The sequence below is a fragment of the Amblyomma maculatum genome, chromosome 1 (assembly GCF_055883805.1).
Source record: "Amblyomma maculatum isolate TAMU_Amacu chromosome 1, ASM5588380v1, whole genome shotgun sequence".
Classification (NCBI taxonomy): Eukaryota; Metazoa; Arthropoda; class Arachnida; order Ixodida; family Ixodidae; genus Amblyomma; species Amblyomma maculatum.
The window spans coordinates 436,953,481-437,241,838 of NC_139344.1; the positions used below are offsets into that span (position 1 = coordinate 436,953,481).

The 288,358-nt window shown below is 47.0% G+C and overlaps 3 protein-coding genes, 3 long non-coding RNA genes, 11 other non-coding genes and 4 pseudogenes across 23 annotated transcripts in view; 3 read left to right on the forward strand and 18 right to left on the reverse strand.

Annotated features, from left to right (window-relative positions):
- Positions 1 to 2,365: 2,365 nt before the first annotated feature.
- Positions 2,366 to 11,948, reverse strand: LOC146209483 (uncharacterized). The gene is made up of 3 exons (XR_014703444.1): positions 11,839 to 11,948; positions 9,393 to 9,531; positions 2,366 to 2,750 (listed from the first exon to the last, which is right to left on the reverse strand). It is a non-coding gene; the product is annotated as an uncharacterized LOC146209483 (long non-coding RNA).
- A 25,447-nt stretch (positions 11,949 to 37,395) lies between these two features.
- LOC146209484 (uncharacterized) lies at positions 37,396 to 237,597 on the forward strand. Of its 7 annotated transcripts, XM_084600602.1 has the most exons (14): positions 37,398 to 37,548; positions 38,003 to 38,079; positions 41,767 to 41,925; positions 46,751 to 46,885; positions 58,629 to 58,769; positions 59,842 to 59,976; positions 63,623 to 63,693; positions 75,011 to 75,127; positions 78,180 to 78,311; positions 81,117 to 81,279; positions 84,407 to 84,664; positions 87,007 to 87,210; positions 90,282 to 90,428; positions 98,077 to 98,598. In XM_084600602.1, exons 3-14 carry the CDS (start codon positions 41,830 to 41,832, stop codon positions 98,434 to 98,436), a joined length of 1,959 nt encoding a protein of 652 aa, XP_084456728.1. In that variant the 5' UTR covers positions 37,398 to 37,548; positions 38,003 to 38,079; positions 41,767 to 41,829; the 3' UTR covers positions 98,437 to 98,598. The 7 variants fall into 7 exon arrangements, with proteins under 7 accessions (XP_084456736.1, XP_084456724.1, XP_084456732.1 ...); XM_084600610.1 differs by lacking the exons at positions 38,003 to 38,079; positions 98,077 to 98,598 and adding an exon at positions 197,601 to 197,852 and having other exon boundaries at positions 37,396 to 37,548; XM_084600598.1 differs by lacking the exon at positions 38,003 to 38,079 and having other exon boundaries at positions 37,396 to 37,548; positions 98,077 to 98,599.
- LOC146209485 (uncharacterized) lies at positions 107,445 to 108,933 on the forward strand. The gene is made up of 2 exons (XM_084597542.1): positions 107,445 to 108,049; positions 108,494 to 108,933. The coding sequence occupies exons 1-2, from the start codon at positions 107,821 to 107,823 to the stop codon at positions 108,931 to 108,933; spliced, it is 669 nt and encodes a 222-aa protein (XP_084453668.1). The 5' UTR covers positions 107,445 to 107,820.
- On the reverse strand, positions 112,564 to 112,635 carry TRNAI-GAU (transfer RNA isoleucine (anticodon GAU)). The gene has a single exon. It is a non-coding gene; the product is annotated as a tRNA-Ile (tRNA).
- TRNAV-CAC (transfer RNA valine (anticodon CAC)) lies at positions 113,048 to 113,119 on the reverse strand. Its single transcript has one exon. It is a non-coding gene; the product is annotated as a tRNA-Val (tRNA).
- On the reverse strand, positions 114,013 to 114,084 carry TRNAM-CAU (transfer RNA methionine (anticodon CAU)). Its single transcript has one exon. It is a non-coding gene; the product is annotated as a tRNA-Met (tRNA).
- On the reverse strand, positions 119,681 to 124,152 carry LOC146209489 (uncharacterized; annotated as a pseudogene).
- On the reverse strand, positions 124,206 to 124,277 carry TRNAM-CAU (transfer RNA methionine (anticodon CAU)). Its single transcript has one exon. It is a non-coding gene; the product is annotated as a tRNA-Met (tRNA).
- TRNAI-GAU (transfer RNA isoleucine (anticodon GAU)) lies at positions 138,699 to 138,770 on the reverse strand. Its single transcript has one exon. It is a non-coding gene; the product is annotated as a tRNA-Ile (tRNA).
- TRNAM-CAU (transfer RNA methionine (anticodon CAU)) lies at positions 145,040 to 145,111 on the reverse strand. Its single transcript has one exon. It is a non-coding gene; the product is annotated as a tRNA-Met (tRNA).
- LOC146209493 (uncharacterized) lies at positions 148,559 to 150,287 on the reverse strand (annotated as a pseudogene).
- On the reverse strand, positions 150,341 to 150,412 carry TRNAM-CAU (transfer RNA methionine (anticodon CAU)). The gene has a single exon. It is a non-coding gene; the product is annotated as a tRNA-Met (tRNA).
- On the forward strand, positions 159,342 to 161,371 carry LOC146209495 (uncharacterized). Its single transcript, XM_084600580.1, has 2 exons — positions 159,342 to 160,323; positions 160,768 to 161,371. The coding sequence occupies exons 1-2, from the start codon at positions 160,095 to 160,097 to the stop codon at positions 161,205 to 161,207; spliced, it is 669 nt and encodes a 222-aa protein (XP_084456706.1). The 5' UTR covers positions 159,342 to 160,094; the 3' UTR covers positions 161,208 to 161,371.
- TRNAI-GAU (transfer RNA isoleucine (anticodon GAU)) lies at positions 164,838 to 164,909 on the reverse strand. The gene has a single exon. It is a non-coding gene; the product is annotated as a tRNA-Ile (tRNA).
- TRNAV-CAC (transfer RNA valine (anticodon CAC)) lies at positions 165,322 to 165,393 on the reverse strand. Its single transcript has one exon. It is a non-coding gene; the product is annotated as a tRNA-Val (tRNA).
- Positions 171,185 to 171,256, reverse strand: TRNAM-CAU (transfer RNA methionine (anticodon CAU)). Its single transcript has one exon. It is a non-coding gene; the product is annotated as a tRNA-Met (tRNA).
- On the reverse strand, positions 174,649 to 176,191 carry LOC146209499 (uncharacterized; annotated as a pseudogene).
- On the reverse strand, positions 190,346 to 191,484 carry LOC146209500 (uncharacterized; annotated as a pseudogene).
- On the reverse strand, positions 191,613 to 191,684 carry TRNAM-CAU (transfer RNA methionine (anticodon CAU)). Its single transcript has one exon. It is a non-coding gene; the product is annotated as a tRNA-Met (tRNA).
- A 42,557-nt stretch (positions 237,598 to 280,154) lies between the features above and the next one.
- Positions 280,155 to 284,945, reverse strand: LOC146209502 (uncharacterized). Its single transcript, XR_014703445.1, has 3 exons — positions 284,792 to 284,945; positions 284,347 to 284,537; positions 280,155 to 280,346 (listed from the first exon to the last, which is right to left on the reverse strand). It is a non-coding gene; the product is annotated as an uncharacterized LOC146209502 (long non-coding RNA).
- Positions 284,946 to 286,819: 1,874 nt separating this feature from the next.
- LOC146209503 (uncharacterized) overlaps positions 286,820 to 288,358 on the reverse strand; it is a 2,578-nt gene continuing 1,039 nt past the window's right edge. Inside the window, exon 3 of the long non-coding RNA XR_014703446.1 lies at positions 286,820 to 287,050. This is a non-coding gene — a long non-coding RNA (uncharacterized LOC146209503). The remainder of the gene's footprint in view (positions 287,051 to 288,358) is intronic.

Genomic DNA, 288,358 nt, shown 5'->3' on the forward strand with positions numbered 1-288,358 from the left:
TTGTTAATGTCAGTAATTACACTGCCCGCCTTGTCTCTCAGCGCATACACCTCATATTTTCCGGTCTCTAATTTCTTTAGCGCTTTCGGGCTACGACTGTTTTTTGGTGCATGCCCATATTGATTAGATTTGATATCTCTGCCAGTTATATTCTATCTGTTTGGTTGGAGGCTTTCATAGTTTGGCCTTTCTTAATCAAATGTTTCGTCTCGTTAGAGAATTTGCCGGTATCCTCTTTAAAACTTCTGCCACCTACTTCTACCGTGCACTAAATATTGATATCCCCAAAATTATTATTCATTGCTTCTAAGCTAAGGTCGGCTTCCTCGGTTAGCACTCAGTATCTATTCTGCAAAGAGAGCCTGAATTCTTCTACTTTTCCCCTTACCGCTAATTCGTTGATTGATTTCTTCCTCACTAATCTGTGTCGCTCACTCTAGAAATCCAGAATAACTCGAGACCTAACCATCCTGTTGTCACTGCATCGCACCTTTTCGATTACCTCTACATCCTGCATAATGCCCGCGTTACAACACAGTATGAAATCAATTTCATTTTCAGTCTTCCCGTTACGTCTTTTCAATGTCCACTTCCAGTTATTCTCTTTGCTGAAAAAAGTATTCATGATTTGTAAGTTATTACGTTTAGCAAACTCAACTAGTAACTCCTCCTTGCTGTACCCTAACCCCATGACACCATTGCACACTAAGGTGTCCTGGTTGCTTTCTACCTACCCTGACATTGAAGTCGACCATCAGTACAGTATATTGTGTTTTTACGTTCCCCATGGAGAATTCTACATCTTCATCGATGCTTTTTATGCCTGGTCATTATGACGACATGTAGGTGCGTAGGCTTGTACAACCTTCAGCTTATACCACTTATTTAGCTGCACTACGATGTCGGCTACCCTCTTAATAATGCTATAGAAGTCATCTATATTATCAGCTATATAATTATTGAAAAGGAAACGTATTCCTAGCTATCATCTCTCCGGTAAGCCCCGATAACACAGTACATGCCCACACTTCAGTAAAGTATATGCCTCATTTGACCTGCTCCCCTCACTAAGTCCTATACTATCTCATCGCATTCCCTCTAGTTCCTCAAACAGCACTGATAAACAAGCCTCACTAGCTAGGGTTCTAGCATTAAACGTTGCCAGGGCCAGTTTTCTAATGACGGTCTGTCCTCTGAGCCCGAAATTCTTAGCACTCAACGCTGCGTCACAGGTCTGACCGCCGCCGTGGTCAATTGCTCCGCAGCCGCTGGTGACTGAGCGTCGGAGTTTTATAGGAATAATCATGGGAGGATGTGGTCAATTACTCCACCAGGGTGGCCAACGGCTGTTCTGGTGAGGGAGTAGGTTGGCAGAGGTGTTCGCCGGCATCAGGTCACATCCCAAAGCTGTTTTTATGCAATTCCATCAACACGCGCTTTTTTTAATTCGTTGGAGAATAGCGCAGCACGAGGATTCGAACCACGGTCATCTTGCACGCGAGGCGTGGGCCCTACTTCTACGCCACGTGCACCGCCACAAAGTTATAGCCCGTTCAATGATGCGAATCTAAAAATAGTGCCGCCGCAGCAATTTTCATGCAGAATCGAACTGCAGACGTTGCATGGGTAAACCATGGACCATGAACGTGTAGACCGCTGACCAGGCATGGATAAACCACCGGGCAGTGAGTACCGCCGACGTGGCCGGGATCCGGCCGTGCTGGGGCCATGCATGGTAAGCCATCACCTATGCATGACCCGACTGCGACTGTAGGGTTGCCCAGCCGGCTATACTAGTCTGCGCGAGATCAATTCTAGATGAGCGGTCGTTCAAAGGCAATTGTCAATCCTTTACCTCGGGCCGAGCTGGGCGGTTGATAGTGGCCTGATGAGTTTTAGATGTTCATATTTGCAAGAACCGAGCGCGGGTCGACCATCGGTTTACCGTTTGGGAGTATACTTTTCGATGGACACCACGGAATTGTGCATACCTAGACATAATTACGACGAGGTCACAACGCCTTCTAGAATGTCAAGCGGACGCAGTTTGTACAAAGCTACGGAAAGGACGAGTAAAAATTGCTGTTTATAATAAAGAGCTTTCGCAGACTCTTGTCCGTCTGAATAGCATGAAATAGTGCGGAAACCGATGCGTTAGCCTGCAATCAATAGGGAGAAATGTCGGCGCATCTTGCGCTATATTGAAACGTATACAACAACGCCTCGGCGTCATTAGAATAAAAAAAAAACAAAGAGAACGAGACTTTTCTAAGCACTGCCCATAAATTTAAAGGCCTCCTCTAAGCAGTTGTTGGTCGAAACAAATAAAAATATAATAATTCTTGGCCGGGTAGTTTTCTTTTTTCATTTCAATACAATGATGACACTGCGAGTTTCGTGGAGGAAGGTTTTATTAGATGCTTTATAATAAAGCACCTTTCGTCAGCAGCGTACACTTTGACGACCACTTGGCAGCGGCGTACGAACAGGATAACAAGTAGCGGAAAACAGACAGCAGTCAACCAGTTACTAGATGTGGTCGCTTCCCAGTGGGAAATTAACAGAGACTCACGAATTTGTGCTTTGACCACGCCAGCTGTCTAAAAGAAGGCACAATTTTGGGTCTTCTTTTGCGCCGTCTGGGAAGTGGTTTTGCTCAGTAAGTGATTGCAACTTGCGGTTCCTTCCTTGTCCACTTTCGCCGCTCCCATCCTGGTAGTCTGCTTACCTCTCACCCGTTCATCGCCTTCCTGTCCAAAGGCACACATACACAATCTATCATGCTTTGCTATGCAAGTGAGTATTGGTTATAAATTTTTATTTGTCTATAACACCTCGCTGATACTAAATGAAGTACGTAAATAAATTTGAGGCAATTTTCCGAAGGCGAAGGCTATCATAAAACCTACTCTCATTCTGGAAGGATAAATGATCGTAATGCTGTCTTCTCTACCTGCTGGTCAAAGGCATTGCAGCTATTACTCTACTTGTCAAATAAGTGTTTAATCCCCCTATATGGGGCCGTAAGTTCCTTACTACAATCTGAGCGCTCAATTACTAAACATGCTTTACTATAGTGACGATAGTTTAGCGTCCTAATAAATCACAAATAGTATATGCCTTCGTGAAATCTGTTTTTAGCGTGCCTTATTCAAGAACCTAAAGGTAGGCCCCCTATTTTATCTGTTTTTGAGGAAATGCCGCCGTCATGCATTCTTGCCTCGTTTCTCTGCCGTCACATATTCTTCAGTGCAGAGCAACTGTGTGCTCGCACAGTAGGCGCTTGCTGCGGCTTGGGTGGCTTCCAGATCCAGTACCACACGGCAAAAGCGAGCGTGCGTTGCTTTCCCTACACAGCCAATACATTGTCAACAATTGATTTTGCCGGACCAAAGACAGTTACTACCTGGTCAATTAGAGCAATAAATAATACTTGTAATGTGCAAACGAGTACGCATTGGAGCTTGCTTCATAAGGAGTACAGCCGTCAGCAAACTTAACCAGCATGCGCGAAAGCGTGGCATGGACTGCAACCAGCATCGCTAAGCGTTCATCGCTGGTGTCGAGATAATTGGCTCGGTAGGTTTACGGCGCATACGACGCGAAAAGGCGTCCGCGTGCTGTGTGGTTGTCAGTGCACGTTAATTATTACTGTCTGGCAGTATTTTCCGGCGCCCTCCACCATCTTTCGTCATAGCCTCAATTGCTTTGGGGCGTTAACCCCCTTAAAAACCAATCACGTTTGCGGTGGCTAACGATAGCTGGACTGCGGCAACTCTATATGACGTTTGACTGATCACGTGCCTTTCAAAATTGACCGCAATGCTAAAGAAACAAGAAGTTGGACTTCAAGAAGCTGAACCACTCTAGCGGGAAGAATCATTTTTCATCCCCCCTGACACGCACTGTGAATGCGAGTTTGTTCTGCACATTGCAATTTTTCTTCCAAGCGACAGCTTTAAAGCAATGCTTGAACGGCGCTTGAGCTATTGCACATAGTCTAGCGCAACGTGTTTTCTGCATTTTTTATAACCGTACTCACACGCGAAACGCGGTGATGTGGGTCCAACAAGACCACACTCATTCCGACAGCGAGACAAGTCATATTAGACTGCGCTCCAGCAACACCAGCCACTGTTAACGCATCTAAGCAATTGGGTCGGCTAAACAGCAAACACTTTGTGGTGCAGGTGTCAGTACAGGCCATACTGTTAAGATTTGGGTTAAGTGCGCTGGTGGCTGTATAGTCATAGATCCTAGGTAGTTTGTTTGCAAATAAGATAGCTATATTTCAAACATCAAGCGCCAATTCTCGAAACCAGATGCGTGCAACAGGCTTTCGTTAGCAACGTTGGACTGTTTACCCGAGAGGCAGCCAAGGATACTTGAGATGAGACAGCTCCCTTCAAGACTTCCTCGAGTATATTGAATTTAATTTCAGTGTTTTTGTCGAAACATGAAGTGTAAGCTAAGGAATGTTCTGAAACATGTCCTTGAACAAACTAGGAGGCTTCAAAATTAAGCTACAAATGATAAAAACAAAACTATGACTTGTTGTAACATTCGAGTTTTCGGCTGCATTATTCCTGTGGGTGCATATTGTTCTTGGCTGCATCCTTGCGCAATTTATTTGCCGCCCTTTATTGGCCGGGGTGGATTCCCAATTTCCCGAGTATGCCAAAGTTGCATTAATTTGACTCCTGTCAGTGGTTGTTCCCGATTAAAAGTTTGTAGCTACGTAGCACCTATGACGTCATCGCTCTCTCGACCATTCAGGAATTGTCCTCTGTGGTTTTCTACGGGCTCGTCATTTTCGAGCGAAATGAAGTCTCTTAGCTGGAAGGTTTTTTGGTGGTATCAGATCGAACGTGCTACAAAATCTATCCCTTCTATAGCAGCCACCGTCTATGTGTATCGGCTGTGCGACAGATATAATGGTTAAATAAAGTACACAGATCAGATATAGCGATGTTGGTGGCCCTTTGAGTCTGATTCATTTAGGGGGCAACCGAGGAACAAATATATATATATATATATATATATATATATATATATAGTGGCCAGTATTTATAGTCGGAACGTCTTTTCGTATGCCGACACATCTGTACATACCTGACCCTCGCTATATACGTTCCCTTTAGCATTGCCCCTATAGCTTTCTTCGCTATCTCTTTCCTTACCAGCGCAATATTTATCTCTCCCAGCTACCATCTCTATTATTATTGCCCTGACTGCATCCCCGCCTCAAGAGATCTGCATAATCTAATCAGATACTCAGATACTTAACTACCTATTCATTGTTGTAATGACATCACTCTCTTAGTAACTGGAAGCATATATCTGGTTTTCGTTTTCGTTTAGTGGTCCTTTGGGCTGCCTTTCAGCTGCCACGATTTTTAAGCATTGTGTTTTTTTTACTCTACAATTCCTAATGTCGGTTAGGTTATAACTGTTGAGGAAATATTACAAGCTTAAATTTACAAAGTTTTTTTTTTGTTCTTAAACTTTTTTAACTAATATTTTGTTTTGTGAGAAATTTTTATTTTTTCTGAATAGAGTCTGGCTTACGTCAACTACGCGCTCCGTAATGGTATTGTTTCAATATCCTTCATGTCTTTACTACGATATCGTTGTCAATGATTAAATGTAATCGCCTGCTCAGCAGTGATATCTTGAATATTTATATCTTCCGCCTTACTGTTAACTGTTTTGTGGGCCTCTTCTGTACCAGACTATATCATTCCCTCTTCAAGTCTAAGCTTATTCAAGATGACTGGAATGCAGAGCCGCTGCATTGCAACTCACAGAGCAGCTTCACATCCTAATCGTTAACAATGCGTGCACTCAACGAGGGACATATCACATGTTTAGCTTCAAAGTTCTGGCTCTTTGGCGACTACTGCGGGCTCCCTCGCTCACAACAGAAGACATTTGATGCTTCTTAACTGTCTTTTTATTTATATCAATCCTCAGGACCCTTTCCGTCTTATATCCAGTGTGATGTCTGCCTGCTTTGCCAGTGATGTACCTCCAGCGGTAGAATATGAAATGTTTGTCTTTCATTGGTTTCTCAATCCGTGTTTTAGAAGTTTTAGGCTATCTGGTGATCGTGACTGAATACATTCGCGGCGGCCTATTGTAATTACAATTCAGTCCTCGTTAAAGGGACTGAATTGTAATTAGCATAGCATCATTTTGAGTAAGTGACAACACTAAATTAATTGATGTGTCGTGAATCCCACGCCAAAAACCGCTTTTAGAAATTCCAAGTAGAACTATATTTAAATTTAAAGAACAGAGAATAGAACACGAGTCTAGTTTCATGACCAGAAACGAGCGTACGAAACTGGGACGTGACATTCAGCTTTGGAAAAACACTGGCAGTAATGCAGAATGGCGGAACTAAATAACCTACAAGTCGAGGCGCAGTACACAAAATGCCTGAGGTAGCTTAATGCAGGACTCAAAATTTTATGAACGCGTGGAAATCGGGCAGCAAACCGCGTATCATGCTTCTGAAGTCCAAAACATAATGCTACCCACACAACTCTTTGATCTTAGACCACAATGTCTGAATATTTTAAAGTTGCATTTCGCGGGAATGAATTATTGCACGGCGTTCAAATTTAAAACATGCATCAGAGCCGCGAGGAAAACGTGCAGTAAACCTTTTACAAAGCTATTATTATGTCGAAAAACCTCTGATTTGCTCATTACGCCGCCGCAACACAAGAAGAGCCACAGCAGCTACCGTCTCGTGATTTGTGTAGAATTCCTCTGGCCGTAGCGATACCGTTATTGATTACGAACACAACTGCCACTTCTCGTATCTCCACTAAACCACGTATCGTCGGCGTCCCTTCCTGATCGCATCATATGGATTATGTGTCGTTTAAACCTCGCAGAGCCCATTGACATCAGTCGTTGCCTGGTCGTTCTCCGAACAGCACTCTCAGAATAACCTCACTTCATGCTGTTATAAAATAAGATATCTGATTCTGCGTCTAATGGCGAACCAGCAGGTACCCAAGCGCCCTTCGTGCATAACAGGCTTCCTAGTAACTTGGCTGTTTTTGTCGGAGCAGCTGGGTACATTAGAAGAATAAAGTATTGAAGCTTTAGTGTAGAAAACGAGCTTGAAGTAACACTTTAGGGTGGACATATCCGGTTCTTATTACTGAATATATTGTTAGCGCTAGTCACAGTGACATGATAGCAGCTGTATCTAATCTGTATAATTCCGGCGATTCATTGAAGTTTTAGTTCTAATTTGTCGCCTACCCGCGGTTAGTACTACAGTCATCTTGCACGTGGAGAAGAATATTTATTAATACGCGGCTCCTGCATTCGGCATAAAATTTTATAATATACCTTTCTGATTCCTGCCTAGGGATGCATTCTTAAATCGAATGCATAATGTGAGCGCAAATTACAAAGGGTAAATAGGAGAAGCAAGACGAACGCTAAAATTTCAGTTTCATCGGTCAGCCTGCGCCTTCCTTTAACGTGTGTAGAGAGAGAGAGAAAATAGAATAGAAAGGTATGGACGTTAATCAAGCGATGCCCAGGTGGGGAGAGCAACAAAGGGAGAAAAGGGAAAGAAATAGCGCGAAGGGGCGAAGTCTGTAACATGCTAGAGATATATAGTGAAGGGGGGGGGGGTGTATAGAGCATGCAGGAAAAGTCTTGAACTCAACCCCGAGTCCTTTGTGCACTTAAGTAGCGCCTTCACTGATTTTCGTTGTGATTAACGAGCCATTCAAGGGCCCAGAATTGTTTGTTCAGTAAGAGCGCGAGAGTCCAAGCGGAGGAGGGCAGTTGCTAGGAAAGCACGCTCACGCTCAAAATGAGGGCAGTCACTGAATATGTGTGCAATAGTTTCAACGCACCCACACTGCTTACACGTTGGAGTGTCTGCAATGTCGATGAGGTGGGAATATTCGTTTGTAAACGCCACTTCAAACCACTGGCGACACAGCATTGTAGCATTACAGAGGGGAAGACCGAATACTACCTGCAGATGAAGTAACTGGTCAAAGTGGTGCGAGCAGAACGTCCCCCTTCTAGGCGTAGACCATGATTGTCTAGTCACGTTTCGGTGGATCAGTAGAAGGTGCCTTGCTGCGTCGGCTCTTGTCAATGGTATCTCAACAATATCGGTTGTATCGTGAGCTGATCGAGCAGCATCGTCGGCTAAGTTGTTGCCAACAATTCTACTATGGCCTGGTATCCACTGATAGATTATTTCTTGACCCTCTTGTAATGACTGGTGGTGCAGATGTCCAACCTCCGCTACACGTTGCTCATGGTAGCCATGGCTCAAGACCGACTGAATCGCCCATTGTTGAGGATTTTGTTCAGAAACATACTTTACAACAGCACAAATTGCGGCCAGCTCAGCTCCAGTAGAGGTAGTCTTAAGCGAAATTAGGTGATAAATATTTGCTTGTCTCGCACGAACGACGGAGCATGCAGAACTTGTAGAGGTAACCGAGCCATCTGCATAAAAGTGAATGCTGTCCCAATAGTCATTGTGTCGCATGAACAGTGTGAGTTGTTGAAGGACTGGCGTTCATAGGTTCGATTTCTTCGATATCCCCGGAATAAGAAGGCGCACACATGGAAGCTGCAGGCACCACAGTGGCAACGGAGGTCGTTCTGCTGTAACATGTGTAATTTTTGCTGAAGAATATGCACTCTTACTGCCAAGGTCAACCAGTCCGTCTTTTCACGTTAACTATAATTATAAAATGTGAAAATGCGAAAGGCATTCGTGAGAATTTCAGCTAAATTCAGCAGAAGTATTACGAAAACAAATGCTATGCACATTATTCCATTATTCCTTTGGGACAAATGATTTAAAGTTGTCTTTTGGCTCATGTATACATACTATCTAGAAGAATCTTGAGCTTGGTTTTTGATGTCACGATATTCAATCAGCTATTGCTTTCATAAGTATTATTTCTGCAATATCCATATATTCGTTACAAATTAGAAAACGTGCAGCTTGTGGTCTTTATTAATGCATTTGACTTTAATCTTTTTGCAAGCACTTCCGTTCACGTCCTGATCCCGGTCTGCTCAGGTGCAGCCATTATATAATGCATTAACATTTACTAACCGAGGAAATGTAGTTTTGCGCAGGAACGTTCTGCAATCGTTATGTGCCCAGGCGTTAATGTAACGAGCATTCTTGCGCATTTTAATGAAATACAGAGAACAATTTTACACACATTATTACTGTTACTCTGTCAACGTGTCTGCTTCTGTATACTTTGTATGTTAATATTTAGTACTTCAATAATGTATAGTTCTATCTCGATTGTCTAACAGGATTTGGCAGAAAAAACTGAAAATGCACGAAAAAGTTCAGAAGAAAATATCTCACATACTTTTGAGTATCGGCAGTTCGCTGTATTGAGGAGGCCGCGGGTAACTAAGGTTGAAGCAAGTCCCTCTGCCTGGATTGTTCGCCCTTGGGAAGCAGTAGCAGCCAGGCGGACAAGGCGGGTTGAATACCGGTGGGATGCACTGCATTGAAAGGAACAGCCCCAGTGAAGATCCACAAGTGGATCTTCATTATACGCATCAGCTCGAGTGTTAATTTCATCTATATTGAAATATTTATGCGAAACCCATATTGGCTTATGGTGAAAATCTCGTGCGGGCGAGATGAGTCAGCGAGATCTCTCCGCAAGATGCGTCTGCAAGGTGTGTGCGAGAGATTCAGCGGATTTCTGCCGCACCATTAAGAAAAATCCTCCATCGGGAAGGGACTCGTACCCCTCCTATCTCTAGCTGAGCGTGTAAACCGACTTCGCCACGCCATGCCCCTGAGAAGCATTTCTTAGTTCTCCGTGTCTAGCGATCCTACCGTCTCCATGGCAGCGTAGGGGCGTGACGAGAACGCCTTCACATCGGTCTACAGAAGGCATCATGGCGAACGCTATCTGCCGCTAGCTTTGGAACCTAACGGCACAACGAGCTCGTGCTATAGTGGCCTAGTGTAGCTACTTACCACGAATCCGGCATGAAAAATGTCGCATTGCTTCACTCTGTGATAAGCGTCGTTTAGTCATATAAGCGCTATAGTAGAACCAGTTTCCATGGCCTTTACCTTATCGCTCTTAAGAGGTCTGAATTGCCTTAATCATTTTTCTTTTCTGTGCGCGAATATAGTGACTAATGCGTCCCTAAGATACGTTGCTTTGCAAATATATGTGTGACAAATATAAATTTCTTATATCAACTATTACCTCAGAAGAGAACACATTATACATTCGTCCTTATAGATGTGAAAACTTCATTTGACCTGCATTTGTAGGAGCAGGCAAGAGATAAGCACGGCTGGACTTAAAATGGAGAACTGTGATAGGAAAGAGGATGTCCAAAGTTCTTGACACGGACTATGTGAAACACTTGGAAGTTAATCGAGATATATCAAATTACCGCACGATGCATGAAAACATGCATACACATAAACATACATACATCCGTATCTGCGTACGCACGTAGGTCTTGGTCAAAAGCCCTCATCTAAAAGATTTCGTCTCAGCAGCAAAATGAAGCAGTCATGCCATGTTGAAAGTCAAAGGTCACTTCAAACTCTAAAAAATGATACCTTATCAGAGCAAGAAACTATCGCATAGCATTTCACGGCTCTTTATGGTGCCGTGAAGACTTCATTTTGCGGCTCAGACAAAAAAACTTGGTTCAGGACGTATGGCCAAAATATATGTCAAATCAAGCAAAACGCGATACAGCATTACCAATTGGGGTATTACTTTTCTGTATTGCTTCATTCTTTTCTGTTTGGTTGGAGGCTTTCATACTCTAGCACTTTTCATCAATTGTTTTGTCTGCATAGATAGTTTACCAGTACCCTATCTTACAACCTAGTTCTATAGCGCTCCCAGCTATGATATCTCAGAAATTATCAGTCTGTCCTACTAAACTATGGTCAACTTCATCGGTTAAAACTAGATATCTGCTCTGTAACGGCATTCTGAATTCTTTACTCTCCCACTGACCAGTAAAACGCTGATGTACTCGTTGTTTACAAATATGTACCGTTTATTCTTTCAATCTAAACTAACTCTAGACCTTGCCATTCCATGGTCTCTGCGTATCATATTTCCCATTATTTCTAAGTCTTGTATAACGCAAGGGTTGCAACGCGTTAGGGTGTAAATTTTATTTTTGGTGTCGCCATTAGGTATTTTGATGCGCACTTCTGTTTCATCCGCGTGCTGAAGTAACTATATAAGGCACTGCGTTATGCTAACTGTAAGGTGGTGAGGTTTCACCCTGATAAACATTGCTGTGCGAACGAAAGCGTCGTTTTGTCATACCATATCTTCGAGCAATGCAAATATTTTATATATCAACCTAGATAAATGTTGTAGAAACTGTGAGAATTGTATACAAAGTACAATTCAATCGATGGAAGTATAATATCTTGTGCAAAGAAGAACTACGTCAGTGGTCATAGTTCGCTAAAAAGGACACAGAAATCAAGCTTTCTCTAACGACACTTCTTCCTAGACTGGGCGGCCCGCTTGGCCTGGTGCATTTTAATGGTGAAGGAATAATGCATTTACAGCACATGACATGAAAAAAGATTATGTATTTTGCGTCGGAAGCACACTACAAATAATATCAGCAGTCCTAAAACAGTTTGACCTGCTTCCACTGCGGCCATTGTTGTAGTTTTTCTACTGCTTACAGACACTAAGGACAGCACTTTCCGACAAGTTTAAGAAAGCAGCGATATCTATGCGGTTCGAAAACTGACAACTTCATGCATTCGACCACAGAACAACTGAACTGTCCCCTTACCTGCCTTATACAACGCTGATGAAAAATGAGGTAAGGGTTTGTAACGGCTGGTCTGCGTCCTCTACAGATGAAAACAGAAATCTCTTTTAGCATGGTAATCTGATTTTATGAGTTTAAAACTGCACATGTTTCCGACTATACGTTAAGCGAATAATTCTTATGAAAAGAATGTACGAAGTAAATGCTTTAAATTATTGTTTAAACTGCAGGTCATTTTCTTTTCTAAAGCAAGATTTATAGCACTAGTATTTTGCTCCATTCTAAGCACATAAACCACGTTTACCGCATCCTCATTTCCAGTAGTTACAATGGCACTGAAGTTTATCATGTCCTAGAGTTATTGAGAGAATGTATTGCGAAACGTACAATATATGACCAAAATTGTAACAAACTTACCTCTCTTGATTCGGTTGAAACATACCTTTTAATGTTGCCTTAAATTTGAAAAAGTTAACGCAGCAAAAAACCTGCGACCAATGCCTCCAACTTATCTGCGCCAGATTTCTTCGCAGGGTAGAAAGCTTGCTTGTGTTTGCAGGTGTCGCTGTTGATCATGCAACTTGAGAAGCCCATCGTTTTCTACGAAGTGTGAGTTTTATCATGGTGGCGGCAGGGTGCACGAAACCTTCAGTTCTATATCACGCGTAATGTACAGATTAGTCAGTGTAGGAAACACGTTTCGCGTTCAAAGAGCATAATGTTTTGTAACTCTCACGTGAACCATATTGCGCAAGCCGAGCACCATCCCTTGCGTGTAGCCTCACTTTTTGACTACATTCAAGCATACACTGGTTCAAAGCCAACTCGCAATGCAAGACTTGCGGGGTCGCTTGACTGCGTTGCTGCGGGTGAATTTTGACCCTGCTGAAGCTTAATGCGGAGGATTAAAGAACACTTGCAGGACACAAGCTTCGCCTTAACAATATGTGAAGATAGACGTCTTTACAGTGTGCTCGTTACTTAAAATGGCGTAGTTCATAACTTTGAAATTTCTCCTATAATTTTCGGCATTATCACGTCTGATATTTGAAGGAAGCATGGACGCCATTGTCTTGTCTGGGAAACACTCTTCGATTTTGTTTTGAACGACGAAGCGTCAAAACAGTTCAGCCAATGATGAAGATTTTGATGTGTTGCGGCAATGTCGACTTCAACAATGCGTTGGATTGGCGCTTTTCCGTGGGAACTCGGGTGGTTCATCCGCAATTCGGCACTTTGTTTAAGTGACAGAGTAAGTCGCAAGTCCCGCTAGCATCTCTTAGATGACGAAAACGTTTCCGATGAAAGTGTTTTAGCGCCATCTGTCAGATACGAGATGATATGTCTCAGCGGAGCAGGCATCTAAGCCCGCTGCCCCTGCTCTAACTCGCAATGAAAGTAGCTTTCAATCTTGTGAATTTCGATGAACGTTTAAAGATCATTGCACTAATTCTATTTCTTCTTTCCAGTATACTGGTTACTAGATCGGAACGGCATATATATCTCACTGGTTCCGAACTGTGTAAACTAAGCATGAGTGGCATATCCGAGTTTGTCGAAAACATCTGAAATCTCGCGTAGTAAATTTCCAAATATCCTAAGGACAACTTACATCTCTTCATTAATGTCTACCGTTTTAGACATACGACAATGTTTACTTCGCATAACATGTAATGTTTTTTTGCCTTAACTACACTCGCGATATCAAGTTTAACGTAAACGTGGGCTGGTAATAGTCTATGCGTGAGATCTTGATCAATACCGTGCCGTCCAGTCGGGTTTTTCCTCTGTGTGACACCTATGCCTTTCCAAGGGCTTCTGCAGTACGGGCGTCCTAACCCCACTGTTTAAAATTGTGTATTGCTTCATAAAAGAAAGACATGGCCACCCAACCGAAGCAGCTTAATGGATCTGGCACTAGCCTACTGATTTCCAAATACGAGGATTCAATACCACCGTCAGAGGCTGCGTTTCACTAAGGTTACACGCATAACAATGTGTGTTGACCATAAAAATGGCTGTGGTTTAGCTTCGGTTAAAGGTAGTGGGAAGCGAAAGCTGAAGCATGGTCACACATGATAAAGCTCTTTATTCAGCAGAAGGCTTTTGTTTTGTTATGGCTAGGGGTAGACTGCGGTGCTCCGTAAAGTTCGTCTTGGTTTGAACATGGCGTACTTCGAGTCTGTGGCGATGCTTTGCACTCGATATTGACGTCGGCGATCATGTGCCTCGTGACGTAGCTGGTCACGCGTTAAGCTACTTCCCACATCAGATGACCTTTAACCTTGAGGTTTTTTTGACCTGGACTTTGACCTTGACCGATGAAAGTAGCTATCCAAAAAGCTTGTGGCTTAAGTTTTAACTTCACCTCGAAGTTGTTTTTGAAGGCTATCGAAAACACGGTGACGGATTTATTTCGCTTAGTGAATCTATCGCTGCAAAATTCAGGGGTTAGAGAATGGCTTGAACCTAGTGATAGAGAGAAAGCTGCAAGTGCTGCAATAATAATAGCCGCTGTAACACCGCTTTTTCAATTCCGGTATTTCCATATTTTCTTATAATTGGTTCACTGGAAAGACAAGGCGTACTATCTTTCATACTTGTTATGTAGGCACCTGAACCGGTCGCTGCAAGGCAACTGTTAAAGTGTTTTACCTTCAAAGTTTTTAATGGTCAAATGTGCTTCCATGTTGACGGTAATTGGTTCACAGGAAGGGAAATGCATCTGTCACTTGCTATGTGGACACCTGAACCAGAACTGCATGGGAACTGTTTCTGACTTTCAATGTTTTTCAAGGTAAAATTTGCTTCCATGCTGGCTCACAGGAAGCGAACGGCACTTTATCTGTCTGAAAGGCAGATTTTGATAATTCTGAAAGATGAAAGGCACGGGTTCTGTGGACACCTGACCTGCACTGCATGACAAATCTTTACATTTTCGACCTTCCAAGTTTTCTCCGGTCAAATCTGCTTCCATGCTGATAACAATAACTGATTCACAGAAAATGGAAGGCGAAGTATAGGCCTCACATTCTGTGGACAAGTGAACCACGCCGTAAGGAAGGTGGAGGTGAAAGTGGAAAGCGAGAAAGGTGTGCCGTAGAGGAAGGAGGTGGGGCTCTGGACTAATTTCGACCACTTGGGAATCTTTACCGTGCACTGACATCGCACAGCACAAGAACGCCACTTCATTTCGCCTCCATCAAAACGCAACTGCCGGCGGTCGAAATTGAACTCCGGCAGAGTAGTAGGCCGTCTTACCACTCCACCACAGCAGCGGGGCCCTGCTGACGACTTCAAAACCTGGCGTAGTGAAGCTTTCTTTTCCAAACACCTGTTGCGAATATTTCAGTATCGCTTTTATTGAGTCTCTCACTGGTGACGTGACTGTGGGATGCTAGACACTAATAGGCAAATTCAATACCTATGCACACATATTTCTCTTCTACGTGCGTGTATATCAGTAATATTTCCTTACTGTCAATTATGTTCTACTTGATAGCGTAAAGGCCTCTGTTATCAGCACTTCTTGACATTGACACCTTAGAAAAAGGAGTTTATTGAATACATGTTGTTCTGAATCTTGCTTTGTAGTTGTCTGAATTTATGTACATGTGTTTGTTCTTTACGTTTTCCCTTTGGTTTGCAATTGCTTGCCTTCCTGCCAGGGCCCATCGCTGGGCCTGCAGTGTAAAACAATCAGTGAATAAATAAATAAATAAATAAATAAATAAATAAATAAATAAATAAATAAATAAATAAATAAATAAATAAAAAAATAAATAAATAAATAAATAAATAAATAAATAAATAAATAAATAAATAAATAAATAAATAAATAAAAGCATGTGCCGGAGTTGTTCCTCGTTGTTGTCAACGAAAACAAGCGCTTGCATGCGGCGTCCACAGGAAAACCCACGATCATACTGCGCCGCCGTCGCAGGCATATGATGTGGGATCAGTATAAAAGATGCGTTTAATTTAATCTTTGCCGTATGGCAGTACGCGTAATGAATTGCTGCGCAATTAGAATAGAAATTCTCGGATTGACTAGGCAACAGTAAGTTTGTGTTGTCTACACCAAAAACGAAGCTTGAGTGTCCCTTAAATTGTCCCCGGATTGCTGTTGGCATGCATACTGAGTGTAGGTTTTTTAAAGTCCCATTCATGTGAGGTAAGCTGTTTTATTTTCTTCGCAGCAAACATGACAGTGCCCACCGGTGATTTTAGACACAAACACTGCTAATTACCTTGCTTTAGCATTGAAGAAATTGGATTACTTCTGGTTCCCAAAATATGAAACTTTTGTAGATAACTTCATCATCAAAATGGCCATAAGAGTTGCGTCACTCTCACATAAAAACTTGAAAACTAAGCATCAAAATATGATGACCGTAAGATTTTAATAATAAGCATAATATTGTGCGCTTAATAGATATAGTTAATTTCAGGCCTTTAGAACTATTTCCTTTTCAGAGATTGCTAAGGAAAGTTCCAGAAAACAAAATGAATTGCCAAATTTAGCTGCAAGAGAAGGCCACTGCGCTCTTTTTCTTTCACTTACGAAGTACGTGCTTGTAAGAGGCCTTCCAAAAAGAAGTGTGAATACTGTGATAGCTTGTTTTCACAGCTCTTCAATGTAAACTACACTACTGGCTCAAGCGTTTGTTTGCTAGTATATATAAACTCATATTAGTGCTTGAATGTTTCGTTCTTTATTGGCGCCAAAGAACAATCTCGGTGAAATATTTCTTGGCAGGGAAACTCAGAGCGCAGTACGCTATAAGATCGTGTGCTGTATCGCCTAGCGTCCTAAAAAAAATGGTGTCATAAGCGATATTTGCAGATGAATAATAAACTTTACACGTACACTCTTTTTAACATATAACTCATAGAACTCTTTTTCAGTTATTAGAAAAGCAGTACAAAAATAACAGTAATAAAAGAAAATAAATATTGTCATGTGTTGACAACGCATGCTCATTTAACTGAATCACCTTTTCTGCTCATTTATGTGGCATACTGCTATCGAGCAGGCAAGGTATTTGAGCCTATCCGTGCAACATAGACAGACGGATCACTCTACTAAATACTTAAAGCGCGGAAGTCTGCCTTTAATTGAATCGCTCACTTTCCTTACATTTTACAGCAGCCAAAGGGCGCTGCTTCTGGGCTAGTGCAGCACAAATTAGATTTTCTTTTGAACCACAGGGCACAAATATGTTTAAGGTACTCTAAAAACCGTTTAAAATTACTGTGTACTATAGAAGTGTACAAAACACTAATATAACCCCTTGAATGTTCCAGAAAGGCGGTAACTTGGTTGAATATTAGATTTTCAAATAAGCATGTGGCTGTCAGGTTGAACAGAAGCTGCTTTTTATTAGCTGGTTAATTTGAGGTTTACATGAGCAAACCCGGAAAACCCAATGGCCCAAATAACGAAAACCTCGAGGAGCTCTGAATATCGTTGATACATTGACACGATTGTCACAATAACAAAAATGGACGAACATTAGTCCGTAATAAACCCTACAACTTGTGCCTTTTGTTTCTTTATGCTGGCTATCGCAAAACTCCCTCTATGATTTTCGTTGTAGCACTAGATACGCGGAGAATAAACTCTATCATCACTTGCAAGCCGAGCTGTTTCCATATTATTCCAGAGGTTTCCATATCCTTTGACATTAACCTTTTTTTATTTGATATCTTTTGACATTAGAGCCATTGACTGTCTTTGTAGGCTACTAATGGTAACTGCATCACTTCTGGTTTATATCTTCATAAACACAAGTTTTATATACCTAGCTAAATCTGCTCATATGACGTTCAAACTGTACAAATATCTCTATGTGGAGATAAATATGTGAGTATTGGTCTATACCTTCAGAAGCATGCAGTTTTCTTGGCAGTCAGTAGCTTTGGAGCCATTTATATCTGTACATGGGGGTATTTACTTCTTATCCACAGCTTCAGGAGCATGCACACCTTTACAGTCAACTAAAGCAGCTTGTAAGGCTCTGTCGATTCATAGGTATTTAGATTTCCATAGACAGCTAAAGCTTACTGTATTGCTACTGGTCTAGAGCTTCAGGAATTTGAGTTCTATATCTACCTGACAATGTTGATCTTTTGTAGTCTGCAGCTTTAGAGCCATTTACGTTTCCTAACAATTAAAGGTACCTCTATCCTTATTGGTCTGTAGACTAAGGAACATACAGTTTTCCAAAGCAAGCTAAGAAGATTTTGTATGGTTCAGAGTTCAGAACTGTAGCAGAGAGTGATGTATACTAGCGCCTACTCCCATCTCATGGCAATTGCACACTCTCCATCGCAAGAGCAGTGTAGCTGTGAAGAAAGGATTGCGCGCATCTCCTGTGACGGCCCTCGGTTTCAGTGAGCGCGCCCTCCTGGCTGCTATAGGCAGCCGCTTCGACTCTCGTCCTCTTACACAAGCAAAGATTCTGGTATCTTAGGCGAAACATTCACCTCAAAGGAAATCGGTTCAGCCGCTCCTGATTCTCTTAGTAGACTCGTGATTGAGTTCGCGAGTATAAGCTTTAAGTGTGCGCCCTCTCTTACCTAAGCATAGTGGTGTATGGACGCGTGAAAACCCATTTCGTCTCCCCGATTATTTATTTCTTCTTTTGCTCCCCTCTTCATATTCAGTGCATATTCAGGGTAGCCTGGTGTGCATCATTTAGTTAGTCCCTCCCGTTAAGTTTTGTTTCTCTCACCTGACTACTGACTATTTCAACCTATGTCAGTAGACTAAAATACCAGGCTCTGTCACTAACGCCTCACACTTCAGGTACTACTACCCCAAATAGGCAGCTTACAGCGCAGTAAGCCCGCGACTACAGACAATTCTAGACTAATATTTTGCTCAACTTGTAGCATATCACATTGTACTTCCACAAAGCTACAGACGTTCCTGTCCAAGTCACGACGGTAGCACTTCGCATTTCATGTTACATGGGAGAGCAAGCATGAATACCCAAAACACCACAAAACGAAGTAGCTATGGGAAGCCTGGTTGCTAGCTGCACCCAGCCCAGCATAGTGCAGCAGGCAATAGAAGCCGGAGCAACAGGCGTTCGCCCTGAATAGCTACTCCACCCATTGTCGGGCATACACTTATTAAATATTTCTACAACCACTACTGATTTTTTTTTACATATAGCATTTTCAACCACATGCTGATATTCTAACATATGCTGACAACTTAGAGTGTGTGGAGATGCGTTTTTCGCTTTATTATTATGAATATAGTGTCGCCATACTCTAGCGCCTACGTCACGATGACCCCTTGGTAGGTTCCGTGAATGCAAGAGATGAAGTACAAAAGATGACAAATACAACGAAGGACGTAAATGTTCACTCGGAATATCTGTGCCCTTGGAAGGAGAGAAAGCGAGAACTTCGACACGGTCTTGACGTTTCCTCTAATTATGAATTGCATATCTATGCCGGGCTACGGAATTGCTTCCACATGAATTCCTCGAAGAGCTATTACGGCCACAGACACATTAAGCAGAATGAGTTTTTGACATTGTTTTAGAAAATGGCTGAAGCATAAGGCTACTAAACGTTCGCTCACAGCTAGCTGAATGTATTTTACATGAATGCGGATTGCATTACCAGTCAATTTAAAATAAAACTTTGTGCCCAACTATTATATTCCTTCTTGTCCCTAAAAACTTATGTAATTAGTTCTGTTTAGGCTGTTTCTGAATAGACACACCACTTCATAAATGGACATTTTAGATACAGATCCGTACCTGTAACCATTGTGCCCTCGAATAGAAAACGAAATGAACGAAATCAAGCAGAGTCTCTTGAGGAGAGCGGGGGTCAACTGTTACCATCTACTGGCTTTCATGACTTTTGTTTGGAGTATGAGGTTTACGGTACCGCAGCGACACAGACTGTAAAAAGCTCAGTAATGCAGGACTGGGGTGTTTATAGACCTCGGGTATTTATCCTCCACTGACGTCGCACAGCGCAGATTTTCCAGCTTTTAGCCTCTATCAAAAAAGCGGCCACCGCGGCGGGGAGTCGGTCTCGCAATCTGAAGCAGAGTATTCCAGAGCCCTAATGAATGCCCCATCGCGGCGGGGCGCTCTACAAGCTTTGAAATCTAATTATAGTACACAGGAAGTAATTTAAAAAAGCAGTGCATGTCGTTATTACCAGGAGAAGCAAGAGCGAAAAGGCCGGCAGCGAAAACTTGAGCCCATCTTCTCGACAATGATGGGCAGTGAACAATACTTAGGCCCTCGACCAATATCGTACACTTCCTGCCCCGCCCGAGAAATCATTGTTGTGAAGAAAGGGTACTATGTACATTAAAAAAAAATCTTTGTTCTAAGTGGCCAGAGGTGTACATTGGTAAAACGAAGATATTTGCAGAGACAATTAAGCAGCTAAATGCTAATATCAGACAAATGAACAGTGAGCGAAGCACGGTTTCTCGGATCTGCAATGCATATGGGACATTAACGGATCTATTGCGCTTGAGATAAATTTGATGCAGCGCACAATGAAGCTTCAGCCATTAGACATTCGCAGACATCGAGAAATGTTTATTCTTTGTTCGGTCAGAGTATACGTTCGGTGACTCGACGGTTGACGTATGTTAAATGTCAAGCCGCAACTCCCGGGCAGTCATATCATCACTTATAAAGCAAACTATGTTTCAAAATCTTACTTTGGCTTTAAATATTCTTGTTTCAGTTCAGTTCTTGCGGAATTTACACCACCCTAACAGAATGTGAAATCTTTTGGTGTGAATCGCGCAACTATATTCAAAGGGGTAGTTGCCGGTGCAAGATAACTATTCAACATATGAACTGATTCGACGACTGTTTGCGTGGACGTGTCGAACCAAATCTAGCTCAATGTGCTCCACATCTGGATGCGATCGTGCTGAAGTGCGCGACACATGCCCCAACCTATAATACCTCTTTCGAATGGTGTTTTTCAGTATTACAGGTCCACACTGTGCGGGCAAATGTCTCGCAAAATTTTAAAAACCTGCTACACAACAGTGGGCTGTTCTCACCACCTCTCCGCTCGCGATTGATCAGTGCGTGCGATTGATTAGTTTGCGCAAAGTTTAGCACGGAAGATAGATTTTTCATAGAAAACGACACACACACAAGTACAACCACGCGGCAAAGCTGTCCGTGCATCGAACTGCGAGATTGCACTCCGTGAGCTGATAGCAATCCACTCCTAATGGAAACTTTCAGTTCCTAATAAGACCTGAACAATCGGAAGGTCAAGTGACAAAGCCCTACACAAATCGCATTAGGAACAAACGGTTCACATTTGAGCAGTCACTTAAGTTCTTCGAGCGGAATACGCTTCTTTATTCGGCTTGCATTTTTCTTTTTTAAAAATTAAATCTTACAAAGCGAGCTTTTGGTACCGCTAAAACCATGAAGGACGACTCTGTCGTGGATGTAGGTTCTTGTGAATTTGAACAAAGAGGAGTGTCTGAAGTTGGATCGGGTGCGCAAGACCAAGTAGACATGTTTTGTACATCCCTATTACTTCTCTTTAGTAATTAGTACGCCTCTAATGCAAGTAAGACGAGGATAAACGCACGCTGAAAGCTCACTTGGATAGATCGCAATGCTTTCGGCTCATCGGAGTTACGTCATATAAGCCGGCATGAATGAGGTTCACTCTCCACTGTCCTCCTTTCCAGAGGTCGCGCAGGGTGCGAGATGTTTGCATCACACGTTATTGATTAGAGCCGTTGTTTAATGCATACCCGAAACCTAACTTCAAAGATGTGAATGACAAATAATTCGCTTCTAGAAGGTACAAGTTAGCGTGATTGAAAACCACTTGAGTGTCCCTGTGAAGTCAATTGATGCAGGACTCCTTTCACAACCATTTTTGTGTCTGCAGAGCATAAGGGAATGCAACATTATTAGGAGACATAAATCTGACTCCACTTTCAATTTTAAGCAGTAGCATCGGTTATCGCGTTTCTTCGAACTGAGTTTTACGCAATAGGTTGCGGTTCGTTTGTCGCAGAAATGCTGACGACGTTAGCAAACATTCTTACTGGATGATGGGGCAATGAGATCGCAGCATTCAGCGCTATGATTGCGAACACCCCAAATGGCCACGTTATATGAAACATCACTGGTGAGACGATCATGAATAAGAATTAGGGGATTGATCTAGCTTCACTTTAGGAGCAGATGCAAGCCTCTTTCAACAAAGCTATTTCGTGCCGCTAACACTTTCATATTTTTGTTTAGGTTGGTTTTTGAGGAAACCAACGCACTGTATCTCACTTTTCAGTGGACTGTATTACAAGGACATAAAGAGTCGGTGCGATGTTAATCCAAAGTAGCCACCAACTTGGTTACAAAATTGATGTTAAATGTGAAGCGATACTGTATGGCACCATCAAGAACTGTACGTAAACAACAGTTGCATCACAATTTTGATACGAAATTAGGGGCACTCTTCTCTGCGATGCCGTTTTTATTTACATGGGTTTTTTCGATAGCGTAGAATTTTCGGCAGGAAGAGTGGTATACGCATAGCGTAATACATGCAATGCGAATTGAAGATCGTCGTATGAGTCAGAAAACGTAACTTTATATAAGTGAGATACATTGTAAAGAATATGACCTGGTGCCAGCATGGTGGTGCCAGACGTGGCCACCAGCTGGACAAGTCCGGACCTGCAAGCGGCTATCTTTGCCTAGACCTAGTAAAGGAGGTCGCCATACAATAAAGATTATGTTCTTGATGGAGGTGTCAGAAACTCAGCCTAAACCTGCGCAGTCGAAAGCTTGGAACTATGGGGCCAACTGCTGCCATCCAAGCAACCGCTCCTCCATCGCCAGCAGCAACCTGCCTCGGTGCGCTTCGGCAATGGGATCCTGCTATTTTCAGTGGGTATGGACGAGCACGCTGTGGAGAAATGTAGCTGTCCTCCTACGAACGGGTGCGCGCTCCTAACCGGTGGGCAACAGCGTGAAGTAGACAAATGGTTTCTTCTACTTGAGTAATATTGCGAACTTCTGGTTCCAAAACTACGAATCGGTCTTCCCCGCCTGGTCGGCGTAGTTACTAATGTGATTTAAAATGCATCTTTCAGGACTCTTACGTTTAAGGCGACATTGAGACCTACGACACTCCCTAGATAACATACGGAGCAAAACCACGCAAGCAGCACACGCTTCCGTGGCAACAAACCCGGTATTACCATATACTAATGAAATGTGTATAATCAGCGAATACTACTAAAGGGCGTGTTCGCTAGTAAAATATAAAGTTGCGAGATCCCGTTGCACGCTAAGAGAATACATGCTGATATACACATTGTCCAACACTATGCCAAACAATGCACTAAAAGCTTAAGAGAAGTTTATGCAATTCCAAAAACTGAGGATATATGCTGATATATATACTGTCCAACACTATAGTAAGCAATGATATACAAGCTGCACGTCCGTCCTGCACAACGACCATTGCACTAATGCCAAGCTAGAAAGCACACAACATGCACGTCTTAAGACTTCAACATTCCTTCCAAAAAAGGGGAAAAAGGGAGGGAGTACGTTCACATCAAACACCACGCGATTCTTAATAGCACTCAATAGAACAGTGCCGGCATGGCCAGACCATCCGGATGAACAGCAAAGAAACGTGTATGCTAGCGCTGCAGGAACCGCGTTCCCAGACGCTCGGACAGGTACTTCTAGAGGAGGAGACGGAAATTTCGAACCGCTTGATACATTGCGCGTGCCAGTTGCCTGCGTGCTTCCGCCAGGCAGCGGTGACGTCACAAAATAAGCATGAGACAACACATAACCAGGCGCGCAAACACTCCACGCGGGCGACAAAAGCCTGGACCGTACTGTACAGAAGCCATACGTCTCACGAGGTGCCACATGACTCGCGCCACTGAGCAGTCAAATACTACATGGTACATTGTTTCAGTCGCGCCGCAATTCGGACAGCTGTCGTTAGGCGCGACACCCCATGAAGCTAGGCGCTGACGCGTGGGCAGAACTTCCCAGCACCGCCGCCACACAAAGTCTCTGACCTCGAGGGGCAGGCGGCTGGCTGCCCAATGCCTCCATCTATTATTTGAGGTGCGCCGCTGATCGTCCGGGCTGAGTTGCAAGCTGGCGACCATCTCCCTAACTAAAGTTGGTGGAACCGCATCTATATCCACTCTGGTAAGCCGGCGTTTAGGGTGTGCCTGAAACCCGCAGCGAAGCAATAGAATGGTTCTGGCCTTTCGGCCTGCGGGTCACTGTGTCGATCTGCGGTGAAAAGTCGACTAGCTGTGTTCATCCAGTAGAATAAGAGCGATGGTCCCGGGTACCCATCACTATCTAGCAGTGTCGTAACTAACTTAGCCACGAGGACTCGAGCCACCGTGTTGATGCAAGGCAGCCCGAGCCCTTTTCTGCTAGTCGGTAGGTGCAGGAGGTGGCGCGTGACGAGAGCCGTCCCACCATCCCACATGAACGCGCCTATCAAAGACGCGAGACGACCAGCCGGCCACTCGCCCCACACAAAATGTGAATGCGCACGCCGAAGACTTTACTACCGCGACCATGGAGTTGAGCGACATCTCGAAGCGCGCGGCGTCAGCGAGCATTCGGGTCGTGCGTGAAACTGATTCGTCCCACGTGCGAGCCGATACTCCCCTTGGTTCAGTTAGTACTCCAAGTACGCGGACCGCGTCCACAAAGCGGACCTCGGCTGGCAACCTAAAATAATCGAAATCGAAGCGCGTGAATTTTCTATTGAGTTGAGTTCCGGACAGTAGAGGGAATTTATTGTCTTCCACACACATAGGCACTTGTATATACACACACACGCACTGTAGTACATACATGGGAGGAGAACAAAAGGTGCGATACTAGCAGCAATCACATATTATTAGTTATTCCGTGTTCATCAAGACTTACAGAACACACGGCCGTACAGTAGAGGGAATTTATTGTCTTCCACACACATAGGTACTTGTATATGCACAGACGCACATTGTATACATACATGGGAGGACAAAGAAATGTGCGATACTAGCAACGATCACATATTAATAGTTATTCTGTGTTCAGCAGTACCTACAGAACACAAGCTCAAAGAGAATTACAATGAGAAACTTAATGACAGACGATTAAATCTTTCTCATGATTCGAGGTACGTAACAAGGGGGGTGGGGTTAGTATGGCAAAGCTGGCATAACAAGCCTGCCGTCCTGAACGACGAAGAAACGGGTGTGCCAGCGCTGCAGAAACCGCGCCTCGCCATCTCTGTCCAGTTGATCAGAGAGATACTTCCACAATAGAAGACGCAGTCGCTGCAGCGTTGGGTACATGGCTCTGGCTGGTTGTCTACGGACTTCAGCAAGGCAACGCCTTTTCCACAGCCCAAAATATGCACAGGCGACTACTAGCCGCCTAAAACATCCGCATGGTGGCCTGGCGCCAGGGCCAACGTGCACGGAGAACATTCTTCTCACCAAGCGCCACATGACCAACGCGACTGGGCATTCAATGAGCGCGTGCCTAATGGTTTCCGTGTGGTCGCAGTTTGGGCATTGGTCATTCGGCACGACATGCCACATGGCGAGGCGTGTTCGCGTGGGTACCAAGCCCCATCGTCGGCGCCACTCGAAATCGCGGACCTCGGAAGGCACACGGCTCACTGCCCACCGACGCCACATGTTGACGGAGCTGGTCGTCGCGGTTTAGAAGCGAGGAGGCAAACATCTCGCTGACTTGCATTGCGGGCACCTCAAAAATATTGAGGTCAGGCAGGTCACTGTTGATCGCTGTCTTAAAGCCTGCTACCGTTTGGTAGAACTTGTGAGGCCTTTCTGTGAGGCCTGTGGGCCCAGGTGACGGTCTGCAGTAAAGGCCCGGCGAGCTGTGCTCAGCCAGTACTGTAACAGGGAGCGTCCCGGGTACAGCGGATCATTGAGCAGCGTGGCGACCAGTTTCGACGCGAGAACTCGGCCCACTGTGTTGACGCATAGCAGCTCGATTCCTCTCCTTTCTTGCGGTAGGTGAAGGAAACTGCGCGCAACATGAGCTGTCCCGCCATCCCAGACAAACACCCCAGCCAGGAAGGCGAGGCGACCTGGCGTTCGACACGGAATCACCGCAACGCGCGAAACGTAGAGCGCGTAGGCGTACGCCTTAGTCTTTACAACCCCGACTTTTGTCTGTACAAAAAAGTGCGAAGCGGGCGGCCGCCGACATCGCACTTGTGGCACGCGCTACCGCATCCTGCCACATCCGCGGTGATACGCCGCTCGCATCGAAAAAGACGCTCAGCACACGGACCGCGTCGACAAATGGAACACAAACTGGGAGAAAGTCTGCGAAAGAGCCAAATCGCAGCGCGCGGCTTTTACTGGCGTTCAACTGTGCTCCAGACAAATTGGAATATTTGCCAAAAAACAGCAAGAAAGGCGCCGAAGCTGCGGCCATCGCTTAAGAAAAGGGACAGATCGTCAGCGTAAGCTGATACCACGACCGTTTCCTGCCCCGTCACCGGAAAGCCCCGGATGTGCCGATCATGGGCAAATCTCCTCAAGAGCGGATCCGATGACAGGACAAAAAGTGCAGGCGACAAGGGCAACCCTGGCGAACTCCCCTTGTTACGGCGAAAGGAGGGGCTAGTGAGCCGTTCATAACAAGTGCACTACTTAGGTTGCTGTACAAAGCTCGTATCCTGTCGATAAATACCGGAGGCAGACCGAAGCAGCGGAGGACAGCAAACAAGTAGCCGTGCTCGATTCTGTCAAATGCCTTCGACTGATCTAAGCAGAGAAAGACCCCGTCTACTGCCTCCTGTTTTGCATAAGCGAACACATCTCGCATCAGCGTGAGTGTCGCAAAGGCGGACAATGAAAATAGAACCAGCACTACTATCGAAATCGAACACCTTAACTAGAAGCTTGCATTTTCTGATACACAGCAGTTTAGAGTGTGCTAATTTATTCAATGATGCACTGAAATTCAGCATGTGTTTGCTAACATGTACTGCTTCCTATGGGCTACCGGACATCACATGCCGCTATTCGCATCAATTTATCATTGAAAAAATACCAAACATTGTTGGCAGCACAGGTATGCAGCTTGAAACAGAGAGTTTACAATTAAGTTTCTTTTGAGCACGACATACTGCATTCATAGGCTTCAAGTGAGAGGCGACATAACTGTCGCACGTATCCGTGGACACCTAAACTTCGCCTTTGTGGAAGATAGAAAGGTGGAACTGAAAGAAGAAAGAGGCATAGCAGGCAGTAGTGGAGGACCAGCGAATAATGTCGACCCACGGTGAAGCTTTACGGATCGAAATTGCCCCCTGGCCCTCCAGCACTGCCCCCTATTCCGTTTTCTTCTTTCGCTCCTACTGTTCTGTCGTACTGGAAATCTTTACAAGCAGAGAGTAAGGGTGGTGCTGCTCCTGGCCATCTGGAGCTCGGAATGGGGGGCGGGGGGGGGGGGGGCTACGGGGGCTTGCCTGTCACCTGTGGTTGTACATGATCCCGGCGTCTCTCCCTTCCTCTTTTTTTCGTTCTTTTATTTGTCTTTGGTTCGTACGAGGCAGCGGAGGTGACTCAGCTGCAGGGCCAGTCGCTGGCCGTGAGATTTCTTTTCCTTCTCCGTACGCCAACGCAAGGATTTTACAGGCACTAGTAATGCGCAGCGTACTGATTTCGATGTTTTTCTCCTCCATGAAAACGCGAGAGTGCTTTCAAGGCGGGCCGAGGGTCAGATCCTACCCTTCTACTTCACACATTTCAGAGAAAGGGGAGTAAAAGAGAACTAGGGAGCGAACGGAGGATGATGCCATAACAAAATGATTTTATTTGGGATGTTAAGTTATTAAAGAGAACTCGCACACACGTTTCCAGACTCGTCTCAAGCAACATGCTGCATATGACTTTCATTCACATAAGGTGTCACTGCATGCACACAGGTGTTTTCGGTATAGCTGCAGGGAGCAGCTGTGAGTTTCACTACCGCGGTGGTGTGCATGTTTACGCCTTTGTGCCAATAGGCGTAAGTATGCACATCACTGAATCAGTATAAATTCAAGATACACATTTAAACTACAGGCTTCTCTCGCCACTAACGCCCCGGTACACACGCAGGTGTGTTGCACGGTCTCGAACGGGCTCCGTTTCCTCTTTAGTCGAAGTCCATTGAGCATTCACACGAGAACGCTCTGGGGCAGGGCTCTGCAGGAAATAATGGGCACTGGAGCGTTAAGACCCAAATGCCTTCAGGCATTCCCATTTGTTTTTTCCCTAAAGAAATGCGGCACGATTCGCTTGAGAGTAGGCAGTCGGAAGCTAAACGCCCAACATAGAGATTGTCTCTTTTCGCGCCCATTTCTGCTATCATGTACTGAATAAAACCCGCACAAGTGATCACGGCATTGCCATTCAGTAGACATCCTGCCGATACCTGCTAGCCAGGGCATCGAGGTGACCACATTTTCATAAACAAGAAGATTGTTTGAGTTCGTGAGTGCACTTTTCGCTTGTCAACCTCTTGAGCCACGTTCCATACAGAGGTGGACATCGTCTTTGGCGACACGAAATTCAACTACGTGAAGGCATGTATGGATGATGTGTTTTCTCAAATTATGAACAATAGCCTGACAGATTTGCAGGATATATTGCAGCGGATACAGAACGCAGGGCTCAATATGATTCCAAGAAAGGTTGTGCTAGTAGATACCTCAGCAAAGCTTCTGGGGTTCATCTTTGAACAAAGAAATGTGATGTCATTCAAGGACAAGCACCAAGCCGCCCTGCAGTACCCCTAGGCAGTATCTACATATAGATGCCTCGTGCCCTCTTCACCAGTTGTGACAAAAATTGGCCTGGACCTGGACTGCCATGAAGGAATCTGCTCTCTATAATCTTATTTCGCACACTGCGGGTTTGCCTTTTGCACATCTCAGCAAGCCATTTGTAATACAGACTGATGCAGTCATGACATCAGTGCTGCTTTCTCCAAGAACACACTTGTGACCTTTGCCAGTTGGCATTTGCAAGCCGCCTCATTTAAGGGAGCCAAATTTAGCTACTCAGCTGCAGAGAAAAAGTGCTTGGTGGTGGGTTTTGGGGTCAAGAATTTTGATCTGTGGTTGGATGGAGCTTGTTTGTATTCAAACCGACCACGTTTCTATATGCTTCCTCCGAGTTTCAAGAACTCAGTAGGCCGTCTCACTAGAGGGTCGAGTATCGAAAAGGCATGAACAACAAAGTGCCGGTAACCTGCCGCATGCCCCTCTTCAGGCAATCAAGGCCACGGCCAATCCATAGCACAAGTCCTGTCTGTAACTAACCCCGACACATACTCGGATCAAGTCAGCCGGCTGCAGCTACTGGAGTCTAACTGTTGGATGCACAGGGGCGCAGAGCCATGGATCACATCAGTCCGAAGCCAAGAATCAAACTACAGTGCAGTCTGGGTGCGACTTCCACCTGCAGATCATAGCTGGTCCGCTGGTACGTGACATAGCTGCTGGAGACACAAGTATCAGTGAGTCACCTGCCCAGGTTGTTGTATTTGCGAACCTGTAGGCTTCGTTTATTGTGTGTTTGGTTTGTTTGGTTTGTAGGGTTTAAAGTCCCAAAGCAACTCAGGCTATGAGAGATGCCGTAGTGGAGGACTCCAAAAATTTCGGCCACCTGGGGGTCTTTAACGTGCACTTACATCGCACAGCACACCGGCGCCTTTCTTTTCGCCTCCATCGAGAAGCAGCTGCCGAGGCCGTGATTCGATCCCGCTTCCTTAGGAGCAGTAGTCGAGCGCCGTAACCATTGCTCCACTCCGACGGGACCGTTCATTGTGTAATTTCAGGACAGCACGCTGGTTGGCCATTGTGACGGCACAGACTTATGAAAAGTTTTGTCGCATTGCTACATGACCACATATGCGACAGGTTGTAAAGGGGAATGTCGGCATCTGAGCAATATGCGAGCCTGTTGAGCAATGAGGAGGGAAACCCCCTGGGCTTATGCAGCCCTATTAGATTCGCTACCCTTTCCAAATTACTCTGTGTGACATGATGCGATTTAAATTTTTCAGAAATATAAAAGGCTACAAAAAGACGAGGAAAAACGTTTCTTCCGGAGATATTGAAAAGTGAAAAATATCAATTTTATATACATCAATATATATTTATCTGCATTCAATCAGCAAAGCATTTTATTGTAGCTTTTGGCTTTTGATGCTCTTTTATATTGTGCGACACTTACTAAAAAACGTAAATAAAAGTTTTCATTGTTTAGGAAGGTTACTTCCATATGTGTTGCGGCCTCCACCACCGAATGTGAGACGAAGTGGTCAATGTTCGGCTGTGTGCACAAAAAGAACAGGAGTAGGCTCCAGGGGCATAGGGTACAGAAGCTCTTCACAACTCGCTCGAACATAAAGATTCAATTTTCTAGATGTATTAGCAATGCCAGAATTAACAGCACCAGCGATTCTGGCCTACTATCCATGTCCCTTTCCTTCAGGGTGTTCGAAGTTGTAATCTCATCCGCATCTCATGCTAATGTAGGACACCGCTTTTTTTTTGCCGCCGGACTGGCATCAGCATACACTTGTAGGACTGTTTCAATGGCAGGTTTGACAGGGCCGGATTTGTAATACCATTGCACATCAGCTGTTCTAATACGCTTAGTTCCTCATACCACTGCACTCAGTTAGTATCCATATAATGAAGGAGGATATCGTGTCTTTTCACATTTCTCTGCCACAGCTCCTGGAATAAAGGCTTTTTCTTGTTGGTAAACGGATCTTGTCATCCCGGATGTCATTAAGTCTTGCTGTACTTTTGAGCAAAGACCATTTCGAGCTTTTACCTGGCTCGGGTCTATCGCTTCTCGGGTGGGTCAACTGGAGGATATCTTTTGTCGTGTACACGTCGATCCCAGCACTTTAGGAACTCTTGGAGGTACACGAGGTGGGCCGCTTCGCATCCATCCGGCACAAACAGCTTGTTCGATGCCCATTTGTGCGGTTTCGTAGATGCTGCGCTGAACGTTCTCCTTACTACTTCATAGATCTTCAGCGCTTAGTCCTCATTTTTTGCTCTCGTTAGGAGGGCACCCGCTTAAAAAGATTACGCCAGTAGAGAAGTAGTGCCCACTTAGTCACTTCCATAATTTTGAATAGTTCTGGAGAGTCGCTGTCAGGAAGAAAGGACTTGAGGTAGTTTCTAAACACACTTGCTTCATTCGCCACGTCTGTACTTCGCCTGTTGGTCTGTTTTCGTCCGATTTTGCATGTTACCGCGGATATCAGAATGCATCCCTGTATTTCACCCTGATCTCTAGTTGCAAAAACGCCTTTTTAATGTCGGAAGCTGAAGCTATTCTCCTGCTTTTGAAATTTAGTAGGATTGTTACAAGGTCGGCTGTCAAAGTCGTACAATTTTCAAGTTTTGATTCCAATTTCGACTTGTGTTTATGTGATTAATGAGGAAAAAACACGCGCAGTCTTGTTTGATTTCGCGTTTCTCGAAAAAAAAAAAACGTTCGATGAGGTTATGCAGTAGATCAGGTTTTCGCGTTCGTTGTCCGTTCAGCTCTGTCTTGTGTGCAATATTCTCTGATGACAGCGTCATACATCTCCAAGAGGTGAGTTTTTTAAGATGACTTGCCAGTTGGGACAAGCGTTTCTCAGCAACTTCCTGTTTCTCACTAAGATCTGTACTCTCCTTCCGTGGAAGGCCTACCTCGTATCTGGAGGCACTGCGCGGGATCTTCTATTCAAAAGAATCAAGCAGCTTGTGCTCTGCACAGCTGTCATAGTCAGTGAGCCCAGCCAACTCGAGAGTCGAGAACATTTCGAAGCATTTTGCAGTTTCTCTCTCGGCACGTTGAACGCGCGTTAGCGGTTTGCTTGCATTGTTAGTATCCTACCAGGCCCTCAATGCATCACCCAAAAGCTCTTTTCATTACTCGCAGTTTCCGATTGAACTTCCTCTTCGAGTTACGAATTCCCACAATGCTCTGAACGATAAGGAGATCTCCGTCACTCATTTCGTTATTACAGGTCATGTCAGCTGCAGTTAGGAGTTCAAGTTGATCTTTTAACTTTGGTTCGAGATTCGGAATCCTTTATTCACAGATTTTTTGACTGAGAAACGTCGATCTTATAACCGTTCTGGTTTTGCGCGGTTAGCGACACCAGCACTAAGTTAAGCACAGGTTCTGGCTGGTGTACGCTAGCACACCCACTTTCAGCGTTTATTTTGCTCAAATTCTGAAGCCGAGAGTTTCATATTTTTGCTAAGCAATGAATGACCATTGGCTTCCGCCTTTAAACAGAGCACCTAAAGAGACAGCTTTACTGTCTCCGGCACATAATACATGTTTGTAGCAGTACTCTTTTTTCGGTACTTTCCTCACAGATTGGAAGTTTTGAGGACAATTGGTACATCATTTACACTTGCTTCTACTTTCGAATTGGGGAATTCTAGATCACAAATTGTCGCATGTCGCCCGCCATAAAAACGCTTCACGATGCCTCTGCACTTGCCAGCATGAGGATTTGTCTTCTTGTAGCAAAAGCAAACCTTTCCCGATCGCATCATTTTATTTTCTTCTAATGAAATTCTTGCATGCATGCGGGTGTTTCGTGGTTACTCTCCCTGCAAAACGAATGAGCAATTTGGTCTTGCTGGTTGCTGCATTACCGCTGCTGATGATATAAATTTCGTTCCATCGCTGTTCTTGTTAATATTCGTTGTTAATATCATCTTGGGCTTTGACACGTGGTGCTTCCTACTAATATTTTGCTGAGCAATCAGATTTTAGCAGCTTTGCGCTTCAAAACAGCTTCGAAAGAAATGACAGTGTACCTTTTGGGGCAGCAGCTATTTCTGTTGACTTTCCCGGTGCGCCGTCGTCATACAGCTGAATGTCCCCTCCTTCTGAGCTCCGTGTTATGGTATCCTAGGCCGCCTCCCTCACCTCGGCTCGATGGAAGTCGAGCAATATTTAAGCAGCGAGCGCTGTGCGAGAAACACGAAGACAAGTGTTTTCATACCTCCGATTCGAGAGACAAGTTATCGTATAACCGTCGGGGGAAGCTTGAGTCCTCGGCGCTATGAACTGCCTGAGGTGCAAGAGCGCGCGCATTCGCTCCTCCGCGATGGCGTCCTCTTTGCCGAAACGTGTTTTGTGCAGGAATATGGCTTCGTTATAGCATTGAAATGAGGAGGGAATGCCCTGGATTGCTCTCCCTGCTTTGCCAGTGACAATAAATTTTTAGTAGCCGAATTTATTCAATGTCGCCAGTCGGTAATCTTTGTTGATCATTTACTGGAACTGCTGTTAAAGTTATTGCATTACACTTCTTTGCCGCAAATGCTATGAGCTTTAACGTTAGAAGCTTCACCTGGCAGGTCGCGTTCGCCGTGACAGCATCTCCTCTTTCGGCAGCCTCTTTACTTGAACTTCTTTATTCTTCTTAGGGAGCTTCGCGATGTATGTAACAATCTGTCCTTCATAACTTAATAGATTCGATATAGTCTTGCTTACCTTCTTTAAACTCGCGTCTCGATAGAGGAGTTAGCTTTGCTCAAATTGGTCTGCAGAGCCCTAAGTCTTGCCAACAAAACAACTCAGACCCAGCTACGGATGCCAGCGGCGATAAAACTGCGCTCAGCAGGTCGCACCCATCCTAAGTAAATCGGGCTACAAAGGGGTGTACCAAGCGTAACCATGCTTTGAATATTCCGGTCTATGCCAATTTAACTATGATAACCCTCTGGTAATTTATGGTTGGCGCCTAGCCGAACAGTTGTCTTTAAAACATCACAACTCATCGCCACTCTTACGTGTCGATGCGAACTGGAATAAACTTTCACGAATGATTTCTAGTTTTGCACCTGCGTTTTGAAAGCTACAGTAGGTTCAGCCAAATGACTTTTGTAACCATTTCACACAGTTACCTGGTGTCATATTTATCGGCCGATTTATAGCCACAGCAGAGCGAAGGCCTTCCTCCAATTAACTCGCTCCGATGCTAGCTGCATCCACGTAATCCCTGAAAACTTCTAAAACCTCACTGTCCCACCTGACATTCTGCCGCCCTCTGCTACGTTTACCCTCCTTTGGCATCCGATTGGATTCCCTCTGATTTGCTATCTTATGTACTGGCATCTTTATAACCGCCTTTCCCGGTACCTCTGCAGGTCGACACCATATCCACAAGATTAGTGTATACACATTTACTTTCATGGTTTATAGTATACATCAATCTCCAAACAATATTCACACACTACATATATGAAGCAGGACCTATTAGACATCAGTATACATGTTTACCTTAATGTTTCAGAGTACACATCAAAAACAAAGAGAAAGTAAATTATATAATACTGAAATAAAATATCACCTACTAGCTATAAAACAGACTTGGCGAACAGAACAATTGCAGCAAAAACAACAGAAAGAAAGTAATTGTCCCTTTATATCACTTGCAGGCCGTAAAGCCAAAATTGGTAAATAGGTAATATATTCGGGAAAGGAAACAAAAGGAGAATACTTTTGCCTGTACATCAAAAAGCTCTTATAGGAACTGGTTGAAGAACAAGTGAAGCAAACAAGGGAAGTGAAAAGGCAGGCTAATATTCTAGGAGAGGATACCAAAGCCTGTTGTCCAGTATTACAGAGTCATTTATACCAGCGCCTCAGGAACAACCCACCCAGCTGTTTTGGTGCAGAAACACAACTGGCACCTCATACCTACCTGCCACCTTTTTCATGCAGTGCAGTGGGTTGTGTGCATTAATAGGGAGGAGAAAGAAAGCACAATGCGATAAGAAGCATGTAAAGAGTTTTATTGAATGTGTGGTAGGAGTCATTTACGAGTTTCCATTGACGTGCGGTAAAGTGTATATAGGGCAGACTGGAAGATGTAGCAAAGATCTAATAAGGAAACATGAGAAGTCCATAGAAAATGAGAAGGGGTCAAATTTACCCCTGCACTGTCAGAAGTGCAAGTGTGAGCCATTGTTTAGCAGGCTTAATATTTTAGGGAAGAGTCGGGATAAGATGGCGCACGAAAGTTTAGAGGTGTTCGGGACACAGAAGAAAGAAGGCAGATGTATTAGTGAAGCCTCGCTAAGTTTACCTAGAAAAGAATTTACTTTTATTGAGGAATCTTCTTGAGTAATGCAAAGAATCGAGCTTATTATCGGGCCTAAAGCTGTTATTCTTAGACACCTCTCCCGTATTGTGGCCATGATTGTTTATTGATCCTTTTTCCCTCAAGTACATATACTTCTCATTCTCATGTACTTCGTTGCTCGTGGACATGTTGGCAGGTTACAGTTTTTTCAATACATAGGGACTTCACAAGTGATGTGTTTTGGATGGACATGTCCTACTGCACATGTGTGGTGGTGGCTATTAGTGTGTGACTGTGTGACTATGTGGTGGACTTTTTGACTGTCCAGCATGGTGTCAGCTGCTGGGCAAAGAAGAGGTGTGGAGATGAACGTGAGTGTAGAATTGGTGACTGCCATGCTTGGACGATGTTTATGTTCTGCGGGGAAGAAAGTGCCACTATCTCCTTGGCAAAGAAGAGGATGATGAGAAGATGTACTTGAGTGTAGAAGAAGAGGAGTGGTGAAGAGGAAGAGGAGTGAAGAGGAAGTGTGTTCAGATCCATGCCATCACATTAGAGGAGAACAACAACAACAGTTGGTAGTGTGCGCGTGTGTTGTGTCTCTTCACTTGTGTTTGTGTTTGTTGCGCCACATTTCTGGGTAGTCTTCAGAGACGATATTTTTGTGGCTCATAATCTATAATTTTGTTAACACTTGTTTATCAGCTTGTGTAATGTGCTCGCGGCACCATGCCTGTTGATTGCCAATATCAGACTACTGATGTAACATACCAAGCTCTTCTCATGAGTGGAGACGTTGTAGCCGCATTTTCGCACAGTCACATGTTTTCACGTATGTTGTACAGATTCTATCCATCTATAATTGGCCGAGGCCGGCCGTAAGTAAATATCTGGGAAGAGCTCGGCAGCTGGCATTCTCAGCCAGCCAATATAGCCCCAAAAGTGGGCAATGGTTGGCTGCCAGTTACGCTTGTTAATAGTTGGCGAAACACCTTCAACATTTATTCGGCAATTAGCACGAACTTTGTCAGGACACAATGCTCAAAAGGCCACATAACCGGCAGGAGGATTTGGTGACGGCCCACGAGGCTGGCCAAGAACTCTGAGCCGGCTACAAGTCGCGCACTAAACTTAACAAAAAAATGCTGACGAGGATGCTACATCGCACTGATAGTGTAGCTTGCCTATGAAACCCTGCTGCTTTTCTTGAACCCGGTGCGGTGTTAAAGAGAATATGAATAAACCTCGGATTGGTGCTCTCATCATAATTAGCATGAATGTTTTAGTGGAATTCTTTTGCATAATATGTGCACAGTCTGCTCACCGGACTTGAAAAATAAAATCTATACCAACATCATCATGCCATTTTTATTTTTCATTGTGTCGTCGAAAGCCTTGGAATGATTGGAATAACTTCTCAACATGCAAGATTCAGTGGCTCAAAACTGATGGCCTCATTTGGGTGATGTGTAAGCTCACTGAAAGTTAGTGCTATGTGGTTGCGGAGCGTCACGAAGCCTTCAGTTACGTATTTGATCATTTATGTAGTGATCTTTGGACGATTGACATGTTCGAACTCGTCTCCTGGGAATTGTTGCATTATTATGTTCACTGACATACATCTGAGCATTGCAATTTGTAACTTTAAAAAGAAACTATAGTTACTTCAGCTCTGAAGAAATTTTGAGGTCACTATTACGCTTCCCGTAGAACGCGCTTCTATTATTTGAATGCTGGCGCAAGTTGAGCGGGAGCGTCATTGGGTTCAATTCTTGTCAATTCAAGGTCAAGATAGTGTCGTACGTTATCCAAATGTCGTACTTTAGTGTATTTCCTGCCTGATTAACAAAGCGAAATGACCAACTTTTAGGCAACATTAATTACTGAGATTCTGGACTATCAAGCAAAGTTTTGCTTTGCTTGTGTGGACAGTATTTGCAAGGTTGGCCTCTTGCTTCGGTCCTGTGTCGATAGCCTAAAGTCGGCCAATGTAAGATCGGTACCCATTCCCAACCTATACCCAACTTTGTTCACATAACTTTTTGATTATTTACTTTAAATACCGCCAGAATGTATGGCATTGTAGAGGAAAATTGTAATACAAGAAAGTACAGAAAATATAACAATATGAGCGTAGTTTTATAAGATGTGCGTACTGGCTTTGGTAGGACAGAGGACGGTGCCGTGGTTGAAGTGTCAAACAATGTTTTAGCGAGTCTGAGTTGTTCGAAAAGTATTTGTAACTAAGCCGAAAAGACCCTTCTTTCTCTCTACATATAAATATATATATCTTAATCCGGTAGTCCAGAAAGGGCAGTGCCGCATGTGAATGAGCCGCACTCACATCTGACGAACCGGCCACAGCTGCTGAGGCCATGTGCGTACGACATTCCAAATGCGGCGTCTGAAGGCGCTGCCCTTTAAGCGTCGCCAGCTCGCCGTTGCCGTGCAGACGCCGCAAATAGCCAATGTACAGGTCACGCGCGGCTCCTTGCAAGCTTTGTTCGTCGTTTCCTTGGCTAACGCGTCTTGTGCAGCAGTAATGGAGACTGTCTCGGAGGTAAGGCTGTGTTTAGCTACTTTGCCTGGTTCTGATATCAGTTTAGGGCATCACGGACAGTTCTATATTCGGCAAATAATTCTGTATATGAGAAGGAAGCCAGCCTTACCTCTGCTTTGCCTGTACGAGTTGAAGTGATATATGAAGCAAATAAGCTAATTGGCCCTACGCCACAGCTACAAAAGCTCCTTGTTTAAGTAGTGCATGTCTCCGAACAAGATAGCAGTGAAATGTTAAAAATATCTTTGGGCACAGAAAAATGGATGTATCCCCAGTGACCATTCTTTGTATCGTCCATCTAGCGAAACGACGGTCCTTTGCTAGCCTGTGCGTGGGCCCCAGCATGTGAGACATAAGTTAGAAATCTGAATACTTGATATTTTTAAATAAAACCTAATTGAGTTTTTTACTATACACCTTTATTCTTCGGCATATTTAAATTCATTTATTGCAGGAGGAAGCGTTCGTGAATTGCCCACTGAACTGCTCACCACAGAAAACGGGCAACGGTAGAAAAACATTTATATTAAGGTACTATTTTTTTCCGACTGATTGCTAGGTGTTCTATTTGATAATGCTGCGTTTTAAAAGACTTCGACTTTGTATCTATTCTTCGCGCCTGTGCGAAAAAAAACAAAACAATGCAGATACTTTGTAAGCGCTCTGGACTGCGTGTCTCCAGCGCAAGACTACGTTCACATGCAGTGTCTTTAGTTTCCCTAAGGCCGCAAAAACCCCGAATTCAATAAGTGACGACAAGACACAACAATGCACAAAGCATTACACTGTATTTTGTTTGCTAGCTTACGGCGCCTTAAATAATTGCGAGAGCGCTGTGGAGTCCGCACTGCATCAATGTGAAGCCTGAGCGTTCCTGGTGCACACGGGCCATCACGTTTGCTCTCGATATTATCGACTAAATGCAGCGTCATCATTGTAATTATCAATAACTGCAGCGTCATTGTCATCTCCACTGTCATCTTCGCGGTAGATAAGGAAATTTATGAAGTGCGTTTCAGGATACCGGGTGGGGGCAATGGGTTAAAGCGCTCGGCTGGGGTTCCGAAGAATGGAGGTTCGATTCCCGGTGCATATAAGAATATTTACCTAATAAATAATGACCAATTATTCTTACATCATCACTAATGAATTACTGAGCTACGTCGATGAGGTCATCAATTTGATTGGCCAGAGTCCTGCTGACTGAAGTTTCGAAATTGCCGCATTACCGGATATGACGCCACATTAGCTACAAAGTAATGGAAGTGTGTGGCAGAATCGTTGCCGACAGTATGAGCCGTTATAGGATTTTGTCGTAATAAGCAGTTAACAATGCGCGTAGATCCACACCGCCTTAAAGATAGTGGCTAACGCGCTGTAGCACTGAACACAAAGATGCAGAATCGAGTCCTGACTGCAGCGGCCGCTTTTCAATGGAGGCGAGAAGCAAGGTATCAGTGCAGTGTGCGATTTCAGTGCCCGTTAAAAAATCCCACGTGGTCGAAACTTCCGGAGTCCTCCACTACTGCGTTTACATATCCTAAGTCGAGTTCAGATTTTAATCTCTAATAACCAAACCAACCAATGTGCGTAGCCATTCTATCACACAACAATATAGCCAGCTGAGTGTTCTCTTACATTTAGTCTAACGCCGTTCGCCCACTTTAATATTTTATGAAATGCTTTGCAAAGGCGCCGCAGAGGACAACCCGCTTGGAGTCGTGTATAAATACCACTCGCTTTCTGGTGGTCACTCCTCAGTAGAACAGTTAGGCGTCAGGCGAACAAGATAACAAATAATATTCTTCTTGAGGAAAATATGAAGTTCTAACTACCGCACTCTGTGGTGACAATGTGTGCATAAGAGACGTGAATCGCCGGAATAATATTTTTAGTACAGCTGAAATATTTTTGGATTACAGCTTTTATTTCGGGGCATGTCCTTTGTTCGTTGTTCTTTGTATTCCCGTTTACAGGAATTGTATGCATACTATCTATTCCAGACAGCAATAGTGCATTCTAAGACGGCATATAGAATATGGTAGATGTTCACTTATATATTCAAGGCACCAGGCTGGCAAATGTGGCTCAGTTTTCACATGCTGTTTTCATCGATGCCAAACCCGCGTGACTGGATTTGCAGCTTCAGTGGCGTCAATAATCATAAGCCCTTATAACTACACAGCTTTCTGAGATTACTCCACTGCATTTGATTGCTTCAGATGGCTGATGATCGCGATCTGCATTTCCACTCTGCATCAGTGTGCTTTTGATATTTCGCTGCCTTGTTTGCCGTAGTGCTCACATGACCTTAGCAACACTTTTCGCCGCCTTGCTTGTTTTTTTCCTTTGCGTGCGGCTTCATGGGGATTATCGCACTTCAAGCGATTATTATGCCCGCCGGCACTGTTAGTTCTTCCAAGACCTTTTTCATATGACCTCGACGAACGTTTACAGAAGTAGCGTGAGATTCTGAAATTCGCTATACATCATGCCTATGATATCGGCTCCGGCGATGGCTACAGGCGCTCTTGATTCATATGGGACAAAATCCAGTTTGTGCCACGCAACGTGCGCTAAAGTTTTAAAATTGAAGAGCGCTTCAGATGCAAGTGGAATTGGATGCGCAGTGTAGGGTGTCGCCTCTAGTTTCCCAGGCTGTTTTCTATTCCCTCCCTAACTGAAGAATCACTATGTCGCTTTACTTAACTATTTAAGCATTGGCTGCATACCCCGATTTCCATACGCGAGACTGTAAAGCATCTTCAGAAACATTTCAATAAATAGATTCCTACATGATACTTCTCACCTGACCCTTTTCTCAGTATTTCAAAATATTCCAGCGGAATATTAGAAACGCCACGAAGGAGATGCCTACACACAGACGGTGCGGCTTTTAAACGTGCAATTTATGAACAAGGTCGGATGCAGTGCGACTGTAGCCACGGGAAGACGAGAGGCCTTTGCCTCATTAATAATTTTCTCGGTCCCCTTTTTTGTCCCATGACTGGATAAATGCTGCTAGTCGAGCGGTACTTCACTAAATAAGATTAACCAGCGGCGTTCTGCAATTCTTTCGTATTTATCGAATCCTAATTCTATTGCACAACTTTAGCCAACTACCTCGATTTTGCGACGTTATGCGATGTGAGGCAGAGGCTCAAATACCTGCACATGGGAGATCGTCCTGTTCTTTCTCCGTTCCTCAGCAACACTACAGATGAGCTTCTTCATACAGTGCACGTTTAGGAGCAGCACAACAGCAGTCCGCATGTGCACCTTAACGATGCCTTTTTCCTATTTCGGATGATTTTTTGCAACGCGGAAAAATAGAAGACTTGAGACATAAGTCGTAGGAAACATGCGAGCGATTTCTAAAGGTGCTCAGCAACTTCACATATAACATTTGGCGTTTACAGTTGATAATTAAATATTGAAGTATTTGAACATCATTATCAATTACGTAAACTAAACAAAAAATAGCCTAATTATCTCAAGGCTAGTGCCAGCACCAAGCATTCACTTTTATTCGAGTGCAATGTCCCTTTAAAACTTAACACTTTGGCTCAAATTTCATAGCATGAACTGTACGAAGTTTGATACTTGCAGACTAACATGGTTGCTGTTTATAATACCGAGCCCCAACTCTTTCCCGAACAAGTGGCGTGATCTTTCATAAAGCGCCCAGTGCAGTGCAGGCAGAGCATATATGAAGAACAGGCGCTGAACGTCAAATTCCTTCGGAGAATTCACAAACTCACCGCATATATAACTTCATAAAAACGGCCACAAGAGGCAGAAATCATCTTAACACGCCGCAAAAAATTGTTGCGCAGTAAAAACATGGTGATCTGATACGAGATACAGGGAAGCAGCTGTACACTTGCATTGGATAGAGATGCAAAAGCAGGCTTTGCAATAGAGAACACGGAGAGAATGTGCATTTCTGTGGGATGCTAGAGGAGCCAGTTGCCAGCAGGGTTCAAGTTTAGGTTTCTGACCGCTTTTTCGATTCTTGAAGGTGGCAACTCCGGCTTGTCGGAAAGCTTTATCGAACGAGTGTAACAAAAATGACATCACAGCGCTCATTTTGGTGCGGATTGATCCTTAAAGTGATTCGGGCTGAAAAGTGTTATACCATTATTGCGTCCAGCTGCGGACGCTATTCGACTCCGGGATCAAATGTTTATCGAAGTGTGTCTATGGTCGCACATGCAGGTTGCTTCAACAGACGTGCCCTCAGTCGTTGCCACCCAGGCACTAACGTGTGTCAGCTTCGGGATGGCGGTGCTTTTGGCTCGGCAGCAGGTTCGCCAGAACAACTACCCTGCCGCGCCTGGAGGACCCCAATTCACCCTACTGGACGTTGCACAAACGGTGGGCCCTTAATGATGCAGCTGCGAAAAACGTTAGACTAACTAGGTTGTCATAGTACCGGCACATCTTCTGTCCTCTTCCTTGTCAGTATGTAATGAACAAAGTAAAACGCCTTGTATATGGCGGGTGTTTTATGGAAGACTAGTTTTTTAAAAACATTTGGTTTAAAAAGGAACTAAATATTTTAAACAACAACCTCTTTACCGCGGCAACCACAATATGCTGCATAAATCGCCCTAATTACATTTTTATATACCGCAGCTGGGTTGTTATTCTCAACAGTGAGCGCGCAGTCGTGGGAAACAGAATTCCATATCAGGTTTTCAGACAAATAAAAACCCACTTCCTAAAGGCGTGCAGCGCGACAAAAGCCGATATTGTTTCCTCGTACTAAATCGAAACTTCCTACAAGAGATGCGAAGCATGATCGGTGTAGATACGACGTGCAGAGATGATGCGGGCAGCGGTTACGGCGCTAAGTTCTAACTGCAAGGGGCATATCGCCCGACACGTCATTTACATTACATTGCCTCACAAGTCAATACAAGGCAAAGTGCAGTCATGGCCAGCAGCGTGGATGTTATACTAAAAGCGACGGACATACACTTCATGGTAGAGCATGTAGTCTTAATCTGGCGCCGCGCGGCTGCAACACTTCATCACCAGATGTCTCTTGTAGACGGACTTCCCTGCGCTTTTTTGCTATCAATTTCGGTTTTGTGCAGAAATCGCTTTTTTTTAGCGCTGTAGGACATGAAGAAGAGAATGCCTCACGATATTTTGAAACGAAGAAAAACTCTTTAGAGCTTTTCTTCGTTTCAAAATATCGTGAGGCATTCTCTTCTTCATGTCATCGAACTCTATTTCGACTAACCACCTATTTATTACTGTAAAAAATTTAATAAGGTTTAGTAATATAGTTGAAGTATTGGCGGAGATTCAGAGCGTAATGTGTCGTCATCTGCAAAGAGTTCATTCCTGAAAATAGTCTGGTAACTAGTTTGAAGCCACTGTTTTAAATTTATTTAGTCTTTTCTGAAACTCCCCGTATGTTCTTAAATACGTCTGAATGAAGCTGTAAGCTTAAGATTTTGCAAATAACATTTGGGGAACACACTCTCCGTTATGACTTTTTGCTTCAATTTTTGTGCATAATTTTGTGCTAATGAATGTCAATGCAGCTCTTGTCAGTCTACTCCATTTGCTATTCCAACATGCCGCGTCAGTGCGGTGGTTGCATTTGACTTTCTTTCATTGAGCGTGATCGTATAAGCAATGACTACTTATTCTACAAAATTTTACACCCCTTAACATTTTTACCAATCATTGTCTCAAATGACCACAAAATTATTTTCATATCCATTCACGCAACATTTACAATTCTCATTAATCTGTAATTTACCCTTTTCTCGCATTTTGGTCCTGTATTTTTGTGTGAACAACCAAGAAAGTTTGAATACGGGAAAACCTATGAATACAATAAGAGTTATTTAGAATCTAGAACTCATTGACAAAACTTAAATATACACCGTTTTATGCCTAACTACAAAATTCGACTAAATAATTTAAAGCGAAAATCAAGAAAGCCGTCGCGCCTCAACCTTCCTGGAAAAACCGTTTCACCCTGTACATTGGGAGAACTGATCAGATATTTAATTTAGCTGTGTTATTCACGAATAAAGCGCAACACTAAATCACTTATCGATACGTTTAACGTAAGTCAACTAATAAGATTTAAGTAATTGATTACTTGTATCTAATTACCTTCCTGGTTTAATTTCGTAATAGTGTAAATTACGTTTCCATACAATAACATTTTGGATAATAATCTGCGCTTCTACACCGAAGCAGTGGTGCAGTATTCAGGGCGTTCGACGGCTTTCCGGCAGCGGTGGCCGTTTACCGATCTGGGCGAAAAGCAAGGCGCCCGTGTCATGAGTTGTGAATGCATGTTCAAGAACCCCAGTTGGTTTGAACCTGCCGAGCCCTCCACTATGGCGTCTCCCATATCCTAAGCCGCTTTTGGGCTTTAAAAGACGAACCAAACTAATTTATTTATTTTTATAATGTAATTTATTACTGATAATCGATTGCATTTTATGCAAAAAGGCAACAGGTGTGATGCGTATGTGAAAATGTGATTGCGTAAAATTGTTAGGCTGCATGATGGTGTGCATTAGCAGAGTGGGCTACTCCACGCCATATCTGAACCTAAAGGCAGATGAAAGGAGAAAGATAGACGCGCTCATCAGAAAATGCGTTAAAAAGGCACTAGGCCTCCCAAAATGTACATCGACGGAGCAGCTACTGGCCCTAGGACTGCACAATACGATTTCAGAAATCACGGAAGCGGTTAAAACCTCGCAACTTGAAAGACTCAGCACGACGCGAGTGGGAAGAGCTACGCTAAGTAACCTTGGAATAGCCACAGACAGGGGGCAAAAGGAAAGGGTTGACATTGACAGGAAAATCAGGGCGCACCTAAGAATCCCTCCCCTACCCAAAAACATGCACCTTGAGTTTAATAGGGAAAGGCGACAGAAAAGGGCGGAAGCGATAGAAACAATATATCGGAGCAAACCCCCAAATGAAGCTGTCTGCGTAGATGCGGCAGGAAACAGACACAGTCGATACATGACCATAGCGGCGGTAGATGGGGGAGGCACCCTCATCACGGTGGCTACCATACTAGGGAAAGAAACCGAGATAGCGGAGGAAGCTGCGATAGCGATCGCTTGAGTTGGCACCAAAGCTAGATATATTATTAGCGACAGTAAAACTGCAATTCAAAATTTCAGTAGGGTGAGGGTAAACCCCCTCACCACCAAAATTTTAACACAAGGAGTGATTGATAGGATGATCAACATCATCTGGACCCCGGCGCACGAATCTGTTAGCGGTAACGAGGCGGCCCACAGTGCAGCTCGAGATCTCTACCTCCGAGCTGTACAGGATGGCTCGGCTCAGGCAGAACATAATAGAGAAGGGCGATTAATCTCGTATCAAGACATTACAGAACACTACAGGCAATGCCGGAGCCGTTTCCCCCACCAAACACGGCGTTAAATGGAGGTCAGGCAATGGCGTGGAGACGCCTGCAGACTGGAGTATACCCAAACCCAGTACTAAATAAACATATCCGATCCGACTGCGAGGACGATAAATGTAAAAAGTGTGGGGCGAGAGGAACCCTCGACCATATAATTTGGGAGTGCGCGTACTCCCCAGGCAGGGCGCAAAACGTTAGCAGTAGGGAAGCCTGGGAAACCTTATTGCGAAGCTCGGACCCTGAGCTCCAACTCATCGCCGTCCGACTGGCAGCAGAGGCCGCCGGCGAAACCAAACCGGCCAGCATCTAATGCGACCATCCCGTGCGGCTGGGCCGCTAAGTCCCCTCCCCCTTAAAGGGGGGTGAGACAGAGCGGCCCAGGCGGTGTGGTCCTTCTCTGTAGGACAATAAAAGTTTTCAACAACAACAACACGGCTGCCTGACCGTGCACGCCATCTACAGACGGCGTCAGCAACTTGCCGTTGGATGATCACATCGTAACGACGCCCACCAGCCTTTGGGCGAAAACTTTATTAGGACTTATCTGTTGTAATTCCATATCTGACGGCACGCCTGATGCTTGTAAGAGTATTTCTATGGATTATTTTGTCGGCTTTTGAACGGCCTCATCACAGCGCCAACGAAAAACCGCCGCGCTAAAAGGCGTCGAAGTGTTGCCCTACTAGAAGCGGTTGCGCAAGGGTTTTGTGCTCAACTTATCTATTTATCCTGAAACTTTCGGAATACCTTACCAGACTGGGAAAATGATATATAAATACATGAATGCGGTAAATAACAAAAGGGAAGCCTTAAGTAGCAAGAACACAATTGCAAAAGTAGAAACAAAACACAGGGATGCAGCGTACAAAAATGTAGAAACGTGGCTTACTGTAAATTTTAGTAAAGTCGCTGCTAATAAATTACTAGTAAGGTTATTCCTGTCTGTAACCGTTCTAGTGAAAATAACTCATGAGCATAAAAGTGTTGCGGTAAAATTGGGTTATTGTATTGTATTATATCTAAACAAGAACGACATAAATGCCACTGTTTTTCTGACCTTTGAATAACTGACCTATGAATAACTGAAAAACTGAACTGAGAATGGAGAGGAAGAATATTAGGTGGGCATATGAAATTAAGAAGTTTCCAGGGTTCAATTGGATGCAGCTAACATACGACAGGGTTAATTGGAGGAACAAGGGAGAGGCCTTCGCCCGGCAGAGGGTGTAGTCCGGCTAATGGTGATGATGTCTACTATTCCGTGGTTCTACTAAAACGTATACTGCGCCATTGTTTTTCCTAGAACCGCAGAAAAATGTGTCTTTCCGATCCTGTAAAGCGATTTATTTATAAATAAGAAAAAAGAGTGGATGGAAAAGACGGTGTTACGCGGATTACCCCCGTTGCTCTAGCAGTTTTCGATCTATCTCTAGGTTTAGGCAATACTTAAATGCCCGCAATTATTTACCACGCTATAGAATAATTTGTAGAGTTCGAAAATGTGTCAGCAAGAATTGAACATGACAATATTTAGTAATTTAGTATTTATGCTTCACAGCGCCTAGCTGAAGCGCGGTTGGCGCATTTGCACATACTGCATAAGACAATTGTACTGCTCCAACATATGTACAACATGTGCAGTCCTTGGTTTAGTTGGGCACATTGAGTCAGCTTAGAATACCTTCACCATGACTGCTAAATGAATCTTTCTTGAGGAATTGCCTAGCCCACAAAGGTGCAGGAAGGCTCTACTCACAGGCTTTTTTCTTCTTCTAGGTTCTAGCGTTGTGCTCCGCAGTACTAGCATTTCTCAAGGGAATTTACGTGCTGGAAGGAAAGTGGTCACTCGAGTTCCTCAACACTTCGACTCTGCGATTAGCTACGTCCGCTTTCGCCATGGCAGCGACTTTCGTGAGTACCTTTCGTTCGGGTCGCTGTAATAAAACATCAAAATGAAACAGTTTGGAAAGCCCATCTCACTCAAATGTTCTCTTACCCAGTCACTCCTACATTGAAATGTTAATGGTGGCAAATAATGCTTGGTGATGTAACGAGAAGCTCAACAAATTGTGGCAGTTATTTTTCCTTCATTTTGTCTTGTTCATATTATTCATAAGTGAATACAGTTTCAATCGCGTGTGTAGAACACGTCATTAACCTTTTTAGTCTATTTATCGGCGCTCTTCAACATTTCCTTTCTCGCACTTTACAATCTTCGGTTTTTAGCGCTCAAAGAAACCGAATGGTGGTCTTCGCTACTTCATTTCTCATGTGAGATGTTGAGAAGTCTACCTGGAAAGGTAGAACTACAGCCTAACATGACAGCACGCACAAGAGAGACAACACGACACGAGGCTACCCTCAGCTACCCTCCTCTCTCTTGTGCGTGTTGTCATGTTAGGCTTCAGTTCTGCCTTTAATATGCACCACCTAGCTCAGGTTCAGATCATTCTGCTTTATTTGGAAAGCTTTTTACCCGCGTGCACTGGACTCTACGTTGTTGGAGGTTGAAGTAGACACTGCACTTTATTTAAAATGTTTAAAGCCGGCTTTCAACTGAGTGCAGTCACAAGCGGCGGACATTTTGCAGGACTGCGAGTATATTTGCTGCTATATCTTCCGACATGTTCTATTCTTGGGGGATGCAAGCAAGCTCAAAAGAGCCTCCTATAAAAGCCCTCCACTGCCTTCTTCCCTACTAGACTGCCATTTACAATACGCGAAATTTTAAAGCTGCGTGTTTGCCAAAGGTGGATCTCTTGTAAATTGTTTTACGTGAAAGCCTGTGCGCCGCATGTCACAGGTAAAAGGGGCGCCATCATCGATGTCGCCAGCCTATGCAACGTACATGAAATAAAAAAAAAGAGGAAACCTAAAGAAAACAGAAACGCTCTGGAAAGGGGTCTAATTGTTCCGAAATTGGTGAAGGGATTCCTGTAAAACAGAATGTCGAAAAATAGAATTTGCTTTCATTTCAGAGACACTGGGGGTAGAGCTCGGACCCTGAGAGGAACACGTCACTTTTAGGGTAAGAAGGCGGGATTACTGAAGCGTGTTGGAGAGGAACCAAGCGAATACATTGTCGACTATGTCTTACTGGCGTGTGTTAGAGGTATATTATGTTGCTTAGTATAAAAAAGTGGGGTAATTTAAGGTTTATAGTTACGCAAAAACCATCATTGTCATCGAAAGGTAATGACGTCGCCAATACAATGGAAAGAAAATAAATTCGATAACGGAGAAAGTAATCGCTCAATCGCACGATACGCAACCGGTAGTCAACGACGAAAGGAAAAGACAACAACAAGGTTCATTATTGCCGTCGCCTTCCAAAATCAAGGGTAGAGCTGCACATGAGCTTTTTAATAATGAAGTAATGTCTTTGACCTGTGCCTGCTCAAACCGATCGAGAAATAGGGAAAGTGCAATATATCTTTTGTGCGCTAAAGTGAAGACGTTAAAGAACCCTTTCTCCATAAAATCTGGACTTTCACTGAGCGCGAAAAATCGCAGAAATGGCTCACTACTTTGTAGTTGAGAGAGAAAGTGAAACAACTTTATTTGGCCAAGATGCCATGAATAATGCCAGGTGGTCCTGCGTGGCCCACAAGTGGGGGCATTATCCTGGGCCCACGAAATAAGGGGAAGTTTTGTGTTCTTGTCTGGCTTGGTAAGGAGTTGGTCCCAGCTTTCCTACATTGCTGAGAATGTGAGCAGCCGAGAGGCAGTGAACAAAGTGCGTTTATTCATGGAGAAGTGGCTTCTTTTACGAGGGTTGATACAAACAAGAGCATTCACACTGGCAAGAAGATGCGATAACATGTCAGTCAGTCTGTGTACATCTTCCTTTATATGAAGAAAACAAAAAGAAATGTACGTGTAATGGATTTAATATTCTGGTTTTTCCGGCATGGAATAACGATATGGTTGTCCACGCCGATGGTTGCTTCCCGGAAGGGTGCCCTCAGAGGTTTGGTCAGTCATCTGGTCACGGCAGCATACTGGCTCCGCTCGGATTTTCGGTTCATGGTCAGATGTAGGCAACATTTTCTTTTTGGAACTAATGCTCCCCGGTGCGCTGCAACTGTTGTCCGCTGTCTGTGAGCAGGTTGTAAGACCGAGATATGCCTGCATGGCTTGCGACAACCACTGGAGACTAGGTTCTGTATACGTGTCCTAAATCGGAACTGGCGACCCGCTGTGAAGCCGTGATAGTTGCTTTATCGTTCCATTGTAGAATATGCGCAGCTTTTCTTCTATTTTAGAGGCAGACGTGAGCCGATTATGGTAGCACATCAGGTGGCTTAAGGTGCTAAGGGAGAACGAGCAATTGTGCCCTTTTTACAAGTTAATTAGGTTTTATTTCAGCTCCTACCAGGTTTCCGGCATTGAATCTAGATGAAATTGATACACATATCCAAAGTGTCGTTTGAATAAAACTGACAAATGTACAACGAAGTGGCTTTAAATAGATTAAAGAATACATGTTCAAAAGAAAAAGGTTATCCCTATAGATTGTCAGGCATGCGCACAGAAGAGGAGAAGGAAGTGCAAAAAGAGGCTCTCCGGAATAGAGAAAGAAGAAGAAGAAGCTCATCATCTGTTACTTAGCACATTAGGCTAAGGTGCAGAATCGCTCTGTAAATAAACCCTAACAGTGTGGTGGAGGTGCTGGGCAGATCACCACGGATTCCTCTCTACCGCGTTCGAGCCGACGACTCGCTGGGCTTCCCCCTTTGACCACCACAATGATATAGGACGGCGACGCACGGCAGCCAGGTCCAGCGGCACCCGTATGGCAGCATTACCGTGAGCCGCGGACCTTTTCTGGCAAGGCTGGCGAAGATGTGGATGCGTGGCTCACCAATTACCAGCGGGTGAGCAAGTATAATCACTGGGATGCCACTGTAATGCTGGCAAATGTTTTTTTCTTAGACTCCACAGCCCTGACATGGTTTGAGAACCATGAAGCGTCTCTAACGAGCTGGGATCGTTTTGAAGAGGAGATTCGAAATTGTTTCGGGGATACCACGGCAAAACGCAAATGCGCTGAGCAGACTTTATTCCAGCGAGCCCAAGGGCCTGGTGAAACATGCACAATGTACATAGAAGAGGTCCTAAAACTCTGCAAAGCGGTGAATCCGAGCATGTCTGACGAAGACAGAGTTGGCCACCTCTTAAAGGGCATCGCGGTGGATGTATATAACTTTTTAATTACAAAAGAAAACTTAGATTCTCCCGCGGCCGTGATCAAGCACTGTCGTACATTCGAAACTTTAAAGTTGCGTCGCATAACCCCGAAATTCGGCCGTCTGCCTAACGTGACCACTGTTGCAAGCGTGGATTCTCACGAGCATTCACGTGAGCCTCCGAATTTGGCAGAGATGATTCGCCAAATTGTCCGTGATGAGCTCTCCCGCCATAAAGATGTGAACGGCAGTGCAATCCCCTGTGATAGCTGCTCCCTGCAGGCAGCTCCCATCCAGCGCTCTTCTTGGTGTTCTACCGCTCCTCCTCCCGTCCGTGACCACCGAAACGACTCATATGGCCCTGCTCCCCTAGCTCGTTCCCACTACAGGGCGCCACCGCCTTCGCAACAACCCCAGCGGCTGGACTTTGCTGATCGCTGCGATCCTGTTACCGAGGACTATTATTTGGACCGTGCTCGTGAACCACCCGTCTGTTACCGCTGTGGTATGCTTGGCCACATATCCAGATTCTGCCGCCGCCGGAACCCGCCACCATGCTACCAGCGCCAATGGACAAACCGCCGTTCTACTGTGAGCCCAGAAGTCCATGACCCGACCTATCCCCCTCCTTCGGGCTCCTACCGCTATGTACCACCACGCAACGACTCGCCAGTTTCTGATCGCAGCCTGACTCCTCCTGCCCGCCGCTCCAGACAATCGCCTTCTCCCCGCCGTTCTTCTCCGACACCGGGAAACTAGCGTGTGCGGCCGATGGAGGTGCGATCGCCAGGTCATCGATATTGCCAATTCCTCTACCGGTCGTTATGCTGAAGAACCGCTTGGAAGTGTCAGTGGATGGTGTTTGTGTTATGGCCTTAGTGGATACTGGTGCTATAGTTTCCGTGATGAGCTTAGATTTTAAGAACCGTCTCGGCCGCAAAATTATGTTTGGCTGGGATAGAACTGTCATATTTCGAGGTGTAGGGGGAGAATCATTGGTTCCGCTTGGTATTTGTTATGTAAGTGTAGCGATGGCTGGACACGAGTTTAGAACTGAATTTACGGTGCTCCCTCGCTCTACGCACGACGTTATTCTAGGAGTTGACTTTTTACAGCAGTGCGGCGCAATTCTCGACTTCAACAGTGGCGAGATATCAATAAGCCCCAGCCTTCGATCGGCCCTCATAGAAGAATCGCCGCGGGCGGTCCAAGTGTTTTCTGTCTTCGAAGATACCGTCGTTCCGGTGATGTCCGCCATCTTCGTCCCAGTTGTGTCTTCGGGTGCGGTTCCCAATGCCTTCGACGCTCTGGTGGAACCCACTTCCATTTCCGGTGCCAAAAAGAGTGTGTTGGTGCCCCGCAGCGTTGTTCGAGTGAACGAGGGCCGTACCACGCTTTGGACACTCAACCATACCAATGAATCTGCCGTATTGCCGCGTGTTTTGAAACTCGCCGAGAGCGCGTTTGCTCGCCCTCGGCGGTTCGATGGAGGCCTGTGGGCTCCCGCCGCAATGATTTCTCGACGAGCTCAAAAATTTAGCCCCGCCTGCTAGCCAGGAGCACCACAGTCGACCTCTGGGAGCAGCGTGCGCTGCTGCGGTCTGCACCATGGCTCACCGAAGCGGCACTTCTTAGAGTTCAGCACGAGACCCGCTTTCTCCATGCAGTTAAGGACCACAGCTAAACGGCTGTTATGCTCGGCGAAGGTCCTCCCAAAAATCACTACGTCATCTAGGTAACACATGCAAATTTGCCACTTCAGACCACGCAAAAGAGTGTCCATAAATCTTTCAAAGGTAGCCGGAGCGTTGCATAGGCCGAAAGGCATCACGTTAAATTCATATAACCCATCGGGAGTCACGAATGCCGTCTTCTCCTTGTCTTTCGGATGCATCGGTATCTGCCAGTATCCGGACCGTAAAGCAACAGATGAAAAGTAGGAAGCTGAATGGAGGCAGTCAATGGCGTCATCAACACGTGGGAGCGGGTAAACATCCTTCTTGGTGACAGTATTGAAGCGGCGATAGTCGACGCAAAATCGCCAGGTGCCATCTTTCTTTTTCACGAGAATAACAGGGGCGGCCTATGGGCTAGATGATTCCTGAATGATTCCTCTTTGCATCATATCACGGACCTGTTCGTCAATTATCTTACGTTCTGAAGGTGACACACGGTATGGTGTCTGTCTAATCGGGTGTGCAGATCCAGTGTCGATCATGTGATGGGTGCGGGAAGGCGGAATCGGTGGTGGCTGATCTCGAGCAAAGTCGAACACGTCGCATGTTTCATAAGAACCTCCACCAATATTCGTTCTTTAACGTGCACTGACATCGCACAGCACACGGGCGCTTTTGCTTTTCGCCTCCATCGAAAAGCGGCCGCCGAGGCCGGGATTCGATCCCGCATCCTTGGGAACAGTAGTCGAGCGCCGTAACCACTGCGCCACCCCGCCGGGGTGGCGCAGTGGTTACGGCGCTCGACTACTGTTCCCAAGGATGCGGGATCGAATCCCGGCCTCGGCGGCCGCTTTTCGATGGAGGCGAAAAGCAAAAGCGCCCGTGTGCTGTACGATGTCAGTGCACGTTAAAGAACCCCAGGTGGTCGAAATTTCCGGAGTCCTCCACTACGGCGTCTCTCATAGCCTGAGTTGCTTTGGGACGTTAAACCCCACAAACCAACCAACCAACCAACCTTTCTATGCACATCGCCGCGTTCAATGATGGCGTTGCTCGTTCAACTAGACGCCCCGATTATGCTGATTCCCAGTTTAAGTCTATGATAAATGAATCGCTACCCACCAACGACCAGCGAATATTGGTGGAGGTTCTTATGAAACATGCGACGTGTTCGACTTTGCTCGAGATCAGCCACCACCGATTCCGCCTTCCCGCACCCATCACATGATCGACACTGGATCTGCACACCCGATTAGACAGACACCATACCGTGTGTCACCTTCAGAACGTAAGATAATTGACGAACAGGTCCGTGATATGATGCAAAGAGGAATCATTCAGGAATCATCTAGCCCATAGGCCGCCCCTGTTATTCTCGTGAAAAAGAAAGATGGCACCTGGCGATTTTGCGTCGACTATCGCCGCTTCAATACTGTCACCAAGAAGGATGTTTACCCGCTCCCACGTGTTGATGACGCCATTGACTGCCTCCATTCAGCTTCCTACTTTTCATCTGTTGCTTTACGGTCCGGATACTGGCAGATACCGATGCATCCGAAAGACAAGGAGAAGACGGCATTCGTGACTCCCGATGGGTTATATGAATTTAACGTGATGCCTTTCGGCCTATGCAACGCTCCGGCTACCTTTGAAAGATTTATGGACACTCTTTTGCGTGGTCTGAAGTGGCAAATTTGCATGTGTTACCTAGATGACGTAGTGATTTTTGGGAGGACCTTCGCCGAGCACAACAGCCGTTTAGCTGTGGTCCTTAACTGCATGGAGAAAGCGGGTCTCGTGCTGAACTCTAAGAAGTGCCGCTTCGGTGAACGCCAGATTGTTGTGCTTGGGCATTTGGTTGACAAAGACGGTGTTAGGCCTGACCCACAGAAGATTGAAGCTGTCAGCTGCGTCAAAGAGCCCAAGTCTGTGAAAGAACTCAGGAGCTTCCTGGGACTTTGCTCTTACTTTCGACGCTTCATCCCTAAGTTTGCTGACGTAGCCTACCCCCTCACATGCCTCTTGCAGAAAGATATTCCTTTCAAGTGGACTCCTGAATGTGATTCTGCGTTTCGCCAGCTCAAGTTTCTTCTTACCTCGCGGCCCATACTGCGTCATTTCAGCCCGACAGCTCCCACTGAACTCCACACTGACGCAAGTGGCATCGGCGTGGGTACTGTGCTCATACAACGGCATGACGGAAACCAACACGTTGTCGCTTACGCAAGTCGCACCCTTAGCAAGTCTGAACGCAACTATACCGTGACGGAGCAAGAGTGCCTTGCCGTCGTTTTTGGCGTAGAGCGGTTTCGCTCGTACCTTTATGGACGTTCCTTTACAGTCATCACCGATCATCATTCGCTTTGCTGGCTGGTGAATCTAAGCGACCCCTGCGGTCGGTTGGCCCGCTGGGCATTACGCCTTCAGGAGTTCAACTTTACAGTGTCGTACAAAAGTGGCCGCCAACACGCTGACGCTGACTGCCTCTCGCAACTACCCTCTGCGATGACAACTTTGACGACTATCTTGCCGCCGTTTCCGTACAATTTCCGGATCTTGCCACTTTCCAGCGAGAACAACGAAAAGATCAAGACTTGGTAGCACTTTTTAAAAAAGCTCGTGATCCGGCATCTGCGAACCCTTTCTGCATTCGCGATGGTTTGCTGTATCGAAAACATTACTCATCTGGCGGTGCACGCTTTCTGCTAGTCGTTCCGGCTAGCCTCTATTCCTCTGTTCTACACTCTATGCACGATGACGTTACAGCTGGGTACTTGGGGTTTGCCAGGACTTTTACGCGCATTAAGGAACGTTTCTACTGGCCAAATATGCGTCGAACGACTCAGCGTTACGTGAACTCCTGCGTGCAGTGCCAGCGGTTCAAGCTCCCCACGACTTCTCCGCCGGGCCACTTACATCCGGTGACACCACCGACCATACCATATGAGCAAGTGGGTGTTGACCTCATAGGCCCGTTTCCCCGCTCGTCCAAAGGCAATCGCTGGGTCATCGTGTGCGTTGATCATCTCACGCGTTACTGTGAAACTGCCGCCATCCCTTCCGCCACCGCCGCTGACGTCTCGTTCTTTCTTCTTCACGCTGTCGTCCTCCGTCATGGACCTCCTCGTGTAATTATCAGTGACCGAGGCCGGCAGTTTACGGCAGATGTTGTGGAACAGCTTCTGCGCTATTGTACTTGCCAGTTGCGTCACTCTACGCCGTACCATCACCAGACAAATGGCCTCGTCGAACGTGCAAACCGGACACTGACAAACATGCTTGCGATGTATGTTGACTCGCTGCACAAGAACTGGGATGACGTGCTTCCCTTCATTACTTACGCCTATAACACCTCAAAGCATGAGACAACTTCTTATAGTCCATTTTTCCTCCTCTACGCCCGTCCGCCTCGACGTACTCTTAACACCATTTTGCCGTTCTCTCTCGACACTGAGCCGTCTGTTTCGAGCACTCTCTGCCGCGCTGAAGAGGCTCGTCGGGTCGCCCGATTACGCACTCTGGCCTCGCAGGACCGCTCTAAGCAGCGCTACGATCGTGGGCATCAGGATGTCTCCTACCTTCCCGGCGACTTTGTGTGGCTCTGGACACCTCTCCGCAAGCGTGGTTTGTCCCAGAAGCTGTTGTCGCACTACACAGGCCCATTTATTGTGCTCAAACGCATCAACGAGTTGAATTACGTCGTGTCTCGCCAATGTTCCCACGGTCGCCCTCTCGGAAAACACAGGTAGTTCATGTCGCAAGAATGAAGTGCTGCCACTCTCGCTCGGGACTGACAGCCCAGGGGCTTCGTCTGCCAAGGGGGAAATGTCAGGCATGCGCACAGAAGAGGAGAAGGAAGTGCAAAAAGAGGCTCTCCGGAATAGAGAAAGAAGAAGAAGAAGCTCACCATCTGTTACTTAGCACATCAGGCTAAGGTGCAGAATCGCTCTGTAAATAAACCCTAACAATATGGTCCATAATTACAGCGCAAATTACGGTACAAAGATGAAGGAGGGACACCACACAGCACTCTGTGATGGCCTTCCTTCATCTTCGTCCCTTCATTTGCGCTGTAGTTATGAATCATCGTAAACATCAACTCTTTTGTGAAACCCTATATATGATACTTTACCTTTTTCCCGGCGGCTGCATTACTGAAGGCCTTGATTAAAGCCTCCTCTCTCTCTCTCTCTCTCTATCTCTCATCCAAGGCAGGCTTCTTATCCCCCAATTTCCAAAACATTTGTTCCGGATCTACCTGTAACAGTCCCGCCTTTAATTACATTGTTTGTAGTTCCAGAGTATAAGGAGAGCAAGAAGGTGGCTAAGCAGTGTGAAAACGCACTCAACAAGTGTTGAGGGGGAGCCTCGGATCGCAAGCCGAGGTAACATTTCCACAAAAGAATGAAAACAAGTCCTATTCAAACGTTCGCTTAGCTTGCGAACTAACGCTCCCCCTCAACATTTGTCCAGTGCTGGGTCATATTTTCTGAAGTTGTATTTTCAGTCTCGAGTGCTTACTAATGGTACTGGTAGCCTTTCGCTGCTAACTGCTGCTCATACAATGGACGTTCAGTGTGCCTTCTGCATCTTAATGTATCTAGAATAGAGCCAATGTCGTTTACAGACTACTGCACGCAAAATCTAGCAACCTCTTTTCTTGATATTACAAGCGCAGAACATATGACAACCGATAACTACTTAGTAATTCATTTTCAACCTCATTATACTTTCCTTTAACATGTTAAAACCCCTTTAGTATCAGTGTAATCTGAAGTACGCATTTGAACACTTAAAAATACCCGCTTCTGTGTCTAGATGGCCCAAAATTTAGGAATGCTTCCACCATACGTCACTTTAAGCATGCGGTATAATCAACGCTTAATTTCTCAAAAACCATGTTGATCACTACATATTTTCTGATTATTCATACATCGCACGCACCACAGAGTAAATACAACGGGTCAAGCAAGACCAATTCTTACGTCGAAGCCAGTTTGCTCCGCATAACCTTATTTCCGTAGTGTCTCATTATCCCATCCTCCATAAGTACTATATTTTGACACTCCTTGCAATCTGTGAGTGCCATGACGACATTAAGATAGATAAATAAGGATGAGGATGGAAGGCAGGTATGTTAACCAGAAAGTCCTCCGGCTGGCCAACCAACACTGGGGAAAAGGAATAAGGTGATTAAAGAAGGAAAGAGAAAGGGGACGAGGAGCAGCCAGAGTTTGTCACACAAGCAGGTGGCTGTTAGAAAATTAAACAGTGCCCTGTACATGTTTTCCTTAAAGGCGGTCCGCTGCCGTGGCCACGGACCAAGGTTCTTATCCGCCGTTAAAGGGCGAGGAACGAAGCAGTCCAGCGCACAGCACATGTTATGTCTTTCACTCACAAATACAGGGCATTCACATAAGAGATGCTCCAATCCTGAAAGCGTGCTTGTTGGTGAACGCAACATCGAGCCATAAACGGCACAGTAATATTGTGTCTCGACAAGCAATCTGATGGGGAAGGCGGAGGCGCAGTTCAAAATCCACTGACCCGAGGCGGTGGTTGCAAAACTCCCTCCTGTTCCATGCTGAAATTGTGATCTCCAGGGCCAAAGAGCGAGGCGCATATGCTGTATCAACCCTCAATATGGGGATTTTAACTGTGAGCGTCGTCGTTGTGGAGGGAAAGGACAGCCTCGTCCGCCTGGTGGTTCCCGTTGCCACGGGTCACATAAAAAATTGGTTGGAGAGATCCGCCAGCTGTACCACGATGCAGTATTAAAATGTCACAGTGTTATTTTTTAGTGGCTGCCAGGATGACAATAGGAAAATTACACACAAATAGGCACCTCCTCCATTTACTCAAGTTCATTTAATCCTGGCGCATGAATAAACTAGAATAAGCTGCCTAGGCACTCCTACGGTAGTTAACCTGCCATCCTATGAAAAGCAGTGTCCCAAAATTTGTGTGAACTATCTCTATATCAGGTAAAATGTATTGAATGTTTGTGGTTTACTTTAAAGAAGTTGTAATGTATGCGCGAGGCATTATTACATGCATTTTCAGTGATACTGCTCAATTTGTATTTGTGTTTTTTGTATTCACCGCCGTTTATATGTATTACCTTCGCATGTGCACTCTTAAGTTATTGCAAATAAAATAAAATCCGTCTTCCTCTCGAATCGTTCAGCACAAAAGAAGGCACACTTGTGATAGTGTCAAGCCACGACGATGGCTCTTGTCCCACGATTGAATTAAACAAGTGCTCCGTGAACCTTTCTATTAAAGCGAAAGCCTTTAATGTCTTATTGTTGTCGACAGACGGTTGTGAGCCAGCCCAAAACTTATGATACAAAGAGTAGGACTTGCGAAATCAGGCTGTAAAAGCAATTTGTTGCAGTAAACTGAGAGTGTAATGACGAATTAAATGTAGTTACCGCAGAAATTTTTAATTGCTTGGCACCTATATAGTGCTGCCTACCCCATCAGTATGATGCACTGGCGGAATCAATGAACCCTTGCCGGTATGGCAGGAGCCCTTATTTCCAACCTCTAAATAACCCCATTTCCACTGCATATTAGTATTTCCTTTAAACCTTGAAATCTCATTAATTTAAGGAACAATCAAACAAATGTTGGAGGGGGGTTTGTTCTATTTTCATTCCGCTGCACCGTGTATTTGAAAGCATGCCAATAAGCTAATACAGATTGTGGAGCAGACATTTGGCGCTTAATTCATCTTACCTTGTTCATCACCTCGCGTAGTTACATGCAATAATTCATTTTGGACAGATCATCTTGCTTTTAGTGTTCATTGGTCTGCTGCGCCGCTGTCTTCCGCCGTCGGGCCTATGCTGCGCGCTATACGGGGTTCTCACTGTGGCTGCCTTCGTGGACATGGTACGCTTCCTAGAGAGGATCACCAATGCGGAGGTAAGCATCGATCTTGAGTACAGTTTTTTGCCTACGCTCCTTAAATTTCGTGAAGCAGTGCTGGTACCCAGTATCTTTTTACATCTTCGTATATATGTTTAGTGTCGCAATTAGGGGCTTGCTATTTGTTTATAACCCATCGTAGGGGTCACATGCAATTCATAAAACGGTCGGTTTAGAGTTCATAATGAAAAGAGACCGTCATGCCCTTTTATTTCTATTGACGATACCAGTAGGACTGTAGCGGTATTCCCGCTCTTGTGTAACGAAGTAACCAAGTCAGAAAAAAGCTCACAATTGTTTATAATTAAGGATGACATCAACATTCAGTTACCATTTCGAAATCATTGAGCGGAAAAAGGTATCAATAGATGATTGCGAGGTCTCCACATTATGTCATATTAATTTCACCGAGTAAGGCATCGCTTCAAGAAGCAGTGATGTGAGACAACTTTTATGTACTAAATTGTAACTAGATGTAGTCATTTGTGCATCAAAACAGGTTATGTGCTTGTCCTCAGCGGGGCCATAAACAATAAATGTGTCCGATAGAAACAATAAAATATCACCTAACAGACCACATTTAATGTCTAGCAGCACATTCCCTTTCCCCCAACCAAACATGAACGCAGTCAAACTTCCATTCTTGCTTCTTTTTGCAATGTAATAACTGACCGAGCCTTAACCGAAGTTTTGTTCTAGTAAGCACTGATTGAATCTTGAAATTCAGGACTCTGCCTTAATATTACCCGTCCAAAAAATTCTGGTCTAAAAAGCAAGCCACAAATTGTGGTAAGTTGAGAAAGCAGTGCCTGGTGATCTGATGGCCGCTGCTCGATCTCCAGGGTTATCGAGTTATTGGCGTGGTACCCTAGAGCACCACAAAGTTCAGTAGAACAGCACAGTTGTGCCTTTAATGTCACAAAAATGACGAGGTCAGAGTTAAATGCTCTCAGGAGACTCTAGATCAGAAGAAGATTGATTTTTTTTTAATTACGTTTAGGCCGAGATGACACTGTTTACTGCAGAATCAAAACAAAAAAACGTTTTCTTTTTTTTTGCTTTCCTGCAGGATATAAATATACATGACGTAGAGCTTCAAACGCCAGTGATTGTTGTAAGCGTACTGCTTTCATTTTCTACCATTGGAAACTTTGTCATCTCAGGGCTCCAGGACACCGTATTTTCCCAGTCTGTAAAGGACAAGGTAAGTTTGACAAATAGCTGAGCGTTACTCTCTACAATCAGGAATAAACGCGTGAATGCTAAAGCGCCGAGAAGGGTAGCATTGCAGATAATCACTTTCAAAAGAGTGTACTCGTGAGCATGAGGTTATCCAAATACAGAAATTATGATCAATCTCAAATCACTCACTCCATGGAGGGAAGGTAGGAAATCGAGGTATGCTCTCTGAATTTCCCGCTTTGAAATACTTATATTGTAGTCCTACATACCTGGCCATTTTGCTTAGATTACCAAGAAAATTAGGCTTTTCTCCTTCGGATGCGAGGGGGGGGCTTCAATCCACTGAAACATTCTCAGTACCTCTCTGGTTGAGGAAGCGCATGCCATGTTTAACAAACATAAAAAGCTACTAAAACATCGTTAAGGATAGCATGAAATTGAAATTAAGGGCTCACTTGAGTTCAGCCTTGAATTGTGCGACTCAAGAATTTAATGACTCCCCGCTGCAAGCAATCTTTGTGTTCGCGGCCTTATGCATCGTAATTTGCGTAATCAAGAGTTAGGTCATTCATTTTTCTAATATCTCACGCATACTCATTAGCAAGTAATGGCATCCTACCCCATTATTTGAAAGACCACATCACATAGGTATAAAGCCCCGCTTTTAGTAAGGCTGATGAAAGCGCCTCCATGCCCTAGTTAGTTTTGTGCCTTAAATGGGATCCATGTGTCCTGGAGGGTTCGATTCCAATATCACCATCATATCTCATACCAAAATAACCACGCCATGTGGTCTTGCGTTTTCCCGCAATCTGCCCACAGAGAAGTGCCCAGCTATATCATCTTCTAGATGTATGCTGCAGAGATTTCAGTCACAGATATGAAGAGGTCCAGATTCAAATGATATGATGTATGTCAATATTCTTCGCCCCTACCGCGTTGGTGCAGTGGTAAGACACCCTACTTCTGTGCCGGAGCACCCGGGTTCGATCTCGATCGTCGCCGGCTGCCTTTCAATGGAGGCGAAACGTAGAGGTGTCTGTGTATTGTGTGATATCAGCGCAAGTTTTTGCTGTTGCGACTGTAGGAAGAAGAAAAAGTAAATGCACGGGCATGCTACTGGCTCTGTAGCTGTGCCACCTCCACTGCTTCGTGCGGATAGAAGAGAAAATAGAGAGGAAAGAAAAAGAAGAGGAGATAAAGACGCGCGTATCAACAGCCGTCGTCCATCACCGAAGCGGTGGCGGGTGCAATGATGGCCTACAACAGATCAATATTCAGTGGCAGGCTAGCCCCGACCGGAATTAAGCGGCGATGCCCTACCAGCCTCAGCCCCGTAGAGCCAGGAGCAGCCACCCTTCCCCTCCATGTCAGCGCACGTTAAAGTTCCCCAGGTGGTTGAAATTACTCTGTGTCACACTCCACTACGGCTCCTCTTTCTCTTTTTGCACACTCTCACCTTCCTCCCTTTCCTTAGGGTGCATGTCATGTGTCCACAGAAACAAATGTGACAGATACAGCGCCTTAAGATTCCTGTGAACCAATTATTGTTATAATATTAATCTTCAATAGTGAGTATAAATGTTTCTAGTGCGGTAACAACATAAAGTTGTGACAAGACAGCATAACAGGGGCTAACCAGGCGCTAATCGCCTTTCCATATTTGACAAAGAGCGCATGACCTTCACCGTCGGCATCACCCATAATTTCCTACTAACAAATGACAAACCCTTGTGTTAAATGTGTGGTGATGAGGTCACAGTTAATAGCATTTTAATTTCATGCCCACGACTCCAAGAACATAGAATATATATTTTACTGCATTTTAGAATGAACGCATTTCATTTCATTCTGCATTGTTTTTGAATAACAAGCATTTGTTGATTTTTCTCTGATGATTACGGTTCTCAAGAAAGCCAAGGTTTTAGTCAAATATAAGTAACACAATATCTAGTCAAATAATATAACAGAACACCTAACCTTGTGTTTGGCGCGTGATAGCCACAGCAGCGTATGCGCCATAGGACTTCATACAACTCATTTTTTTTTTCGTCAGAAATGTGGGGATTGTGGTTTTATAGCGCTTTCTTCAAAGTATACTCCCCAAGTGTTTTATCTTGGAAGTGCTCAGTGCGTCCAGAAGGCCTGGCACGCATTTGTGTTTACACGCTGACTGTTGCCTACAAATTTAATTCATATTCAAGCATTATGTTAGAATTTTCTGCTCCTTTAAAATTGCGCTGTCACCAGAAACAAATTTCGAGTTGTAAATTTGACGTAGCATGATGTGGCTTTTGGGGTTACACTACGCACAGCGGTCTGGGAAGGCAATATCCCATGTGAACTGCACATAGGCGTTACTTGTACGCGACACGTGTCCACAATCCGTGGCACAGAGTAGGTAACAGTTTATTAACCATAACGTAAGGCAAAGCAGACACAATGTGGAAGAATGTTGTATCCGATAAAATAGAGTTCGGGTGGCTCACTATAGGTCGACGTGATTGTCGGATGGGCTGGGAAGGTCAGGGTCGTACATCGAGGGTCTCCGGGTGCAGGCGAGGCAAGAGAGCGCTCCCCATCACGAGCAACCCGGATTTTATCTCTCGTGGTATGGTATCCCGAGAAGTTATCGTTTGCTTCTCAGAGCCCAACTACGAGAAGCAATTAGTTCCTCTCCCCGTTTGGAATGCACCCTTCCCAAAGTTACGAGCGCGATGCCGTGGCGTCGCAGCATTGTATGGGGAGCGACGGAAACAATAAGTGCTTTCTCCCTCACCCTTTTCTGGTGAGCGCGCGCCGTCTCGTCACTCGGCCGCGCTCGTAGCTGGTTAGGAAGGAGAGTGGGATATACGGTGTATCCCCCCAGGCTTAAAGCGATTATATATTTTTGCTGGAGCGTACACCTATCAGCTGCACTTTTCGCACATTCCAAGTCCAAGCTGTAAACTATTTTTTATATTATATGAACAAATGTTCTGCGTGAAAATAAGGATATAGTTTTCGTGGTTCTGTGCACATAATATCAATACTACCAGACTCTGCTTTGTCGTACGCGCCGACTGCAACCTGCTTTGTGCTATATCGCGGCGGTACATTGCATCTTACGAGGTATCATAACTCCAAAAGGGGATAATATTACATTCATCAAAACAGTCTGACAACACCCTACACAGATTTCGGATGGATTAGCGACCGACCAGAAGTAACGCTTCCTCGTTCACCCGGAATCTTTCTTCAGAATAGGCGCCATGCGCTTTCTTGAATTGTGACGGGGAGGGGCAGAACGTTTTTTTTGTCGCCGCCAGGAATAATAGGCTCTGCATAAAAAGGAAGAGGCGAGTTAGACTTCGAGTTGTGTTTCTAATCCACTGTTTTTGTTTCGATGCGTGCTTTCATTGTCACGTGATGTGGTGTCTTAGAATTTAATAATATTCGTTGCCTCCTCTACGAGAGCTCTCTTCCAGGAACACTGTTTCGTGAACACGTTCTTGGTGGTTTGCGGAACACTACAAAAGAATAGCACTGAACGAAATTATGAGTCAAATATATTTGCTCAAGTTATAACATCAGGGCAGCATGTTGATAGTGAGAGCAATAAATCTTTAAGCAAAAGAAGATACATCACGCGAAATGTCACATTAGGATCTAACGGGAATATTTTTCAGGTGCCACCCCGTATAAAGAACGAGGATGATATGTCACCGTTTGGAAAGATTATTGCCGCCGTCTTGTTTCCGTGAGTTTCTGTTTTTGAATTTAGCAATATTGTGTGTTTTCGACAATAAATAGCCAATAGTAGCGCTTATGGTCATGGATAGCTTTTGCCAGACTTCGAGGTACTAAGGTGTTTCTTTACCACCGATAATACATGGTATGTTCCCCATAGTTGATACCCGACCCCATCTCTTGAAAGTGAGACGAATGCTTGTTTCATTCGTAAGTGCTACACAAATGCTGCATAGCATCTACTATAGACGGCTTAGAAGGAAACTTCTATAGTTTTTTTTTAATTTTCATATATTGGGTGCACACATTTTTTAAAATTTACCAGCTTTAATCCGGTGAAGTAGTTTCTAAAAAAAGGAAGATTCGACGTTTTGGGGCTGAGGAAATTTCACTCGGAAAAACTCGGGGAAGGCCAACCGTCGCGGAAGCAACGTGAGAACGACCGGAAGAGCTCAGAAAGAACCTTCATGGGTCTCAGACATTGTGCTCGTACGTTGAGGGGGTAGACATTGAAACTTGTTAATGTCTCCACGTGAGCATTTTTATATCCTGACCTATCAGCTGCCGTAATTCAGCGCACTGTGTTGACAACGATCTTGAGCTAAGACGCAACATTCAGCACATGTACTTTATTTTGAAACTAGAACGTTAACCCACCTGTGTACCACTGCCGGGAGAGTAATGCATGCCGCTAAAGCCAGATGTGCTGCCAACTATTTAACAGAATTGTCATCTTCAGAAACTCTGCCTGTACAGACTGTGACCGAGGTCACTAGCAGTGCAACCAGCTGCTTAATTAACGACTCTTACTTGAAATAAAATCATAGGTATCACACCCCTAATCCCTAACGCTTGAGTGATTTAACAATGGTTCATGTTCATGTTCACAGTCAATTTTCTTCTTGTACAACAGAAGTCACTCACTTCCTTATTTTTAGTCATCTAGAACCACGAAAAGACGTTTTCGTTCAGGGACAACCTAAAGAGATGTGATGAAAGGACCAAGTGTTCCCTAGCCTTCAGCGCAATTATGTGTTTTTCGAGCAAAATAGGCCAAATGCCTTAAAATCTAACGCTGCAAAAGAGGACTATTTACGCTAACACATCATAGGTAGCAAACTCTCGCTAGTTTCATCTTCCCCTGCTTAAGCATACCTGGTTTCTGGAAGGAAAGAGATGTTCAAAACGGAATCACTCCTGGCGCACGCATAGGTAGTGGTCGAGTTATCTAAGGTGCCGATAATTCAGTGCTGCTTTTGTTGGGAAAGAAACACTACGCTAGTCATCGAGCCATTTCGCGTGGCACAGCGTGGGCGAAGCTGCGCGTGCGCAAGGAGTCACGTGACGTCAGAGGCAGCAGCTGGTGTGTCGGAGCCCGCGTCGCCGCGCTCTCCGCCGGAGCCGGAGAAGTGACGTCATAACCATAGCCGCCGCCAACTGCGCATTACTCTCCCCGTTGGTTGAGCGAACAAGAGGTGTGTGTGGTGTATATAGTATAGCTAATAGCGCGCGGCCAGAATCGACCAAATATAGAGAATGAGAGCCCGGCTGCTGCTTTGCGCGTAGCCTAAGCTATCCTAAGCGTAGCCATGCAGCTGTTGTTTTCGCAACTCAACTAAGTTTAACCGGAGCTCAACCACTGCAAATTTTATTTCTCCGGCGGTGGTTCTAATCATTTTGGAGGGCGAAGTTTTAGTTTTCCTTTGCTAGCTGTCTTTGCCAGGACAAGATGCAACGCCTCAGTAGCTTGTAGCTTGTCGCTATGCAAGAAATTGGCATTGTTGTATGAAATGGAAGGCATGACTTTCAGTGCAAACTCATTACCCCTGTAGGTTTTGTATACGCCCGCGTAACATACTGAATATCACGTGCTCGAGTTTCTGAGCTGTTTGCTACTCGCAGGGCATTACTTGTTCTATTTATATGCCTTCTTTGAATAGGTTTCATGAAAATATTTGTCTGAACGCCAAGAGACACATTTCTCCAAGGTACCTCTATTTTTCTCACTCTGTTCGTGCTGCAGCATACGCCAGCAATGCAGGTGGGCCAAAACTGTTCTGGTTCAGTTTTAGGCGAAGCATATTAACGTCACGTGATGACGTCACACCGGCTGCAGATGGGGCCTCATATCGCGCCGTCGGTCGCCTCCCGGCGGTGGCCACCATTGACCTTGAAGTGTGTTGTAGTTGTTGTTGAAAACTTTTATTGTCCAACAGAGAAGGACCACACCGCCTGGGCCGCTCTGTCTCACCCCCTGTAAGGGGGAGGGGACTTAGCGGCCCAGCCGCACGGGATGGTCGCATTAGATGCTGGCCGGTTTGGTTTCGCCGGCGGCCTCTGCTGCCAGTTGGACGGCGGTGAGTTGGAGCTCAGGGTCCGAGCTTCGCAATAAGGTTTCCCAGGCTTCCCTACTGCTAATGTTTTGCGTCCTGCCTATGGAGTAAGCGCACTCCCAAATTATATAGTCGAGGGTCCATCTCGCCCCACACTTTTTACATTTATCGTCCTCGCAGTCCGATCGGATATGTTTATTTAGTACTGGGTTTGGGTATACTCCAGTCTGCAGGCGTCTCCACGCCATTGCCTGACCTCTATTTAACGCCGTGTTTGGTGGGGGGAAACGCCTCCGGCATTGCCTGTAGTGTTCTGTAATGTCTTGATACAAGATTAATCGCCCTTCTCTATTATGTTCTGCCTGAGCCGAGCCATCCTGTACAGCTCGGAGGTAGAGATCTCGAGCTGCACTGTGGGCCGCCTCGTTACCGCTGACAGATTCGTGCGCCGGGGTCCAGATGATGTTGATCGTCCTATCAATCACTCATTGTGTTAAAAGATTGGTGGTGAGGCGGTTTACCCTCCCCCTACTGAAATTTTGGATTGCAGTTTTACTGTCGCTAATAATATATCTAGCTTTGGTGCCAACGCAAGCGATCGCTACCGCAGCTTCCTCCGCTATCTCGGTTTCTTTCCCTAGTATGGTAGCCACCGTGATGAGGGTGCCTCCCCCATCTACCGCCGCTATGGTCATGTATCGACTGTGTCTGTTTCCTGCCGCATCTACGTAGGCAACTTCATTTGCGGGTTTGCTTCGATATATTGTTTCTATCGCTTCCGCCCTTTTCTGTCGCCTTTCCCTATTAAACTCAGGGTGCATGTTTTTGGGTAGGGGAGGGATTCGTAGGTGCGCCCTGATTTTCCTGTCAATGTCAACCCTTTCCCTTTGCCCCCTGTCTGTGGCTATTCCAAGGTTACTTAGCGTAGCTCTGCCCACTCGCGTCGTGCTGAGTCTTTCAAGTTGCGAGGTTTTAACCGCTTCCGTGATTTCTGAAATCGTATTGTGCAGTCCTAGGGCCAGTAGCTGCTCCGTCGATGTACATGTTGGGAGGCCTAGGGCCTTTTTAAGGCATTTTCTGATGAGCGCGTCTATCTTTCTCCTCTCATCTGCCTTTAGGTTCAGATATGGCGTGGCTTAGCCCACTCTGCTAATGATAAAGGCTTGTACTAATCTCAGGAGGTTTTTTTCCTTGAGGCCGCCTCCGTTACGTGAGACCCTCCTGCTGAGGTTTAATGTCTGGGTCGAGTGGTTTTCTAGCTTTTTAATGCTGATCGTGTTCCTTCCGTGTGTTTGTAAGTGGAGTCCCAATATTCGTATTGTCTCTACTTTTGGTATCTCCTTTCCTTCCACGTACACCTGTGGTTCAGAGGGAGGTTTGTTCCTGAGTGCCTTGTCATTATACACGAAGATTTCTGATTTTTCAGGTGAACATTTAAGTCCTCTCTCCGCCGCGTACTTAGAGATGACATCTGCTGCCGCCTGCAGCGTTTCATTGATCTCTGCGTCGCTCCCTCTGTTGATCCAGAGATTGATGTCGTCCGCGTACAGGCTGTAATTTAAGTTGTAATTCCCAATTTTCCGCAATTCCTTCGGGAGCCCTCTCATGGCCATGTTGAAAAGGGTGGGTGACAGTACCGATTCCTGAGGTGTCCATCTGTTACCTAGCCTGATCACCCCAGATTGTATTTCCTGGAAAGTTGTAACCGCCGTGCGGTCCGTTAAGAAATTTCTGACATAGCGATAAGTTTTTAACCCTATTCCTGCCTGCTGGAGCCCTTCCAAGATGGCTTCGTGCTTGACGTTGTCGCAGGCCCTTTTTAGGTCCAGTCCCATAATGACTTTCGCATCTTTGGTTCTGGAATTAATTATGTCTTGCTGCAGCCGCAGCATAACGTCCTGTGTGCTCAGATGGGGCCTGAAGCCATACATCTCGTCTGGCGATTTCTCTTTTTCCTCCATATAATTTGAAATTCTGGTCTGAATTATGTGTTCCATTAACTTTCCTACACTTGACGTGAGCGATATAGGCCGGAGATTTTCCAGTTTCGGTTGCTTCCCGGGTTTTGGGATCAGGATCACGGTAGCCTCTTTCCACAGCGGTGGGATCTCCCCTTTTTCCCAGCATGTCTGCATGTAGCTGGTAAGGGCCTCTATCAAGTTGTCATCTAAATTCCTGAGCATCTTATTCGTGACTCCATCTGGCCCTGGAGCTGACTTGGTTTTGAGTTTCGCTATCTCCGCCCTTACTTCAGCTCTCGTGATGGGCGCATCTAACTTCTCATTTGGAATTCCCTGGTAGTCGGGTATCTCTCTAATTTCGGTGTCCCCTATGTATGTCTCGACGAGTTTCTTCATGAATATGTCATCGTCCTGCTCTTCGCATGCGTGTCTAACCTTAGCCATTTTGACTCGTGCTTGTGTTTTGGACGTTTCAGGGTCTATTAAATGTCTTAGGATATTCCACGTCTGCGGGAGGTTCATATTCATTTCCATGTCGCCACATTTGTTAGTCCAATTTTGTTCACATAGTTTAAAGGCGTAATCTTCTATTTCGTTAATATGACGCGCGAGTCTTCTTCTCAGATTTTTGTTGTTTCTACCTTGCCTTTTAAGTCGACGTTCCATGCCCTGTTTGGCCTCCCACATGTGTAGGAGTCGGGCATCCGCTATTTCCGGAGCTTTTTCCCCTTCTAGCGTCTTAGTTGTTTTCCTGGTGTCTTTCTTTACGGCTTCGCACCAGTCCTCTATATTTCCTATCTCTGTTAGATCTCTGCTCCCCCTAATCTCTCTAAATCGGTCCCAGTCTGTGATTTTCGTCCGGAAGCACTTTTTTCCTTTGACTTTACTCCTGATTTCAACCGTGGTTTCCACTATTGAGTGGTCGCTCCCCAGGTTGAGTTCCGTATTTAGCCATTTCGTTGTTTCTACGTTTTTAATCAGGGTCAGGTCCGGTGAGGCATCGGCGGTAACGCTGTTCCCCGCCCGCGTGGGGTGTAATGGCTCAGTCAGCAATGTTATCCCCAGGTTATGCGTGTCCTCCCACAACTGTCTCCCCTTTGCATCTTCCTTAGTGTACCCCCACTCCGGATGATGGGCGTTAAAGTCCCCCACTATAATTAGCGGCTGGTTCCCTGCTATCTTAAGTGCCTTGTTCATTATCGCCCTGAAGCGGACCTTCCGTTGTCTCGGTGGGCTGTAGATATTGAGTAGGAAAGTGTTTGATTCCTCCTTTTTTCCTGTTACAATTTCTACAAAGACGTTTTTTATGACGTTGTCTTCTAATTCGTGTTGGATTGTTGCTATGTTTCTCTGCACCAGTGTTGTAACTCTCGATTTGTCCCCTTTCCCACTGTGGAAGGCGCGATACCCTTGCAATTTGGCCGGGCCGCCGGTCTCCTGCAACCTGTGATCTCACCTTGAAGTGAGATCACATGATGTGACGTCATGTGATGACGTCACACCGGCTGCAAATGGGGCCTCATATCGCGCCGTCGGACGTCGCCCGGCGGAGGCCTCCACGCTTCGGTTCGCGCCGTCGCGCGCGACGCGGCGGCGGTGCCACCATCGCTTCATCACGTGATATGTGACGTCACGCCAGGGATGAAGCGGCGCGTGCCCGCCGTCGCGTCAGTCTCTGTGCCCGCAACCGCGCCAGCGTCTTTGCGCCGGGCGTGTATGCGGTCAAGATGCCTACGACGATTAACCTAAAACCACGTCTCCGTTACATAGCCCCATCCACACTGAGGGAGCTGCTTAATATGCTTCGCATCCACTGGGCTTAACCTTGATAAGCCTCCAATTTTTTCTTTTATTATTGAATAAGAATATATGCAAATTTATTTGTGACTTTCTATCTGCGCGCCGTATTGCACACAATTTTCATGAAGCATTGTAATTCAAAAATTCCTCAGGATGATCACAAATGAAATATGAAAAGCCAGCCGATTTTCACTGGGAGCCTAGGATAGCTGTCGCAGCAGCGTCAGAGCCCTCGGCAGAAACTCGATCGTCGTTGATTTGGGCGTGTACGCGTTTCCATACAGCTCGCAGCATGAGATAGGAAAACGCGCGGTGAAGCTGCTAAACGTGTGCTATTTTTTCATCCCTTTCTACAAACACTACAATAAGAAATGAAAATATTTTTGCATTCTAAGCTGTAGATAAAATTGATTCCAGATATTAAAATATTGAAAATTGTGTATTTGCCAACAGAAAGGTTTCTAAGAAATTCTATGAATATCTGATTTGTTTTTTTATTTTGAACTGTTTTTAAACGAAATATATTCAAGAGAAATACAAAAATGGACACATGAACCAGAAGAGCACAGGGACTGGAATGTACTCGCGGCTGGCTTTGTTCAAAAAAGCCTCCAAATATTTACAGCTTCATGATTGTCAAATCATTGCCGAGCAGAAACAAGGTTGGCGGCATGTGCGCTGATGATTCGACAGGCGCGTGAAGCTATAATTATTTGCGTGTCTTTTCTGAATAAAATCAGTCACAAGTATGTGTCCGACTCTGTGCTCTTCTTGTTCGTTTCTTTATTTCTGCATTTACCTACTTAAGTAGGTACGACCGACTCGCCCAACAACGTGCACTCTTAAATTTTACGCTCAAGCATAGGCGTTACAGTCATGAGCCGCCGCGTTTGGCGTACGAAAGAACGTGCTTATAGATGAAGTTCCGCTATAAACCCACTCTGTTATTCTAAGAAAAAGCAGCGCATCTGCACAAACACGAGGGAGGAAGAGATGAGACAAAGCGCTCTGTCTCGTCTCTTCCTCCCTCGTGTTTGTGCAGGTGCGCTGCTTTTTCCTAGAATGTAGTAACAACTCGCCCATCAGTCTACACGTTTGCACTCTGCTATGAGTACGGTCGACCAAAACGAAATGTGCGACTTCTCATGACAAATTTGCGGCACTGGAAATAATATGTCCTTAACTACCCATAACGTTAAGGGCAATGAGCTGCCTCTTACGTATCTTATCAACAGGGTATAATATGTGAATAACGCGCAACGAATTTACCAATACTCTCACTGCAGTAGCGTTGAATATAGCCAAGGTTCTGTATAACCAGGCAGTCGAAATAATTCAATTATCAGAACTGCTAATGTGTGTGGTTGTGTGTGGAAAAACGTACTTGCGCATGGGTTACAAATATACGCAAAGATAAGAAGACGTTTGTGGCTTGGAACAATTTAATTACGTCTTGGCCTGGCGACCGGCCTTCGTCAAAAAAGCGTGAATGCTTACTTATACATGGGTTGGCGATATCAACATGACATAAAAATTGACAAAGACAGAAATATGTTGTTTCAAAAAGGCACGTGGCGATGCAGCAACATGAAACTGCAAAACCGCAAACTAAATCTAATTACATATCGGGATTCCAGGTCAGGGGCATTCAAAAAATAATCAGTGAAGGTAAAATCCATGTGGTTAAATGTAAACGTAGCACTATGCGATACAGAGTACATGGTGGTTATATAAAAGTAAAAACGCATTTGCGAGAATTATGCATTGTTGAGAAATAATTATGAGATTACTGGGAAATAAACAATAGAAATGAAAATGTACGTAGAAAAATCCCATGTTTGAACGTTTACCGGGTGTAACAATAGGACGCCAGTCAAGGTCTCCTTGATAATTGCGAGGTTAACGAACGAGAGGAATGACGACTGGCAGGTTACTTTTCCAACGCTTTCATTATTGGCTGACGAGGCAGCTTTAAATTTATGAATTCGGAACCATTCCCTGACTTCTCGGTCATGGTGTGATATAAATTCTGATTCCAAAACTGTAGCCTTTAGTTTATAAAAGGTCTGACCATGATTGCTTACATGCTTGGATAATGGCAACTTGGGAAGGCTTCTGCTATGAGATTTGTGATAATTAAAACGCAACCAAAATGATGTCACAGTTTGCCCAATATACTGAATCCGACAAACAGAATAGTAAAGCAGTTAGACTATATTCTGCGTCGCATGTGTAATTGCCTTTTATCTTTACCTTGTAATTATGAGCGGTGCTGATGGCTTCTTGTGACATGGTCATTTGGGAACAAACCTTACACAGCCTTACACCTTACACCTTACCTTACACCTTACACCTTACAACCTTACACCTTACAAGGCGAACAGCCGCTAAAAACTGGAGTGGTTATTTGGGAGGAAATTAAGAGGTCATGTAAGTCAGAGGAGAAATTAAGAGGTCACGTAAGGTCACGCTCTCGGTGGTATTTGCAAAGAACCACTGAAACCAGTTGTGACACAACCGTTTGTTGCACCGTGTTCCGCGGGGTGTCGAGCGGTCTCGCATTGCATATAGCAAATATGCGCTAGTTCAACTAGAGCTTACCTCGTGACAGGAATTCAAACTGTACTCTTTGGTTGCGCACGCGAGCATGTATCCACGCTCTTTCAAGGGCCGCAACGTCTGAAACGGCAGTGAATTAAAGTGGATTGACGGAATCAAATACGGGTGCAGGCAAACATGAAAGATAGCGGAGGCTTCGCATCATCTGCCTCTTGGCTTGAAGGCACGGTCGTGTAAAACGAAGCTTTTCAGCGAAGAGTGCGGTAATACGCTCCTCCATTCAATTTAAGAGTGGACGACCATGTACTACGTCCAGCTGCATGTCTTTCCAAACTTTTGTATGATAGTTGTGATGCAACCGCTGGTCGTACAGTGTTCCGGTTGATGGCATTCGATTTGTGGTTGTGTATAGATACATGTGGTAGCCAAGTTCTAGGCTGGCATGCAAAAGTGATTCAAACCAACGACTTATGTACATCCGATTGCATACCTTTAAACCGAGATTTCGGTTATTATGGTTCCCAGATGACCCGCGCAGGGTGAAAGTCTACATGAAATACCCTAACGCGCTCAAGAGATTCAACAACTGAAGTGAGATGAACGCCGACTATAGCAACGAGCGACCACAGTTAATACAGCGCTTCGCGTAATTCAGCGCCGACGCCGCATCTCTTTGGCAGACGCAGCAGTCTCCGCTGATTTTGCTGTCGGAATATGGTACTACAATAGTTCATGGTTAAAAGCAGCCAAAAATAACAAAAAAGATTCGGGCTGAGCAGCGCGCACCCATCGCTACCACGCGGTTGCTCGCGTTCTGGCTAGCAAACAACTGCTCTTAGCGCCAACTACCGTTGCTACAGCTTCGTCTTCATTCTGTCTCACTGTTATTGATCGTCGTCGTCTTCAACGTACAGCGACGCAAGGCATATATATAAGAAACGCACCCACGGCAGTTGCACAACTGGTGGGTATCGCTCGTGTTGCAGCTACAACCATGGCTACATCTAATCTCACCATCAGAAATTCAATTATTTTGTGGTAACTGAAAACTCTGATATGACCTCATGTTTTTGTGTCTGCAGTAAGCAAACAGCCGAACCTCCTCCACTTTTTTGAGATCTGACTAAACCATTGTACTTGTAGCTTTCAAAGTGTGGCGGGAGCTTGTTCAATGAAGGTCAGGATTCAGTGAACAACAACCGCCTCCCCCGTCACCACGATGCACTTCCACGCAAGGCTCGCACAAACGGCCGTTTGCTCCACCGCATGCAGCCAGTCTTTGAGGGAAAGCGACATTCCGCGGCGCCGCAAGTGCCATCGGAGGGACGCGGACTCGGAAATGCGGCTACCCAGTAGTTTCCAAACGCGTTTCTCTCTTTACACTTTCACTCCCACCTTTCTTCCGTCCCTTAAGGCACGGTTCAGGCGACCAGAGAAACAAGTGTTTTCAGCTGCCTCTAATTAATGCCACCCTGGAGGACTTCAATGAACCACGAACTTAATCATTGTCATAATCCACCGTATTTGACTCATGCACTCCTATTGATAAGATATAATGCTACTTTTGAATATATGTATTTATGGCACTTGCAAAAACCAGAGCTCTAAACGTCCTTACAGTAAACTAGAATTACTCAAATTTATAGAAGCGATGAAATGTTTTGCAATTGTGGGGATAACGCGTCATGACTACAGCGGCAGCCTCCATCTCCACCGTAGCTGGCGCAGCGCGTCTGTGAGCGAGCGGGAAAAGGGGGTGAAGGAGGTGGAGAAATCGGTCTGAGGGAGAGCGCGCGACATGACGAAGCATGTAAGCGAGTGCAGGCAAACATGAAATATAGCGATAGTGATGCTTCGCATCATCTGCCTCTTGGCTTGAAGGCGCGGCCGTGTAAAACGCAGCTTTTCAACGAAGAGTGCGGTAATACGCTCCTCCATTCAATTTAAGAGTGGACGACATTGCACTACGTCCAGCTGCGTGTCTTTCCAGACACTTGTATGATAGTAGTGATGGAACCGCTGGTCCTACAATGTTCTGGGTGATGGTATTCGATTTCTGGTTGCGTATAAGATAGGTGTGGTAGCCAAGTTCTTGGCTGACATGCAGAAGAGATTCAAACCAATTACATATGTACCTCCGAGTGCATACCTTCAAACCGAGATCTCGGTGATTATGGGTTCTAGACGACCCGCGCAGGGTGAACGCCTACATAAAATACCCTAACGCGCTGAAGAGATTCAATACGAGTAGAAAGAACTTGGATGTCCGTCAAAAGCCTTTCTCGAAATCACTCAGCCCACTAGTCTATGAGGCTTTCGGTTGCATACACGTATAAAGTTGAATGTTTCTACCAAATATTTTGTTTCCTATTTTACACTGTCTGCGTATCTTCTGAGCTTTCAGTCAGGCACCTGTTTCTGATTCGAGAGAAAATGCTCTCAAGAAGCGTTCCCTGTTAGTTTGAGAGGTCACCACTGACAGATGTTGACTTCGAGTGGGCCAAATATTACTACATACCATTGAAAACTAAATCAACACTTTATGTAATCAACCAAGATTCTCATTGAGATTTACTGAGTGTCCAAGAATTATACACAAGTAGAATCAGCAAAGTTTATTGAATTCTGCTTCTATAGTAACCGGTTCTCTTTCGGCTCATACCCATAAACGTAGGCTTTTCCGCGAGATTTTGCGGGGGAACAAAGACACGGACTCTGCTCTGCCACTGCTCAGCAGAGGCATGAAATGCAAGGTCCTGGTGACCTACTTGGACGCCTGTCTCACACGTGGGTAAGCGTATCACCTGCTGGAAGCATGCTTCCTGAAAATTTATGTGACGGGATTCAGCTAGTCGCGCCGTGCCTGATAACACCGATGAAGAAGGGAAAATGTTTGGGCGTGTTGGTTCATCGTCAATACAGCGAAGCGCTCAAAATCAGAAAGGACGAGGAGGGAACAGGACAATAGCGCTGAAGCCCTGATGCATACTTGCTTTCATCCCGGTGGCTTTGAGGCGCTCTGTATTGAACCATATGTTCATTTCGGCTACATAATTCTCATAACTTATTATTTATTACAAGGCCACCTTTGGTTCTGGTATATATTGTTACGAGGTAGTTCAGCTTGTAGCAGAGGGCGGACACCGAAGACAAGGCTTTCAAACAGACGTTCTCTGTAGGCACGAGTCGACGCTGTTGAACGTCGTCTTCTCTCAAAACTCACGAGGGTCTTCTTCTTATTTCCTCATGCGTATGCACCGCCTAATATGACAATATAATGATGAAGCGTTTGCTTGCCTGAAGATCGAGTACATATCAAACAGAAGTCGCGACGCCAGCTGTAATTGCGCAAGAAATTGGAAAGAGATAGTTTTTATTAGCATTAATACTACATAAAGCTTGAGTGACGTGGCGCAGTTTCCGAGATATATATATTTACTCTGTTCATTGTTGAGAAATCCAAGCCGCTTTGTTAAAAAGAGCCCTACTTCAACATTCATTCCGTGTAGACCCTGTTTAGGGTATGTAGTTTATAACCACTTTGTTTTCTTAAAATTGCATAGATGTCCTTCTTTGCTCGGTAAGATATGGCGCAGAACAAGCCCACTTTGAGAAACGGTGGTTTGCGTGAAATTTTTGAACATAAAAGGTACAGCCGAATCCGCAGAAGCCATGAAATCAGGAAGAACATTTGCGACAAAAATCCAACCCACCCTTCGAAACCAGCTTCCAGGCACTGTACTCCTGTGCCATTCAAGCTCATTCGTATAGCTTGGCTAGAAAGGGACTTTCTAAATATCTCGATTCTGCTAGTTTGTGCATTAGTCTTATCGTATGGCCAGCGCAGTAAGCTAGGTCAAATAATTATAAACAATAGAAGCTCAAAATACACAATGCAAATCCAGGACTAATCTTGATGAGCTAATTCGTGACTTAAACATACCTGTATTGCGTTGCGATAAGACGTAGCCCGGATTAGGCTGCGTCACTCGTGCCACTCGACACAACGCGTGCCCCGTTATTGTTTTCCTTCGCCAGTCGGGCTGACCGAGCTTATAAAACAGAGCACGGAGTAAACGCTGATGCATTTCCCCTTTCCTGATTTTGGCCTGTTATTACGTCGCCAACAGAGGGACAAAACCATAGCTTAACTGAGCCCTCATGTTTCATTTACAGATGAAGGATTAGCCCTCGAAGAGTAATCGGCTAGCGTAACCACTCTAGTTCATTCGTTGTTATTTGTGAGCCGCAAATCCATATGGCAACAGGCCTGAATTTAAAATGCAAGCTTTCTGTACAATACAAAATGTTGCAAGTGGTTGTTTCCATTAAATCGATTATAGGATAAATGTATGGGCATTTTTCTCCTTAGTTGTTTTTACTCGGTGTAATTGCAGGTTTTGATACACGACAGGCGCCGCACTTTCAGTTGTGCCTGTGGCGACATCTCGGAGCCGCCACGTCAAATTGCGGAGGTCTGACCAAGGCCTCCGTTGTCAGCTTCGGTTCAACAACCGTCTTGATCGCGAAAACGACGTGTTTAAACTTGTGGCACTTTCGTGGAGCAGCCTGAAAAAAAGGGGGCTTAATCCTAGCCAAATCTGTTTATTTAAGAGCGAAGAGAGGATGACCAATTGTCTAAAAAGGTAACATATTGGATGCCAAGTAAAAAAAAAAGCGTAGCAAGGGGTGGCAGTAAAGTCAGGCGGGCGGATCAGGTTAGAAGTTAGCAGGGGTCAAGTGGATGCAGCTAGCACAATAGTCTGGTTGATGATGACCGGAAATTTTTGCACATAATTTCAATAGCTTCCAGACATAACTTCCACAAATGTGCCCGCCTCAAGGGCTCAATAATAAGATAATACACATTTTAAATATACCTCCAAAAGTTCGTAGCTTCTAGTCAGCTTTATCAAGCTCAACATTAGTAATTTATTAAACAGAGCAGGCTCCGCTGCTGTAGTAGAAATCGCGTGCATCCATTATTTTTACCGGTAAAGCCTGAAACAATCTTAACAAGCTCTTTCAACCCTGTTAAGCTATTGGCCGCCCTATCTGTCTCAAAAATCAACTAAGGTATTTTGCATTAGATTACATCCTAGCATTTAGAGGAAACTCGGGATGTGAGAGTAACATTTGTACGTCTCCTTAAACGCATCATGCATCATGCATGGTGGTGGATAAATGGTCCGCTCAGATGGATCGGCGAGAAAATTGTTTTCAGCGCTAATAGTAATTGTATGGTATTATAAGAAACAGCGTTGCCTAACTGCCGCATGTGTAGTTTGATATGATGCATAAACGCGCTGTCAAAGTCGGTATATCACATATACAATTCCAGGCTACAGTGAAGCTCTTCTTTTTTTGCATATTCTATGCATCGAATTATCGATATTTCTAGCAATTTTGCGATCCCCTTCGAGTTCAATATATCCGGGCTCAAGGGTATTAAGCTTTTGTATAAAATGACTCAAAAGTCTCATAAATCGCTAATATAAAGAGCAAACGTGATTATTGTCTTTAGTGATCACCCTAGCGTCCTCTTCCTTTTGGAAGCATTCAGTGCGCTGCTTTCCGCTCATGTTTTTCTCAGCGGGTTGTTTGTCAGACCTAGATTCATTAAGACAACTATTCTGGGCGCTCCGAATATTTTGCCCAATAAAATCAGATCTCGTATTCATCACCAAAACCAAGCCTGATACATATGCAGCTAAACTATTTACTTTCTGTCATGGCACTCAGACTCGCCGCAGTGGTACTGCAGTTCGAACACCTGATTGCAGAACTCAATAACCTATAATTCATTACGATTTACAAAACTATACCCCTACATAACATTACAGGAAAAAGGATGTGATACGTCGTCGTGTCTTCATCAAGTCCATGATCGGCGTTCTCTGGGTGGATGTTGTACGGGTGACTGTCGGCACGCTGGGATACTTCGGCTGCCTTTTCGCCAGGGTGCCTGCCCTTGAGTAAGTTTACCACAGCGCGGATGTTTTGCTGTTCGGAAACATTTTTAGTCGAGCCCAGCGAGCTTGACCGCAACTAACTATAAACAAACAAAAAAACGTGAAATCAAATTAAGTTTTCTGGCAATTCCAGTCCACATGCAATACGAGAAACCTCTTGGTAGTAATACTTAGACAGCGGTACAAAATACGCCTATTTACATTTCCTTGGCTAGAACTCAATTTTTAATCAAGAAAACAAAAGCCCTCTGGTTTACACTAAACTATATTTAAAGCCCTCTAAAACAGCCACAATGCACATAATATTGCATGAAATTGTTCCGCTACCATATTGACTAGAAAGTTTATTTTGTAATAACTGTGTTTCATACATGTTCAGTTCATAACTGACTGCAATCGGAGAATGCCCACTAAGGGACAGATGATGAGTACTGCAGCGAAATTGCCGCCTTTAAAAACAAAACTGCTTGACAGTAAGGGATACCAACTTCATACGTGCCTAACCCAAACGTTTCGTTGCATAATGTCATAGTTTCTGTGGCGATTTTTACAACGCTTGCATAGTAGACTACACTCTTTTGATTGTGTGGCTAATACTAACTACTGGGAGACGACAGGAAATTGGTGATGATTGGAGGGCACTTATTCCACCGGAGAGGACTATTGTGCGATCAATGAATAATATTATCTTCGATTTACTGCTTGTCTTCCGTCAAAAATTGTAGTTATAACACTAAAAACATTATAGCCATGACAACAGAAGAGGGGTAGTCCTATGCGCTGAAAAATATTGTTACCCAGGAAGGGCGCAATGGGACAAATAAACATTTAGGCGTTTTCACGCGGTACACAAGAATATTTTGCTGTATGCGCTTTATATATTACCCGTCTTACACTCTCATGGCTCCTAAAGAAATCATTTACTAATAAGACAATAGTAGTAAACGAGCGTGCGATATGTTTCTAATGAGATTTGGATACATTTGACATATAAGCAATGGCTTTATGGAGCAAATGCCATAGAATACTGTGATGCTCTTGAGAAGTCGAGTTTAACGTATGGCACGTAATTCGTGTTCACGAAAGCCTTGCAAAACGTCTTGAGAACACATATACGTACTTGCACTTCCTTTCTTGAAATCGGCATCCTATTATGGGTCTTTATAACCTTTAGCAAACATATCAGCACATTGTCATAATCTGCATTATTGATTTTCCAGCAGTTAGTTTTGCCCTTCGGAAGATTTGTATCTTGTTAATATATCCTCCTGTGTGTTCAGCATACCCCCTAGCCTTCACATCTACACAAAGCGTGCTAAATCACACAGCACAGGGTCTCGAAAAAATTGTAGCGAGCGTTATAACAGCGCACAAAAATTGCACAGTGGCCAAAAAGTACAGCATAAAAAACACCACGTAATTCATTTCAGTATAGTCTTACGAGTCTTGCGGAGCAGCACCGGACTTCAAAATGGTTTTGGGCACATAATAATATCTCAACGAGGTATTGCTTTTCAGTCTCAATTAAATGAATCCAGCGAAATGTTTTCGACGAAATGGCTTGTTTAGTGGAAGCGAAAGCTCAAAATAAAATCTGGGGTATGTTCTGGCTAATTTCTTTTCTAAGCAGCCCAGACTCTGCTTGAGCAATGCAGAAATCATTTGGCAGTGTGTTCAGTATAGTTTAGTTGAGTAGTTTAGCAGTAGCTAAAGACTTAATTTGGGTGCTTGAACACATCGTTTAGCACGGGTTTAATCAGTTAAAAACAAATTTTCCATTAACCATGTCAGGCTTTCAAGGTGTAATCAGGGCGAATGTGCATTCATCCAGCGCGGTATAACTGTAATGTTACTTTGCATACCTTGAGCCTTAGCCAGGCACTTTTAGGCCTCGCGCGACGCTTGAAAGGCACATTCGCGCGCCAATGCATGTTCGATTATATTGTACAGTCTTCATTACCGAATCCGTTTTGAGTATACCTAACTAGTCTAATTTATTACTAATTAGTTTTTCCTTATTCTGGGGATGGTGATAGTCATACTGTCATCACCACTGACATCAGTTCATAGTAGAGCTTGGCTTTGTTGTTACCGTACCATCATTAGGTTCGGCGGGTGGAAACCAAAACTTGCGAATCCATGATACTAGACCAATTGCCATAATACTCACTTATTGAAACGGAAACCAGAAATCGCTCATGCAGATTGCGCTGGGCTAATTTCCTTAGCAACAGTCAGTTCTACAGATAGTAACCGAAAGCTTGCCCAAATCCATCGTTCTATGCTAGAATTGCTTTCGCACTGTAAACTAAATCATTACTTATTATTATTATTATTATTATTATTATTATTATTAATATTATTATTATTATTATTATTATTATTATTATTATTATTATTATTATTATTATTATTATTATTATTATTATTATTATTATTATTATTATTATTATTATTATTATTATTAACGAGAAGCACGCGAGCACTGCCTATTCATTTCGTGTACCATACTCGGTCTTCAAGCAACGCTGCACTGGGCGGTCATGCGGTCATGGTTGTGTTGTAAGATTTTTATTGTTGCTTATTCGCTGTGATTTATTTTTCGTCTGCTTTTTTGTTCTTGTGGCTTTTTTGTGTGCTGTTTTCATGCATGCTCCTCATTAGCATGCTGTTCATTCATGGCTTTTTTCAGAGCATTCTTGTAGCATATACATTGGATCTCACAGTTTTATTGCGTTGATAGCTGTGTGTTCGAGACTCGACCGGCAAATGGGAAAAGGGGAAGTTGGCAGCGTCATTTGTGTGCAGGCTGCTCATGGTGAGTTCCACGAGGGGCGACATGACCGCGGCTGCCATTCTGCTGGTGGCCGTCAGTGCAGCCGAGTACCTCATATCGATCTACCACATGGACCTGCTCATCGTCTTTGGCTGCCGTATGCGGGCCATGCTCCAGGGAGCCATTTTCCGAAAGGTGGGAGGGGAGGTGGCATCCCGCTTATGCTCCCTTTGCTTTTTTCCCCCAAAACATTCGCACGATCGCTCGATGTGGCAAGGTTGTAGAAAAGACATTTCGACCACACGAAATATGTTACTCCAACCTTTCAACTTAGCTCACAACAGCTCATGACATGGGCAGAAGGTCAAATTTTGTTTCGTCAGCGAAAGTAAAGAAAGCGCGCGCGAAAGATTCTCTGTGAATGTATTTTCAATATTTGTTTTGAACTACTTTCGCACTCTCGTGGCGCTTTTCGCACACATATGGGAAGCAAGTCTTGTCACTTCGAGTCCCCTCCCACTTTACAATCAGGTCGATGCAATTAGGGCGAAATGGTGCAAGACCACCATAAAGTTTGCACAAAGACCATTACTGTTACAACGTTCTTAAAGTAATTATGGGCGTATTTTAGGCGATATCATAATTCAGGGATCCAATTACGACGTTTCGTTCGAAAGAGCGCAATACACTATCGCTTAAAAACAGGTATCCGTTAAGCCGATTTCATGCCCCTCCTTTAAGGCTCAGTAGTCAGAATGCTCGAGTAATGAAATCATGGACGTGTGATCAAATTTCGATCACGACAGCCTTTATTCAATCAAGGAGAATAAAAGGAGAAAACAAAGTAGAGGAGAGAAGGAGGGGAGAAAAGTGCGCGTTAAAGGGCCACTCTACACCCTACGGTCGAAAATATTTTCTTCTCCGGATACTGCGAGGATTTCTCCCGTAACATAAAGCCGACAAAAAGTTTAGAATTAGACAGCAGCTACAGCCACCATAATTTTCCAGTTTTTCCGTGTTCCTCTCCTCTTTTTCGTGTCAGATATATTTCATCCTCGTGGCTGGGCGTCTTGAGAGGAAGGCATATAGTCTGGCGCAGTCACTCACATGTGTACATCATGGCTTCTCCTTCTGAATTTGTTTTCTTCTTTTAGCTGTCTTCTGAGCATTGGCACTGGTCTCCAACGAGCAGGGCGACCCCGAAACGACCTTGTATCAGAAAGTTGAGAAGGACGCCCCCCTCCTCTCTCATCGAAGCACATTCAAATGACTAGCTGGCCGGTACACATACATGTGTCTGTGTGCGTTTGTAATATCTGATCGTCTGAATCTTTTCTCTGTTCGCGGTTGAGTGCGTCACCGGCACACCGCGTTAACACACTGAAGTGTACACGTACGTATTAGAAAAAATGTGTTGCAGTTTAACTCTGGTTAACCCTAGTTGAATTGCGATAGCAATGGCGCAAGCTTCATGTCCCTGCGACATTATTCCCCTATCACGCCTTATCAGTGCAAGGTGCTACATTATTGGGGACACTTGAGCTCATCCTCTTAATGCGGCGAAAGTGAATTCGGCCTACGGTAACGGAGCGTTCTTCTTCATCTTTTCTTTGAGGCCGTTTAAGGTCAAACATGGCCCTTCCCGGGATGACGCGACAGGCCGAAACCTGGCGCAGTATTGCTATCGTAATAAAAGAAACTAAAAGGTTTCCTTTGGTGTGGTTGCATGCGTAGACTAAAGGCGCAACGGAAAAGAGCGTAGCGGCGGCTCACACAATTAGTGGTGTGCTGCTTCCATTCATAGCTCACTCAGAGAGACTGACCAATGGATTCTGTTTATGGTCTGACGTCATGTCTTCGGTTCTACTGGCTAGCGACGAGAATGAGAAAGCTTGCTTTCTGAAGGGACCGTGAAAGAGCTTTGATTTGTGTATTTGCCTAATTTCGGTGCGCGCATCGCTTTAGTATATTGCATCTATTACCACCGATACATGATCACAGGTTTGGGCCTGTGTGTCTCACATATCATACCCTTTAAGTGACAATTTAAGAAAAGTCAGGTAGTCAATTTCCGGGCCTCGTTTATGGCGTCCTTCATAGCATGAACTGCTTTGGGACGTTAAACACGATAAAGCAAACGAAAGAAAATATAAGTATTTATATAAGTATTTGAGTTTATTTTACCGTGGTAGAGTTACAACCCGGTGCACGAAAATCAAGCATCGGCGGCCGTCCGTCAGCGCTCTCGTGAGCGAAAAAGTACGCTTATGGCGATGGCAGGCGGTAGCAGCTGACATGACCGAGCGATAACTTCACGTAAGGTTGCCTGATATTACGTTTTATAGGATCTGCAAACTCGGGCCTCTCGTTTCCAATGGGAAACCGATATCAGAATCAGCCTGCCAGGACCCTTCCGTTCGCGTTACCCATAGGCCACGCAGGCACGTTCATATACAGCTTGGTTAAAGCGAGGCTTTATATATGAGGTGATAGCCTACCCTATCGCGTCATACCCTTAAGGCTGAGCTTAAGTGTCCCCAATAATATCTTAGTTTTTTACTTGATAGGTCCTTTAGTGATATGTTTTTGTAGCTAATCTTTTATTGTTTCTATTCTTATTTTACGACAATTATTGGTTTCTTATCGCCGTTCTCGGATACAGCATTGATATATTGAAAGTTAAATGTTCCTCTACATTACAAAAGTGGCTACAAGTGATAAGTATTTCATTAAGACCTTAGATGCTACAAACAACAGAAAACAATGAAGGCTCCACTTCACTTTTCTTCTATAGAAATACGTTAACTTGTGTTTTGAAGTAATAAAGAAGCAAGCATGATCTTTCTAGCAGAGCTACAATGTTTCGCTGCAACTTTAATGATAACCAATCAAAGAACCTTGATTATTTTAATGAAACAGAAGTGGGAGCAATCATAATAATATTACACTCCAAAATAGGGCTTGCGTGGATGAAAAAATTTTGCAAACCATCTTTCAGATGGTTCAAAATTGTTCTGGAGATATTGTTTTTGTCCGTACGGTTTTAATTTCGCAAAGAAACATTCTGCCCTCCATTTCGACGGCAACGCTAAGTGTGAATGTTGCTCATCCATGATGGTCTCTGAAATCAAGTATAAAAGTATGCAAATGTAGAAATTAAACAATATATGTCAGCGCAGTAATGAAGAGGTTGCAGTGTCATGAACGAACTTTACATGTAACAGCATCCAATCTCCAAAAATCACACTTCTCTCATGCGTCTTATGTATTGTAATTTAGGCAAAATTCCAAAAGTGGATTGAGTCCGATGTTCGTTTCTCAGGCTGTCCAGATGCCAGCCACATTGAGGGGTACGCACCCCACCGGTTCCGTCGTATCCCTCTTGGCTGTCGACTGTGGCACGCTGGCGTTGAGCACAATGGTCTTCCCAATGCCTCTCGGTGGCCTCATCACCCTGGCCGTCCTTTTGTGGCTCTTGGCGCAGAGGGCGGAGGCCGTACCCACGCTCTGCTGCACAGCCTGGATACTGGTCGTGCTCGTGATGCCCTTCTGCGCATTCAGATTACAAAAGAAATTCTGGGTACGTCTGCAGAATGCTGATTTATACGAAGTCGGCTGCACTGCTCATCTACATAGTATATTTTATTGCTGCCTGAGAAGTAACACACTTTCTAAAGCATGAACAAAGTTACATTTACTGCCCAATTTTCAACTGACCCGAATGTAGCACTATATATGAGAATTTTTCATTATTGATTTGGCAGCCTGGAGCAGATAACATAATTCTGACTAGCGTTCTAGAGGGCGGTCTTCTTAGTGTGACAACAGCAAAGCATTTCATTTAAGTCATCTCCCACTGACTAGATCTGTAGAGAAGTTTTCCTTTTCATTAGTTAAGGTGCTGACGAGGTGTTTGAAATTATTTCCTCAACAAAGGAACAGAACAGAACCAACACGCAGGGCATCATATCCAGTAACATTTTCTGGCGCTTAAGAAAAAAAAAAAAGCCATGCCCGTGCATTTTCTATGCATTCTTGGCACATCACAGTCTAACTGTATCCGTATAGAGTATTTTATCCAGTATGATACGTTTGCTTAGCAAAACAATGTACAGCTGAAGTTCGAAGGTATAGGTTCCACTGCGCATCAACAAATACGGATTCAACCAATAAAGTGTCTGGCTTGACATTGAATTAGCTTTTTTTGTTGGTGACATGCACCCGCAAAAAAACAGTAATTCGGCGGCATAGATGACAGCAAGCGTGCTCGGTGGTCGTTGAAATACAAATTTCGGTTGCACTAGAGAGAGCTTAATTTAAATTCTGTGAAGATCTGGATAAATTGGACGAAGGACAGTCCTGAACAACGTAAGAGCAGTCGCGCTTTGCTGAAATCATTCGAGATATATCCCTACGCATCTCGCTCTACAAAGAAATTGATAAAGCCACGTCTGGACGATTTTAAGCATGAAAAAAGCGCGCGAGATCCTTCTGGCGGCGGCAAGCAAAATAGCAGTGCTTGAAGTCAGCACTTCTTGACAGCAGCAAATAAAGAACACAATGGCTGGAATCATTCTGCCGACAACATTGAACATCTTTGGGTGCCTGCACACAAACCTAATGATTTCCGGGCGTTAGCGACGAAAAACGCATTGCACAGGCACTCGCTGTGCATAGGACATAGTTATACAAAACTACGCTTATGCGTTCATAAAACATCAGAATTCTTAGAGTTGCCCCGCCGAGGTGGTGCAGTGGTAAGACGCCCGATTACTATACCGGAGTACCCGGGTTCGAACCCGACATCGGTGGCTGCGTTTCGATGGAGGTGAAACGAAGAGGCGTCCGTGTGCTGTGCGATGTCAGCGCACGTTAAATATCCCCAGGTGGTCGAAATTACTCCGTAGCCCTCCACTACGGCTCCTCTTTCTCTCTTTGCACTGTCACTCCCACCTCTCTCCCTTGCCTTACGGCGCTGTTGAGGTGGCCACAGAAAACAAGTGAGACAGTTACCGTGCTTTTCCCTTCCTAAAATAATCAGAATTCTTAGAAGTAAACTGTAATGCTTGGAATTCCCAAAGTTGCTCTTTCTGCTGATCTGAGAACCCCTACTCTATGTTCAGCTATTTTGCGGCATGTTATTGCAGCCGCTGACTTCTGAATGATTACGAAAGTGCTTACTCCGAGTTTCCATCGTTTTAGTAGCCACTTCCAGTTTAGGCGTCTCTGCCAATCAGATGACTCGAGGTCATGAAAATAACACTTTTGAAAACGACGCATGCTCATAATACAGACCCTAAACTATGTGTTAATAATAGCGAAGCTACTTTTCAGTTGAAGCCTTTAAACAATATGCCTTAGGGGTCTGTTTTGAAGCTATAGTATGCAATAAAGTTACGTCACTAGTACCATTTAGTGGCACAGAGGACAACTTCAGTAGTGCAAGCCATATCAGGCACTGGTATGGCGATTATGTATGCTTACAACCTTTCGCCTTGCTACATGCACCGAAAAATGAACTCCACTTTGATGCAGGTGCATACTCTCTATAGGTGCAACTCCGTCAGTGGTATGAAAAATCACAGTCTATTAGTAAGTGTACTAATAAAAGCACATTGACAGTCTTATTGGTCATGGTTTTAATTAACAGTATAAAAACTGCTCTGTGTGTCGAAAGAAGCCAAACAAGGGCGTAAAGCTACTTTTCGGTGTTTGAATATAAATACACGTGGTGGTTTGTAACTCCTCTGTCTGCGAAATTATGAGGGCAAAATAGTTACAGACACAAAAAAAAACTGTATAGCCACGCTCCGAGCAATATATTACCCTAAATAAAAGAACGCTTTGGCTTTTAAGAACATTAATTTCTTCATACAGCAATGGGATTGAGCTCTCTCGCATGCCTGCTGTCTTTTCTCGCAGCAATCGCAGATGAAGACTCGAGAGGAACGCATCAAAAGCCTGTCGGACCTGTTCGCCTCCATCCGTACAGTAAAAATGTACGCTTGGGAAACAGCCTTGCAAGAGACCGTGCAGCGGCTGCGCACCGTCGAGCTGTCATGGCTGTTCAAGGCGAACCTGCTAGATGGCATCCTTGATTCTGTTTACACCGCTTCTAGCTCCGTGGTACGTGAAGACATATTCATTTTTTTATTGTTTCAAGAAGTAGAAACGTTGGGAGGTAAGGAAGCACCGGATATTCACCGCAGCACCTAGCTCTTCAGCGAGGCACTAGAAGGTAAATTCTGAGTTCACACTAATATGGCGATAGCAAACATGAATTTCTACAGAAAACAAGGGTTATAAATGCGCGAATGTTGCATAACAGTGATGACTGTATAAAATGGAAGCAGAGAGCTGAAGCAAATAAAGATCAGAAAAAAAAACGGTATGTACAGTACATGACTTGCAATAAACTGAAGTTGGCTGCTTCGGTGAAAGCAGAATAAAGGGCGGTAAACAAAAGGTCACGAGAGGCAAAAGGTGGCTTGCGTGGCATTGTTATTGTTGTTGCGACGGAAGGATGAAGGAAAACAAAATGCACACACCACCACGAAGGTTTGGGCAATGCAACTTCGGACCAGAACTTGTGCTGCGGGAAAGTGGTAGCAGCATCCCATTCATAAGCAGCATGCTAGAGCTGACGAGCAGTGAACATGTTACAGAATGCTAACCCCTGCATATTGTTGTTAGGCCTTCGCAGCACCCTTAGACGCTCCGTTTATGAGAAGCCTTAATCCTTGGTCGAAATTTCGGCTTAAGCTGGCATTGCTCCCTCGCTCGCTGCCATGGGCGAGAGCGAAAGTAGCAGGGACAACAAACGAAAACAAGAGAAATTCATGAGAGCGAATAGGTGTTAGAGGAGGCTCCGTTCACTAGCCAATGTTTCGACAAGGGGGCACAGAAGGATTGGTGTATAGATTCTCCAACAAAACACTACTCATCACACACGCAGGGAGGTACTGGCGAAGCTCTGATCAAATCACCAGTTTCCATCAACATGGCCTACACGTTATTTTTACCTTTTAAATTCTGGGGCACAATAATTTTCAGTTTCTAGATGTGGTTTAATTTTTACAATACTGAGAAATTCAGACAAAAATGGCTCCCAGCCATTTGAAGAAAAATTTTTTGCTAGGGACATGTATGCGCTGCCCTTTCAAAATGTCGCCGACCTGCTAAGTTAAACAGGCGAAGTCAGAAAACAAAATAATTTCGTGCATGCCTATACAGTGGTGGGTCAAATAGGAAACAAAAATAACGGTTCATATGAGACCATTGCTGTGCCCGCCACATGTAAATGTATATTTGAGGTGAATCCAAGGTGGAGTTTAGTTACTTCCAAAGTCTTTTGCAGTGATTTAGGTCGGACTCAACGCTGCGTAGTAATTGGTTCGAAAGAACGCCAGTAAACATTACCAAGACCTAACCTGTCATATCGCGCAACCATGTTGTGCATCTGCTGGTCGTGTTATTTGGGATAACCACCTACTATCTTAAAATTATAGCAGCTGCTACATTAGGCAACTACTATTATTTAGGCGAAAGGCTTTACTTGGCTAAGTTCGCGAAAACATATCCGCAAAACTTGGAAGCAAGGCATGGAGATAAAATATGGCAGCAAAATGAAGCGTGTGATATCACATCACATAAGATGAAACTGGTAGTCATGAATGTGTATGTAATGATAATTGGTATATAAGTGTCATCTCATGCGTAGTCATGTCATTTGACTCATTATGGTTGGCTGATGAGACATTTTGACTTATCATCAATTAGTCAGATCGGAGATCCAATTTTCATGTCTGTGGAGTCCATGACTTGCTAAGTCAATCGAGGTATTGACCCTGACTAGTGTGTAGTCATGACTCTGAAAGGTGCTCTGAAAAGTGGCGAGTCAAGAAACCTAAAGTGCTTAGTCAGGACACTCAAAATATATGATTCATGACACTCTAGGAGCTAATAAAGAGCAGCCAAAGCCCAAGCATTTACATTTCTGCAATGAAGTTCTGTGCAATGCTCTTCACATGATTCACAACTGCAATTTCAGCAAAAATAAACAGTCACCCTGCGAGCAAAGACTTCGTATATTAATGGCAGCCGTGAAAAAATTCTCCCTTTTCTATCTCTTCTTTGTCTATTTAGTGCGAAATCGCTCATAATACGGAGAACCGTGAGGCAGAAAGACTTGTCAGCCACCATTGGACTCGACTCCTGACTGGCCCGGCATTTCGTGATGTCAAGGGTCATGCACACTGTCGCGGTGTTTCAAACAGCGTTTTCGCTTCGTTTCATCCGTCTAACCAAAAAGGTGTTTTTGGCAAGTTGGAAGTAGTTCATATCGTTGTACAGGCGCCTCCGTGCTATGTCTTTTTTTGCGCTAGCCCACGATATAGTCTGGTTCCGGCCTTGCCTTCTAATGGTTACCGATATATCCACGTGACTGGTCCTAAACAGCAGCGCCAGCGCTGCTTTTCCTTCCTTGCAATGTCGAGAACACTAGATCGTCACAGACTTTTTTTTCATTCGACAATAGACATTCCTTTAGTTTGCATTGCTAGTTATTGGCTTTACAAAGTAATTTAACAGTGCGTGAGCTTCAGTTCCTTCTTTGAACAAATTTTAGTGAGCAGAAAGCGTTGCGTTACGCTGGTCGTTTGTATATATTCTCCTGTCAGAGTCACGAAGTTGAAGCGTTATTTGATAACCCCCATGGCGGAGAGGGAAAGGTACATTTTTTTGCTCACCAGAATTTTTTAACATGGACAAAGACCGCTCAGCCTGCGGCCCTTTGCTTCACAAACGCTATTCTATACGCTATGAAGGAAGCCTTTTGACAGGTACTAATCGGTGATAGAGTCATTACGTCCGTGATTACCCCCACTTGAAAATGAGGTCGGAAGCTGAAATGCCATACTGTCACTTTTCAGCCATCAGCGCAAAGCACTTCTATCGAGTCAGTGTGGTAAATCATTCATTGACCACCAGGAACTCCAAATGTGTTGACACTTTTTGTTGAATACTGACTTAAGTCAGAAGTCGAAACCTATATGTATTATTGCCGACAGCCTTCGTGCTATTTGTAGATTTATAAAAATACATTTAAAAGAGACAACAAAATATTTAAGAAATATGATTTGAGAGAGTGCTGTACCTAAAATTTGTTAGTTTAAATGTACATTGCTTCCTTTTTGCAGCTGACAATTATCTTATTCTTGACGCTCTACTTCTTTGAACCGAACATCGCTTTGACCCCAGAGCTGTCGTTTTCTTGCATATACCTCCTCTACGTCACCGAGTTGACGCTCAACTCTACAGCTCTGCTCTTCAGAAATGGACGTCAGGTATGTCTCGTAACTGTGCATGAAGAAGTGGATGGTGCAATGCTATATTTCGTGTTCCATATGGCCGTAAATTTTACAATATCAAAAGTTCTAGCTTTCTGTTCGAAATTGTTGGCTAATAGAAACATTTTCTTGCCAATTTTTTGACCGCATGAGTCGGAGTTGTTTACTCAATGCCAGTGCCTACCTAATCATGCGTATGGGTTGTTGGCGCGGCGCAAGTCATGCTTTGTTATTCTATTGTTTTAGCGTTCACACATCATAGCAATAATTTTATGGATGGATGATAAATAAGTAAACGCAGGAACAAAAACAGCAGCCAGCGCCGGTGAAATTTGGTTCGACACCTTAGAATTTGTCCAGTCCACCTGCAAACTGAGGTATAAAGGTGGCTGTTTTATATTGAATTTTCTTTGGTATTATTGTACCGATGTAAGGAACTTGTTCACCATTACCCAAAGCGGCAGCAAGTAATATTCTCATTACCACGAGTTTCACGTAGAATGTGATGAAGGGGGAAGGTATAGAGCTGTGCAAGAACTTTGTTATGTGCTGCCTATGGCTTAAAGACGGTATGCTCTGAGGTGTGGATGAACACTCAATTTTCTCATATTAGCTATATAAGCTCTCATGAGTATTTGACAATGAATACCTCTCGCTTTAGATGAGTCTGTAAGAGCACCGAACAGGAAATTCGTAGGTCGTAATATAGGATACCACAAGCGGCAGTGGCAGATCTTACTTTGTGACAATTTATATTTAACCTGTGTTTTGATTGCTTAATAATGCACGTCTGCAGCAGAAATGTCACAATTACCTATGTTTACCTAGACATTGCTGACAGCTGACTTCAATGTGTGTATCATGAAGAGCCTCTCATTTCCCTACTGGATGTTCTTATTTGGAGACTCAAAATGATTTTATGGTCATGAAACATATGTTTCGCTCCATACCATAGCTAAGTACGCTGCCTGAAACCACAACATGGCGTCATTGATGCCAACCAAGAGGAAAGATTTTTTGCAGACAGTGGAATGGGCGGCCGTCTAACAATGTAGGACGCAAATAATTTCGAGATGCTTTTGTGGAACTTTCTCTTGCAGTGTTTTCAAATGGTGTAGTGTGGACGCATGCTAATCTGTTTGTATTTGCGTCACTCTCGGCGTTCTAAAAACGATGCCCCATCTTGTGTGAGGCGCTACAGCTACGGCTAAAATAGTAACGAAGAAAACATCTCTTTCTTGTTTGCCGTCTCATGTTTAATTGCGAACGAAGTGGAGCTGTCCCATCCTACGAAAAGGATTTGATGGCGACCTAATATCTGACGCCCCGAACGTGTATTTTTGTGAGAAGTGTTTGCAGACTGCTGATATCGTCCGGTAAGATGAGTTTGTAAATATCGGGAAGTTGTCTGTCAAAACATTTTCATGAAGAAGCTTGACAGTGTTCCAACATTCATGTGAGGGCTCTAAAGTATTTATCCAAGACAACCCCACGTCCCGGCAACCCCTACAGCGAGGACATATATTATAGACTTGAAGCAATATTGCTCTCATCTATTTTCCAATGTGAAAAATAGCTGAGACCTTTACTTCGAGCTCATGCTCAATTTCTAGCCAGTGGCCGCAAAATGCCTCAGCCACTAAAAGCTCCTGCATTGAGATTTGGCTTCGAGCCTTTTGAAGAATACTGCCACAACGGTTTACACTTTCTATTAACGCTCATATTCCTTCAGCACGTAGCTTCAGCAGTTTTATTTTTGACGCAAGATGCAGCCAGCTTTTACTAGAACGATCTAAGCACAGCCTCACTGCTTCCGGTTCGAGATTTACGTAGTCGGTGCTGAAGCCTGCCCTCGAGCGACAGGTATTCAGTTCGACAATCGCCGAGTACGTCTTGCTATCACGCCGTGCTGGGAACGTTCCTTTGCGGAAGTAAGTCAACCCAGTAAAGTATCTTTTAGATGTCTTTTGCTGTTTTGCTCCCTCCTGCATTTCCCTCACCACAGCTTGATAGTACGTGAATAAATGTTTTAGTTACAGGCGCTCACATTTTTCTTTTGGACATACATAGACTACCAATGACGGGGGTGGGTAGGTTCGACAAATGTGTTCAAGAAGCAACATTAATGTGTTCAAGAAGCCGGTACAATGCTTTAAAGCTTGAATAACCACGTTAATATTGAGTTCGTTGACGCTCGTCAGGGACTTCGCAAATACCGGCTCTGTGGCATAGCACTTTCACTTGACAAAGAATATAACTGCGCTAGCAAACATGCAAACATGCTAAAGCTAAGCCTATCAAATTACACAATAATAGCTCAAAATACTAAATGTTCCGAGAATGCTGCAGAATCCGCAGTGGAGAAATGCGAAAGCCTGAGCGTTTCTTCAGGCCTCGCACGGGTGCTGCAGTGGTGACGCCCGACTACTGTGCCGGACTAACCGGTTTCAATCCTGACTTCGTCGACTGCGTTTCGATGGAGGCGAAACGAAGAGGCGTCCGTGTGCTGTGCGACATCGGCATTGTTGTTGTTGTGGCTGTAGAAAGAAGGAAAGGAAAATGCACGGGCCTGCTACTGGCTCTGTAGCTAAACCACCTCCGCTGCCTGATTAATAATTTATAGGAAGGGAAAGGCACGATAACTGCCTCACTTGGTTTCTGTGAACACCGCAGCCGCGCCGTAAGGGAAGGGAGAAAGGTGGGAGTGAAAGTGGAAAGAGAGAAAGAAGAGCCGTAGTTTGCAGATTCTATCTCCTGCAACGTTATCGGTGTTTCTAGGCGCGCTTTACTTTCGTCATCCAGTGCAGGCATCAGTCTTAGAAAATCTGTTTGAAAGCCACCCACAGTCTCAAGCTTAGCGCTAAGCAGTTCTTCGAAGTGCTCTGCTTCTGCACGCTGAATATCTTTAGCATCTTCAGTGATATGGCCGGCATACCTTATACTCCTTATTTCTTTCTGGCAGGCGTATCTTTTCTTGTCTGCTAGCGCTCGTTTTGTCGGCACTTCTCCAGCCCAAAGTTTTTCTGCCCTTGAACGTATGACAGCCGCTGTGTATCTTTCGCTGTCGATTGTTTCCAGCTCACTTGCCCTGGAAACAATCGCCCTGGCACAGTACTTTCCATGCTAAAATACTGAAGTTGTTCATTCAGTTCTTTTTCTTTCTCTTTATGCCGCACCTTACTGCTCTTTTCTATGGATTTCAATTTGACCCACTCTTTGAAGCTGTCTCATTCCGCTCCAAAATTTACTGGTCGCATAGCCAGACGATTTTCAAACTCGGTCTTAACTTCCGTAAGGAACTCTTCATCGGCGAGATGTTTGGCATTCAGTTTCCATGGGTACCAGTTAAAGCGCGATTTCTTTCCTGCCCTACCGAACACTGCACTCACGAGACAATGATCGCTGAAAGACACAGGTTTGACCTCATATGCAGTACATAGGGAACCGAGGCATACACCCTGTCCAATCTAGCACAGCTATCTCGCTGAAAGTGCGGGAACTCTGGTTGGTTTCCAGTGGAGAACACACTACCAACATCCTCAAGGCCGTATTCATGCACAAGTGCATTCAACTGCTCGGAGCTTCTGTCTCTTCGAGGTTTACACTTCGCCGCTCGGTCCACAACTGCGCACACACAGTTGTAATCGCCAAGTACAAGCAGGATTTTGTCGACCTTCAACCACAATTCAATAGGCTCAAAAAACAATTCACGTTCGCATTCTGAATAGGGAGCATACACACACACAACACGCCAGCATAAATTGCAGTAGGTAAAATCAGTAACCAAAAGACGAAAACTTGGACAGGCAAAAACGGACTTTACGCTTACTCCCAGCGTGTTATGTATAAATAAAATGCATCCACCCGATACACCAACAGAATGGCATACACACACATAAAAGTTTATTTGAAAAGAAGCCACCATACGGTCAGTGCTTTCTTGGCTCTCAATCTTTGAATCTTGCACAGCTGCTATAACTATATCATTATCCACAAGAAGGCGACTGAGCTGGCATTGTCGCCTTTTCGCTCCCAGCTCTTTGACATTCAAAGTAGCTACGTGTAACGCCGAATTAAGCTTGAGAGTCATGCGTTAGAAATGGACGCCCATACCCGCATGGTGCCTACCTTCATGGTTGCGTGGCCTCCGCTTCTGAAGAACAGCGGCATATGTGTGCATGTATTGTCCTCACAGAACGTCGGGCTGCATACAAACGAAGTCCAAGCACCGTATGTCATTTTTGCTCACGCACGCCCCGCTTGGTTGCAGAATGTTCCTGACGCTGGTCGGTAGGCAGCCGACCAACAAATCGTTCAGGACACCACAAAAACTACGGAGGCGGTTTCCCCGCCTGCCGCGTGTAGGTCGAGAAGTTCGGCTTCGGTCGAGAAGTTGATCGTCGGATGCCCGCAGTTTTCGGCGGCGGCTCATCAGAAACGCCGCCGGGCAGCTGAGTCTTCTCCAAGCTTTCCTCGTGTGGACGTTTCGCGGCAATTAAGGCCGCTATCTCAGGCCCAACTTCCATGGCATCAGTACAAGGAGGCTCAGTACTCAGATGCTCCTCAGCGTCAGAAAACTTAATTACGTCTTCTGACGCCTCCTTTGACGCGCTTTCGTGGTCCTGTTGGTCCTGCGATGGAACGTGCAAGACGTGCAGAGCTTCATTCTTTTCACTTGAGACCGTCACCTTATGCTCAGTTAAAACCGTCATGGAAGGCGCGTCCTGTTTCGTTGACTGTCCTCTAATGTCAGCCGCCTCCTCCGCATCCACCTCATCCATTATCAACTCGGACGAGCCTTCGCTGGTCCCAGGTCCGGCAATGCTTGCGTAGGTACGTGCACACTGGAGGTCTTCATGCCTGAACCGTCGACAGGTTTTGAAACGAGGAACCCGGCACTCCTTGCGGATGTGCCCCGTACTCCGACAGCGTAGGCACAAGGGAGGTCTGCCTGGCACAACAACGAGCGCCAGCTCACCGCTAACGTTCAGCTGATGTCGCAGGTCGTCCAGCTTCACGCCAGCTTTCAACTTAAGCGTGACAAGTCGAGTAGTTGAGCCCTTTTTTACCATACCTTTCACACGCCAGCGCTCCCTTGTAACTTCCAACACCTTTCCATACGGCGTAAAGGAAGCACGAACATCCTCGTCTGGCACGTTGTGTAACAGCCAGTGAAGTTTCAGTCGCACGTCCTCGTTGGCCGGGTCAATTATCAAGCAGCGACCGTTTTTCACACACAACTCGGCTACACTAACAAGCTTGGTCACCGCTTCAGGATCCTTGAGAGTGGCAGCCCAAACGTGGCTCATCCGATACGCCTCCATCGCAACAACATCGGGGATCAGCGAATGCTGTGCCAATGCGCCGCGTAAATCTTCCGCCCGGTGCGGGCGGTCCCTGATATCGGCGTGCAAAAAAACCGTATTCAAAACAATCCGACCTGTTGGCAGTGCAGGCAAAACAACTTGAGAAGTACTATCCTGTTCAGCAGTCCTGTTACCGCGGCCTGACATGGCCGCTGAAGCCGCTCCTGAGGAGCCCTGCATCCTGCGTCCGTTAACTGGCGGGGCTGGAAGCAGAATCCTACTTCCACTGCGCCACTCTGCTGGCCACAAGGGTGGGGAAATTAGCAGTGTATTAGTATCTTCGTGGTTGCTCAATGACAATAAAAATGTCAGTAGCAGAGCGTGGTTTCGATCCACGGACCTCTGGGTTTTGATCCCAGCACGCTACCCCTGCGCCACTCTGCCTTTTTTTCTTAATGCCGGCTTCGACGCACAATACACAACATACAAAAGTGATTAAAACGTGTCAGCAAACCTTTAGCGGACACGACGCGTTAAAATTTATTCATCTCTACCAAGCTGTTAAGCTGGTCTATCCATTCTTGTGGTTCGGGGAGTGTTCGATACACTTCTCTCAAACGTACAACACTTTCTATAAAATGTTCCCGCACAGGGCGCACATCAACATCTGCATTGTTGAACTGCATTCGCGTTTTCCACAAGCTGTGGAGGCCGAGGAGCATAATCGTATCCAGTGGACTATTGTCAGCGTGTAAAACCGGAAGGAATCTTATGCCGTACATATCTAGGGGTAATTCTTTTTTAAAAGTCCTTTGAAGCACATCCCAGAAAAAGATGGGATCCCAACAATCCAGGAATACGTGTTCTATGGCTTCAGCTTTCTTACATAGGTAACAGTTAGTTGTCCAGGGTACAAAAAGACCTTTTTCATGAAGCCATGTTTTTACTGATAACGTGTTAGTATGAAGTTTAAAGAAAAAGGATTTGACCGAGGGTAACACCGGCATTCTCTTCACTCTGTGCAAAACATCTCCTCCTGGGCCTCCACATAATGGCAAACGGTAAAGTGGAACCGGAATCATTACATCCAATAAATCTGAGTACAATTTTTTCCGCGTGACATCACTCAAGTATTGCATCGAAAATCGCGCATGCAGCATCCCGTATGCAAGTACCACTTCGCGTAGGTACCCTCTCACAGCCCCACCCATAGCATGACAAGAGCATACCACATATCCTGGAAGGAGTCTGCACAGTCGGAGTTGCACAACTGTGCGCAGGAACATGTCATTTTGATTTCGCAGAAACATAAATCATGAGACGACTTGCCTCAAAACAAATGTGCAAGGCCTAGCCCACCTTTTTTTGCAGACAGGAACAAGTTTGTCCGACTGGTTCTTTCCCACGTCGATGCCCAAATAAAAACAGCGAAAACACGGTGCAATTTTTGAATGCTGATCCGAGAAGCACTGAGCACATTCATGTCATACCATATTTTTGCAGTGAGAAATAAATTGCACACGGTAGCCCGCGAAAATACAGATAATTGCCTTCCTTGCCAGGCATCAGCCTTCTCTTTTGCATTTAAAGTTTCATCTTTCCAATACGAATCAGGGTCCCGGTATGCTTGGAGAGGTACACCTAGATACATTGTAGGAATCGTTGACCACTGCAGTCGAGAGTAGTACTCTGGCGTGTCTTCCCAACTGCCGTGCCAGAAGCCATAGCTCTTTTCCCAGTTTATTAACGCCCCCGTAGACTGACAATATTTGTGGACTACATTTGTGGCTTCACAGATGCTAGGCAGTCTACTGGGGCCACTGCTTTTCAATGTATATGTAAACGATATTGTTCAACCGAATTCTGATGCCTGTTATGTTCTTTATGCCGATGATACCAGCATGTTTGTTTCTGGTCATGATATACACGAAGTAGTTGCAAAAGCGGAAACTGAGATGTCTAAGGTAATCAATTGGTCCAACGCCAATGGTCTTAAGATCAACGCAAATAAATCTAAAGCCATAATATTTAAACCAAGAAACAAACAGGCTGCAATAGATCGTCCTTTAACGCACGGTACAGCTACTATTGAAGTTGTTAACCAACATAAGATTTTAGGAGTGACATTTTCAGCTGACCTGACATGGTCGCACCACATTGATTGTTTGAACAAGTCACTGTCATCAGCTGTGGGAGCACTTGCCAGATGTCGTTATTATCTCCCTGAAAAAATAAAAGTTCAAATTTACCACGCATTATTCACATCACATTTAAACTATTGTTCGCTTGTTTGGGGAACAACAACGATCGGCAACATTAACGCAATTTTTCTTTTACAGAAAAAAGCTCTTCGCAATATTGCTAATGTATCGTATTACCATCCGACAGAAGCACTGTTTCTCAAGTATCATATAATAAAAGCACAATATTACCTACAATATCGCTTAATATATACTTTCTTTTTTGCAAGCAATGATCTTCAAACGTTTTTAAAGAGCTCCGCAAGTTTAAGCAAACAAAAAAGCGACGACCGCACCCGCAGCTGTGACAAGTGGTTTGTTCCGCATCGGCGTACCGAATATCTCTGTCAATCCTTACAATACCAACTTCCGCTTCTTCTCAATGACTATGAAAAGAGGGCAATATATTTCGAGACTTTCAATAAAAAAAGATTGCGACATTATTTTGTAACCAAATGAACTACTTATGTTTCAATAACCATGCTCACTTTGTGATTAGAGTTGTACTGACGTGTTAGAATTTCTGTAGGGCTCTATAAGTTTCATTGTGAATTGAGGCCTAACGCAAATTTCTTATACTTTCCATGAATAAATACTGTTTTGTTAACTACTGTACTTTGAATTTTTCTTAGAGTTTGTTTGAACGGATGTTAAATTGATGTGAGTCTACACTGTAATTTACTGTGGGACAACTGCTGCCGTGTATGGGCCCTCAGGCACTCTTCAAGCTCTTCTAGAATAGCTTTTTTCGCCTGAGGGCCTTCAACTTTGAGTTCAAAATAAATTGAATGGAATTGAATTGAATCTTTATCTGAACAGAAAACCGCAATATCATCGGCATAGGCCAGTATTTTAACATGCGCTGACTGTAGCCTGAAGCCCGTTACGCTCTCATTATTTCGGATAGCCAAGCAAAGAGGCTCAAGGAAGAGTGCAAACAACAGGGGCGACATGGGACAGCCCTGCCTAACTGACGACCGCACTTGCAGGCTTTCGGTCAGTTCTCCGTTTACTATAATTCGCGTTGTGCAGTTGGCATACGCCATTCTGAGGCCGTCTGTTAATAAATCCCCAACATTGGAGTGATCCAATATGGCAAACAGCACATCATGCGACACCCAGTCAAATGCTTTTGCGAGATCCAGTTGGATCGTTGAAACACGGTCAACAAGTGCGTCACAACATTCTAGTACGCTTCGTGCTACGTGAATGTTCGTGGCGATGCTCCGTCCCTTTATGCCACAAGTCTGATGCTTGCCAACCAGCTTTGTTATCACACATTGCAGTCGTCTTGCCAACACTTTCATAAATATTTTATAATCAACGTTGGTGAGGCTTATCGGGCGATAAGACCCCACCAACAAACGCTTTTCCGGCTCCTCAGTTTTCGGAATCAGTGTGATATGAGAAGTTCTGAAGGACAGTGAAACACGGTTTTGCTCGTAAGCTTCATTGATAACCTTCAGGAGGAGGTGAGCTATCATTGGCTTAAACATTTTATAAAAGGACGCCCCTAATCCGTCAGGGCCCGGTGCTTTACCAGCTGGCAGAGCGTCTATTGCGTCCTCTATTTCTTCGACGCATATTGACATTTCTAGTCGCTCCTTTTCTTCATCATCAAGCTTGGGCATTAGAGGCAAAAATTCTGCTTCAAAAACCCCTACCATTTTTCGCGGGTGACCAAGCAGGTCTTTGAAATGACCGGCAATTACATGTTTGATAACACTGCCATCCGACGAAACTTCATTCCCACTTCGTATTTTCCGTATTTCCTTACGGCTCGCGTATCGCTTTTCGTCCCATAAAGCACGCTTTGTAGGTGTTTCAGTGGCCCACAGCTTCTCAGACCGTGCGCGAATAACCGCCACTCTGTACTTATCTGTATCTAATCTTTCCAACTGTATCTTGATGCTGCTTAGTTCTTTGGAAAACGTACCTGGTTGAGCGCATTCTATACCAGTAAGGAATTCTAGTTTTTCACACAGGTGTTTTTCGTTTTGTTCCTGTTCATATCGCAGTTTACTAGTTTTTTTCAATTGCCTTCAGTTTTACTGCCTGTTTAAATTCTTCCCAGCCCACGGCAACACTTATCGGACGCTCAGCAAGCAACTTTTTTAGCTCCTCCTCAACGTCCTTAACATAACCCTCGACCTCCAACAATTTCGTGTTTAGTTTCCATAGATCCCAATTAAAGATGTTTTTGCTTTGATTTCTGCCGAACTTTGCAATCACTAGACAGTGATCACTAAAGCACACTGGTCTAGCCTCATACGATGTACACAGCGGCACTAATTCAAGCGATACATACAACCGATCAAGTCGTGCGTGGCTACTGCCTTGAAAAAGAGTGAATTGCAGTTGAGTAGCATTTGCAAACACACTTCCAACATCTTCCAAGTTGTGACCATGAATAACTGAATTCAGGATCTCCGCACTCTTATCCTTCACTGTCAAGCATTTTACACGGTCTTCAGCGCGACACAATTGAAATCCCCAATAAAAGTATGACCTTTTCACAATCTAGGTACGTCTGGAAACGTTCAAAAAACATTATTCTCTCGGAAGCTATATTAGGTGCATACACACACATAACTCTGAAGTTTACATCGTAATGTGAAAAATCAACAATCAGGAGCCGGCCACATTGACACGAAAACAGCGACTGCACATTTGTACCAACGTTGTTACGTATGAAAAGGGCCCAGCCGCCAGAGGAACTAAATGAATGACACACACAAACATCGAAATGCAGTCGGAAAGCGGACATCATTCGATCTGTCGCTTCTTGGCTATCAGTTTTGGTTTCTTGAACAGCTACTACGTGCAGATCGTTCTCAATGAAAAGACGGTTAAGCTGGCACTGCGGCCTTCTTGCTCCGAGGCCCCGTACGTTTATTGTAGTTACACGTAGCGCTTCAGGGAGGTTGAGTGCCATGTCGAAGAAAGGAAAGGACCCTATCTCATGGTGTCTACCTAAATGAGAAACCCCGGAACCCCATGCCACCTCTGTATGGCATGAACTACACAAAACTACCGAGGTGGTTTACCCGCCTGCCGTGTTTCTACAGAAATGTTCGGACGCGGCTTCAAGGTCGAACGCCTAATACTTGATGTTTTAGTCGGCGGCTCGTCTCCGCCACTGACACCAAGTTGGGGCACATTAGGAGCGAGTTGCTCGGCCGGCCGTCTTCCGACCGTTTGGCTGACCGCTGTACCGAGAACGTCCGTGGGCTGGGTGTCGCTAACTACAGAGTCAGATAATGTCACAGCCGCACCATTCGGCACGACAGCGACGGCCGATGCAGACTCTGGGGAAGACTTCTCGGGCATTGCGCCAGCGACAGGTTGACACTCCAGTTGATCCGTCTGTGGGGCGCCCACCGTGGTCTGTTGCAGCGACGATACATTAGCCACTCTCGATGCCTCCTCCGCGTCGGCTTCATCCATGAGCAGCTCGGCAGCGTCTACGCTGCTCACGGGCCCGGTGACGCTGGCCTACGTCCGAGAACACTGTGTCTCGTCATGTCCGAAGCGACGTCAGGAACCGCACCGTGGAATGCGGCAGTCACGCCAAATGTGGCCCGTGCCTCGACACCGCTGACAGAGGGGAGCCCTGCCCGCAACGACCACAAGGGTAGCTCTCCAGCGACTTTTTTTTGGTGGGGCAGGTCGTCCAGCTTCACGCCGGCATTCAACTTCAACGTCACCAGCCTCGTGCTCGAACCCTTATCCAACACACCCTGTGCACGCCACCGCTCCTTAGATATGTCAGTCACTTTGGCGAACGGCGCGAAAGCGAGCCGCACGTCCTCGTCCGGTACGCTGGGCAGCAGCCAATGTAGCTTCATTCGGATGTCTCGGTTCGCCGGGTCAGTCACGAGGCATCGAGAAGATTTCACTTTTAGCTCTCCCATTTGCACAATCTTCTTTACGCCCACGTCGTCCTTAAACGTTACGGCCCAAACGTGGCTCATGCGGTACGCCCCGAGGGCGATAACTTCCGGCAGGAGCGATAGGGGAGCGAGCGCATCCCGGAAATCTCTCACCCGGTATGGGCGGACCCTGATGTCTACGTGCAAGAAAACAGTGCTTAGAACGAATCGTCCTGTAGGCAAACTAGGCAATACGACCTGGTATTCTTCACTTGATGCAAAAATCCTGTCACCGCGGCTCGACATGGCCGCTGTAGCCGCTCCAACGGAGCTCGTCATAAGACGTCCGTCACGCTCGGTGGCCGGAAGTGGAATCCCACTGCGCCGCTCTGCTTTTTTTTCTTTATTGCCGACTTGGACATTCAAAACAAGACGATGAACAATAAAACGTGCCAGCACACTTTCGCGTGACACGGCGGGTTAAAACTTTTTCAGTTTTACCAAACTGTCAAGCACATGAATCCTTTGTGGCAGCTCAGGGAGTGTCATATGCACTTCCTTGAACCGCACAACACTGTGTATGAAATGTTCTGGGTACAACGGTGGGGAAATTAGCAGAGTATTTGTATCTCCGGGGTTGCTCAATAAAAAAAAAATATCATTAGCAGAGCGTGGTTTCGATCCACGGACATCTGGGTTATGGGCCCAGCATGCTTCCACTGCGCCACTCTGCTGGGCACAAGGATGGGGAAATTAGCAGTGCATTAGTATCTTCGGGGTCGCTCAATGAAAATATAAATATCAGTAGGAGATCGTGGTTTCGATCCACGGACCTCTGGGTTATGGGCCCAACACGCTTCCACTGCGCCACTCTGCTGGGCACAACGGTGGGGAAATTAGCAGTGTATTAGTTTCTTCGTGGTCGCTCAATGAAAATATAAATATCAGTAGCAGATCGTGGTTTCGATGCACGGAGCTCTGGGTTATGGGCCCAGCACGCTTCCACTGCGCCAGTCTGCTGCGTACAAGAGTGGGGAAATTAGCAGTGTATTTGTATCTTCGGGGTTGCTCAAAGCAAATAAAAATATCAGTAGCAGAGCGGGGTTTCGATCCACGGACGTCTGGGTTATGGGCCCAGCACGCTTCCACTGCGCCACTCTGCTGGGCGCAAGGGAGGGGAAATTAGCATTGTATTTGTATCTTCGGGGTTGTTCAATCAAAAAAAAATATCAGTAGCAGAGCGTAATCTCGATCCACGGTCCTCTGGGTTATGGGCCCCAGCACGCTCAAACTGCGCCACTTTTTTTTCTTTATTGCCGTGAAAATCAAAACAAAAATACACATGATAAAACAGGTCAACTACGCTTGAGCTAACGCGTACGTGGCTAAAATCTTTTCAAGTGCAATAACTCATAAAACAGACAATGCCATTGTGGTGGATCCTGCTGCATCCTGAACGTTTCGCGTATATACACCATACTTTCAATGAAGTTTTCACGCGCAGATCGTGTATCTATATCTGCATGACGCACCTGCACTCGTGTTTTCCACATACTATGGAGGCCAAGGACCGCGATTAAATTATACGGTGCATCATTGTTCTGCACTGGTAGGAATTTGATACCGTACGGAGTTAAGGGAAGTTCCTTTTTAATTGTCCTTTGGAGGACGTCCCATAGAAAGACAGCATCCCAACACTGTAAGAAAACGTGCTCAATTGTTTCCGCTTTTTTGCACAACAGGCAATTTGTTGTCCATGGGACGAAGATACCTTTATCATTCAGGCAGGTTTTAACAGGGAGCGTATTAGAGTGAAGTTTGAAAAGGAACGTTTTAGCAGATGCCCTCACGGGCATCTTCTTGACTCTTTTCAAAACCTCCTGTCCTGGACCTCCACAGTGTAATGTCCGGTAAAAAGGCACCGGCAGCATCACGTCAATGAGATCTTTATATAGTTCTTTTCTGGAAACATTATAAAGGTAATCAAAAGAGAACTGCACTTCAAGCAACTTGCACGAAAAAACAACCTCGCGCAGGTAGCCAGTCACAGTACCAGGCATGTTTTCACGTGACACAATCCATTCAGGGAGCAGCCTCTGCAATCGCACTTGCATCACAGTTCTTAGAAAGGTATCTTTTTGATCACGCAGGAATATAAATCGCGAAACCACTTGACGCAAGCACAAATGGGCAAGGCCAAGCCCGCCCCTTTTTAACAGAAATAAACAAATTCGTCCAGGTGGTTTTTTCCCATGTGTATGCCCAAATTAAAACAGCAAAAACGCGGTGCATTTTCTGAATTGAGGTTCGTGAGACACACAACACATTGATGAGGTACCACAGCCTCGAAATAAGAGAAACATTGCAAATAGAAACGCGCGAAAACATTGAGAGTTGCCTTCCTTGCCACGCATCCGCTTTTTCTTCGCTCTGGATGTCTCTTCCATTCAGTGCACGTTGGGATCTCAATAACAATCTAAAGGCACGCCTAGATATCGCGTTGGGAGAGCAGACCATCGCAGCATACAGAAGAAATCAGGTGCCACGTCCCAATCACCGTGCCAAAACCCAGAGCTTTTCTCCCAATTGATCATACATCCGGTTTGACCACAAAATGTTTGGACGACACCCGTAACTTCACGGATGCTCTTTCTGGTTGCACAAAAGACTGCAATGTCGTCAGCGTATGCTAGCATTTTCACGTGTGCTGATTGCAGCTTGAATCCTAAAATGCGATCGCTATCAATGATAGCCAAGCAAAGTGGCTCTAAATACAATTCAAAAAGCAGGGGTGAGAGCGGGCAGCCCTGCCTTACCGATGACCGTACTGCGATGGTGTCAGTCAGTTCACCATTCACTATAATACGGGTAGTGCAGTTCGCATAAGCAATTTTAACACCCTCCACTATGACTTTGTTGTGACGCATGAACACGTGCTTATCTACCGAGATACCGGCTAAGCCACTGTTAACGACAGTAGCTGCGGTGACGTGGCTAGCCAACGGCTATAAATACTATTAACCTTTATTAAAGCTTGTTCGTTCTTCGCCAACTACTTCTCGATTCACTTCAGTGGCGACGAGGCTGCCCACAGCCGGGCACTGTCTGTTCCATCGCGGCCACGCCGGACCGCCGGGTTTCGACGAAACGGAAGACAGTTGGGAAGCCTATCAGGTGCATCTGGAATGTTATTTTGAAGCTTACGGAATCGATGACTCGAAGAAACGACGGGCTCTTCTAACGGCAGCTTTAAGTACAGCAACAGTCGGCATAATAACGGGACGTTGCGCGCCGGTCAAGATTCAAGAGCTAGCCTACGAGCAGCTGGTTCTGCTGCTGACTGAGCATTTCGCGCCGCAAGGCAATGAATTTGCGGAGTCGTACAAGTTCTTCACAAGACGCCAGCGTCCGGACGAAACAATGAAGGACTTTATTGCCGAAATTCGGAAGCAAGCCTGCAGGTGGAACTTTGGCGATGCAAGGGACAGAGTGTTACGAGACAGACTTGTTTGCGGTCTGCGTGACACCGGCGTTCAGCGGAAACTCTTGTCAAAAGCTTCGCTAACGCTGAAAGAATCCGAGGATATAGCGTTAGCGGCAGAGATGGCAGCCCTTAACGTGGACCACATGGATAAGACAAAGGATCATGGCAATATTAATGCCGTGAGAAGCAAGCAGCAGGGCCAATCGTATTGCCACAAAACTTGTACGCACACGGCATCTAAACCAAGCCCAGGTGACGCTTGCCCGTGTTGCGGTAGCACTGAGCACAAGGCAGGGAAGTGCAAGTTTCGCCGGGCGGAGTGTTTTCGCTGCCGACGGAAAGGGCACGTAGCTAAAATGTGCGCGTTGAAAAAACCAGGAGTGGCACTTTGTGAAGAGCATTCCTCGTCAAGTGACGGCAACGAGCTTCGTCTACTTAGTTTGTACACTGCGTCTGTTAACTTGACCACGCCCATTATTCGCACATTCCGTTGGAGCGGGATTGCGATCAAGATGCAAGTAGACACAGGCTCGCCGGTCTCCATCATTACGTGGAAAACCTACTGCAAGCATCGCATGCCTGGCCTGCGCTACTCAAGACGTCTTTGCAGTTGTCCTGCTTCCTGGGCAAGCTCCCCTTGAAGGGCCAGCTCAAGCTTCCTGTCTCGTACGCGGGAAAAACCTTGGAAGCGACGCTGACCGTGCTGCAGTGCGCTGGCCCGGACTTGTGCGGACGTGACATCATCAGCGCATTTGAGCATAGCGGAAGACCCGTCCTCAGCATTGCCAGCGATGCAACCTCTGGTGAGCAAGATTTGTCGCACCAACCTTCCGTTAGCGCACTGTTAGAAGAGTTCAGTGATCTGTTTACGCCAGGTCTAGGGCGCATTAACGGTCCCTCAGTTCATCTGCGGTTGCATGAAAATGCGAAACCGCGTTTCTGCAAAGCTCGTTCTGTGCCATATGCAATGCGGGAGCAAGTGTCTAATGAAATAGACCGGCTTGTTAAAGATGGCATTCTCTCGCCTATCGACAGTGCGGATTGGGCCACGCCTCTGGTTCCCGTGATCAAGAAGAATGGTTCCATTCGGTTGTGTGGTGATTTTAAGGTGACCGCAAACTCTGCATGCGTTACGGAGCAGTACCCATTGCCGAAAATACGGGATATTTTCGCCAACCTAAACGGCGGGGAAGTCTTCAGCTCTATCGACTTGAAAGATGCTTACAATCAGTTGCCGCTTGATGAGGAAACCAGGAAGCTTTTGGTCGTAAACACCCCGAAAGGCCTGTTTTGCTTCAATCGACTTCCGTTTGGTGTAGCCTCTGCTCCTGCAATTTTTCAGAGACGTAAGTAAGGCATCCTGCAAGGTATTCCGGGCGTTCAAGTTTACCTGGACGACGTAGTAGTCGCGGAAAAACACGGGAACTCTGACACACTGCGTGAAGTTTTCAGGCGTTTCCGGCAGCATGGTGTGTAGTTGCATCCCCAGAAATGCAAGTTTCGGCAAGCAGAAGTTGAATTTCTGGGGCATCGTATAAGCGCGGACGGGTTGTTACCTAAGACAGATAACACTGCCGCCATAGCAAAGATGCCGAAGCCAACGTGCATTGCGGAACGGCGGGCATTCTTGGGGTTTGTAACCTATTACCACGCATTTCTGGGAAATTTGGCTATGGTTCTGGAGCCGCTGCATGAACTACTAAGGAAGAACGCACGCTGGAAGGGGGGGGGGGGGCGAGACAAGATAACGCTTTCCGGACAACGAAGCGGCTGCTAGAGGAAGCAAAGTTCTTGGCACACTACGATCCAAGTAAGCCCCTTTTCTTGGAAACCGATGCATCATCGTGTGGCGTTGGCGCCGTACTATACCACAGAGTAAATGGGCAAGATCTACCAATCGGGTTCCGATCGCGAACTCTTTCAGCTGCTGAGCGCAATTACGCGCAGATTGAAAGAGAGGCATTGCGGTAGTATTCGGTGTTAAAGTTCCGGGAATATCTGCTCGGGAATCAGTTCACGCTCGTCACTGATCACAGAACTCTCGTGAGCCTTTTCAGCCCCGACAAGCCCGTTCCAGCCATGGCCACTGCACGGATTCAGCGCTGGTCTCTCCTGCTGAGCGCCTACAACTACAAAATTCAGTACAAACCAGGGAAGGCACTGATTCCTGCCGACACCCTTAGCCGTTTGCCTGTGCGGGAGAACCAAAACGCTAAGATTGGAGAAGATGATGCGCGTGAGTACGTTCTTCTAACAGATCACCTAAATTCTGGTCCGCTCTCAGCGAGTGATTTGGCCAAGATGACGGGCAGTGATAGCGACCTCGCGCAAGTCCGCCAATACATTCACAATGGCTGGCCACGATACTGCCAGCCCAGTCAGGAGCCATTACGCGCATATATGCACAGGAAGGACGAACTGACTTGCAGCCATGGAATTGTATACTAGGGTCATCGTGCAGTAATTCCGACGGCTGCGAGGCTACCAATGCTGCGTATGCTGCATGACGCGCATCAAGGTATAACGGCCATGAAGAACTTGGCTCGGTCTGTATTCTGGTATCCAGGACTCGATCGGGACATTGAGAAGCTTGTCAACGGGTGTACAACATGCATAGAATGCGGCAGCATGCCCGCGGCCCAACAACCCGTTCCTTGGCCGAAAACGGAAGAGCCCTGGTCTAGAATCCATGTCGATTTTGCGGGGCCCTTTGAAGGTCTCATGTTGATGGTTGTGGTCGATTCTCATACGAAATAGATCGAGGTTGCTGCTATGAAGACTACCACTTCAATGAAAACAATTGAAGCACTGCAGACAATGTTCAGCCGATTCGGCTTGCCAAGAACTCTCGTGACTGATAACGGGCCGCAGTTTTGTAGCGAGGAGTTCAGGGCATATATGATGCGCAATGGCATCATTCATTTGCGGACAGCTCCTTACAAGCCGCAGTCTAACGGCCTGGCGGAAACGGCGGTACGTACTGTGAAGCAAGGACTAAGCAAGAACACGCACGGTAGTCTGCAAGCACGCCTGGACCACATTTTGTCTCATTATCGGCGTACCCCCCATCTAAACGGGAAAACCCCGGCCCCCATGCTTCTCGGTTACGAGCCGCGCTGTTTACTGCACAATATCGTGTCACGACCTTTTCCCTCTGCAGGTGCTTGCAACAACGGCAAACCGCTGCGCAAGGAAATCTGGTTCAAGAACTACGGAGCAGGTGACAAGTGGAAACCAGGTGTGATAGAGTCCATCGAGGGCTCGCGCATGACAGCCGTAAAGACCGCAGATGGGGAGCAACATCGCCGCCACCAGGACCAGCTAAAGACCAGGAAAACCAGTGTGGAAGGAGCGGAGGTTAAACCCGGGGCCCCCACGGGGGCATCAATGGCTGAAGACAGCCAAAGCGTATCGGGAGAGCCGCAGTCTCAAGTGCACGGCAGCAGCGAGAGCCAGTGTCAAGCGGGCGCTGACATGCAAACGCCGTCAGGCTCACAAGCTGAGGACAGTACAAATGAGTCACCGGTGACTGGCGGCGCTGGAGTGACACTGCGTAGGTCAAAAAGGAACACCCGACGCCCCGACCGCTTCACTCCTTAAGAGGGGAGAATTGTTGTGACGCACGGACACGTGCTTATCTACCGAGATACCGGCTAAGCCACTGCTAACGACAGTAGCTGCGGTGACGTGGCTAGCCAACGGCTATAAATACTACTAACCTTTAATAAAGCTTGTTCGTTCTTCGCCAACCACTTCTCGATTCACTTCAGACTTCACCAAGGTTAGAATGCTCCAAAATGGAAAAAAGAATTTCGTGAGAAACACGGTCAACGGCTTTCGCCAAATCTAATTGCATCATGGCTATCTGACCACCGAGTGCATCAACACATTCAATACGGTTCTTGCGACATGTATATTCGTGGCAATGGATCGACCCTTGATGCCGCACGTTTGATGGGGCCCAACCAATTTTTTTTATTACGCTTTGCAGTCTTTTTGCTAAAACCTTCATGTACACCTTGTAGTCAACATTGGTGAGGCTAATCGGTCGATATGAACCCACCAACAGTCGTTTTTCCGGATCATCTGTCTTGGGTATCAGCACAATATGCGATGTAAAGAAAGACATTGGAACAGTATTACATTCATAAGCTTCGGTGATTACATCGAGCATAAACTGAGCCGCACACTGCTGAAAAGTTTTAAAGAAGGCAGCGCTTAGACCATCCGGCCAAGGGGCTTTACCAGGTGTCAGGTCATCTATTGCAGATTCTATCTCCTGCAACGTTATCGGTGTTTCTAGGCGCGCTTTACTTTCGTCATCCAGTGCCGGCATCAGTCTTAGAAAATCTGTTTGAAAGCCGCCTACAGTCTCAAGCTTAGCGCTAAGCAGTTCTTCAAAGTGCTCTGCTACCGCACGCTGAATATCTTTAGCATCTTCAGTGATATGGCCGGCATACCTTATACTCCTTATTTCTTTCTGGCAGGCGTATCTTTTCTCGTCTGCTAGCGCTCGTTTTGTCGGCACTTCTCCAGCCCAAAGTTTTTCAGCCCTTGCATGTATGACAGCCGCTGTGTATCTTTCGCTGTCGATTGTTTCCAGCTCACTTTTAAGCTCTCGTATTTTACTGGCGAAATTCCCTGGCACAGTACTTTCCATGCTCAAACAAAACTGAAGTTGTTCATTCAGTTCTTTTTCTTTCTCTTTATGCCGCACCTTACTGCTCTTTTCTATGGATTTCAATTTGACCCACTCTTTGAAGCTGTCTCATTCCGCTCCAAAATTTACTGGTCGCATAGCCAGACGATTTTCAAACTCGGTCTTAACTTCCGTAAGGAACTCCTCATCGGCGAGAAGTTTGGCATTCAGTTTCCATAGGTACCATTTAAAGCGCGATTTCTTTCCTGCCCTACCGAACACTGCACTCACGAGACAATGATCGCTGAAAGACACAGGTTTGACCTCATTTGCAGTACATAGGGAAACAAGATCAACCGAGGCATACACCCTGTCCAATCTAGGATGGCTATCTCGCTGAAAGTGCGTGAACTCTGGTTGGTTTCCAGTGGAGAACACACTACCAACATCCTCAAGGCCGTATTTATGCACAAGTGCATTCAACTGCTCGGAGCTTCTGTCTCTTCGAGGTTTACACTTCGCCGCTCGGTCCACAACTGCGCACACACAGTTGTAATCGCCAAGTACAAGCAGGATTTTGTCGACCTTCAACCACAATTCAATAGGCTTAAAAAACAATTCACGTTCGCGTTCTGAATAGGGAGCATACACACACACAACACGCCAGCATAAATTGCAGTAGGTAAAATCAGTAACCAAAAGACGAAAACTTGGACACGCAAAAACGGACTCTACGCTTACTCCCAGCGTGTTATGTATAAATAAAATGCGTCCACCCGATACACCAACAGAATGGCATACACACACATAAAAGTTTATTTGAAAAGAAGCCACCATACGGTCAGTGCTTTCTTGGCTCTCAATCTTTGACTCTTGCACAGCTGCTATAACTATATCATTATCCACAAGAAGGCGATTGAGCTGGCATTGTCGCCTTTTCGCTCCCAGCTCTTTGACATTCAAAGTAGCTACGTGTAACGCCGAATTAAGCTTGAGAGTCATGTGTTAGAAAGGGGCGCCCATACCCGCATGGTGCCTACCTTCATGATTGCGTGGCCTCCGCTTCTGAAGAACAGCGGCGTATGTGTGCATGTATTGCCCTCCCAGCAGAACGTCGGGCTGCATTCAAACGAAGTCCAAGCACCGTCTTTCATTTTTTTTCACACACGCCCCGCTTGGTTGCAGAATGTTCCTGACGCTGGTCGGTGCAGCCAACCCACAAACCGTTCAAGACACCACAAAAACTACGGAGGCGGTTTCCCCGCCTGCCGCGTGTCGGCCGAGAAGTTCGGCTTCGGTCTCAAAGTTGATCTTCGGATGCCCGCAGTTTTCGGCGGCAGCTCATCAGAAACACCGCCGGGCAGCTGAGTCTCCTCGAAGCTTTCCTCGTGTGGACGTTTCGCGGCAATTAAGGCCGCTGTCTCCGGCCCAACTTCCATGGCATCAGTACAAGGAGGCTCAGTACTGAGATGCTCCTCAGCGTCAGAAAACTTAATTACGTCTTCTGACGCTTCCTTTGATGCGCTTTCGTGGTCCTGTTGGTCCTGCGATGGAACGTGCAAGACGTGCAGATTTTCAGTCTTTTCACTTGAGACCGTCAACTTATGCTCAGTTAAAACCGTCATGGAAGGCGCGTCCTGTTTCGTTGACTGTCCTCTAATGTCAGCCGCCTCCTCCGCATCCACCTCATCCATTATCAACTCGGACGAGCCTTCGCTGGTCCCAGGTCCGGCAATGCTTGCGTAGGTACGTGCACACTGGCGGTCTTCATGCCTGAACCGTCGACAGGTTTTGAAACGAGGAACCCGGCACTCCTTGCGGATGTGCCCCGTACTCCGACAGCGTAGGCACAAGGGAGGTCTGCCTGGCACAACAACAAGCGCCAGCTCACCGCTAACGTTCAGCTGATGTCGCAGGTCGTCCAGCTTCACGCCAGCTTTCAACTTAAGCGCGACAAGTCGAGTAGTTGAGCCCTTTTCTACCATACCTTTCACACGCCAGCGCTCCCTTGCAACTTCCAACACCTTTCCATACGGCGTAAAGGAAGCACGAACATCCTCGTCTGACACGGTGTGTAACAGCCAGTGAAGTTTCAGTCGCACGTCCTGGTTGACCGGGTCAATTATCAAGCAGCGACCGTTTTTCACACACAACTCGACTACACTAACAAGCATGGTCACCGCTTCAGGATCCTTGAGAGTGGCAGCCCAGACGAGGCTCATCCGATACGCCCCCATCGGAACAACATCGGGGATCAGCGAATGCTGTGCCAACGCGCCGCGGAAATCTTCCGCCCGCTACGGGCGGGTCCTGATATCGGCGTGCAAAACAACCGTACTCAAAACAACCCGACCTGTTAGCAGTGCAGGAAAAACAACTTGAGAAGTACTATCCTGTTCAGCAGTCCTGTTACCGCGGCCTGACATGGCCGCTGAAGCCGCTCCTGAGGAGCCCTGCATCCTGCGTCCGTTCACTGGCGTGGCTGGAAGCAGAATCCTACTTCCACTGCGCAACTCTGCTGGCCACAAGGGTGGGGAAATTAGCAGAGTATTAGTATATTCGGGGTTGCTCAATAAAAATAAAAATATCAGTAGCAGAGCGTGGTTTCGATCCACGGACCTCTGGGTTATCGGCCCAGCACGCTTCCACTGCGCCACTCTGCTGGGCACAAGGGTGGGGAAATTAGCAGTGTATTTGTATCTTCGTGGTTGCTGAATGACAATAAAAATGTCAGTAGCAGAGCGTGGTTTTGATCACGGACCTCTGGGTTATGGGCCCAGCACGCTTCCACTGCGCCACTCTGCTTTTGTTTTCTTTATTGCCGACTTGGACATTCAAAAAAAGACGATAAACAATAAAACGTGCCAGCACACTTTCGCGTGACACGGCGGGTTAAAACTTTATCAGTTTTACCAAACCCTCAAGCACATGAATCCATTGCGGCAGCTCGGGGAGTGTCATATGCACTTCCTTGAACCGCACAACACTGTGTATGAAATGTTCTGGGTACAAGGGTGGGGAAATTAGCAGTGTAATTGTATCTCCGGGGTTTCTCAATAAAAATAAAAATATCATTAGCAGAGCGTGGTTTCGATCCACGGACCTCTGGGTTGTGGGCCCAGCACGCTTCCACTGCGCCACTCTGCTGGGCACAAGGGTGGGGAAATTAGCAGTGTATTTGTATCTTGGGGGGTCGCTGAATGAAAATATAAGTACCAGTAGCAGATCGTGGTTTCGATCCACGGACCTCTGGGTTATGGGCCCAGCACGCTTCCACTGCGCCACTCTGCTGGCCACAAGGGTGGGGAAATTAGCAGTGTATTTGTATCTTCGGGGTCGCTCAATGAAAATATAACTATCAGCAGCAGATCGTGGTTTCGATCCACGGACCTCTGAGTTATGGGCCCAGCACGCTTCCACTGCGCCACTCTGCTTTTTTTTTCTTTATTGCCGACTTGGACATTCAAAACAAGACGATGAACAATAAAACGTGCAAGCACACTTTCGCGTGACACGGCGGGTTAAAACTTTTTCAGTTTTACCGAACTGTCAAGCACATGAATCCATTGTGGCAGCTCGGGGAGTGTCATATGTACTTCCTTGAACCGCACAACACTGTGTATGAAATGTTCTGGGTACAGGGGTGGGGAAATTAGCAGTGTATTTGTATCTCCGGGGTTGCTCAATAAAAATAAAAATATCATTAGCAGAGCGTGGTTTCGATTCACGGACCTCTGGGTTATAGGCCCAGCCCGCTACCACTGCGCCACTGCTTTTTTTTTTCTTTATTGCCGACTTGGACAGTCAAAACAAGACGATGAACAATAAAACGTGCCAGCACACTTTCGCGTGACACGGCGAGTTAAAACTTTTTCAGTTTTACCAAACTGTCAAGCACATGGATCCATTGTGACAGCTCGGGGAGTGTCATATGCACTTCCTTGAACCGCACAACACTGTGTATGAAATGTTCTGGGTACAAGGGTGGGGAAATTAGTGTATTTGTATCTCCGGGGTTGCTCAATAAAAAAAAATATCATTAGCAGAGCGTGGTTTCGATCCACGGACCTCTGGGTTATGGGCCCAGCACGCTTCCACTGCGCCACTCTGCTTTTTTTTTTTTTTTCTTTTCTTTATTGCCTGGCTTTGACACAAATACACCGCACTGGAACTCAAAACAACAGGAAAAAAAGGAATAATATATGTACACAAAGGTAGCTAGCGTTGCCTAACACCCACTGAGGGGCAGGCATTGTCACGTTTAAAATTCCTTGAGCACCGTCAAAGGTTCCAGCTTTGACAGCCACTCAGGAGCACATGGTTGCAATTTAAGCACGTCGAGCCATCGCTGCACACTTTCACGGAAATACATGCGGGCTGGCCGTGCATCTGGATCGCAGTGATAACCAGCCATTCGTGCGCGCCATATACTGTGGAGGCACATTAACATAACCTGGTCTAACGGCATATCATCGTGGTTATCCAATGGCAAGTACCTAATGCCATGGGAATCAAGTGGCAACTGTTTTTTTATTGTCCTTTGCAGAACATCCCACAAATATACCCCCTCCCAGCAATGCAAAAACACGTGATCTATTGTCTCTGGTTGTTTGCAGATGAGACATTGGGCCCCCCACGGTAGGAACATACCCTTCTCCTCCATAAATGATTTTACACTCAAAGTACCGGTATGCAGCATAAAGAAAAACGTTTTAGCTCCCGGAGCAACTTGCATTTTCTTTACGCGTTTTAGTACATTACTTCCTGTGCCTCCATAGTATAAAGCTCGGTACAAGGGCACCGGGAACACCACTTCACAAACATCCTTGTATAATGTTCTCCTGTTAACATTACTTAAATACTCTTTCGAAAAACGTGCGCTTAAGAATTTCACACTCAAAACAATTTCCCTAAAGAAGCCAAACAGAGAACCAGGCATACATTGAGTATACACTACGAAATCAGGCAACGCTCGACCAAGTTTCTGTTGACACACTGTGCGCAGGAATGGATCACTGGCATCCCTAAAAAACATAAAACGGTTGACAATCTGTCGCACAAACAAATGACCCAGACCAAGCCCCCCATGCTTCACCTGCCGGAACAAATTTGTCCGACTGCACCTCTCCCAACTCGAGGCCCAAACAAACACCGCAAAAACTCGATGCAATTTTTGCACATTTACACGGGAGCAATGCAACACTTGCATAACATACCATAACTTACTAATTAAAAACAGGTTGCAAACTGCGGCTCTTGCAAATATTGATAATTGAGCGCTTTTCCATTTCTCCGCTTTTTCACTGGTTTCTTTGACCTGCTCTCGCCAGTATGGCTCGCTTTCCTTGTAAAATTTCAAGGGCACACCCAAGTACTTTGCAGGCGTTGTAACCCACGACACATTAGCAAAAGTGTCGGGGGTCAGCTGCCATTCTCCGTGCCAAAATCCCAGGCACTTACCCCAGTTAACTTTACTCCCTGTGACTTTGCTAAAATGTTTTACCACATCCACTGTCCTCTTTATACTCTCCTTATTTACACAAAAAACCGCAACGTCGTCTGCGTAAGCCAACAATTTGACTTCTGACTCCTGCAGTCGAAAACCATCAATGTCATTGTTTTGTAGGATGCTTAAACACAACGTTTCAATATAAATGCCGAACAAAAGAGGGCTGAGGGGGCAACCTTGGCGCACCGAACGTCGTACGTTGATGGGGGCCCCCAGTGACTTATTGACAATTAATCTCGTAGTGCAGTTACGGTACGCCAAAGCCACTCCCTCTCGAATAACAGAGCCGACATTAACATAGTCTAATATACTTAACAGAATAGTATGTGCCACACAATCAAAAGCTTTCTCCAAGTCCAACTGCAGTAACGCAACACATGCATGAGTTGCATCGCAGCATTCGAGCACACTTCGCGCTTTGTGAATGTTCTGAAAGATAGATCGCCCTTTGATACCGCACGTTTGGTGAGGGCCCACTAGTTCGCATATAACCGTTTGTAGTCTGCCAGCAAGCACCTTCATATAAATCTTGTAATCAACGTTTGTCAGAGCAATGGGCCTGTAAGACGACAACTGCCTAAGCTTATCTGGTTGGTCAGTTTTCGGAATAAGTACTGTGTGCGACGATCCGAAAGACGCAGGCAGTGCCTTCAGTTCATACGCTTCATTAAATAAGGCACACAACAAAGGTGATAGCTGTTCCTTGAACGCTTTATAAAAAGCCGCACTCAGGCCATCAGGCCCGGGTGATTTCCCTGGGTTTAAATTTTCTATTGCCTGCTGCACTTCTTTTTCGCTTATTGGCCGCTCCAGTCTTTCTTTTTGTTCCTCGTCAATTTTTGGCATCGCGTCAAGAAAGGATTCTTTAAAACGGTCCAAATAAACCTCTCGGGACGAAAATAGATCTTCATAATACTCCCGGAAAGCTTTCGCGATTCCTTCGTTATCAGTTTCTGTGCGTCCTGCCCAATCTACCTCTGCCACGTGATTTCGCCTTGCATTTGCTTTTTCTATTCCCAACGATCTTTTTGTCGGCGTCTCATCCATGGCCAATTTTTCCGCTCTTGCACGCACTAACGCTCCTTGGTATCTGTCTTCTTCTATCAAGTTAATCTGTTCTTTTATTTTTCGAATATCCTCTATCCATCTGCCGGGTGCCTTACATTCCTGTTCGTGTAGTTTTGCGAGCAAAGCCTTAAGCTGGGTTTCTGTAATTTTCTTCTCGTACACCAGGCAACTGGATCTGTCAATGGCTTTAATTTTAATCTGTTCCTTGCACAACTCCCACTGTTTCCAGATTTCGAGCCAAGTCCCTGGCCTCACTTTAATCAATTCATTGATTACCACGCGTCTAAAGGCATCATCCTTAAGCAATTTGTTGTTGAATTTCCATAACTCCCAGCTAAATGCATTGCTCCGTTTTTTGGTGCCGAATAAGCATTGCACCAAACAGTGATCCGTGAATGTCATAGGCACCACTCGGTATTCATTGCATGAATGAATCAAATCCAGCGACGCGTAAATTCTGTCCAGACGCGCGTGGCTAGAACCTTGGAAGTGCGTGTACTGAACGGCACGCGGTCCTTCCAAGCAATCAGCCACATCCTCCATATTCCATTCGCTTATTGCCTGGCATAACATTTTAGTGCTCTTGTCTCTGAATCCGCGTGTGCTGGTTTTGTCTCGAGCATTCAGTACACAGTTAAAATCGCCCAGCAATACTACCTGCCTTTCCGTACTTAACTGCTGCATAACATTCTCGAAAAACACTGTTCTTTCCTCCACACAGTTAGGAGCGTACACACAAATAATGCGCCACTCAACACCGCTGTATACACAATCAGCCACTACACACCGGCCAGAAGAGCATGAGGAGTAGCCCTTTACAACCAGACCAGGCAGCTTTTTGACGAACAATACACACCCGGCCGATGTCCCAACTGCGTGGCTAACAATGGCGTAAAATCTAGCCGTGAAACGTCGCACCATGCTCCCGGTCTCTTCCTCCCCATCAACCTTAGTTTCTTGCACGGCAAGCACGTCAATATCGTGGTCAGTTAAGAGCCGGTGCACCTGGCTCTGCTTCTTTTTGCCTGCCAATCCCCTGACGTTTAACGTGGCTACTCTTAAGGTGGTTTCGGGCGCCATTTTCATCAAGGGTGAAGAGACCGAAAGCATGGTGCTTACCTCTCCCGTCTAGCGCGTTGCTAGACGCCGTCGTTGGATCCATCCCCGTCCGGTGCGAGAGGCTGACCCGGCAGCGGGGGCACTTTATCCGCTGCCCGTCTCTCTGATGATATGTTTGGCCGCGGACGTAGCGTGGACCGCCGGGATTGCCCCGTTTTTGTTGGTGGCTCGTCGACGCTGGGGGCTGACACCTGGTTACCTTCAGGTTCGGACTGTGTGTGGGATCGCTTGGCTGGGGCTGGGACGCTTGGCTTACGAACAGCACTGGTGTCCGAGTGGTCCTCCCCATTATCCTGTTCCATACCATTTGCCGGCTCAAGTGCCGTGCCTTCCTCATTGATAGTGAGCTCAGGTGCAGAGTCCGCTCTCCCCACATCCCTCGCAGCATTGCCGCTTTCTGCCGAGTCCACCGATGAATCCGTCTCCCGTGTCTTCGTTCGAACCTCTCCGGCACCCTTCGCCGCCTCCTCCGCCTCGACCACGTCCATTGTGAGCTCCGCCGACCGTTCCGCAGTTCCATGTCCCGCGGCCGAAGCGTACGAAAGCACACAGGCAGCCTCGTCATGTCCGTAGCGTCTACACTTTGGACAACGCGGTACCTTACATTCACGTCGAACGTGACCGGTACCGCGGCAGCGCAGGCACTGCATCGCTCGCCCAGGCACCACGACAAGGGCTAGCTCTCCGGCAACTCGCAGCTGGTGAGGCAAGTCGTCGACCTTAATGCCGGCTTTCAATTTGAGGAGCACAGTCCTCGTGGTGGACCCCTTCTCCTTGACGCCTTGAACTCTCCACCTTTCCCGGGTCACCTCGGTCACATTCCCAAACGCAGCAAAAGCCGTCCGGATGTCGTCGTCTGCCACACCGTGCAACATCCAGTGAAGTCGCAGCTTCACCTGTTGGTCTTCGGGATCAATAATGAGGCAACGGCGTCCCTTAACTTCGATTTCCTTGAAAGCCGCCAATTTCTTCGTTGCTTCGGTGCTGCTTAACGTGACCGCCCAAACATGGTTGATCTGATACGCCCCCAACGCCACAACGTCGGGGAGCGCACCAGCCTTGACCAGGGCGTCGCGGAAATCCTCGACCCTGTATGGCCTGACTCGCACATCGCCGTGCAAAAAAAGCGTGTTAAAAACAACGCGTCCGGTGGGCAAAGTTGGCAGAATAATCTGATGCTCGGTATCGTCCATGTCGTCGAGCCTGTTTCCGCGGCTGGAAAGGGCCGCTATCGCCGCTCCGCTGGAGCACATGATCCTGCGACCGTTCACTACGGTGTCCGGAAGTAGAATGACTGCGCCACTCTGCTGGGCACAAGGGTGGGGAAATTAGCAGTGTATTTGTATCTTCGGGGTCGCTCAATGAAAATATAAATATCAGTGGCAGATCGTGGTTTCGATCCACGGACCTCTGGGTTATGGGCCCGGCACGCTTCCACTGCGCCACTCTTTTTTTTTCTTTATTGCCGGCTTCGACACACAATACACAACATACAAAAGTGATAAAACGTGTCAGCAAACCTTTAGCGGACACGACGCGTTAAAATTGATTCATCTCTACCAAGCTGTTAAGCTGGTCTATCCATTCTGGTGGTTCGGGGAGTGTTCGATACACTTCTCTCAAACGTACAACACTTTCTATAAAATGTTCCCGCACAGGGCGCACATCAACATCTGCATTGTTGAACTGCATTCGCGTTTTCCACAAGCTGTGGAGGCCGAGGAGCATAATCGTATCCAGTGGACTATTGTCAGCGTGTAAAACCGGAAGGAATCTTATGCCGTACATATCTAGGGGTAATTCTTTTTTCAAAGTCCTTTGAAGCACATCCCAGAGAAAGATGGGATCCCAACAATCCAGGAATACGTGTTCTATGGCTTCAGCTTTCTTACATAGGTAACAGTTAGTTGTCCAGGGTACAAAAAGACCTTTTTCATGAAGCCATGTTTTTACTGATAACGTGTTAGTATGAAGTTTAAAGAAAAGGGATTTGACCGAGGGTAACACCGGCATTCTCTTCACTCTGTGCAAAACATCTCCTCCTGGGCCTCCACACAATGGCAAACGGTACAGTGGAACCGGAATCATTGCATCCAATAAATCTGAGTACAATTTTTTCCGCGTGACATCACTCAAGTATTGCATCGAAAATCGTGCATGCAGCATCCCGTATGCAAGTACCACTTCGCGTAGGTACCCTCTCACAGCCCCACCCATAGCATGACAAGAGCATACCACATATCCTGGAAGGAGTCTGCACAGTCGGAGTTGCACAACTGTGCGCAGGAACATGTCATTTTGATTTCGCAGAAACATAAATCATGAGACGACTTGCCTCAAACACAAATATGCAAGGCCTAGCCCACCTTTTTTTGCAGACAGGAACAAGTTTGTCCGACTGGTTCTTTCCCACGTCGATGCCCAAATAAAAACGGCGAAAACACAGTGCAATTTTTGAATGCTGATCCGAGAGGCACTGAGCACATTCATGACATACCATATTTTTGCAGTGAGAAATAAATTGCACACGGTAGTCCGCGAAAATACAGATAATTGCCTTCCTTGCCACGCATCAGCGTTTTCTTTTGCATTTAAAGTTTCATCTTTCCAATACGAATCAGGGTCCCGGTATGCTTGGAGAGGTACACCTAGATACATTGTAGGAATCGTTGACCACTGCAGTCGAGAGTAGTACTCTGACGTGTCTTCCCAATTGCCGTGCCAGAAGCCATAGCTCTTTTCCCAGTTTATTAACGCCCCCGTAGACTGACAATAATTGTGGACTACATTTGTGGCTTCACAGATGCTATCTTTATCTGAACAGAAAACCGCAATATCATCGGCATAGGCCAATATTTTAACATGCGCTGACTGTAGCCTGAAGCCCGTTACGCTCTCATTATTTCGGATAGCCAAGCAAAGAGGCTCAAGGTAAAGTACAAACAACAGGGGCGACATGGGACAGCCCTGCCTAACTGACGACCGCACTTGCAGGCTTTCGGTCAGTTCTCCGTTCACTATAATTTGCGTTGTGCAGTTGGCATACGCCATTCTGACGCCGTCTGTTATTAAATCACCAACATTGGAGTGATCCAATATGGCAAATAGCACATCATGCGACACCCGGTCAAATGCTTTTGCGAGATCCAGTTGGATCATTGCCACACGGTCACCAAGTGCGTCACAACATTCTAGTACGCTTCGCGCTACGTGAATGTTCGTGGCGATGCTCCGTCCCTTTATGCCACAAGTCTGATGCTTGCCAACCAGCTTTGTTATCACACATTGCAGTCGTCTTGCCAACACTTTCATAAATATTTTATAATCAACGTTGGTGAGGCTTATCGGGCGATAAGACCCCACCAACAAACGCTTTTCCGGCTCCTCAGTTTTCGGAATCAGTGTGATATGAGAAGTTCTGAAGGACAGTGAAACACGATTTTGCTCGTAAGCTTCATTGATAACCTTCAGGAGGAGGTGAGCTATCATTGGCTTAAACATTTTATAAAAGGACGCCCCTAATCCGTCAGGGCCCGGTGCTTTACCAGCTGGCACAGCGTCTATTGCGTCCTCTATTTCTTCGACGCAAATTGGCATTTCTAGTCGCTCCTTTTCTTCATCACAAGCTTGGGCATTAGAGACAAAAATCCTGCTTCAAAATCCCCTACCATTTTTCGCGGGTGACCAAGTAGGTCTTTGAAATGACCGGCAATTACATGTTTGATAACACTGCCGTCCGACGAAATATCATTCCCACTTCGTATTTTCCGTATTTCCTTACGGCTCGCGTATCGCTTTTCGTCCGATAAAGCACGCTTTGTAGGTGGTTCAGCGGCCCACAGCTTCTCAGACCGTGCGCGAATAACCGCCGCTCTGTACTTATCTGTATCTAATCTTTCCAACTGTATCTTGATGCTCCTTAATTCTTTGGAAAATGTACCTGGTTGAGCGCATTTTATACCAGTAAGGAATTCTAGTTGCTCACACAGGTGTTTTTCGTTTTGTTTCTGTTCAAATCGCAGTTTACTACTTTTTCCAATTGCCTTCAGTTTAACTGCCTGTTTAAATTCTTCCCAGCCCACGGCAACACTTATCGGCTGCTCTGCGAGCAACTTTTTTAGCTCCTCCTCAACGTCCTTAACATAACCATCGTCCTCCAACAATTTCGTGTTGAGTTTCCATAGGTCCCAATTAAAGCTGTTTTTGCTTTGATTTCTGCCAATGTATGCAATCACTAGACAGTGATCACTAAAGCACACTGGTCTAACCTCATACGATGTACACAGCGGCACTAATTCAAGCGATACATAAAACCGATCAAGTCGTGCGTGGCTACTGCTTTGAAAATGAGTGAATTGCAGTTGAGTAGCATTTGCAAACACACTTCCAACATCTTCCAAGTTGTGACCGTGAACAACTGAATTCAGGATCTCCGCACTCTTATCCATCACTGTCAAGCATTTTACACGGTCTTCAGCGCGACAAACACAGTTGAAATCCCCCAATAAAACTATGACCTTTTCACAATCTAGGTACGTCTGGAAACGTTCAAAAAACATTATTCTCTCGGAAGCTATATTAGGTGCATACACACACATAACTCTGAAGTTTACATCGTAATGTGAAAAATCAACAATCAGGAGCCGGCCACTTTGACACGAAAATAGTGACTGCACATTTATACCAACATTGTTACGTATGAAAAGGGCACAGCCGCCAGAGGAACCAACTGAATGACACACACAAACGTCGAAATGCAGTCTGAAAGCGGACACCATACGATCTGTCGCTTCTTGGCTATCAATTTTGCTTTCTTGAACAGCTACTGCGTGCAGATCGTTCTCAATGAAAAGGCGGTTAAGCTGGCACTGTCGCCTTCTTGCTCCGAGGCCCCGTACGTTTATTGTAGCTACACGTAGCGCTTCAGGGAGGTTGATTGCCATGTCGAAGAAAGGAAAGGACCCTATCTCATGGTGTCTACATAAATGACAAACCCCGGAACCCCATGCCACCTCTGTATGGCATGAACTACACAAAACTACGGAGGCGGTTTACCCGCCTGCCGAGATTCTACAGGAATGTTCGGACGCGGATTCAAGGTCGAACGCCTCATACCTGATGTTTTAGTCGGCGGCTCGTCTCCGCCACTGGCACCAAGTTGGGGCACATTCGGAGCGAGTTGGTCGTGCAGCAGTTTTCCGACCGTTTGGCTGACCGCTGTACCGAGAGCGTCCATTGGCTGGGTGTCTCTAACCACAGAGTCAGATAATGTCACAGCCGCACCATTCGGCAAGACGGCGACGGCCGATGCAGACTCTGGGGAAGACTTCTCCGGCGTTGCGCCTGCGACAGGTTGACACTCCAGTTGTTCCGTCTGTGGGGCGCCTACCGTGGTCTCTTGCAGCGACGATACAGTAGCCGCTCTCGATGCCTCCTCCGCGTCGGCTTCATCCATGAGCAGTTCGGCACGTCTCCGCTGCTCACGGGCCCGGCGACGCTGGCGTACGTCCGAGAACACTGGTTCTCGTCATGTCCGAAGCGACGGCAGGAACCGCACCGTGGAATGCGGCAGTCGCGCCGAATGTGGCCCGTGCCTCGACACCGCAGACAGAGGGGAGCCCTGCCCGCAACGACCACAAGGGCTAGCTCTCCAGCGACGTTCACCTGGTGGGGCAGGTCGTCCAGCTTCACGCCGGCATTCAACTTCAACGCCACCAGCCTCGTGGTCGAACCCTTATCCGCCACACCCTGTGCGCACCACCGCTCCTTAGATATGTTAGTCACTTTGCCGAGCGGCGCGAAAGCGAGCCGCACGTCCTCGTCCGGTACGCTGGGCAGCAGCCAATGTAGCTTCATTCGGATGTCTCGGTTCGCCGGGTCAATCACGAGGCATCGATCAGCTTTCACTTTCAGCTCACCCATTTGCACAATCTTCTTTACGCCCACATCGTCCTTAAAGTTTACGGCCCAAACGTGGCTCATGCGGTACGCCCCGAGGGCGATAACTCCCGGCAGGAGCGATAGGGAAGCGAGCGCCTCCCGGAAGTCTTCCACCCGGTATGGGCGAGCCCTGATGTCACCGTGCAAGAAAACAGTGTTTAGAACGAATCGTCCTGCAGGCAAACTAGGCAATACGACCTGGTATTCTTCACCCGATGCGAAAACCCTGTCACCGAGGCTCGACATGGCCGCTGTAGCGGCTCCAACGGAGCTCGTCATAACAAGTCCGTTACGCTCGGTGGCCGGAAGTGGACTGCGCCACTCTGCTTTTTTTTCGTTATTGCCGACTTGGCCATTCAAAACAAGACGATGAACAATTAAACGTGCCAGCACACTTTCGCGTGACACGGCGGGTTAAAACTTTTTCAGTTTTACCAAACTGTCAAGCACATGAATCCATTGTGGCAGCTCGGGGAGTGTCATATGCACTTCCTTGAACCGCACTACACTGTGTATGAAATGTTCTGGGTACAAGGGTGGGGAAATTAGCAGTGTATTTCTATCTCCGGGGTTACTCAATAAAAATAAAAATATCAGTAGCAGAGCGTGGTTTCGATCCACGGACCTCTGGATTATGGGCCCAGCACGCTTCCACTGCGCCACTCTGCTTTTTTTTTTCTTTATTGCCTGGCTTTGACACAAATACACCGCACCCCGAACTCAAAACAACAGGAAAAAAGGAATAATATATGTACACAAAGGTAGCTAGCGTTGCCTAACACCCAGTGAGGGGCAGGCATTGTCATGTTAAAATTCCTTGAGCACCGTCAAAGGTTCCAGCTTTGACAGCCACTCAGGAGCACATGGCTGCAATTTAAGCACGTCGAGCCATCGCTGCACACTTCCACGGAAATACATGCGGGCTGGCCGTGCATCTGGATCGCAGTGATAGCCAGCCATTCGTGCGCGCCATATACTGTGGAGGCACATTAACATAACCTGGTCTAACGGCATATCATCGTGGTTATCCAATGGCAAATACCTAATGCCATGGGAATCAAGTGGCAACTGTTTTTTTATTGTCCTTTGCAGAACATCCCACAAATATACCCCCTCCCAGCAACGCAAAAACACGTGATCTATTGTCTCTGGCTGTTTGCAGATGAGACATTGGGCCCCCCACGGTAGGAACATACCCTTCTCCTCCATAAATGATTTTACACTCAAAGTACCGGTATGTAGCATAAAGAAAAACGTTTTAGCTCCCGGAGCAACTTGCATTTTCTTTACGCGTTTTAATAAATTACTTCCTGTGCCTCCATAGTATAAAGCTCGGTACAAGGGCACCGGGAACACCACTTCACAAACATCCTTGTATAATGTTCTCCTGTTAACATTACTTAAATACTCTTTCGAAAAACGTGCGCTTAAGAATTTCACGCTCAAAACAATTTCCCTAAAGAATCCAAAAAGAGAACCCGGCATACATTGAGTATAAACTACGAAATCAGGCAACGCTCGACCAAGTCTTTGTTGACACACTGTGCGCAGGAATGGATCGCTGGCATCCCTAAAAAACATAAACCGGTTGACAATCTGTCGCACAAACAAATGACCCAGACCAAGCCCTCCATGCTTCACCTGCCGGAACAAATTTGTCCGACTGCACCTCTCCCAACTCGAGGCCCAAACAAACACCGCAAAAACTCGATGCAATTTTTGCACATTTACACGGGAGCAATGCATCACTTGCATAACATACCACAACTTACTAATTAAAAACAGGTTGCAAACTGCGGCTCTTGCAAATATCGATAATTGAGCGCTTTTCCATTTCTCTGCTTTTTCCCGGGTTTCTTTGACCTGCTCTAGCCAGTATGGCTCGCTTTCCTTGTAAAATTTCAAGGGCACACCCAAGTACTTTGCAGGCGTTGTAACCCACGACACATTAGCGAAAGTGTCGGGGGTCAGCTGCCATTCTCCGTGCCAAAATCCCAGGCACTTACCCCAGTTAACTTTACTCCCTGTGACTTTGCTAAAATGTTTTACCACATCCACTGTCCTCTTTATACTCTCCTTATTTACACAATAAACCGCAACGTCGTCTGCGTAAGCCAGCAATTTGGCTTCTGACTCCTACAGTCAAAAACCATCAATGTCATTGTTTTGTAGGATGCTTAAACACAAAGTTTCAATATAAATGCCGAACAAAAGAGGGCTGAGGGGGCAACCTTGGCGCACCGAACGTCGTAGGTTGATGGGGGCCCCAAGTGACTTATTGACAATTAATCTCGTAGTGCAGTTACGGTACGCCAAAGCCACTCCCTCTCGAATAACAGAGCCGACATTAACATAGTCTAATATACTGAACAGAATAGTATGTGCAACACAATCAAAAGCTTTCTCCAAGTCCAACTGCAGTAACGCAACACATGCATGAGTTGCATTGCAGCATTCGAGCACACTTCGCGCTTTGTGAATGTTCTGAAAGATAGATCGCCCTTTGATACCGCACGTTTGGTGAGGGCCCACTAGTTCACATATAACCGTTTGTAGTCTGCCAGCAAGCACCTTCATATAAATCTTGTAATCAACGTTTGTCAGAGCAATGGGCCTGTAAGTCAACTGCCTAAGCTTATCTGGTTGGTCAGTTTTCGGAATAAGTACCGTGTGCGACGATCCGAAAGACGCAGGCAGTGCCTTCAGTTCATACGCTTCATTAAATAAGGCACACAACAAAGAGATAGCTGTTCCTTGAACGCTTTATAAAAAGCCGCACTCAGGCCATCAGGCCCGGGTGATTTCCCTGGGTTTAAATTTTCTATTGCCTGCTGCACTTTTTCGCTTATTGGCCGCTCCAGTCTTTCTTTTTGTTCCTCGTCAATTTTTGGCATCGCGTCAAGAAAGGATTCTTTAAAACGGTCCAAATAAACCTCTCGGGACGAAAATAGATCTTCATAATACTCCCGGAAAGCTTTCGCGATTCTTTCGTTATCGGTTTCTGTGCGTCCTGCCCAATCTACCTCTGCCACGTGATTTCGCCTTGCATTTGCTTTTTCTATTCCCAACGATCTTTTTGTCGGCGTCTCATCCATGGCCAATTTTTCCGCTCTTGCACGCACTAACGCTCCTTGGTATCTGTCTTCTTCTATCAAGTTAATCTGTTCTTTTATTTTTCGAATATCCTCTATCCATCTGCCGGGTGCCTTACATTCCTGTTCGTGTAGTTTTGCAAGCAAAGCCTTAAGCTGGGTTTCTGTAATTTTCTTCTCGTACACCAGGCAACTTGATCTGTCAATGGCTTTAATTTTAATCTGTTCCTTGCACAACTCCCACTGTTTCCAGATTTCGAGCAAAGTCCCTGGCCTCACTTTAATCAATTCATTCAATACCACGCGTCTAAAGGCATCATCATTAGGCAATTTATTGTTCAATTTCCATAACTCCCAGCTAAATGTATTGCTTCGTTTTTTGCTGCCGAATAAGCATTGCACCAAACAGTGATCCGTGAATGTCATAGGCACAACTCGGTATTCATTGCATGAATGAATCAAATCCAGCGACGCGTAAATTCTGTCCAGACGCGCGTGGCTAGAACCTTGGAAGTGCGTGTACTGAACGGCACACGGTCCTTCCAAGCAATCAGCCACATCCACCAAATTCCATTCGCTTGTTAACTGCCATAACATTTCAGTGCTCTTGTCTCTGAATCCGCGTGTGCTGGTTTTGTCTCGAGCATTCAGTACACAGTTAAAATCGCCCAGCAATACTACCTGCCTTTCCGTACTTAACTGCTGCATAACGTTCCCGAAAAACACTGTTCTTTCCTCCACACAGTTAGGAGCGTACACACAAATAATGCGCCACTCAACACCGCTGTATACACAATCAGCCACTACACACCGTCCAGAAGAGCATGAGGAGTAGCCCTTTACAACCAGACCAGGCAGCTTTTTGACGAACAATACACACCCGGCCGATGTTCCAACTGCGTGGCTAACAATGGCGTAAAATCTAGCCGTGAAACGTCGCACCATGCTCCCGGTCTCTTCCTCCCCGTCAACCTTAGTTTCTTGCACGGCAAGCACGGCAATATCGTGGTCAATTAAGAGCCGGTGCACCTGGCTCTACTTCTTTTTGCCTGCCAATCCCCTGACATTTAACGTGGCTTTTCTTAAGGTGGTTTCGGGCGCCATTTTCATCAAGGGTGAAGAGACCGAAAGCATGGTGCTTACCTTTCCCGTCTAACGCGTTGCTAGAGGCCGTCATTGGATCCATCCCCATCCGGTGCGAGCGGCTGACCCGGCAGCGGGGGCACTTTATCCGCTGCCCGTCTCTCTGAAGAAATGCTTGGCCGCGGACGTAGCGTGGACCGCCGGGATTGCCCTGTTTTTGCTGGTGGCTCGTCGACGCTGGGGGCTGACGCCTGGTTACCTTCGGGTTCGGACTGTGTGTGGGAACGCTTGGCTGGGGCTGGGACGCCTGGCTTACGAACACCGCTGGTGTCCGAGTGCTCCTCCCCATTATCCTGTTCCATACCGTTTGCCGGCTCAAGTGACGTGCCTTCCTCATTGCTAGGGAGCTCAGGTGCAGAGTCCGCTCTTCCCACATCCCTCGCAGCATTGCCGCTTTCTGCCGAGTCCACCGACGAATCAGTCTCCCGTGTCTGCGTTCGCACCTCTCCGGCACCCTTCGCCGCCTCGTCCGCCTCGACCACGTCCATGGTGAGCTCCGCCGACCGTTCCGCAGTTCCATGTCCCGCGGCCGAAGCGTACGAAAGCACACAGGCAGCCTCGTCATGTCCGTAGCGTCTACACTTTGGACAACGCGGTACCTTACATTCACGTCGAACGTGACCGGTACCGCGGCAGCGCAGGCACTGCATCGCTCGCCCAGGCACCACGACCAGTGCTAGCTCTCCGGCAACTCGCAGCTGGTGAGGTAAGTCGTCGATCTTAATTCCGGGTTTCAATTTCAGGAGCACAGCCCTCGTGGTGGACCCCTTCTCCTTGACTCCTTGAACTCTCCACCTTTCCCGGGTCACCTCGGTCACATTCCCAAACGCAGCAAAAGCCGACCGGATGTCGTCGTCTGCCACACCGTGCAACATCCAGTGAAGTCTCAGCTTCACCTGTTGGTCTTCGGGATCATTAATAAGGCAACGGCGTCCCTTAACTTCGAGTTCCTTGAAAGCCGCCAATTTCTTCGTTGCTTCTGTGCAGCTTAACGTGACCGCCCAAACATGGTTGATCTGATACGCCCCCAACGCCACAACGTCGGGGAGCGCACCAGCCTTGAACAGGGCGTCGCAGAAATCCTCGACAATGTATGGCCTGACTCGCACATCGCCATGCAAAAAAAAGCGTGTTAAAAACAACGCGTCCGGTGGGCAAAGTGCAGAATAATCTGATGCTCCCTATCGCCCATGTCGTCAAGCCTGTTTCCGCGGCTGGAAAGGGCCGCTATCGCCGCTCCGCTGGAGCACATGATTCTGCGACCGTTCACTACGGTGGCCGGAAGTAGAATGCTGCGCCACTCTGCTGGGCACAAGGGTGGGGAAATGAGCAGTGTATTTGTATCTTCGGGGTTGTTCAATGAAAAAAATAATATCAGTAGCAGAGCGTGGTCTCAATCCACGGACCTCTGGGTTATGGGACCCAGCACGCTTAAACTGCGCCACTTTTTTTTCTTTATTGCCGTGAAAACCAAAACAAAAATACACATAATAAAACACGTCAACTACCCTCGAGCTAACACGTACGTGGCTAAAATATTTTCAAGTGCACTAACTCATCAAACAGACAATGCCATTGTGGTGGATCCTGCTGTATCCTGAACGTTTCGCGTATATACACCGCACTTTCAGTGAAGTTTTCACGCGCCGATCGTGTATCTATATCTGCATGACGCACATGCACTCGTGTTTTCCACAAACTATGGCCAAGGAGCGTGATTAAATCATACGGTGCATCATCGTTCTGCACTGGTAGGAATCTGATACCGTACGGAGTTAAGGGAAGTTCCTTTTTAATTGTCCTTTGGAGGACGTCCCATAGAAAGACAGCATCCCAGCACTAAGAAAACGTGCTCAATTGTTTCCGGTTCTTTGCACAACAGGCAATTTGTTGTCCATGGGACGAAGATACCTTTATCATTCAGCCAGGTTTTAACAGGGAGCGTATTAGAGTGAAGTTTGACAAGGAACGTTTTAGCAGATGCCCTCACGGGCATCTTCTTGACTCTTTTCAAAACGTCCTGTCCTGGACCTCCACAGTGTAATGCCCGGTAAAAAGGCACCGGCAGCATCACCTCAATGAGATCTTTATATAGTTCTTTTCTGGAAACATTATAAAGGTAATCAAAAGAAAACCGCACTTCCAGCAACTTGCACGAAAAAACAACCTCGCGCAGGTAGCCAGTCACAGTACCAGGCATGTTTTCACATGACACAATCCATTCAGGGAGCAGCCTCTGCAATCGCACTTGCATCACAGTTCTTAGAAAGGTATCTTTTTGATCACGTAGGAATATAAATCACGAAACCACTTGACGCAAGAACAAATGGGCAAGGGCAAGCCCGCCCCTTTTTAACAGAAATAAACAAATTCGTCCAGCTGGTTTTTTCCTATGTGGATGCCCAAATAAAAACAGCAAAAACGCGGTGCATTTTCTGAATTGAGGTTCGTGAGACACACAACACATTGATGAGGTACCACAGCCTCGAAATAAGAAAAACATTGCAAATAGAAGTGCGCGAAAACATTGAGAGTTGCCTTCCTTGCCACGCATCCGCTTTTTCTTTCACTCTGGATGTCTCTTCCATCCAGTGCACGTTGGGTTCTCGATAACAATCTAAAGGCACGCCTAGATATCGCGTTGGGAGAGCAGACCATCGCAGCTTACAGAAGAAATCAGGTGCCACGTTCCAATCACCGTGCCAAAACCCAGAGCTTTTCTCCCAATTGATCATACATCCGGATTGATCACAAAATGTTTGGACGACACCCGTGACTTCACAGATGCTCTTTCTGGTTGCACAAAAGACTGCAATGTCATCACCGTATGCTAGCATTTTCACGTATGCTGATTGAAGCTTGAATGCTAAAATGCGATCGCTATCAATTATAGCCAAGCAAAGTGGCTCTAAATACAATGCAAAAAACAGGGGTGAGAGCGGGCAGCCCTGCCTTACCGATGACCGTACTGCGATGGTGTCAGTCAGTTCACCATTCACTATAATACGGGTAGTGCAGTTCGCATAAGCCATTTTAACACCCTCCACTATGACTTTGTTGTGACCCATGAACACGTGCTTATCTACCGAGATACCGGCTAAGCCACTGTTAACGACAGTAGCTGCGGTGACGTGGCTAGCCAACGGCTATAAATACTATTAACCTTTATTAAAGCTTGTTCGTTCTTCGCCAACTACTTCTCGATTCACTTCAGTGGCGACGAGGCTGCCCACAGCCGGGCACTGTCTGTTCCATGGCGGCCACGCCGGACCGCCGGGTTTCGACGAAACGGAAGACAGTTGGGAAGCCTATCAGGTGCGTCTGGAATGTTATTTTGAAGCTTACGGAATCGATGACTCGAAGAAACGACGGGCTCTTCTAACGGCAGCTTTAAGTACAGCAACAGTCGGCATAATAACGGGACGTTGCGCGCCGGTCAAGATTCAAGAGCTAGCCTACGAGCAGCTGGTTCTGCTGCTGACTGAGCATTTCGCGCCGCAAGGCAATGAAATTGCGGAGTCGTACAAGTTCTTCACAAGACGCCAGCGTCCGGACGAAACAATGAAGGACTTTATTGCCGAAATTCGGAAGCAAGCCTGCAGGTGGAACTTTGGCGATGCAAGGGACAGAGTGTTACGAGACAGACTTGTTTGCGGTCTGCGTGACACCGGCGTTCAGCGGAAACTCTTGTCAAAAGCTTCGCTAACGCTGAAAGAATCCGAGGATATAGCGTTAGCGGCAGAGATGGCAGCCCTTAACGTGGACCACATGGATAAGACAAAGGATCATGGCAATATTAATGCCGTGAGAAGCAAGCAGCAGGGCCAATCGTATTGCCACAAAACTTCTACGCACACGGCATCTAAACCAAGCCCAGGTGACGCTTGCCCGTGTTGCGGTAGCACTGAGCACAAGGCAGGGAAGTGCAAGTTTCGCCGGGCGGAGTGTTTTCGCTGCCGACGGAAAGGGCACGTAGCTAAAATGTGCGCGTTGAAACAACCAGGAGTGGCACTTTGTGAAGAGCATTCCTCGTCAAGTGACGGCAACGAGCTTCGTCTACTTAGTTTGTACACTGCGTCTGTTAACTTGACCACGCCCATTATTCGCACATTCCGTTGGAGCGGGATTGCGATCAAGATGCAAGTAGACACAGGCTCGCCGGTCTCCATCATTACGTGGAAAACCTACTGCAAGCATCGCATGCCTGGCCTGCGCTACTCAAGACGTCTTTGCAGTTGTCCTGCTTCCTGGGCAAGCTCCCCTTGAAGGGCCAGCTCAAGCTTCCTGTCTCGTACGCGGGAAAAACCTTGGAAGCGACGCTGACCGTGCTGCAGTGCGCTGGCCCGGACTTGTGCGGACGTGACATCATCAGCGCATTTGAGCATAGCGGAAGACCCGTCCTCAGCATTGCCAGTGATGCAACCTCTGGTGAGCAAGATTTGTCGCACCAACCTTCCGTTAGCGCACTGTTAGAAGAGTTCAGTGATCTGTTTACGCCAGGTCTAGGGCGCATTAACGGTCCCTCAGTTCATCTGCGGTTGCATGAAAATGCGAAACCGCGTTTCTGCAAAGCTCGTTCTGTGCCATATGCAATGCGGGAGCAAGTGTCTAATGAAATAGACCGGCTTGTTAAAGATGGCATTCTCTCGCCTATCGACAGTGCGGATTGGGCCACGCCTCTGGTTCCCGTGATCAAGAAGAATGGTTCCATTCGGTTGTGTGGTGATTTTAAGGTGACCGCAAACTCTGCATGGGTTACGGAGCAGTACCCATTGCCGAAAATACGGGATATTTTCGCCAACCTAAACGGCGGGGAAGTCTTCAGCTCTATCGACTTGAAAGATGCTTACAATCAGTTGCCGCTTGATGAGGAAACCAGGAAGCTTTTGGTCGTAAACACCCCGAAAGGCCTGTTTTGCTTCAATCGACTTCCGTTTGGTGTAGCCTCTGCTCCTGCAATTTTTCAGAGACGTAAGTAAGGCATCCTGCAAGGTATTCCGGGCGTTCAAGTTTACCTGGACGACGTAGTAGTCGCGGAAAAACACGGGAACTCTGACACACTGCGTGAAGTTTTCAGGCGTTTCCGGCAGCATGGTGTGTAGTTGCATCCCCAGAAATGCAAGTTTCGGCAAGCAGAAGTTGAATTTCTGGGGCATCGTATAAGCGCGGACGGGTTGTTACCTAAGGCAGATAACACTGCCGCCATAGCAAAGATGCCGAAGCCAACGTGCATTGCGGAACGGCGGGCATTCTTGGGGTTTGTAACCTATTACCACGCATTTCTGGGAAATTTGGCTATGGTTCTGGAGCCGCTGCATGAACTACTAAGGAAGAACGCACGCTGGAAGGGGGGGGGGGCGAGACAAGATAACGCTTTCCGGACAACGAAGCGGCTGCTAGAGGAAGCAAAGTTCTTGGCACACTACGATCCAAGTAAGCCCCTTTTCTTGGAAACCGATGCATCATCGTGTGGCGTTGGCGCCGTACTATACCACAGAGTAAATGGGCAAGATCTACCAATCGGGTTCCGATCGCGAACTCTTTCAGCTGCTGAGCGCAATTACGCGCAGATTGAAAGAGAGGCATTGCGGTAGTATTCGGTGTTACAAAGTTCCGGGAATATCTGCTCGGGAATCAGTTCACGCTCGTCACTGATCACAGAACTCTCGTGAGCCTTTTCAGCCCCGACAAGCCCGTTCCAGCCATGGCCGCTGCACGGATTCAGCGCTGGTCTCTCCTGCTGAGCGCCTACAACTACAAAATTCAGTACAAACCAGGGAAGGCACTGATTCCTGCCGACACCCTTAGCCGTTTGCCTGTGCGGGAGAACCAAAACGCTAAGATTGGAGAAGATGATGCGCGTGAGTACGTTCTTCTAACAGATCACCTAAATTCTGGTCCGCTCTCAGCGAGTGATTTGGCCAAGATGACGGGCAGTGATAGCGACCTCGCGCAAGTCCGCCAATACATTCACAATGGCTGGCCACGATACTGCCAGCCCAGTCAGGAGCCATTACGCGCATATATGCACAGGAAGGACGAACTGACTTGCAGCCATGGAATTGTATACTAGGGTCATCGTGCAGTAATTCCGACGGCTGCGAGGCTACCAATGCTGCGTATGCTGCATGACGCGCATCAAGGTATAACGGCCATGAAGAACTTGGCTCGGTCTGTATTCTGGTATCCAGGACTCGATCGGGACATTGAGAAGCTTGTCAACGGGTGTACAACATGCATAGAATGCGGCAGCATGCCCGCGGCCCAACAACCCGTTCCTTGGCCGAAAACGGAAGAGCCCTGGTCTAGAATCCATGTCGATTTTGCGGGGCCCTTTGAAGGTCTCATGTTGATGGTTGTGGTCGATTCTCATACGAAATAGATCGAGGTTGCTGCTATGAAGACTACCACTTCAATGAAAACAATTGAAGCACTGCAGACAATGTTCAGCCGATTCGGCTTGCCAAGAACTCTCGTGACTGATAACGGGCCGCAGTTTTGTAGCGAGGAGTTCAGGGCATATATGATGCGCAATGGCATCATTCATTTGCGGACAGCTCCTTAGAAGCCGCAGTCTAACGGCCTGGCGGAAACGGCGGTACGTACTGTGAAGCAAGGACTAAGCAAGAACACGCACGGTAGTCTGCAAGCACGCCTGGACCACATTTTGTCTCATTATCGGCGTACCCCCCATCTAAACGGGAAAACCCCGGCCCCCATGCTTCTCGGTTACGAGCCGCGCTGTTTACTGCACAATATCGTGTCACGACCTTTTCCCTCTGCAGGTGCTTGCAACAACGGCAAACCGCTGCGCAAGGAAATCTGGTTCAAGAACTACGGAGCAGGTGACAAGTGGAAACCAGGTGTGATAGAGTCCATCGAGGGCTCGCGCATGACAGCCGTAAAGACCGCAGATGGGGAGCAACATCGCCGCCACCAGGACCAGCTAAAGACCAGGAAAACCAGTGTGGAAGGAGCGGAGGTTAAACCCGGGGCCCCAACGGGGGCATCAATGGCTGAAGACAGCCAAAGCATATCGGGAGAGTTGCAGTCTCAAGTGCACGGCAGCAGCGAGAGCCAGTGTCAAGCGGGCGCTGACATGCAAACGCCGTCAGGCTCACAAGCTGAGGACAGTACAAATGAGGCAACGGTGACTGGCGGCGCTGGAGTGACACTGCGTAGGTCAAAAAGGAACACCCGACGCCCCGACCGCTTCACTCCTTAAGAGGGGAGAATTGTTGTGACGCACGGACACGTGCTTATCTACCGAGATACCGGCTAAGCCACTGTTAACGACAGTAGCTGCGGTGACGTGGCTAGCCAACGGCTATAAATACTACTAACCTTTAATAAAGCTTGTTCGTTCTTCGCCAACCACTTCTCGATTCACTTCAGACTTCACCAAGGTTAGAATGCTCCAAAATGGAAAAAAGAATTTCGTGAGAAACACGGTCAACGGCTTTCGCCAAATCTAATTGCATCATGGCTATCTGACCACCGAGTGCATCAACACATTCAATACGGTTCTTGCGACATGTATATTCGTGGCAATGGATCGACCCTTGATGCCGCACGTTTGATGGGGCCCAACCAATTTTTTTTATTACGCTTTGCAGTCTTTTTGCTAAAACCTTCATGTACACCTTGTAGTCAACATTGGTGAGGCTAATCGGTCGATATGAACCCACCAACAGTCGTTTCTCCGGATCATCTGTCTTGGGTATCAGCACAATGTGCGATGTAAAGAAAGACATTGGAACAGTATTACATTCATAAGCTTCGGTGATTACATCGAGCATAAACTGAGCCGCACACTGCTGAAAAGTTTTAAAGAAGGCAGCGCTTAGACCATCCGGCCAAGGGGCTTTACCAGGTGTCAGGTCATCTATTGCAGATTCTATCTCCTGCAACGTTATCGGTGTTTCTAGGCGCGCTTTACTTTCGTCATCCAGTGCCGGCATCAGTCTTAGAAAATCTGTTTGAAAGCCGCCTACAGTCTCAAGCTTAGCGCTAAGCAGTTCTTCAAAGTGCTCTGCTACCGCACGCTGAATATCTTTAGCATCTTCAGTGATATGGCCGGCATACCTTATACTCCTTATTTCTTTCTGGCAGGCGTATCTTTTCTCGTCTGCTAGCGCTCGTTTTGTCGGCACTTCTCCAGCCCAAAGTTTTTCAGCCCTTGCATGTATGACAGCCGCTGTGTATCTTTCGCTGTCGATTGTTTCCAGCTCACTTTTAAGCTCTCGTATTTTACTGGCGAAATTCCCTGGCACAGTACTTTCCATGCTCAAACAAAACTGAAGTTGTTCATTCAGTTCTTTTTCTTTCTCTTTATGCCGCACCTTACTGCTCTTTTCTATGGATTTCAATTTGACCCACTCTTTGAAGCTGTCTCATTCCGCTCCAAAATTTACTGGTCGCATAGCCAGACGATTTTCAAACTCGGTCTTAACTTCCGTAAGGAACTCCTCATCGGCGAGAAGTTTGGCATTCAGTTTCCATAGGTACCATTTAAAGCGCGATTTCTTTCCTGCCCTACCGAACACTGCACTCACGAGACAATGATCGCTGAAAGACACAGGTTTGACCTCATTTGCAGTACATAGGGAAACAAGATCAACCGAGGCATACACCCTGTCCAATCTAGGATGGCTATCTCGCTGAAAGTGCGTGAACTCTGGTTGGTTTCCAGTGGAGAACACACTACCAACATCCTCAAGGCCGTATTTATGCACAAGTGCATTCAACTGCTCGGAGCTTCTGTCTCTTCGAGGTTTACACTTCGCCGCTCGGTCCACAACTGCGCACACACAGTTGTAATCGCCAAGTACAAGCAGGATTTTGTCGACCTTCAACCACAATTCAATAGGCTTAAAAAACAATTCACGTTCGCGTTCTGAATAGGGAGCATACACACACACAACACGCCAGCATAAATTGCAGTAGGTAAAATCAGTAACCAAAAGACGAAAACTTGGACACGCAAAAACGGACTCTACGCTTACTCCCAGCGTGTTATGTATAAATAAAATGCGTCCACCCGATACACCAACAGAATGGCATACACACACATAAAAGTTTATTTGAAAAGAAGCCACCATACGGTCAGTGCTTTCTTGGCTCTCAATCTTTGACTCTTGCACAGCTGCTATAACTATATCATTATCCACAAGAAGGCGATTGAGCTGGCATTGTCGCCTTTTCGCTCCCAGCTCTTTGACATTCAAAGTAGCTACGTGTAACGCCGAATTAAGCTTGAGAGTCATGTGTTAGAAAGGGGCGCCCATACCCGCATGGTGCCTACCTTCATGATTGCGTGGCCTCCGCTTCTGAAGAACAGCGGCGTATGTGTGCATGTATTGCCCTCCCAGCAGAACGTCGGGCTGCATTCAAACGAAGTCCAAGCACCGTCTTTCATTTTTTTTCACACACGCCCCGCTTGGTTGCAGAATGTTCCTGACGCTGGTCGGTGCAGCCAACCCACAAACCGTTCAAGACACCACAAAAACTACGGAGGCGGTTTCCCCGCCTGCCGCGTGTCGGCCGAGAAGTTCGGCTTCGGTCTCAAAGTTGATCTTCGGATGCCCGCAGTTTTCGGCGGCAGCTCATCAGAAACACCGCCGGGCAGCTGAGTCTCCTCGAAGCTTTCCTCGTGTGGACGTTTCGCGGCAATTAAGGCCGCTGTCTCCGGCCCAACTTCCATGGCATCAGTACAAGGAGGCTCAGTACTGAGATGCTCCTCAGCGTCAGAAAACTTAATTACGTCTTCTGACGCTTCCTTTGATGCGCTTTCGTGGTCCTGTTGGTCCTGCGATGGAACGTGCAAGACGTGCAGATTTTCAGTCTTTTCACTTGAGACCGTCAACTTATGCTCAGTTAAAACCGTCATGGAAGGCGCGTCCTGTTTCGTTGACTGTCCTCTAATGTCAGCCGCCTCCTCCGCATCCACCTCATCCATTATCAACTCGGACGAGCCTTCGCTGGTCCCAGGTCCGGCAATGCTTGCGTAGGTACGTGCACACTGGCGGTCTTCATGCCTGAACCGTCGACAGGTTTTGAAACGAGGAACCCGGCACTCCTTGCGGATGTGCCCCGTACTCCGACAGCGTAGGCACAAGGGAGGTCTGCCTGGCACAACAACAAGCGCCAGCTCACCGCTAACGTTCAGCTGATGTCGCAGGTCGTCCAGCTTCACGCCAGCTTTCAACTTAAGCGCGACAAGTCGAGTAGTTGAGCCCTTTTCTACCATACGTTTCACACGCCAGCGCTCCCTTGCAACTTCCAACACCTTTCCATACGGCGTAAAGGAAGCACGAACATCCTCGTCTGACACGGTGTGTAACAGCCAGTGAAGTTTCAGTCGCACGTCCTGGTTGACCGGGTCAATTATCAAGCAGCGACCGTTTTTCACACACAACTCGACTACACTAACAAGCATGGTCACCGCTTCAGGATCCTTGAGAGTGGCAGCCTAGACGTGGCTCATCCGATACGCCCCCATCGGAACAACATCGGGGATCAGCGAATGCTGTGCCAACGCGCCGCGGAAATCTTCCGCCCGCTACGGGCGGGTCCTGATATCGGCGTGCAAAACAACCGTACTCAAAACAACCCGACCTGTTAGCAGTGCAGGAAAAACAACTTGAGAAGTACTATCCTGTTCAGCAGTCCTGTTACCGCGGCCTGACATGGCCGCTGAAGCCGCTCCTGAGGAGCCCTGCATCCTGCGTCCGTTCACTGGCGTGGCTGGAAGCAGAATCCTACTTCCACTGCGCAACTCTGCTGGCCACAAGGGTGGGGAAATTAGCAGTGTATTAGTATATTCGGGGTTGCTCAATAAAAATAAAAATATCAGTAGCAGAGCGTGGTTTCGATCCACGGACCTCTGGGTTATCGGCCCAGCACGCTTCCACTGCGCCACTCTGCTGGGCACAAGGGTGGGGAAATTAGCAGTGTATTTGTATCTTCGTGGTTGCTGAATGACAATAAAAATGTCAGTAGCAGAGCGTGGTTTTGATCACGGACCTCTGGGTTATGGGCCCAGCACGCTTCCACTGCGCCACTCTGCTTTTGTTTTCTTTATTGCCGACTTGGACATTCAAAAAAAGACGATAAACAATAAAACGTGCCAGCACACTTTCGCGTGACACGGCGGGTTAAAACTTTATCAGTTTTACCAAACCCTCAAGCACATGAATCCATTGCGGCAGCTCGGGGAGTGTCATATGCACTTCCTTGAACCGCACAACACTGTGTATGAAATGTTCTGGGTACAAGGGTGGGGAAATTAGCAGTGTAATTGTATCTCCGGGGTTCCTCAATAAAAATAAAAATATCATTAGCAGAGCTTGGTTTCGATCCACGGACCTCTGGGTTGTGGGCCCAGCACGCTTCCACTGCGCCACTCTGCTGGGCACAAGGGTGGGGAAATTAGCAGTGTATTTGTATCTTGGGGGGTCGCTGAATGAAAATATAAATACCAGTAGCAGATCGTGGTTTCGATCCACGGACCTCTGAGTTATGGGCCCAGCACGCTTCCACTGCGCCACTCTTTTTTTTTTTTTTTTTCTTTATTGCCTGGCTTTGACACAAATACACCGCACTGGAACTCAAAACAACAGGAAAAAAAAGGAATAATATATGTACACAAAGGTAGCTAGCGTTGCCTAACACCCACTGAGGGGCAGGCATTGTCACGTTTAAAATTCCTTGAGCACCGTCAAAGGTTCCAGCTTTGACAGCCACTCAGGAGCACATGGTTGCAATTTAAGCACGTCGAGCCATCGCTGCACACTTTCACGGAAATACATGCGGGCTGGCCGTGCATCTGGATCGCAGTGATAACCAGCCATTCGTGCGCGCCATATACTGTGGAGGCACATTAACATAACCTGGTCTAACGGCATATCATCGTGGTTATCCAATGGCAAGTACCTAATGCCATGGGAATCAAGTGGCAACTGTTTTTTTATTGTCCTTTGCAGAACATCCCACAAATATACCCCCTCCCAGCAATGCAAAAACACGTGATCTATTGTCTCTGGTTGTTTGCAGATGAGACATTGGGCCCCCCACGGTAGGAACATACCCTTCTCCTCCATAAATGATTTTACACTCAAAGTACCGGTATGCAGCATAAAGAAAAACGTTTTAGCTCCCGGAGCAACTTGCATTTTCTTTACGCGTTTTAGTACATTACTTCCTGTGCCTCCATAGTATAAAGCTCGGTACAAGGGCACCGGGAACACCACTTCACAAACATCCTTGTATAATGTTCTCCTGTTAACATTACTTAAATACTCTTTCGAAAAACGTGCGCTTAAGAATTTCACACTCAAAACAATTTCCCTAAAGAAGCCAAACAGAGAACCAGGCATACATTGAGTATACACTACGAAATCAGGCAACGCTCGACCAAGTCTCTGTTGACACACTGTGCGCAGGAATGGATCACTGGCATCCCTAAAAAACATAAACCGGTTGACAATCTGTCGCACAAACAAATGACCCAGACCAAGCCCCCCATGCTTCACCTGCCGGAACAAATTTGTCCGACTGCACCTCTCCCAACTCGAGGCCCAAACAAACACCGCAAAAACTCGATGCAATTTTTGCACATTTACACGGGAGCAATGCAACACTTGCATAACATACCATAACTTACTAATTAAAAACAGGTTGCAAACTGCGGCTCTTGCAAATATTGATAATTGAGCGCTTTTCCATTTCTCCGCTTTTTCACTGGTTTCTTTGACCTGCTCTCGCCAGTATGGCTCGCTTTCCTTGTAAAATTTCAAGGGCACACCCAAGTACTTTGCAGGCGTTGTAACCCACGACACATTAGCGAAAGTGTCGGGGGTCAGCTGCCATTCTCCGTGCCAAAATCCCAGGCACTTACCCCAGTTAACTTTACTCCCTGTGACTTTGCTAAAATGTTTTACCACATCCACTGTCCTCTTTATACTCTCCTTATTTACACAAAAAACCGCAACGTCGTCTGCGTAAGCCAACAATTTGACTTCTGACTCCTGCAGTCGAAAACCATCAATGTCATTGTTTTGTAGGATGCTTAAACACAACGTTTCAATATAAATGCCGAACAAAAGAGGGCTGAGGGGGCAACCTTGGCGCACCGAACGTCGTACGTTGATGGGGGCCCCCAGTGACTTATTGACAATTAATCTCGTAGTGCAGTTACGGTACGCCAAAGCCACTCCCTCTCGAATAACAGAGCCGACATTAACATAGTCTAATATACTTAACAGAATAGTATGTGCCACACAATCAAAAGCTTTCTCCAAGTCCAACTGCAGTAACGCAACACATGCATGAGTTGCATCGCAGCATTCGAGCACACTTCGCGCTTTGTGAATGTTCTGAAAGATAGATCGCCCTTTGATACCGCACGTTTGGTGAGGGCCCACTAGTTCGCATATAACCTTTTGTAGTCTGCCAGCAAGCACCTTCATATAAATCTTGTAATCAACGTTTGTCAGAGCAATGGGCCTGTAAGACAACTGCCTAAGCTTATCTGGTTGGTCAGTTTTCGGAATAAGTACTGTGTGCGACGATCCGAAAGACGCAGGCAGTGCCTTCAGTTCATACGCTTCATTAAATAAGGCACACAACAAAGGTGATAGCTGTTCCTTGAACGCTTTATAAAAAGCCGCACTCAGGCCATCAGGCCCGGGTGATTTCCCTGGGTTTAAATTTTCTATTGCCTGCTGCACTTCTTTTTCGCTTATTGGCCGCTCCAGTCTTTCTTTTTGTTCCTCGTCAATTTTTGGCATCGCGTCAAGAAAGGATTCTTTAAAACGGTCCAAATAAACCTCTCGGGACGAAAATAGATCTTCATAATACTCCCGGAAAGCTTTCGCGATTCCTTCGTTATCAGTTTCTGTGCGTCCTGCCCAATCTACCTCTGCCACGTAATTTCGCCTTGCATTTGCTTTTTCTATTCCCAACGATCTTTTTGTCGGCGTCTCATCCATGGCCAATTTTTCCGCTCTTGCACGCACTAACGCTCCTTGGTATCTGTCTTCTTCTATCAAGTTAATCTGTTCTTTTATTTTTCGAATATCCTCTATCCATCTGCCGGGTGCCTTACATTCCTGTTCGTGTAGTTTTGCGAGCAAAGCCTTAAGCTGGGTTTCTGTAATTTTCTTCTCGTACACCAGGCAACTGGATCTGTCAATGGCTTTAATTTTAATCTGTTCCTTGCACAACTCCCACTGTTTCCAGATTTCGAGCCAAGTCCCTGGCCTCACTTTAATCAATTCATTCAATACCACGCGTCTAAAGGCATCATCCTTAAGCAATTTGTTGTTGAATTTCCATAACTCCCAGCTAAATGCATTGCTCCGTTTTTTGGTGCCGAATAAGCATTGCACCAAACAGTGATCCGTGAATGTCATAGGCACCACTCGGTATTCATTGCATGAATGAATCAAATCCAGCGACGCGTAAATTCTGTCCAGACGCGCGTGGCTAGAACCTTGGAAGTGCGTGTACTGAACGGCACGCGGTCCTTCCAAGCAATCAGCCACATCCTCCATATTCCATTCGCTTATTACCTGGCATAACATTTTAGTGCTCTTGTCTCTGAATCCGCGTGTGCTGGTTTTGTCTCGAGCATTCAGTACACAGTTAAAATCGCCCAGCAATACTACCTGCCTTTCCGTACTTAACTGCAGCATAACATTCTCGAAAAACACTGTTCTTTCCTCCACACAGTTAGGAGCGTACACACAAATAATGCGCCACTCAACACCGCTGTATACACAATCAGCCACTACACACCGTCCAGAAGAGCATGAGGAGTAGCCCTTTACAACCAGACCAGGCAGCTTTTTGACGAACAATACACACCCGGCCGATGTCCCAACTGCGTGGCTAACAATGGCGTAAAATCTAGCCGTGAAACGTCGCACCATGCTCCCGGTCTCTTCCTCCCCATCAACCTTAGTTTCTTGCACGGCAAGCACGTCAATATCGTGGTCAGTTAAGAGCCGGTGCACCTGGCTCTGCTTCTTTTTGCCTGCCAATCCCCTGACGTTTAACGTGGCTACTCTTAAGGTGGTTTCGGGCGCCATTTTCATCAAGGGTGAAGAGACCGAAAGCATGGTGCTTACCTCTCCCGTCTAGCGCGTTGCTAGACGCCGTCGTTGGATCCATCCCCGTCCGGTGCGAGCGGCTGACCCGGCAGCGGGGGCACTTTATCCGCTGCCCGTCTCTCTGATGATATGTTTGGCCGCGGACGTAGCGTGGACCGCCGGGATTGCCCCGTTTTTGCTGGTGGCTCGTCGACGCTGGGGGCTGACACCTGGTTACCTTCAGGTTCGGACTGTGTGTGGGATCGCTTGGCTGGGGCTGGGACGCTTGGCTTACGAACAGCACTGGTGTCCGAGTGGTCCTCCCCATTATCCTGTTCCATACCATTTGCCGGCTCAAGTGCCGTGCCTTCCTCATTGATAGTGAGCTCAGGTGCAGAGTCCGCTCTCCCCACATCCCTCGCAGCATTGCCGCTTTCTGCCGAGTCCACCGATGAATCCGTCTCCCGTGTCTTCGTTCGAACCTCTCCGGCACCCTTCGCCGCCTCCTCCGCCTCGACCACGTCCATTGTGAGCTCCGCCGACCGTTCCGCAGTTCCATGTCCCGCGGCCGAAGCGTACGAAAGCACACAGGCAGCCTCGTCATGTCCGTAGCGTCTACACTTTGGACAACGCGGTACCTTACATTCACGTCGAACGTGACCGGTACCGCGGCAGCGCAGGCACTGCATCGCTCGCCCAGGCACCACGACAAGGGCTAGCTCTCCGGCAACTCGCAGCTGGTGAGGCAAGTCGTCGACCTTAATGCCGGGTTTCAATTTGAGGAGCACAGTCCTCGTGGTGGACCCCTTCTCCTTGACGCCTTGAACTCTCCACCTTTCCCGGGTCACCTCGGTCACATTCCCAAACGCAGCAAAAGCCGTCCGGATGTCGTCGTCTGCCACACCGTGCAACATCCAGTGAAGTCGCAGCTTCACCTGTTGGTCTTCGGGATCAATAATGAGGCAACGGCGTCCCTTAACTTCGATTTCCTTGAAAGCCGCCAATTTCTTCGTTGCTTCGGTGCTGCTTAACGTGACCGCCCAAACATGGTTGATCTGATACGCCCCCAACGCCACAACGTCGGGGAGCGCACCAGCCTTGACCAGGGCGTCGCGGAAATCCTCGACCCTGTATGGCCTGACTCGCACATCGCCGTGCAAAAAAAGCGTGTTAAAAACAACGCGTCCGGTGGGCAAAGTTGGCAGAATAATCTGATACTCGGTATCGTCCATGTCGTCGAGCCTGTTTCCACGGCTGGAAAGGGCCGCTATCGCCGCTCCGCTGGAGCACATGATCCTGCGACCGTTCACTACGGTGTCCGGAAGTAGAATGTCCCACTGCGCCACTCTGCTGGCCACAAGGGTGGGGAAATTAGCAGTGTATTTGTATCTTCGGGGTCGCTCAATGAAAATATAACTATCAGCAGCAGATCGTGGTTTCGATCCACGGACCTCTGAGTTATGGGCCCAGCACGCTTCCACTGCGCCACTCTGCTTTTTTTTTTCTTTATTGCCGACTTGGACATTCAAAACAAGACGATGAACAATAAAACGTGCAAGCACACTTTCGCGTGACACGGCGGGTTAAAACTTTTTCAGTTTTACCGAACTGTCAAGCACATGAATCCATTGTGGCAGCTCGGGGAGTGTCATATGTACTTCCTTGAACCGCACAACACTGTGTATGAAATGTTCTGGGTACAGGGGTGGGGAAATTAGCAGTGTATTTGTATCTCCGGGGTTGCTCAATAAAAATAAAAATATCATTAGCAGAGCGTGGTTTCGATTCACGGACCTCTGGGTTATGGGCCCAGCACGCTACCACTGCGCCACTCTGCTTTTTTTTTTCTTTATTGCCGACTTGGACAGTCAAAACAAGACGATGAACAATAAAACGTGCCAGCACACTTTCGCGTGACACGGCGAGTTAAAACTTTTTCAGTTTTACCAAACTGTCAAGCACATGGATCCATTGTGACAGCTCGGGGAGTGTCATATGCACTTCCTTAAACCGCACAACACTGTGTATGAAATGTTCTGGGTACAAGGGTGGGGAAATTAGTGTATTTGTATCTCCGGGGTTGCTCAATAAAAAAAAATATCATTAGCAGAGCGTGGTTTCGATCCACGGACCTCTGGGTTATGGGCCCAGCACGCTTCCACTGCGCCACTCTGCTGGGCACAAGGGTGGGGAAATTAGCAGTGTATTTGTATCTTCGGGGTCGCTCAATGAAAATATAAATATCAGTGGCAGATCGTGGTTTCGATCCACGGACCTCTGGGTTATGGGCCCGGCACGCTTCCACTGCGCCACTCTTTTTTTTTTCTTTATTGCCGGCTTCGACACACAATACACAACATACAAAAGTGATAAAACGTGTCAGCAAACCTTTAGCGGACACGAGGCGTTAAAATTGATTCATCTCTACCAAGCTGTTAAGCTGGTCTATCCATTCTGGTGGTTCGGGGAGTGTTCGATACACTTCTCTCAAACGTACAACACTTTCTATAAAATGTTCCCGCACAGGGCGCACATCAACATCTGCATTGTTGAACTGCATTCGCGTTTTCCACAAGCTGTGGAGGCCGAGGAGCATAATCGTATCCAGTGGACTATTGTCAGCGTGTAAAACCGGAAGGAATCTTATGCCGTACATATCTAGGGGTAATTCTTTTTTCAAAGTCCTTTGAAGCACATCCCAGAAAAAGATGGGATCCCAACAATCCAGGAATACGTGTTCTATGGCTTCAGCTTTCTTACATAGGTAACAGTTAGTTGTCCAGGGTACAAAAAGACCTTTTTCATGAAGCCATGTTTTTACTGATAACGTGTTAGTATGAAGTTTAAAGAAAAAGGATTTGACCGAGGGTAACACCGGCATTCTCTTCACTCTGTGCAAAACATCTCCTCCTGGGCCTCCACACAATGGCAAACGGTACAGTGGAACCGGAATCATTGCATCCAATAAATCTGAGTACAATTTTTTCCGCGTGACATCACTCAAGTATTGCATCGAAAATCGTGCATGCAGCATCCCGTATGCAAGTACCACTTCGCGTAGGTACCCTCTCACAGCCCCACCCATAGCATGACAAGAGCATACCACATATCCTGGAAGGAGTCTGCACAGTCGGAGTTGCACAACTGTGCGCAGGAACATGTCATTTTGATTTCGCAGAAACATAAATCATGAGACGACTTGCCTCAAACACAAATATGCAAGGCCTAGCCCACCTTTTTTTGCAGACAGGAACAAGTTTGTCCGACTGGTACTTTCCCACGTCGATGCCCAAATAAAAACGGCGAAAACACAGTGCAATTTTTGAATGCTGATCCGAGAGGCACTGAGCACATTCATGACATACCATATTTTTGCAGTGAGAAATAAATTGCACACGGTAGTCCGCGAAAATACAGATAATTGCCTTCCTTGCCACGCATCAGCGTTTTCTTTTGCATTTAAAGTTTCATCTTTCCAATACGAATCAGGGTCCCGGTATGCTTGGAGAGGTACACCTAGATACATTGTAGGAATCGTTGACCACTGCAGTCGAGAGTAGTACTCTGGCGTGTCTTCCCAATTGCCGTGCCAGAAGCCATAGCTCTTTTCCCAGTTTATTAACGCCCCCGTAGACTGACAATAATTGTGGACTGCATTTGTGGCTTCACAGATGCTATCTTTATCTGAACAGAAAACCGCAATATCATCGGCATAGCCCAATATTTTAACATGCGCTGACTGTAGCCTGAAGCCCGTTACGCTCTCATTATTTCGGATAGCCAAGCAAAGAGGCTCAAGGTAAAGTACAAACAACAGGGGCGACATGGGACAGCCCTGCCTAACTGACGACCGCACTTGCAGGCTTTCGGTCAGTTCTCCGTTCACTATAATTTGCGTTGTGCAGTTGGCATACGCCATTCTGACGCCGTCTGTTATTAAATCACCAACATTGGAGTGATCCAATATGGAAAATAGCACATCATGCGACACCCGGTCAAATGCTTTTGCGAGATCCAGTTGGATCATTGCCACACGGTCACCAAGTGCGTCACAACATTCTAGTACGCTTCGCGCTACGTGAATGTTCGTGGCGATGCTCCGTCCCTTTATGCCACAAGTCTGATGCTTGCCAACCAGCTTTGTTATCACACATTGCAGTCGTCTTGCCAACACTTTCATAAATATTTTATAATCAACGTTGGTGAGGCTTATCGGGCGATAAGACCCCACCAACAAACGCTTTTCCGGCTCCTCAGTTTTCGGAATCAGTGTGATATGAGAAGTTCTGAAGGACAGTGAAACACGATTTTGCTCGTAAGCTTCATTGATAACCTTCAGGAGGAGGTGAGCTATCATTGGCTTAAACATTTTATAAAAGGACGCCCCTAATCCGTCAGGGCCCGGTGCTTTACCAGCTGGCACAGCGTCTATTGCGTCCTCTATTTCTTCGACGCAAATTGGCATTTCTAGTCGCTCCTTTTCTTCATCACAAGCTTGGGCATTAGAGACAAAAATCCTGCTTCAAAATCCCCTACCATTTTTCGCGGGTGACCAAGTAGGTCTTTGAAATGACCGGCAATTACATGTTTGATAACACTGCCGTCCGACGAAATATCATTCCCACTTCGTATTTTCCGTATTTCCTTACGGCTCGCGTATCGCTTTTCGTCCGATAAAGCACGCTTTGTAGGTGGTTCAGCGGCCCACAGCTTCTCAGACCGTGCGCGAATAACCGCCGCTCTGTACTTATCTGTATCTAATCTTTCCAACTGTATCTTGATGCTCCTTAATTCTTTGGAAAATGTACCTGGTTGAGCGCATTTTATACCAGTAAGGAATTCTAGTTGCTCACACAGGTGTTTTTCGTTTTGTTTCTGTTCAAATCGCAGTTTACTACTTTTTCCAATTGCCTTCAGTTTAACTGCCTGTTTAAATTCTTCCCAGCCCACGGCAACACTTATCGGCTGCTCTGCGAGCCACTTTTTTAGCTCCTCCTCAACGTCCTTAACATAACCCTCGTCCTCCAACAATTTCGTGTTGAGTTTCCATAGGTCCCAATTAAAGCTGTTTTTGCTTTGATTTCTGCCAATGTATGCAATCACTAGACAGTGATCACTAAAGCACACTGGTCTAACCTCATACGATGTACACAGCGGCACTAATTCAAGCGATACATAAAACCGATCAAGTCGTGCGTGGCTACTGCTTTGAAAATGAGTGAATTGCAGTTGAGTAGCATTTGCAAACACACTTCCAACATCTTCCAAGTTGTGACCGTGAACAACTGAATTCAGGATCTCCGCACTCTTATCCATCACTGTCAAGCATTTTACACGGTCTTCAGCGCGACAAACACAGTTGAAATCCCCCAATAAAACTATGACCTTTTCACAATCTAGGTACGTCTGGAAACGTTCAAAAAACATTATTCTCTCGGAAGCTATATTAGGTGCATACACACACATAACTCTGAAGTTTACATCGTAATGTGAAGAATCAACAATCAGGAGCCGGCCACTTTGACACGAAAATAGTGACTGCACATTTATACCAACATTGTTACGTATGAAAAGGGCACAGCCGCCAGAGGAACCAACTGAATGACACACACAAACGTCGAAATGCAGTCTGAAAGCGGACACCATACGATCTGTCGCTTCTTGGCTATCAATTTTGCTTTCTTGAACAGCTACTGCGTGCAGATCGTTCTCAATGAAAAGGCGGTTAAGCTGGCACTGTCGCCTTCTTGCTCCGAGGCCCCGTACGTTTATTGTAGCTACACGTAGCGCTTCAGGGAGGTTGATTGCCATGTCGAAGAAAGGAAAGGACCCTATCTCATGGTGTCTACATAAATGACAAACCCCGGAACCCCATGCCACCTCTGTATGGCATGAACTACACAAAACTACGGAGGCGGTTTACCCGCCTGCCGAGATTCTACAGGAATGTTCGGACGCGGATTCAAGGTCGAACGCCTCATACCTGATGTTTTAGTCGGCGGCTCGTCTCCGCCACTGGCACCAAGTTGGGGCACATTCGGAGCGAGTTGGTCGTGCAGCAGTTTTCCGACCGTTTGGCTGACCGCTGTACCGAGAGCGTCCATTGGCTGGGTGTCTCTAACCACAGAGTCAGATAATGTCACAGCCGCACCATTCGGCAAGACGGCGACGGCCGATGCAGACTCTGGGGAAGACTTCTCCGGCGTTGCGCCTGCGACAGGTTGACACTCCAGTTGTTCCGTCTGTGGGGCGCCTACCGTGGTCTCTTGCAGCGACGATACAGTAGCCGCTCTCGATGCCTCCTCCGCGTCGGCTTCATCCATGAGCAGTTCGGCACGTCTCCGCTGCTCACGGGCCCGGCGACGCTGGCGTACGTCCGAGAACACTGGTTCTCGTCATGTCCGAAGCGACGGCAGGAACCGCACCGTGGAATGCGGCAGTCGCGCCGAATGTGGCCCGTGCCTCGACACCGCATACAGAGGGGAGCCCTGCCCGCAACGACCACAAGGGCTAGCTCTCCAGCGACGTTCACCTGGTGGGGCAGGTCGTCCAGCTTCACGCCGGCATTCAACTTCAACGCCACCAGCCTCGTGGTCGAACCCTTATCCGCCACACCCTGTGCGCACCACCGCTCCTTAGATATGTTAGTCACTTTGCCGAGCGGCGCGAAAGCGAGCCGCACGTCCTCGTCCGGTACGCTGGGCAGCAGCCAATGTAGCTTCATTCGGATGTCTCGGTTCGCCGGGTCAATCACGAGGCATCGATCAGCTTTCACTTTCAGCTCACCCATTTGCACAATCTTCTTTACGCCCACATCGTCCTTAAAGTTTACGGCCCAAACGTGGCTCATGCGGTACGCCCCGAGGGCGATAACTCCCGGCAGGAGCGATAGGGAAGCGAGCGCCTCCCGGAAGTCTTCCACCCGGTATGGGCGAGCCCTGATGTCACCGTGCAAGAAAACAGTGTTTAGAACGAATCGTCCTGCAGGCAAACTAGGCAATACGACCTGGTATTCTTCACCCGATGCGAAAACCCTGTCACCGAGGCTCGACATGGCCGCTGTAGCGGCTCCAACGGAGCTCGTCATAACAAGTCCGTTACGCTCGGTGGCCGGAAGTGGACTGCGCCACTCTGCTTTTTTTTCGTTATTGCCGACTTGGCCATTCAAAACAAGACGATGAACAATTAAACGTGCCAGCACACTTTCGCGTGACACGGCGGGTTAAAACTTTTTCAGTTTTACCAAACTGTCAAGCACATGAATCCATTGTGGCAGCTCGGGGAGTGTCATATGCACTTCCTTGAACCGCACTACACTGTGTATGAAATGTTCTGGGTACAAGGGTGGGGAAATTAGCAGTGTATTTCTATCTCCGGGGTTACTCAATAAAAATAAAAATATCAGTAGCAGAGCGTGGTTTCGATCCACGGACCTCTGGATTATGGGCCCAGCACGCTTCCACTGCGCCACTCTGCTTTTTTTTTCTTTATTGCCTGGCTTTGACACAAATACACCGCACCCCGAACTCAAAACAACAGGAAAAAAGGAATAATATATGTACACAAAGGTAGCTAGCGTTGCCTAACACCCAGTGAGGGGCAGGCATTGTCATGTTAAAATTCCTTGAGCACCGTCAAAGGTTCCAGCTTTGACAGCCACTCAGGAGCACATGGCTGCAATTTAAGCACGTCGAGCCATCGCTGCACACTTCCACGGAAATACATGCGGGCTGGCCGTGCATCTGGATCGCAGTGATAGCCAGCCATTCGTGCGCGCCATATACTGTGGAGGCACATTAACATAACCTGGTCTAACGGCATATCATCGTGGTTATCCAATGGCAAATACCTAATGCCATGGGAATCAAGTGGCAACTGTTTTTTTTATTGTCCTTTGCAGAACATCCCACAAATATACCCCCTCCCAGCAACGCAAAAACACGTGATCTATTGTCTCTGGCTGTTTGCAGATGAGACATTGGGCCCCCCACGGTAGGAACATACCCTTCTCCTCCATAAATGATTTTACACTCAAAGTACCGGTATGTAGCATAAAGAAAAACGTTTTAGCTCCCGGAGCAACTTGCATTTTCTTTACGCGTTTTAATAAATTACTTCCTGTGCCTCCATAGTATAAAGCTCGGTACAAGGGCACCGGGAACACCACTTCACAAACATCCTTGTATAATGTTCTCCTGTTAACATTACTTAAATACTCTTTCGAAAAACGTGCGCTTAAGAATTTCACGCTCAAAACAATTTCCCTAAAGAATCCAAAAAGAGAACCCGGCATACATTGAGTATAAACTACGAAATCAGGCAACGCTCGACCAAGTCTTTGTTGACACACTGTGCGCAGGAATGGATCGCTGGCATCCCTAAAAAACATAAACCGGTTGACAATCTGTCGCACAAACAAATGACCCAGACCACGCCCTCCATGCTTCACCTGCCGGAACAAATTTGTCCGACTGCACCTCTCCCAACTCGAGGCCCAAACAAACACCGCAAAAACTCGATGCAATTTTTGCACATTTACACGGGAGCAATGCATCACTTGCATAACATACCACAACTTACTAATTAAAAACAGGTTGCAAACTGCGGCTCTTGCAAATATTGATAATTGAGCGCTTTTCCATTTCTCCGCTTTTTCCCGGGTTTCTTTGACCTGCTCTAGCCAGTATGGCTCGCTTTCCTTGTAAAATTTCAAGGGCACACCCAAGTACTTTGCAGGCGTTGTAACCCACGACACATTAGCGAAAGTGTCGGGGGTCAGCTGCCATTCTCCGTGCCAAAATCCCAGGCACTTACCCCAGTTAACTTTACTCCCTGTGACTTTGCTAAAATGTTTTACCACATCCACTGTCCTCTTTATACTCTCCTTATTTACACAATAAACCGCAACGTCGTCTGCGTAAGCCAGCAATTTGGCTTCTGACTCCTACAGTCAAAAACCATCAATGTCATTGTTTTGTAGGATGCTTAAACACAAAGTTTCAATATAAATGCCGAACAAAAGAGGGCTGAGGGGGCAACCTTGGCGCACCGAACGTCGTACGTTGATGGGGGCCCCAAGTGACTTATTGACAATTAATCTCGTAGTGCAGTTACGGTACGCCAAAGCCACTCCCTCTCGAATAACAGAGCCGACATTAACATAGTCTAATATACTGAACAGAATAGCATGTGCAACACAATCAAAAGCTTTCTCCAAGTCCAACTGCAGTAACGCAACACATGCATGAGTTGCATTGCAGCATTCGAGCACACTTCGCGCTTTGTGAATGTTCTGAAAGATAGATCGCCCTTTGATACCGCACGTTTGGTGAGGGCCCACTAGTTCACATATAACCGTTTGTAGTCTGCCAGCAAGCACCTTCATATAAATCTTGTAATCAACGTTTGTCAGAGCAATGGGCCTGTAAGTCAACTGCCTAAGCTTATCTGGTTGGTCAGTTTTCGGAATAAGTACCGTGTGCGACGATCCGAAAGACGCAGGCAGTGCCTTCAGTTCATACGCTTCATTAAATAAGGCACACAACAAAGAGATAGCTGTTCCTTGAACGCTTTATAAAAAGCCGCACTCAGGCCATCAGGCCCGGGTGATTTCCCTGGGTTTAAATTTTCTATTGCCTGCTGCACTTTTTCGCTTATTGGCCGCTCCAGTCTTTCTTTTTGTTCCTCGTCAATTTTTGGCATCGCGTCAAGAAAGGATTCTTTAAAACGGTCCAAATAAACCTCTCGGGACGAAAATAGATCTTCATAATACTCCCGGAAAGCTTTCGCGATTCCTTCGTTATCGGTTTCTGTGCGTCCTGCCCAATCTACCTCTGCCACGTGATTTCGCCTTGCATTTGCTTTTTCTATTCCCAACGATCTTTTTGTCGGCGTCTCATCCATGGCCAATTTTTCCGCTCTTGCACGCACTAACGCTCCTTGGTATCTGTCTTCTTCTATCAAGTTAATCTGTTCTTTTATTTTTCGAATATCCTCTATCCATCTGCCGGGTGCCTTACATTCCTGTTCGTGTAGTTTTGCAAGCAAAGCCTTAAGCTGGGTTTCTGTAATTTTCTTCTCGTACACCAGGCAACTTGATCTGTCAATGGCTTTAATTTTAATCTGTTCCTTGCACAACTCCCACTGTTTCCAGATTTCGAGCAAAGTCCCTGGCCTCACTTTATTCAATTCATTCAATACCACGCGTCTAAAGGCATCATCATTAGGCAATTTATTGTTCAATTTCCATAACTCCCAGCTAAATGTATTGCTTCGTTTTTTGCTGCCGAATAAGCATTGCACCAAACAGTGATCCGTGAATGTCATAGGCACAACTCGGTATTCATTGCATGAATGAATCAAATCCAGCGACGCGTAAATTCTGTCCAGACGCGCGTGGCTAGAACCTTGGAAGTGCGTGTACTGAACGGCACACGGTCCTTCCAAGCAATCAGCCACATCCACCAAATTCCATTCGCTTGTTAACTGCCATAACATTTCAGTGCTCTTGTCTCTGAATCCGCGTGTGCTGGTTTTGTCTCGAGCATTCAGTACACAGTTAAAATCGCCCAGCAATACTACCTGCCTTTCCGTACTTAACTGCTGCATAACGTTCCCGAAAAACACTGTTCTTTCCTCCACACAGTTAGGAGCGTACACACAAATAATGCGCCACTCAACACCGCTGTATACACAATCAGCCACTACACACCGTCCAGAAGAGCATGAGGAGTAGCCCTTTACAACCAGACCAGGCAGCTTTTTGACGAACAATACACACCCGGCCGATGTCCCAACTGCGTGGCTAACAATGGCGTAAAATCTAGCCGTGAAACGTCGCACCATGCTCCCGGTCTCTTCCTCCCCGTCAACCTTAGTTTCTTGCACGGCAAGCACGGCAATATCGTGGTTAATTAAGAGCCGGTGCACCTGGCTCTACTTCTTTTTGCCTGCCAATCCCCTGACATTTAACGTGGCTACTCTTAAGGTGGTTTCGGGCGCCATTTTCATCAAGGGTGAAGAGACCGAAAGCATGGTGCTTACCTTTCCCGTCTAACGCGTTGCTAGAGGCCGTCATTGGATCCATCCCCATCCGGTGCGAGTGGCTGACCCGGCAGCGGGGGCTCTTTATCCGCTGCCCGTCTCTCTGAAGAAATGCTTGGCCGCGGACGTAGCGTGGACCGCCGGGATTGCCCTGTTTTTGCTGGTGGCTCGTCGACGCTGGGGGCTGACGCCTGGTTACCTTCGGGTTCGGACTGTGTGTGGGAACGCTTGGCTGGGGCTGGGACGCCTGGCTTACGAACACCGCTGGTGTCCGAGTGCTCCTCCCCATTATCCTGTTCCATACCGTTTGCCGGCTCAAGTGACGTGCCTTCCTCATTGCTAGGGAGCTCAGGTGCAGAGTCCGCTCTTCCCACATCCCTCGCAGCATTGCCGCTTTCTGCCGAGTCCACCGACGAATCAGTCTCCCGTGTCTGCGTTCGCACCTCTCCGGCACCCTTCGCCGCCTCGTCCGCCTCGACCACGTCCATGGTGAGCTCCGCCGACCGTTCCGCAGTTCCATGTCCCGCGGCCGAAGCGTACGAAAGCACACAGGCAGCCTCGTCATGTCCGTAGCGTCTACACTTTGGACAACGCGGTACCTTACATTCACGTCGAACGTGACCGGTACCGCGGCAGCGCAGGCACTGCATCGCTCGCCCAGGCACCACGACCAGTGCTAGCTCTCCGGCAACTCGCAGCTGGTGAGGTAAGTCGTCGATCTTAATTCCGGGTTTCAATATCAGGAGCACAGCCCTCGTGGTGGACCCCTTCTCCTTGACTCCTTGAACTCTCCACCTTTCCCGGGTCACCTCGGTCACATTCCCAAACGCAGCAAAAGCCGACCGGATGTCGTCGTCTGCCACACCGTGCAACATCCAGTGAAGTCTCAGCTTCACCTGTTGGTCTTCGGGATCATTAATAAGGCAACGGCGTCCCTTAACTTCGAGTTCCTTGAAAGCCGCCAATTTCTTCGTTGCTTCTGTGCAGCTTAACGTGACCGCCCAAACATGGTTGATCTGATACGCCCCCAACGCCACAACGTCGGGGAGCGCACCAGCCTTGAACAGGGCGTCGCAGAAATCCTCGACAATGTATGGCCTGACTCGCACATCGCCATGCAAAAAAAAGCGTGTTAAAAACAACGCGTCCGGTGGGCAAAGTTGGCAGAATAATCTGATGCTCCCTATCGCCCATGTCGTCAAGCCTGTTTCCGCGGCTGGAAAGGGCCGCTATCGCCGCTCCGCTGGAGCACATGATTCTGCGACCGTTCACTACGGTGGCCGGAAGTAGAATGCTGCGCCACTCTGCTGGGCACAAGGGTGGGGAAATGAGCAGTGTATTTGTATCTTCGGGGTTGTTCAATGAAAAAAATAATATCAGTAGCAGAGCGTGGTCTCAATCCACGGACCTCTGGGTTATGGGACCCAGCACGCTTAAACTGCGCCACTTTTTTTTCTTTATTGCCGTGAAAACCAAAACAAAAATACACATAATAAAACACGTCAACTACCCTCGAGCTAACACGTACGTGGCTAAAATATTTTCAAGTGCACTAACTCATCAAACAGACAATGCCATTGTGGTGGATCCTGCTGTATCCTGAACGTTTCGCGTATATACACCGCACTTTCAGTGAAGTTTTCACGCGCCGATCGTGTATCTATATCTGCATGACGCACATGCACTCGTGTTTTCCACAAACTATGGCCAAGGAGCGTGATTAAATCATACGGTGCATCATCGTTCTGCACTGGTAGGAATCTGATACCGTACGGAGTTAAGGGAAGTTCCTTTTTAATTGTCCTTTGGAGGACGTCCCATAGAAAGACAGCATCCCAGCACTAAGAAAACGTGCTCAATTGTTTCCGGTTCTTTGCACAACAGGCAATTTGTTGTCCATGGGACGAAGATACCTTTATCATTCAGCCAGGTTTTAACAGGGAGCGTATTAGAGTGAAGTTTGACAAGGAACGTTTTAGCAGATGCCCTCACGGGCATCTTCTTGACTCTTTTCAAAACGTCCTGTCCTGGACCTCCACAGTGTAATGCCCGGTAAAAAGGCACCGGCAGCATCACCTCAATGAGATCTTTATATAGTTCTTTTCTGGAAACATTATAAAGGTAATCAAAAGAAAACCGCACTTCCAGCAACTTGCACGAAAAAACAACCTCGCGCAGGTAGCCAGTCACAGTACCAGGCATGTTTTCACATGACACAATCCATTCAGGGAGCAGCCTCTGCAATCGCACTTGCATCACAGTTCTTAGAAAGGTATCTTTTTGATCACGTAGGAATATAAATCACGAAACCACTTGACGCAAGAACAAATGGGCAAGGGCAAGCCCGCCCCTTTTTAACAGAAATAAACAAATTCGTCCAGCTGGTTTTTTCCTATGTGGATGCCCAAATAAAAACAGCAAAAACGCGGTGCATTTTCTGAATTGAGGTTCGTGAGACACACAACACATTGATGAGGTACCACAGCCTCGAAATAAGAAAAACATTGCAAATAGAAGTGCGCGAAAACATTGAGAGTTGCCTTCCTTGCCACGCATCCGCTTTTTCTTTCACTCTGGATGTCTCTTCCATCCAGTGCACGTTGGGTTCTCGATAACAATCTAAAGGCACGCCTAGATATCGCGTTGGGAGAGCAGACCATCGCAGCTTACAGAAGAAATCAGGTGCCACGTTCCAATCACCGTGCCAAAACCCAGAGCTTTTCTCCCAATTGATCATACATCCGGATTGATCACAAAATGTTTGGACGACACCCGTGACTTCACAGATGCTCTTTCTGGTTGCACAAAAGACTGCAATGTCATCACCGTATGCTAGCATTTTCACGTATGCTGATTGAAGCTTGAATGCTAAAATGCGATCGCTATCAATTATAGCCAAGCAAAGTGGCTCTAAATACAATGCAAAAAACAGGGGTGAGAGCGGGCAGCCCTGCCTTACCGATGACCGTACTGCGATGGTGTCAGTCAGTTCACCATTCACTATAATACGGGTAGTGCAGTTCGCATAAGCCATTTTAACACCCTCCACTATGACTTTGTTGTGACGCATGAACACGTGCTTATCTACCGAGATACCGGCTAAGCCACTGTTAACGACAGTAGCTGCGGTGACGTGGCTAGCCAACGGCTATAAATACTATTAACCTTTATTAAAGCTTGTTCGTTCTTCGCCAACTACTTCTCGATTCACTTCAGTGGCGACGAGGCTGCCCACAGCCGGGCACTGTCTGTTCCATGGCGGCCACGCCGGACCGCCGGGTTTCGACGAAACGGAAGACAGTTGGGAAGCCTATCAGGTGCGTCTGGAATGTTATTTTGAAGCTTACGAAATCGATGACTCGAAGAAACGACGGGCTCTTCTAACGGCAGCTTTAAGTACAGCAACAGTCGGCATAATAACGGGACGTTGCGCGCCGGTCAAGATTCAAGAGCTAGCCTACGAGCAGCTGGTTCTGCTGCTGACTGAGCATTTCGCGCCGCAAGGCAATGAAATTGCGGAGTCGTACAAGTTCTTCACAAGACGCCAGCGTCCGGACGAAACAATGAAGGACTTTATTGCCGAAATTCGGAAGCAAGCCTGCAGGTGGAACTTTGGCGATGCAAGGGACAGAGTGTTACGAGACAGACTTGTTTGCGGTCTGCGTGACACCGGCGTTCAGCGGAAACTCTTGTCAAAAGCTTCGCTAACGCTGAAAGAATCCGAGGATATAGCGTTAGCGGCAGAGATGGCAGCCCTTAACGTGGACCACATGGATAAGACAAAGGATCATGGCAATATTAATGCCGTGAGAAGCAAGCAGCAGGGCCAATCGTATTGCCACAAAACTTGTACGCACACGGCATCAAAACCAAGCCCAGGTGACGCTTGCCCGTGTTGCGGTAGCACTGAGCACAAGGCAGGGAAGTGCAAGTTTCGCCGGGCGGAGTGTTTTCGCTGCCGACGGAAAGGGCACCTAGCTAAAATGTGCGCGTTGAAACAACCAGGAGTGGCACTTTGTGAAGAGCATTCCTCGTCAAGTGACGGCAACGAGCTTCGTCTACTTAGTTTGTACACTGCGTCTGTTAACTTGACCACGCCCATTATTCGCACATTCCGTTGGAGCGGGATTGCGATCAAGATGCAAGTAGACACAGGCTCGCCGGTCTCCATCATTACGTGGAAAACCTACTGCAAGCATCGCATGCCTGGCCTGCGCTACTCAAGACGTCTTTGCAGTTGTCCTGCTTCCTGGGCAAGCTCCCCTTGAAGGGCCAGCTCAAGCTTCCTGTCTCGTACGCGGGAAAAACCTTGGAAGCGACGCTGACCGTGCTGCAGTGCGCTGGCCCGGACTTGTGCGGACGTGACATCATCAGCGCATTTGAGCATAGCGGAAGACCCGTCCTCAGCATTGCCAGCGATGCAACCTCTGGTGAGCAAGATTTGTCGCACCAACCTTCCGTTAGCGCACTGTTAGAAGAGTTCAGTGATCTGTTTACGCCAGGTCTAGGGCGCATTAACGGTCCCTCAGTTCATCTGCGGTTGCATGAAAATGCGAAACCGCGTTTCTGCAAAGCTCGTTCTGTGCCATATGCAATGCGGGAGCAAGTGTCTAATGAAATAGACCGGCTTGTTAAAGATGGCATTCTCTCGCCTATCGACAGTGCGGATTGGGCCACGCCTCTGGTTCCCGTGATCAAGAAGAATGGTTCCATTCGGTTGTGTGGTGATTTTAAGGTGACCGCAAACTCTGCATGCGTTACGGAGCAGTACCCATTGCCGAAAATACGGGATATTTTCGCCAACCTAAACGGCGGGGAAGTCTTCAGCTCTATCGACTTGAAAGATGCTTACAATCAGTTGCCGCTTGATGAGGAAACCAGGAAGATTTTGGTCGTAAACACCCCGAAAGGCCTGTTTTGCTTCAATCGACTTCCGTTTGGTGTAGCCTCTGCTCCTGCAATTTTTCAGAGACGTAAGTAAGGCATCCTCCAAGGTATTCCGGGCGTTCAAGTTTACCTGGACGACGTAGTAGTCGCGGAAAAACACGGGAACTCTGACACACTGCGTGAAGTTTTCAGGCGTTTCCGGCAGCATGGTGTGTAGTTGCATCCCCAGAAATGCAAGTTTCGGCAAGCAGAAGTTGAATTTCTGGGGCATCGTATAAGCGCGGACGGGTTGTTACCTAAGGCAGATAACACTGCCGCCATAGCAAAGATGCCGAAGCCAACGTGCATTGCGGAACGGCGGGCATTCTTGGGGTTTGTAACCTATTACCACGCATTTCTGGGAAATTTGGCTATGGTTCTGGAGCCGCTGCATGAACTACTAAGGAAGAACGCACGCTGGAAAGGGGGGGGGGGGCGAGACAAGATAACGCTTTCCGGACAACGAAGCGGCTGCTAGAGGAAGCAAAGTTCTTGGCACACTACGATCCAAGTAAGCCCCTTTTCTTGGAAACCGATGCATCATCGTGTGGCGTTGGCGCCGTACTATACCACAGAGTAAATGGGCAAGATCTACCAATCGGGTTCCGATCGCGAACTCTTTCAGCTGCTGAGCGCAATTACGCGCAGATTGAAAGAGAGGCATTGCGGTAGTATTCGGTGTTACAAAGTTCCGGGAATATCTGCTCGGGAATCAGTTCACGCTCGTCACTGATCACAGAACTCTCGTGAGCCTTTTCAGCCCCGACAAGCCCGTTCCAGCCATGGCCGCTGCACGGATTCAGCGCTGGTCTCTCCTGCTGAGCGCCTACAACTACAAAATTCAGTACAAACCAGGGAAGGCACTGATTCCTGCCGACACCCTTAGCCGTTTGCCTGTGCGGGAGAACCAAAACGCTAAGATTGGAGAAGATGATGCGCGTGAGTACGTTCTTCTAACAGATCACCTAAATTCTGGTCCGCTCTCAGCGAGTGATTTGGCCAAGATGACGGGCAGTGATAGCGACCTCGCGCAAGTCCGCCAATACATTCACAATGGCTGGCCACGATACTGCCAGCCCAGTCAGGAGCCATTACGCGCATATATGCACAGGAAGGACGAACTGACTTGCAGCCATGGAATTGTATACTAGGGTCATCGTGCAGTAATTCCGACGGCTGCGAGGCTACCAATGCTGCGTATGCTGCATGACGCGCATCAAGGTATAACGGCCATGAAGAACTTGGCTCGGTCTGTATTCTGGTATCCAGGACTCGATCGGGACATTGAGAAGCTTGTCAACGGGTGTACAACATGCATAGAATGCGGCAGCATGCCCGCGGCCCAACAACCCGTTCCTTGGCCGAAAACGGAAGAGCCCTGGTCTAGAATCCATGTCGATTTTGCGGGGCCCTTTGAAGGTCTCATGTTGATGGTTGTGGTCGATTCTCATACGAAATAGATCGAGGTTGCTGCTATGAAGACTACCACTTCAATGAAAACAATTGAAGCACTGCAGACAATGTTCAGCCGATTCGGCTTGCCAAGAACTCTCGTGACTGATAACGGGCCGCAGTTTTGTAGCGAGGAGTTCAGGGCATATATGATGCGCAATGGCATCATTCATTTGCGGACAGCTCCTTACAAGCCGCAGTCTAACGGCCTGGCGGAAACGGCGGTACGTACTGTGAAGCAAGGACTAAGCAAGAACACGCACGGTAGTCTGCAAGCACGCCTGGACCACATTTTGTCTCATTATCGGCGTACCCCCCATCTAAACGGGAAAACCCCGGCCCCCATGCTTCTCGGTTACGAGCCGCGCTGTTTACTGCACAATATCGTGTCACGACCTTTTCCCTCTGCAGGTGCTTGCAACAACGGCAAACCGCTGCGCAAGGAAATCTGGTTCAAGAACTACGGAGCAGGTGACAAGTGGAAACCAGGTGTGATAGAGTCCATCGAGGGCTCGCGCATGACAGCCGTAAAGACCGCAGATGGGGAGCAACATCGCCGCCACCAGGACCAGCTAAAGACCAGGAAAACCAGTGTGGAAGGAGCGGAGGTTAAACCCGGGGCCCCCACGGGGGCATCAATGGCTGAAGACAGCCAAAGCGTATCGGGAGAGCCGCAGTCTCAAGTGCACGGCAGCAGCGAGAGCCAGTGTCAAGCGGGCGCTGACATGCAAACGCCGTCAGGCTCACAAGCTGAGGACAGTACAAATGAGGCACCGGTGACTGGCGGCGCTGGAGTGACACTGCGTAGGTCAAAAAGGAACACCCGACGCCCCGACCGCTTCACTCCTTAAGAGGGGAGAATTGTTGTGACGCACGGACACGTGCTTATCTACCGAGATACCGGCTAAGCCACTGTTAACGACAGTAGCTGCGGTGACGTGGCTAGCCAACGGCTATAAATACTACTAACCTTTAATAAAGCTTGTTCGTTCTTCGCCAACCACTTCTCGATTCACTTCAGACTTCACCAAGGTTAGAATGCTCCAATATGGAAAAAAGAATTTCGTGAGAAACACGGTCAACGGCTTTCGCCAAATCTAATTGCATCATGGCTATCTGACCACCGAGTGCATCAACACATTCAATACGGTTCTTGCGACATGTATATTCGTGGCAATGGATCGACCCTTGATGCCGCACGTTTGATGGGGCCCAACCAATTTTTTTTATTACGCTTTGCAGTCTTTTTGCTAAAACCTTCATGTACACCTTGTAGTCAACATTGGTGAGGCTAATCGGTCGATATGAACCCACCAACAGTCGTTTCTCCGGATCATCTGTCTTGGGTATCAGCACAATGTGCGATGTAAAGAAAGACATTGGAACAGTATTACATTCATAAGCTTCGGTGATTACATCGAGCATAAACTGAGCCGCACACTGCTGAAAAGTTTTAAAGAAGGCAGCGCTTAGACCATCCGGCCAAGGGGCTTTACCAGGTGTCAGGTCATCTATTGCAGATTCTATCTCCTGCAACGTTATCGGTGTTTCTAGGCGCGCTTTACTTTCGTCATCCAGTGCCGGCATCAGTCTTAGAAAATCTGTTTGAAAGCCGCCTACAGTCTCAAGCTTAGCGCTAAGCAGTTCTTCAAAGTGCTCTGCTACCGCACGCTGAATATCTTTAGCATCTTCAGTGATATGGCCGGCATACCTTATACTCCTTATTTCTTTCTGGCAGGCGTATCTTTTCTCGTCTGCTAGCGCTCGTTTTGTCGGCACTTCTCCAGCCCAAAGTTTTTCAGCCCTTGCATGTATGACAGCCGCTGTGTATCTTTCGCTGTCGATTGTTTCCAGCTCACTTTTAAGCTCTCGTATTTTACTGGCGAAATTCCCTGGCACAGTACTTTCCATGCTCAAACAAAACTGAAGTTGTTCATTCAGTTCTTTTTCTTTCTCTTTATGCCGCACCTTACTGCTCTTTTCTATGGATTTCAATTTGACCCACTCTTTGAAGCTGTCTCATTCCGCTCCAAAATTTACTGGTCGCATAGCCAGACGATTTTCAAGCTCGGTCTTAACTTCCGTAAGGAACTCCTCATCGGCGAGAAGTTTGGCATTCAGTTTCCATAGGTACCATTTAAAGCGCGATTTCTTTCCTGCCCTACCGAACACTGCACTCACGAGACAATGATCGCTGAAAGACACAGGTTTGACCTCATTTGCAGTACATAGGGAAACAAGATCAACCGAGGCATACACCCTGTCCAATCTAGGATGGCTATCTCGCTGAAAGTGCGTGAACTCTGGTTGGTTTCCAGTGGAGAACACACTACCAACATCCTCAAGGCCGTATTTATGCACAAGTGCATTCAACTGCTCGGAGCTTCTGTCTCTTCGAGGTTTACACTTCGCCGCTCGGTCCACAACTGCGCACACACAGTTGTAATCGCCAAGTACAAGCAGGATTTTGTCGACCTTCAACCACAATTCAATAGGCTTAAAAAACAATTCACGTTCGCGTTCTGAATAGGGAGCATACACACACACAACACGCCAGCATAAATTGCAGTAGGTAAAATCAGTAACCAAAAGACGAAAACTTGGACACGCAAAAACGGACTCTACGCTTACTCCCAGCGTGTTATGTATAAATAAAATGCGTCCACCCGATACACCAACAGAATGGCATACACACACATAAAAGTTTATTTGAAAAGAAGCCACCATACGGTCAGTGCTTTCTTGGCTCGCAATCTTTGACTCTTGCACAGCTGCTATAACTATATCATTATCCACAAGAAGGCGATTGAGCTGGCATTGTCGCCTTTTCGCTCCCAGCTCTTTGACATTCAAAGTAGCTACGTGTAACGCCGAATTAAGCTTGAGAGTCATGTGTTAGAAAGGGGCGCCCATACCCGCATGGTGCCTACCTTCATGATTGCGTGGCCTCCGCTTCTGAAGAACAGCGGCGTATGTGTGCATGTATTGCCCTCCCAGCAGAACGTCGGGCTGCATTCAAACGAAGTCCAAGCACCGTCTTTCATTTTTTTTCACACACGCCCCGCTTGGTTGCAGAATGTTCCTGACGCTGGTCGGTGCAGCCAACCCACAAACCGTTCAAGACACCACAAAAACTACGGAGGCGGTTTCCCCGCCTGCCGCGTGTCGGCCGAGAAGTTCGGCTTCGGTCTCAAAGTTGATCTTCGGATGCCCGCAGTTTTCGGCGGCAGCTCATCAGAAACACCGCCGGGCAGCTGAGTCTCCTCGAAGCTTTCCTCGTGTGGACGTTTCGCGGCAATTAAGGCCGCTGTCTCCGGCCCAACTTCCATGGCATCAGTACAAGGAGGCTCAGTACTGAGATGCTCCTCAGCGTCAGAAAACTTAATTACGTCTTCTGACGCTTCCTTTGATGCGCTTTCGTGGTCCTGTTGGTCCTGCGATGGAACGTGCAAGACGTGCAGATTTTCAGTCTTTTCACTTGAGACCGTCAACTTATGCTCAGTTAAAACCGTCATGGAAGGCGCGTCCTGTTTCGTTGACTGTCCTCTAATGTCAGCCGCCTCCTCCGCATCCACCTCATCCATTATCAACTCGGACGAGCCTTCGCTGGTCCCAGGCCCGGCAATGCTTGCGTAGGTACGTGCACACTGGCGGTCTTCATGCCTGAACCGTCGACAGGTTTTGAAACGAGGAACCCGGCACTCCTTGCGGATGTGCCCCGTACTCCGACAGCGTAGGCACAAGGGAGGTCTGCCTGGCACAACAACAAGCGCCAGCTCACCGCTAACGTTCAGCTGATGTCGCAGGTCGTCCAGCTTCACGCCAGCTTTCAACTTAAGCGCGACAAGTCGAGTAGTTGAGCCCTTTTCTACCATACCTTTCACACGCCAGCGCTCCCTTGCAACTTCCAACACCTTTCCATACGGCGTAAAGGAAGCACGAACATCCTCGTCTGACACGGTGTGTAACAGCCAGTGAAGTTTCAGTCGCACGTCCTGGTTGACCGGGTCAATTATCAAGCAGCGACCGTTTTTCACACACAACTCGACTACACTAACAAGCATGGTCACCGCTTCAGGATCCTTGAGAGTGGCAGCCTAGACGTGGCTCATCCGATACGCCCCCATCGGAACAACATCGGGGATCAGCGAATGCTGTGCCAACGCGCCGCGGAAATCTTCCGCCCGCTACGGGCGGGTCCTGATATCGGCGTGCAAAACAACCGTACTCAAAACAACCCGACCTGTTAGCAGTGCAGGAAAAACAACTTGAGAAGTACTATCCTGTTCAGCAGTCCTGTTACCGCGGCCTGACATGGCCGCTGAAGCCGCTCCTGAGGAGCCCTGCATCCTGCGTCCGTTCACTGGCGTGGCTGGAAGCAGAATCCTACTTCCACTGCGCAACTCTGCTGGCCACAAGGGTGGGGAAATTAGCAGTGTATTAGTATATTCGGGGTTGCTCAATAAAAATAAAAATATCAGTAGCAGAGCGTGGTTTCGATCCACGGACCTCTGGGTTATCGGCCCAGCACGCTTCCACTGCGCCACTCTGCTGGGCACAAGGGTGGGGAAATTAGCAGTGTATTTGTATCTTCGTGGTTGCTGAATGACAATAAAAATGTCAGTAGCAGAGCGTGGTTTTGATCACGGACCTCTGGGTTATGGGCCCAGCACGCTTCCACTGCGCCACTCTGCTTTTGTTTTCTTTATTGCCGACTTGGACATTCAAAAAAAGACGATAAACAATAAAACGTGCCAGCACACTTTCGCGTGACACGGCGGGTTAAAACTTTATCAGTTTTACCAAACCCTCAAGCACATGAATCCATTGCGGCAGCTCGGGGAGTGTCATATGCACTTCCTTGAACCGCACAACACTGTGTATGAAATGTTCTGGGTACAAGGGTGGGGAAATTAGCAGTGTAATTGTATCTCCGGGGTTCCTCAATAAAAATAAAAATATCATTAGCAGAGCGTGGTTTCGATCCACGGACCTCTGGGTTGTGGGCCCAGCACGCTTCCACTGCGCCACTCTGCTGGGCACAAGGGTGGGGAAATTAGCAGTGTATTTGTATCTTGGGGGGTCGCTGAATGAAAATATAAATACCAGTAGCAGATCGTGGTTTCGATCCACGGACCTCTGAGTTATGGGCCCAGCACGCTTCCACTGCGCCACTCTTTTTTTTTTTTTTTTTTCTTTATTGCCTGGCTTTGACACAAATACACCGCACTGGAACTCAAAACAACAGGAAAAAAAAGGAATAATATATGTACACAAAGGTAGCTAGCGTTGCCTAACACCCACTGAGGGGCAGGCATTGTCACGTTTAAAATTCCTTGAGCACCGTCAAAGGTTCCAGCTTTGACAGCCACTCAGGAGCACATGGTTGCAATTTAAGCACGTCGAGCCATCGCTGCACACTTTCACGGAAATACATGCGGGCTGGCCGTGCATCTGGATCGCAGTGATAACCAGCCATTCGTGCGCGCCATATACTGTGGAGGCACATTAACATAACCTGGTCTAACGGCATATCATCGTGGTTATCCAATGGCAAGTACCTAATGCCATGGGAATCAAGTGGCAACTGTTTTTTTATTGTCCTTTGCAGAACATCCCACAAATATACCCCCTCCCAGCAATGCAAAAACACGTGATCTATTGTCTCTGGTTGTTTGCAGATGAGACATTGGGCCCCCCACGGTAGGAACATACCCTTCTCCTCCATAAATGATTTTACACTCAAAGTACCGGTATGCAGCATAAAGAAAAACGTTTTAGCTCCCGGAGCAACTTGCATTTTCTTTACGCGTTTTAGTACATTACTTCCTGTGCCTCCATAGTATAAAGCTCGGTACAAGGGCACCGGGAACACCACTTCACAAACATCCTTGTATAATGTTCTCCTGTTAACATTACTTAAATACTCTTTCGAAAAACGTGCGCTTAAGAATTTCACACTCAAAACAATTTCCCTAAAGAAGCCAAACAGAGAACCAGGCATACATTGAGTATACACTACGAAATCAGGCAACGCTCGACCAAGTCTCTGTTGACACACTGTGCGCAGGAATGGATCACTGGCATCCCTAAAAAACATAAACCGGTTGACAATCTGTCGCACAAACAAATGACCCAGACCAAGCCCCCCATGCTTCACCTGCCGGAACAAATTTGTCCGACTGCACCTCTCCCAACTCGAGGCCCAAACAAACACCGCAAAAACTCGATGCAATTTTTGCACATTTACACGGGAGCAATGCAACACTTGCATAACATACCATAACTTACTAATTAAAAACAGGTTGCAAACTGCGGCTCTTGCAAATATTGATAATTGAGCGCTTTTCCATTTCTCCGCTTTTTCACTGGTTTCTTTGACCTGCTCTCGCCAGTATGGCTCGCTTTCCTTGTAAAATTTCAAGGGCACACCCAAGTACTTTGCAGGCGTTGTAACCCACGACACATTAGCGAAAGTGTCGGGGGTCAGCTGCCATTCTCCGTGCCAAAATCCCAGGCACTTACCCCAGTTAACTTTACTCCCTGTGACTTTGCTAAAATGTTTTACCACATCCACTGTCCTCTTTATACTCTCCTTATTTACACAAAAAACCGCAACGTCGTCTGCGTAAGCCAACAATTTGACTTCTGACTCCTGCAGTCGAAAACCATCAATGTCATTGTTTTGTAGGATGCTTAAACACAACGTTTCAATATAAATGCCGAACAAAAGAGGGCTGAGGGGGCAACCTTGGCGCACCGAACGTCGTACGTTGATGGGGGCCCCCAGTGACTTATTGACAATTAATCTCGTAGTGCAGTTACGGTACGCCAAAGCCACTCCCTCTCGAATAACAGAGCCGACATTAACATAGTCTAATATACTTAACAGAATAGTATGTGCCACACAATCAAAAGCTTTCTCCAAGTCCAACTGCAGTAACGCAACACATGCATGAGTTGCATCGCAGCATTCGAGCACACTTCGCGCTTTGTGAATGTTCTGAAAGATAGATCGCCCTTTGATACCGCACGTTTGGTGAGGGCCCACTAGTTCGCATATAACCGTTTGTAGTCTACCAGCAAGCACCTTCATATAAATCTTGTAATCAACGTTTGTCAGAGCAATGGGCCTGTAAGACGACAACTGCCTAAGCTTATCTGGTTGGTCAGTTTTCGGAATAAGTACTGTGTGCGACGATCCGAAAGACGCAGGCAGTGCCTTCAGTTCATACGCTTCATTAAATAAGGCACACAACAAAGGTGATAGCTGTTCCTTGAACGCTTTATAAAAAGCCGCACTCAGGCCATCAGGCCCGGGTGATTTCCCTGGGTTTAAATTTTCTATTGCCTGCTGCACTTCTTTTTCGCTTATTGGCCGCTCCAGTCTTTCTTTTTGTTCCTCGTCAATTTTTGGCATCGCGTCAAGAAAGGATTCTTTAAAACGGTCCAAATAAACCTCTCGGGACGAAAATAGATCTTCATCATACTCCCGGAAAGCTTCCGCGATTCCTTCGTTATCAGTTTCTGTGCGTCCTGCCCAATCTACCTCTGCCACGTAATTTCGCCTTGCATTTGCTTTTTCTATTCCCAACGATCTTTTTGTCGGCGTCTCATCCATGGCCAATTTTTCCGCTCTTGCACGCACTAACGCTCCTTGGTATCTGTCTTCTTCTATCAAGTTAATCTGTTCTTTTATTTTTCGAATATCCTCTATCCATCTGCCGGGTGCCTTACATTCCTGTTCGTGTAGTTTTGCGAGCAAAGCCTTAAGCTGGGTTTCTGTAATTTTCTTCTCGTACACCAGGCAACTGGATCTGTCAATGGCTTTAATTTTAATCTGTTCCTTGCACAACTCCCACTGTTTCCAGATTTCGAGCCAAGTCCCTGGCCTCACTTTAATCAATTCATTCAATACCACGCGTCTAAAGGCATCATCCTTAAGCAATTTGTTGTTGAATTTCCATAACTCCCAGCTAAATGCATTGCTCCGTTTTTTGGTGCCGAATAAGCATTGCACCAAACAGTGATCCGTGAATGTCATAGGCACCACTCGGTATTCATTGCATGAATGAATCAAATCCAGCGACGCGTAAATTCTGTCCAGACGCGCGTGGCTAGAACCTTGGAAGTGCGTGTACTGAACGGCACGCGGTCCTTCCAAGCAATCAGCCACATCCTCCATATTCCATTCGCTTATTACCTGGCATAACATTTTAGTGCTCTTGTCTCTGAATCCGCGTGTGCTGGTTTTGTCTCGAGCATTCAGTACACAGTTAAAATCGCCCAGCAATACTACCTGCCTTTCCGTACTTAACTGCAGCATAACATTCTCGAAAAACACTGTTCTTTCCTCCACACAGTTAGGAGCGTACACACAAATAATGCGCCACTCAACACCGCTGTATACACAATCAGCCACTACACACCGTCCAGAAGAGCATGAGGAGTAGCCCTTTACAACCAGACCAGGCAGCTTTTTGACGAACAATACACACCCGGCCGATGTCCCAACTGCGTGGCTAACAATGGCGTAAAATCTAGCCGTGAAACGTCGCACCATGCTCCCGGTCTCTTCCTCCCCATCAACCTTAGTTTCTTGCACGGCAAGCACGTCAATATCGTGGTCAGTTAAGAGCCGGTGCACCTGGCTCTGCTTCTTTTTGCCTGCCAATCCCCTGACGTTTAACGTGGCTACTCTTAAGGTGGTTTCGGGCGCCATTTTCATCAAGGGTGAAGAGACCGAAAGCATGGTGCTTACCTCTCCCGTCTAGCGCGTTGCTAGACGCCGTCGTTGGATCCATCCCCGTCCGGTGCGAGCGGCTGACCCGGCAGCGGGGGCACTTTATCCGCTGCCCGTCTCTCTGATGATATGTTTGGCCGCGGACGTAGCGTGGACCGCCGGGATTGCCCCGTTTTTGCTGGTGGCTCGTCGACGCTGGGGGCTGACACCTGGTTACCTTCAGGTTCGGACTGTGTGTGGGATCGCTTGGCTGGGGCTGGGACGCTTGGCTTACGAACAGCACTGGTGTCCGAGTGGTCCTCCCCATTATCCTGTTCCATACCATTTGCCGGCTCAAGTGCCGTGCCTTCCTCATTGATAGTGAGCTCAGGTGCAGAGTCCGCTCTCCCCACATCCCTCGCAGCATTGCCGCTTTCTGCCGAGTCCACCGATGAATCCGTCTCCCGTGTCTTCGTTCGAACCTCTCCGGCACCCTTCGCCGCCTCCTCCGCCTCGACCACGTCCATTGTGAGCTCCGCCGACCGTTCCGCAGTTCCATGTCCCGCGGCCGAAGCGTACGAAAGCACACAGGCAGCCTCGTCATGTCCGTAGCGTCTACACTTTGGACAACGCGGTACCTTACATTCACGTCGAACGTGACCGGTACCGCGGCAGCGCAGGCACTGCATCGCTCGCCCAGGCACCACGACAAGGGCTAGCTCTCCGGCAACTCGCAGCTGGTGAGGCAAGTCGTCGACCTTAATGCCGGGTTTCAATTTGAGGAGCACAGTCCTCGTGGTAGACCCCTTCTCCTTGACGCCTTGAACTCTCCACCTTTCCCGGGTCACCTCGGTCACATTCCCAAACGCAGCAAAAGCCGTCCGGATGTCGTCGTCTGCCACACCGTGCAACATCCAGTGAAGTCGCAGCTTCACCTGTTGGTCTTCGGGATCAATAATGAGGCAACGGCGTCCCTTAACTTCGATTTCCTTGAAAGCCGCCAATTTCTTCGTTGCTTCGGTGCTGCTTAACGTGACCGCCCAAACATGGTTGATCTGATACGCCCCCAACGCCACAACGTCGGGGAGCGCACCAGCCTTGACCAGGGCGTCGCGGAAATCCTCGACCCTGTATGGCCTGACTCGCACATCGCCGTGCAAAAAAAGCGTGTTAAAAACAACGCGTCCGGTGGGCAAAGTTGGCAGAATAATCTGATACTCGGTATCGTCCATGTCGTCGAGCCTGTTTCCGCGGCTGGAAAGGGCCGCTATCGCCGCTCCGCTGGAGCACATGATCCTGCGACCGTTCACTACGGTGTCCGGAAGTAGAATGTCCCACTGCGCCACTCTGCTGGCCACAAGGGTGGGGAAATTAGCAGTGTATTTGTATCTTCGGGGTCGCTCAATGAAAATATAACTATCAGCAGCAGATCGTGGTTTCGATCCACGGACCTCTGAGTTATGGGCCCAGCACGCTTCCACTGCGCCACTCTGCTTTTTTTTTTTCTTTACTGCCGACTTGGACATTCAAAACAAGACGATGAACAATAAAACGTGCAAGCACACTTTCGCGTGACACGGCGGGTTAAAACTTTTTCAGTTTTACCGAACTGTCAAGCACATGAATCCATTGTGGCAGCTCGGGGAGTGTCATATGTACTTCCTTGAACCGCACAACACTGTGTATGAAATGTTCTGGGTACAGGGGTGGGGAAATTAGCAGTGTATTTGTATCTCCGGGGCTGCTCAATAAAAATAAAAATATCATTAGCAGAGCGTGGTTTCGATTCACGGACCTCTGGGTTATGGGCCCAGCACGCTACCACTGCGCCACTCTGCTTTTTTTTTTTCTTTATTGCCGACTTGGACAGTCAAAACAAGACGATGAACAATAAAACGTGCCAGCACACTTTCGCGTGACACGGCGAGTTAAAACTTTTTCAGTTTTACCAAACTGTCAAGCACATGGATCCATTGTGACAGCTCGGGGAGTGTCATATGCACTTCCTTAAACCGCACAACACTGTGTATGAAATGTTCTGGGTACAAGGGTGGGGAAATTAGTGTATTTGTATCTCCGGGGTTGCTCAATAAAAAAAAATATCATTAGCAGAGCGTGGTTTCGATCCACGGACCTCTGGGTTATGGGCCCAGCACGCTTCCACTGCGCCACTCTGCTGGGCACAAGGGTGGGGAAATTAGCAGTGTATTTGTATCTTCGGGGTCGCTCAATGAAAATATAAATATCAGTGGCAGATCGTGGTTTCGATCCACGGACCTCTGGGTTATGGGCCCGGCACGCTTCCACTGCGCCACTCTTTTTTTTTTCTTTATTGCCGGCTTCGACACACAATACACAACATACAAAAGTGATAAAACGTGTCAGCAAACCTTTAGCGGACACGACGCGTTAAAATTGATTCATCTCTACCAAGCTGTTAAGCTGGTCTATCCATTCTGGTGGTTCGGGGAGTGTTCGATACACTTCTCTCAAACGTACAACACTTTCTATAAAATGTTCCCGCACAGGGCGCACATCAACATCTGCATTGTTGAACTGCATTCGCGTTTTCCACAAGCTGTGGAGGCCGAGGAGCATAATCGTATCCAGTGGACTATTGTCAGCGTGTAAAACCGGAAGGAATCTTATGCCGTACATATCTAGGGGTAATTCTTTTTTCAAAGTCCTTTGAAGCACATCCCAGAAAAAGATGGGATCCCAACAATCCAGGAATACGTGTTCTATGGCTTCAGCTTTCTTACATAGGTAACAGTTAGTTGTCCAGGGTACAAAAAGACCTTTTTCATGAAGCCATGTTTTTACTGATAACGTGTTAGTATGAAGTTTAAAGAAAAAGGATTTGACCGAGGGTAACACCGGCATTCTCTTCACTCTGTGCAAAACATCTCCTCCTGGGCCTCCACACAATGGCAAACGGTACAGTGGAACCGGAATCATTGCATCCAATAAATCTGAGTACAATTTTTTCCGCGTGACATCACTCAAGTATTGCATCGAAAATCGTGCATGCAGCATCCCGTATGCAAGTACCACTTCGCGTAGGTACCCTCTCCCAGCCCCACCCATAGCATGACAAGAGCATACCACATATCCTGGAAGGAGTCTGCACAGTCGGAGTTGCACAACTGTGCGCAGGAACATGTCATTTTGATTTCGCAGAAACATAAATCATGAGACGACTTGCCTCAAACACAAATATGCAAGGCCTAGCCCACCTTTTTTTGCAGACAGGAACAAGTTTGTCCGACTGGTTCTTTTCCACGTCGATGCCCAAATAAAAACGGCGAAAACACAGTGCAATTTTTGAATGCTGATCCGAGAGGCACTGAGCACATTCATGACATACCATATTTTTGCAGTGAGAAATAAATTGCACACGGTAGTCCGCGAAAATACAGATAATTGCCTTCCTTGCCACGCATCAGCGTTTTCTTTTGCATTTAAAGTTTCATCTTTCCAATACGAATCAGGGTCCCGGTATGCTTGGAGAGGTACACCTAGATACAATGTAGGAATCGTTGACCACTGCAGTCGAGAGTAGTACTCTGGCGTGTCTTCCCAATTGCCGTGCCAGAAGCCATAGCTCTTTTCCCAGTTTATTAACGCCCCCGTAGACTGACAATAATTGTGGACTACATTTGTGGCTTCACAGATGCTATCTTTATCTGAACAGAAAACCGCAATATCATCGGCATAGGCCAATATTTTAACATGCGCTGACTGTAGCCTGAAGCCCGTTACGCTCTCATTATTTCGGATAGCCAAGCAAAGAGGCTCAAGGTAAAGTACAAACAACAGGGGCGACATGGGACAGCCCTGCCTAACTGACGACCGCACTTGCAGGCTTTCGGTCAGTTCTCCGTTCACTATAATTTGCGTTGTGCAGTTGGCATACGCCATTCTGACGCCGTCTGTTATTAAATCACCAACATTGGAGTGATCCAATATGGCAAATAGCACATCATGCGACACCCGGTCAAATGCTTTTGCGAGATCCAGTTGGATCATTGCCACACGGTCACCAAGTGCGTCACAACATTCTAGTACGCTTCGCGCTACGTGAATGTTCGTGGCGATGCTCCGTCCCTTTATGCCACAAGTCTGATGCTTGCCAACCAGCTTTGTTATCACACATTGCAGTCGTCTTGCCAACACTTTCATAAATATTTTATAATCAACGTTGGTGAGGCTTATCGGGCGATAAGACCCCACCAACAAACGCTTTTCCGGCTCCTCAGTTTTCGGAATCAGTGTGATATGAGAAGTTCTGAAGGACAGTGAAACACGATTTTGCTCGTAAGCTTCATTGATAACCTTCAGGAGGAGGTGAGCTATCATTGGCTTAAACATTTTATAAAAGGACGCCCCTAATCCGTCAGGGCCCGGTGCTTTACCAGCTGGCACAGCGTCTATTGCGTCCTCTATTTCTTCGACGCAAATTGGCATTTCTAGTCGCTCCTTTTCTTCATCACAAGCTTGGGCATTAGAGACAAAAATCCTGCTTCAAAATCCCCTACCATTTTTCGCGGGTGACCAAGTAGGTCTTTGAAATGACCGGCAATTACATGTTTGATAACACTGCCGTCCGACGAAATATCATTCCCACTTCGTATTTTCCGTATTTCCTTACGGCTCGCGTATCGCTTTTCGTCCGATAAAGCACGCTTTGTAGGTGGTTCAGCGGCCCACAGCTTCTCAGACCGTGCGCGAATAACCGCCGCTCTGCACTTATCTGTATCTAATCTTTCCAACTGTATCTTGATGCTCCTTAATTCTTTGGAAAATGTACCTGGTTGAGCGCATTTTATACCAGTAAGGAATTCTAGTTGCTCACACAGGTGTTTTTCGTTTTGTTTCTGTTCAAATCGCAGTTTACTACTTTTTCCAATTGCCTTCAGTTTAACTGCCTGTTTAAATTCTTCCCAGCCCACGGCAACACTTATCGGCTGCTCTGCGAGCAACTTTTTTAGCTCCTCCTCAACGTCCTTAACATAACCCTCGTCCTCCAACAATTTCGTGTTGAGTTTCCATAGGTCCCAATTAAAGCTGTTTTTGCTTTGATTTCTGCCAATGTATGCAATCACTAGACAGTGATCACTAAAGCACACTGGTCTAACCTCATACGATGTACACAGCGGCACTAATTCAAGCGATACATAAAACCGATCAAGTCGTGCGTGGCTACTGCTTTGAAAATGAGTGAATTGCAGTTGAGTAGCATTTGCAAACACACTTCCAACATCTTCCAAGTTGTGACCGTGAACAACTGAATTCAGGATCTCCGCACTCTTATCCATCACTGTCAAGCATTTTACACGGTCTTCAGCGCGACAAACACAGTTGAAATCCCCCAATAAAACTATGACCTTTTCACAATCTAGGTACGTCTGGAAACGTTCAAAAAACATTATTCTCTCGGAAGCTATATTAGGTGCATACACACACATAACTCTGAAGTTTACATCGTAATGTGAAAAATCAACAATCAGGAGCCGGCCACTTTGACACAAAAATAGTGACTGCACATTTATACCAACATTGTTACGTATGAAAAGGGCACAGCCGCCAGAGGAACCAACTGAATGACACACACAAACGTCGAAATGCAGTCTGAAAGCGGACACCATACGATCTGTCGCTTCTTGGCTATCAATTTTGCTTTCTTGAACAGCTACTACGTGCAGATCGTTCTCAATGAAAAGGCGGTTAAGCTGGCACTGTCGCCTTCTTGCTCCGAGGCCCCGTACGTTTATTGTAGCTACACGTAGCGCTTCAGGGAGGTTGATTGCCATGTCGAAGAAAGGAAAGGACCCTATCTCATGGTGTCTACATAAATGACAAACCCCGGAACCCCATGCCACCTCTGTATGGCATGAACTACACAAAACTACGGAGGCGGTTTACCCGCCTGCCGAGATTCTACAGGAATGTTCGGACGCGGATTCAAGGTCGAACGCCTCATACCTGATGTTTTAGTCGGCGGCTCGTCTCCGCCACTGGCACCAAGTTGGGGCACATTCGGAGCGAGTTGGTCGTGCAGCAGTTTTCCGACCGTTTGGCTGACCGCTATACCGAGAGCGTCCATTGGCTGGGTGTCTCTAACCACAGAGTCAGATAATGTCACAGCCGCACCATTCGGCACGACGGCGACGGCCGATGCAGACTCTGGGGAAGACTTCTCGGGCGTTGCGCCTGCGACAGGTTGACACTCCAGTTGTTCCGTCTGTGGGGCGCCTACCGTGGTCTCTTGCAGCGACGATACAGTAGCCGCTCTCGATGCCTCCTCCGCGTCGGCTTCATCCATGAGCAGTTCGGCACGTCTCCGCTGCTCACGGGCCCGGCGACGCTGGCGTACGTCCGAGAACACTGGTTCTCGTCATGTCCGAAGCGACGGCAGGAACCGCACCGTGGAATGCGGCAGTCGCGCCGAATGTGGCCCGTGCCTCGACACCGCAGACAGAGGGGAGCCCTGCCCGCAACGACCACAAGGGCTAGCTCTCCAGCGACGTTCACCTGGTGGGGCAGGTCGTCCAGCTTCACGCCGGCATTCAACTTCAACGCCACCAGCCTCGTGGTCGAACCCTTATCCGCCACACCCTGTGCGCACCACCGCTCCTTAGATATGTTAGTCACTTTGCCGAGCGGCGCGAAAGCGAGCCGCACGTCCTCGTCCGGTACGCTGGGCAGCAGCCAATGTAGCTTCATTCGGATGTCTCGGTTCGCCGGGTCAATCACGAGGCATCGATCAGCTTTCACTTTCAGCTCACCCATTTGCACAATCTTCTTTACGCCCACATCGTCCTTAAAGTTTACGGCCCAAACGTGGCTCATGCGGTACGCCCCGAGGGCGATAACTCCCGGCAGGAGCGATAGGGAAGCGAGCGCCTCCCGGAAGTCTTCCACCCGGTATGGGCGAGCCCTGATGTCACCGTGCAAGAAAACAGTGTTTAGAACGAATCGTCCTGCAGGCAAACTAGGCAATACGACCTGGTATTCTTCACCCGATGCGAAAACCCTGTCACCGAGGCTCGACATGGCCGCTGTAGCGGCTCCAACGGAGCTCGTCATAACAAGTCCGTTACGCTCGGTGGCCGGAAGTGGACTGCGCCACTCTGCTTTTTTTTTCGTTATTGCCGACTTGGCCATTCAAAACAAGACGATGAACAATTAAACGTGCCAGCACACTTTCGCGTGACACGGCGGGTTAAAACTTTTTCAGTTTTACCAAACTGTCAAGCACATGAATCCATTGTGGCAGCTCGGGGAGTGTCATATGCACTTCCTTGAACCGCACTACACTGTGTATGAAATGTTCTGGGTACAAGGGTGGGGAAATTAGCAGTGTATTTCTATCTCCGGGGTTACTCAATAAAAATAAAAATATCAGTAGCAGCGCGTGGTTTCGATCCACGGACCTCTGGATTATGGGCCCAGCACGCTTCCACTGCGCCACTCTGCTTTTTTTTTTTCTTTATTGCCTGGCTTTGACACAAATACACCGCACCCCGAACTCAAAACAACAGGAAAAAAGGAATAATATATGTACACAAAGGTAGCTAGCGTTGCCTAACACCCAGTGAGGGGCAGGCATTGTCATGTTAAAATTCCTTGAGCACCGTCAAAGGTTCCAGCTTTGACAGCCACTCAGGAGCACATGGCTGCAATTTAAGCACGTCGAGCCATCGCTGCACACTTCCACGGAAATACATGCGGGCTGGCCGTGCATCTGGATCGCAGTGATAGCCAGCCATTCGTGCGCGCCATATACTGTGGAGGCACATTAACATAACCTGGTCTAACGGCATATCATCGTGGTTATCCAATGGCAAATACCTAATGCCATGGGAATCAAGTGGCAACTGTTTTTTTATTGTCCTTTGCAGAACATCCCACAAATATACCCCCTCCCAGCAACGCAAAAACACGTGATCTATTGTCTCTGGCTGTTTGCAGATGAGACATTGGGCCCCCCACGGTAGGAACATACCCTTCTCCTCCATAAATGATTTTACACTCAAAGTACCGGTATGTAGCATAAAGAAAAACGTTTTAGCTCCCGGAGCAACTTGCATTTTCTTTACGCGTTTTAATAAATTACTTCCTGTGCCTCCATAGTATAAAGCTCGGTACAAGGGCACCGGGAACACCACTTCACAAACATCCTTGTATAATGTTCTCCTGTTAACATTACTTAAATACTCTTTCGAAAAACGTGCGCTTAAGAATTTCACGCTCAAAACAATTTCCCTAAAGAATCCAAAAAGAGAACCCGGCATACATTGAGTATAAACTACGAAATCAGGCAACGCTCGACCAAGTCTTTGTTGACACACTGTGCGCAGGAATGGATCGCTGGCATCCCTAAAAAACATAAACCGGTTGACAATCTGTCGCACAAACAAATGACCCAGACCAAGCCCTCCATGCTTCACCTGCCGGAACAAATTTGTCCGACTGCACCTCTCCCAACTCGAGGCCCAAACAAACACCGCAAAAACTCGATGCAATTTTTGCACATTTACACGGGAGCAATGCATCACTTGCATAACATACCACAACTTACTAATTAAAAACAGGTTGCAAACTGCGGCTCTTGCAAATATTGATAATTCAGCGCTTTTCCATTTCTCCGCTTTTTCCCGGGTTTCTTTGACCTGCTCTAGCCAGTAGGGCTCGCTTTCCTTGTAAAATTTCAAGGGCACACCCAAGTACTTTGCAGGCGTTGTAGCCCACGACACATTAGCGAAAGTGTCGGGGGTCAGCTGCCATTCTCCGTGCCAAAATCCCAGGCACTTACCCCAGTTAACTTTACTCCCTGTGACTTTGCTAAAATGTTTTACCACATCCACTGTCCTCTTTATACTCTCCTTATTTACACAATAAACCGCAACGTCCTCTGCGTAAGCCAGCAATTTGGCTTCTGACTCCTACAGTCAAAAACCATCAATGTCATTGTTTTGTAGAATGCTTAAACACAAAGTTTCAATATAAATGCCGAACAAAAGAGGGCTGAGGGGGCAACCTTGGCGCACCGAACGTCGTACGTTGATGGGGGCCCCAAGTGACTTATTGACAATTAATCTCGTAGTGCAGTTACGGTACGCCAAAGCCACTCCCTCTCGAATAACAGAGCCGACATTAACATAGTCTAATATACTGAACAGAATAGTATGTGCAACAAAATCAAAAGCTTTCTCCAAGTCCAACTGCAGTAACGCAACACATGCATGAGTTGCATTGCAGCATTCGAGCACACTTCGCGCTTTGTGAATGTTCTGAAAGATAGATCGCCCTTTGATACCGCACGTTTGGTGAGGGCCCACTAGTTCACATATAACCGTTTGTAGTCTGCCAGCAAGCACCTTCATATAAATCTTGTAATCAACGTTTGTCAGAGCAATGGGCCTGTAAGTCAACTGCCTAAGCTTATCTGGTTGGTCAGTTTTCGGAATAAGTACCGTGTGCGACGATCCGAAAGACGCAGGCAGTGCCTTCAGTTCATACGCTTCATTAAATAAGGCACACAACAAAGAGATAGCTGTTCCTTGAACGCTTTATAAAAAGCCGCACTCAGGCCATCAGGCCCGGGTGATTTCCCTGGGTTTAAATTTTCTATTGCCTGCTGCACTTTTTCGCTTATTGGCCGCTCCAGTCTTTCTTTTTGTTCCTCGTCAATTTTTGGCATCGCGTCAAGAAAGGATTTTTTAAAACGGTCCAAATAAACCTCTCGGGACGAAAATAGATCTTCATAATACTCCCGGAAAGCTTTCGCGATTCCTTCGTTATCGGTTTCTGTGCGTCCTGCCCAATCTACCTCTGCCACGTGATTTCGCCTTGCATTTGCTTTTTCTATTCCCAACGATCTTTTTGTCGGCGTCTCATCCATGGCCAATTTTTCCGCTCTTGCACGCACTAACGCTCCTTGGTATCTGTCTTCTTCTATCAAGTTAATCTGTTCTTTTATTTTTCGAATATCCTCTATCCATCTGCCGGGTGCCTTACATTCCTGTTCGTGTAGTTTTGCAAGCAAAGCCTTAAGCTGGGTTTCTGTAATTTTCTTCTCGTACACCAGGCAACTTGATCTGTCAATGGCTTTAATTTTAATCTGTTCCTTGCACAACTCCCACTGTTTCCAGATTTCGAGCAAAGTCCCTGGCCTCACTTTAATCAATTCATTCAATACCACGCGTCTAAAGGCATCATCATTAGGCAATTTATTGTTCAATTTCCATAACTCCCAGCTAAATGGATTGCTTCGTTTTTTGCTACCGAATAAGCATTGCACCAAACAGTGATCCGTGAATGTCATAGGCACAACTCGGTATTCATTGCATGAATGAATCAAATCCAGCGACGCGTAAATTCTGTCCAGACGCGCGTGGCTAGAACCTTGGAAGTGCGTGTACTGAACGGCACACGGTCCTTCCAAGCAATCAGCCACATCCACCAAATTCCATTCGCTTGTTAACTGCCATAACATTTCAGTGCTCTTGTCTCTGAATCCGCGTGTGCTGGTTTTGTCTCGAGCATTCAGTACACAGTTAAAATCGCCCAGCAATACTACCTGCCTTTCCGTACTTAACTGCTGCATAACGTTCCCGAAAAACACTGTTCTTTCCTCCACACAGTTAGGAGCGTACACACAAATAATGCGCCACTCAACACCGCTGTATACACAATCAGCCACTACACACCGTCCAGAAGAGCATGAGGAGTAGCCCTTTACAACCAGACCAGGCAGCTTTTTGACGAACAATACACACCCGGCCGATGTCCCAACTGCGTGGCTAACAATGGCGTAAAATCTAGCCGTGAAACGTCGCACCATGCTCCCGGTCTCTTCCTCCCCGTCAACCTTAGTTTCTTGCACGGCAAGCACGGCAATATCGTGGTCAATTAAGAGCCGGTGCACCTGGCTCTACTTCTTTTTGCCTGCCAATCCCCTGACATTTAACGTGGCTACTCTTAAGGTGGTTTCGGGCGCCATTTTCATCAAGGGTGAAGAGACCGAAAGCATGGTGCTTACCTTTCCCGTCTAACGCGTTGCTAGAGGCCGTCATTGGATCCATCCCCATCCGGTGCGAGCGGCTGACCCGGCAGCGGGGGCACTTTATCCGCTGCCCGTCTCTCTGAAGAAATGCTTGGCCGCGGACGTAGCGTGGACCGCCGGGATTGCCCTGTTTTTGCTGGTGGCTCGTCGACGCTGGGGGCTGACGCCTGGTTACCTTCGGGTTCGGACTGTGTGTGGGAACGCTTGGCTGGGGCTGGGACGCCTGGCTTACGAACACCGCTGGTGTCCGAGTGCTCCTCCCCATTATCCTGTTCCATACCGTTTGCCGGCTCAAGTGACGTGCCTTCCTCATTGCTAGGGAGCTCAGGTGCAGAGTCCGCTCTTCCCACATCCCTCGCAGCATTGCCGCTTTCTGCCGAGTCCACCGACGAATCAGTCTCCCGTGTCTGCGTTCGCACCTCTCCGGCACCCTTCGCCGCCTCGTCCGCCTCGACCACGTCCATGGTGAGCTCCGCCGACCGTTCCGCAGTTCCATGTCCCGCGGCCGAAGCGTACGAAAGCACACAGGCAGCTTCGTCATGTCCGTAGCGTCTACACTTTGGACAACGCGGTACCTTACATTCACGTCGAACGTGACCGGTACCGCGGCAGCGCAGGCACTGCATCGCTCGCCCAGGCACCACGACCAGTGCTAGCTCTCCGGCAACTCGCAGCTGGTGAGGTAAGTCGTCGATCTTAATTCCGGGTTTCAATTTCAGGAGCACAGCCCTCGTGGTGGACCCCTTCTCCTTGACTCCTTGAACTCTCCACCTTTCCCGGGTCACCTCGGTCACATTCCCAAACGCAGCAAAAGCCGACCGGATGTCGTCGTCTGCCACACCGTGCAACATCCAGTGAAGTCTCAGCTTCACCTGTTGGTCTTCGGGATCATTAATAAGGCAACGGCGTCCCTTAACTTCGAGTTCCTTGAAAGCCGCCAATTTCTTCGTTGCTTTTGTGCAGCTTAACGTGACCGCCCAAACATGGTTGATCTGATACGCCCCCAACGCCACAACGTCGGGGAGCGCACCAGCCTTGAACAGGGCGTCGCAGAAATCCGCGACAATGTATGGCCTGACTCGCACATCGCCATGCAAAAAAAAGCGTGTTAAAAACAACGCGTCCGGTGGGCAAAGTTGGCAGAATAATCTGATGCTCCCTATCGCCCATGTCGTCAAGCCTGTTTCCGCGGCTGGAAAGGGCCGCTATCGCCGCTCCGCTGGAGCACATGATTCTGCGACCGTTCACTACGGTGGCCGGAAGTAGAATGCTGCGCCACTCTGCTGGGCACAAGGGTGGGGAAATAAGCAGTGTATTTGTATCTTCGGGGTTGTTCAATGAAAAAAATAATATCAGTAGCAGAGCGTGGTCTCAATCCACGGACCTCTGGGTTATGGGACCCAGCACGCTTAAACTGCGCCACTTTTTTTTCTTTATTGCCGTGAAAACCAAAACAAAAATACACATAATAAAACACGTCAACTACCCTCGAGCTAACACGTACGTGGCTAAAATATTTTCAAGTGCACCAACTCATCAAACAGACAATGCCATTGTGGTGGATCCTGCTGTATCCTGAACGTTTCGCGTATATACACCGCACTTTCAATGAAGTTTTCACGCGCCGATCGTGTATCTATATCTGCATGACGCACATGCACTCGTGTTTTCCACAAACTATGGCCAAGGAGCGTGATTAAATCATACGGTGCATCATCGTTCTGCACTGGTAGGAATCTGATACCGTACGGAGTTAAGGGAAGTTCCTTTTTAATTGTCCTTTGGAGGACGTCCCATAGAAAGACAGCATCCCAGCACTAAGAAAACGTGCTCAATTGTTTCCGGTTCTTTGCACAACAGGCAATTTGTTGTCCATGGGACGAAGATACCTTTATCATTCAGCCAGGTTTTAACAGGGAGCGTATTAGAGTGAAGTTTGACAAGGAACGTTTTAGCAGATGCCCTCACGGGCATCTTCTTGACTCTTTTCAAAACGTCCTGTCCTGGACCTCCACAGTGTAATGCCCGGTAAAAAGGCACCGGCAGCATCACCTCAATGAGATCTTTATATAGTTCTTTTCTGGAAACATTATAAAGGTAATCAAAAGAAAACCGCACTTCCAGCAACTTGCACGAAAAAACAACCTCGCGCAGGTAGCCAGTCACAGTACCAGGCATGTTTTCACATGACACAATCCATTCAGGGAGCAGCCTCTGCAATCGCACTTGCATCACAGTTCTTAGAAAGGTATCTTTTTGATCACGCAGGAATATAAATCACGAAACCACTTGACGCAAGAACAAATGGGCAAGGGCAAGCCCGCCCCTTTTTAACAGAAATAAACAAATTCGTCCAGCTGGTTTTTTCCTATGTGGATGCCCAAATAAAAACAGCAAAAACGCGGTGCATTTTCTGAATTGAGGTTCGTGAGACACACAACACATTGATGAGGTACCACAGCCTCGAAATAAGAAAAACATTGCAAATAGAAGTGCGCGAAAACATTGAGAGTTGCCTTCCTTGCCACGCATCCGCTTTTTCTTTCACTCTGGATGTCTCTTCCATCCAGTGCACGTTGGGTTCTCGATAACAATCTAAAGGCACGCCTAGATATCGCGTTGGGAGAGCAGACCATCGCAGCTTACAGAAGAAATCAGGTGCCACGTTCCAATCACCGTGCCAAAACCCAGAGCTTTTCTCCCAATTGATCATACATCCGGATTGATCACAAAATGTTTGGACGACACCCGTGACTTCACAGATGCTCTTTCTGGTTGCACAAAAGACTGCAATGTCATCACCGTATGCTAGCATTTTCACGTATGCTGATTGAAGCTTGAATGCTAAAATGCGATCGCTATCAATTATAGCCAAGCAAAGTGGCTCTAAATACAATGCAAAAAACAGGGGTGAGAGCGGGCAGCCCTGCCTTACCGATGACCGTACTGCGATGCTGTCAGTCAGTTCACCATTCACTATAATACGGGTCGTGCAGTTCGCATAAGCCATTTTAACACCCTCCACTATGACTTCACCAAGGTTAGCATGCACCAAAATGGAAAAAAGAATTTCGTGAGAAACATGGTCAAAGGCTTTCGCCAAATATAATTGCATCATGGCTATCTGACCACCGAGTGCATCAACAAATTCTAATACGGTTCTTGCGACATGTATATTCGTGGCAATGGATCGACCCTTGATGCCGCACGTTTGATGAGGCCCAACCAATTTTTTTACGCTTTGCAGATTTTTTGCTAAAACCTTCATGTACACCTTGTAGTCACCACAACAGTCGTTTCTCCGGATCATCTGTCTTGGGTATTAGCACAATGTGCGATGTAGAGAAACACAATGGAACAGTATTACCTTCATAAGCTTCAGTGATTGCATCGAGCATAAACTGAGCCGCATACTGCTGAAAAGTTTTAAAGAAGCCAGCGCTTAGACCATCCGGCCCAGGGGCTTTCCCAGGTGTCAGGTCATCTATGCAGATTCTATCTCCTGCAACGTTATCGGTGTTTCTAGGCGCGCTTTATTTTCGTCATCCAATGCAAGCATCAGTCTTAGAAAATCTGTTTGAAAACCGCCTACAGTCTCAAGCTTAGCGCTAAGCAGTTCTTCAAAGTGCTCTGCTACCGCACGCTGAATATCTTTAGCATCTTCAGTGATATGGCCGGCATACCTTATACTCCTTATTTCTTTCTGGCAGGCGTATCTTTTCTCGTCTGCTAGCGCTCGTTTTGTCGGCACTTCTCCACCTCAAAGATTTTCAGCCCTTGCACGTATGACAGCCGCTGTGTATCTTTCGCTGTCGATTGTTTCCAGCTCACATTTAATCTCTCGTATTTTAGTGGCGAAATGCCCTGGCACAGTACTTTCCATGCTAAAAAAAACTGAAGTTGTTCATTCAGTTCTTTTTCTTTCTCTTTATGCTGCACCTTACTGCTCTTTTCTATGGATTTCAATTTGACCCACTTTTCGAAGCTGTCCCATTCCGCTACAAAACTTACTGGTCGCATAGCCAGACGATTTTCAAACTCGGTCTTAACCCGTAAGGAACTCTTCATCGGCGAGAAGTTTGGCATTCAGTTTCCATAGGTACCAGTTAAAGCGCGATTTCTTTCCTGCCCTACCGAACACTGCACTCACGAGACAATGATCGCTGAAAGACACAGGTTTGACCTCATATGCAGTACATAGGGAAACAAGATCAACCGAGGCATACACCCTGTCCAATCTAGCACAGCTATCTCGCTGAAAGTGTGGGAACTCTGGTTGGTTTCCAGTGGAGAACACACTACCAACATCCTCAAGGCCGTATTCATGCACAAGTGCATTCAACAGCTCGGAGCTTCTGTCCCTTCGAGGTTTACACTTCGCCGCTCGCTCCACAACTGCGCACACACAGTTGTAATCGCCAAGTACAAGCAGGATTTTGTCGACCTTCAACCAAAATTCAATAGGCTCAAATAACAATTCACGTTCGCATTCTGAATTGGGAGCATACACACACACACACAACACGCCAGCATAAATTGCAGTAGGTGAAATCAGTAACCAAAAGCCGAAAACTTGGACATGCTAAAACGAACTCTGCACTTAGTCCCAGCGTGTTACGTATAAATAAAAGGCATCCTCCCGATACGCCAACAGAATGGCATACACACACATAAAAGTTTGTTTGAAAAGAAGCCACCATACGGTCAGTGCTTTCTTGGCTCTCAATCTTTGACTCTTGCACAGCTGCTATATCTATATCATTATCCACAAGGAGGCGACTGAGCTGGCATTGTCGCCTTTTCGCTCCTAGCCCTCCGACATTCAAAGTAGCTACTTGTAACGCCGAATTAAGCTTGAGAGTCATGTGTTAGAAAGGGACGCCCATACCCGCATGGTGCCTACCTTCATGGTTGCGGTTCTGAAGAACAGCGGCATATGTTTGCATGTATTGTCCTCCCAGCAGAACGTCGGGCTGCATTCAAACGAAGTCCAAGCACCGTCTTTCATTTTTTTTTCACACACGCCTAACTTGGTTGCAGAATGTTCCTCACGCTGGTCGCTGCAGCCGACCCACAAATCGTTCCAGACACCACAAAAACTACGGATGCGGTTTCCCCGCCTGCCGCGTGTTAGCCGAGAAGTTCGGCTTCGGTCTCAAAGTTGATCTTCGGATGCCCGCAGTTTTCGGCGGCGGCTCATCAGACACGCCGCCTGGCAGCTGAGTCTTCTCGAAGCTTTCCTCGTGTGGACGTTTCGCGGCAATTAAGGCCGCTGACTCCGGCGCAACTTCCATGGCATCAGTACAAGGAGGCTCAGTACTCGGATGCTCCTCAGCGTCAGAAAACCTAATTACGTCTTCTGACGCTTCCTTTGAGGCGCTTTCGTGGTCCTGTTGGTCCTGCGATGGAACGTGCAAGACGGGCAGAGTTTCATTCTTTTCTCTTGAGACCGTCACCTTATGCTCAGTTAAAACCGCCATGGAAGGCGCGTCCTGTTTCGTTGACTGTCCTTTAATGTCAGCCGCCTCCTCCGCATCCACCTCATCCATTATCAACTCGGACGAGCCTTCGCTGGTCCCAGGTCCGGCAATGCTTGCGTAGGTACGTGCACACTGGCGGTCTTCATGCCTGATCCGTCGACAGGTTTTGAAGCGAGGAACCTGGCACTCCTTGCGGATGTGCCCCGTACTCCGACAGCGTGCGCACAAGGGAGGTCTGGCTGGCACAACAACGAGCGCCAGCTCACCGCTAACGTTCAGCTGATGTCGCAGGTCGTCCAGCTTCACGCCATCTTTCAACTTAAGCGTGACAAGTCGAGTAGTTGAGCCCTTTTCTACCATACCTTTCACACGCCAGGGCTCCCTTGTAACTGCCAACACTTTTCCATACGGCGTAAAGGAAGCACGAACATCCTCGTCTGGCACGTTGTGTAACCGCCAGTGAAGTTTCAGTCGCACGTCCTGGTTGGCCGGGTCAATTACCAAGCAGCGACCGTTTTTCAGACACAACTCGAATACACTAACAAGCTTGGTCACCGCATCAGGATCCTTGAGAGTGACAGCCCAGACGTGGCTCATCCGATACGCCCCCATCGCAACAACATCGGGGATCAGCGAGTGCTGTGCCAACGCGCCGCGGAAATCTTCCCCCGGTACGGGCGGGACCTGATATCGGCGTGCAAAAAAAACCGTATTCAAAACAACCCGACCTGTTTGCAGTGCAGGCAAAACAAATTGATAAGTCCTGTTACCGCGGCCTGACATGGCCGCTGAAGCCGCTCCTGTGGAGCCCTGCATCTTGCGTCCGTTCACTGGTGTGGCTGGAAGCAGAATCCTACTTCCACTGCGCCACTCTGCTGGCCACAAGGGTGGGGAAATTAGCAGTGTATTAGTATCTTCGGGGTTGCTCAATAAAAATAAAATTATCAGTAAGAGAGCGCGGTTTCGATCCACGGACCTCTGGGTTATGGGCCCAGCACGCTTCCACTGCGCCACTCTGCTTTTTCTTTTCTTTATTGCCTGGCTTTGACACAAATTCACCGCACTGGAACTCAAAACAACAGGAACAAAGGAATAATATATGTACACAAAGGTAGTTAGCGTTGCCTAACACCCACTGAGGGGCAGGCATTGTCATGTTAAAATTCCTTGAGCACCGTCAAAGGTTCCAGCTTTGACAGCCACTCAGGAGCACATGGTTGCAATTTAAGCACGTCGAGCCATCGCTGCACACTTTCACGGAAATACATGCGGGCTGGCCGTGCATCTGGATCGCAGTGATAACCAGCCATTCGTGCGCGCCATATACTGTGGAAGCACATTAACATAACCTGGTCTAACGGCATATTATCGTGGTTATCGAATGGCAAATACCTAATGCCATGGGAATCAAGTGGCAACTGTTTTTTTTTTGTCCTTTGCAGAACATCCCACAAATATACCCCCTCCCAGCAATGCAAAAACACGTGATCTATTGTCTCTGGCTGTTTGCAGATGAGACATTGGGCCCCCCACGGTGGGAACATACCCTTCTTCTCCATAAATGATTTTACACTCAAAGTACCGGTATGTAGCATAAAGAAAAACGTTTTAGCTCCCGGAGCAACTTGCATTTTCTTTACGCGTTTTAATAAATTACTTCCTGTGCCTCCATAGTATAAAGCTTGGTACAAGGGCACCGGGAACACCACTTCACAAACATCCTTGTATAATGTTCTCCTGTTAACATTACTTAAATACTCTTTCGAAAAACGTGTGCTTAAGAATTTCACGCTCAAAACAATTTCCCTAAAGAATCCAAAAAGAGAACCCGGCATACATTGAGTATAAACTACGAAATCAGGCAACGCTCGACCAAGTCTTTGTTGACACACTGTGCGCAGGAATGGATCGCTGGCATCCCTAAAAAACATAAACAGGTTGACAATCTGTCGCACAAACAAATGACCCAGACCAAGCCCTCCATGCTTCACCTGCCGGAACAAATTTGTCCGACTGCACCTCTCCCAACTCGAGGCCCAAACAAACACCGCAAATAATCGATGCAATTTTTGCACATTTACACGGGAGCAGTGCATCACTTGCATAACATACAACAACTTACTAATTAAAAACAGGTTGCAAACTGCGGCTCTTGCAAATATTGATAATTGAGCGCTTTTCCATTTCTCCGCTTTTTCACGGGTTTCTTTGACCTGCTCTAGCCAGTATGGCTCGCTTTCCTTGTAAAATTTCAAGGGCACACCCAAGTACTTTGCAGGCGTTGTAACCCACGACACATTAGCGAAAGTGTCGGGGGTCAGCTGCCATTCTCCGTGCCAAAATCCCAGGCACTTACCCCAGTTAACTTTACTCCCTGTGACTTTGCTAAAATGTTTTACCACATCCACTGTCCTCTTTATACTCCCCTTATTTACACAATAAACCGCAACGTCGTCTGCTTAAGCCAGCAATTTGACTTCTGACTCCTGCAGTCGAAAACCATCAATGTCATTGTTTTGTAGGATGCTTAAACACAAAGTTTCAATATAAATGCCGAACAAAAGAGGGCTGAGGGGGCAACCTTGGCGCACCGAACGTCGTACGTTGATGGGGGCCCCCAGTGACTAATTGACAATTATTCTCGTAGTGCAGTTACGGTACGCCAAAGCCACTCCCTCTCGAATAACAGAGCCGACATTAACATAGTCTAATATACTTAACAGAATAGTATGTGCCACACAATCAAAAGCTTTCTCCAAGTCCAACTGCAGTAACGCGACACATGCATGAGTTGCATCGCAGCATTCGAGCACACTTCTCGCTTTGTGAATGTTCTGAAAGATAGATCGCCCTTTGATACCGCACGTTTGGTGAGGGCCCACTAGTTCGCATATAACCGTTTGTAGTCTGCCAGCAAGCACCTTCATATAAATCTTGTAATCAACGTTTGTCAGAGCAATGGGCCTGTAAGACGACAACTGCCTAAGCTTATCTGGTTGGTCAGTTTTCGGAATAAGTACTGTGTGCGACGATCCGAAAGACGCAGGCAGTGCCTTCAGTTCATACGCTTCATTAAATAAGGCACACAACAAAGGAGATAGCTGTTCCTTGAACGCTTTATAAAAAGCCGCACTCAGGCCATCAGGCCCGGGCGATTTCCCTGGGTTTAAATTTTCTATTGCCTGCTGCGCTTCTTTTTCGCTTATTGGCCGCTCCAGTCTTTCTTTTTGTTCCTCGTCAATTTTTGGCATCGCGTCAAGAAAGGATTCTTTAAAACGGTCCAAATAAACCTCTCGGGACGAATATAGATCTTCATAATACTCCCGGAAAGCTTTCGCGATTCCTTCGTTATCGGTTTCTTTGCGTCCTGCCCAATCTACCTCTGCCACGTGATTTCGCCTTTCATTTGCGTTTCCTATTCCCAACGATCTTTTTGTCGGCGTCTCATCCATGGCCAATTTTTCCGCTCCCGCACGCACCAGTGCTCCGCGATAACGGTCTTCGTCATTCAGTTGAAGTCTGTTTTATTTTTCTAACGTCGTCCATGTATAACCCTGGCGTGTTGCACTCCAGGGCAAACAATTTATCTAGCAAAGATCTTAAATGCATTTCATTTTGTTTTTCTTGAAACCGTATGCAGCTGGCCTTTTCTATAGTTTTGATTTTAATTTGTTGCTTACACAGTTCCCATTCTTGACCCAGTTCGTGGGTGTCCTCCTGACAAATCTTACCAATTTCTTCTTCTACTAGTCTGGTGAATTGCTCGTCGTTCAGCAGTTTATTATTTAACTTCCACAATTCCCAATTAAAACCGCTACCTCCCTTTCTTGTTCCAATTGTACACAGAACCATGCAGTGATCTGAGTACGTTACCGCCAAAACATAATAATCCTGGCATTTTGGAGCCAGTTCTGCGGACATATAAATACTGTCAAGGCGGGAGTGGCTAGCACCCTGAAAATGAGTATACTGAACCCGTCGCTCGCTCGTGAGGCACTCTGCAATGTCCACCAGTGCAAACTCGTCAATCAAGCACGAAAGTACCTGTGTGCTACGATCCCTAAATGCACGATGGCTAGTTTTGTCACCGGAGCTCAGTACACAATTGAAATCTCCCAGAATGACAAGTTGCTTATCCGTGTTTAAATACTCTTCAACAAAATCAAACAAAGCAGCCCTCTCATCAACTACCGTAAGTGCATATATACAAACAGCACGCCACTCAGCCGAGCAAAAACTAAAATCGAGGACCACACCCCGACCCGACGGAAAAGAAGCATGCGGCTGCACTACAAGACCCGGCAACTTCTTCACAAGCAGGACGCATCCAGCAGAAGTACCGACTGCATGGCTGACAACTGCGTAAAACCGCGACGTGAAACGTTGCACCATGCTCTCGGTCTCTTGTTCACCCTGGACTTTTGTCTCTTGAACTCCAAGTATATCAATGTCACTTTCATTTAAAAGGCGCAGGACCTGGCTCTGCTTCCTTTTCGCTGCTAGACCTCTCACGTTAAGGGTCGCAACCTTTAGTGACAGTATATAAGCCATTTTCTTAGAGTGAAAAAAGGCCAAGAGCATGGTGCTTACCTTTCACGTCTAGCATGGCGCTAGACGCTTTCGTTGACGCCAGAGCCATGAGGTTGGACTGGCATACCTTGTGACAGGGGCGGCTTTTCGGCAGCTCTCCTATCCGTCGAGACATTCGGTCTTGGTTTGAAGGTCGCCCTCCTCCCTATTGGCGTTTTTATCGGCGGCTCGTCGTTGCTAGCTGCCTCTGCCTCGTTCGTCTCACTGGCGCTCCCGTCGTGGGCACGCTTCGCAGGGCCCTGGACGTTGGTCGCTCGGCCGCTGCTCCCTTCGAGGGTCCCCCGTCTGCCCGCAGACTCCAGAAGTTCAATTTTTGAGCTCTCGGCATCGCTCACCCTTTCTTACTCCGACGGTCCGTTGCTTGGCAGTGCCACTTCCCTGTCTGGTCCACAGAGCATCTCGTCCCCACCCCCCGGGGGCACCAACATGCCTGTCGCTGCTGTTAGCTTTTCAGCTTCTCCGACCCCTTTTGCAGCCTCCTCCGTCTCTGCGACATCCATTTGGTGCTCCGTCATGTCCGCCCTCGCTGTTGGTGCAGCAGCCACTGCATACGTTCGTACGCAATCTTTCTCGGAGTGGCCGAAACGCTTACATGTCGAACACCGCGGAATCTTACATTCCCAGCGCACATGACCGGTCCCGCGGCAGCGCAGGCACTGCATTGGCCGCCCAGGCACAACAACAAGGGCCAACTCCCCTGCTACTCTTATCTGGTGAGGCAGGTCTTCTATCCTCATCCCAGGTTTCAACTTCAGAAGCACGGTTCTCGTAGTTGAGCCCTTTTAGTGCACGCCCTGGACTCGCCACCGCTCACGGGCCACTTCGGTCACCTCACCGAAAGCCGCAAAAGCAGTTCGGATATCCTCATCCGCCACGCCGTGCAACATCCAGTGGAGCCGTAGCTTCACCTGTTGGTCCTCCGGGTCAATGACGATACACCGTCGACCTTTCACTTGAAGCTCCTTGAAGGCTAGCAGCCGCTTGGTTGCTTCCGTGCTGTTCAAAGTCACCGCCCAGACATGGTTTATTTGGTAAGCCCCCAAGGCCACCACGTCTGGGAGCGTACCAATCTTGGCCAGGGCGTCCCGGAAATCTTCAACCCTGAAGGGTCGCACTCGTACGTCGCCGTGCAAAAAAACTGTGTTGAAAACAACACGTCCGGTGGGCAGATGCGGCAAAATTATCTGATATTCCTTATCGTCGTTTCCGTTAAGCCTGTTACCGCGGCCAGCCTGGGCCGCAATCGCCGCTCCGCCGGAGCTCATGATTCACCGTCCGTACACGCCGGTCGCCGGAAGTAGAATGTACTGCGCCACACTGCTGGGCACAAAATTGGGGAAATTAGCAGTGTATTAGTATCTTCGGGGTTGCTCAGTAAAACTAAAAATATCAGTAGCAGAGCGTGGTTTCGATCCACGGACATCTGGGTTATGGGCCCAGCACGCTTCCACTGCGCCACTCTGCTGGGCACAAGGGTGGGGAAATTAGCAGTGTATTTGTATCTTCGGGGTTGCTCAATGAAAATAAAAATATCAGTAGCAGAGCGTGGTTTCGATCCACGGACCTCTGGGTTATGGGCCCAGCGCGCTCCCACTGCGCCAATCTTTTTTTTTTCTTTATTTCCTGACCGTGGACGTACAGAAAAAAGACACATATGACATCAATAGCATGACAAAATAAAAGATCAAGCATTGACTAAAAGCTTCAGCCTTCCTTAGCTGAAGTTGTCGGATTAAAAATCCCTCATATGTGACAACCCTTCAAAACTAACTAACCATTCTGGCTCTAGTTTTAAAGCTTTCTGTTCGTCCACATATGCCCGTATGCTCTCTCTAAAGAGCTGTCTCGCTGAACGTGCATCGACGTCACCGTGCTCTACAGCCATTCTGCTTTTCCATTTGCTGTGGAGAGCCAGTAGCATCAAAAGATCCAACGGTGTATCATTGTTCGCTTCTACTGGCAAGAATCGGATACCATGTGGGCTTATGGGTAGTTCTTTTTTAAGCGTCCTCTGGAGCACGTCCCATAAAAATACGGCGTCCCAGCATTCGAGAAACACGTGTTCAATCGTCTCCTCTTTCCTGCATATTATGCAGTGGACACCCCAGGGTACAAAAAGCCCTTTCTGATCCTTCCATTTCTTTACCTCTAATTTTCCAGTGTGCAACTTAAAAAAGAACGGTTTCACCCCTGCCAGCACCATCATCCTCTTCACTCTTTTAAGAACATTTTTGCCCACTGTGGACGAGTACACAGCTCTGTACAACGGTTCTGGAAGCACCACATCGCACAAGTCTTTATACAGTTTTTTCCCGGTTTACACTCCACAAATAGTCTAATAAGGGTAGATGGAGAATACCTCAGTAATCTGCGATTTGCTGATGACATTGCCTTGCTCAGCAACTCAGGGGATGAACTGCAAATAATTATTGATGACCTAGACAGGAAAAGTAGAAAGGTAGGCTCGAAAATCAATATGCAGAAGACTAAAGTAATGTTCAACAGCCTCGGGAAGGAACAGCAGTTTACATTAGGTAGTGAAATACTGGAAGTAGTAGGCGAATATGTCTACTTAGGACAGGTAGTAACCGCAGATCCGGACCATGAAAAAGAAATCACAAGAAGAATAAGATTGGGATGGAGCGCATTTGGCAAGCACTCGCAGGTTATGACTAGCAGCTTACCGGTATCGCTCAAGAGGAAAGTATACAACTGTTGCATCTTGCCTGTACTCACCTATGGGGCTGAAACGTGGAGGCTAACCAAGAGAGTTCTACTTAAGTTGAGGACAACCCAGAGGGCTATGGAACAAAAAATGGTTGGGGTAACATTAAGAGATAGAAAGCGTGCAGAGTGGGTCAGAGAAATAACTCAAGTTACCGACATTCTAGTAGAAATTAAGAAGAAGAAATGGACATGGGCAGGACATGTAGTGCGAAGAGAGGATAACCGATGGTCGCTAAGGGTAACAAACTGGATTCCAAGGAAAAGAAAGTGTAGCAGGGGGCGGCAGAAAGTAAGGTGGGCGGATGAAATTAAGAAGTTCGCAGGGGTCAAGTGGATGCAGCTAGCAGAGAACCGGGTTAAGTGGAGAAATATAGGAGAGGCCTTCGCCCTGCAGTGGGTATAATCAGGCTGATTATGATGATGATGATGAATAGTCTAAAGCAAACCGCACCATCAAGAACCTGTACGCCAAGACCACTTCCCTTAGATATCCGTGGACACCTCCTGACATGCGGTCAGAAGAAACGACAATTCCCGGGAGAGCTTGACCCAGGCGTAACTGAAAGACCGTACGAAGAAATGGATTTTTCACATTCCTCAAGAACATGAAACGATTGACTAACTGTCCCACTCCGCCACTCTGCTGGGCACAAGGGTGCGGAAATTAGCAGTGTATTTGTATCTTCGAGGTAGCTCAAAGAAAATGAAAATATTAGTAGCAGAGTGTGGTTTCGATCCACGGACCTCTGAGTTATGGGCCCAGGACGCTTCCACTGCGCCACTCTGCTGGGCACAAGGGTGGGGAAATTAGCAGTGTATTTGTATCTTCGGCGTTGCTCAATGAAAATAAAAATATCAGTACCAGAGCGTGGTTTCGATACACGGACCTCTGGGTTATGGGCCCAGCACGCTTCCACTGCGCCACTCTGCTGGGCACAAGGGTGGGGAAATTAGCAGTGTAAAAAAAAATATCTGTAGCAGAGCGTGGTTTCGATCCACGGACCTCTGGGTTATGGGCCCAGCACGCTTCCACTGCGCCGCTCTGCTGGACACAAGGGTGGGGAAATTAGCAGTGTATTTGTATCTTCGGGGTTGCTCAATGAAAATAAAAATATCCGTAGCAGAGTGTGGTTTCGATCTGCAGACTTCTAGATTATGTGCCCAGCACGCTTTCACTGCGGCACTCTGCTTTTTTTTTCTTTATTGCCAAATTTATTATCAGATTTTCCACATAAAGAACATTACTCCAGAACACACAAAATGGGTTAAAGCCACGCCATTTAGGCGGCGTGGTCCATTACAAATCAGGCGTTTGCAGCAACACTTTCATTCTCGGAATCCACTCAACTACTTTGTCTTGCGTCTTGAAAACTTCAATAACTCCCGCAACGGCTTTGCGAAAATAGTACTCTATTTTCCTCGCATCAACGTCTGCATGCCTGAAAGCCATTCTGGATCGCCGCTACTGTGCAGGCCCATTAACATTATCATGTCAAGCAGTAGCCCATCATCATCTTCAAATGGTAAACATCGAATTCCGATTGCGTCTACGGGCACGCCTTTTTTATTCGTTCGTTGTAGAATGTCCCAGAAGAAAAAGGCTTCCCAACAGTCTAAGAAAGCATGTTCGATAGTTTCTTGCTTGCGGTATATGAAACAATGATTTCCCCAAGGTACAAAAAAATCCTTCATTTCTAATAAGTCTTAACTTCTAGTGTAGTGCTATTCAGCTTGAAAAATAAAGTTTTTGCTCCCCAATTACATCCATATTATTTACTCATTTAAGAACTGACTTCCATGGACCTGAATAGTACAACAATCTGTACAATGGGATCTGGAGAAAGACATCGCACAAATCCTTACAATGATTCTTTCGCGAAACAGTTGATAAATATTCATAAGAAAAACGGGCTTGCATTACATGGCATGACATGTACACTTCTTTAAGGATTTCGAAAATCCTCCCTTGCATGCTCGCCGAACTTACAACTAAATTTGGTAGTACTTTGTTCAACCTAACCTGACACACAGTTCGTAGAAATGGGTCCTTCGTATCACGAAAAACCAGAAAACAGTTAACCACTTGGCGCAAATACAAATGTGCTAAACCAACTCATTCAGAGCGGACGCGATGAAACAAGCTGGTTTGGCGGGTGCGCTCCCAAGTACTTCTCCACACAAAAATGGCGAACACACGGTGGAATATCTGCCCATTCACACGAGAACAATGCAGTGCTTGTAACACGTACCATATCTTGGTAACAAGAAATAAATTACAAATCGTAGCACGTGCAAACATAGACCATCCGAATCCTTTTAGTAGTCGGCCTTCTCACATACTTCTAAAACCTTCTGGTTGCAATATGACGCACTGTCTCGGTAGTTTTCCGGTGGCACTCCTAAATACTCGCTGGGGTTGTTACCCAAGGCATTTTCACGAAATTCGCCGCAGGGGTTGTGGGCCGCTCTCTATGCCAGAAACCCAGACACTTATCCCAGTTCGCAGCACTACCACTCACAGTACAAAAGTCCTTCACCAATTTGACAACCCTGCCAATGCTTTCGTAGTCGGCACAGAAGACGCCAATATTATCGGCCTACACGAATATACGGACCTCTGCTGCATGCAAACGAAAAGTTCGGACACTGCTGCTCTCGATAATGCTCAGACAAAATGGTTCAGTATACAAGCGGAAAAGCAATGGCGACAGCGGGCAGCCTTGACGCACAGAGCGTTGCACTTGGATGCGCTCGCCCACCCTCTTATTTACTATCAGGCGCGTCGTGCAGCCTCTGTACGCCATTGCGACTCACTTGCAAATAACTGAGCCCACATTTGCATGCTCTAAAACTGATAACAAGACATCATGCGGCACCTTGTCGAAGGCTTTCTCTAGGTCAAGCTGGAGCATGGCAACGCTATCATGCAAGGCGTCGCAACACTCCAGCACAGACCGTGCCTTGTGGATATTAGTATATATGGTTCGGCCTTTAATGTCCCAGGTCTGATGAGGGCCTACTAATTCTTACATTACAGTTTGAAGCCTTTTAGCTAGAATTTTCATGAAGATCTTATAATCTGTGTTTGTCAGGGATATTGCTCTGCAAGCGGTAAGTTGTTGAAGCTTGTCTTCGTCAACGTTTTTTAGTATTAAAATTGTATGGGCTGTAAGAAAAGACGGAGGAAACATATCCCTGTCGTAGACCTCATTAAATATTGTTGTCAAAACTAGGGCGAAATTATCTTTGAAAGCCTTATAAAGGGCGGCTGCAATCCCGTCTGCTATTGGAGACTTTCCAGGGCTGAGGTCTTCTACGGCTTTATTTACGTCTCTCCTTTAGAGATTGGCAGCTCTAAATGTTTTTTTGTTTCGTCATCCAGCCTTGGAATAAGTGAGAGGAAACTGGACTTCAAGTGTTCGATTTTCCCTTTTGTGTGACTAAAAAGCTCCTCTCTATATTCGATTTATCTGAATAAACTACGCAATTCCATTCTATTTTTGATATGTCATTCTTGCGGGCGTGCTTGTTTTCCAATGCAAAAGCGCGTTTTGTGGGCATTTCGCCCGCTAACAGGCGCTGTGTCCTCGCCCTCACCATCGCACCCTGATATCTCTCCGTATCTACCTACGATTCCTGCTTGACGGAGTGGATTTCTTCCATGCCGAGCACGGCTGCTTGCACTCTTGCGACAGGTGAAACGTGAGGTCGTTTCTAAGTGCCTTTTGCTTTACCTTTTCTTGCTGTTTTATAGCACAGGATCGTTCAATGGCATTCATCTCTATTTCCTGTTTAAATATTTTCCACTTTTTCCTTTGAGATTCATTACTGGCAATTTGCATCTCATTTAAAGCTGGCACTATTTCTTCCACAACACCATAATCTTTCAGAAGCTTCTCATTAAGTTTCCAGTTTTGCCATACAAATTTGTTTCGTTTTCCATTTATTTTTCCAATCCCAAAGACAACAAGACAGTGGTCACTAAATGGCACTGGTTGTACGCGGTATTCACAGCAGTATTTTTTCATACTGTCAGCCCTGGGCGGGCTATTACAGGAGTGGATATCGAACTTGAAACCGAAAAAGAACACATCAAACAAACACTGAGATCAACACTAAATTTCATACTTAATTGTGTTTGCCACTTGAACAAAACAAAAACATTGTCATAGAAATCAAGCAGAACATAAAACATTGTGCAGTTTATCTAAAAATTTGCTAAGTGATTGTGACGTGACAACGGAGTTTGGTAACATTCCATTCCTTAATGGCTCTCGGAAAAAACTAAATTTAGAGCAATCATTTCTGACAGGCGGCATTGGGATGTACAAACTGTGACGATGGCGTGATGTTTCCCCTGTTTTAATCTCAAAGTATTTTGTTTGATCGATTTTCAAGTAGTGGTTAGCGATCTGGAAAAGAAACTTGAATCTGTCGCATTTGGTTCTAATGTCAAGTGTTTGCAAATCAGCAGATTTACACAAAGAAGTTGGAGAATCAGAATTACGATACCTATTAAATATAAACCTTTCTCCGAGACGCTGGATTCGTTCCAGCTTAGAACAGTTGGAAGCAGTGTACGGGTCCCAGACAACTTTTGCATATTCAGGGATAGGCCTAACTAGGCTTTTGAAAACCAGACTTTTTATTTCAGGAGTTGCACTGCACATATTGCGTCTCAAGCTCCAGAGTGCCTTGGAAGTCTTAGTACATACATTATCTATGTGTGAATTCCAGCGTAAGTCAGATGTGAGTGTTACTCCAAGGTATTTAAAATTACTTACTCTAGTTAGTAATCTACCATTAATGCTGTAACTGTAATCAAGGACAGTTTTCTTTCTTGTAATGGTCATAAAAACTGTTTTGTTTGAATTTAATACCATCTGCCACACCTTACACCATTCATGTATTTTCTGCAAGTTTTGAGTTCTGCCTGATCTTCTGGAGTATTAATTTGTTTATAAACGATGCAGTCATCTGCATACAGTCTAACTGGAACGCTCAAAGCAACAGGCAAGTCGTTGATGAAGATAAAAACAAGAGAGAGCCCAGAACTCTGCCCTGGGGAACACCGGAATCGACTGGCATGATGTTGGATTTATACTGTTGAACCTGAACATACTGTACTCTAGACGAAAGATATGACCTGAACCACTTAGTTATCGTTTCATTTTTAAATATGGCACTGATTTTTAGTAATAGTTTAGGGTGCGAAACCTTATCAAACGCCTTTGCAAAGTCCAAAATTACGATGTCTGTTTGCATGCGGGAATTAATTGACTGGGAAAGATCATGTACAGTTTCCGTGAGTTGTGTGATGGTAGAAAGCCCCTTGCGGAAGCCATGCTGGTTTACAAATAAGTGATTGTTACTCTCAAGAAAAGTTGATAAGTGAGCGTACATAATATGTTCGAGTAACTTGGAACACGTGCTAATGAGGGAAATGGGTCTATAATTTTCAACGTTACAAGTGGGACCATATTTATACACAGGCACTATTTTCGCACGTTTCCAGGCAACGGGAACACAACTACTGTCGATAGACGATTGAAAGATTTTGGTAAGAAATTTAGAATTCCACTCTGCATATCTATATAAGAATTCATTCGGGATACCGTCCGATCCTGAGTTCTTTTTTGTGTTGATGTTCAAAAGGAGTTTCAGAACACCTTCTTCCCTTATTTCTAAATCGGGTATAGGAGGGCAACCTGGAGGCTCAAAAAACGGCGATTCGCCGTCATCTTCAGTGAAAACAAATGCAAAAAATGAATTAAAACTTTCAGCTCTCTAGAGGCTCTCTTCTTCATTAGAATGATGAGATTTACCGCCGCCATTTATATATCGCCAGAACTTACTGGGCGCTTCAGTAAGAAATCTGGTGAGAGCCTGAATGTAAAAGGTATTTTTACTTTCTTTGACGAGTCGCTTTAACTCTTGGCTCATACGACATATGGAGGTTTTTAATTCAGGGCTTGGGTATTGTGAGCATCTTTTTCGTTTCCTTTTGAGCTGACGTTTTTTCGTGAATAATGTCTCTATTAATCCAAGGATGATTCCTTTTTGTTATTTTCGTGGTTTTAGGAATGAACATCTCAATTGCTTTCGCTGTCATGTTTGCAAAAAAATCCCACAACTTATCTGTGCCAAGTCCTTCTTGATATAAACACATGAATTCATCAAACGAGATTTCAAGGTAGTCCAGTAATCCGACATCATCAGCAGCCGCAAAATTATGGTATTGGTTCGGCAGATACGGTATGATATTAATTCGGCAGGTACGTATGCTCTAGCCAAACGTGTGTGACTTCTTTCCTGGAAATGAGTGAAACGCGCTCCAGTAGCGTTTCCGATGCAATCGCCCACATCATCAAGATAACAATGCTCAATTATGTCCCTCAAACAGGTAATACTCGCATCTCGGTAAGGCGTAGTCTTGTCTCGGGCCGTGCATACAATGGTCAGGAAATTAGCAGCGTATTTGTATCTTCGGGTTTGCTCAACGAAAATACAAAATGTCAGTAGCAGAGCGTAGTTTCGATCCACGAATCTCTGGGTTATGGGTCCTGCGCGCTTCCACGGCGCCATTCTGCTATGTAACGCACCAAACACAGCGCGTCATTTAAATTCAAAGCGTATGCCGGTTTGTCTGCAGCTGATTGCATTGTCTTCATTGCATGCCGTGCAGGTAACGGCACTCACAGAGACGCGAAGCATGCTGGTTGGACTCTTGCGTCACAGTCTTCCATTCCAGTCCAAAAGCCCTCGGCGCTGTCCTCAATTTAGGTAGAACCTTTTTCGTTAACCTCCACGTTTCTGCCTCATAGGTAAATACCGGTAATATACACCTGTTATATGCTTTCGTCCTGAGGGATACTGATAAGCTTCTATAGTCATGACCTGCTAGTACTTATCAGATGCCCTCTATCCCAATCTTATTCTCATAGTTATTTGCCTTTCGTGATCCGGATCTGTGGTTACTAACTGCTAAAAGCGTACGTATTCCCTTACCATTTCCAGCGCCTCGCTATCTAATGTAAAATGCTGCTAACTTCCAAAGGTGTTTAATAAATGAGTAATAAAAATTAATACATAAATAAACACATTGTTCCATCGCTGCCGCTTTTATAGGCGCTGCTGTGATGCTGACGTCATTCCAAATGAAATAGAAAATGGGCATCATTTCGAGAGACATCAGCGTGATGATAGCATCATAAAGGCAGCAAGTGAGTAATGACAAAAATCACGAGGCAGCGGGTCCAAACCTCAGCGATAGCCTTTGCCACTTGCAGCGCTCACCACTTAACCCTAGCAGCCTCAATGGCTGCTATGTGCAGCCAGAAGTGCAATAGTCAGTTCGCTTCCCACGGGCGCTTGAAATCCGCGGCTATCTCACGAACAGTGAGAGTGAGCAATGCCAGAGGAATAAATGGCTTCATACAGAATACGGGCCCTGAACACGTTGTGATTGTTAAGTTATCGCTGTTTTCCTTTTTTTTTGCACGATACTCTACATTTGGAAGGAGCATTCTTCGAGAAAACATGCGGCACTAAATTAGCCCAAAACGTCGCGCAACGTTAAAATATTGCATCAGGCCATATATCTTTTCTTCATTCTGTGCGCGTTTGTTTCTTAATCACAGCACGCGGACACTCGTTGACTATATAGCGACCTCCACGTATATATTGCATTCTCAAAGAAGTGAAGAAGAAGCCGACGGGAGCGGACGCACTTCGAGTGGGCTCGGCTAACAAGAAAGGAAATTTTCTGGAAAATCCAACAAATCCTGGAAAGTTTGTTTCGAGGACCTTCCTGAAGTCATCCGGAATTCACCGAGGCCTTTCTCAAACCCGTGAGTGTTTTATTGGACATCGAAATGGGCTTTTGAAGCTCCTCGGCGGCGGCCATGCTAGGCGATGCGAGGCCTAGTAATGCCGATCCAGAGCGCATGGATACCTTAGACCAAGGCGAAGCGGGATCTAGTGGTCTGTGTTCAACAACCGCTAACCCAGCTCACTCTGCTAAACACCAGGGAATGGAATTAGACGTCCAAATCCAAACTTCTAATGACATGGAAGAGGGTCATGCCTGGACGCCGGATGATGACCTTTACTCCAACTGGCACGTAAACATATGCAAGAAGAATCGTCAAAGGTTAGCAAGAGGCGAACAAGTCGTGATCGCAGGAAAGATCTATGCTCCCCCGACGCACTTGCTGCAAACCGTCGTGAAACCGAAGAAAACGATAGCATCGCCAGTACAGCCGGCTATGGATCAAACAACATCTCAGAAGAGGAGGAAATTACCACCCCTTCCTAAAACTGTCTATAAGGTGATAATAAGACCCAAGAAGGGCATGGAAGTCAGAAAATTCGTTCCTACCCAGTTCTCAAGAGCCATCGTGGCTGCCTGCAACAACCCGGAATTGTGCGACTTCTCCAAATTTATTGTGAGACCCCGCAAAGGATCGAACATCATCATAGTCAGCACTCCTTACGACGAGACTGCGGACGCCATACGGCACATCAAGAGTTTGACCTTGGAAAACAAGGCTTACGAAGTCAACGTCTACCTGGCGGCGCCTGAGGACGTCATCAGAGGAGTTATTCATGGAGTGGATCCAAACACACCATCAGAGGAGCTTCTATCAAACATCCGACTACGCACACAAGGGGTCGAGCTCGTTCAAGCACGAATGTTGGGAAAGTCTCGCACGGTGGTGCTAACATTCATAGGCCCCATTCTCCCCCGCTACATCATCTATTACGGGGGAGAGACGGCATGTTACCCATATCGACCAACCCAACAGATCTGCCAAGACTGTCTCAAGGCAGGCCACAGAGCGGATGTCTGCCCAACACCCAACGCCAACGTATGTCGGAACTGCGGCCTTCATGAACCAGAGAAAAACCACACCTGTGAAGCCAAGTGCGTGGCCTACCAGGGAAACCACCCAACGGGAGACAAGGCCTGCAAGCAGCGCCTCAGGGCACATATCGGACGTTACAACAACAAAGCTAAACAAAGCAATAACAATCAGCAACCGAAGCCCCCCAAGCAGCACGTCAGCCGGAGAGATCAGCAGATCAAGCCGATGGAGCGCCGCTGGTTTTTATCGGAGGAGGAGGAACAGCAGCTGGCAGAGAAACAGAGACCCCAGTCCCGATCGAGATCCAAGGGACGGGACTTGACAGCCTACTATTCCCAACAGAAGACACAACAGATCAGGTCCAACCAGCAGGGACCACCAGAAGCGATAGGGGCGACGCCAGACAAGCTAGAGCACGACAGCAAAAGGGTAAGCTGGGCTCAGGTTGCCTCTCCCACTACTCTAAACGGGTATGGTCCATGCCAGGATTGCACTTGGCTCGAGGAGCAAGATAGACAACTGAAAATAAAACTATCAGAACAACAGAAACGCCTGAATAAGGTGGAACAACAACTACAACAACTGCTACAAATGGGTCAGAAGCAAACTGCCCCCCAACCCTCATCAATAGTATCGATACAGCCACAACCGGTACAAAATGCTGTAAACACCTCCGCATCTCAACCTCAACAGGCGAGTGTACTCCAAACGCAACGGCAGAAAACGCTTATGCAAACTCTCGGACTTCACACTCAAGAAAACGCACCAAGCATTCTTACTCAAATGCAACAAATGATTATTCAAATGCGGCAGACCATGACACAACTAACCAAACAACTCCAAGACCAACAAATTGCCACGCAAACTCAATTTGCGGCAGTTCAAGAAGAATTCAATTCGAAAATCCAAATAATAACTCAGGGGGTGCGAAAACGCACGGGAATCCCCGATGACCCTCGACTAAAAACCCACCGAAGGTCCGCTGGCATGACAGATCTCAGCGACTGCGAGTCAGTGGCGAGTAACGCTGATGGCTGCCTCCCCTAATCGGCAACCAAACCACCTAGAGCTCTGGCAGTGGAACTGTCGCTCCTTCAAAAGGAAACGCAGCTCCCTGCAGATGTTTATTCAAATTCAACCGATACCTCCGGACGTCATCTGTCTCCAAGAAACAGGATGCACAACATACCTCAAAGGATACCTCACATACACCCATGAGACGGCACCTAAAATAGCTACACTAGTGGCCCCCACACTAACAGTCATACCGCACGACCATCCCTTCAGTGAAATTAATCAAGTTCTCATCGAGATCATCTCTCAAAAAAGAAGAAAGCAGAGTGTTTTTGTTCTAAACCTTTACAGTCCTCCAAGCAACACGCAGGAAGATTTCAAGCCACTTTTACTGGAATGCACACGCATAGCGGGAACGAACCCCCTTATTATTATGGGGGACCTAAACGCTGTACATATAGGAACGCTGTACATACGGCATGGGGCTACCACAAGGACACCCCGAAGGGAATCAAGTTGTTGGAAGCTGCTGAGCAGCTGGACCTCTGTCTTATGACGGACACCATGTCCCCCACTAGAATAGGAAACAGTGTAAGCAGAGACACCTGCCCAGATGTAGCTTTCACCAAAAACATAAGACATTGCACCTGGACCAATCTAGGAGAAACACTTGGCAGCGATCACAAAATCCTTAGCTTATCCTTAATAACAACCCGTATGAAAAGGAACATTGGCTCTACTAAAATAACAGACTGGGATAAGTTCAGACAAATTTGACGGCTACACGACGGCATCACAACAATTGAAGATTGGGTTCAAAGCCTGAAGGTTGCTCATGCAAAAACGACCAAGACTATCAACACAACGACAAAAACCCCAGAAGTAGACAGACATCTCCTACATTTATGGGAAGCCCGAAAAAGTCTATTAAAACGGTGGAAAATGCAAAAATTAAATAGAAAACTTAAAATGAAGATAGCACAGGTTACGGCTGAAGCACAAGAGTATGCTATAAAGCTCGCCAAGCAAAACTGGGCAGATTTCTGCAACTCGCTGAAAGGTACCCTAAGCGCGGCTAAAGCATGGTCAATATTAAGAAGCATGATAGACACATCAAAAACCAAAACGGCCACAAGAAGAACCCTCCACACCATAGCCCATAAATACCCGGGCACAGATGCAGAGTTAATCACCACCATGCACAAGAAATACATAGGAGACCCTACTCCGGCTTGCCAAACTTCATATGCGGGTCAACGAAACCCCTCCCTTGACTCCCCCATAACACTGGCGGAGGTCTACTCAGCCGCCCGTACATTTACAAGAAACACTGCCCCTGCAGGAGACAAAGTCACCTACGCTATGATTAGGAACTCAAGCACCGAACATCTGCAAGACCTAACCAAGTACATCAACGAAGAACTGTGGGAGAAGGGACAGGTCCCATCAGCTTCGAGACACGCGGATATCATCACCATACCAAAGGCTGGAAAGCCACCGGCTGTGGAGAGTCTCCGTCCTATCTCCCTCACTTCTTACCTGGGAAAACTCTATGAAAAAGTAGTCCACCTAAGGCTCCAAAATTACATCGACGAAAACAACATCTTTCCTTCCTGCATGCTGGGCTTCCGCAAGGGACTCTGCACGCCAGATGCTTTCCTCCGGATTAGGGAAGAAGTCATCAACGCCATACCCCGAAAAGGCGAAAATTTCATTCTGGCACTAGATCTCAAAGGAGCATTCGACAACATTGGCCACCAAACCATATTGCAAGAATTAAACAATATCAACTGCGGGGAGAAAATTTTCAAATACGTGAAAGCTTTCCTCTCAGATCGCACAGCCACCATAGGAATTGGAGAGATCCGATGACCAAAAGTACCCATGCCGAACAAAGGTACACCGCAGGGTTCTATAATCTTTCCAATGCTATTTAACATAGCAATGATAAATTTAGCAAAAAAACTGTTGACCCGCACTGATATTGGCTTCACTTTATACGCGGACGACATCACCATCTGGGCTACTCAGGGATCCTTGGCGCAAAAAGAAGAAGCTCTGCAAGCCGCTATAGACTTAGTCGAGGAATTTGCCGGGGAGCGTGGTCTTCAATGCTCCCCAGAAAAATCCGAACCTATCAGGGTACACAGAAGAAATTACAAGTCCCCAGGAGAAATTCAGCTCTCTCTAGGAGACCAGATAATTCAAGAGGACAAGATCAGAGTTTTGGGGCTGTGGTTGCAAAGCAATTTGAGAGTGGATTATACAATCAAAACACTCAAAACCGCAGTCAAACAAATTTCCAGAATGATTAGAAGGGTGACCTCGCACCGGAAAGGGATGAGGGAGGAGGACACCCTGCGCCTTGTACAGGCCCTAGTCGTTAGCAGGATTACCTACGGGCTCCCATATCATGAAATTAGATTCACTGATAAAAGGGCCATTGACACTATCATAAGAGGAGCCTATAAAATGGCCCTAAACTTCCCGCCAACAACATCAACGGAACGTCTTTGGGCACTCGGAGTGCACAACAACTTCGAGGAGCTCAAGGAGGCGGTTCTAGAGAGTCAGAAACAAAGCCTAACAACAACGCAGGCGGGTAGGGAAATCCTGTCAAAACTAGGGCTATGGCAGGCACTAAGAACTTCTGAGATCAAATCACAAATTCCGACATCCACAAGAAGCAACATCTATGTGAACCCTATACCCAAGCACATGCACCATGAGTTACAAAAGGGTCGAAGGAAAGCAAGAGTCAAATCATTGGAAAAACAATTGTCTAAAGACGCGGAAGTTGTCTACGTGGACATAGGGGCTTACGGCGAACCTGGCAAGTTCACAATAGCTGCAGTTGACCACAAGAAGAGGCCAATTATTCAGGCTTCGATCTATGCCAAGGATCCTGCGGAAGCGGAATCACTGGTAATAGCCATAACCATAAAAACAAGACAACCAAAATAAGTCATCACACGTAGGGACGGACTCCCAACCAGCCTGCAGGGACTACCTGGCCGGAAAACCTCACAAAAGAGCGTGTGCAATATTAAGTTCCATCTCCCAGACGCACACAATTACATGGACACCTGGACACGAAGGCCTAGAAGGAAATGAGGTAGCAAATGATCTAGCCCGAGCTCTCACAAACCGGGCGGATCCCCATCCCTACCTCACCCCTCTCCTAGGACCCTACGGCGACAGGCTGAAACACCTACGGTTAGAAAGAAGAATTTTCTCACCACCACACAAACATCTTCCTTCCTCGGACACTATAGACTGGAGAAAAATACAAACAAACACATTCCCTAATCTTCAAATTTTAAATAAGATAAGCCCAACAAAATACGCGAGTTACTGTCCTTGGTGCGGTGCAAGCCGCACACTCTTTCACATCTCTTGGGAATGCCAGGACAAACCTGACCCAACGTTAATAGTGCCATGCCCGACACACGAGCAGTGGGAGGCGGCCCTGACCAGCGACAACCTGGACCAGCAAGCCCGGATTATCCAGCTAGTCCGCAAGTCAGCTGCTGCCAGCGGAGCCCTGGACTAGGGGCACCGACCACCCAGCTCCTGCGAATATTTACTCATTATATGCTCATTAAAAGTTTTCTCTCTCTCTCTCTCAAAGACACCTGCCATCCAAAAGCCTTTCAATAGAAGTGGCTTGAGGTGGATATTACATGCGTCATCATTTTCTGTAACGGCAGTGACGCCTCAAGATACGTGCGGGCCGAAACAACCAGTCCACTGCAGTGGCGCCTCGATGCCTATGTAAACATGAAGTGTCACACAAGGAAGTACAGTGACATTACGTCTCTCCGCTACACAAGGCTTGACCGGCCACACTGACCATCACAGCACAAATAAAGAGCCATGATTTAAAATTTTCAGCATTTCTAGACGGAGCAGACGTCATCTAACTTAAATACCGAAAACATGGACCACCTGAGCCAAAACCTTGTTCCTAAAAGTAGTGACACAAAGCTACAGAGGGGATGCGTAACAGTTTATGACTCATGAATTTCAACAAAGTTCGCATGGATTCTCTTTTTTTTGTTAGTCCTTTCTTAACTTTGGCTCCGCTGCAGTCTAAGTTGTGTCGCCCACTGTCCTCCAGCCAACGCATTCGCTTAGCATTCCTGATAAGAACTCGTGAAAACCTGCGAAAGACGAATCGGCGCGCCGCGCAGTGCAGTGGCGAACGAAGAGCCAGGTGGTCGAAATTGCCTTAGCCCTCCACTACAGTGGCTCTCACAGGCTGAAGTTATTTGGATTATAAGGCCTCATAAACCCTTCATCTTGTTTTTTTCATGCAATTACCTCTCATTATTTAAATATTTCGATTGTTCTCTTTCGCTATGTAATTTATTATTTCCCTTCTCCTCACTTTTTTGTTTTCATCATTTTTCATTTCCTTTTTTTCATCGCGTTTTCCTTTATTTTTTTTTCTTTGTATTTCACTTTTCTTATTTTGCGTATTTCCTATCAACAGCTTTATCTATCCATTATTAACATTTCTTCTTTTTCTTACTCCTTCTTTCTGCGTTCATTTAGTGGTTCTTCTTCCTTCGTTTCCCTACTTCTTTCTAACCTTCCTTCCTTCTGGACAGCGCGAAGGACCTCAAGGTGTGGTATGCAAATTCCAGGGGCGGCGGCCGCCTCGTCACCGCAAGGTCTCGGCGCGCCGCACGTTAAACCAGTGAAGCAGTCGAGTCGACCGGCGTTCCCACGCAAACGCGTGCACCCGGCTCTCGTGTACAATCCGCCAAAAGATGCGGGACGGAAAGCCAGAGCCAACGACGGGAAAGAACGATGAAAGAAACAAAAGCCTGGAGGCGAAAGGCAGAGGCGAGTTGTGGGCGTCGGACTCTCACGAGTGACGTCAGAGGCATCCCCGCCCTGTTTTCTCCGAGGAGCGGCGTAGCTGCGAGACGCACACGAGACCGCGAAGACAACACCGATCACTTATCTGAGCCGTGCAGTATTTTAGTTTTCGAACTCCTGTCCGCTGTGGATCACCTGCTGATATGGAACATGGCAGTAATGAATCTTTTAACTAGGTTTTCGTTGAAAAATGGTCGGAGTAATCCCGGATAATTAAGACAATAGCAGAGCGTAGAAGCCATAGCTCGCACCTGAATTATATACACTGACCGTAAAATGTGGTCTCAAATGCTCAGTGTGTTGATATAATTTTGCTAGTTTGCACTAATCATTGGTTAACGGTATATCTCGCCGCGGTAGCAAGACTAGGACAGGACACGCATGGCACAAGGCTGGGCTTCAGCGTAGTATTAAAAAACAACGCCTTGGCTCAAAATCATCCGCTTGCTTTGTTACATTTTGCCCGCTGCGGTGAACAAGTGGTTAGAGCGCTCGACTACTAAACCCAAGGATGCGGGATCGAATCCCGACGCGGCGGCCGCTTTCCAATGGAGTCGAAAAGCGAGGCGCCCTAAAGAACCCCAGGAGGTTAAAATTTCCGGAGACCTCCACTGCGGCCTCTTTCATAACCTGACTCGTTATGGGACGTTAAACCTTATATATCAAACCAACGTTTGCCTCCTTTTTAAACAGGCAGCGTGAAAGAGGAGCTTGTCAAATGGTGATACTTTTAGCACATTGTGCACTAATCTAGGAAATGTGCAAATCCTTCAGTTTCTGTGACTGAATTGCCACCAGGCATAAAATTACCCGCGGATAGAAGAGTGGCGTCAAACGTGTTCAACATCCACCGTTGATCTGTTTGCCGGAGAGCCACGGTTTTTCCTCATTGTTTCTGCTTTAAAAGAAAAATAAGCAAAGCCTGCATATACTTTTTTTTATATGTGTCGCCCTAGCCTTTCTCTCCTAGTCTGTTTATAGGTAGGAAATTCCTGAAAGTAAGAGAGTTGGCGTTATAAGCTTACATGGCAGAACGTTTGTCCTCAATTCATCGTTTTGGAGAAAGCGTTTAAAGTCAATTCCCTCTCACTGTGACATCGGAATCTCAGTAGAGGAATGCCTCTGCATTTTGGTTCTTTAAGATGCTGTCAGCATGGCCAGAAAGAATTGTGGAAAGTATATTTAGCTGCCGAACGGCGTATTTACAGTACAACTAAATCCTCTTCCGAAGGCAGGATTAATTTGATGGCGATGCGATCTGCTTTCTTTGTAGAAAACCAATGTGGCGCAGTGGAATAGATTACAATCGTTGCAATGACTATAAAACAAAACTAAAATAATCCCCCAAGCCTGTTTGCATTCTGTTTCAGTATAAAATGCGTCTAAAACGCACGGTTATTCTACAAACACAAAGGCATCGAACCTGGTGCCATGTGGAGGGATACCAAATGCACGGGCGAAGATGAGGTAGTAACCATCACCAACGCCTGCCCCAAACCTAATGCCACCCTTACTCATCCCCCGCTACCACCTCGGAGGAAGTCGAAGAGGCCGCCGTTGAACTAGCCATCATACCTACCTTCTGTCCAACTCCAAACCTGCAATACTAAATTTTACGCCCGGGAACCGGGCGCCTCTGCAATTTGCTTCTGAACTGAAGCCCCCAAGAACTGCCCCGCCACATGAAGCTTAAATGTGGGCACCTATACGCACTCCGGAAATCTAGTAAGCCCCGCCGGGGTGGTGCAGTGGTAACACGCCCGACTACTGGGCCAGAGTACCCGGGTTCGAACCCGACCTCGCCGGCTGCATTTCGATGGAGGCGAAATGAAGAGGCGTCGTGTGCTGTGCGATGTCAGCGCACGTTAAAGATCCCCAGGTGGTCGAAATTACTCCGTAGCCCTTCACTACGACTCCTCTTTCTCTCTTTCCTCTTTCACTCCCACCTTCCTCCCTTCCCTTACGGCGCGGTTGAGGTGTCCACAGAAATAAAATGAAACAGTTACCGCGCCTTTTTCTTCCTATAAATCAATCAATTAATTAATCAAATCTAGGAAGTAAGCAGCCCGCCAATGCTTTATACAAAGGTTCTAACAACTGGGAACCGGCGATCTCCGATATAGTGTTCCCGCGAGAGCGCATGCACTCTTTCAGTGAGCTGACACAGGCCTATAAGGTCAAGAGTAGGCTCTATGTCCCAAACCTCACCCCTGCTTCGGCAATCATGGCCAGACACCTTTGAAGCGCGTCCAAACGAGCACCTAACTTCGCTATACATACGCTTTCGCAATCACCGGGTCCACACAAGCCCTTCTGTACTCTCATTTATTACCCCAGAGCTACCCTCGATCATATCCTCTTCCACTATGCCATAGATCCTCCACAGTGAGGCCTTGAGCATCTTATGACTCGAGCCCCTTTTGTTGTGCTCCGAGAACAGGGTCAGGTAAGCCACCGCCACATGCGAGGCTACCAGCCTCATTAACTTTCGGGACATCAACGTTTGCGTACAATGGGGGGCCCAGGGACCTGCGTGTCTGAAACTGCTCTATGTATAACACACAAATAATGTTTGAACAACAAAGGGATCAGAGCGAGCAGGAGGTGATTAGTTGAAAAGGTCGGCCGATTAACCTCAACGCCAAAGTAGAAACGCTCCGGTTGCGGTTAGGCACGGAACTGCTGCTAAACTTTCATATTCACCAAACAAGCGTGGCAAGACTTCCTCGAAAGGCACACCTGACTTGAGCCTTGTGGCTGCCAGTCAAGGTTCTGTGCAGTCGCATCAACAGATATTTCAAACTGTTTTTAATTAAGTTTTGCCATCTCTGCTGAATAAAAAATAAATATAGGGAGTGTTGAGCAGCCCTAGCTTGTTCTCTGCACGTTCGTTTGTTCTTTTTTTTGTTATTTGCGTGCTCTCGGGGGCTCATGACATTCGAGGGAAGAGTATAGGTAAATAGAACAGACAACAAGAAAGCAGAACAAATCACTTACTGATGTTTTGAAGCCAATGCTATCGGTGATGGCAGCAGCAACAGACCATTCATCGGTGGAGAACGCAAGCTTTGTCCTTTTCGCCTTCACTGCGCATGGGCGCACGGAACACAATGAAAGCATTTCTGGTGCTTCGTTTCCACAAATGGTCAAGTCAGTGCAGATTAACGAATCAAGTTTAGAGCTAAAGCTTGTGTCGTGTTTTTTTTTTCAAGCTAGAGCTAGGTTTCTAAATTCGAACAGTTACGCAGTGTGCACCTCAACATTAAAAACAAAAGCACCTTTAAGTCATATGTTCTGGCCCTGCCGTGGTGGCACAGTGGCTTAGACACCCGACTACTGTATACCGGCCCCAACAACAACAAGCTTGCACCGCCTCTGGGGGCGGTAGACGCTAGTCGGAACAGCCCCCTTTCTTCGACTCTTCTGTTGTTTTCTCTCTCGCGGAGCCGCCGTCCCGAGTAAATTCAATTTGGCCATGATGCGCCTGCCGGCCTAGCTGGGTGCTGTCGAGGGCGTACAGCATGCTCTGTACGCCGACGACATCACCCTGTGGGCTACACAGGGCTCGCTTGGAGACATTGAAGCCAGCCTGCAGCAGGCGGCGACTATAGTAGACCGCTATGCTAGTCGCTGCGGCCTTCGATGCTCCCCACAGAGATCGGAATTTGTGCGCATCTGCCCCTCTCCCAAATGCACTACTAAAATTCAACTTACTCTTCAATCAGGTCCAATTCCAGAAACACAAAAGTCCGAGTACTGGGACTCTTCATTCACCAACACCGCAAGCCAGACACCACATTGGCTAAACTCCGCAAGGTGGGGGACCAGGTGGGCCGCATGGTCCACCGGGTTTCCAATAAACGCGGGGGGTTACGAAGCAAGGATACCTTGCGGCTGGCAAACGCCTTCGTAACCAGTCGAAGCCTGTATTCGACTCCATATCTCCACCTGCGGAAGCAAGATGAGGATGCCCTCGAGGTCATTCTCCGCAAAATCATTAAGCAGGCCCTCGATATTCCGGTGAATACCTCAAACCAGCGCCTCATGGCGCTGGGAAGGGTGAACACCTTCAGGGAATTGAGGAGCGCACCTCACAAATCAATATACGCGTTTGTCGCAGACGCAGTCGTGCCGCCGCCTTCTTGCCCGGCTCCACATCAAACATACGACACTTATGGAAGAACGGGCACGCATTCCAGCGCTGTGGAGATGCGCCCTCCGCGTACGCCCTCTTCCCGCCAAAATGGCACGCGAAGACCATGATGGCAGACGCCTGGCGCGGGCGGAAGCCCTGGCACGCCATTATGGTTCTAAACCCGGCGTTTTTTATGTGGACGCCTCTGGCCCGCACCATGGGGGGTGGTACACGGCCGCAGTCGTCCACGAGGCGTAAACAGTCAACAGTCTTAGCTTCAGGGCCCGTAACATGAGCGTCCCGAGTCGGGACGCTCATGAGAACACATGAAGGGTGTTGGTTGCTTAAGACAGCAGGACGGTGGCCATGGAAGTCGGAATCCGCTAAGGAGTGTGTAACAACTCACCTGCCGAAGCAACTAGCCCCGAAAATGGATGGCGCTCTAGCGTCGCGCCTATCCCCGGCCGTCGCTGGCAGAGTAGCACGAACTGTGGGGGTGCTAAGCCGCGACGAGTAGGAGGGCCGCAGCGGTGTGCGTTGAAGGTGTCGGGCGTGAGCCCGCCTGGAGCCGCCGCTGGTGCAGATCTTGGTGGTAGTAGCAAATACTCAAGTGAGAACCTTGAGGACTGAAGTGGAGAAGGGTTCCATGTGAACAGCAGTTGAACATGGGTCAGTCGGTCCTTAGGGAAAGGAGAAATCCTTTCAGAAGCGGGCGCGTTTGTGCAGCTCTGTCTGTCGAATCGGAGACGCCCCGCTGCAACCGAAAGGGAATCGGGTTAACAGTCCCGAACCCGGCTATGGAGATCGGTCCTTCGGGGCCCAGTGCGGCAACGCAAACCAGCTCGGAGACGCCGATGGGAGCCCCGGGAAGAGTTTTCTTTTCTCTGTAAGGAGATCGAGTCCCTGGGATGGGTTCACCCCGAGATAGGGACGGTGGCTCCGTAGAGCAGTGCGGCTCTTGCGCTGTCCGGAGCGCTCCTGTCGGCCCTTGAAAATCCGAGTGAGGGAGTGTGATTTTCGTGCCGGACCGTACCCATATCCGCAGCAGGTCTCCAAGGTGAACAGCCTCTAGTCTCTAGACCAATGTAGGTAAGGGAAGTCGGCAAAACGGATCCGTAACCTTGGGAAAAGGAATGGCTCTGAGGGCTGAGCCGGTCGGGCTGGGGTCCAGAAGCAGGAATGGCACTGCACCGGGACTGGGCGAGGCTCGCCGCCGTAAAAAGCGGTGCGGCCGAGCCCGGACCAGCGTCGGGACCTTCCTGTGAAAAGCCACAGCTGTGCTTGTTCCGGGGGCTATGTGCCCGAGGTTCTTGCTTCGGCCGGCAGAAAACAGCCAACACAGAACTGGCACGGACCGAGGGAATCCGACTGTCTAATTAAAACAAAGCATTGCGATGGCCGTTGATCGGTGCTTGACGCAATGTGATTTCTGCCCAGTGCTCTGAATGTCAACGTGAAGAAATTCAAAAAAGCCCGGGTAAACGGCGGGAGTAACTATGGCCCTCCTGTGACTCTATGGGGATCGATGGTTGAGCTACCTCCACGTGGTGGTCCCTGGCCCTGAGCAGCTGTCTGTCTGGCTCGGGGAGTGCTAAAAGCCAACCGAGACTAAGGAGGAGCGACGACACTGGTCTCCAACTAGCCAAAGTCCTCTGCTGAGAGGCTAGTTGAACAAGCAGAGGCAAGCGAAGACTGCAGGGCGACGATTCCTGCGGTCCGGCAAGTGCGGCTCGTCAAGAAACCGAACTCAGAGTCAGAAGCCATCCCCTGATGGCTACTCCGCACTCACAGGTGTGCGGGGAGGAACCCGGCGCCGAGGAGAAGAGGAGAAGGAGGAGACCCAAGGAGAAGAACCAAGGAGAAGGAAGAAGACCAGAACTGGAACGCACGGATTGCCTGTGTGCTAAGGGCCTGGCCCCGGCGAGCTCTCCCACACGTAATGTGCTTCGGGAGAGCTCACCGGCCCTCAGCGCACCAGAGAGCGCCAGCCGAAGCCACACCACCCAGACCCCGTCACCAGGAGGGACGGTAGTATACCAAGGGTGTGGACTTGGAATTAAAGAAACGATAGGGAATGGTTTTTCAAGACTTCAATCAGCGGAGACTTCAACCAAGGACCAGATGGACGTTCAACCTGGCAAGAAGAAGGAAACGGTTAGAAAGCGCGGAAGAACCAAAGACCCGGACTTTGTCATTTTCGATGACACGGGACACCGTGAGGGTCATCCTAAGGAGTGTCAGTGCAACATCTGCAAATCAGGTCCCGATTATGTGAGGGAAATCAGCCGTCAACTTACCAGCCGTCGCGAGCCTAGACCCCGTCTGCGGCAAGTAGGCTTAGCTAAGACCATATCTGGAGAGAGGAGTGAGGGGGCCGCGTGCGAGGTTGCTGCTTCCACTTCATCTGAGACGAGTTCTAGACCCGGAAAGAAGAGGACCACCGAACTGCAAACAGTTACTCGCGAGCTCAGACCTAGACGTCAAAGATTAGCCCAAACTACGACCGAGCTGACTCCGGTGAGCGAGGGCATAACAGATGCTAGGGAAGGATCTGCCGGAAGTAAAGACTCAAGGCCCGAGGAAGGAGTCCAGCTAGTCGGGAATTCTGGTAATGAAGTGATGACAGACAGTTTGGAGGATGCTGGAATACCTACAGGGAGTATGATTGCTTTGAGAGAGACTACCGACCACTCACCACTAGAGAGCTGTGAGGGGGAACCAATGGGCCAAGGCGCAAGACCAAAGGAAAGGGGTAGCGGGAGTACTGCTGTGAGAGGGGTGAACACCAGGATTGCAGCCAAGCGAACCAGAGTTATCCAGCGAACGGTAGCACCCAGGTTGCCGGCTTCCAGTTCGAGTGACGAAGATCCCGACCCTCAGATGCGCAGGAAACAGCAAAACGAGAGACAAAGGTTGGGCTGGGTTGACATCGTTCCCACTAGAGTACTTCCGGTTCCGTCTCCCCCCCGCGTGGCATCCAACCCGCCAGCCCATTCGAAGACCAGCAAATCTGCGTTGGACAAAGCAAGATCGAACCAAGCAAGGCAAGACTTCATAGACAATCTCTTGTCAACGGATGAGAGTCAGGATGAAGATCTTGCCACCCCATCAGTTGTAGTGGAGAGTGAAGCAATATCCCAAGGTGATTCCTACAACTGCTCGGTTTGTGGGAAAACATTTACCACAAAGACGGGGCTTGGTGTGCATCGGAGGGCGAAACACAGAGAAGAATACAATGCGGAGATTAATGTCAAAAGGACCAAGGCTTGCTGGACTGAGGAGGAGAACATCCTGATGGCGAAGCACGAAGTAGTCCTCACTCTAAAGGGTGTCCGAAACATCAATGCCAGTCTCGCTGATATCAAGAAATCCCGGACTGCGGAGGCGATAAAGAGTCACCGAAAGAATGGCAAATACCGGGCTTTGGTTGCGGACCTTCTGGCACATGCCCAGCAAGGGGCACAAGAGGATAGCGGCAGTGATGAACCTTCCTGGAGAGCGCTCCCCGAAGGGGACTGCGTAGAGTCTGCGACCAGGCAGGAGACACCACAACGCGGAGCTCCCATTGAAGCGGGCCCGGAGCCTCCCAAGACAAGGAGATCGAAAGACAGCACGACTAAGAAGGAATTGACCAGGCTCACGAAAAAGCAGTGCCCAACCTCTTTCGGAGCTTCCAAACTATGGGAAATAGGTAAGAGAGCTGCAAGAGATGAGGACATTGCTCGCCCATTTGATGATTACCTCCGAAAGTTCCTCACAAATCCAAAGAAGAAACAAGGACCATACCGCCCCCCCGGTACCTAAGAACCCGGAGAGTCACAGGAGGCGGCGGCGACGAGAATATGCCCGGACTCAGGACTTGTTCAAGAAGAACCAGACGCGCTGTGCACACGAGATTCTGGAGGGACGTGGAGAGGGAGAGGGCCCTGACCCGATAACTCTCCTCTCGGATTGGAAGGAAGTTACGGAAAGAACAACAGAGGCCAGGGTCGAGATGACACTAAGCGAGGAGCAGATGGTCGATCCGTTTGACGTCGTAACGTCTGCTGAGATCAGAGCAGCGCTGCCCCCGAGAAGCACAGCGGCAGGACCCGACGGATTGACGGGGGAAGACCTTAGGGAGGTTCCCCTTGCGGTGCTGCAAGTGATGGTCAACATCTTAATGCTCCTTCGTCACATCCCTCCTTCCCTCCGGAACGCAAGGACCATTTTCGTTCCAAAAACGCCGAACGCCAGAACATCCGGCGACTTTCGGCCGATTACAGTCACTTCCATCATTTTGAGACTGATGCATAAGATCTTGGCATCAAGGCTACTGGCTCAGATCCCATTGGATCACCGGCAGAGGGCGTTCCTCCCCGTGGATGGCTGTGCGGAGAGTATCTGGTTGCTGGCTACCGCATTGTACGAAGCACAGAATGGGCTTAGGCCGCTATACCTTGCCTCAGTGGACCTGGCTAAGGCTTTCGACTCAGTGACTCTATCGGCTATCCTGCGAGGTTTAGCCAGGAAAGGTAGCAGTATGGACCTAATCGAGTACGTGAAGCAGCTCTACCAAACTGCAACAACAACCTTCCAGTACCAACAAGAAGAAACGATCATCCATCCCACCACCGGAGTGAGGCAGGGGGATCCACTCTCCCCGCTGCTATTCAACCTCGTCGTTGACGAATGGCTATCGGATGAGTCCCACGGAGTGGCGTTCAAGACCCAAGATTTCACGCTGGACGCGATGGCCTTTGCCGACGATCTGGTAATCTGCGCCTCCACTCCAGAGGGACTTCAGACCCGACTCGACTCACTGGCCTGCTTCCTTCGGGAAAGAGGCCTTCGCATAAACCCGAAGAAGAGCTTAACAGTGAGCATCCAACCGTCGGGAAAAGAGAAGTTGAAGTTACTGACCAACATGAAATTCGAAGTGGAGGGGCAGGCCATCCCAATTGCAAGGTGGGCTCTACTTGGCGTTACCTGGGGGTGCAGTTTTCCCCATACGGACAGCTCCAATCGCTGGCCCCCAGAGAGTTGCCTGATCTACTGCAAAGAATCCCAGCGGCCCCGTTGCGACCACAACAAAGATTGGTGCTTTTAAGGCACTACCTGATACCGAAGTTTTACCACTCTATCGTCTTGAGTCCGCTCACGAGTCGGTTACTGCAAGATCTCGACCGCCGAGTGAGAGCTGCTGTTCGGAAATGGCTCCACCTGCCCCATGACATTGCACTTGGATTCTTCCATGCCCCGGTGGACCAGGGAGGCTTAGGAGTTCCATCCTACCGAACAACAATTCCAGCGTTGCAGCTGAAACGGCTCAAGAGGATGGCAGAGGAATCGTCACACCCCACCTGCAAGGCGGCCCAGGGTTGCCTGCTTCAGAACAGATTACACCGCGTCATGGCACTCTGCTGCTTCAAAGAAACCGACATCTCAACGATGAAGAAGGGAAAAGTGTACTGGCGGAACTTGCTACACAGCAGTTCCGATGGGTATGGCTTAAAGGAGTCGAAGAACTGTCCGGCAGCCTCGAGATGGGCGGCAGAGGGAAGACGTCTTCTCACGGGAAGGGAGTTCATTGATGCCGTGAAGCTAAGGATCAACGCAATGCCGAACCGGACTAGAACAAGACGGGGCCAAGACCTGCCGGTGAGATGCCGAGCGAACTGTCCTGAGGAAGAATCCCTGGGTCACATACTTCAACGATGTGCAAGGACCGACCAGGCAAGGATTCGACGGCACGACATCCTTGTGCGACTGATGGCGGGAAAACTGCGAGAAAAGGGCTGGAGCATCCAGCAAGCGAAGCATTTCAGAACTTCTAAAGGCAAGCAGATACCCGACCTTGTCCTCAAGAGGGATGGGCAGGCTATAATCCTGGACGCCCAGGTTGTCAGAGTACGGAAGTCGCTGTCAAGAGCGCACGAGGACAAAATTGCCAAGTACTGGAATGCCGACCTTCACCGACAGATCTCGGATACACCAGTGACTGTGATGTCAGCAACTCTGTCATATCGGGGTTGCTGGGAAAAAGAGAGTGTGAAAGGGCTCATTCAACTCGGCCTGGGGGGCCAAGTCATCAAGTTGATCACCGTGCGATGCCTCCAAGGCAGCATGCGGATTTTCCGCAGTTACATGGCCTCAATGATGACAACCTCTACCAGAAGTGCTTCAATTCCTCCCCACGGCACACCTCCCCGCTAGAGGGGTTCTTGTTTGGGTAACACTCCCCGCAAATGAGTGTGCAGATCTCTTTCTTGTTGTTATTGATGTTTGAAGTTTGAGAAATAAAAAAAATAGCCAAATGCCCTCTTCCCGCCAAAATGGCACGCGAAGACCATGATGGCAGACGCCTGGCGCCGGCGGAAGCCCTGGCACGCCATTATGGTTCTAAACCCGGCGTTTTTTATGTGGACGCCTCTGGCCCGCACCATGGGGGGTGGTACACGGCCGCAGTCGTCCACGAGGCGTAAACAGTCAACGGTCTTAGCTTCAGGGCCCGTAACATAACTCATGCGGAGGAGGTCTCCATAGCATTGGCTGCTTCCCACTCTGACTCGAAATATATAATTTCCGACTCGCGAGGGGCCTGTCGGAACGTCGAACAGGGCTGGACCCCTTATCTAGCCTACCGAATACTTCAACATAGCTCCTACATTGGGGACTCCGCTACCCGATATATTATTTGGGCTCCTGCTCATCAGGGGCTGGCTGGAAAAGAGGCTGCCGACGCCGCCGCCCGCGCGCTCTCTCTCCGGGAATTTTCCTCCTCCCCCTCCGACCAGGACGCTGATCCTAATCCGGCTTATACATTCAAAGATATCGTAAATTACTACCAATATAGCCACACTCTTTACCCCCGCCCATGTAAAGGCCTTTCAAAGGCGGATGAGCGGCTCTTACTCCGCCTCTGTACCAACACACTGCTGTGCCCGGCAGCTCTAAAACACTTCGACCCTGCTTTCTCTCAACGTTTTTAGATTCCTGCTTTCTCTGGCAGCTGCCCCGCCGGGGTGGTGCAGTGGTAAGACGCCCGACTACTGTGCCGTAGTACCTGGGTTCGAACCGGACCTCGGCGGCTGTGTTTCGATGCAGGCGAAACGAAGAGGCGTCGTGTGCTGTGCGATGTCAGCGCACGTTAAAGATCCCCAGGTGGTCGAAATTACTCCGTAGCCCTCCACTACAGCTCCTCTTTCTCTCTTTCCACTTTCACTCCCATCTTCCTCCCTTCCCTTACGGCGCGGTTGCGGTGTCCACAGAAAAAATTGGAGGACGCTTAAGCTTCGCCTTCAAGAGTGGAACGCGATAGCGTTATTGCACCTCGTCGAGAAAACTTATTAAACGCAAGGGTATTGGGGCATCCTCGCACCGGTACCTGCGCGGCCCGAAGGGGAGAAGCGGGTGAGCGAAGATAGTGATCTAAAGAAAGGAAAGATGCTTGATTCTACAATCCGTGAGGGTGCACGGCGAAACGTCAGGGGCGAGTGGCGCGCCACATGTCGGGGCAGCGCCGCACATTGTGAGGAGGGGTTCTGTGTTTGCCGCAAGATGGCTCTGCATGTGCGCAGAGCGCAGAAGAAATGTAGCGGTAACGTACTTCGCTACTCGTGTAACTGCGACTTCTGTAAGTAACATGCTCATATTTACCGATATACACCGCAGTAAAACGTTCTACGGCACTTTTCTAAGGCAACACCGCATTCACTAGAAGCGCTTTTGTGCCGTTTCAAGCATCGAACTCGTGGCTGACTGGTAGTGTCTCCGTCTCACACTCCGGAGACCCTGGTTCGATTCCCACCCAGCCCGTCTTGGAAGTTGCTTTTTATTTATGAAGTGCATGCCGGGATTTATCGCTCACGGCCAACGCCGCCGACGACACCGGCTTTTCTGCGACACGAGCTCCTTAACGCTACCGCGTTAAAACAAGTGAGACAGTTACCGCGCCTTCCCCTTCCTATAAATAAATCAAATCTGGCAGCTGCCCGCACTGTGGGGTGGTGTCTTCGGACACCTACCACATGGTGTGGGCCTGCCCCTCAGATCCGGCTATCCCCCCTCACCCCAACCCAACCCGGGAGGACTGGGAGGAGACCCTGCTCGGCTGCTCCGACCTGAAGGCCCAACGGGCCTTATTCGGGCGACCCCGAGCGGCGGCAGACGCCACTGGGGTCCCGAACTAGGGACCTCCACCTAGTGTTTGTGAGGGTTGGCCCCCTCAGGGTCAGCTCATGCATAACCTCCTGCATTTTGTATCCTATATAAATGTTTTCCCCCACCACCCCGAGTAAAGCCAAATACGCATACCGGAGAGCCCGGGTTGAATTATACCGCGCACGAGCCCTACCGCTGGCGGCTGCGCTTCGATGGAGGCGAAACGAAGATGCGTCCGTGTGCTGTGCGATGTCAGTGAACGCTAAAGATCCCCAGGTGATCAAAATTACTCCGGAGCCCGTCACTACGGCACCCCTTTCTCTCGGACCACTTTCACTTCCGCCTTCCTCCCTTCCCTTACGGCGCGGTTAATGCATCCACGGAAAAATTGTGACAGCGCGCCTTTCCTTTCCTATAAACCAATCATCACCAATAATATTCTCTGAGTGTAAATATCAATTAATTTATTACATTCTCTAAATGAACAGTAACATTGAGTGTAATGTCCCAATCGAGTGCTCCGCATTTTCAAACAAAGCCCTCGAATATTTCTTGTGCAGCCTGCTTTCAGCTTTGGCAACCATTCCAAAAATTTCCTTCCTTTTAACTCATTTGTACCAGAGAGAAATTAAGGCAGAAGAATGGAAAGTGCGGCTAGCTGCACTCCTTCTTTTTTCCCTGTGATCACTTAAAATGGAAGATAAGGGCAATCGACATTGCATGGCCACCGAGTAGCGTCGCGTCATACCGACGTTTTCGACAGTCACGAGTTGACGTACCATACTACTTTATAATTAGGGTATATGGGCTGTACGGAGTTGCGTAAAAGCCAAGGTACAGCTGGCACGGAAACTACAGCTAGTTATCTCGACTTACAAATGCCTTAGCTCTTACTAGGTCTTCCCTCAGTACCTACAATGGAGCCCACACCGGCGGTTGCACCTCCCTGGCTGCCAGAAGTAAAAACGCAGCTTCCAGTGGCGAGTTTCCATCCATCCACCACCCTTCAGCCTTCACTCTACGGAGAGCCTCCAGCCACCACTTACCCACCATCCCTATCCAGTCATTATAAATTCGATCCACCTGCGACCCTTCCGACTTCACTCCACAGAAAGCCCCACTCGCCCATCACCCCACTTGAGGAGCTTAATTTTAGTCAGCAGAAGATCGCGGTTTCATGAAACGCAAAAATGCAATTGGAAGTCATTCGATGCAAGAAGCTGATGTAATGTATACTGTTCACGCGGATATTGTTGCGTCACATCGCACAATCAATCGAGGTTTCGTTCAAATGTTCAAATTGCACCTAGCGTGAGCCTGTTTATGTGGCAGAATTATCAACTGCAAAATTTACAGTAAATAAAAAATATTACTGCTTGATAACGAAGCTCGCGGTCTTATTGGAGTGTGTACGACAGCAAACGATCCCGCGTGGAAGAAAGAGCAGACGTGAGCTTGTACTTGAAGCTATGGGACGAAAATAACGAAATATTTCAGGATAGTATGTACTGATTTTAGAGATAAGTATTTACTAACTGCTTTCCTCTGACGATGCCGTCATGCCGTCGCCACGCAAATGAAATATAAAATGGATAGTAAATCCGCAGGAAAGAGGGCCTTTGATCTTATCGGATCTTCGGGGATCGCGGCGTAGTTAAAGTGATAAGGTTATGAGAACAGTCGTAGTAATTCACAAGCCTGCTGTAATCACTGAAACAGTGACCAGCGCGCGTCCACAGTTCGCTGCTTTGGAAGGAAATTCCTTTTCTATACGACCAATGTCGATCAATTGGCCAATGTCGACAAGGAAAAGGGGGGGGGGGGATATGGTAGTGCCAAGGGTATAACCATAATTTCTTCCTTTCCCTTCATTACCATAATCCCGGGAAAGGCGGGATTCTGAAACGTGCATATGCTTTCCGACGGCTTCGGTAACACCTTGGAGCTGACCGATTCGAATGACTCACAACGCGATCCTACGCGGCAGCAAGACTTTCAGCGAGCTGACAGAAGACAGCGGCAGTCTTAGTCCTTCGGTCCAGCATATTGAAAAGCGTAGATTACGGTGGACAATTCACTGGCTGCTCTCTTGGTGGCTAGTAATGCACTGAGATACATAAAGATACTATATTATTGGTTTTGCCATTTGGGTCCTCTCCGGCTCGTAGATGAAATGTGTGTGGAGTCTCAGGTGAACTTCTATTGAAGCAAAAAAAAAGATAACTATCATTTGTTTACTGCCGACATTCATTTCAGGGCTGATTCGAAGCATCAAGCATTTCAAAACCCTCATGCTATGCCACCACGTGCTATGGGGATTCTCATCCTCCAGAGTTGAGCGTAGACTAGGAGGTAGCCATAGTGGAGGGCTCTGGATAATTTCGACCACGCGCTGTTGTCAGGAGCATGGAAGCCGTACACCACACGGGCTGTGCCGTTAGCCTTGTTTCCAGTTTCCCAGTGCACAATCTCGCATATATTTTGGAAGACCCATGACCGCCTTTAGTTGAGAAACGAATGGATATCCGCTTTCAAGTGTCATGTGTTCATCAGGGATCACCAAAGGGAAATAGGCACATATGCCATTGGCCACTATCAAACATCTATTGGTAAATGCGTTATAGTGACCAAAAGCGACATTGGCATCTACATAAAAGCGCACATTAGTTATCAGACATTCTGCGGAATTTCATTACATTGGAACGCGAGGTTCAGGAAAGGCAGATATTTTGTTGCATATTTTCTTGCTCCATCACCGTATTCTGCGACTTATTGAATAATTTTATTCATGGGGCTTGAGCTCCCAAAGCGACTCGGGCTATGATAGACGCCGTAGGAGAGGGCTCCGGATATTTCGATCACCTGGGGTTCTTTAATGTACACTGACATTGCACAGCACATAGGCGCCTTGCTTTTCGCCTTCATCCAGAAGCGGCCGCCATGGGAGGGATTTGATCCTGCATCCTTGGGTTAAGTAGTTCAGCGCCCTAGCGACTGCGCCACCTCGGCGGTACTATTTCACTTTTTTTTTTCAAACAGATACGCTAAAGGATAGAAGTAGAGGAAGGAAACATCCTAGAAAAGTAAGAGAATATCAAACTTGTCATATAATCTGAAAAATAGATGAATGCTTGAGTGCATGTGTCATGACCTGAAACTTGAAAGTAATCGTACATATTACCGCGTACCATTCAGGTCTGTATTTGTAGCGCATAGATCGATTCTGTACTCTGTTTGCTCACGATCGTTGTCGCGAAACGCACCTTTTTTGTTTTCTTTGTAGCGCAAGATGCGCCCAGATGTATCTAGAAGATTCTAGCCACTTGCCTGTGTTACTGCACTGTTCCAGGTTGTGCTAGCCACCTTCATCGAGCTTATCCAGATGTCTCTTTGTCGTCTTTAAATTGAGCTTTGACGGGTGTGACGGGCATTCTTTGTTCGACGACCGACAAACACATTTGCTGCTGCCGCCGCCGATGAGTTGCCTGTTTCTTTTTGCAAATGCAAGTCAGCCCAATGAACGGTTGACGCTAGCGCTATTACGCTTGTCTTCTCTCTTGGTGCCTACGTTCTTCTCACCACCACGTGGCAATATTACTGGCGATAGAAATGCAGTCAGTTAATTCTAATGTGCCAGACCGATGGCTATACGGAGGTAGGCCTCCAAGCAATCGACATCCGCTCAGCCTTCCTTCTATCCTTCGCGATGGCAGATTAAGTGCCAAGTCCTGTTAATTTAACCTATATAAATTGGTTGCTTAAATACTAGAATTTCAACCAAATGTAGCGGATTTGGCAACGTTAAAAATGTTGAATGTCTGGTGAGACAGAATATATCCTACTGATAATTTCTGTTGAATATATTGGAATGACCCAGTGTATCTGCGCGAAAGAAATGGAATCCTGCACAAAGAAGCAGGCTCCGACCGATCCGAAAAAGGTAATCATGTTGTGACAGACTGGCCATAGAAATTCTCAAATAAAACTTGTTAAGAAATTTATCCAGCATCTACTCGTCACAATTTCGTTATGTAGGGAATGTGAAGCTGCCTTCTTTTTATCGTCACATGTTTACTTATTACGCGTTCGGATGGAGCTAACGCCTTCAATAAAGTCGCAAAAATAACAAAGGTCCTGATGATGAGCCGGCTCTAGCAATCACTTCAATTTTAAATATGTTTTTATAATTCAACCTAGGTCCAGCACGGATTCACTATCGGCCGCACTCGGCTTTAAAGAGGCTCGAAATGGAAGCGCGGCGCATTTAGACTCGTCGGACCTGAAGTGACTCATTGAGTATGTGTAGCTTTGAGGACACTATTATTATTTTTTATTTATTGACCGTCCGGTTCACGTGCTATCCTTCCGTTAAAAAGGGTAGCCAGTATCACCACCCCGATGATTACATACAGATTGTTCCAGAATATTTTATAACTGTACGATGGTTTGCATTTTCGCAACATACATCCCTGCTCTACACCCCTCTCTCTTCTTCGTCCTGATCCTTAAAGACTGCCCTTGAATGTCTCCAATGTCCAATGGCATGGAACTATTTGTGGGCTCCCATACAGACCGCCGTGTTCCACATGTAAGCTTTAACCTCCTGCTGTGTAGTCGACGTTTGCGCGACACTCGGCATTGGCCATGAAACCCGTATAGGCGGCACTCCCGCAAAACAGTCACAATTTATTTTCTTAGAGAGGAATCGTCAAGTAGGATGCCACTGACGTCACCAAGTGGAAATGTAGGTAACGGTTTCTTGCGGCACACTTTAGAGGTCAGGGGAACACGGTGGCATGATCTGCATAAACAAACCAATCAGGAAAAAATCGGCGACGGAAACGAAAGGCTCGCTAGGTCGAAGAGTGAATAAGAGGTGCCTGTAATTAGCGCCTCGGAAAGCTAGTGGGGGAAGGTGCGGCATCCGCCCCCAAGCTCGTCACCGCGACGACGACGACACGGGAGACAGTAATGCCGCCGGAGCGAAGCGAAGGTGGCACTCCCCCCCTCCCAAGACTACCGAAGGCCAAGCTCGTATATGGAGTGCGCGTGGCAGACGCCCGCGCGCCCCACGCCGACTCACTACGGGGGCCGAGTTGGCGGGCCCGCTGACAACGGAGGCGGCAGCGACGGCACAAGAGACACTGCCTCACTTTGGGGACTGATCGGCGGAGCGAAGGATTCCAGAAGCGCTCAGTGCCGAAGCGCCGCGCACACAGGGCACTGACGAGACACACGACGCGGCGGCCAACATGTCGCGACAGAGGGTGAGTGCTTCCTTCACTGACAGATATCCAATTCCTTTCCTGTGCACGCTCTTAAAAACATGGCGTTCACAACATAGCCACCCTGGCATGGGATTCGCGAGGCATTCTTTTGTGGAAATAGAGAGGATTTACTCGGTGAACACAGCTGGTCCAGAAGAAAAGCGGCTATGAATAGTCTGCAAGTTCTTGGGCGGTGGGCCCAACTTCACGTTATTAATTCATCTGTAAAACGCTACTCAACACCACATTTCCGTTGCACACGGACCCCGTCGTGTCATTTGTCCATACTATTCGCAAGCGCCTTGCCTGCAGAGCTCCTGTGGTCCCCATGATGCTAGAGGCCAAAGGGCAATTGCTTAAATCTCATATTATAAGCATTTGCGTCATTACTATAGTTATGCCCGCATTTGTTTGATCTTGTTTCGACCTTAGAACATTGCCTATTTGTTTGCCCATACCAAGTAGCTAAGCACTTCACACTATACTGTGGCTAACAGGATGCGTCTATACGGTAACTTTCGCACTTCATTAAATGTGAAAAGTGAAATTTCAATAATTGAAATCACGACGGCTACTGAACGAAGCGATGTCAGAAGTGGCGACTCCGCCCCTCACACTTAATCACGTCCAAGAGAATAATTTCTTCTTAGTAATCATGATGTACATTCAGGAGCTCCATCGGCGTTCTACGCATTTGCAGATTGTGAGAAGTCACGCCTTCGCGCATTGTAATCAATGAGGAACATTTCGTCTGCCATATTTCACAACAGCAGACGAAATACGTCATATTTTCAGAAGATTACGAACCAGTCATTAAAGCACATGCAGTGGTGAGTACAGTATGATATGAATGAAATGATACGAAATTGCACCCCTGTAATACTACACACCCACGTCTGCTTAGGCGGAGCATCTCAGTGCACCGACATCGAGAGCGCCCGTCGCCATTCATGGCATTGTTTAAACACTGGTAATTATTTCCAACTTGGGAAGTTTAAACATAATATAACTAGACAGGAGTCCACCGAAGGGGCATTTCTCAGAGCTGCACTCCACTAAAATTAAAGCCCCGCCATGGTGCTGCAGTGGCTAGGGCGTTCTACTGCTGTGCCCAAAGATATTCCAAATCTTTGGAGCCCTGCAATACGGCGTCTCTCACAGCTTAAGTCCAACCAAAGTTAGAAGGTGCACTTACAACAGGACGCTCCGAAAGCCTTCCGTAGCCTATTTTTATTCCTGAACGTTATAATGCGCCCGTACCGCAGTCCCCAGAGATGGTTACCGAAGTTTATGGCGGTCAGCAAGCTCATTGCGCACTTCGTCCTGGTTTAGGCAAGACAAATAGATAAATTTCACGAAAAAATGAACGCTTCTAAAATGCCTAGGAAATACTTCGGCATGCTTCCCAATACCACTGACTTAAGAAATGGTAATCTGACCCTGATTATATCTTGCGTGCTTGAGAATTTTTTCGTGGACATTTATTTTTCATTTCGCGTATTGGGACGAACATACTAGAAAGAATATGCAGTATCTAATTGATGTTATCATTTTTCACATTAGACACTTCTCGTAACGGCCGTTTTCTTATTCTCAAATCTCTCAAATCAATTTTTTCTTTCTTCAATTAGCTATCAACCTTCTGTCTGAGTAGACGTCATATGACGTCTCACGGCCGGGGTTATTTATCTTGGCATTATATTTGTTTCTATTTGCACTGACAAAAATATATGGTTCATAGAAATGTGTATTTCAGGTGTCGCCTATATATTTTTATTTCGGTGCTGATAAGGACAAACGTACTCTCCGGCATAAGTGACGTAATAGGTACGGCTATATAGTGCATAAAGTTAAAGGGCTGAAAGAAATCCAGTTAACGAAGTCATGAAAAGGGAGATGTCTCCTCACGACAATACAGTGAAGAAGAAGCCATTCTAAAATTAAAAGTAGTGTTTTCTTTTCCTGCTAATAAAGGTTGCTGCGAGGAAACAGTTAGGCTCCTTGTTGTCATTCTGGCTAGTCGCGAGCGAAAAATTATGGGCAGTTCCAGTAATTAAGCTTGCCCTTTTTTCGCCATCACGGACGCCACACGGTATACCCAACCATCGATATTTACCATTGCTCGACCATACATAACAGAGTATTACCCGCGACCTAACCTGACTTATTGTTTTCGCTTATTCACATTTTTAGAAACCGTTACTCTCGCTGAACCATTAAATACGGCATTTATATACTTGATGCTGCCCGTATTCTTTATTGTTTCCCTACGCAGTTCTTTGATTAGTTCAACATTAACCAAAACAGTAATTGGTCAGTTTTCTTTGTACCTTCATCCTTCGCGCTTTGTACTGTACATTATGCTATGCTTTATAGCGTTTATCACATGCTTTTCAGCATTCTATAACAGTACCCTTTCAAGCAGCCATAGGGCCGAGGGCTACACTTTTTGTCATCAATTCATTATCAGTAATTTTTAAACTGACAAGTATCGTTAGAGTTTTAATGTTTCGTATGAGTTGAACTCTGCAATGCGAGATCCCTCTGTGTAATTCATACTAGCCGGTTTTCCATTTCTGGTGGCTGATCAGTACAATTAACTTCGTTTCAAACCTTAGTGTTAATCTCAAGCTACATTTACCCTACCATGGCAGCAATGGCTATTTCGTGCTTCAGACCAGGCAAAATGCTTTGAAGCTTTCTTTCTTTATTTTCAACAAACTACCACTTGTTATTGGCTTTCATCTGATCACGTGTTTGCTTAGTCTCGTGATTAATTGCCAACATCTCCCAGTGAAGGCCTACCAAAGATCATTTCATTAGCAGTGCAGTATGAGACTTTCTCACTTTTAACATTTGTGCCTGTATAAGTACAAAATAGGGTTTTTTTTCGTCTTGTCAATTTCAAGATGGCTCTTGTCAACTGAGCTATTCGTAAGAGCTTTAACGTATAGTGTTGTAAGAAACTATGCATTGCATCATTAACTGATGCATCTCACGCTCTGATGAGTATAGTTTTCAGTGCGGACTAACTTGTCAGTCACAGCCTTCAAATTAAAAAGAGCATAATTTTTCCTCTTAAATCGCTCAAACTTCCGAAATCTAATACCGTGCAATCCCACTTTCCTGAAACATTTCAACGCGTCGCTAGAAGCACTTTATTTTTAGAATCAACATAACTAAATACAGATAAAAAGCAAGAATCAAAATAACGTAACACAGATAAAAAGCAAGTATATGATTCCTGGCACCAATATTCTTCTGTCCACAAGAGCCTTCTTCAAAAGAGCGGAAGGTTTGAAAGAGAGATCGAAACATTGTCAGAGATGTGGTTTCGTAAACAGGACCTAATTCAATATTTCGTACCTTGTGCGGCTGTGCATCGATCAAGCGACCACCTACGCAAGCCCATTCTGTCGCAAACGAGCACATCGTAGGCCAGTTGCAAAATTGCAACTACTCGCTTTGGCATCACGAAGAGAGCCATTGTCTAGGGTCGACATGTGACGCAACGGCCATTGCGCACTCACGAAATGGGGATGAGCGTCCGTGTATCGGAGTCGAGTCGAAGTGGTGCGAGCGATTCTTGAGGTGCCGTTCTGGCCGCCCGCCTGACAATATTTTCAAGGTCATCTGCTGGCCTATAGGCCTTGCATGAAACGACTTTAGGCAGATCCAGGTGTGGTTGGCGCACCAGAAGGACAGGGTGAAACGTGAGCAAGTTATACTATCTGCTGCACACCCACTATATGTCTAGCATTTATTTACTTTCACTCTAGTAAACAGTCACGTTTTGGCGTAGACAGTGAAGCCTGATGCATATCCAGATCTTAATTACTCGCCGGTGACAATGCATAGATTAAAGCACCGATACATGTTTCAAAATTTAACCATGATCTTATGGCTTATTTTACGTTAAATTTCGTAACCACATTTATTTCTCGGTGCTGATTTCGCATCCCTTCACTTTTGACAGTACCGCGTTTAGCGTTCTTTCTTTCCACTTCGTGATTCTGTTGCATATGCAATCTGTTTACCTGAGAGAGAATAGCAATATACTCTACAACTTTTTAAACAAGCTTTTAGCGCTCACAAAAATATTAAAGGAAACTGCTGACCAAATGTCGTGCACCGTTGTCGTAGGGAAAATATTTATTTTATGGGATATACATATGCAATGAAATTCTCGGCTTGGATGAAAAATACTGTTTAAAATATAAGATAAGACAAGTAGCAGGCGCTCGAGTGGCTGGTCTCTTGACGTCGAGTATTTAATGTAGGCTGATACCATGGTGCCTGTGCGTTCATGGTAATTTGTCATTCTTAGTCACTGATTGATGCTTTGCGAACACAGTTTTGTGGTTAAATGCTTTCATCAGCTTTTTGGCTATCTGTGCACCTTGCAACACGGAAAGAGAGAGAAAAAAAGTAAATTCACGTTATTAAGAACTTCGTTGATTAATATAGAAAGATTTCCGGCTCGCAAAATCAAAGACTGCTGGCCCTGTATCTAATCCGACTGTAGTCAGGCATGTACTGGAATTTACTGGGTAGGGTATTATGAAGAAATGGAAATGGAATAGAGGTTTCCAGTTTGACTTTTGCGTGCTTATTACCTCATTTAAGAAATAAGCAGGCAATGTTTCTGTATGTTTCTTGCAAAGTCGACATAAAGCTTGAGTGGTAAAGTTATCAATACTATTCTTGATATCATCCTTCGTAGCATAGTGCATGGGCTTCTTGAACATGTCTTAAACTACATGGTGTGAATGGGTTCCTTGCGCATATGCCGGCAGTGAGATATATATGTACTTTATTCTGCACAATAAATCATTTGTGAATGGCACTCTGTCCCGTTCTTCTTTTCTTGTTTGTGTGCATGTTGTTCTGGTGTCTAATTTATAATGAACACTGTATGAAAACTATTCCTTGGTACATTACAAGTAAGGCAATTGTTTATAGCAGAATGCAGCAAGCAATAAAGCGGTGAAAACTAAAAAGCTGGAACTTTAAATGGTACGGTTATCTTGAGAATATTATATGCGTACACAGCCTTGAGAATATCCGCGATGTACACATCTCCCTCAGTTAGCTGATTGAAGATAGCTTGATTGATTCTGTCAGGGCAATTATTTCTTTATTCTGGCCGCAGTAATGTATGCGTGCCTGTAACTGGTGTACTGCAGAAAAATATCCTTTAATGTGTTCTTTAATATCATCCAGTTTTGCATGCTTAGTAATCCATATTGTCTATTGCACGAATGTTTAGGAATTTTTTAAAAATTAAAAGCTCTGGAGCCGGAACCGTCATATTTTCAGGAACTGTGATTCTATATGAACACTAAGCATCCACCTGAAGTTATCGGTTTGCCGGAAGCAGGTTTTTCCTTCCAAATATATTTGTTTTGTATCTGGAATGGATATTATTTTTCATATATGCTTATTATACCTACGTCATAAGATGCTGCATGCCCTTGCAGGCCCAGAAACATTTCGCAAAGTGCTCTAAAAGAAGAATGAGTGGCAATAGGCCTTCAATATATACAGTAGAACCCCTTTATAGTAAAGCCACTGAGGCCAGCGAAAATATTTACTATATCATGGCCTTTACTGTATCAGTGGTCTGTGATGACATGGTCCTGAAAGTGCTGTCTAGTAGTTAAATAGGCACTTACTGAACACGTCTTGTTGCTTAATAAAAAAAAAGCCTAAATACCTTCCATCTCGCTTTTATCATCTCTATGTGTGATTTTTTCATTATAAAATTTGTCTACATCTTGTGGAAGTATCTCTGAAGCACGAAGACGTGATTACGAATGCAACCAGGTTCGATTTCATGTAAAAACTAAAGCCTTGCGTGAACATGGTGTCCCTTTTTGCTTTCTGTCTTTTAAAAGGCAATAAATGATAAATTCGCATGGCACTCAAGTGCTGTAAGACCTTACTCGCTGCACCTCCACTTTCTGCCACCACTGCCTCATGATTTGTACTGCACATTGCAGTGAATGTTAACCCATTTCTTTCCCTTCCCTATTTCTTGCTGCACTTTTACTCCTTTACTTTCTGAATGGAACACGCCGCCTCCTTGCTATGTTTGTAGACAGCTTTACTTTTTTCTTCTTCGCGCTGCGCGCTTTCCCTCACGGCTCCAAGGCTTTTGTAAAGTAGGCTTCTGACTGCTGCTACGGCTAGTAGTAAAGCCATCTAAACGAACACTCGGGGTTATTGTTCTGTTTTCAAATACAAAAAGTCGTGGCCTCGCGACTCTAGGTATTGCGCGAGAGTCGTCGCCATGGCCAGAAGCACTTTAACCAATTTTTACCAAAACCATCTTTACTATAAAGGGGAAAAATGTACAGTTCCCTATGGAAGATGAACTGGGACTTCAATTTCACTTTACTCTATCAGAGGTTTTAATATAGCGGGGTTCTGTATTTTGTACTCAATCGTATAGAGCACCCAGACTTCAAATATGTGTTTGGGTAAGCGTTGAGAAGGTATGTTTAGATCTTATGGTGATATATGCTTGTCTTCTGTGCAGATGTCATTTGTAAGACCCACGGGCCAATCTCCTCAACAAACTGTTCCTGAATGGTTGTTTCCTGTGAGGTGCCCAGCTTACTACCTGGGTCATGCGCTTCCCCCGCCCCCTCAACCTCATCACTTGATCCATTGACCCTTCACTGCCAACTATCATGCTCAACACAGTCCACTGCCATTTTCCATCCATGGTGGACACTGCCCTGGAATGCACCCATGCTCAGCCTCCTATTCCTGCAACACCTCTCGCACTTCGAGGCTATAGTGCATCAACCCTGCTCAACATGTCCAGCCACTTCCATCATGACCAATGCACACTGCACCCCATCACCTCTACCTGCACTACCTGGTCATATGCTGCTTAATGCCTTGTTTCCAATTACACCTACTAGCCTCTCCCATATTAACCCTGTACCCAATGCCTCCTGCACTGCATTTTGGCCCTCTGATGTCCTTGTGGCATGTACATGTATATGAGCTCTCCATAAAATGTTTTCGGAAAATATTTTGCTTGCCTCATTTAATTGCATGGTTTTTATGGCTCCTTGGGGAGATGACATGCAAGGTGGTATTGGGAAATGACTACATCAGAAAACCACAATTGTCAGAGTGACAGTAAAGCAAATGGCAGCAGTAAAGGCAAGGGTGAAATAACTGCATGGCTAAAGGTGGCTTCACAGTGGTAGTGCCAATGCCACATGTGGCAATGAATACTAGTGGCGTGCCAATACGTGACAATAGGGGCACGGCCAGCTGATAGACTATGTTGGCAGTGCTAACACAGGTGCAATGTTGGCATATAAGCCGGACTAATATAGAAAAATGTAGTAATTTCTCAAAAAACCAGTGTTACGCCAATGTTGGTACCAATTTTTGTCGACGTTGGGCCGGGGTTGGTGCGATGTTGGTGTGGTGCCTGGCCGGCCCAGGCGACCTTCCTGGGTTCAGATTATCAATGGTGCGTTCAACCTCGTCCTCGGAAATCGATCTGCTCAAACTTTTCTTTTGTGGTGGCATCCAGTCGTGGCAAGGAGGAAAGAAACACCTGCTTAAACATCTCCAACTTCATGTCCCGAAAAGCAAACAGCTCCTGATAATAGTCGAAGAACGCGCGTGCAATGTCGTTCTTATCTGTCACGAGGCTTCCGTTCCATTCTACTTCGGTTATGTCATTTCGATGAGCCTGTGCTTTTTCAAGACCCAGAGCCCGCTTAGTGGGCGTCTCGCCGGCGACCCATCTTTCGGCCCTGGCGCGAACGAGCGCTCCTCGATATCGGTCCTCATCTAATAATTCTATTTTCTTTTTTATCTTTCTGATGTCCTCTTCCAAACTTTTGGAAGACGATAACTTAATCGAAGTTATTGTACATCAGCTAGATGAAAAATCCTGTCCGTTGCTTTTTTCGGCTGTAGCTAATGGATTAAAATGTTTTTAATGTAACCAATTTTTGAAAGATGTCGAGACATGCCGGGTGGCACTGGCTTAGCTCGATACATTTATCGAAGATATACGGCACTCTCTATAAAATTCTTTCGCACAGACCTAGTGTTGACACCGGCGTGTCGCACCTGAATTCCGGTCATTCATCTAATATGGAGTCCTAAACCATTATTAGATCGTAAGGTATGCCGGCCGTATTTTCTGTCGGTAGATGTCTTATCCCGTACGGGTCTACTCAGGAGTTCGTTTTTATGACATGATGGTAAACATTCCACAGAAAAATGGGTTCCCAGTAATCGATACAAACGTTTTCTATAGTCTGCAGCTTTTTGCAGAGAAGGCAGGTTTTCGTCCATAGTACATATTCCAGACAGCCTTGGCCGACTACCGACCTATGCCGAACATCGGCAGCTGGTCGGCAGCCGACCTGGCCGGCATTCGGTGCTCGGCCGAATGACGGCACATGGTTGGCCAGGTACAAGGTCGGGCGGAAGTCAGCCATTAACCAAGGCCCAAGCCCGGGTACCTGACTGAACGCCGACCAATTCGGCTATGGTAGCTCGGCGATTGGGGCCCATGGTCGGCCTCGTACTAGGTGGGGAAGAAGTCGGCCTGCATCCATGGCCCGAGCTTGCAACCCCGACTGATTGTCGATCTGTTTGGCAACGATTGCTTGGGCATTTGGCGGCCCATGGTCGGCAAGGTGCCATTTTGTCGAGGAAGCCGGCTAGCAAAGTAGCCGGGCCAGTTTGTACATCATTTTTAACGGGAACAGCGCGCTAAAACTGGATAGGGAAAATACAAAACACAGACACAGCGCTGACTATGAATTTTTGTTGAATTGCTCGCAATAAATACCAGAAGAATGAAAACTAAGAAAGACAAGGCGAGGAGGAGTCCCTCTGGTCACTTCTTGTCGTCACCATCCAATATGCCTGTACTGTATGTCATATACAGTCATAACGACTACAATGCAAAAGCAGCTGGATCTATTTAATTTCCAGTGCAAATCCAGTTGTAAGTGAGAATGCGCATACAAAACGAAACCGTGTGGTCATAGCATGGCCATGTGACATTAAATTAGTGATTCATCATCATCATCAACAGCCTGACTATAACCACTGCAGAGTAAAGGCCTCTCCCATATTTCTCCACTTAGCCCGGTTCTGTGCTAGCTGCATCCACTTGACCCCTGCGAACTTCTTAACCTCATCCGACCACCTAACTTGCTGCCGTCCCCTGCTACGCTTTCCTTCTCTTGGAATCCAGTTTGTTACCCTAAGCGACCATCGGTTATCCTCTCTTCACACTACATGTCCTGCCCATGCCCATTTTCTCTTCTTAATTTCCACTAGAATGTCGGCACTCTGCACGCTTCCTATCTCTTAATATTACCCCTACCATTTTTCGTTTCATAGCTCTCGGGATTGTCCACAACTTAAGTAGAACTCTCTTGGTTAGCCTCCACGTTTCAGCCCCATAGGTGAGTACAGGTAAGATGCAACTGTTGTATGCTTTCCACTTGAGCGGTACCGGTAAGCTGCTAGTCATAATCTGCGAGTGCTTGCCAAATGCGCTCCATCTCAATCTTATTCTTCTTGGTATTTCCTTTTCATGGTCCGGATCTGCGGTTACTACCTGTCGTAAAAAGACATATTCGCCTACTACTTCCAGTACTTCGCTACCTATTGTAAACTGCTGCTCCTTTCCGAGGCTTTTGAACATTACCTTAGTCTTCTGCATATTGTTTTTCAAGCTTACGTTTCTACTTTGCGGGTGCAGGCGAGAAACACATTGGACGGTAGTGTAGCAGGCGACGCGAAAGCACACCATACGAAAAGGCCACGCCAACGCAGGTAGAAAGCGAAAGCTTCCACCCTTTTTTGGCCTCGGGGCAGAAAGCAGTGACAGTGATTGAAGTAATCATGTTTACGCAGTATGGGGGAATGTGCAGCGTTTTCCCAATCCACTCATAACGCACGCATATACTATCTTCGTATTGTAAGAGCGTGTAGCGCGGGCCGTTTTCGACGTGACAGAATGAGATGCTCTCAGCGTGCAGGTTTTCGGCAGACAGGAAAGCGCGGAGGCAGAGAGACAGAGAGAGGGATCTCAAAGGGCAAAGGAGCCAGGGGTTTGTTGATGGTACAGAGCTAGGTGGAATCGTCTCCGGTGACTTCGAGCGGCGCATATGCGCGGGGCGTCTTGAGTTACCGAGCACAATGCGGTCGCCGCGGCGCCGGCATGGTGCAATGGGCGTCGCTTCCTCCTCGCGTCATCTACAATCTTGCAGCTACGAAGCTCGGCAGAGAGGCACTTGCACACACCCCCTGAAAAGGTAATTGTCCCGGCCGGAATGCACACCTGCAAGAAACGCGCGGCATTTTTCTGGCAACGGATGATTCAGCGCTGTAGCCGGTTTCTGCCCTCAGGACTCAGGAGTCAGAACGGATGTGCTCGCAGTGGTGAAAACGTTCTCAGTGCACAGCGAAGGGTCATTCTGTTGTGAAACGATCCACAACCTTTCTGCCTCCGCCGCGATTTCTGCGGAATCAACGACTTGGTGACACATGTGCATCTCCTACATATCGGATGCGCATCTCGGTCAGGAACCTACCCTGTTTTCGTCCAGAGCGATCCACTCTGCAAGTGAACGGGCATGAACCCTCCAGGAGACTTATTTGTGCCAGGCGGTTTCTTTGCCGTTGCAAACGTTTGGACGAAGACGACGATAGCTTCCTAACGAAGTGCATCTCATTGCGTACACCAAAGGAACAAATCCGAATGCTTTGGCGTGGACGAAGGCGAGCCGTTAAGGTAAAAAAAAATACTGTACGTTGTGCAAGAGCGTCAAGTGCATCATATGATCCCAGCGGCAAAAACACATACTACAGGTATGTATGCATCTAAAGGGAATATGCATCATGAAAAGCACCTACTGGAGTTTGCACCCAGCCTGTAACGCAGCAGTGATACTAGCTGCAATGAGGATTTCTTCGGTGCGTGATTGCTTTAGTTGCGCCGGGGCCTGAAGGCGATGTATTTTGTCGTTTCTTTTCTTTATGTGCGAAAGGGGTAGGTAGCTTAGATATATCACAGGCGGCTGTGTGCGCTAGGCAGCATGTTTTATCGGGAATGCCGCCTGACTAACAAGAAAAAAAAGATACGGCGTTTTAATGCACTGCCGTTCGCGAGCCTGAGGAACAGCTCAACCAATCGGCTCGCGAACGGCGGTGCATCACAACAAATGCCTTTTTTTTTCTTTTATTCAGGCGGCAGTCGTGATAAAACATGTTAAATATTACGATGTGGCACACACAGCCACCTGTGATATCTGCGCTACCCGGCCCATTTGCACGTAAAGAAAACAAACGACAAAATACATCGCCATCAGACGCGCCGAACAAATTCTCATTGCGGCTATCACTGGTGGGTTACAGGCTTGGTGCAAACTCCGGTAGATACTTTTCATCATGCACAATTCCTGTAGATGCATCCATACCTGTAACGAAGTGCTTTTTGCACAGTCGAGAGTACGTAGTCGGTTGCTAAGGTCGGCCATTCACATCTTGACGCTTGGGGGCCCTAATTCAAGCTTGTTGGTCGCGGCTCGCCGAAGGAAACCCGAAAAACCGCGTCTTGCATCTCGGCACGCTTAGAAAGGGCAGCCGTACGCGGCAGGTGTGGTTGGCATCGCTTTGCCAAGCCTGTGACGGTCACCGTGCCGCCCCGCGGCGCCAGCCCCCGTGTACTGGCGGCGCCGAAAAACGCCGTCGACGACGTCCAATGTGTTTCCATCGGTCGCCGCTACGACTTCGCGCATGTGCAGAAAACTCGCGCAAAAGCCGGATTAACGATTGAAAGCAAAATCTTTTCTGTGGCGCTCGTTGGTAGCTTGCAGCAATATGTATCTGGTTTCCTTCGCCTGCCTCTGAAATGTCTTTTGTAGCCCTTGGATCACATTTGCTTGGTCAAGCAGTAGATGTGTACAAATAGTGCACCTCATATTTCAATTGACTTCAGATACCATCCGATGACTACATCACCGAAACTCACCATTGATCCCACTGAAGGTCCTACTAATTGCTTCAGTGACAGCCTTTTATCACTTTAACAGGCTAGAAAATTATTCATTGAATACGGAACGAAGGCTGATCTTTTCTTTCGTATATTTTCTAGGATGCCTGAGGAGAAACAGCGTGCCTGAGTGATGTCCTCTCCAGGAAGGCCGCGGCAGAAATAAGCGACGGCTCGTAAGAGTGAAGTAATGGGAAGGCGGGCACAACGAGCAGGGAAACGTGACATCTTCAACTCAGCCTAGAAGCTGAAAGCCGGAATAAATTTCACTGAAGCCTCACAAACTGTAAGCTGTAAGTGCCACTTTTTCTTAGGAGAGATTTGAGCCTGTTTCGATTATTCAGGAAAACCATTAAAAAGTGCTGCTTAAACGTACATTTGCCGATGCGCGGGCTTTTTTAAGCTAAATACGTATGGGTTGCTTTTCACTTTCCCGGTGTCACCCGTTAATAATTAGGGGGATTATTACCGATGCGCCCTTAACGGTGCGCACACTCCCAGACACCCTTAGAGTGAGTGGGAGTAGCTGTTCCGGTCGCAAAGGAGATGCCCTGGACATGCGTGGCAAGCTCAGCCGGAACCTAACTACCTTGTAGTGGCAGAAGGGGGTGGCCGTTTGGTACCGTTGTCACCGGTTCAAGTCAGAGTAAGGTTTGGAGTCAGAAGTAACAAACAAAAGAGACCTTATACACAGCAAGAGATGATACAGAGGAATACACAAACACTAAAATTGCACAGACGAGAGGTTCACAGAAAAACAAACGCTAAGCATGCAATTACAGAGGTATTCAATAACACAGAGGATTTACAACACAGATCAAGCACGAGAGAGTCACAAAAACATCAAATTGTTCACCGGGCACTGTTGTAGTCCGACGCCTCGAGAGTTACGATGTGGCCGCCATACAAGACGAGCGCCGCTCCCTTGCAGGTCCGTGGGCTTGCCAACAGCGGGTAATCCTCGGGAGTCCAGTTGTCACACTTACGAACACGCCGCAACCACTGACTCACTGACTGACTGACTGACTGACTGACTGACTGACTGACTGACTGACTGACTGACTGACTGACTGACTGACTGACTGACTGACTGACTGAATGCAGAAGCGGCGCGGACTCCATAAATAGGGCGCGCCGCGTCTCTCTGTTAAGGCGAGCCAAGGCTAGCGCGCACACACAATTAGCTTCGCTGGTTAGACCGCTCCCTTCTCCTCCCGTCGAGCCGCGAGTCGTCATTGGCTAGGTCCCATAAAATGTTCTGAAGTTTTCTGGCATATTCCAGACTGATGAGTCCGCGTCATCGCCGGGTGATGGGAAAGAGGGCGACGCAACGCGTACTAAGCTACGCGCTCTCTCGCGCGGGGAAGGAGATTTTTCTCTAACTTTCCATGCGGCGCCGCGTGGGCCTCCCGCCAACGACCACGAACATCGCGCGCACATGCATGCGCTCACAAACCACATTGGGCAAATGTCCACGCCACGCACATACGTTGCACAAATTTCAACCACAGATTACAAGGCACACATCAGAAGTCTTACAAGTTTCTCAGACTTTGATGGCAAATTTTTTCACATATCACTACGTGATCTTCACAAACATAGCAACACACTGTTGTCGGATACATATTGGAAAAAACAATACACAGCTTTTCAAATGCGAAGCGCACAAACCTAAATTTCTGAGCGTAATTCCAACCTGCGGTCATTGCGTGACACGCTTCTGTCCGCCAGGGATTCTGCCTTTGCTCTAGGCTCTCGCATTTCAGGTGTTTCCATGTTCTGATAGTCACCTTTCAAGTCACACAACCAATGTGTGCCGCTAAATGCCCCTGCAACCAGTAACGCCGGTGGATACACAGGAACCTGCGCCAACGCACAGAGACCAACAAAGAGAATCACTGTAATAGTGTTCTTTCCTAGGCACCGGTATTCCTTCCGCTAAAGGTGACATATTCCAAGTAATGCCCCCATAAGCAGGAAAAACACTTGGGCTACCTGCATCAACGAGGGCCTAGGCCTTCCTGACTTCAAATTTCTCTGTCGTCCCTTTCTTTTGGTTTCCTTCTGAGGTGTTTTCTTTTCTTTATTCTTTTCTCGGGGCTTTTCCTCCGGCTTCTCTCGGCCTTGCTTGCCTCGCCTTGCCTTTTTCTTATTAGATTCGCTGCAGCGCACAGGCGCGGAATTTTGATCAGGATCTTCGGGAAATGTTGCGCCCTTGATATTGCCCAACACCAAATCATAGATAGGGCGTTCCATGCACAGGGCTGTCAGTTTCCCAGAACAATATCGCGTCTGCACTTCAAATTTTGCCTCAGGTAGCAACTAAGTTGAGCCGTCAATTAGCCTCACAGGGAACTTCTCACCAGTCAGATTATTCTCATGAATCAAACTTCGTTTAACAATTACGGCACTGCTACCTGTATCTCGTAGCACAGAAACTGATTTTCTTCCTATCTTTCCCCTTGAAACCGGCATCCGATTCACCGCAGATCCAGGTTGCACATGTATTACGGCGTTCACCACACGGCTTTTTTTTGTCCTTCTTCCGATTAACACCCTCCTCTGTTTCTTCCTCCTCTAGGCCGAGCACCACGCGGACTTTCTCGCCGTTCTTCAGCTCAACAAAGCCATCGGCATCTTCTTCCTCCAGGCGACATTCCGACTCCGTCAGAGCCCTCGCGCATGCGGCCTGTGGAGCTGCCTTGTGAACGTCGAGACACGACATCGCTTTGTGGGCCTTCTGTCCGCATTTCCAACACGCGGATGGATTGTTGGTTGAGATTTTGAGGCAGTTAGGTACATAATGGCTTAGCTGTCCGCAGAGATAGTCCCTCGGGGGTGACTTTACGCTAGGTTGTTTCTGCAGGAATTCGGGCCTTCGAGTGGTTTCAGAATGTACAATCTTGCTCAAATCTTCGCCTCCCTGAGCTTCCAAATATTGGTCTGCGAGATGCATCATTTCGTCCAATGTATGCGCTTTTCTTTCTTTTAGATAAAGCGACAGACCAGGGTGACAGCTGTTCTGGAATTGTTCCTTGATTAGTAGTTTCCGGAGTTCGCCATACTCTAGTTTAATATTTGAGAGTTCAGTCCAGCGGTCAAAATAATGACTCAATCGCGCACCATACTGTGTTGCCATTTCACCGTCCATAGGTTTTCCAGTCCTGAACTTCTCACGAAACCCATCCGTCGTAAATCTAAACCTTTTAACTAATTCATCTTTCACCTTGTTATAGCTGCCTGCATCCTCAGGAGGAAGTCTTCCAAATACACTTAATGCTTCGCCACTAAGGCAAGTGCTCAAGACGATAACACATTCACTGTCTGTCCAATCTGCATTAATGGCGATCCTTTCGAAGCGCAAGAGAAACGCATCGAGATCGTCTATTCTCTCGTCGTACTTCGGGATCAATTTACTTGCGTCTATCCGCAAGCTGCTATGTCCTTCACTGGAGCTATGCACTCCAGCAAAACCATTGTTGTTCCCTGAACTGTGGAGCTGAAGTTTCATAGTAATAATTTCCTTTTCCCGCTGAAATTCCTTTTCCCGCTCCTTTCGAGCCTTCTCTCTTTCTTCCTCGGCTTCTTTTCGAGCCCTCTCGTTCTTTCTCGGCTTCCTTTAGAGCCCTCTCTCATTCTTTTTCTGCTCTCTCTCTTTCTTCTTTCTCTCTTTCGCTAACCCATTTGTGCAGTTCGGCACCGGACAACCCCAACTGGGTGCCAGCCTCAATCAGCTCTTTCAGATTCATATCTGAAGCGCGAACCGTCTGTGTGTAGCCTGAACTCTGGTTAGAGAACCTAGCATTAAACGCTTCCGCGCGGCACTACCTCTCGCAATCGCTCTGCTGCTACAAAGTTTACGACCTCTCCGTAAACTCGTTCTCCGTCCTCTGAGCTTGAGTGCACCAAATGTCCTGTCGCGGACGCCAGAATATCTGTCACCCGTTAATAATTATGGGGATTATTAACGATGCGCTCTTAACGGTGCCCATTGTTAACAATCAATCAAAGCCTCAATTTAAAGGGCGAAAAAGAAAGGAGAAAGCGGACACACATGAAGCACAGAATAATAATAAATAGTATCTGTCACACTTGTAGCTGTGGACACCCGAACCACACCATAAGGGAAGGGAGGAAGGTGAGAGTGAACGTGCGCTGAGATCGAGAGAGGAGGAGAGGTGGTGAAGGGTGGCAGTTCCTGGCTCTACGGGGCTGGTACGGTAGGTCAACGTGTTTGCGGCGGGGGCTAGCCAGCCACTGATTTTAGAGCGCAGCTCTTTGGCGTCCGTTCCTGGGTTTCGCGTCGGTGTCGTCGTCGGCCTCGTAACCAGCTCCGCCCCCCTTTCATCCCCCCAGCGCTAGCAGCGACCGACTGATACCGCTGGATGCCGCTGACGCCGCTAGAGAGTCAAGATAACGTGACTGCATAGAGCACCGTCGCCGCCATGCAGAAAGAGGAGGGGAGGGTCCCCCCCTGTTCCTGTGTGGCGGATAGGGTGCTCTTCAGTTGCCGACGCGCCGGTTATTTCACGTATGCCCCGGCACGTCGACGAATACGTGACCATCTTCCCACATGCTAGACCTGGTTCTTGGCGCTGCGGAAGCGAGGGTATCATATTGTGTGCGTCGGCATCGGCGGCGTTGTCCCTGAAACCAACTCCGCAGCTGGGGTTGACTCACTATCGGCGTCAGCAGCATCGGTCAGTCGCTGCTATCTCTTCCCTCCTCCCTTTATCGCGTTGTCCGCTTGCTGTGCGCGCTTCTGCCCCCATCGTTTGCCGCTGGGTGTACACGCCGCCCCCCTCTTCCTGCGAGTCTCCGGTTGTCAAAGCGCCGGCTCGAACTTAATTCCTTTCTTCGCTCCTCCTCCAATGTAACCAACCCCTGTGCGGTGGCAATCAGAGAGCCAGATCGGTTGCGGCGGATCTGTATATGTGCACCGCCCGAGCCGAAATTGCCGCTGCCGTTCGCCACTGCGAAATTATCTGCCAGTTCTTCCTGAGCCATGAGCGAGACGAATGTTGACATAAAGACAAACAGGAATTTCTTCACACTTATGCGGGAGAACATCCCGTTCCTCTCGCTCGTAACGCGTCCCACGGCTGTGACAACCTCGCGAGGCACTTGTATAGATCTCGTCTTTGAGAAGCAAGCATTGGTGTACCAAGTCAAACATATATCAGTCTATTTCTCCGACCGCAAAGCTTCCTTCATGACTATCAAGAACTGTTAGTGGAGTCTTTGTTAAAGGAATACGTGTGAAAAATAAAAAAAAAATTCTGTGATAGCGCATACATGTGTTGCTCGATTTCTTTGCCTCAATCTATCGAAAAGGTGAAACAACTTATTTGCTGCGCTCAAATTTCGCATTAGGAAGTAACGTAATCGTCGGTAATTTTTTATCTGTCATTGAACCCGCCATCGCTTCGGTGGTGGTGGACGACGGCTGTTGTTGCGGCGCGGGTCTTTCTCTCCCTCTTCTTTTTTTTCTTGCCTATTTTCTCTTCTGTCTGCACGAGGCAGCGGAGGTGGCTCAGCTGCAGAGCCAGTAGCAGGCCGGTGCATTTTCTTTACTTTCTTCCGGCAGCCACAACAACAGCGCTGACATCGCAAAGCACACGGACGCCTCTTGGTTTCGCCTCCATCGAAACGCAACCGCCGAGGTCAGGATCAAACCCAGGTACTCCGGCACAGTAGAATACACTTGCACAAATTTGGCAAGGTCTCTATTCACCATCACCTGTGTTGTACCGTCAGCATACGCCATCTTCTCGCCATCAGCGATTACGTTACCGACATCAGGGCATAAAGCATAGTGAAAAGTATGTCACGCGAGACACGGTCACAATTTTTCGACAACTAAGGCTGAAGCATGGCTATACGGCCTAAAAAACATATCGCAGCATTCTAAAACATTACGAGTGACGTGAGTATTGGTAGAAATCGTCGGCCCTTTCATACGACAGGTTTCATGTGATCTGACAAGCAGTTTTATAACACTTTGCAATCGCTTCGCCGGTATCTTCATGAAACCTTTGTAATCGACGTTGGTGAGGCATATCGGACGATATGACATCACCGCCAGTTGCTTCTGCGGATCATCTGTTTTTGGAATGAGCACAGTGTAAGACGTGGGGGAATAAGGAAGGACACGCTTCATTACATAAGCCTCAGCAAATTAAATACTAAACATTCAGCCTAAAGGGTCTTGAACTGTTTTGAAGAAAGCCTCGCTAAGCCCATTGGGCCCGGGTATTTTCCCTGACGCCAGGTTACTGATGGCATCCTCGAATATTCAGGGTAGCTACGTATAGATGAGTCCAAAGTTTAGAAGTCATGGGTTGAAGATAAAGCAAACGTAAACCAGGCCAACCTCGTAGCGTCGAGAGATGGCTCGATGTTGCGGCCATTAATACGTGAAAGCATTTTTTCCGCCATCTGTCCGAAGGTGTCGAAACGCCACTAGCATAATACCACACACATGAACCATAGACACAATCTCAAAACCATGCCGCACAACCTAAGCATAGACCGGGCTACCATGACAGGGGTGTAGACGCAGGTCGCTGTTAAACCGGTATATTCGGTGCGGTTTGAACGATGGCCGTCTCATTGCGGCCTCCTTCGAACGTGGCTCTCCCCTTGCAGACGCCTCCAGCGTGCCTTGCTCGCCGTCTGTGCCACCTCGGGAACGCTTTACAGCCTGGCTTCTCACGGCGTCTGCACCCAGCTTCATGTTGTCGTAGGACTGGCGCTTGGGGATCGCCAGCGAATTATTGGCGCCTCTGGTACAGGTAGGTACTGGTGAGCTGGTACTAACACCCGCGTCTGGGGGCTGGGACAGGTAGGTCACCGCCGCTTGCAGCGGGGGCTTGCCTGCTACCGAATTTTTTTATCTGTTGTAGGCCGTCATTGCACACGCCACCACTTCGGTGGTGGACGACGGCTGTTGTTGCGGCGCGCGTCTTTCTCTCCCTCTTCCTTTTCTTCCTTCTCTTTTTTCTCTTCTGTCCGCACGAGGCAGCGGAGGTGGCTCAGCTACAGAGCCAGTAGCAGGCCCGTGCATTTTCTTTTCCTTCTTCCTACAGCCACAACAACAACAACACCCGCCTCTGGCCTTTCTTGAGGCTGCGAAACCTGCACTTGTTTCTCCGGCAGCCCTTTGGTAGGAACGATAGGCGAGGTTCGCGCCGGGTGTTCCACGACCCCATTCCCTTCAGCCTCAGTCACTTCTTCAGCATCAACTTCATCCATGAGCAGCTCGGAAGAATCCTCGCTGCCCACAGGTCCTGTGGCACTAGCGTACGTGCGTACGCACTGGTTCTCAATGTGTCCTAGGCAGCGACAGGCACTGCACTGAAGTGCACGACAGTCTCGGCGCATGTGGCCTTGAAAGCGGCAATGGAGGAATAGAGGTGGTGTGCCTGCCACGACGACCAAAGCCAGCTCGCCAGCAATGTTCGTTTGATGCGGAAGATCTTCCAACTTGACTCCCGCCTTGAACGTCAGCGGGACCAGGCGTGTCGTAGACCCCTTGTTGGCAACCGCTTACATATGCCACCGTGCCTTGCTTATTTCAGTTACTATGCCATACGGTGCAAAAGCAAGCCTCGCGTCTTTGCTTGGGACCATGTGAAGGAGCCAATGCAACTTCATGCGCACTCCTTGGTTCGCAGGGTCCATCACAAAACATTTGCGTTCCTTCACTCGAAATATTAAGGGTTACCATTCTATTGGTCGCTTGAGCGTTCCTGAAGGTCATCGCCCATACATGGCCGATTCGATACACTCCTAGCGCCGATGCGTCAGCGCGCATCGACTGACGCGCAAGCATATCTCGAAAATCTTCTAGTCGGTAAGGGCAAGCCTGTATATCGGCGTGAAGAAACACAGTATTTACTGCTAAACGACCGGCCAGCAAAGTAGGAAAAATCACCTTGTACACCTCCAATGCAGACACCTTGTTTCCACGGCCAGAAATGGCCGCAGTATCCGCTCCAGCGGAGCCCAACATTACGCTTATGTACCAAACGGAAGCCGGAAATCGAATCCCCGACTGCGCCACTCTAGTGAACACAATGGAAGGGAAGTTAGCAGTGTATTTGTATGTATGGGGCTGCTCAGGTAAAATAATTTGTCAATCATAGATTTGGTCCTAATCCACGGGCCTCTGGGGTATGGGCCCAGCACGCTTCCACTGCGCCACTCTGCTGGACACCAGGGAAGCGAAATTAGCACTGTGTTTGTATGTTCGGTGTTGCTCAATAAAAATAAGATGTCAGCAACAGTGTGCGGTTTCAATCCACGGACCTCTAGGTTATGGGCTCATTCCGCTTCCACTGCCCCACTGTGCTTTTTTTTTTCTTTTATTTCCTGTGTTGCATTTACAGGACAATTTAACAAACACGAATACAAAAAGGGTAGAATCCACGTTCTAAGCGTTCTCTTGCAGGGCTCCATAAAACATTTTGCATGTTGATGAGATTATCTACAACAGGCAACCATTCAGGAGGTTCTGTGTGTAGCTTTAAAGCATTTCGTACCTATTAGATACTGGCAATAAAGTTGCCCCGGAGAGGATGTACTCCCTCCCAATTTTTTAACCTGAACGCACGAGCGTCCACCGTCGAGTCGATAAGCGCCGTATTACTGACCATAGCGGCAAAATGAGCGAGAATACGCGCGTGCGCGCTATGAGCACACTCCGGTGCAGTTGCCTTCTGCCAGGCTGTTCTGGGAACGGCACCTCGCCTCTGCTTCTTTTGAGCACCGTTATCGTCATTATCCTCTTTCTTTTCTGAACACTTCCAGCAAGTTATAAATAAGCTGTCAGGAGGTATGGCTGATTATACTACATGCGTATTAGCATTTTGTTTCTTTTTGCTATGGGCTACGCATATAGGAAAACAGGCGGTACCACATGGCCTTTTCTAATCTTTTCCAGCGGCATGCAAAAAACAGAAGGAAATGCTATAACGCACAAACATCAGCTGGGGTTGGATTCGGTTCCAGTAACAGCACGGCAGAGGACAGCTGCACCGGAAGGCTCATTGCGCTTACGCGCGTATTCTCCCTCATTTCGTCGCTGTGTTCCATCGTACGGCGCTTATCGACTCGGTGGTCGACGCTGATGCGTTAAGGTTTAAAAAGTGGGAGGGTTTACATCAAGGTTTGCATGGCGAAATGCCATTCTTGTCTTCCATGTACCATGCAGAGTAAGAAGTGTGAACATGTTGTGGGATGCCATTTTGACAACCTGGAGGCCATCATGTCGCTTCGGCACATGATGGCTGATTTGAATTGTCTGTGGAAACGCTCGGTCATTCCGTTGGCGCAGGAATGCTAGCTGGTGGCCCCAGAGCACTCGAGTTCGACGGTCAGCCCGAGGAACCTAGAGAGGTGCGATTCGAACTGTGATCCTTGGTCGGTGGTGACGCGGCAAGAACCCGAAATGAGTTATCGAGCCAGCAAAGAAGACTGAGGCCACGGCTTCTGCGGTGATTCCCTCTAGGAACCATGCCTCAGGCCATCGAGTCCATAGATCGATGGCAATGAGGCAGCTATGATAGGGTCCAGCTGAGAAAAAGGTTCCTAGTATATCAAGGTGGACACGTTGAAACCGAGCAGAGAGCTAGGTGAATTCTCTGAGTGGTGACGTGAAATACCGGATGACTTTTACTAGCTGGCATTGAATGCAGAAGCACGCCCAAGTGCGGCAATCAAGCTGCATGGAGGGCCAGACATAGCGGTCAGCCACGAGGCGTGTAGAGACGCATATTCCGGGATGGCTGAGATGATGCAGCTGCTTGAAGAGGCCACGACAATGGGAAAGGGGCACCTAAGGCCAGCTTCCTGCTGTTGACATCGCAGTAGATAGTCATTGTCGATCCAGGTATCGAGACTTGTTGCAGCTGTAGTGAGAGCCCGCCCTTAAAACGTTCTTTCTGTTCGCCGTCCGTAGTCTGAGCCTCAGAGAGGACGTCAGCTGTTATAAGCGAACTGCAGCTGCTACACGAGAAAGCGCGCCGGTGATCATGTTGTCCATGCCGCTTACATGTTGGATGTCGATCGGAATTAAACTTGGCAATGAAAGAGAGCTGGCTCTGCTGGACTAGTGGAGTTTGTCGCGGCGTTGAGGGAAGGCGTAAGTCAGATGTTTATGATCGGTGTAGATATTGCAGTGCTGTACTTCGAGAATGTGGTGACAGTATTGAACTGCTCCGTATTTCGCCAGTTCTCTGTAGCAAGTTGGCTTCTTTTGCCCAGCGTATGCGTACGAAAAAAGTGTGCTAGCCGCTTTTTTGAAACGTTTGGACAAGAGGCATCTGTCGGAGGAACTGCTGCTGGGCGCACGGCAGGACAAGGGGAAGAGTGCCCAGGCAGTGTGTGCTCTTTGCCGTTTTTTGTGCGCCAGAGGACTTGATTAGCGCTTGTAAAGCAAGCGACTGTAGATTTGTATTTCACATGCCTTCTCCCACGTCGTCACACATCATGATCTTCTTTCCTTTCTCCTTCTCCTTCCCCAGTGCAGAGTAGCAGGCCAGATTTGAATTATTCCGACAAACCTCTCTGCCGTTTCCTTTCCATAAATCCATCTATCTATCTCTGGCTAACACGACGGAGCGCGGATCGTGGTTTCATCACTGGGAATAGCCATAGAAGGAGTCGTTTTCTAAGCTGAGAGTTTCTTGTACAAAAACGTCAAGGGATCCTAGGTGTTGTCGACGCGTTGCATAATGGAGGTGCCGGCAGCGAAGTTAGAGGCGTTTGTGAAGAGCCCGAAGGGAGAATCTGGCACTTGATAGGAGAGACGTGTGGCGGTGAGAGAGTAGCTTTGTATTCTTTTAAAGGTTATGTTAAAGCCAGTGTCCACGTGAACAGTTGGTTTCCTCGTATACCAGCCAAAGTATCATGGAGGGGAGCCTGGTAGTCGGCTGTGTGTGGCAATAAACACCTGCAAAAGTTCACCATGCCGAGGAAACGCCGAAGATCTTCAGCGGTGGTGGGTTGGTGGTAGTTAGCAGGTCGGAGATGCGTTGAGGCAAAGGTCGAGTTCCTTGTGATGAAACTTCATGGCCGAGGAATTTGACGACTGAAGCGCTGAGCGTGCTCTTTAGAACATTAACGAGTTGGCCATGGGCATCGAGGCATTGGAAAGGTAGATGAATGTGCGTGCGGTGCTCGTCGGTGTCGCGTGAAAAGACCAATATATCTTCAATATAGACAAAACAGAAGTTGAGACCGCGAACGATTTCGTCAATGAAGCGTTGAAAGGTTTGGCCAGCGTTCCTCAGGTCAAAGCTCATGAAGGCAAACTCGAACAGGCCGAAAAGGGTAATGATTGCAGTTTTCGCGGCATCGTCCGGGTTGATGAGTATTTGCGTGTGGGCCTTCACCCAGTATAGCAAGCAGAAGGCGTGGCAGCCATAAAAGCGATGCGCAAAGTCGTGTACGTGGTGAACGCGGTAACTGTCTGGAATGATGCCGGCGTTGAGTGCGCGGTAGTCCCCGCATGTTCAACCTTCGGTCTTATTCGGGTCAAGGTGTAGCGGCGAGGCCCAAGGGCCGTCGTAGCGGCGGGCGATTCTCTTACGGAGCATGGCTTCGAACACTGCTTTGGCTTTGCGCAGGTGGTCCGGGGCAAGCCCACGGGCACGGCGAAAAACCGAGGGGCCAGGGGTGGCCTGCACATCACGTTGCAACCAGCTAGGGCGAGTCAAACCGAGCAATTCGGCAAGGATGGCGTAGTGCGGTGAATGATTTTCAACACAGAGTTCTTTGATAATTGGCTGGTTGGTAGTCGTTCGCTGTCCAGAGGACGAATGTCCAGTTGTCGCGTCGATGAGACGGTCGTGGCGGTAGTCTTGAAGGAGTATGTAGCGCACCAAAACGTCTGAGCCGATTATTGGCTCGATGTCGTCGGTGACAACAAAATTCCAATGAAGGCCATTACGTAGGTTTTTAAATTGGACGTGCAGGCGGAGCGAGCCGTAAGTCTTGATTTGTGAGCGGTTTGCTGCGCTGAGCTCGAAACGGCTGCCATAACAGTGGGTTCATGGGTAGCAGCAGATGTCAAAATCGCTGCTTTGTAATTTGGTTAGTGACGAAGTTGCGACAACCTCCAGGTTGGCTCTTCGCAGCCGTGTCTACGAGCTGCCGTTGGCATTTCCCTCATGACCAGCGCTGCAGGATGGTCGACATTGTCATGCTCTGTCCTAAAGTGTCAATGATAGTTGCATCAGACCTGCAGCGGTGGCGTAGCGGTAGAACATCCGCCTCGCATGCAAGAGGACCGGGGTTCAAATCCCGGTGCCGCGCAATTCTCCACCGGATGAAGAAAAAAATCCGCGTGTCGATGGAATTGCATAAACAGGTTTGGGGTGCGACCTGATGCCGGTGAACACCTCCGGCAACGCACTCCCTCACCAGAACAGGAGTTGGCCACCCTGGTGCAGTAATTGGCCACAACCTCCTATGATAAGCTCCATAAAACCCCGGCCCTCAGTCACCAGCGGCTGCGGAACAACTGACCACGGCGGCGGTCAGACCTGTGACGCAGCAGGGGGTGCTAAGAAAGCCTGGCTCCGCTAGGCAGGCCGCCATTGGAAACTGACCCTGGCAACGTTTAATGCTAGAACCCTAGCTAGTGAAGCTAGTTTAGCAGTGCTGTTAGAGGAAATAGAGGGCATGAAATGGGATGTGATACGGTTTAGTGAGGTTAGGAGGCCGAATGAGGCATATACTGTACTGAAGGATGGACATGTACTGTGTTATCGAGGTTTACCAGAGAGGCGACAACTAGGAGTAGTTTTCCTTGTCAATAAGTATATAGCGGGTAACATAGATGAATTCTATATATTAATGAGAAGGTGGCAGGCATCGTAATTAGGCCTAATAAGCAGTATAAACTGAAGGTTGTACAGGCCTATTCACCTACATGTGGTTATGATGACCAGGCAGTTGAAAGCCTCTATGAAGATGTAGAATCGGCAATGCGAAAAGTAAAGACGCAGTATACTGCACTAATGGGCGACTTCAATGCCAAGGTAGGGAAAAAGCAGGCAGGAGACAAGGCAGTAGGTGACTATGACATTGGTTCTAGGAATAGCAGGGGGAGTTACTAGTTGAGTTTGCAGAGCGCAATAACCTACGAATCATGAATACCTTCTTCAGCAAACGGAAGAACCGGAAATGGACATGGAAAAGTCCTAATGGAGAGACTAAAAATGAAATCGACTTCATAATGTGTTCAACCCCCGCCATTGTGCAGGATGTAGAGGTAATCGGGAAAGTGCGATGCAGTGACCACAGGATGTTGAGGTCCCGAATTAGCCTAAATCTGAAGAAGGAACGCAACAGATCAGTAGGAAAGAAACCCATCAACGAATTAACAGTGAGGGGGAGGGAAAAATAGTTCAGGATCTCGCTACAGAATAGGTATTCAGCTTTAACTGAGGATGGCGACATTACCCTAGAGGCAAGGAACAACAATTTCAGAGATATCATTACTGAGTGCGCGGTAGAAGTAGGCGGTAGGATAGTTAGAGAGGATACCGGTAACCTGTCTAAGGAGACGAAAGATTTGACTAAGAAACGCCAGAGTATGAAAGCTTCCAATCCAACAGACCAGATTGAATTGGCCGAGATATCAAAGCAAATCAATAAGCGCAAGGTGGCCGATATAAGGAAGTATAACATGGAGAAAATTGAGCATGCTGTAAAGAACGGGGGAAGCCTTAAAGTGGTAAAGAAGAAATTGGGCATAGGCAAAAACCTGATGTATGCGATAAAGGACAAGGCGGGCAACCATCACTAATATGGACAAGATAGTCAAAGTAGACGAGGAGTTCTATACAGATCTCTACAGTAGCCAAAGTAGTCAGGACCGTAATGAGATTGGCGGTGGGGAAAAGAGTCAGACGTTCCACCAGTGATGAAGGACGAGGTCAAGAAAGCACTAGAAACTATGAAAAGGGGGAAATCAGCTGGAGATGATCAGATAACTACAGATTTGCTGAAGGATGGGGGGGGGATATGGTGCTAGAAAAACTGGCCACCCTGTGTACGCAGTGTCTGGTGTCATCGACGGTACCGGAACCATGGAAGAATGCAAACATTATCCTCATTCACAAGAAAGAGGACTTTAAGGACCTTAAAAATTACAGACCAATCAGCTTATTGTCTGTTACCTATAAGGTATTTACTAAGGTAATCGCTAATAAAATCAGGACTACCTTAGACTGAAATCAAGCAAAGGATCAAGCAGGGTTTTGGAAACTGTACTCTACTATCTATCATATCCATACCATCAATCAGGTGATAGAAAAATGCTCGGAATATAACCAGCCCTTATACATAGCATTCATTGATTACGAAAAAGCATTTGACTCAATTGAAACCTCGGTGGTGATGCAGGCATTTCGAAATCAGGGGGTAGACGAGCCGTACGTGAAAGTGCTGGAAGATATATATAGTGGCTGCACAGCAACCATAGTTCTGCATAAAGAAAGTAACAAAATTCCCATAAAGAAAGGTGTTAGGCAAGGAGACACAATCTCCCCAGTACTATTCACAGCTTGTTTAGAGGAAGTATTCAGAGACTTGGAATGGGAGCAGTTAGGGATAAGGGTAGATGGAGAATACCTCAGTTATCTGCGATTTGCTGATGACATTGCCTTGCTAAGCAACTTGGGGGATGAACTGCAAATAATGATTGATACCTGGATTGTCTACCCCCTGATTTCGCAATGCCTGCATCACCACCGAGGTTTCAACTGAGTCAAATGCTTTTTCGTAATCAATGAATGCTATGTATAAGGGCTGGTTATATTCCGAGCATTTTTCTACCACCTGATTGCTGGTATCCCTGGTGGCACTAATTTGTCATCGAGCAAACTAAGGCAGTTTTCCCGATGATGGGTGGATTGACTTTTGGTTGGTCACTGGGAGGGGCTGCGTCCTCCTGTAACCGAGAGGGGTGCAACCATTGGCGATGAAGCTCTGAGGGATAAGGCTGGGAGCAATGGCGCGCCCCTGTAATCGAGAGAGGCCACGCCGGTGAATGCTCAGACGGCCGACTGGAACCTCGGAGCCTTGTGCACTCTGAGGAAGTCTACCCCGGTAAAGCGGGGTAGATTCTCGGGCTTAGGAACTGCTACTATGGGGCCCACTGAAAATGACAGCCTTTACCGATGATGTACCTTATTGATAAACGGGACTAGGGATAAAGCTGGGGAGCTCCCAACTCCCTGTAATCCAAGGTGGAAGCCGCTGGAGTTGGAGTTGACCACTCCTCGTAGCGGGAAATAAGAGTCTGTTCCCCGCCGGTGCAGTCCAGGGATGGGCTGTGCCGGCTAAGTCTCTATGTATGGACGCCGCGGGGGAATCCCCGCTGACTAATGTCATCAGGGGTAGGGGCAACCCCGTGTAACCCAGCCCGCAAGGAGGCATGGGGGCGCTGTTAGAGACTGTCTTCACTCCACCTCCGGCGTGCCAGGTTCGTCCTGGGAAACACTGAGGCCTTCGGGCGTCTCAGCAGGCTAAGAGAGTGAAGGCGAAGCGAAAGCAGAACTGGTGCATGCACCCTTTGAGAGTCTGTCAGTAGTACCGCTGTGAGACCAGAGGGGTGGAGGATGAAGCCTCCACTCGCGCTTCCGGCACGTAGGCGGTAGGTCCCAAAAGGTTTTGAAATACGGGGCCGGCGTCCAATCCAAGACGCTTAACAAAATTTGGTAGAATCGGGATCTCGCGTGGAGCGCAGCACGAAGAGAGTTACCGAAGTCGGGGGCGCGAAGGCGTCTGGCAGGGGTGCACGTCATGGGAGTGCACCACGGGTGTTGCGATCCCGCCTGCCCGAGCATGTGGGTGCGACCCACAACACGACCAACGCGGTGGCAGTTGTTGACAAGTCCGCCACGCGCGCTGGGAGAGCTGCAGGATGAGTTTTTCAGCTCGACGATGACCAGACGTAAACTGGGACAAGAGCGGTCCCCGGCGTGGGTGTCCGCCATATTGTGGGACTTAGCTCTTGGGAAGGGCCTCGGCCTGGGCGATCCCATGTAAGCCTGGGGGATACTTGTTGGCGAGCTAAAACTCTTCTTGCCCTTCATGGATCACTCCCTTGTCGTGGCGGAGGGGCTTGCGAAACTCGATGAAGTTGTGAGCTCTGCTGTGTAGGGCCACCCAATATAGACAGGTCACGACAGAGAGTTCTGACAAAATGTGATTCACTGGAGAAGGTAATGGCAACCCACTCCAGTATTTCCTGCTAAGAAAACCCTATGGCCAGTCACAATACCATTATCGATATGGCGCCGGAAGATGAGCCCCCCAGGTTGGAAGGCGTCCCACATGTTACTGGGGATGAACAAAGGGCGATTCCTAGTAGCTCCAGGACGAATGAAGCGGCTGGGCTAAAGTCAAAAGGACGCTCAGTTGTGGATGTGTCGGGAAGCGACCGGAAAGTCCGATGTTGCAAGGAGATATATCACATAGCAACATGGAATGTAAGATCTATGACACAAGGTAAACTGGATATCGTCAAGCGAGAAATGGACAGATTGAACATTGATATCTTGGGTATCAGCGAGCTCAAGTGGACACGGAATGGGAGAATTTAACTCCGGCGACCATTATGTCTTTTATTGTAGGCACGAATCCAAGAGAAGGAATGGGGTCGCTCTCATAGTAAACAGAAGAATGGGCAAAGCAGTGCTAGGGTACAACCCCAAAAACGACCGAATGATTTCACTTCGGATCCAAGGTCACCCTTTCAACATAACAGTTATCCAAGTCTATGCACCGACCACTGCTGCTGAAGAAGCTGACGTTGAGAGATTTTATGCGGACCTACAATGCCTTATAAACCGCACCCCATCATCAGACGTCGTTTTTCTCATAGGAGACTGGAATGCTAAGGTCGGGAGTGAAGAAATATCCGGAATTACAGGCATGTTCGGCCTTGGTGAGCCAAATGAAGCTGGGCAGAGGCTAGCAGAGTTCTGTCAAGAAAACAACCTGACCATAGCGAATACTCATTTTCAACAGCACAAGAGGCGCCTGTACACATGGATTTCACCGGACGGTCTGTACAGGAATCAGATCGATTATATTATTTGCCGGCAGAGATGGAGAAGCGCTATACAAGCAGTAAAAACAAGGCCTGGGGCCGATTGTGGCACCGATCATCAGCTTCTTGTTGCCAAAATTAAGCTTCGATTGAGGAAAACGCAGAAAACTAGAAGGCCTTTCAGGTATGATCTGGATCAAATTCCATTAGAATATGGTGTGGAAGTGAGGAATCGATTTCAAGAATTAGATCTAGAAGACAAAGAGCCCGAAGAGATGTGGACTGATGTTCGTGATATAATACAAGAAGTTGCTACTAAGGTAGTTCCAAAGCAAAAGAAATGCAAAAAAGCGAACTGGTTATCTGAAGAGGCTTTGCAAATAGCTGAAGAAAGGAGGATGGCAAAAGGTATGGGGGAAAGAGAAAGATACAACGTTCTCAATGCGGATTTTCAGAAAATAGCAAGGAGAGATAAGAATGCCTTCCTGAACATACAGTGCCAAGCAGTTGAGGACAACAGCCAATTAAGGAACACAAGAGCTCTGTATAAGACAATCAAAGATATCAGAGGAAGCTTCTGTGCTAAGCTGGGCGTGATAAAGGACAAACGAGGCAAGGACCTCACTGAAGCCTCAGATATAAAGAAGAGGTGGCAGGAATACACAGAAGAACTGTACAAGAAGGACCCGGATGTGCAAACCCAACATAAGACGGTTGTGATTACTGATCTCGAGCCGGGCATCCTGAAGAGTGAAGTTGAATGGGCCTTAGCCAGCCTTGCTAAGAACAAAGCTAGCGGAATTGATGGTATTCCAGCTGAGTTGCTTCAAAACCTCAACCACGACGCTGTTAACACACTGCATACATTATGTCAGAAGATTTGGACAACCCTGCAGTGGCCACAGGATTGGAGGAGGTCAGTTTACATCCCCATTCCAAATAAAGGCAGTGCCAAAGATTGTTCCAACTACCGCACGATTGCGCTTATTTCGCATGCTAGCAAGGTGATGTTAAAAATCCTGCAAGGTAGGCTGCAGCAGTATGTGGATCGGGAGCTTCCGGACGTGCAAGCTGGGTTTCGCAAGGGCAGTGGAACCAGAGACCAAATTGCCAACCTTCGCTGGATCATGGAAAAAGCAAGAGAGTTCCGGAAACCCATTTACTTCTGCTTTATTGATTATGCGAAAGCGTTTGACTGCGTTGATCACAGCAGATTGTGGCAAGCTCTCCAAGAGATGGGAGTTCCAATTCACCTCATCTGTCTCTTCAGGAACCTGTATGAAGGGCAAGAGGCCACAGTCAGAACTGGGCATGGTCTTACTGATTGGTTTCCGATTGAGAAAGGGGTGAGGCAAGGCTGCATACTGTCGCCCTGCCTATTTAACCTATATGCAGAGTGCATCATGAGGAAGGCCGGTCTGGACGAGTCTTCAGCTGGAGTGAAGATTGCTGGAAAACGTATCAACAACCTTAGATATGCGGATGATACCACTCTAATGGCAGAAGGTGAAGTGGACCTCAAGAGACTTCTGATGCGCGTACAGGAAGAGAGTGAGAAGTTTGGGCTTAAACTGAACATTAAAAAGACAAAGATCATGGCGTCTTGCGCTATCAAGTCCTGGAGCATCAATGGACAAGAAGTGGAAGCTGTGACAGATTTTCTGTTCTTGGGCGCCAAGATTACCTCGGAAGGAGACTGCAGCCGTGAAATTAGGAGACGCCTGCTTTTGGGAAAGAGAGCAGTGGTTAGCCTTGACCGCCTAGTAAAGAGCAGAGACATTAGTCTGCCAACCAAGATCCGTATAACTCGTGCTATGGTCTTTCCAGTTGTGATGTATGGATGCGAGAGTTGGGCTGTGAAAAAGGCTGACCGCCGAAGAATTGACGAGTTTGAATTGTGGTGCTGGCGAAGACTCTTGAGAGTTCCTTGGACTGCCAGAAGATCAAATCAGTCGATATTGTCGACCATAAACCCTGACTGCTCATTGGAGGGTCAAATTCTAAAGTTAAAGCTCAGCTACTTTGGTCATCTGATGAGAAGAGAGGAGTCGCTGGAGAAGGATTTGATGTTGGGAAAAGTTGAGGGTCGCCGGAGAAAGGGTAGGCAGCGAACGCGATGGTTAGATGGCATCCTCGAGGCATTGCAGATGAAGCTATGTGATGTTAAGAAGATATTAAGAGACCGGAAAGTGTAGCGTGACATGGTCCATAGGGCCACGAAGAGTCGGACACGACTGAACGCCTGAACTGAACTGAACTGAGGCTTGAAAATCAATATGCAGAACACTAAGGTAATGCTCAACAGCCTCGGGAAGGAACAGCAGTTTACATTAGGTAGCGAAATACTGGAAGTAGTAGGCGAATATGTCCACTTAGGACAGGTAGTAACCGCAGATCCGGACCATGAAAAGGAAATAACAAGAAGAATAAGATTGGGATGGAGCGCATTTGGCAAGCACTCGCAGATTATGACTAGCAGCTTACCGGTATCGCTCAAGAGGAAAGTATACAACAGTTGCATCTTGCCTGTACTCAACTATGGGGCTGAAGCGTGGAGGCTAACCAAGAGAGTTCTACTTAAGTTTTGGGACAACCAGAGGACGAAAAGTGGTAGGGGTAACATTAGGAGATAGAAAGCGCGCAGAGTGGGTCAGAGAAATAACTCGTTACCGACATTCTAGTGGAAATTAAGAAGAAATGGACATGGGCAGGACATGTAGCGGGAAGAGAGGATAACCGATGGTCGCTGAGGGTAACAAACTGGATTCCAAGGGAAGGAAAGCGTAGCAGGGGGCGACAGAAAGTTAGGTGGGTGGATGAGATTAAGAAGTTCGCAGGGGTCAAGTGGATGCAGCTAGCACAAAACCGGGTGAAGTGGAGAAATATGGGAGAGGCCCTCGCCCTGAAGTGAGTATAATCAGGCTGATGATGATGATGATGGTGATGAGTTGCATCAGTCGTTGTCACCAAGCTGTTGCGATGGTGTCGTGTTACGGTCACGGAATTGCGGGTGTCGCGTCGGCAAGTGTTGAATCAGGCATCGTTCGAGGGGGTTAAGCTCTCCACTGATATCGTCGATAATGCGCGTAAGGTGCGTGGTGTTCAGCGGAGCGGCCAAAGCCTGCACAGTGGGCGACAACTGTGGCAGAGACCTTGATGACGCGGTCAGCGATTCAGGCAAGTTGTTTGAGAGGTAGCGTAAGCTAAGCCTGCAAAATTGCCTGGTCGTGTGGTCGAAGTCGTTTAAGGCAAGCAGCCTGGACTTCCATGTTCCCCGCGAGAACTCTCATGTGGCAGAGGAGCTGCGAAGACTTGCGCTCGACAAGTTCTGCTGACTATAGTTGTGCCTTCTGGTCTTCTGAGACACTCTCAGAAGGCGTTTCAGCCTTGAGGTGTTTCTAAAGGTTTGTCGCTGGGGGCTGGCAAGGATATCCTGGACCTTGTTGGCGTAGCGTGCACCGAGGTAAAAGACGACATAATCGTAGCGGGTCCGGTTTTACGTGATGCGTGCCAGGGAGAATTGGGCCTTGACTTGGGCGAGCCATACCTTAGGTGAGTCGGACCAAAACAGCGGAAGCTTGACAGCGACACGTACGGGGCGGAGTGTGGGATGTCGTTTTTCGGGGTTCTAAATTCCTCGGCGGAGTCGGCAGGATGCTGATGCACAGAAGTGTTGAGTTGGCCATGACATTCCTGAAGCAGTTGCTCTTGTTCGTAAATGGCGATGCGTTATTGTCCGTTGCCCGGGTCACCAGGTATCGGATGTCGTTTCTGCTGAAGGACGAATCCCAACATAACACTTGCTTATTCGAATAGCGTAGGCAGCGGACGAGCATAATGAAGCCACGCTCATTTCTGTAGCAGAAGGAAAAGCCCATCTTTCCAGCCGGGCAACCAATTTTTGTGCCCACTATCGCGGACGAATGCCTTGGGTGACGCAGCGTTGGCACTGTGCTTTATCAGTAGCGCAACGCAGCGTGGGGCCGTGTTACGCTGAGCCGGATGATACCCAGGCGGAGGCTGCGCGGAAATATGGGCAGAGTGTGTCGCTACAATGTCGAACGGGACACCATCTTCGTTACTGTTGGTAAGAATCGGATTCTGTAAACTGAAATGGGCAGGTCTTTCTCCAAAGTCCGCTGAAGGATGTCCCAGTGGAACACTGCGTCCAAGCAGTCTATTACCACGTGTTCCACAGATTCGGGTTGTTTTCCATACGACATATATGCCTTTATCAGTGTAACAAGCTGCCTCATCTATACAATGGAAATTGCGGGATCTCCTGCCTCTCATATAGAGCGAAACTCACGAGATCTCCTCGCTCCTCTGCGCAGGCTTCAGCATAACTTTCCGGGCAGCGACCGCATGTCCTTGACTCAGGCACTGCGCAGCCAGCCGAGAGTATAAAAACGCATACCGCAGCACGCCCGCGGCCGTGCGCTCTGGGAAGATTGTCTTCAGGGCCTCTCTCGCGGCCGCTTTGGGTTTGCGTCTTGCGTTTTACATAGCCCGAGATCAACGCATCATTATCCTTATGTGTACGGCTGCCGCTACCGACCAATACAGCCCTCGATGCCTCATCTTGCAAGAGAGCCGGAAGAATTTCTTTTTGTCGCAGACAGTATTTTACCCCATGTTTTCTATCTAACTCTTTCTCATACTTACTATATCTAGAATACTTGCTTTGTTATTTTATAGTCTTTTTATCGTAGTGTTTTGTCCTTTGTCGGGTTTTTCTCTTGTCATTTACCGAGTCGTCTTTTATCAACATCGTGTCGTGGCATTTTATTTTTTGTAGTCTATCATTATGCAGTATACTTCGGACTACTATCATTAAATATTCAGTTGTTTGTAAAAGAAAGTGACCTTCTTGAACTTATTTCTCAATCACACACCGACACATGTATTTCGCGGGTTCACCGACCTAACTTTTAGACGTGTTCTCGAACCTCATAGAGGGCCGATGGGTAACCGTAAAGGGGATACCACGCCTCTGTTGACCGCGAAGGCGAAAGTTTGTGACATAATTGGCATCCGTGAACACGACTCGTCAACCAAGTGTCGGTGAGAGAGAGAGGAGTAGGTGCAAATTAGTTTTTAGTGATGTCCTAGTACTGCATGGCGCTTAACACCTAGCATGGCCGATCCAGAGTAAGAACAACTTGTTGAGTAGGGCCGAACCTTTGGCTTTGAGGGTCAATAGCTACTCAAATTAGAAACATTTTATTGCCAGTGAACAAACAGTGAGCACGAAGCCCCCTGCATGGCATTTGGGTGCTGCCTTACTATGTGAGAGACACCCTTATAAAGCAAAAAGTCTATGAAGAGCAATCCTCCTCATAGCACTGGAGATAATCTTCCCTTGTTCTTGACTTGAAGTGCTCTTCATGAGAGACTCCCAGTAGAACTCTGCTACGTTCGGTGATGGGGGATGAGGAAAGGTGGGGCATGTAAGAAGGATGTGTATGAAGTGTCCTGGTTTGCCATAGAGTGTGCAAGATGAGGAAAACTTGTCTGGGTATCGGGGATGTAGAAGTGTAGGGTTCGGAGCCGTCCGAGTCTGCAAGCTCCGCCAGTGTACGGCCTGCGCTATTGTGAGAGAGGAGGCTGGGGGTGTATATTCCCTTCGTTCGTCCCGGTAGTACAAGAGAATATCACGGAAAGAGAGAAGGCGCTCCCCGGCCTGTAGAGAAGGCTCCGTTTCACCACCCCGGAATGTAAGACCTCGGACTAGGGAATAAACCTCTTCGTTGCCAGGGAGGCTGCCATGTGTTGGCGCCCAAATGAGACTCATGGTGTGCCGGGGCTGCCAGAAGCGTAATATGCGAGCAGCGGTGCGGGATATATAGGCGTTGGCATAATTTAGAATCGCAGATTTGGAGTCAGAGATAATTTTAGTGGCAGATGTAGAGATGAGAGCAAGCGCGATGGCTGCCTCCTCTGCCTCTGTGGTAGAATTGGTGATTATAGTGCCGGAAGTAAGCAGCTTTGCTTGATGTCGGCTACAGCCGGGACCATACGGGAGCCTGAAATATATTCTGCTGCGTCCACGTAGACCATCTCTTGGTCCTCGCTATATTGTCTGTGAAGGGCATAAGCCCTGGCTATTCTGCGGCCCTGGTCTCGCTGAGGGTGCATGTTTTTGGTTACTGGAGGTACGATGAGATTAGAGCGGAGGTTAGGAGAAAGGGGTACACCGTCAATGGGGTGTGTAACTGGGCTTAGGTTTAAGTGGCATAATAAAATGTGGCCAGCCGCCGAGTTAGGTAGGCGGGCTATTTGTGCCGTTAATGTGCCTCTCTAAGTTTCTCGAAAGTGTTGTGTACACCGAGTTTAATGAGTCGGGCATTAGATGTGCTGGGGGAAGTCGTAGAGCCGCTTTCGTGCAACTTCGTAGGAGCACGTTCACCCGGTCTCTCTCCTTTTGTTTGAGGGGGAGGTATGGGAGGGCATATGTGGCGCGGCTTATAATGTAAGCCTGGGTGAGGCGAAGTGTGTTTCGCTCCCGTAAGCCAGCCCGACGGTTGGCTATGCGGCTAATCAATCGGGTGTTCTGTTGACTTTGTGTATGGAGAGTCTTTATGACTTCTCCGTGCGGACAATCAGAGTGAAGAACTAGATCCAGCACACGGATTGTGGATACTAGTGGGATCAAATGGGTACCTAGCTTGAAGAAAATAGGCGGACTGCCTGAATTGTTTTGTTTTGGGCGGTAAAGAAAGAGTTCTGATTTTGAAGGGGAGCAAGTTAGGCCACGTTCCCTTACATAGGTGTAGATGGTGTTTAGTGCCAATTGTAGATGTCCCTCTATTTCGGCATCACTGCCGTGGTTAACCCAGACAGTGATGTCGTCGGCGTAGAGGCTGAAATGAATGTCGGGGATTTGGGCTATTTTTTCGGGTAGGTGGAGAAGTGCTATGTTGAATAGTATAGGGGAGAGGACGGCGCCCTGGGGCGTACCTCGTGCACCTAGCGTATCTCTGGAAGGCAGTGGTTGCCTAAGGTAAGTGTGGCTGTGCGCTGGCTGAGGAAGTCTCGGACGTAATTATACAACTGGGCGCCGACTCCCAGGGTTTTAAGATTCTGAAGCATTGCTGAAGGCGTAAAATTATCAAATGCTTTAGTAAGATCCAAACCTAGGATGGCTTTGGAGTCATAGGTTTGACAGTCGAAAATATGATGTTTTAGCTGTAAGAATACATCTTGTGTAGAAATGCCAGGACGAAATCCAAACATCCAGGTGGGCATGAGGTTTTTGCCTTCTAGATATTGAGAAATTCTGGTCTGAAGTACATGCTCCATTAGTTTGCCGATGGAAGAGGTGAGAGAGATGGGTTTAAGGTTTGAAATTAGCAGAGGTTTCCAGGTTTTGGTATAAACACAACATTGGCCTCTTTCCATTGCGGCGGGAGGGTTCCCCGTTGCCAGCACTCGTTAAAGTATTCAGTAAGGGCGGCAATATTTACTGGAGTTCGCTGCAGTATGCACTGAGAACAGATATCCAGAAGTTATGGAAGGAGGGAAGATCCCCGTCATCGACGCTGGTTTTCCAGTAAAGAATGCGCAGTCAGAGAATGCTTACCTGTCGTAGCCGGCAAGATTGGGGTCCGGACAGTTCGATTTCTCAGAGACACAGGCTTGAATAGTGTGATGGTAAGGAAGTACTTAGTACGAAAGGAACATATCACCGATACAAAGTCTCCAGTTTAGTTACTTGAACGCTCGATCCTAATGCTCCCAGAAGCTTGGGTCAATGTCGACACCCGTACTTTAAGGGACGACTTCGCGCTAAATGCATGGAGAATCGCTTGTATGATTTGGGGCTGGAAAATGTGGAAGGTACTAGACAAACAGATGACCCCGATCCAAAACGGCGCAAGACAACAGAAAGCGAGACTACGAAGTCCACTGAAGTAAAAGTTGAAGAGTTGGCGCCTGATACCATAAGCACCGCATCTATTTCGGATACCACTGAAGCTCTCCGATAGTGACTAGAGCGCCGGCGTGCAAAGATGAATGAATGAATGAATTAAGCCTTTATTTGAAGGACGGGATGGCTCTCAGCCTCTGTTTAGGTGCTTAGGGAGTTAGGAGAGATGGGACTGTAGCTTCGTTCTCACGGTTCTTCAATCTGTTGCTTGCTATTTGCCATGCGGCCGATTTTCGCGCTGTAAGTCGACCTCTCTCACACTACTCGAAGCAGGCCGCTCTCACAGCCCTATATAGCAATGGAATGTTGCATTTCGGTGCTTGATAGAATCTCATCTGCTAGGGTGGGCATGTCGTCATGTGGAATATGCGCAATTTTTTTCTTCCTCGAGAAAACAATGGACATTGCCATATAACGTGTTTTAGGTCCGCTGCACGCTGTTACTGACAGTGGGTGCATATGTTGTGTTGAGTGTTTCGTGTCTTCTGAGAATCCACTGGTCAAGTATGCGTGGTGTGTAGCTGTGTTTGTTATTACTTTGTTGAGAAAAATCTCGTGTAGTCGAGTGAATCCTTTGGTATTATCAAACACCGGCGTTGGTGTCGCATCATATAATTTAAGCTTGCTGTCGTGTTTTATTTTAATGCGACATAATTGCATCATCTGTCTGACGGGGGAGTCCTTAGTGAGCATTGTTTGGTAAGGATTTAGGTCTATCGGATTAGGCATAGAGTTGGGGTGTGGGGCATTATACCTTTCAGCAAGCCCACCCACTTGAGTGTCGGCCGCTTGCGCGGCTGCGTTTACCCCGTCCGTGCCAGCATGTCCCAGTATCCATATAATTTGAATTTATGTTCCGACTTCCCGCATTCGCTTCAGCCTCTTTTTGATGTCCTTGGCTACTACGTCGTCTGTATTTGGTGCCGTCAGCTTTCAATTGCTGAATGTGAGTCGGTTAAAATTGGATATCCACTGATATTATCTTTTGTGGCTTCAGCTGTGGAATGGCGTTATGGCTCCCCATATGGCAAGCAACTCGGCGTGTGAAATTGTTCCTCCAGGAAGGGGGCACGTGGGCTGTCCGTTATGTTGGGGCGCTGGCACACACACCCATGCCGCGCACATCGGCTCTTCGACGTTTTTTGAACTTTTTTTCCTACACAAAAAAAAACAATATTTCCGCACAAAAGGTTATGTCCCATTGTGTACCTCCGGTGAGTGCGGAGTGATTTTCGTGCATCTGAAGTCATCGTGTTTCCAGCTGTGACAACGTTTCCTGTGACTGACTGCTAATCCTAACAACACCCAGACGCAGCTCAGCTGCTGCTCTGGCCGGGCTGTCAGGACGCACCATGTTGAAGCCGGCGCCTGTTCGCTCACTCCCCAGTGGCTTAGGTGCTGGAGCTGTGGGTTCATCAAAACGTGTAGGCACCAAAAAACTGAAAGCAGCCTCCAAGAAAAGGCGTTCCGACGCCGAACGCTCGATGAAGCGTACGGAATGCATCAGCTGCCGAACACGGACGCTGAGAATGGTCTTTCTGTGGGACTCACTAAGATCAAGGAGCAACACGCAATCGACCACATGGACACCGAAGATGAAAGTGAGAACGTCGGCGACTACGGGGACTGGAATGTAATCAAGAAACGGAAACCTCAAAAGAAAGTGAAGCCTGAACAGCTTCGTCTTGAACGGGTAAGTCGACCTCTCTTTCCACTCTCGATCAGGCCACTCATCCGAGTACATGTGCATGATATACCTAAACAAGCCATCACAGAGGTATTAGAAATGGCCACAAAAAGTTGCGAACTGGCAGATTTGGCTGTTTTTCGCTACGATCTGGTAGTAAATCGCGTCAAGGTAACTGTAAGAGATGAAGAATACGCAAATAGGCTCACCGCATCAACGCGACTGGCCGGGAAAGCGAACAGACGCATCTGAACGTACGAGGTCATAGTTGAACGAACGCCAACACGAGGCGAGTGAGTGAGTGAGTGAAAACTTTATTAGATATTTCAAGGGTTTCGCGGTTGTGAAGTCTCCGTCGTCTTCTCTGGCGCTGGCGACTTGAGGCTTCTCGTCAGCAAGGGTGGGCCCCTATTCCAAGGCTCCACTGAGTCGTGCTGCATCAATCGCGTGCTGCACTAAGGCCCTTTGGGTCGCGAGCTCGCCGCTGGTGAGCCGACTCTCCCATTGCTCCGCACTCGGGTCTTCGTGTTGGTGGAATACTTTGTTGCGTTCGCATTCCCACGTGATATGATAAAGTGTAGGTGTGGCATCGCACCAAGGGCAGGTGGCTCTGTATTGTGTCGGGAACATTTTTATAAGTATGTGTAGGTTAGGAAAGGAGTTGGTCTGTAATCTGCGCCAGCCGGTCGCTTCCTCTTTTGTTAGGGCTTCGTGTGGTGGTGGATATCTAATTCTAGCTCCCCTATGCAAGTGCAAGATCTCTGCGTATCCCCCCTCGCAAGCCTGTAGGCGGAGCTCCGGAGCATTTGACTGCCCTGCTCGGAATGCGTTACCTCGAGCTAGGCTGTCTGCCCTTTCGTTCCCCCTATGCCTGTGTGGCCCAGGATCCAGATTAGGTTATGCCTGGGTTTCTCTTCGGCGGAGGTTACACCGCTGAGTATTTTAAGGGCTGTTCTGCTGATCCTGCCCCTCGTGTAGTTCCTGCACGTCTCCTTCGAGTACGTCAGTATGTTGAGAGATCGGCCCGTTCTGTAGCCTTCTGTTGCCGCCAGCGCAACGGCAATTTCTTCGGCCTCCGCTGTGCCGGTGACCTTTGCCGTGGCAAACGTGATCATGTTTCCTTCCTTATTTACCACTACCATCGCGGCTACGCGTTCTCTCTCGCGCGGATATACGGCAGCGTCCGTGTATACGGTGTTGTCTAACTGGGCTAGCGTTCTCTCAACGTACTCGGCCCTCGCTTTTCGTCTGTTTTCGTCAAGATTGGGGTCCACGTTTTTCGGCAATGGTCCCACTTTAATGGTTTTCCTAAGGTGTTCCGGTACGTCCGCGTATCTGTCTACCAGTCCGCTGGTGTCCCGACCCAACCTTCTTAGGAGCGCTCGTCCCGTGGGGGTGCCTCTGAGTCTCGTGATTTGCGTTCCCAGCAGAGCTTCGGCGAGCTCGCTTAAGATGTTGCTGATGCCTAGCTGGAGCAACTTTTCGTTCGACGTATGCTTGGGTAGGTGCAGAGCAGTCCTGTACGCCTTTCTGAGAATGATGTCGGCTTGCTCTCTTTCCGCCTTGGTCGTCGCGTGATACGGCAGGGAGTACGTGACTCGGCTGACGATTAGGCTGTTAACTAGCTTGAGAGTGTCTTCTTCTCTCATTCCATATCTCTTTTGGGAGACTGCTGATCATACGGCCCACCTGCTCTGCCGCCTTACTCAGCAGGCTGATGGTGCAGCTGCATTTCCGGCTTCCTTGCAACCACATGCCCAGGATATTTATCATTTTCTTTTCCGGGATGTTCTGTCCCTTGAGAACGACCTCCAGTGTCGCTTGGGTGGGATGCTTGCCGACCCTGATGAGTTCCGACTTCTCCGTCGAGCATCTTAGGCCCCTCTCTCTGGTGTAAGTTTCTACGCAAGTTGCCGCTTCCTGTAGTTTTTCTTGCTTCTCCCCGAGTGATCCTTGGGTGACCCATATCGTGATGTTATCGGCGTATATCGCGTGTTGGATGCCCTGGATCTCCTTGAGCCGTCTTGCAAGTCCAATCAATGCCACGTTGAAGAGGACGGGCGATATGACGGATCCTAGGGATGTGCCTTTGCACGGCGTGGGAAAGACGTCGCTTCTCAGCTCGCCCAGCCCCACGGTCGCTGTTCTGTCTCTCAGGAAAGCTCTGACGTAATCATGCGTTCTCCTCCCGCAGTTGGTGTTGTTGATGCCTTCCATGATGGTCGCGTGGCTTACGTTGTCGAAAGCCCCCTTTATGTCGAGGGCCATGACGACGTATTCGCCCGCCTTCGGCATCGCCTCGAGCACTTCCTCCTTGAGTTGGAGCAGCACGTCTTGCGTAGAGAGGTTGGCTCTGAACCAATACATGCTGTCCGGGTACCATTGTTCGTTTTCCAGGTGCGACTGAATTCTTTTCGTGATCACTTTCTCGTACAGCTTGCCCAGGAACGACGTTAGAGATATCGGCCTGAGGTTCTCGATCTGCAGCTTTTTGCCTGGCTTCGGAATCATCACGACGACGGCGTGTTTCCACTCCGCCGGCACTCTTCGCTCTTGCAGAAAACAAATTCCAAAAGCACCTATATCGTAAATCTATACAGCCCACCCAAGCAAACAAATGGGAACTTTATTAGGCTCTTTGCGGAGGCGAAAAAGTTAGCGGGACAAAACACCTTAATCATAGCGGGCGATTTTAACGCGAAGAGTTCGAGGTGGGGCTATAACAGAGAGGACAAAAAGGAGCGCGGAATCTGCACGGCGGCAGAGAACGTAGGATGCGAGCTGCTAACCGACGAGAATCAACCGACTCGGCAGGGAAACAGCGTCAGTCCAGACACGAGTCCCGACCTAACCTTCATAAGGGGCGCCAAACAAGCGGAGTGGGAAAACCTACTCGAGAACCTTGGAAGCGACCACCACATAATAAGGATCTGCACAGTGGCGGACGACGTCAGGAGGAAGATTGGCACGGCTCGGCTGACGGACTGGGACGCCTTCAGAGCGCACTGCAAGCACCTCGAGGGCGACATCGGTTCTGCGGAAGAGTGGAGCCAACAACTCAGACGAATCCAAGACCTATACACGAAAGAAGTAGACAGAACGGAACAAACGGCGGAGGTGGACAAGCGGCTCCTCAAGCTATGGGAGGCGAGACGCGGGCTCACCAAGCGGTGGAAGAGACAAAAACTCAACAGAAAGCTAAAGAGGAAAATTGCCGATATAACCAAGCAAACGGAGCAGTACGCGACGCAGCTGGCCAGGCAGGGGTGGCAGCAATTCAGCAACTCGCTGAATGGCACCCTCAGCACACCCAGAACGTGGCAGATCCTCAAGGCCTTAATGGACCCGAGCAAAAACAAATCCGAAGGCAGCAAGTCGATACAGAGGCTGGTGCACCAATACGAAGACACGGACGAACAACTACTCGAAGAGGTCCGGATCAAGTGCTACGGCAAAGATCAGGTCGAGAGCTACCGAGAAGAATACCGTGGCGAGGAGAACCCGGCCATGGACCGACCCATCACGAGAGAGGAGGTCGTCGAGGCGATAAGATCGGCCACGAAGAACACGGCGGCGGGGGCGGACAAGATCCGGAACTCGCTAATAAGGAACCTCAGTGACGAGGCGATAGATCAGCTTACGACCTACCTCAACACGAGGCGAGGAAAAAAGTCGGGGAGTTATCAAGGTGCGTCCTGGTCGAACCATTGAATAAATCAAGGACCACGATGGGAAACTGCAACTATTCTTGACGCGCGTTTCCTAGGAAAGGCAAACATGCTGTTATTAATATTCTATACAGAGCAGCTACCGAAAAGGCTCGTTTTCGATTACGAAATCACAAGGGTATACGAGTGCAAACCTAAATTCATCGCCTGCTATAACTGCCACGGACTCGAACATATTGCGCTAGGTATTGTCCAACAGAGGAGGTTTGTAAGGAGCGCGGATGGCTGCACTCTAATGGCACGGAATACTATCAAGAGATATTCTGCGTCGCCTGCCAGAAACCGGGCCACATTTCCACCAATTCTGCTTGTGCTAGTCGTGCACCAAAACAACCTAAAGAAAATAAGCAGAACCCTGATGCAGTTAAGAGAGCAGTTACATGGGCAGGCAAGGCGCGACAGAACTCGTCGACGGAAATTGCGCTGCCCCCTGTCTACCAAAACAACTGGAATAGTTGCGAAAACAACTCAGCAACTTAGAGAACTGCTGGAGAAAGTTGTTGCAAGGCTACCACCGGAAGAAGACATTTGTGCATCTCAGACGCAGTAGAAACATGCTTCAGTCTCGCCCACTGGGCGGATGCAACACGTGCGTTCGAGGAGCCAGCCCGGATGGTCGTCTAATCGTAAAACAACTGCAAACTCCATAAAGCCCCAACACACCGTACCACCACTGGTTCAAACGCCAAAGACTCATCAGCCGACGAAGGTACTTACCGCACAAGACTCGGCGTATGCACAAATGCGTAGCATCCTGAGGCAAGAGCGACACAACCAGACTCAGCATCTAGAAAACAGCTTGCGAACGATTTCAAACGATAAAAAACGCGATACAGGCTCAGACTGAAGCATTTTTTACAGAGGCACAGAAGTATCCAACGTCAAAACGATAAGCCAAAACGACGTAAGTCCGCAGAATTGCAATAAGAGTGAGATCAGTATGTCTACAATGGAGCTGCAGAAGTTTAACGCAGACTGGACCTACCTTAAGGAAACAAGTCAGAAAATTGAAGCCTCTGGCCATCCTTTTGCAAGAAACAACACAGCGTTGCATTATTCGGGTTTACCGTACAGTTCAGTAGCCAACCATACCTGACATGTACAGAGGAAACCAACATGCACAGGGTCAAGTTTCTCTGCTTGTCAGAAACGAATGTATGATGATGATGATGATGATGGATTTTAATGGCGCAAGGGCGTCTCAGGCCAAAGAGCGCCAAACACAAGGTTAACGGCGTACTCAAGTTGATGTAATGTGCTAGTTCTAATGTTTCACGAAGGGATAAAAAAGAGTGGTGTATAGGGCCTAAAAATGCATTCGCTCAGTAATATCAGTAAACACAGTTGTGTCTAGAGCCTAAAATTCATTTGCGATGTATAATGAGCTGGTAAAAAAATAAAAAGTATATGTAGATGCTTCAAAAGTTCTCATCGTACCTCTCAAGGAGGAATGGGCTGAGACCCACGTCGATAAGAAATTCCATGTAAAAAGCCTACTTGTGATAAAAATTTAAGCACATGTTTTAAAGGAAATAATGGGTTGTCACCAATAAAAATGGATGAGTGTGCAGGTATTTTATAAGTGTACAAGGAAGGAAAAGGGCGTCTCCTTGCTGGTTCGAGTTGAGCATATATAATCAAAAAATGATTTACATCCGTCTCGCATGCAAGAGAACCGGGGTTCAAATCCCGGTGCCGCTCAATTCTCCACCGGATGAAAAAAAAAATCCGCGTGTCGATGGAATTGCATAAACAGGTTTGGGGTGCGACCTGATGCCGGTGAACACCTCCGGCAACGCACTCCCTCACCAGAACAGGAATTGGCCACCCTGGTGCAGTAATTAGCCGCAACCTTCTATGATAAGCTCCATAAAACCCCGGCCCTCAGTCACCAGCGGCTGCGGAACAACTGACCACGGCGGCGGTCAGACTTGTGACGCAGCAGGGAGTGCTAAGAATGCCTGGCTCCGCTGGACAGGCCGGCCGCCATTGGAAACTGACCCTGGCAACGTTTAATGCTAGAACCCTAGCTAGGGAAGCTAGTTTAGCAGTGCTGTTAGAGGAACTACAGGGCATGAAATGGAATGTCATAGGGCTTAGTGAGGTTAGGAGGCCGAATGAGGCATATACTGTACTGAAGGATGGGCATGTACTGTGTTATTGAGGTTTACCAGAGAGACGACAACTATAGAGTAGGTTTCCTTGTCAATAAGTATGTAGCGGGTAATATAGATAAATTCTATAGTATTAATGAGAGGGTTGCAGGCATCGCAATTAGGCTTAATAAGCGGTATAAACTGAAGGTTGTACAGGCCTATGCACCTACATGTAGTTATGATGACCAGACAGTTGGAAGCTTCTATGAAGATGTAGAATCGGCAATGCGAAAAGTAAAGACGCAGTATACTGCACTAATGGGCGACTTCAATGCCAAGGTAGGGAAAAAGCAGGCAGGAGACAAGGCAGTAGGTGAATGTGGCATTGGTTCTAGGAATAGCAGGGGGGAGTTGCTAGTTGACTTTGCAGATCGCAATAACTTACGAATCATGAATACCTTCTTCAGCAAACGGAAGAACCGGAAATGGACATGGAAAATTCCTAACGGAGAGACTAAAATGAAATCGACTTTATAATGTGTTCAACCCCCGCCATTATGCAAGATGTAGAGGTAATCGGGAAAGTGCGATGCAGTGACCACAGGATTGTGAGGTCTTGAATTAGCCTAAATCTGGAGAAGGAACGCAACAGATTAGTAAGAAAGGAACCCATCAACGAATTAGCGGTGAGGGGGAGGGCAGAAGAGTTCAGGATCTCGCTACAAAATAGGTATTCAGCTCTAACTGAGGATAGCGACATTACCCTAGAGGCAAGGAACAATAATTTCAGAGATATCATTACTGAGTGCGCGGTAGAAGTAGGCGGTAGGATAGTTAGAGAGGATACCGGTAAGCTGTCTAAGGAGACGAACGATTTGATTAAGAAACGCCAGAGTATGAAAGCTTCCAATCCAGCAGACCAGATCGAATTGGCCAAGATATCAAAGCTAATCAACAAGCGCACGGTGGCCGATATAAGGAAGTATAACATGGAGAAAATTGAGCATGCTCTAAAGAACGGGGGAAGCCTTAAAGCGGTAAAGAAGAAATTGGGCATAGGCAAAAACCAGATGTATGCGATAAGGGACAATGCGGGCAACGTCATCACTATTATGGACAAGATAGTCAAAGTAGCCGAGGAGTTCTATACAGATCTCTACAGTAGCCAAAGTAGTCAGGACCGTAATGAGATTGGCGGTAGGGAAAAACAGTCAGACGTTCCACCAGTGACGAAGGACGAGGTCAAGAAAGCACTAGAAACTATGAAAAGGTGGAAATCAGCTGGAGAGGATCAGATAACTACCGATTTGCTGAAGGACGGGTGGATATCGTGCTAGACAAACTGGCCACCCTGTATACGCAGTGCCTGGTCTCATCGACGGTACCGGAGCCATGCAAGAATGCAAACATTATCCTCATTCACAAGAAAGGGGAGTCTAAGGATCTTAAAAATTTCAGACCAATCAGCTTACTGTCTGTTACGTATAAGGTATTTACTAAGGTAATCGCTAATAGAATCAGGACTACCTTAGACTGCAATCAAGCAAAGGATCAAGCTGGATTTCGGAAGCGGTACTCTACTATCGATCATATCCATGCCATCAACCAAGTGATAGAAAAATGCCCGGAATATAACCAGCCCTTATACATAGCATTCATTGATTGCGAAAAAGCATTTGACTCAGTCGAAACCTCGGCGGTGATGCAGGGATTGCGAAATCAGGGGATAGACAAGCCGTACGTGAAAGCCGCGATCCCCACATCTCAAACAGTGTTGTGCATCAGAGTTCATTAAAAGATATGTATGGTGATCAAATCTCAGCCTGCTCAGAGCTACTTCTTTAAATCTATCTCGTTTTTCTGTGGTGTACCTGCCTATCCTTGGCTTTACTGTGTGTAGTTCATTTTCTGTTGCTGCGTTCCATTCTCTTTGCCATTGTTACCGAATCATGTTTTTTATGTGTGGCTTGAGGTCATGATAAATATCTTGTCAATGTCTGTGTCATTTCGAAGGGCAGCTGACGCAGCAAGCCTATCAGCGACCTCGTTGCCTAATATACAACGCAGGCCTGGTACCCAACATAGAGTAATGTTAAGTTATAATTTATGGGCAGACACTAGGTTTTAAAAGACAGAATTTAGTACTGGGTTCTTATGTCGTTTCGAAGAAGATATACAGGTTAAAACGCTGAGAACGTCTATGTATATTACCGCTGTACGTACTTCGGTTTCAATAGTGTGTCTCACAGCTAGCAGGATTGCATGACATTCAGCGGTAAATATACTTGTATGTCTGTTGAGTGTTTTTGAAAGCAAAAAATTCGGTCCATGTGCTGCACAGGACAGTTGAGCAGACTGAAGCATCTATGTAATATTCATCACAGGTGTACTTCGCTTGAAGTGACATGAAGTGCTGCTGTGTGGCAATAGGGGATGCATGTTTCCCCACTTCAAGAAACGAGAGGTCACAATTAACAGCGTGTATTTCTCAATGAGGAATTAGGTCTTTTATGGATGTTGTATGAAGACTGGTAACCGGAACGTCCAGATGTTTATTATGCGTGGCAGCTCTGATTGGATATGGTGGTGTCAGAGATTGTTTTGTTGAGAAAAGTGCTGTGCTAGTTTTGTCAAGCAGGATCCGGCGACATGGATGATCCAGTTGGCATAGTACCTTCACCGAATTAGTTACACAAGTAAATTCTCTTTTTCCTTGAAGTGACCATCCGTTCGCCTCGACATAAAGACTAGCAATTGGGCTAGTTCGAAAAGCGCCCATGGTGAGGGGAAGGCCAAGGTGGTGAACGGGATCAAGCAATTTTAGAGCAGAGGATGATGCGTACCCATAGACCATCGAGCCATATTCAATGCGTGATAGAACTGCGCTATTTAGAAGGCTCAGAAGGCAGTCGCGGTCTGTGCCCCATGAAAGGTGAGAAATAATTTTTAGCAGATTCATTGCTTTGAGACACTTCAGTCACAACTGGTTTACGTGGGCAATGAAGAAAAGTTTTTCGTTGAAAGCTATGCCTAGAAATTTATGTTCCTTTTTAAAGGCAAAGCTCTGACCATTCAGTGTAATGGTAAGGTCAGGTCAGGTTTGATGCCACGCTGCTTAGAGGAAAGTACACAATTTTTCCAGAGTCAAATTTAAACCCATCGTCATCAACCCACCTGGGCAATTTGTTGACACCTAACTGAATCTGTCTTTCACAGATGGCCAAGTTGCAAGATTTGAAGCTTATCTGGATGTCATCAGCATATACAGAGCAAGAAATGGTTTTTAGAAGTTGCCACCCGTTAATAATTAGGAGGTATTATTAACGACGCGACCTTAACGGTGCGCACACTCCTAGACACCCTTAGAGTGAGTGGGGGTAGCTGTTCCGGTCGAAAAAGGAGATGCCCTCGACCTGCGTGGCAAGCTCAGCCGGAACTCAACTACCTTGTAGTGACAGAAGGGGGTGGCCGTTTGGTGCCCAGCGGTCGCCGATTCAAGCCAGAGTAAGGTTCGGAGTCAGAAGTAACAAAACACAGTTTATGCACAGCAAGAGACGATACAAAGGAATACACAAGAATACTTCAAATGCACAGACGCGAGGTTCACAGAATAACAAACGCTAACCATGCAATTACAGAGGTATTCAATAACATAGAGGCTTTACAACACAGATGAAACACGAGAGAGTTACATAAACAATCACCAAATTGTTCACCGGGCACTGTTGCAGTCCGACGCCTCAAGAGTCACGATGTGGCCGCCATACAAGACGAGTGCCGCTCCATTGCAGGCACGTGGGCTTGCCAGCACCGGGTGATCCCCGGGAGTCCAGCCGAAGCACTGGCGAACACGCCGCAACCACTGACTGACTGACTGACTGACTCAACAAGCGGCGCGGTCTCTTTAAATAGGGAGCGCCGCGTCTGTCTGTTAGCACGCATCAAAGCTAGCGCGCACACACACTTAGCTTCGCTGGTTATAGCGCTCTCTCCTCCTCCCGTGGAGCCGCGCGTCGTCATTGGCTAGGTCCCATAGAAGATTCTCGATTTTTCTGGCGTATTCCAGACTGATGAGTGCGCGCCATCGCCGGGTGATGACAAAGAGGGCGACGGCGACGCGTACAAAGCTACGCGCTCTCTCGCGCGGGGAAGGAGGTTTTTCTCGAGCTTTGCACGCGACGCCGCGCTGGCCTCGCGCCGTGCCGGCTTGATAAAAATGTGCGCCGATTTCGTGACAGAAGTTCATTTTGACTATGAAAAGTGTCCAACTGAGAACACTACCTTGAGAGACACATTTTTCCTGTATGTACTGCTTTGAGTATGCATTGCCAACACGAACTTTGAAGGTCCGTTCATACAAGTAACTTCGTATTGTATTCAGCATGTTCCCTGTGATACCAAGAGAAAAGAGGTGGTGAATAATACCATAGCGCCAAGTGGTATCATATGCTTTTTCAAGTTCGAAAAAGACAGATAAACACTATTGTTTTTGTACGAAGCAGCCCTTACATATGACTCAAATGCAATGAACTGATCAGCTGTTGACCGTCCAGCTCTAAAACCAGCTTGGTTTTGAGGAAGAAGACCATTGTACGCAAGGAAATGTAGAAGGCGACGATTTACCAATTTTTTCAAAAAGCTTGCATAAACACCTGGTTAGAGCAATAGGCCGATTACTTGCAGCAAGAGTGAGTTCTTTTGCGGGTTTTAATATCGGGATAATGATCGCTTCCTGCCATACTTTAGGAAAGCGTCCTGTGGCCCATATTGTATTATACAGGCAAAGTAGGGTTTCAAGCGTGTCGACATGCAGGTGCCTGAGCATTTCACATGTGATCCTGTCAGGAATTGGTGCTGTGTTCCCACATGTGCCTAGTGCAATCTTCATCTCCTGCATGGTGAAAGCGCTATTGTACCCTCCTGTGCATGGTCTTTTATCACATAAAGGCTTCCTCTCCTCTGTTACCTTGGCCGCAAAAAGGAATCTGTATAGTGTGCTGGGCTGAATATGTATTCAAAGTGTTGCCCTAGTGTGTCTGCTTGATGTTCAAGAGAGTCACCTCTAGTGCTGACAAGGGGTGTTGGGAGAGTGCTATATCCTTTGAATGCACTTATCCTGTTGTATACTTTGTGTGCATTGGAATAAGAGTTCACATAAGAAATAATTGGTGACCAGATTTATCGCTTAGAGATGCGTCGAACACGCCACCCATTTGCCTTTTCGCGCTTAAATCCTATTAGGTTTTCAGCCGTGGGGTATCGGCGTAACTTCGACCAAGCCCAATTTTGTGTTTCACGGCGTCTTACATTTTGCATTCCACCAGGGCCTTCGTTTGTTTTGTGGCTGACTTGATGTTTGTGGAATGTAGTTTTCTGCAGCATCTATAATGTGCAGCGTGATCAAGCGTTGAGATTCATCAACGCTTAAGGCAGTAACTGATGAGCAGGGTAGTGCTGTGTGTTCCTTGAACATCTCCCAGTTGGCCGCATATTCTTTAAATTTCCTTTGACTAGACATATTTACATTTTTTTCCTGTGTACTTCACAGAGATGGGAAAATGGACGCCTTCCATATAGATTGTCAATAACAACCCACTTAGTAGCTGCCAAGAGCATCGGAGAGCCAATGGCTAAATCAATGGCAGCGTTCATATTATGAGCTGAGCTGTAGTATGTTGGCAGTTTTGAGTTGAACAAACATGATCCTGAAGACAACAAGAACTTTTCAATTAGTGCACCACTGAAGTCCGCTCTTGTACATCCCAATAATGGGTGGTGGGAATTAAAGGCTCCTACCAGCAGCCATGATTCTGGAAGTTGGTCAATCAGCTTTTCAAAATTTTTGTTTCATAGGCTATGATCTGGAGGAATATACAGCGAACATACTGTTGTTGTTTTATCGAACATTAAGGCTTGTATTGCCACTGCCTGTGTTATGTGAGATATTTCGGCAAGCGGTTGACTTATGTGATATAATGGCAACGCCACCGGCGGGGTGAGTACTGCCTTGACTATCTTTCCTGAATACAGGATACTGCTTGAGAAACACTTGTGTCTGTTGGTTTCAAATGCTTTTCTTGCAGACGAACTATGTTTGGTTAGTGTTCGGCGAGTATTTCATATACGTCATCCAGATTTTTAAGAGTTCTCGACATGATGCACCACGCAGCAGAGTAGGCGACAAAACACAGGAGAGGCACAAATTACATACATACGCATAAACAAGGACAATGCTGCACAGGCAACTGATTAAATCTAACACCACCCTCCTCTTCCTTCTCCACTTCTAAGGACACACAGCACTTCTTATTTTACGGTCCTCCCAATGATCTGAAAAGTATTTCTCCCTCTTCGCCAGGAGAACCCAAGTCATGCTTAAGCACTCTTCACCAGCTAACCATATCTCCCAAGGTTCCAAAATCTGTTTCGTTATTCTATCCTTGTTCTTCCTCAAAACTGCTACTTTATTAAGTTCCGTTGAAGACATTCCTTTTTCACGAAGAGTACAGTCCTTGCAGTGTATCGCAAGGTCAGTCCCGAGGTTATCCAATATTGTAGGGGCATGTTCTCTAATCCTATCATTTATGCATCTTCCGGTCTGGCCGATATCATTCTCCCCACAGGACAAGGGTATGCGATAGACAACCCCTTAGATGCACTCAGAGTATCTTGTTCGATGCGTTGTTTTGCATCAGGATCGATTGTAATCCCCATTTACACGCGCACACATACTTCTGGCGTTGTTGGGAGCCGTAGGAATTATATGAACCCCATACTTCTTGCCAATCTTCATCATGTTATAGGTGAAGCCATGGATATAGGGCACCAAAGAGCTCTTCTTCCTCGGCAGAAGATATCCTTTACCTGGCAGACAGGCCGGGAGCCGGTCGGCCGAGGCTTGACCACGACCTCGACCGCCACAGTTATGGTTTCTTCCCTTCACATTTCAAACTATCTCCACGGTACGGATTAAAGCTTCGGTATGGGGGCTCAGGGTCGGGGTCGGTGGAGGTGCAAGCACCAACACCTCATTACACAAGGTGCCCCTGAGGGGGAGAAATGAATGTACAGAAACCGAATTACAAAATCCTGATCTAAGTAATAAGTTCAGAGAAGTAATCGCAGTTAAAATATGTCCTCGTGGGCAGCGGCCTATGGTGACAGTCTCCGTGTATTATAGGTCTCTTACTGGCAGTCAACATCGACTCATACGAGTGGCTCGACAAGGTCCTGGCCCTGGCAGGAAGCCTCCCCATCTTATGGGAGGAGACTTCAATGCTAAGCACCCGACCTGGGGCTATGCCATAGCTTACCCAAGGGGACGCGTGCTGCACGACACTGTAGAAATATGTATAAGTAACACCCCGGACACACCAAATCGGACAGGACTACACGCCCCACGAGATACGACACCCGATCTGACGTTGGCCACACCAGGACTAATCAGGTAATGGGAAGTCGAACAGACAGCATGGGGAAGCGACCAGTTACCCATCACTCTTAACCGAAAAAAGATTCGAGAAAAAGGCGGATGGTTGTCATCGACTGGGAAAAGTTTCGGGCAGCCACTGGCGGCAACTTCATGGACATCGCGCAATTCGCTGCCATGGTTGCGGATGCTCGACCATGGTCACGAGATACAATAATATGTGACGACACTTCCACACACATGCGTAGGCACCTTACCAACTTGTGGCGAAAGGTCAATATCTTTACGCAGAAATACATATATAAAAGGGATCTCATGAGCCTTAAGCGCCAGTATCCACTCATCAAGTAGTACCAACAACAGCTCGAAACAGATGCATGGCACAGCCCTTGTGCCACGCTCGGCCGCAAACCCGGTCTTGAAAAGCTGTGGGGAATTCTACAAAGCCAGCTGGGGAAAAAATGAAAAGCGCGCCACGAATGGCAGAGCTGTTCCTGAGCGAGAACCCAGCTGTACTCGAGGAAAAGATGATCGACACGTTCTTCCCGCATCCTTCTGAGATAACCCCGCCACCATTGCCGCAATAATGATTCACAACACAGGGATGGAACTTGAAAAACCATTTACATTTGGCTAGCTATTGGCAGCACTAGTGTCCGGCAAACCGAACTCGGCCCCAGGACACGACGGAGTAACATGGCAGGATCTCCAAACCTTTAGCGACGAAGCCCAAGATCAGCTATAACTATTATAAACGATTCAAGGGAATCCAGATTGGTGCCAGTTGAACTCAAGCTATTATTGATATACCTTATAAAGGAATCAGGAAAGGACCACATAAAACCAAAGAACCTCCCAAGCGGCAAGCCTATGGTCGGCCCGCACTCGGCCCTTGCCAATATGGCCGACTGAAACTCACCGGGCCGACCTAGGCCACCTACCTCAGCCTGAGGTCGGGGATTGACAATGGCCTAAGAACGGCCGATCAATACAATACAATACAATAATAAGTTTATTTCCAGGTTCAACTGGAGGGTTTCCCGGATAAAAGCTGCCTTCGCAGCTTGACAGTGTCCAGGAAACCCTTACAAGCAGCAGCAGACGAGTGGTGAAGGAAATCTCCAAATCTGTCATATATACAGTAGTCACATTCAAATAACAAAACACACACGGAAATTCACAATAAGCTTTAAAGTAAATGGCACAAAGAGAAAAACAGTTGAAATGCGCAGTTTTTAACGGAAAAATGTAAAGTGGGCAAACATTCAGCAATCTACAAACAGAAGCATAAAATCACATTTCAACAAAATATTTGCGCAGCTCGGCTTTTGTGTATCCTATTGTACTTTGATAAGTGTTTAAAACATGGGGCAGGTTGTAAGACAGCATTTGTAATTTATAATCAGTGCGAAAACGTGGTACATTCCATGCATTAGTACTTCTTGTGTGCATGTTAGCACGATGCGTCTCCAAAGATGCTAAGGAAGAATAATATTCGGCAACGGATGCCTTCGAAAAATACATGATTTGTAGTAACCTATAATTATACAACTGATCAACACGGATAATACTATGAGCTTGGAATGCATATTTGGAGGTGGTCGCATAATCAACATTAGCTATTATTCTAACAATTTTCTTTTGCAATACGAGAAGCTTATTTATGTTTGTCTTGGTCATTGTGGCCCACACTAAACTACAGTAGTTAAGGTGAGAAAAAATAATGCGTAATAAACATGTAGTTTACACTTCATAGGTAGAGTTGCACGACATCGCGAGAGGGCCCCACAGGCAGAAGAGAGTTTTTTGCAGATATGTTCAACGTGAGCATTCCAGTTTAAATGAGATGAAAAATATACACCAAGGGATTTATGTTCTTCAACAATTTCTATTTGTTGGTTTTCAAACTTCAGTACACAGTTTGGTGTTGTCGGCTTATTTCTTGCGCGAAATATTACAGCCTTCGATTTTGTAGGATTTATCTTTAATTTATTCATCACTGACCACCTAGATAATCTGTCCAGTAGGTCGTTACCTTTCGCTATTACATCATTGAGATTATGGCCTGAAAGAAGTAATGTGCTATCATCGGCGTAAATTACAAAATGAATAGAAGGATCTATAGTTACAATGTCATTTATATAGGTATTAAACAAAAGGGGTCCAAGTACGCTCCCTTGCGGGACACCACAGCTAATAGGTAAAGGGGATGAAAGTTCATTATCTACAGATACTGACTGTAGATTGTAGACTGTAGTTCATTATCTACAGCAATCGACCTCGGGCCGACGAGTACGGCCGACTTGGCCAGCCTATTGCCGCGCTAGGGTCATGCATGGGCCATGGCTTGCCGACTTGACCAGCCTACTGCCGCGCTAGGGTCATGAATGGGCCATGGCTTACCCACACATGGCCCAACCACTTCTGCGGTACTCGCTGGCCGGTGGTTTATCCACCGTCGGCAGTGCACCTCGGGCCAAAGAGTATGGCCGACTTGGCCAGCCTACTGCCGCGCTAGGGTCATGCATATGGGCCATGGCTTACCCACACATGGCCCAACCACATCGGCAGTACACGCTTCCCGGTGGTTTATCCATGTATAATTAGTGGTCTACTCATCCATGGCCTATGGCGTACCCATTAAAACGTCTGCAGTTCAATTGTGCATGGAAAATTAGCGCTGCGGCAGTATTTTGAGATGCGCATCTTCTCCTCCAAGCGGGCTCTTTGTGGCATCAGTAATGGTGTTCTCCGGGCAGGTGAAAAGCAACTCATACGTATGTAGCTCAAAAAAGCCTGAGCATCGGCAAATGTAGGTTTAAACAGCACTTTTATTGGTTTTTCTTAAATATTCGAAACATGCTCAAAGCCCTGCTAATAAAAAAATGGCACTTACAGCTTACTAAGTTTGTGAGACTTCACATCAATTTATTCTGGCTTTCAACTTCTAGACTGAGTTGAAGATGTCACGTTTCCCTGCTCGTTGTGCCCGCCGTCCTATTACTTCACTGTCACGAGCCATCGCTTGATTGCTGCCGCGGTCTTCCTGGAGAGGACGTCACTCAGGTACACGCTGCCTCTCCTCAGGCATCCTAGAAAATATACGAAAGAAAATATCAGCCTTTATTCCGTATTCATATGAGTTTCCTAGCCTGTTAAAATGATAAAAGGCTGTCACTCAAGCAATTATAAGGACCTTCAGTGGTATCTTTAGTGATCTAGTCATCCGATGATATCTGAAGTCATTTGAAATATGAGGTGCACCATTCTTACACATATACTGCTTGTCCAAGCAAATTTGATCCAAGGGATAAAAAAGACATTTCCGAGGCAGGGGAAGGAAACCAGAAACATATTGCTTGAAGCAACCTTGAGCGCCACAGAAAAGGTTTTGTTTGGAATCCTTAATTGACATTATTTACCTAAATTACTGATTAATGACTTACACAATAAATGGTGTTGCTACTTTGAAGAGTACCGGCACAAACCACGTTTCATTATTAGCAATAAAGAACCATCACGTCTGCATTTCGTTCCCCAGATACAATAGGAAACCCCGAAAATACAAAAATCAGATTGCCAGACAATACAATTGAGGCCTTGGTTTGGCTCGACAGCCCTGTGTAGCGTTAGACCTATAAGTTGCCTATGGTTTCTTTGTCCGCGCCAGCCCAACCGTTCAACAAGACCGTATTTGTACTTTACAGCTGAAAAATAATGTTCCACTCATTTGTATCCTTACCGCTTTGTAGTCATTATCCGCATTGCAAAGTTCAGCGCGCTCAGTGTAACTCGCGCCTTCATGTGCGCCAAAGGGCTGACGCGAGGCAACCATCGCCAGCATATCACCCTTACTCATGCATGGGACCAGCCATCATAGCGGCAGGTTGTTTCATCCGCTCAAAATCATGTTGAGAGCAGCACAATTGAGGTGTGCAAATGGGCTGGTAAAGGTTTCGGTATCTACATAACCGGTATGTACATAACACTGCAGATAGAAAAAAAAAGGTACACATGAGGTTTCTAACCGCAAATATCGAAACAGAGGTTTCCGCACGTGCTCATCGACTTTGTAAGTCGTATTTATTGTCTAAAGTGAATATTTAGTACTTGGAGCGAATAACCTCACTTCCCTACGTACAAAATAAAAATTTACTGTGCTGTCCTAAGAGGCTGCCGGCAATGCGTCATCGGTTTCCATCGCCTGTTTCTAATGGTTTATTTCTAACCCTTGGCTCAAGCTATCAATCACAGCAGGTGTAATGTAACTTGAATAAAGCCTGCATGAGATCATACATATAGGTATATTTGTAAGCTTTAGAGATTTCACTTACAAATATTACGAGAATCGCGTCACTGCGGTCTTTCTTTAAAATTGACACCAATATTCGTGGCTAAAATAAAGTACTCAACGTATTAATTCAGCTTCGCAAGTGCAGCTGTAACAGAAAATGAGGGCTGGCGACACCGAAGGTGTGCCTAGCTTTCAAATTTTCTTAGATGGCCCAACCGTTCGAAATATGTAATTTTAAAAATAAGCCCTTGATAGTGGCTTTCTCACAGCGTATATGGGTGCCTTGATAAGAAACATAATAGAGGTCCCATGACCATCTTTCGTTTCAAATGAATTTTTTATATGTGGTGGGCAAATATCTAGACACAAAGGAATTAACCTTAGTTTTGCAAGATACGGCGTAGTTTCTTCGAAAACAAAAAAAAAAATATTACGGTATATCTTTAGAGGTAGAGAACGCTGTTTTTGCCATTTCAAAATGTTGCAAATTTGGATACCATGATTTTGTCATCTACTATTTTTTACTCACTAAATATATGCAGGTTTTACAAACAGTATTAGGAACCCGTTTTGTTTTTGCAGTTGAGTTATTAAAAAATCGCAAACTTTGGTTCAGGAGCGATGCGCTGTAAAAATATGCATTTTTAAACTTGTATACTGGAATGTGATGCATTAGGTCGGTTGCACTAAATATGTTTCCACTTCCTAACGCATGTTCTTAATTCCAGGCAATATTTGGAGCTCCAGACCGCTAGGTGTGTTCTGCACAACGCATCAAAATTGCCCAAAATTCGAAAACAGCAGTAAAGGGTAAATTTGCTGCAATTAAAAAAAAGATCATCTTCGATCTTCAAATACCTCTCAAGAATCTTCAGTACCTCAACAATATCGCGGACTAAAAAGTGTTGCGTTATATTGTTTAAAAATATAACAATAAATATTAAACCAAGTGCTTGTCCTGATAATGGCCAAATTCAGCTTGCATTCTTGCAAGATCCAATATTATCCTGGCCCTGAAACTATTTGTCTACATTATCTAGGTTCCATTCTTTATTTCTGGAAAAACTTGAAGCTCTAGGTTTGTTTTGTTCTACATATAATATTTAAATCGGCCAAAATTAAAAAAAAATGGTAAAATAAGGAAAACTGATTAAGACTGAAGAAAATGCCGCAACATCGATTTTTATCGAAATCTCTGGAAAAAATGCAAAGTACTTTGTTAATATTAGTCAGTAAATATATTGAATTCTGCAAAATGTAAAATAAGAAATATAAAAATGCCTGTTTTTAATCTATAGATTTGCTTATATGACTCCCCCTTATAGAGTAGGCATCAAAATTTCAATTTAGTATTTGCTGAATTTAGTTACATTTTACTGTAAGTAAAATTTAAAGCCTTGTCAGCGCTAATAAATCCTTTTTCTGCTTGTCAGCAAGAACATAATCTAGCTTAAAATGGTATTAATTCGCTATTTCTGTCAATTTCATGGCAGAACGCAAGTGAAGGCTGCACTTTTTCTCTGTCTTTCATTCTTTTTTATTTCTAGGTGCAGTAGTATTCAATCTAGTCTATTAATATATTATTCCATTTTTCAGCTTTGACCATAACTAACAATACTATATTTTTGAAGATGGTTTTTAAATGTGTAATTTTTTATAATGCAATCATAAGCAAATTGCTTTCCAGCGTTACAGAGAACACACATAGCAGCTTAGATCTCCAGATTCTGCCTTAAATTAACAATATAACCTGCGTAATAAAGACAGTATATTTTAGTGCAAACAACGTAACGCATCACGCCAGTATGCAAGGTTGAAAATAAACATTTTTGTAGCGCGTTGCGCTTGAAGCAAAGTTTGCGATATTTTACTAAATCAACTGCATCAATGAAACAAGTTTTCAATACTTCTTATATAAATAAAAGTTATGTTAATGTGGTGAGTAAAAAACAATGGATGACAAGGTTTTAGTGCGCAAGCAGCAGGCATCCAAACGTGCAACATTTTGAAATGACCAAAACGGGGTTTTCCAGCTTAAGTGATAGGCGCTTTTTTTTTTTTTTCTGAGAAAACTACGCCGCATCTTGCAAACCTAAGGGTCTTTCCTTTGTGTCGAGAGATTAGCCCACGACATAGGGAAATTTAATTAAAACAAAATGGTCATGACTCCACGATTACTGTTCCTGTCCAAAGACATCCATATTCGTTTTCATTTCGTTGCTTCAAACAGGCTGGTATAGGCAATGCGGTGAATGAAAATATCATCATATATATTAAAGATTTCCGCGCTACACGTTGTACCTAAAGCTACCTATATTGTCACAACTGTCATTCGTTATTTGTAGCTGAAACAACATCGCAAAAGGAATTCGATTGCAAATTGTTCGCGAGTTAAATAGGCGTACGGGATGACACACGTGTACTCTGCAGAATACAATTTAAGAAAGAGCAGTCACAAACTATAGGCAAATAAGGCTATGATACGGAGCATATGTATTACTTCGGTTAACAGTAAAAAAGTCGACTTTTACCATATTAATATATTCGACAAACTATTGCATGTTCACATAGGAACACAATTAATGAACTCATTCACGCATCTAATGTCTATGGGCATTATATGCGTGGATGACTTCGCTTTATTCCAATTCGTGCGTCACTGAAAATAATTGAACGAAGAAAAATTTAATGTCTAGACAATTTTCAGCGAGTATACCACAAAATATACTAAGGTGCTTCATATATAGTCACGTCACGTAGCAAGTGAAGTGGGATAACAGAACTAATCAGACACTCACCCTGATCAGCATTTCGCTTTTGCGTCATCTTTGTAAGTTTTTAGGCAGGCTTTTCCACTGAATATCCTCTTCTGTATACCCTTGCCACCCACAGGACACAGATCTTCTGGGGGTACCGAACTGCCGGTTTTCGCACCAGTGATACAACTTAATCGAACCATATCTACGTAGAAAACACTCTCGATGCGCACCTAAAAAAAAATGAAAGCATGTATGTTTAGGCGAAATCATTCACCCGTGATAAAATAATATGATTTGAACAATAAAATCAAATGATCACACTCGAAGCAACAAGAAAGTGGTGGAGAGATAGGAATTGAAGCAATGAAAGGCGGTTGCTTACTGCAAAAAGCCAATAGCAAGAGGTCCACCGTCTATAAGAATAGGCAATAAAAATAAGGCACATTTAAAGGTGCATGCAGCAGTTACAGTGATGCAGTGCTACCTTTTGTTAGGCAGGCTTTTCCGCTGATTATCCTCTTCTTTATTCCCCTTTCAGCCACAGGACACAGATCTTCTGGGGATGCCGAACTGTCGGTTTTCGCACCAGTGATACAACTCAATCGATCCATTTCTACATAGAAAACATTCCGATGCGCATCTAAAAAAATGAAAGCATGTATGTGTAGGCTAAATAATTCACACATCATAAAACAATATTATTTGAACAATAAAATCAAATGATCACACCCGGAGCAACAATAAGTGATGGAGAGATAGAAATTGAAGCAATGAAAGACGGTTGCTTACTGAACAAAGTCAATAGCAAGAGGTCCTGCGTCTATAAGAATAGGCAATAAAATTATGGCACATTTAAAGGTGCATGCAGCAGTTACAGTGATGCAGTGTTATCTTTTTTTGTTTCACTGCAGCGGTTGGTATAAATATTGCAGAAATTGCTAGGCATCTCAGGTAACCCCATTGAAAACCTCATCCAAGGTTGCTGCGGCGTGTTATTTGCAGCTGTTAACGTTAAGACAGGCTATCCTATGAGTGCATGTTCATTTCCTCCTTTTTGTACCTTGAATGAAAGCGACTGAACAGTGGGTGTTGTAAGAGGTGCAGCGTCCCTAGGAATAGGGAACACAATTAGGTTTTGCTTGTAATAAACAAAGGTACAAAAAGGAGCAAATATGCTTGCAATAATAGCATGATGACCTACATTTTCATCAACAGCTGTAAAGAACCTGTCACTACTAGTCGGTTCTTTGGATAGGGTTGTCAATGCCAGAGCTTAAAGCTAAGAGCAATATGAGTAATATTTATTGCGGTCACGGCCGTAAAGAATTAGCACAATACTCCATTACTGTAACTATTCAACCGTCCATTTATACATATTGTTCATTAAAGAACCATGCACATCTTATTAAGTTGCTCTTTTCTGCTCCCAAATGATTTCCTATACAATTAGAATACGTGGATAGCTGCTTCGGTTTAAAATTTTTGTACGATGGCTATGACATGCACTTCATGCATACAGTACGTGAGGCACAAAGAGCTATAATTGCCGAACAGGCGGACCTGACGTCCTGTCCCATTTAAAGTGCGCGCCGTGATCGAGCGCTTCGCGAGCTATATATCTCGGACGATATGGCCGCCTCGTACCGGCCGTCAATTTTTTGCACAATGTGTCCCACATGCACGTTGTTTACTTTCCAGTGACAGGGGCGCAGTGCACACACGGCTGATGCGCCTTTTTGCTTGTTTTGTTATTTTCCTCAGCCTTCGAAGCGCGTCTGCGAAACCGGTCTCCTATTGTCGCCGCTTCCTGACAGCGCGCCTTCACCTGAAGGTGCGTTCTCAGAAGGGGGGCGTCGATTAAGAAAATTTTGAAAAGGGTTAACGGCTTTCAAATCCTCAACATGATATAAACCATTATAAAAGTGGAGGTTCATTATGACTTAATTATAGCCTAATCGTCAAGCGGCATCACGCACATAACGTCTGCCCCACTGTAAAATTCGCTTGCACAGATCGCACGGACAGTTTTCAAAGCATCGTCTGTACATTTGAAAACAAAAAACTGCCCTAACTCTTAACAAAATCCAAAAACTGAGCGAACATGGCTTCCTGCGCGCAGAAAAGACGCTGTCCAAAATATATGTATAAAGCTGAGCGCGTAGTATTCGGTTACTAATTGATTGCGGCGCGCTGCGCAGTCAAAAAACTGCGCAAATGGCTGCCGGTAGTGTTCTGTCGTGCGTTGGTGGCACACACACCTGTTATGCACGGCTTCTCTATTTTCGGCGCAAATGTTGTTCATATCGCAGCCAGTAAATAAGTCCACGCACTTGCTTGCATGTAACCCGGACGAAAATTCGCTTAGTTCCTCAAGTCATGCTTCGCGCAGTTGTTTCGAGGAGATGAAATGGGAAAAAAGCTTAAGTGATGCGGAAACGCAGAATTTTCAAATATTACACTGTTTCCAGGATCATGGTTAAAAACACATATATATGTATTTAAATGAGGAGGCATCAGTTGTTTTTAACGTAGCAAGAATTCATCAAAAAAGATCAAGAGAGCCATGAAGGCATGCAGTCAAGAACAACCATGAGAAAATTGACATACATGCTTAGTGTTAGTGTATCAGGAGATGGAACGAAGCTTCTGCGCCAACTTCATAACTGTCGAATGGACGCTGGTGAGTGACTTCTTTCCGCCTCGCCACTTGCTCCCTGACAAGGGACAGATGAAAAATATTTGCCTGTAAAACAGAAATGACTTGTTTTAGTTATGTTTGTCTTACCAAAGAATACATTGTAACATGCTTGTTATGTTTGTTGCTTAGTATTTCATAAACCGTATGAAACACTGAATAGTTGGCTAAGTAGTTCTGCTAGAATATTCAAAGGCGAACAAACGTTTTCAGCGCAACTATTTAACATTCATGCAATTCTCGAACACTGATGTGTATCGCTGATTGCTTACTATTCCAAAAACTTCGGCTGCAGAAAAAGGTGAAATAGTGGCTAAACAACCTGTAAAAATTATTTTAGTTATTTATATATCTCTGGATATAAGTAAATAAAATCGTAATGTACTGTGGCATAGATTCACGTATTCTGCAATACCCCCAACAAAAGGGAATTGCAAACGCGCACAAAGTCACAGGTGTATATTTTGTTGGAGCTACGAGAGGTTGCACACTAATAGAGCTTAAATTATGTGCAAAAATATTTCGTAATTTTTCTTACAGTAAGGAACAGATCTGGCCATCACATCGGTGCATGTCAGTAACGTGTCTATTAAAAAGCCCTTGGGCTAGGTGTTTAGAAGGCTATTGACGAAAGTGACAAGGGCACGTTGTGCGGCCTAGTCCCGCGAGGCAAGCAAAATGAGCCATGGTGGGGTTCGAGGCAAATAATAAGTGGGAGACTAGAAGTCTGCGTTGTGTGAGGCAATGTTCTATATCTGCTTATATATGTGAACAGCTAGGGCACTGTGACATGGAAGAGTGTTTGTACAAATAAAGTTTGGCTGCTGTGTGAAGACGGAATTGCTGAAGGACGCACTTTCCACAGATCGATAAGGGTGAGCGTCCTAAGTGGCAAGTTAGCTGAGCCAAATCACTGGTGCGTGCATTATTCATAGCCTATCGCTTTGTACACCGTCTGCATTCACCCTCGGTGGGCTCGTCCATAGGAGCCTCAGCACCCGGTTTACAATAGAGCAGGCAAGCTAGTAGTAAGCCAGCTCATAGAAGTGCACAGAAATTATGTTTTCTTGCCTGCACCACTGCTGAATTTGACAAGATAGGGAATACTATTTTCTGAATGAAAAAGTTGAGTACTGGAAACAACACTAGAAAAGTAGCGTTACATGCATTAGTATATACAGCACATAATTGTAAACCAGTTCTAAAAGCAACAAGAAAAGTAAGGCCAGGAGGAAAGATATTTTCAAATGGTCCTTTAAAGGCACTATCCTGAAATGCTTCGCCTCAACAAGTACAATAAACGAAGAATCAAGTGTTAAATGGAGAAATGACATTCATCCCATATATACGATACAA

Coding starts and splice junctions, on each gene's coding strand:
- LOC146209484 (XM_084600598.1), top strand. Junction 59,977..63,622: donor CCCAGTCTGTAAAGGACAAG/GTAAGTTTGACA, acceptor AATATTTTTCAG/GTGCCACCCCGTATAAAGAA. Junction 75,128..78,179: donor GACGCCTGTCTCACACGTGG/GTAAGCGTATCA, acceptor ATAACATTACAG/GAAAAAGGATGTGATACGTC.
- LOC146209485 (XM_084597542.1), top strand. CDS start 107,821: ATGCTGCGTATGCTGCATGACGCGCATCAAGGTATAACGGCCATGAAG. Junction 108,050..108,493: donor TTTTGCGGGGCCCTTTGAAG/GTCTCATGTTGA, acceptor TTCCCTCTGCAG/GTGCTTGCAACAACGGCAAA.
- LOC146209495 (XM_084600580.1), top strand. CDS start 160,095: ATGCTGCGTATGCTGCATGACGCGCATCAAGGTATAACGGCCATGAAG. Junction 160,324..160,767: donor TTTTGCGGGGCCCTTTGAAG/GTCTCATGTTGA, acceptor TTCCCTCTGCAG/GTGCTTGCAACAACGGCAAA.